The sequence below is a fragment of the Sebastes fasciatus genome, chromosome 15 (genome assembly GCF_043250625.1).
Source record: "Sebastes fasciatus isolate fSebFas1 chromosome 15, fSebFas1.pri, whole genome shotgun sequence".
NCBI lineage: Eukaryota > Metazoa > Chordata > Actinopteri > Perciformes > Sebastidae > Sebastes > Sebastes fasciatus.
This window is the reverse complement of record NC_133809.1, coordinates 27,957,362-28,202,919: the sequence shown is the minus strand read 5'-3', so window position 1 is coordinate 28,202,919 and position 245,558 is coordinate 27,957,362. Positions and strand designations below refer to the sequence as shown.

The window sequence follows — 245,558 nt, the reverse complement described above, 5'->3', positions numbered from 1 at the left end:
TAGTGTGGAATTGTGATGTAGCAGAAAGGAAGGAAGAAGAATGAGACGTGATAAACAGTCAGGTCTCGGTCCAGCTCCAGGGGGGTCCGGGGGCATCCTCCCCTCACAAGATGTTTTACGGCACCCATCAGCACTATTTTTCAAGCCGTTGATAATAGAACGCTAAAAATGTGAACATCATTTGGGAAAAACACGATAGTTGCCTAGTGTCTAATTGTTCTCCATCTGTCTTCATCATTCTGAAACCGGAACATAACTAATGTTGAGGATGACTCTTTTTCACTCCTGAAAAACACCTAAAAAGAGGCAAAACTTGTATTTTTAAGTTACATTATATACACTACATACTGTAGGTAGGGTAGGAATTTGGTTTTAACAGCATTACTAATCTTGAAACCTATTTTGTCATGTTTTTCTACTTGCCCAGTAATTTTGCTCCACTCATTTGTTGGTATTATCAGAGAGACTGACGGGAAATTACATAAAGTTGAAGCTATTTTAGAAACCTAAAAGGATTCAACCCCCCCGCCACCCCCCTTCGGTAGGTGTGATAAAGTCCTTTAACACAGAAGTATAAAATAAATTCATCTTAAGAGGCTACAACCACACTATTGGCTCTGTGAGACTGGATTGAAGGACGTTGGACGTTGCACACTGGGGGCGTTTTTTTGTGTGATTAATTCACACATCAATATATTTATTTTGAACTATTTATATCGTGAGTACTTTCACACAGAACGTGAACATTCTGGAAAGAGGTCGATTTTTCTGAGCAAATAAAAGCAATCAACTGATCACGTTGTGCGGAACGGACATATTCAATACAAACATTATTATACAACAACACGGACGCAAGAAGGCAAACTTTGTTATTCCTTTCAACCTTCAGCGCAGACCAGATTCACTCCTCCTGATCTTACCTCTCACAATAAAAGCCCTATATATATATTTATATATATACACTCACCGGCCACTTTATTAGGTACACCTTGCTAGTATCGGGTGGTCTTCTGCTGCTGTAGCCCATCTGCTTCAAGGTTGGACGTGTTGTGCGTTCAGAGATGGTATTCTGCATACCTTGGTTGTAACGAGTGGTTATTTGAGTTACTGTTGCCTTACTATCATCTCGAACCACTCTGCCCATTCTCCTCTGACCTCTGACATCAACAAAGCATTTTCGTCCACACAACTGCCGCTCACTGGATATTTTCTCTTTTTCGGACCATTCTCTGTAAACCCTAGAGATGGTTGTGTGTGAAAATCCCAGTAGATCAGCAGTTTTTGAAATACTCAGACCAGCCCGTCTGGCACCAACAACCATGCCACGTTCAAAGTCACTTAAATCCCCTTTCTTCCCCATTCTGATGCTCGGTTTGAACTTCAGCAAGTCGTCTTCACCACGTCTAGATGCCTAAATGCATTGAGTTACTGCCATGTGATTGGCTGATTAGCTATTTGTGTTAACAAGCAATTGAACAGGTGTGCTTAATAAAATGGCCGGTGAGTGTATATAACCTACAGAGAAAGCTATACAACAGTTTAGCTCAGACAGACGTCCAGACGCTGCTCTGGGTCAGGAGGATCCAGGTAGCTGGTCCTCTGCCTGCGTCAATCTATTCAAACCTTTTATTGAAAACGTTTTGCAAATATGCAAAGCTGCCAGTATGAATAGTTTTGATGCAAAATATTGACAGGCGAGTATTTCACATTTTGGTATTGTTTATTGGTCACGGCCCCGGTGTGTGTCTAGCTAACAGATAACAGTATGCTGACATGATCGCAATGACAACGTCAACATGCTATAATGTCTACCACACTCTACCTTTTAGATTAGCTGTGAGCTTGATTACAATATATTACGTTTTTTGGGGGAATTTGATCAAAAAGTACTGGACACATTTTGACCTGATGATGGCAGAGAGAGGAAAAGCCAAAGTTATTACAATTCTTCCTGAGGGAAACATTTTAATGTGAAGAAGGCAGAAATTATAATTACAGTTTTTATACTCCTAGAAGAAAGGTGTGTGTGTGTGTGTGTGTTTTGCACAAACTTCATGGCAGTCTACAGATCACACTGGCAGAGTTGAGATAATTGAGATATTTCAGTCTGAACCTGCCGATGTTGCCATCCCAAGATTTCCCCAAACTACTCTGTGTGATAAAGAAGCTCAGCGATTGGTCGAGGCAGCACGTGACATCAGATTGTCTCAACCTCCGGAGACTCTAAACATAGACAAGATGAAATAAATGCCTTTTAACTTGTCTCCTTTCATTTTTCAGACTCTGAATATCAGCCTCACACGCTATAATCCCTGCAGCAGCCAATCTCGCAGACTCACACTCACTACTCAGGCTGCTGATAATTTGCCTCTCTGTGCAGTTCATCCAGCCAAAGTGCATAATTGCAAAAATGTCCAAAAGGAGGAAAAGTATTTCTCAACCACAAGTTGGCTACATCCAAGCCAGTGTAATAGGTATTTTAACAGGACAGTGGCTGTTCTTATTTGCAATGCCCCGTCAGGTGAATTGAAATTAGTTTCAGTTTTGTTGGCGTATCCTCAACATGTCGGGGACACATTTTCTACAGCCATGCTGTGAATCTGTGAATGTGGGTTTGACCGGCGTTGCACAAGCTATACATGCACACCCAAAACACACACACTGTTGCTAATTTCTTCCACCTGTTCTGGTGATTAAATATACATTTTCACCATCATCAAAACACAACCTGCTTCCACTGATTCCCGGAGTGTTTTCTCAGCACGGTGTGTGTGTGTGTGTGTGTGTGTGTGTGTGTGTGTGTGTGTGTGTGTGTGTGTGTGTGTGTGTGTGTGTGTGTGTGTGTGTGTGTGTGTGTTAGCCACAGGAGGACCATCCATCTCTATCACACACAGCCGCCCAGGTCTGCCATGGCTAATAAGAGGTCTCTCTGTCCCTCTCCTCTTCCTCTCACAGAAAGAGTGAACTCTTTGACAACCTTTCTCTGTGGAAGTGGTCTGGAGGAGGATGAAAGGTCACACACTCGCATGTTAAAGTCAAAAGTATCTTCAGAAAATGTGTTAAGACAAACATTTTCTGCCAGTGAATCCCCGCTCTAGTGTGCCCAATAATGGGCAAGTCAAGTCAAACTTTATTTACAGTATATAGCACATTTTAAAAACAACCGCAGTTAACCAAGGAGCTGACACACAATGTGCACAGAATAGCAGTTAAAGAGTTGCAGAACAACAGAAGATAAACTTAATCAAACACCAGCGAGAAGAGGTGAGTCTCCATTCTGAGCCGTTTTAACCCCCTGTTAGTTTAGAAGCTCCACAAACTGCTGGCACAGCTAGCTATAGCGCCTGCCGGGGTCGCGACCTCTCCAGCCAAGCGGTCACTCTCACAGAGCGCTATGAGCTGGAGCTCTCTCAAGAGACCGGTCTGGAGACTAGGGTCTTTTTATTTCCTTGTTGACAGATAGTTTTGTTTAAATATCACAACACAAATGTCCATTATTAATAAACAGGAACCTGTGTTTATCTGCCTTTTTGGAGTTGAAAAGCTCCACAATCGCCCGTGGGCGTAGCTCGCTCGCCAGCCGGGCACTGATGCTCACAGACAGGCCACAGAGCAGCAGAGTGGCGAGGGAAAGAGCTGCCTCTGACGGGGCAGAGAGATACCTGCTGAGACAACATGACCCTTTTTAATATTACTCTAATATCTGCCGGGAAAAAATGTATGATTGATGCTGTGATTCCATATATTTTAGACACAAAAATATGTTTTTCCAGCCCGGTAGATTAATGTTCACAATAAATGTGGATTGATAGCAAACAGATGGAGATACAGTGTCTGCTTTGGGTAGAAAAACTACAAAGTCTCCATTTTGGTCATTAAATTTGTAAAAAAACAACTTTGAAGCAGTCTCGGTGAGTAAATCTGCGTGTTGGAGAAAGATCCCGGTGGCCTGCTCTGCAGCGTGGGCGACAGCGGAGTCATTGTACCTCTTTTCCACTGTGCTCCAGGTAAAAAATGAGGTGTCACAGTCGATTGGCCCACGCTGTTCACAACAGCGCACAGACCTCACTCGCCGCTGAGGTAAGTACAGGGTAAGTGTTTCCTTTCTGTCTCTTTCCCTCTGGCTTTTCTCCTTTTTTCTTCACCCGACACAACGTTCACTCACTTAGGCCTCTTGGTAATATGTTATTCGTTACACTGAAGTTGATATTTTCCTCTAATTAAAAATCCAATGTGCCCATCACTGTGGACCGCCCACGGCATGATAAATGTGATGCAGCTTGTTTGATATGAAGTTTGTCGTAGAATTAATCAATGAGACACTTGCTGTCAATCGGAGGAGGCTATCTGAATTGATTCCAAAGCCACATTTTAGTCCACTTATGTCCATCTATTTAAAAATCTAAAGCTTTCATCAATGTTTATTGATGTGTGCCATGCGAGCAGGTCTAATGGTGGCAGTGACTGTCCCTCCCTGTGTCTCTGTCTGTCTGTCACTCTGTCTGTCTGTCTTTCTGTCTGTCCAACACTTTGTTTTTTGGACTTGATTTTTCTTGAATCTTAATATTGTTGGTGACCTGCTGACCTCTTCAATTTTACACATTACAGTTAAGATAAATTAAAAATCACTGTATTTCAGTACATATTTGCATAAAATGTCATAGTGCCATTTACTTGAATAAGAAAATTTGCTTAAAGAATTGCAAATTTACACAATAACTACAAGTCACCATATCTGAAAATATCCTACGTCAAAATCATCTACACATTTGCATAAGAGCTGTCAACATATTTACAAAATAAGAAGACATACATTTGCTATCCTTTTAGCAAATATTGGCATAAGAAATCGTACTATTTGTCGCCCTGACGTCTGTGGACATGAAATCCAGATTGAGAGACTGGTGCTGACCCGTCTGGAGGACATCACAGGCCCCCCCTGCTGGAACCCCGGCAAAATGAGGCATCCTTGCCATGGAGCCGTCGTTTTAATATGATGTGTTGCACAGCTGCATCAGCTGTTCATGTTCTCTGTCAGATGAATATAACAGTGTTCATGACAATGTATATATTATTAGCCGACACTCTGCCATTGCAACTTCAAGTGTATAAGTTTTACTAATAACTGTACCTCCACTCATTAAATCCCTCTATTTCTTTATAGGTGTAGCCCCAGGGCAATTTGTTCTGCCCCTGAGTGCCATTGTGGCTGGTTTCCTGGTCTACTACCAGTTTCCTGGTGGTTCTGCTCAGAATAAATATGTTTTGGTTAATATTTACATGTTCAGTTCAATATACACATACAGTATGTTGTGTCACTTTAAATAGGTTGGTTGCAGTGTACTTGGTGAGCATGTGGTTTACTTTGAGTACAACCTACTTTGTTTAATTTTATTACATGTAATTGGTTGTTTATGTGTCATGTCACTTTACCTAGTTGTGATTGGCTGTGGGGCGGGACTAGCGAGGAGCGGGTGGTAGCGAGAGAAGTGAGGGAGCGGCGCAACAGAGGAGTTGGAGAGAAGTGGAACGAAAAGAGATGTAGTAATTAGAGATTTATGGTTTAAAGTGTGTTTGTAAGTTATAGTGCTGTAAAAACTAGAGCCTAGGACTGCAAGCCAGTGAAACGCCGAATGTATACGTTGCCAGTAGTTAAGTGGCTATCAACGCAGTAGCTGATATTGCGCCGTTAGCCTTTCCAGCTAACTAGCCAAGCTAACTACCGCTGAAGGACACTCTGGACTGCCCAGATAGCGCTCCAGGTGACCTGGATAAAAGCCTGGTAGCTCCTCTGGCAACGCGGGAGAAAGAAGGTTTCACCCATCGGACTGCCACGGTCAGCTATCAGCCTTTCTAGCTAACTAGCCTAGCTAGCTACCCAAAGGACATTGAGGACTGCCCAGATAGCGCTCCAGGTGACCTGGATAAAAGCCTTGGAGCTCCTCTGGCAACGCGGGAGAAAGAAGGTTTCACCCATCGGACTGCCACAGTCAGCTATCAGCCTTTCTAGCTTTTTCTACTACTCTTGGAGGTGCAACATTAGGACTCTGTGACACAAACTCTGCTACGCTACTCAGCTTTTATTTGGCTGTTAGAGCGAAACGGTCTCAACTGTTTTTGGCCACCACGTTCCCAAGCATCGACGAGGCCTGCAACGGGGTTGTTTTCATTAATGGTCCTTTTCTGTTTGCCGGCTTGTGTGTGTGAGAGTGTGTGTGGGCCCACCAGGTTATTTTTGGTGAAAGTAAAATAAATCATAAGAGTTCATTGTATATCCTTTGGTACTGTTTTATGTTATTTTGGGCTAGACCAAGTACATTAAAGGGTGACATATATGCTAGTGACCCCAGAAGGTTAAAGGAACATAGAAGATTGACTTGGGTTAATACTGACTTGTTTATCTCTGTGAAAGGTCAAAGTACTATTTTCTTGGTATACTATTATTGAGAGTATTGTGAACCTTTTTTATTTTACATATTTTTGATATCATTCCCTTTTAGTTAATAAATTGAGTAAATTGTTGGGGACATATTTGTTATGTGATTTTTATTAGGTATAAACATAACCACAGTGCAGTCACATATAAGAAATAGGGAGGAAATAATTATGGGTTATTAAAATAAAGCAACAACAGGAATAAGGGTTTAACTAAAGCCAACCTGGGAATTAAGTTTTATGAACACAGGGCGCTACCTTTATAAAAAGGTGCAGAAAGCGCTACAGAACCACAGTGGTTAACGTTACTGTATTGAGAGTGAGTACAATCACTCCCAGTTTCCCAGCTCCCACAGAGTGATTGCACTCCTCTACTGGAAGACTTGATAAGTTATAACACTAATAATGTTACCACCAGCAAAATACCTCTGCTGATCAAATCCATGCTCCACTTATAACTACAGTGGTTATGTCAAAGCGAGCGACTAATATGCCTATTTGGTACTTCTGATACATGTGTTTCACAGATGCTTCTGACCGCGATTAGCTGGTTCTTGGTTGGGTTTTTCTAGGGCGGTTTAGTGATTTGAAAATCTGAATCAGCAACGTAACCAGTAACAATTCTCTGTGGTACTACAAGGAAGGAACTACAGGAAGTAGTATACAGTTGAGTTGCATATTTTTAAAGTGCTTTGGGGGCCTTTTGTAAGTTATTTCGGGGTACAATGAGTTAGAATAGTAACTTGATTCAATATTTTTCATATCTAAACATCATAATAAATCTATAGCTGTTTGGGGCCCTTTTAGTCGGGGCCCCAGGCAGTTGCCTACCTTGCCTAACGGGTTAAGTCTGCCCCTGGTGTTTTTTCCCGTGAACCAGAGTGTATTTCACCAGTGTTTCTGACCGTGAGTAGCTGTGACTTGGGTGTTTTACACAATATGTCATGGCAGGTGTATTGCTCAGGACCCAAAGAAGTGTAGTGTTGAGTGTTCAGTGTTCAAGATGCAGCGTTGAGATCGATTTCGGGGTCACAAGCCGGAGGATCGAGGAGACGAGGAGACACAAAATCGAGAAATGGGAAAGGCCCAAAGACTCCCCAGGGACATAGGCAAAGATTCTGTTTGTGGACTCCAGTTCGGAGTTCATCACCATCATCCCAGAAGTCCTTCACTCCAGACTCACCCAGCTCACTGGGCCAGCCGCCACCTGTCAGTGGATCACAAACTTCCTGACAAACAGGAGACTTCAGGAGACTCCTTGATTGTCATCGGCCTTATCCGGGACGGTGATGAGTATGCATAACGACTTCAGAAGGAGCCCCCCAATACTGCCCCCATCAACCATCCATCCATCCATCTGCAACCGCTTATCCCGTTAGGGGTTGCGGGGGGGCTGGAGCCGATCCCAGCCGACATTGGGCGAAGGCAGGGTACACCCTGGACAGGTCGCCAGTCCATCACAGGGCCCCCATCAACCATACTGTAATATTACACTATACTGTGTGCTGTGGAAACCTTCAGGTTTCTGGCTCTTTCCGACGTCTCATCACCCCCGTCTCACCAAATGTATGAATGACACTGCAATTTTTAGGTTATTTAGAGTGCAATAACACCGCCGTTCTTGCTTTTGCTTCTTTCACTGCTTTATATTGGAGTCCATTAGAGGGCGGCGCCTGTGTGAGGTAGAACAAAGTTTCCACCCCGCTCATCAATAAAGTATTTCTGATTCTGATTCTGTAAGGCTCCATCATCAGACTCTGAGCTGTTGATCATCATACAGAGCAGACACAACGGACTGACTGAAATACACATGTGAAGACGCATTGTAGCCGGGCTCACAACACTTTGACCGTATGCTTTAATTCGGTACTGTGCATGATCGAGTGTTGTCACACATGCAACGCTAAATCATTATTTACTTTGTCACGGTGTGAATCTGCAGTGGGAGGCTGTCTGAACGCTGTGGAGAAAGGTTTGATATAATGCCATTAACCTGCTATGACCGAAGCATCATCCCCTTTTCACAGCTGGCTCATGATTTTGATCCATTTTAAAACCAAAAATCCTCTTTGGTTTGGAAAATGAGCGTTGAATCCATTTTGTATACAGTTCTTTGAAAGAAGTGATTTTACATCTAGGAGTTTCTTTTGATTTTCAACTAGATAACGAATAGCTATAGGAAGATGTCACAATGGTTTAGCTGAATTCCATAACTGAAGACGAAGCATTTATAAAAAGTCACAAACAAATTGTAATCTTCCTCTGAATGGGGTTAAGGCAGCAGCAGGTTAGGGTGTGGGGCCTCCCTCTGTGCCTCTTGACATATTGAGGCTATCCATAAAAGAAGAATTTGTTCTAGAGCTTCCAAAGAAAAGCAAGGGTGAATCATGGGGAAAAAATCCCATTATTTCTTGAAATGGCAGCCTTCAACAGAGAGTATGGAATCACAGAGGATGCAGAAGACACCACAGGCTGAGGTGTTGTCTATATGGATACTTTATCTGGGAGATTCTGAAGCATCGAAGCCTGAATGACTACACCTGTTTTCTTTTTTGGCTAAACAAATAAGATCTAATATAAGGGGAGTAACAAAATGAAACCACACATGATCATAGCCTAAGTATAACTGGATACTCCGGTGTGCTTAGTGGCTCTTAGATATGTGAACAGGTGTTTTTGGTCATGAACACTAACTAGCACATTAACAGTAACCTTGATCAATGCACATTGTGCCGGTTAAAAAAAAAATGTAAGGACATATTCTCTTCTAATTTCTGGTATCACATTGTCTTGTTTTTGGATATCAAGGCAAAAGTTGTAGAATCCACTATATACTGTAGAGGCTATCCACTACTATAACACACTATTCAATCATTTTTTTTGCCTTTTCCTGTTTGGTCCAGAACCTGTTGAAGAGTTCTTTGGATGTGCAAACCTCTCTCTTTTTCACTTGTCAAACATATCAAAACAACACTTACTTAATAGAATTACAGTCAATAGCGACTGGGCAACAAGTAAGGCTCTTCTTCTACACGCTTTATTCTTCTGTGACAGTGAGTCAAAGTGCCTCATCGCATTTCCTGTTAGCCATCACGTCTGTGGAGGGTGGTTGATCTAATTTCACAGCTGACACTTGGCAACCATACAGGCTCACGCTGTGGCAAAGAAAGTGTGTGTGTGCGTGTGTGTGTGTTCATATCCATGTCAGCTACTCAGTCTCAAGCTGCCAGTATGCTTCATCTGAAACTGCTTGGTGGATGGTCGAACAGATTCGGACCCTTCTAGTTTGGGCATTTGGAAGCTATAAACACGTTTGATTTCTGATGTGATAGGACAACAATGTGGTATAAAAGTGAATAATGCCAACCTCTGCTATGAAAAGAACTTCTTCAACCTTTCCTAGCTATTGATATGGTGATTTTGGTGATAGTTATTAATTTAATTATTAATCAGTGTTCAAAATTGATAGTTTAGTATACTTAATGAGACTTATTTTTATAAGACTATATTAATTGGCTGTCATTTTCTGTTTGGTTTAAAGATTGGTGTTCCGATGATGATTTAATATACATTATTCAATATAATTAATAATTATTTAGATCATTATTAATTACTTTTGATAGCCAATTTAATGTCTTTTGAGCTTATGTACCAACATATATTGGTGCCCTGTTATTGATATATATTTATAATTTATCAATGAATTAATTTTATTGATATTCATAATTAAATTTTCTAACTAGACTAGCTCCTATTTTAATTTAAATATAATTTATATTTATTTTAGACAGAGAAAGGTTAATAAACGTGTGGCAATATGTAAATAATAGTATTAATCCACAATTAAAACCCCTTACTATATTCATTCATGGAGCTCTCCAAGTCACTGCATGTTCTACAATACTGTGCGGCACACATTTCAAAATAAAAGCCTTGTGTTAACAAATGAAGGAATTCTTTCCACAGAAAAAACGCTTGAGGGCTTTTATTTAGAAATGAAAGCAGGAAGTGTTGATTTAAAAATAAGTCTTTACTTTTTTTCATCTCCGTAAATTTGTTTATAGATATAGACATCGAAACTGTAGTAATGTTGCTGATATGATGTCAATATACAGTCAATAGATCACCTTCACTGTCTGTTGCTGCTGTGAACCGCGGCTCGCGGTAAAAATAGGCGAGACCTCAAATCTCTGGAAGAGACGCAGCTGACGCACGTCTCACGCACGTCTCACGCACGTCTCACGCACATCTCACGCATGTCTCACGCGGTCAGTGTGGTTGCTCCAACCTGTTAAGACGGACGCCGAAATAAAAAACAACAGGTAACGCAGCCGCAACGTGCTCCTGACGTCTCCAGTGTGGATGAGGCTTTAGTATGGCCCCTCACCTGGGAGCAATTTGTCTCAGCAGACCCTACGAGGGGCTATTGCCAGCAACAGGCTCCCAGGGACACAGGGCCGCACAAACCCCTCCCCTCCACTCTGATAAGGTGTGATAAGATTCTCTGAGGGGTGTTTATTTACCATGGTAACTGATGTTTAGCCTATGTACTGTAGTAACCAAAGAATATCCCACTTGTACCGTCCTTGACTCAATCATCAGCTCACATTCTGTGCTTGATTGATGCTAATTATATCCAGATTGCCAATAGATCTCTGTGACGGAGAATGGTTGGTCAGAGATTTGTAACACGTCTGCTGTACTGCTTATTTCAACTCAGACCGACCGTGTGTCATGTATGAAGAAATGCTTGTTCTCTGCAGGGTTCGTTTTTTAACTTCAGTAAAGCTAATTTGCAAAAACTCAGAGCCTTTGTAAGTGTGTGTGTCCAGGGTGACACTGTTGGTATTGGATTTACTGGAGTGAATTAACATTGCTGCGTAATCACTCTGTATTATGGAGCAGCTCAATAACTTGACACTGCAGGTCATTGGCATGTAAAGCTGCTTCTGTCGATACGTGCTTCACCCAACCACACAGGCACAAAGTTGGTATCCGTTGCAACACACACACACACACACACACAAACACAAACACAAACACAAACACACACACACACACACACACACACAATACTTCCTGCAGGCAGGCATGACTTATAGACTCTGAAGTGGAGAAGATAACACAGTGATGTGATCAATAGCACTTTGGTGGCAACCACCGCCTTCCCCCTGTGCCCTTAGGATCTGTTCGATTGCAGTAAAAATCCTAATGGATCCACACAGTCCCTTCCTTTCTCTTTATTTCACCTTATTTTGCCTTATCTTTATTACCATCGCTCTCCCTCAGTGCTCCCCTCCCTGCTGTAAAATATCTGTCTCTCTCTAAGGGCAACTATTCTTTGCAAAGAAGATGTTTCCATCCACCAAAAAAGATCCACTCAGAGCTCTGTGTTTATGTAACGGCTCAGTTTGTGACTATAGATGCGTCAGCATGTACATGTGCAGCATGTGGCTAGATAATTGAAATGGGAGATGGTACTGGAAAGAGAGTGAGAGGGAGAAAAAGCTATGCGAAGACACTTTCACCGCAATAAATTGAATCAATTTTGGGCATTTAACGGAGTGAATCCTCTATCCTCCATCCATCCATTTTCACATTTCTTTTCATGATTTATGTAAAAGGCCGGTAAACAAATTGCACAGGCTGTCAGACTATCACAGGACTAAGATGAACACATTAACATTCTGTTTACTGTGTAGGAACTCTACTCTAAAGGTACGTGTTCAGAGGCTCCGTCCTTTCCACGCTTCCCATTCATTGTCTATGTAAGCAGCCGTGCAATGCATTCTGGTAGCGTGGCGGCGCGATTCGAGAAACGACGCCCGCTCCTTATTATATAGTTGAGAGCTAGTCTACTTTGTGTAAATCACGGGCGTCCGACGCGACTCGCCGCCTCTCGAAACTCCCGAGAATCTTTTAAAATAAACGTTGTCGATCCAAAATAAAGACAGATTCAGCAACTGCATGGATTATTTCTCGCCTCAAATGTTCTCAGAAACACATTTCGGTTAACTAGTTTCATGAAATAAGAGAAGAAAGTTTTCAAACGAGCCTCGATACTGTTTCCGGTTTGAAATCTGGGAGCAGCAACCCACGGAGGGAAAGCGTTCGTCCAATCAGGTGGGGACAGCCTTGTGTCTAGTGACAACCCACCAAGCGTCCAATGTTGGGAAGCGTTGCGTCCCCTCGCAATAAAAAACGCCCCTGTGGACATGTACCATAACTCTACTCTTAACGCTTCGGCTACATTGAAGACGAAACCGAATGTATATTTTTACTGGCTACATCTGCAGCGCACATACGCCATAGGGTTGTGTGAGTCATTGGTAAAGGAAAATACTTTTTTTTCCTATCACCTTGTCACCTTGGAGATAACGTTGGGTCAATAAGCTCGGATTGCTCATCTTTTCTTCTTTTTTTCATATACTTTACGTATCATTTAGCCTGCTTTTTCAATCTCTCTTGTCAGCTATTATCAAAGGATGTAGGTATAACAGGAAACAATAATTATTAATAGAAACTCTCAAAACCAAACTGTCATTCGAGGTGCTAAATGCGAGATTGGGAGCATTTCTATTGCCTGCGCGCGGCTCTCAAAATGGCGATGGCTGAGCCGAGGGCTGGCAGCAAACGGTGCTAACAGCTGACAGCGGTAGAGTTAATAGTGTTTACCTGGCGGGGGGAACTGGAGGGGTGGGTGCTACACTTCCGCGACGACGAAGTCGGTCAGGATTGCATTATTTGCTGCAGTTTGCGTTGGTTCGAGGGGCTCAAGTCACCAGAAATGCATGTAAGGATATATATATATATATTTTTTTATAATGCAGAACTAATAATTTATTGTAATGATAAATAATATCAACCTTATTGTCTTCTTATTGACAGAATAAGAAACCAGCAAGATAAGAAAATAGATTTGTAGTATTTTTATTTACTTACAATAACATTGGACGCTCTATGTCCACACTGAATCCGTTAAATATGCACTTTCTGTCACACCATGTAAACAATCAGCTGTGAGCTCCAGATCAGACTGGAGACAGAACCATTTAAAAGATGGATGACTTTTGCTATCTTCCTACGTTTGTACTTTTTAAACAGAAAGCATATGTTTTGTATTGTGATATTCACTGGAAATGACTTACATTATAGTCAACAGCAAGTAAGAAACGTTCAGGCGATCTCTCTCCAACCAGCTGCCTTCTCGTAAATAAGGAGGCAGGTGGCTGGAGGGAGATCCCTAAAGGGTTCTGTTGTGAAATGAGGAGGTATCATAGAGATAACTCCTCATTTCAACTTCACCAATCAGCCGCTCCTAGTCCATTGCGGCGCTTTCAATGTGAGCGAATAAATAGAAACAGGGCGTCTGACAAAAGTTCAGTGGGGCCAGACATTGCACATTGCACCTTAGTATACTTAAGTTGCCACATACTTATGTATACAGTATAAATATACAGTATAATTATAAAGTATATATATATATATATATGTATATGTATATATATATATATATATATATATATGTGTTTGCTTCCAACACAAAGTTCAAAGTTCAAAATGTTCACTTGCTGTCTGATATATCCCACCCACCCATATATATATATACAGCTCTGGAAAAATTAAGAGACCACTTCAAAATTATCAGTTTCTCTGGTTTTACTATTTATTGGTATGTGTTTGAGTAAAATGTCATTTTTTGTTTTATTCTATGAACTACTGACAACATTTCTCCCAAATTTCAAATACAAATCTTGTCATTTAGAGCATTTATTTGCAGAAAATGACAACTGGTCAAAATAACAAAAAAAGATGCAGTGTTTTCAGATCTCGAATAATGCAAAGAAAACAAGTTCATATTAATTTGTAAACAACACAATACTAATTTTTTAACTTAGGAAGAGTTCAGAAATTAATATTTGGTGGAATAACCTTGATTTACAATCACAGCTTTCATGCGTCTTGGCATGCTCTCCACCAGTCTTTCACATTGCTGTTGGGTGACTTTATGCCACTCCTGGCGCAAAAATTCAAGCAAAATTCGGCTTTGTTTGAGGGCTTGTGACCATCCATCTTCCTCTTGATCACATTCCAGAGGTTTTCAAAGGGGTTCAGGTCTGGAGATTGGGCTGGCCATGACAGGGTCCTGATCTGGGGGTCCTTCATCCACACCTTCCCTGACCTGGCTGTGTGGCATGGAGCATTGTCCTGCTGGAAAAAACACTCCTCAGAGTCGGGGAACATTGTCAGAGCACCAAAGAAGCAAAGAAGAGCCAGGCTGAGGTTTGCAAAAGACCATAAGGATTGGTCCATAGAGGACTGGAGTGAGGTCATCTTCTCTGATGAGTCCAATTTTCAGCTTTGCCCAACACCTGGTCGTCTAATGGTTTGACGGAGACCTGGAGAGGCCTACAAGCCTCAGTGTCTCACACCTACTGTGAAATTTGGTGGAGGATCGGTGATGATCTAGGGGTGCTTCAGCAAGGCTGGAATCGGGCAGATTTGTCTTTGTGAAGGACGCTTGAATCAAGCCAAAGTACAAAGTTGTCCTGGAAGAAAACTTGCTTCCTTCTGCTCTGACAATGTTCCCCAACTCTGAGGAGTGTTTTTTCCAGCAGGACAATGCTCCATGCCACACAGCCAGGTCAGTGAAGGTGTGGATGAAGGACCACCAGATCAGGACCCTGTCATGGCCAGCCCAATCTCCAGACCTGAATCCCATTGAAAACCTCTGGAATGTGATCAAGAGGAAGATGGATGGTCACAAGCCCTCAAACAAAGCCCAGCTGCTTGAATTTTTGCGCCAGGAGTGGCATAAAGTCACCCAACAGCAATGTGAAAGACTGGTGGAGAGTATGCCAAGACGCATGAAAGCTGTGATTTTAAATCAAGGTTATTCCACCAAATATTGATTTTAGAACTCTTCCTAAGTTAAAACATTAGTATTGTGTTGTTTAAAAATTAATATGAACTTGTTTTCTTTGCATTATTCGAGATCTGAAAACACTGCATCTTTTTTTGTTATTTTGACCAGTTGTCATTTTCTGCAAATAAATGCTCTAAATGACAAGATTTTTATTTGAAATTTGGGAGAAATGTTGTCAGTAGTTTATAGAATAAAACATTTTTTTTTATTTGACTCAAACACATACCAATAAATAGTAAAACCAGAGAAACTGATAACTTTGAAGTGGTCTCTTAATTTTTCCAGAGCTGTATATACATATGATGGTCTTGGTTCACTGTAGGCATTCATGTATTTTGCATGTTACAGTGAGGGTGTAATAATACAGCCTTATTTTCACACCTTTGCCATGCTCTTAAAACATAGTTTCTGGGTGACACACTGCCACGAGGTCACAGGAAGCATCACATTGAAAACCTGCTTCGCTTCAGCTTGACGGCTCTCTACAGGTGTTATGAAAGCTATAATGCTGTAGACCCAATAGATGCAATTGACTTTTGAGATGCATGTACTCTGAGGAGTGTGAGGATCATTGGTCTCTTTCCTTTGCAGTGACAGAATAAACAGTGTGTGTGTGTGTGGCAACCACTTAAACACTACCAAGGCTGAGATCCATTACAGGTGTTGAATACTAGGAATGTATGTAACATGTTCTGTGCAACACTTTGGATAGGAGGACCTATTGTTTAACATAGCCTACTGTTATTTTAGGGTGTGAAACTGCTGATTTTTCAACCTGAGATACTGCATAAAGTAAGTTCTCATCTTAGGAATTCAGGGAGAAAATATATAATAACTAATTCCCAGACTGGATTTTTAATATTACATGCACATGGTCAGTGATCGTTCACCCCGTGCTGTTATTTTTCTGCAAATGTTAAATTTGCAGAAAAACGACAACATCAGTCTTTTCAGTAAATGCCCCAAAACAGCATCTGTTTACATTCACTGCTGCTGCAGTAATTATGACTGGAGTCAATGAGGAACAAAGGAGGAAATAGAGTGACGTTATTATAGAGCCACAAAGGCGGATGGTGGCTATAGGTGGATGGGTCAACTGGTCATTCTTCATTTCCAATACACTGGTTTAGGATGCAGTGATCAAAAATGGGTCTAACATCTATCTTCTTGAGAACCAGGAAGTGCACGGAGTAAAACCATGGATGTATTAAAGGAAAGAGTAAAACCCTTTCTGTCTGTCATGAGCAGGGACGATCCGGATTACATTTCACTGGAATTGTACCTTAAATGATTACATGTGACAAATATGATTGATTGATTGATTTTTTATTTTTAAAAATCCAGTCAGCTGGGCTTGACATTCAGTTAACTCAATAATTGAGGGTACTCAATCTAATTTAATAAATTACTGAGATAAAAAAATATTTTACAAAGATAAAAATGAAAGTGAACCATTTAAGGCCACACCACAAAAAAAGCGGGACATCAGTTGAGTAGGCGGTCCTTCACGTGGCCCAGGACACATTTGCTTACACACTACTAACAGAATGTGGCCATATGTGGCCCAGACCACCTCTGAATGTGGTCTGAACTATTGGATCTCAATGTGTCTTGAGTGCGTTCACACCTGTACTTAGAGCTGTCCACTTTTGATTGGATCACTTGGGACGCATGTTAATACCAGGTCTGAACATGGCCAGAGACTGGTGCTATGTTGTCTGCGAAAATCCAAGTCCTCAAGCTGGGTGAACAAGGTCCACTGGATTCCTGTCCTTTGGTTTTCGGTTGTTCTCCTTATGATGCAGGCCAGGTCAACCAGGAGAATCAAAGGAGAGAGGCGATAACCTCGCCTTACTCCTGTTGTGAGGGCAAATGTGTCTGACAGCTTGCCCTTGCAGATGACATGGCCATTGAAATCTTGGTACATGTTCTTTATTAAATTTATGACTTTCGAGCCTGCGAGACCATAGTGACCTATAAGTGTCCGCAGTGTTTCCCTGACCAGGCTATCAAATATGGAGGACGGAAACTGCCATAAAGTCAAATAAATTACTTTATAAATATAAATATATGCAATTAAATGCAACAAAACTAATATTAAAAATAAATGTTAGCAGTAATGTGACATAAATTGATAATTCTGTTTTAATTTGCTTCTTTATTTATTTACCTTTGTATTAATTCCCCTGTTATTTACTTTCCTATTTCATTTTTTCCTTTTTATTTATTTATTTTTAGCAATTTTATACTGTATTTATTCACTTTTGCATTTACTTTTTATTTATTTTAAGTGTCTAAGTTATTTTTAAATGTATTTATTCAGTTTTAAATATATGTTATATATGCATATATGTTATATGTTAGTATGTTTATATTTCTGTATGTATGTATGTATGTATATATGTATGTATGTATGTATGTACAGTATGTATGTATGAATGTATTATTAGGGTTCAAACCCAGAAGGGATAGAACCCTATTGAGTTTGTGTGGGCTTGGTATTTTTATTTGGAAGCACTTGTACATCACCTCCAGTTATTGGGCCACGTTTCATGTTTCTAGCTCATTCCAGCTCACGGCGATTTATTGTCTGCCACAACTGCTCCAATTGCTGTGAGCTGGAATGAGCTAGAAACATGAAACTTGGCCCACTATGTGAAAATGATGGGCAAATGCTTCCCAAGAAATATGACTCCAATCGGCCACATGGTGGTGCTGTAATTAATGCCCCAAAAATGTGATTCTGGAAAGGCCACGCCCCTTATACAGTAAGTCTGATTGACTTAAAATTTAACACACACTCATCCAGCTCAATATGCTCTACAAAAAAGCCTCAAGAACCATTAAAGTCTGCCTGCCTAGATTTCCCACCATTTTTGGCATCTCGTACTAAACCATTTGTACCAAATTTTCTGGGGATCGTCACTGGACCAAGGTAATCAAAAGCTATCAAAAGCTTGCTTATATCTCATTGCATTTTGTGTTGACCGATGAACTTTAAAAGGGCATGGCTCAGCAAATCAATCAGGGGCCATTCTAGGATCAGACATTTATGGGTGCTCAGCCCCTAATGACAATGTAATATTTGTACACTAAAGATATGTATGGTATGTTTTTTTTCAACATTGGGGTGTTTACATATTAACCGGGGGGTCTGTTGGTTCTCCCCCTGGAAATTGAGACCATCAAACACTTAATTTCCTGCATTCTGGTGAATTTTTATGCACCAATTTCTACCTTTTCTGCATCAGGTTATGGTGGAAATGTCTTTATTTATGTAGAGGAAAACACAAAATTCAGCTCAGCAGTAGATGTCACATAGAAGTGGTTTACATCATCTGAAAGCTGGGAACCTGGAGATTAATTTGAGATGCAGCTTAGCACTGTGTATCAAGTTGTTCTGTTCAGAAATGTTCAGAAATAAACATTAATTAATTAATCAATACAATTAAATTGTGTTTAAGGCTTAGAACACTATGATAGTAGTATATGATGATCGTCCCCATGCTTTATTATGTCTCATAAGTTGTTGCAGCAAATTTGGGTTGATACCATTTGTACACAGATTTGGTGCTAAATATAACCATTTGTTACCACTCAAGAATTGATCAAAATGATCAATAATCCCTCCGTAATACCACAGTAAGACATCAAGACCTTGAGGAACACCATAGAAAAAGCCATGCTGTGATTTCGTTTTAAAGACTTTTGACATTTGGAGATTTTTGCAAGAACTGCATATTTCGGCGATTGCATGGCAAGCACTTCTGGTCTGGAAACTACTCAGAAACCCCCTTATTGTCAATCTACCTTGGAAAGCCATCAATCCTCTGAATGCCCTAGGTCTCTATTTTGTGGCTGTAAAGTTTCATGAGGCTGTGATTATCCTAGACATCAACACACGTCATTTTATACAGTGAGGTCAAGTTTCAAAAAATGGCCTCAATACAATGAAATGGCTACTATGGGGACTAACATCATCACAACAGAATTGGGCTCATTGAAAGTCTCAGCTTTACAGTGATACCGAATTTATGTAATTCCAAAACAGTTTAGGGACCCCAGTATGCAGAAATATTAATTTCATTCATATTTTTAGAATAGGACAAAATAACACATTTATACTACATGCAAATAACTGCCTGTTTTGGGGGGTTATCATAAAGTGTGCATGTCTGTAAAGGAGAGACTCGTGGGTACCCATAGAACTCATTTTCATTCACATATACTCTGACATATCTTGAGGTCAGAGGTCAAGGGATCCCTTTGAAAATAGCCATGCCAGTTTTCTCTCGCCAAAATTTAACTTAATTTTGGAGCATTATTTAACCTCCTTCCCGACAAGCTAGCAGGGTTGGTACCAGTGGATTCTTTAGGTTTTCTAGTCTCATATTTTCATGCCTCAGCCTCTTAAAGTCTGTTATGTCGGTCTGGATCACCGGCGATTCCGCGGGTCTCAGAGGGTTTGATCATTATTTTTTAGGGGTGCTGAGATGAAATTTAGGTGTGCTTGAGCACCCTTAAAAATTGTCTAAAATCGCCAGTGACATCAATGGACCAAACTCCACAAATCACGAAACTTGGAAACTGCAGGAAATGTCCACAAGAGCACCTGGAACACACCCTGAAAGTTTAATTCAACTCATCCATAAGGGGGTGCTACAAATGCAAAAAAAATGGGCGTGGCATAACACAGCCTATAAATCAGAAACTGTTTGTCCTGTCATTACAAAACTCACTGGATATGCTTTAATTTTGGCAATTAAGCTGTTGAACCCGAAATGGCTGCTTGAGGCAATATTTTTCCCCTCTATTTATTTCCCCAAACTTATTTATTCATGTATTATTTTCTTTATAGATTTCTTTGTTCAATTATTTCTGCATTTCTTCTTCATTATGCAAATGAGGAGGCTGTCCATCAAAGTGAGTCATGGGGTTTTGGTTTTGGCCTATTGGATGATCATCAACATCAGAGTGCATACACCAGGCTCACTGCAGAAATGCTAATCTCACATAGCCAGACCCATCTCCACACTTGGTTTTAGTGCTGTGTGCCAGTGCTGGAGACAGAAATGGCTACCTCATTGGTCAGAGGATTGCTAGAGAACTGAGGTGCTTAGGCATAGATATAGAAAAGTAGACACCGTGTGTGTGTTCAAGATCCTCTAGCAAACCAATATGATGTGTCTGCAGACAATTGTCCACAAGACTGACTGAAACTCGATTAATTCTGAACCGATTTTCATGAAATTTGGTTTGTTATAATTGTGAAAAATTGATACTGGTTACTTACTGGAATTAAATTCAGTTACCAAAACATTAACTTCTGAATAGCCACAACTTCCTCTGGGACATGCAGATCTATGAATAGGTAACATCAAGCATTAATCAGTTAGTCCAAGACAGGAAACTACTTTGACTCTTACCTGGTTGCTCTGGAGCCCAATTATTTCATGTTAACATATGACTGCAAATTGGTGTCAAACACTTGACTCACTGCATTGTATGTGGTATTGTATTATTATATTATAATATGTTATATTATAGCATTGTATTATATAACAGTGTATTATAGTATTGTATTGTATTGTATTGTATTGTATTGAATTGTATGTGTCTAAAGTGAATTAATTAAGATGAAAATGAAAATTGAGATTTACAATATTTGTGACATTGTTTGTGAGTCTGCAGAAGTGGATTTAACTTATCATGTGTGTCTCGGGGTGAACGGATGAACTGACTGGATGTTCTTCTCTTAACTGGTGTCTGATAAACAAAAATAGACTGGTTAATTTTATTAATGAACTGATTTAATTATAAATACAATAACAAGGAACCAGGTATCTTCATAACAATATAATAGTTATAAAAAACTAAATTTTTGGAAAAACTCACAAAAGCTGAAATTCTAAATAATTTACACTTGATTTTGCCTCGTCATGTTTTGGCCTAGAGCTGATTAGTTGATCCCATGGCACACTTTGAATGACAGCCACTCATTTGCATAATGAAGAACAAATGCTTAAAGAAATGTATAAAGTTTGAGGAAATAAATAGGGGGGAAAGATGCAAAGGGAAAATAATACAGAAATAATGGATGCAGAAATAAATACATACATTTAAAAACGAATAAATAATTGTAAAGATAAATTTAAAATAAATAAATGCAAAAATAAATACATTTAAAAAAAATAATGCAAACAAATAAAAGGAAAAATTTAATGGGAAAGTAAATAAACAGAGAAATTAAATAAAAAAGGTAAAAAAAAAAGCATTCCTCTTTTAGGAGTGGTGATCATGAAGGCCGTCTTCCGATTGGGGGGTGGGGTGAGGGGGGTCTGTACGCCTTTAAATGGCGCGTGTGCTGAGTAGAGGGCGGACCCGAGTGGCGCGCGTGTGCGCGTTTGTGTGCGTGCGTGCGTGCGTGCACCTCTCTTGCCTGCAGCCGCTGCAAGTCTCACCGAGCTAACAGCGGCTTTTGTGCGTATGATGCACCGTGGTGGACGCACCTGTGAGGAGCAGAAAACCAGCCCGGTATACAGCCAGCCCAGCCCGGTTACCGGTCACCGCCTGGTGCTCACCGCCGCTCCGCCGCTCTGCCGCTCCAGCAGCCGGAACACTGCTGCTTTGAACGGGATCCTGGATGTTTGTTCAAACTACGGCTCTGTGGAGTTTACCATCTGGATTTTATGACTTGGATACTGGTCGGTGATGTGTTGAACTAAGGTCAGTAGTAGCGTCGTCTGTTCACCCCCCAACCTGTTCATGTAACGCTCAGCATCATGTAGTGAAACAGTGAAACAGGAGCAGCTGCCAGAGGGATGGAGATGGAGTTTCCACTGCTGGCGCACACACACAGGTAGCGCGCAACTTGACCACTTTTTACACGACTTTTTCCAGTTTGTGCGCACCGGAGCGGTGAAACATGGAGAGACCTGGAGCAGGTGTGAGTCTCCTTGAAGAAACGTTTCAACGTTTGTGGGAATCAAAATGGGAATTTCTGCCATGTTGGCCTCTGAATTCCCCCGGTGGAGCAGAGAGGCACCGTGACAGGCGGGTGTAGAATTACGCGTCCTGAGGCCATGTTTACTATATCAATTTTATTTGTATTTTATTATTGGATCTTATTATAAATTCGACACCATGCGTCGTTTAAACCAGGCGTGTGTGTTTATGACATAGGACGGAGCATCCTTCATAATAAAAACAGACTAAAACGCACGACTTCCACACATTTCCTTCACCTTGTTTTTTCTAGGATGATGAATAATAAATATCACGGACGCCAGGTGTCCGGTGTCCACGCATTGTTCTCGTCTGCAGCTTCATGTTAAAATGTCAAACAAAATGACACAATGACACGCACATCCCCTCTCCGCCCAGCGCGCACTGCTAGAACGCGCTCTTTAAATATAGATGCATATTTGGATGTAATTGGAGCAGCAGACATGCAGTTTGATACATGACCTTCTTGTGTTAACGGAGATGGACAGACAGACAGACAGCACGCAGCAGCAGCAGCAGGCTGCACACTTCCTCGCCATGTCGACTAATAAGCATCACATTCCTCCATTATCCCCTCTTCTTCTTCCTCTCTTGAGGCTCCAGCTGCTGCTTTTGCGCACATTTACAACATGGAATCAAACGGATGTCACAATGTTTTTGCATATCTATGAAACTACAAGGTCTAAAAAATTGAACATGATCTCTAATTAAGATCCACTCGACATAAATTAAACCAATCCGTTAGTTAGATGTTTAAAAAGGTGACGTTAAAATGATTGTGTGGGAGAAAAACAAAAAACAAAATCTAATTTGAGTGAAATGATGATTGTGGATTGTTTCAGTTCCCTGGTGGATCAAATGGCGTCCGCAGGGAGGAACTGCTGGTTGTGGATCAGCTGCAATCTGCCGCACGTTGAAAGAGCCAGTCTGGGCCTGTTGGAGATCAGGCTCAAGTCCATTTACAGACAGGACCTGTCATTCAAATCTGCCTTTTTTTCGTTTGTCATTTACATCGCAATGAATGCGGGATGTCCCATAATATCCCCCATAATAAACAGAAGATGTGGCCATTTTCATTGCAGGAAAAAGATGAGGCCTTATGCAGTGCGCCATAGAAATCCCTCTCTAGCTGCCAGTGAATCAGCAGCCAGGTGTCCATGCAGGCCTCCGTCTGCTGCCTTTCTAACTAACGCCTTTTACTGGGATACCTGCACACACCAGTCTGAACAACAGCAGCACCAGTCTGAACAACAGCAGCTCCAGTCTGACCTGGTCCAGACTATAAAGTGGTGCCAATTCACCAAAAAAAAAAATTCTATATGTTTTAATTCATCGCAGTTAATAGGATTAGATGATTTCATGATCAGGCTTCTTCTTCTAAAACGTCTCTGTAATGGGCGTGACCCGCCCAGAGAATGCGTCTCTTCTCCTCTCAAAGGGCCTCAAACGGGCTTCATCATCATCATCTCCTGCTGCTAAACTGTCAACACAATCATTTCACACCGAACACACTTGTGTCATTTATGTTTAAATCATACGTTTGGAGAAAGAAAAATAATTTCTCCTTTTGGTACGATTAATGTTTATTTTTTTTACACTCCTTAAAAAAAAAATGCTGGATTGCTGAGATTTATAATATAATAATAATAATAGATGCAATATGATTGTAAATGTGTGATCACTACTGACAACTATTCAGCTATCAATATTCTATTTATAAGCAAAATTCTTCTACTGTAAATCTTCAGTGAGCGTAATAATGTCGCATGCATGGACGGTGCGTATTTTCTGCAACAAAAAAAAAAAAAATGAAACCGCCTCTGGATTTAATTTTCCTTCTCGTTTTCTCCCCCTCTGTCTGAGGCTGGGTGTTGGTGGTGTTGGTGGTGGTGTGTTCGGGTATAGGATGGAGGCTGTTTTGGGTAATTTGGCTGTCCTGCTTTTTTGTTCTGGTTGGCAGCCGATTAACTGCGCTGACAAATCAGGCGCAAAAAGCCAAGGGCTCTCAAGGTAACACTAATCCCTCTGGGCGGGGACAGACAAATATTACGCAGGCTTTTACACAATGCTCTTTTCTTTACTTTGCTCATTTTTCTGCGTTCAGAAGGTTTCTCGCCTGCCGACTATTTCGTTGTTTTTTTTTATAAAAAGGTGCAATAAAGTGTGACATAAATACTCCATATCGAAAATATCTGCTGTGCCATCTTTAAGGCCTGTAGACATCCTTTCAAATAAGCTGTCCAAATATACATGAAATAGAAATGGAAACGATTCTCCCTTTTTGTTGCAATTATTTCAGATTTATCCAGGCCTTAAAAACGCACAGGCATATACTATAATAATAATATATAATATATACCGTTTAATTTATGCTGATGGATCAATTAATGTGAAAAAGCAAGATGATTTAAATATTTAAAAAAACAAATCGGTCATAAAGAATAAAAAAAAAAAGTCGATCAGCCCGATGAGAGAGAGGGAGTGTGATGTTATATAAACTGCTGGTATTTGTGGGTGTGTTCGCTGTGTGTAGCGATGTGTGTGTAGCTGATGAAGAGGTGTGTGTCCATGCTTTGGTTTATTGGCTGGCATGCAGTAGATTTAGTGTGTCTGCAGTCATTATGTGTGCATGTGTCAGTGTGGCGTGTATCATTTAATGGTGTGTGTGTGTGTGTGTGATGTGTATTCTGGCGCTGGTAAGGTGGTGTGTGTATACGCAGACGTTTGTATGGTGCAGGCGCTGTGTGTGAGCGTGTGTGTGTGCAGCCGTTTGTGGGGTGCTCTCTAACTGGGTGATGTAATGCCGTGAAGGGTGCTGCAGCAGAACCACAGAGCCCAGAGAAGGCGTGTCTTGCCTGCAGAGTAGCTGGATAACAACACGGTGCCCATGCTGCACCCGAAACCAAACCACAAACACACACACACCCTCCATCCCTCCATCCCTCACATCCTCCCATCTAACCATTTTACATTTACCTGCCTTTTACTAGTCTCTTTTTTTATTTCTGTCTGTTTAAAACGAGACGTGGTGGTAAATACAAACTGATTTACCAATATTAATAATCATTCTGCAAAGGATAATTCCCCATATTAAGATTTTACATTACATTTTCATTTGAAAAATTGGTCTCTGCATTAGTGTCCTTTTGCTGATGAATGCCATCTCGTCTGTTAAAATCTAGTCAGGTGTTTTTGTCCGGATTAACCACATGGTTTTATAGAGTTCTTTTAGGGTATAGGCTGACATGATGGATGATATCAATTTGTACTGTCAGAGATTTCGCTTAAACATCGTGGTATTTAGCCCTTAAAATATCTGGGTTTCACGAGGGCCATCGTAGGCATTGTTGCAATGTTAGTCTGTTATTAATCCATAAAGTCTCATTAGCTTCTCCAGAGCCTTTTTCCTATGGAACAATATATTGATAAAGTGATAGAAAATTGACTCATGATTGAGAGCCCTATAGCTCCTCCTTTCAGACAGACAGACAGACAGACAGGAGCTTTAAGATGGTGGCTGAATGCTCTTCTGTACATGTAGAAAGGTTTGTGGCTGATTTGGACGTGCAACGTGACGAAGAGAGCAGAGGAAGAGCGGTGTGTCGGGTGTGTTTCGTACGATGCATGAGTGGGAGTAGATGAGGTGGAACATCACTCATCCATCCCTCTGCTGTCTCTCTCTCCTGCTCCTCCTCCTCCCCTTCCCACTGTCATGTTGCATATCGTGGTCAAATGTACCACTGCAGCAGCAGAAGACAGGCAAAAGAAAATGGCACCTCCTAAAAATCTATTGTGAGATGTCAACGGTGTACTGCGTTGGGTGTCTGTTTCGGAGGGCCTCACACTGAGCGATACGAGCAAATCGTGGGGGAAAAAAAAAAAAAATGTGCAGCCCGTCCTTTTGAGATATCATCTGCAAAGCTGTGGAGGACATTTTGTCACTGTGTGTCTGGACGGCGTTACTGCATGTGTGTGTTTTTGTGTGTGTGACGAGTGTGTGATCAGGGCACCTGCTGTAAAATTACTGGCAAGTGGCATCCATTTAAAGGCAATGGGCCTACCGGTGGGCTGCTTTTATTTGCATTTACACACACACACACACACGCACACGCACACACACACACACACACACACACACACACACACACACACACACACACACACACACGCTCTCCGTCCCAGTCCGTGTGCTTGTTAATAGGATCCAGAGTGCTGCTGCCTTTTGTCAGTGTGTGTATGTGGACTCGTCCCTGTGGGGTTTGTCAATGGAGCCTTTCACAGAGAACAATGATCCATGTCGTTTAGCCTTTTAACCCCTGACGCTCCCCGCACTGCAACAAAAGACACGCGCACACACACACACAGACACACACGAAAACACACATTGAGAATGATGCCAGAACTAGTCTGCGTTTGTAAACACGAGTGCAGTATTTATGTATTTATACTCTTAAGTGTGAATGCCGAGGACAAGAAGTGGTGTGTGTGCCAAGGCAGTGATTCATATCTGATTAGCGGACACATAATATTTAATGCTAGTACTGCAGACACACCAATAAGTAAAAAAAAAAAACTTTCCTTTGTAATTTGTGAAAAATATTATATTATATAATTATATGATTTTAGGAAGGACAGTCAGTTCAGATTTAATATAGCTGGGCTGTTATGAGTTTTTAAAGGCCAATGCTTATTTTTTTAATCTGGTATTTTGTGCTGATCGTTCAGCACTTCTGACTTTACAATTAAGCATAGTTGTAAGATGGAAAATATATTTAAAAAAAAAAGTCAAATAGAATATGAAGCTCTTTTGAATAATAACTAATTGAACTGTGTTGTATTTGCTGTTTACAAATATTTTCAGTGGTTGGCAGAATAAAAATGTTATGTTTGGAAATAAACACTAACCCTGATTTTAGATATTTTACAGATAAGGGGAATGTAAAGTGGTCATTATTGAATTAAGTGACACTAAATGAATAAAATATAAAAACACTAGGGCTGTTCTCGACCTGTGATTTTGTCGACTAATCAATTAGTTGATTTAATCAATTCTCCACAAAGAATCACACAAAAGCACCACTTTAAATCTGCTGTTACGAAAGATGTGCTCATAAATTTCAAATAAATAAATATTCATGAAAAAAGCAAAAAAAAAAAAAAATCTCTGAAGAAATCTTAGGCGACCAAGATGAAAACAACCGATTAGTCGACTAATCGAGTAAGAGGCGACAATGGGCCTCACGCAGGAAGACATATACCAACAAATTTCCTCTTATTTTTGTTCGTATCCACGATTTGTTCTTATTTTGTTAGTACTCATTGATTTCTGGGATTCACTAATCTTTTCTTATTTTTGTTCTTCTCTTTGGTAAGAGAACATTTGACGAGTGGTCGAGAGCACTCTTACCAAGATGAGAAAAAAACATCTAGTTTTCACCGTCCGCTAATTGTTTGTCCAACGCAAGGAAAATTAAGTTTTAAATTTGAGGAACATAAAAAAACACATGAATATTTTATAATATAATCAAATTTAGATTATTATATGTTTTAGAGTAATTATAATGATTAGATTATTAAATGCTAAATAAATACTATTGGTCCGTTGATCCCAATTCAGACTATGAAAACTCCTTGGATGATGTTACGTGGCTTACACACTGCTCTTTTATACTTCTTGATTTCCCTGTAACACCGTGGAAAATTCACATTTATTATATCATATTATCTTAAATCATAGTCGTCTACTTACAGCATTTTTTTCTCTATAATTCTTGGGCATGTTCCAGAGCATTTGCACACGGCAAAACACCTACCCTTAAAGTGTTTAGGTGGCGTTACCAATGCTAATACCGGCCCTTATATAGTGTTAAGGGGGTGTTACCTATGCTAATGCCTTCCCTTATATAGTGTTAAGCATAGGTGTCACCTATGCTAGTACCTTCCCTTACATAGTGTTTAGGGGCGTTACCTATGCCAACACCTGCCCTTCTACAGTATAGTATTTAGGGGCGTTACTTACGCTAATACCTGCTCTTATATAGTTTTTAGGGGGCGTCACCTATGCTAATACCTTACCTTAAATAGTGTCTAGGGGCCATTATCTACACTAATACATGCCCTTATACATTGTTTAGGGGCTATTATCTATGCTAATACCTGTCCTTATATAGTGTTTAGGGGGCGTTACCTATACTAACACCTGCCCTTATATAGCGTTTAGGGGGGTGTTACCATATGCTATTAATGAACATCAGTCACACACCTCCATTTTCTTACGGTTACGGTTGGTGCATCTGGAATTGACTTCTCTTATTTTTTTTTTCTTAATAGAAAATTAAGAGAAAATATTAGAGAGAATTAAGAGAATGTTGCTGCATGAGGCCCAATGAATCTAAAGACATGTTTGTTTTCCTTAGTGGTTGATGACTCCTTATGTCAGTGTTGCTAAGGAACTATCCGAAACATATTGCCATTTTTGATAATGCTTACAAAAAGAGTCTGTGAAATTTAAGTTTTAACAGGTGAATATTTAGGCCTGTTGCAATTATAACGTGATCGCCTGATTGTGATTATTTGAGCGGACAGTGATAATTTCGTACAATCGTTAGATTCCACAATCAAGGGAATTTAAAGCCAAAGTTAGAAATGTTGCAACAAATAGGAAGTGAATTAGGTGCATTTCCATCAGTTGGGTAAATAAATGTCTCCATGAGCACAAGCTTCCAATGTCAGGAAAAAATCGTGGGAAAAAGAAGCTTTGCTGTCTTGACCTTACCTCTATTGGGCAGGTTCTGTTCTTCTCTTCTCGTAACGTTACCACTTTGGATGACGTTTTCTGTGCTTGGTCCTGATTTGCAGAAGTCCGTTTTACACTGCTGGAATTACAGCTAATAGAACACGATAAGAAAATTGATTGGTATTTATCACAGATAATATTCAATCAATAAGATTAATTTTACTTTGATTTCCACATATTCTTCATTATGGGACAGAGTCGGACCTAAATGCAGGTCTTGAGTATAACATATACATCTGCTGCATCAAGTTTAAACTTTAAGAGCTGTAGAATGTGCAGTCGTCATGTTAGAAATAAGAGTGCATAATGAGCAGTAAAACAAATATATAAACTTCCGCCAGCATTCCCCTCTTGCCTTATTTGCAGCAACAGTATTACTTTTTGCTGTAATATTTATGCTGTAAGAGTGAGAGAGACAGAGGGGGACTTGAAACAACCCCTTTAACAGAGCCTGATGAAGACACCCTGGCTTAACAAAGACAGTTGACCAGGGCTTGAGGCTTCGTCGAGCCAGCTCAGGGGAGAAAGCCTGGCTTTATCCAACTTGGTCCGTGGTACAGCCCTCATATCATGACAGAGAGTTCCCATTGAGGGGTCTCTTGATTTCTAGCAGGGAGTCTCACCTATGGGTGCAGCAGTGCGTTTAACAGCTCTGGGAAAAGTGATGTCATTTACAGACCGTTCTTTGCTGCTTTTGGAATCGTAACAAACGGCTGATCTATCATGTAATATTCACTACATCATTATTTACTCGACAAACACATTTCCATCGCCTATTTGTGGGATAAACTCTATAATAATATTCTGAGAACAAACTCAGAATTTACGAGATTATAAAGTTGTAAATCTATGAGAAAAACACTCGGATGAAGAATTCAAAACCGTGGTAATGAAAAATAAATATTGTAGACTCTCCATCCATCCACAATGGCCCTAATACTTTGTAAAAACAGTAAAAAAAAAATTGTGTTTTTGTTGAATTTTATTATATCCAAGCAGCTTTTCTAATTAGCTATTTAAAATAAACGTATGTGCAGCAGAGCGAAAGGTTTATTTGCACAATCCAGTCTCCTGGGAAGGCGTATAAATAACAAGACATTTTATGACATTTTGCGTGTCGTTGGGACGCATTTTAACCTTTTCTCGGGTCATTTATCCGCCATGCAAGAAAACGACTGTAAAGTCTGCAGTTAGGTTCAGGCAACAAAACCACTTAGTTAGGTTTAGGTGACACATCATGGTTGGGCTTGAAATAAGTATGTAAACTAAAATACTAAAATACGTATGGAAACAATGCAACATTAGTTCGGAAAACATGCCAAAGATGTCACGAAAAAACTCGTCACAAACGTAACTAACGTAACTAACGTAACTAACGTAGCTAACATAGCTAACGAAACAAGGCTGCGGTCTCCAGGTTAATAGTGGCGTGTTTATTGGACCCGTCCACCTCGCCTCCCCCCCACCATAAGCAGTCTTTCTCACTTTTTATTCTACGTCACTAGCTCTGAGCGGAGCATATTCCTGCTGATGACATGACAAAAGCAAGAAAGGCATTCTTATTGCACACTAAATGCCTTGCGCATAATTGTGGCATTCATGCACCTTTTTTGTGCAAATGAGCTGATTTGCAGCAGGCTTATATTAGAGACAGGCCTGTATGTCTCATTCACTCTGTTCGATGAGTTTATTTAGCCATATTTTAGCATTAAGCTTACTTTTCTGATCTGCTCCCATTTGCCATATAACATTTTTGTTATTTCATTATGCTGTTAATTCAAGCTTGACACTTCCTGTATCTGTTTCAAATTAAAAGCCCTTTGGCATTTTGTTGGACAAAACGTCTTCATTTCCTAACAAGGCTTTTATTGTGAAACATTTGCAGGAACATGTTGTGGGAAAAATTCCCTGACTTGCACAGTTCTCATACGGTACCTCAGATGTAGCTGCGACCATCTTGTGGCATTTGTACGTTACTACAGAATACAGTTTGTCTGGAGCATTAACACACTCACACCCAGGGACTGAAATAGGACAATAACCCTTTAGAAGCATAATCCAGAACAATAAAGTGCTGAAAATAGCACGATTATATTGTTGAATTTATTAGATTAAAGTGAAATATTCATTATGCTTAGTTGGCTTGCACATTATATAGGCACCAGGGGCCAGATGTATGAATAATGTGTACACACAAAAACCATGCGTACGCCTTCTCCCACACATGAGCTGGTATTTCTAGAGGAAGAATGTGCACACCTCACGCAGACTTCAGAGCAGGTGTACACAGTTTACAACAGATAGCTGTGGCTAGTATGATGAGGAGGAGATTGAATGTGAGTTGAGAGATGTGTAACATTGTTTTTCGGTTGTTTGCTAATTTTACTGATTGTTGTTATTTTTGCAGTCTAAGTCAAAAGGCACATTTATAAACTTCTTATAAATGATTTATGAGTGATGAATTTCATCATTCTCTTTATGCACATTTCAGCGACATCTCACTGTTAATGATGGTTTAGTTTAGGAATGCACCGATACCAGTATCGGGTATCGGGTCCGATACTGTGCTCATGTACTCGTACTCGTACTCGTACTCGCAAAACGGCTCCGATACAATGGCACCGATACCACTTTACGGTGGTGCGCCCGACCCTGCTGGGCCGGGATCCCACCTCAGCCGGCGCGCACCGGCCCTCACTTTCATTGCGCCACGGAGTTTTGCTTGCACCCTCTGCTCTGACTCGCGCGTGCGTTAGACTCATTGGTCCATGTTTCAAGACGGGTTGGGTGGGTTGCCGACATCGCTTCATGCTATTGTTCATGCTAGTCAGCATTAATGTCATTACAGAGTACAAGCCAGCACTGTAAGCCTTTGAATCAGAATGGGATCTGATCACCAAGGAATGAGAAGGGTTGACTAAAAACCTCAGTAACGCCAATGTTCAAAGGTCCAATCCACAGGATGAAGAATAGGACCAATCCAGGCATGATTGGCTAAAGCTTTATCCATTGCTGATGTTTGTTTGCTCTCGCCTCGTGGTTGTTCAGCTCTCAAACGTATCTACATTTACAATGTTTTACTGCACTGTACTGTACACTGTGCAGTTGCATTCAATAGGAATAATATTTATTCTTGTCCATAAGGAAATCCACCGTATAGCTTGTGATTCAGAGAGAACTGACAATCTCTCTGACTGGACCGGCACATGAATGGAGCAAAAGTTCCATTACTGGGGAAATATCTCCATCCATGTCCGCCCTAACACTGTCATGGGAGGTTGTTCTATGCTGCTACTGCTACTACTAGGCCTACTACTACTACTACTACTACTACTACTACTACTAGTACTACTACTGTGCTATTCCCTGAAGAAATCTAATAAGTAAGGGATAATGTACAGCCGGTCATTGTTGTGAAAGAATCCCAGACAGGGCGATGCTGCAACACGACGCAAAGCAACACAACAATGACCCGCTAGCTGTACATTATCCCGCTTATTACACAGCTACTTACTGAAGAAATCAATATTTTGACACAAAAACGGTCCGCCAGAGTCCGACATCAGAGCGGCGCCCATAGCAACGGTCTGTTATACATAGCAACGGTCTGTTATAAAGAAATTACAGACCGCAGAACTCCGTGATTGACCAATCAGAATCGAGTATTCAATACAGCCGTGTAATAAAATTGAAAAGCACATTTACTTGGCATTGTTGGGGGTCCTTGATTTGCAATTAGAGCAGCCCAGATTATTATGGTATGGATTAAAATGTAGCAGATATGTCAGCTAACCATTCTGTGAACTCCAGCATACTATAACACAAGCTTTCAAGATTAATAATGCTGTTTACACCAAATTCCTGCCCTACCTACGTATGTAATGTAACTTAAAAATACAAGTTTTGCCTCTTTTTAGGTAACAGGAGTGAAAACGAGTCATCCTCAATATTAGCTGTTTCAGAATGATGAAGACAGATGGAGAATAATTAGATACTGAATGGGATGGAGGCTCTACAGGATGGTTTATTTCCTTGGCAACTATCATGTTTTCCCCAAATGATGTTCACATTTTTAGCGTTCTATTATCAACGGCTTGAAAAATAGTGCTGATGGCTGCCGCAAAAATCTCCAGAGGGGAGAATGCCCCCAGATCCCCCCCGGGGTTGGCCTGAGACCTGAATGTTTACTACGTCTTGCTCCACCTTTGATTGCTGCACTATAAAAAGTTCATGAGAGCATTGAGCATCATGAGGGTAGTTGGTGAATGCCAACACAATAATAATTACCTCCGCCACGGCCGAAGGGCCTGGGAAGGAGGTTATGTTTTCATCGACGTTGGTTTGTTTGTTGGTTTGTTGGTTTGTTTGTCCGTTAGCAGGATTACTCCCAAAGTCTGTGATGGATTTGAATTAAATTGTTTGGACGGGTGAGGTGTGGCCCAATAAACAATCCATTAGATTTTGGTGGCGATCCGGATCATGATCTGGATTCAGAAATATTTTTAAGTATTCCAATCAGCCTGTGTATTAAAACCACAGGTATAACACATGTGCAGTGTAGCTGATGACGCATTGATGAATCATGACCCCGCCTCTTTCCTTCAGAGAGAGAGACAGAGAGAGAGCGGTGGGGGACGACAACTATAGATTCGGCATTTTCTCACATTAAACTCTGTGAAATTACAGTTGAGTTCGACCAAAGCACACTTAGTGATTGTTGGAAAGAGTAACGACGACGGTTTAGGTGAGTTTTATTTTGTTTCTGTCCAGTTTTAATGAAGTGTTTTACGACGCTCCGCTACGTACAGCTGATCTCAACATAAACAAAAATACACGTGGATGATGACGCAAGCTGAACGGAGAGAGGGTAGTGGAGGTCTGCGCTCTCCGAGTGCCATTCTAGTTCTATGTTAGGTTTACACCACTAAAACACTGCCCTTATCAGTATTTTTATACACACAATAGGACTGTAATGTACAAGGGGTCACTCGTAGCGAGAGTTATCAACACAGAGATTAGTTTATTATTAGATTTTCTATTGCATCATCACCTGCTTGTGTTTCTCTGTTCCTCGTAGTATTTGACAGGATTCAGCAGAACGCCGTCTCTCCAGGCTGGTGATCAGATAAAGGCGGTCTGCCACTGCCATGAGAATAAGGAGGCTCATTTACCCAGCAGATGACCGATAGCAGCCATTGTGGAGGAGGGAAAAATGCCGCGATATCATAGGCACTTTTAATTAGGATTGGTGACTGCCAACAGGACAGTACATGTTAGCTATGCTGGCTACGCAAACTCTTCCTCTCTCAATATGTGTTATAAAAGACACACGTTGTCTTCATTACAACAAAATCCTTCATGTGATCGATGTTAATTGTACCATCCATCAGAGTGATCGCTACCTCTGAGGACATAGGGGTCATGTCTTTAATGTTAGGAGCCTGTGGGGAGTTTACGTTTGATATTGGTGGACATTTTGATTCTAGTTTGCTTTATGCTCTTCTTCTTCTTTTAGTCCAATAAATGGCTAAATAAAGGAATCATTATTTAGCCACCAATATTATTCTTGACAGAGTTGCTGTCCAGGAGAAAAAAAATGTTGGATTTTGAATTCAAGATTATCTGAAAAAGGCATTTTCTCCAATGTAAAAACATTTTGGAGGTGCATGGGTTTCAGAGGAAAGGGACATTCCTGTTGGGAAATAAAATGTACAGACTATTAAAACTGTCACAATGTGTTAATACAATGATGTAAAAATACTTCAATACAAGTAAAAGTCCCTCATTCAAAATGTTACCTAACCCTTTACCATTTTTAGATGGGTAGGGCTGGGGTACAGGGGGTCTTTAGGGGTAGATAAAAAGTCAACAGTAGATGTCACATGGAAGTGGTGTACATCATCTGAAAGCTGGGAACCTGAAGATTAATTTGAGATGCAGCACAGCACTGTGTGTCAAGTTCTTATAGTCGTAAATCAGAAATAAACATGAATGAACTAATTCATTAATTAAAATAAACTGAGATAGTGTTTAAGGGCTTAGGACATTATGATGGAAGTATATGATGGTCATCTCCATGCCCTATTATGTCTCATAAGTTGTTGCAGCAATCTTTGGGTTGATACCATTTTGTTACACAGATTTGGTGCTAAATTTAACCATTTTACCATTTTTATCATTCGAGAATTGATAAAAAAATTATCAATAATCCCTCCAAAATACCACATTAAGACACCAAGACCTTGAGGAACACCGTGGAAAAAAGCCATGCTGTGATTTGGTATCGAAAACTTTTGACATTTTGAGATTTCTGCAAGAATTGCATTTTTCGGTGATTGGATGGCGAGCTCTTCTGTTCTGGAAACTGCTCAGAAACCCCCTTATTGTCAATCTAGCTAGGAAAGCCATCCATCCTCTGAATGCTCTAGGTCTCTAGTTTGTGGCTGCAAAGTTTCATGAGGCTGTGATTGTCCTAGAGGTCACCACAGGTCATTTTATACAGTGAGGTCAAGTTTAAAATAAAATGGTCTGACTTCAGTCAAATGGCCGCTATGGGGACTAACATCATCACAATTTATGTAATTCCAGGACTGTTTAGGGACCCCAGTATGCAGAAATATTCAAATACATAATTTTAGAATATAGGAGACAATAACACATTTATACTGCATGCAAGAAACTGCATGTGATTATCATAAAGTGGGCGTGTCTGTAAAGGGGCATATCTTGAGATCAGAGGTCAACGGACCCCTTTGAAAATGATTTGGGGTCCCCAGGTAAACTCAGGCTTTAGACCTCCACTGTGCCTTATTTTGACTCTTTCTCCAGCTGAGAATGTTGGTATTATTGACAGTGGTAAAGAAGTATGAAACTATTAATGCCACACTTTAAATATACTTTGAATACATGACTTTAAATATACTTACTTGCATCTACTAACTACCATATACTCTATACCGCTAGGCGGTTTAGTTTATAATGTTGCAGCCTATTTTATCAGTTGATATTAGTGTATCTACAAGTTTAATCTGCAAATGTATATACAGTATGTACATATGGTAGTTTAAAGATGTAATGTTAACATTACATGGCATAGCCTTCTGATGTTTCTCTCAGGTCCACCTTCACCTCTGTAACTTTTTAGATTGCACACATGCATGTTGTCATGTGCTGCTATCATGGCATTTAGATGCAGCCCAGGATGTGTGTGGTAGTAATAGTAAAATCAGTGCTGATGGACCCATCATAACCCTCTGCCTCTCTTTTTTCTGACAGTGGTGGAGCTAAGCGAGGCCAGCGGATCCCTTGTCAACTCCATTTCCCAGCGGACAACATGAAGAAGGAAATTCCACTCGCCCTGATAGCCAGAGAAGTCCATTCCATCAGACCTTGCACCATGAGTCTTGATAGCATCTGTTCTGAAGTGTGAAAAAAACGGCATTAAAACATCACCACCTCCTCCTCCTCCTCCTCTCTCCCCGTCGGTCCTCTCTTTAACACCTGAGGAGGAAAACAACTATTCCTCCATACAAGCACTGCCTAGCAACTACTGGACAATTTACTGATGTAAATTACGCCGACCCTAAGACTGTTAACCACAACAACTGTTCTCCTGCTACTTCCCTTTTCCCTTTCAAAACCTATTTTTATAATAAATATTTATCAGAATATATCTCTGCACATATTGTGGATAAAACTGTGGAATCCCTGATATTCAGACTGACCATCCCTAAGAGTTCAAGACACCTTCTCGGATTAATACATTCTTTGCAGCTATGGGTGTTGTAAGTTTTTCTATCAGTCTGCAAGTGTTGCTCAGCACATGTCTGGGACTGGAATTTTTAGGCACACCCGGTCAGTGGGCACGCTACCTCCGCTGGGACGCCAGCACCCGCGGCGACCTCAGCTTCCAGTTCAAGACGGAGGCGGCGGAGGCGCTGCTGCTGTACTTTGACGATGGAGGCTACTGTGACTTTCTGCAGCTGTCGGTGGCGGAGGGCCGACTGCAGCTGGGTTTCAGCATCGACTGTGCCGAGACCACGGTCGTGTCGGACAGGCGGGTGGACGACGGCAGCTGGCACTTCGCCACTCTGAGCAGGTATAACCTGCGCACAGTGCTGGTGCTGGACGGCCAGGCCAAAGCGGACGAGGTGCGGCCTCAGCGTCTGTTCATGAAAATAGTTAGCGACCTGTTCCTGGGTGGAGTGCCTCAGGATATCCGCGACGGTGCGCTCACACTGCCTACGGTGCGAAACATGCAGCCCTTCAGGGGCACAATTACAGACCTCAAATACGGCAACTCCCAGCCCCTGTTCCTGGGGAGCCTTAAGGTGCCCCTGGAGTCGGAAGGGTGGTGCACGGCGAACCCGTGCGAGAACGGCGGCACGTGCTCGGTGGTGGACGGAGAGCCGGTCTGTGACTGCTCCAAAACCGAATACAAGGGCCGCTTCTGCAGCGAAGGTAACTACACTCACTCATTCACCCTGATACACTCGGCAGGACTCCAACTGTGAAACAGGCTCCTTCACTTCAACTTTGAATTTAGCTCATTTCTTTTTTTGCATTCTTGCCATTTTTTACATTTGTATTTATTGCAACTGAAGGCATTATGCCTAACAGCCGTTCCCAGGGGCTTGATTTGAGTCGCTGAACAAATTAGAGATGTGGCCGATTATTCAGAGGTCTGGAACCAAAGGCAGTCAGTGAGGAATTAAGTAATAAACTATCAAAGAGAAGACCTGGCTTCTTTCACATTTGGAGAGCTGCACCAGTCGTTGTTGTTTTCCCCTTTGTGCAGTGATCCAGCTGATTTCACCTGTCCACTGTGAATTCATTTGTCATGTTCACTTTACAGGAATGTAGACCAACATCATGACCTCAAAGGTTTCAGTGTTTTTTCACATAACTTGGCTTTTTTTTATCTCTAGTCTTAAGGATTTTTGCTGCTATTACACCGGTTATCATCATGGGCTCTGAGGGCTTGCTTGGCTCTCCCAATAATTACTATTATCCCTGTGTGTGTGTGCGCGCGCGTGTGTGTGTGTGTGTGTGTGTGTGTGTGTGTGTGACTGAGCTGTAAAATCAGAAAGCTAATCTAAGCGCGGTTATCCGGTGAGGCACAGGTTAATGGCGTCGGTCCTGCAGGCAGTGATAAGGACTGCCTATAGAGAGAATGGGGCCTCCTGAGCCCTCCTTTCTTCACCCAATCACAAGATGGCAGGTGTTTTATATCACATCCTTTTGTGCTGACAATTTTGCCAGAGCTGTGTGTTTCAGTCTGCTCCACAGCTGGCTGCACCAAGACCAAAATTGATTTCTATTAAAAGAAACCCCTTTACTCATTCCCCCCCATGTATTTCCTCCCCTGCAGGCCAAATACAATCACTTGCTTTATGTAGAAACTTGGATTTTCCTATGATTTGATAAATCCCGAGCACAAAACATTCGGTTATAATGCCCTGTATTGTGGTGGTAATTGGTGAACATGCAGTCAGCACAAGAAATGGATCCAGGAGGCACCTCTTCTGCTCTTTTTCTGCGCTCTGAAAAAAAAAAAAAACTCTTGTCATGTACTTAATTATTCAGGATCGATACACATTCTACCAGCAGCTATACACCATAATCACACTCCTTATGAGATCATCAATACCACTTAGATGAGAAAGTCCTTTTTTCTTTAACTAACCAACAGATCGGAGATACTTTGTTTCAATATATTTGTTTAGCTGTTTTTTTTCCCCCTCCATCTTTGACTTTCGAGCGCTCTTCTTCACCTCTCACAAATATGGAATTTACATCTCATTTGGGCTGACGCCAAATCCCCGGCACTCAGACAAAAGGCCGGGAATCTGCAATTTAAAGATTAGTTTTTTTTTATCTATCTCTGCCAGTGTTGGAAATAAAGGAAGGGGATGGAGTGCGTGTGTGTGTGTGTGTGTGTGTGTGTGTGTGTGTGTGTGCTTTGAGCGGCTTTGCTTTGGCTCAGCTGATTGACTGGGTGGTATTTAATAGACAAGGTGGGCTCTGAGGGTTGAAATGTGTTTGTGTCTTTCACTGCAGACACATGAGAACAGCAGGGAAGCCTTACTGGTGTGTAAAGTATTAAAGAAAATATAACAGCATCTCTACTCAGTCAAATATATGAGAGAGAGAGAGAGAGAGAGAGAGAGAGAGAGAGAGAGAGAGAGAGAGAGCTCTGTTGTTATTAAAGCAGCATTACATGATCTGGGATCATCCCATCCTCTCACATCCACCAATCAGCTGCTTTGATCCAGTCCAGTGTCTCAGCTGCTGAATAGTTTAGCATCTCTCTCATCACTGTTAATACTTAGTTCCCAGTCTTCAGACCCAGTATCTGACCTCTGTCTGAGTCTGTATTCCACTGAATGATGAGTCTGATTTTTCTTTTTACTTTTATTGTCCAACGTCACAAGTCTTATTTGTGTTAGTGTACGTTTCTTTGAGTCTTTCTATGTTTTTTGGTTCGACATCTCCGAGAACCAAAACAAGTGTTTGTTCTCCTGCTTAAAGCTGTATAGCGTGGGTAATGCATTTTTACAAACATTTTCTGTCTTATTAGCTGAAATTCTCATTTCATCCCGACAGCAATCAATAAATCATAAAAGATAAAAATCCGGCATCTGTGGCTGTCGCAGGACTGTAATAATCCCGTCCAATCGTTTCATTTCGGCCCGGAATGAATGTGCACGGTATATCTTGTTCCATAAGAAATGTAATCATGTAGTTTAACATAATGTAGGATAAACAAGAAGAGCTCTAAAAACCAGGATAGCAGAGCACAGGAGCTGCATCCGGATCCAGGATCGCCCAGTGGACTCTCTCAGATACATCGGCATCAAGCGCGATAGATCTCGATTTAAATACCCTCTTACTCCAAAGAGAAAGTTATTATAGTTTCCCTCTCCAGACTCTCACAGCTAGAGGTCAGAATAAAGAGGATGAGATCAAACATTTTCTCTAAAATATAAAATGATGCTTCTATCACGATGTTAAAGTCTTAAAGGAACTGTTTGTAACTTCTTACACGTATAAATCATTGCGGGTCGGTGGCCCATGTGCGCTCGCGTGTGGCTACGCTGTTCAGACAAGACTCCAACACAAACTACACGGAAGCACCAAAACCGCAAAGTTCTATCTAGTGAAGCCCGTCTTGAAAAACAGTGTTGGCCGCGGTCGGAGGACGCGGGGGAGACCGTAGCTTCTGTCTTTTCCATTTTCTGCTTCTACTCCACTACATTTTAGAGGCAAATATTGTACTTTTTACTCCACTACATTTATTGGACAGCTTCAGTTACTTTGCAGATTCAGATTGATAATATAAAATATAATCAACAAATACATTCTGAAGCAATATCATAGGTTAAGTCAGTCGTTCCCAACCTTTTTCTTAAGGGACCCCTATTTACCACGTATATACACTGATGACCCCTACCGACCCCGTACCCACATACAATTACAAAAAAGGAGAAAAAATAGCCTACTTCTTTTGAAATATCTTTATGTATATTGCATAATATCCATTGCATAAACTAAAAACAATAACAGCACTGAACAATTCATTGAATTTAAATAGTGAACTTATATACCTGCAGGAAGTTTGTTTAAAACTAGAAATTTGCATACAATTCTGAACAGATTATTTCCTGTGGATATTGCAGTGTATCAGACTTCCTTACAATTTTAGGAATTCTATGTCTGTATTATGATTTTCTTAAAATGTTACTATCATACATACCTTATATTAGTCCAAGCAGCCTGGTTGCTATGTCGCTATGGAGTTTGTGAGTGCTGACTAATCATTTCAATTGTTGGTGACGTATGTCCTCTGATGTTGATGACTTTGAGAGTTTGTGTAATTTGATCATCTTGGAACAGTTTAAAAACTCTCTGCCCAGTCGTGTTGCCACATACAGTATCTCACTGAGCGTAAGGTTACGACTGTCACTGAGGCTGCGGGTTGGGCGGGTAAAACCTTCTGCGCTGGCTGCAAGCGTTCCTAGTCCAGTAGATGTAGGACGGTGGCAAGGTGGGCATGTAGAATCTGGCGTGACTGGTGGCCCTGTTGAGTCCTATCGACCTTTCGTCTCAGAAGAGTTTGTAACACGGTAGTAGTGAGGAGCCTGTTCAGATTTTGAGAGATACGGGTGCTGACAGCTCCTATGTTGTGGAGTGAATTTTGCTGTTTTCTGAGGAGACTGATATTGAGGATAAAATTGTTAAGCAAGGAATGAGTGTTGAGGTTGTTACCTGTCCCGGTGCATACGATGAACCTAGATTGTGGCTTGGTGCAGGGCAAAGTGCCCTTTGGTGTGAGACTGGTCTTACCGGTGGACGGAATTGACGTCATTTTGGGCAACGACTTTGGGCCGGCGGTCGTGTTTGGGCAAATGCGTCACCGCCTCCGGTAATCACTCACTCTCCTTCAGTCTCAGAACAGCCGAATGAAGTGCTGTGTGCTTTCCTGAAATTTTCCCTGCGTGCACGATTACGTGGGCGATGAGTCAGGCTGAGTCAGGCTGAGTCAAAGGGGGTAGATGGAGGAGGTGGAGGCCACTCTGCCAGTTTTACCAATGTTGGCTTGTGTGGCTGCTGTCTTGGAGATGGGCGTGGCAGAGGGTCATCAGTGAAGTGGCAGTCATCTTCTTGGGAACCAGAATGTGCCATGTAGCGCCACTGCTGGTTTTCCCTGACACTTAATAAGCCTACACTGTAATATTACACTTGATAAAAATTCTGACTGCAAAATAAAATGCACTTTAACATGCTTAAGAAGACCAACATGGGTCTAAGGGAAATTTTGATCATAGGCTTACCAAAATGATGAATCATTCTCTGTGGAGCATTAATGTCCCGAGCAGAATATCAACAGCAAATAAATGATGTCATGAAAACATAGGCCTCTACAGTACCATGACGGTTCTATTTACAACCACTTTAGCACAGTGTTACATATGATTTTTTTATATGTCTATCATTTAGTTGAGTTTGATTATGGTGTTCTCAGTCATTCTTGGTATTCCAGCTATAGGTATAGCTACATATCCTCCCTCTCCCGACTCCCCCATCCTCTCACAGTTCTCTCCCCAAAACACACCACAAGCACATCCCACCACTCCAACCCCACAGCGCTGTGATGCGTGACTCAGTGAGGCATTGATGCAAAGGCACTCGTGACCCTTATAGGTTGATGGGCCGCCTTTTTCCCAACCTTGATTTACAGCCTCCATGTTGGGAACTGTTCCCAGTGTTGATTTATGTCTAGCTCTCCCTCTCTCTTTCTGTCTGCTTGGCTGCCTCCTGCGAGGCGGTGATAGGTGAGTGGAAGCAGGGAACTGAGGCAGCCCTGAGAGAATTTGGATTGCTGATTGTTAAGGGATAAATAACCTGCTTAATGAGGCTGGCTGAGGTCAATTGGTGGATTGTCTACTTTTTGAATACATCAGGGAGACAATATGTCCAGATGGCTCCTGAGATGCTGAGCATCAAATGTCTGACAAATAAAGGGGCTGTACCCGAATCAGATTTGGCTAGTAAATATGAAGATTTGACTGTTCATTACTTTTTTTCATATAGAAACATGATTTTGGCACGAGTTTCAGTGATGATTTTGACCATTAACCCTCTGGGATATAAGCCCTGTTTTTTTGCTATTTTTGGTATATTTTTGTAATAATTATTGTAGAATCTCAACACTGTAATGTACAATCATGACAAACACATCTTTTTATACGTCCGCGACAATGTAGTCGTGTCCGTCCTTCCGTCCTTCCGTCCGTTCGCGTGTCGCACTTTAGTTTCCGGAGCAGAACTCGGAAACTATTTAACTTAGGAACTTCAAATTTGGTATGATGGTTGACAGTGTGGTGTAGTTGTGCCTTTTGGGGATCAGAAGTTCAGGGTGCCCATTAGTTAATTAGTTAATGCCCATTAATTCCATTAGTTCCAAAAGGGCAAAACCTTTGGCCCTACTTTATTAGTGGTCAAGCAGTGAGCGGAGGTATGTGAGCCATGCTCACTTTTGCCTTGTTTTTCAGGACAAACTGGGCTATCAGATTATGTAAACTGCAGTGATGTCACATTAATGTAAAAATAATTGAAATTACCATAAAGACAAGAGAAAAAACAAAACGGAAATTGAATCTCATAGAAATGTATTCAAACTACACAGAGAACAATAAGGAACAAGGTTTTGGGCTTTTGAAAAATGTTCTCCCAAGTCCTGGGAATCCTGGGAAAAAAGAATCATTCTAACCGACAAACATTTTTTACGGAGAAGTCCTGGCGTTTTTCCATCCATTTATCTACAAAAAGATAGCTGTGCGATGCCTCAAAGTAGTTCCTGTCAGCAGTGAAGCAGAGGGCCACACCGCACTCCTTACACTTCCAGGGGTTAGTCTGATTGACCCGTTGCTCATCATCACTGTAAAACAAATCAAAATCATTAGAAATATTGAAGGTTTGAAATATCAGATCATGTTTATCAGACCATTAAGTGTTTTTGTGTTTCACATCTCACACAATATTACAGGGCATGTGAGATTGCTTGATAGCTACAGTGTTTGGAATGTCATCTGATAACTTGAATAAAATCATCAAACAAATGATGGAATTCTGTCCACAGAAAAAAACGCTCGAAGGCTTTTATTTTGAAATGAAAGAAGGAAGTGTTGATTTAAAAAGAAATCTTTACTTTTTTCATGTCTGTGATATATTCTACAGACACAGAGATTAAATTAGATTAATTGCTGATATGATGTCAATATACTGTCAAAAGATCATTTTCACTGTCTGTTGCTGTGAGCAGTGCGGTAAAAATAGCCGAGAGCTCGAATCTCTAGAAGAGAGCCGAGCCGCTCTGCTCACGCGGGCAGTGTGGCTGCTCTAACCTGTTAACACGGACGCCGAAATAAGAAAAATTACAGGTTCTGCAGCCGCTACGCGCTGCTGACGTTCCCTGTGTGGCCCGGGCATCATTCTTTGGAATGGAGCCAGTCCATAAACACAGATGGCTCTGAGAACAAGTCATCATCAGGCAAAACGCTGCATTGGCCAATCACATGAATTCTAGTGGTTGATTGCCACCGTGATGATTTTCCATAGTTGTAAAATCCTGTCTGTATTACAAACCGTTGTGCAGTGTTTTAGCATCTGTTAAGCCTTTTAAGAAAGTTTCTACTGGCAATGTTTCTGCCACTTTTTACAACTGAGCTGCATGAATGCATAAAATAGTCTACATTAATCAACAACTTACAAATAAACATGTGAAGAAACCTCCGTCTTATGCTGTTTGTGCTCCTCGAGTCGACCGTGGCTTCTGTGACTAAGTTCTCTTCAAATGATGAAGGACATGCAGAGTAGATTGAAATTCATACTTCCGAGGGACAATAATTCTACGTAACTTTATATCGCTTATTATGCAAACATAACTTTCAGATTGCATGTAAAACTACTCTATAACACTGGTAGTGTATGAATTTATACTCAATAACATATATGAGTTTATACTCAATAACATATACTTTTTTTAAGTCAGGTGATCTTTTGACTGTAAATTGACATCATACCAGCAACATTACTACAGTTTCGATGTCTGTATCTGTAGAATATGTGGCAGACATGAAAAAAGTAAAGATTTATTTTTAAATCAACACTTTCTGCTTGTGTTTCAAAATAAAAGCCCTCAAGTGTTTTTTTCTGTGGACAGAATTCCTTTATTTGTCAACACCAGGCTTTTATTCTGAAATATTTACAGGACAGTGTTGTAGGAAATGCAGTTACTTGTAGGGCTCCATGAATGAATATAGTACGGGGTTTTAATTGTGGATTATTGCTATTAGTTACAAATTACCACATGTTTCTTAACCTTTCTCTGTCTAAAATAAATATAAGTGACATTTATAATTAAATGAAAAATGGTCTATTATGACAGGCAAACTCTATGTAGAAAGAAAGGGCTGGCAGCAGCAGCAGAAATGCTGCCGGTTGTGGACACTACACGCGTGAGATATGCAGCAATTCAGTGAGGCAGCCGCTGACTTGCCCAGTCTGTCCCGACCGTGAGCGTTTACTGTTGCCGCAGATGGGCTTACATTGTAGCTATTGGCAAGCCCGGTGCATCTCATACTGGTGCTAAAGGGTGCCTTTTGCACACACGGCAACGGTCGTGACATTTGGCATTTGGCGCCCTGAGAACGAGAACGGGCTGGTTATTTTAACTTACGTGGGCTACATAAGAAGATGCCTCAACATAACGTTGAATTGTTTCCATGGTTGCGGCATGTAATTTGAACACATTCTGTGCCACCGCCACGTAATGTGAGAAGAGAGAGAAAGCTCTTTGAGGAGGTCAGGGCTTGGAACCAATGGTGTATCCTGCACACTGAACACAATTCTTTTTATTGACTGCTCAGCTGATCGGATGGGACAGTGACACATTCTCACTCCCAACAGCTTGGTCAGTGGCCCTACGCTTCAATCTATGACTCTGTGTTCACGAGAAGCGTACAGTTTCCGCTCGTTACATGCATACAGTGGCTTTTCAAAATTAACTTTAAACGCAGGTTTTCTTAGTTTTTAGCTTTACTTACGCAGCAAAACTACGTGGTTAGGTTTAGGCAACAAAAGTAAGAAAAGATCATGGTTTGGGTTAAAACAAGTACTTTCTAATTTTTGTCATTCAGAAGATAGAAATATTTCGATTGCTACATGTACATATAAACATTGTAGAATATGAATCTAAAATACATGAAACCAATCACTCACTTCTCCAACTGCAAGAGATGGACTGATAGAGGAAAACATATTGGTCTTTTTCCTTTAGCTCTGTTTCGTTTTCGCATCACCTCCGTCTGTCGCACAGAAACTAGATAACACAACCACTTTCAATCTGTGGTTCCCTCTCTAACAATCACCCAGCCGACGGTCTACCAGCTGCATGCCGTTGACACCCCAACATGAGCAGATGGCTTCAGCAGCCCTCCCTGGCTGTTTCTCCAGCCACCCGTATGGTCACATCAACGTGAAGCATGTGAGGAGATTATGGCCGTTACAGTATCGATGATGAAAACAGTAATGATCAAGCCCTCAGCGCAGCAATGACTCAATCCTTTATCCTGTGGGAATAGTGCGTGTGCGTACATACATACCTCCCATGCGCTGATTTACCTTCCGCGTTAATAATGTGCAGGAAACATCAGTTAAGCCAGCGCTGATGAAATAAAGCAGAATTTGAAATACCTCATTAATCACTGTGCTCTCCCACTTTTATCCAACACATGATGAATCATCCCTTTAAGTAATCCACTTTGAGCTCTAATCCCTTCGCTATCCTTGCGTCACCTTTGGGGTATTGAATTAAAACAGAGAGTCATACTCTTACCTAGATTATGTGTCCACTGTTGAATAAATAGGTTTTTCAAAGTGCCAGTGAGTCACTCCTAAGAATGGTGATCTGTTTGGACTTTATTTTTGGGGAGAATTTTTCTGAGGAGAGCTGGAGGATATAGATTTGTTACATTCGTAACAGAGAAAACGTATTTCAGAGCTCCCTGATACAGTCATTGTATTGAATTAAATGCTGGCTATAGCCTGCCACTGGGAGTTGGACCTACAGTATGAGTTTTTGACTGGTACTTTATTGAATATGTATATGTTTGCATACCTCCATCTCTCTCTCTCTGTACACACACACAAAGCCTGATGACAGAAACACAGGCACAATACAGGGGAGGTAAATTGTCAAAGGAAGTAGGTCAAGATAGAGAACAATATAATGCTAGAGCAGGATGGGAGGCGAGTGAATCCAGCTGATCATCAGGACAGAGAGGGACAGAGGGAGATTGAGCTCTGAATCATGGATTAGTCAGAAAGTCAAACTGGAGTGGGGGAGAGAACTGAAAGATTAATTTAACATTTTCCACTCCCCACTCTTTTTCATACTGTAGACCCATTTTTGTCTTTTTTTTAGGGGGGGTATAGGGGGTCTTTAGGGGGAGATAGCAGGTCAACAGTAGATGTCACGTAGAAGTGGTGTACATCATCTGAAAGCTGGGAACCTGAAGATTAATTTAAGATGCAGCTCAGCACTGTGTGTTTGTGAATTTTATCATTTTTTTTTACCACTGGAGAATTGATAAAAAATTATCAATAATCCCTCCAAATTACCACATTCAGACACCAAGACCTTGAGGAACACCATAGAAAAAGCCATGCTGTGATTTAGTTTCAAAAATTTTTGACATCTGGAGATTTCTGCAAGAATTGCATTTTTCGGTGATTGGATGGCGAGCACTTGTGTTGTGTAAACTGCTCAGAAACCCCCTTATTGTCCATCTAGCTAGGAAAGCCATCTGTCCTCTGAATGCTCTAGGTCTCTAGTTTATGGCTTTAAAGTTTCATGAAGCAGTGATTATCCTAGAGGTCACCACAGGTCATTTTATACAGTGAGGTCAAGTTTCAAAAAATGGTCTCACTACAATGAAATGGCTTCTATGGGGACTATATGTCCCCTTTTTAACAAAGTCTGAACCTCTGACAGTTCTTTGAAGTAGTAAGGCCAAAGTGCCCCCACAATGCAGAAATGTCCTCACTACGATTGTTTAAAACTGGTCCTCACAAAGATAGCAAGACAAGCCACACGTGTGTGTGTGTGTGTGTGTGTGTGTGTGTGTATGTAATCTCATCTCCCTCTGAGAGTGGGAAGAGTGTTCCTCTTCCGTTGCTATTTGAGCGTGTGAGTGTGTTTTATTCTATGGACATCTCAAATAAATCAACTGGTAAAGGACACAAAGGAATTGAGGCTTTAGTAAGATTATCCCTACATGTGTACACACACACACATACATATCCAGCCTTCCTCTCCCAGATGACCATTTGACCAGCTGAAACAAGTCCTCAGTTTCAACTGAATTAATATCTAATGCATATCTGATTGACTTCTGTCTGCTTGCATTCACATTATCACCCTAACATGCCCAATTAGTCCCCCGCTAAGAACACTCTTCACTGCATCTCAATTCAATTACCCTTTCCTTCATTTTCCAGCTACTTCATTTCTGCGAATAGCCTCAACTAAATAAGGCAGAAGAGCAGTGGTTGTGATGATGAACATTGTCTGCTTTTTGCTGCACTAAGTTGATGGAGCCTTTCGAGGGAAACTCACTGATCTGAGATAATGTTCTCATATTCCACTCTTGACAGCCAGAATTTGTCAGCAATATTCATGGTTCCTGGAAGATGAGTCAACTTTGACAATATTTTTTATAAAATAAAACCCCACAGGACAGATATGTTTATTATTTAATTACAGTTATTGTTTTTAAAAATTCTGTAATAACTGTAATTTGAAAATCTTCAGTATGGTGTTTAATCGAAACGCTTTGGACTGGAGCTTTAAATCTGTAGGTTTGTTCATCCAGTGCTTGGATTTGTCATAAAGCTCACAAGTCCCCTTAAAGGATGACCTTATTTGGGGTTTTGTGTTGCCTTTTTGCATGTCTATAACTTAGCAACAGCACCTGAGGATACTGATGAAATGAGTTGATGTGTCTGCACTGAAAGGTAACGGAAACACTGAAAGTCTGTGTCATCAGTGTGTTTATACGTGGAGGGAAGAGATGCCTCTTTTTCTTCATGCTGGATATTTCATCTAATGGGACTGAATGATGGTTCCAAAAGCAAATGTTGCTGCTTTAACACCTCATTGTTAAAACTTCTTCTGCATTGTAAATGACATACACATGGCTGTGCCCACTGCCAGCCCTCTGTATGGACTATGAAGTGTGTAATATTTTGCATGACAGTCAACATGCAAGTGATACGAGTGTTTTTCTAATGCTGGCTTTGTTTGCTTTTTTTCTCTGTCTCCTTGTATTCCAGAGGTCAACAACAATATGCCAGGTGAGTTTCAATGGAAAAAAATATTTGTATAGCTGCAGATTTCCTGCTTTATTCTCTGCTCACAATTGCAATAGTATGTTGCCATAACGTATCTTTGACACAAAAGTGAAGACAGATTTTTGCTCACTGTAATAGATTACTTAAATCACAGTTTGATTTCCAGACTGGGTAATGACATTAACCTGGAAAGAAGGACATGGATTTAAAATATGGCACCTATAAGTAAAGCAACTGTAAGTTATTTAAAACAACAGATTGTACTAGGAAGTATTTGCCATTGTCTTTACGCAATTTTACAAATTTCAAAAGAAATAGAATTCACCTGTTCACACTGGTTTCATTGGAAATCACTTAATGTGTGTCAAGCCCATTAGAGTTGATGCATGTTGAGTTGGCAGATAACTAGTCATCCAAATGTAGTCAACATTTTAAATGAATTTTCATAAAATTTGCTAAAGAAAATGCAAAGTAATGCACATTTCCATCTACTACTGTTATGAGAAGGTTCGCCCGCTTTGAATGATATCAGCTGTTAGTTGATTGGCTGTTATCAGCGGTTACAGATATATGGGTTAGAAGGGGCCTGCTACACCTACTAGTAGGTTCACCGATATGAATACAAGAAAACGATACCATCCTCTACTGGCCGTAGTAATTAGGAGCCAAGGAGGAAGTCAGGTGACCTAGTATAACAAGCGACAAAGCCCACCTAGGTGGCGGTCAGGGATGATGAGCGGGCCTTTTACCCGGCAGACCGCTATTCGTCTCCCGCGTGAAACCAAAAGTCAACGTTGATTTATCTGACCGTACTTTTGTCACGTAAATGATCTACTTATTTGAACCCAAATCACGATCTTTAGTGGTTTTGTTGCCTAAACCTGAATTTTTTTTGTTTGAATTCACAATTTGGCCCGGAGAACCACGGATAACGCCCATTCGATTGGCTGATAACATCCAAAATGGGTGGAATATCAGGAGTTGGTTCATGGAGATCAACAGAGCTTACAGTATTTTCCAGTCAGTGCCCTTTAAACCATTGTAAAAGCGGAGGGAAAGCTCCAGTCAAACCTCAAACAGTAGAAAACATGATGAAAATATGGCATTTCTGTTTGGTAGTATAGGAGGTGGTAGAGCTAAAAGAGAGAATAGTGGAGTGACATTCATCAGGTGGACAGAAACACCACTTCAAATGTTGCTGTGTAGCTGCTTGATGTGTAAATAAGCAAGTTCAATATATCAATTTAATAAGTTGTATGTAAATGTGTTCACAGCTTGTTTTTGCTGCCCCCAAGTGGCCAGAAAAATCAGTATTGCAGGTTTAAGTCCATTCAGCAGCTCAGTGAATGTGAGCTGAACTCTATACAGACTATCACTTCTGCTGCTAACATGCTGGTATTTCTCACGAAGAAAGCCACAGGAAGCTTTGTGTGACCTGTCGGTGTGTTGTTCTGATGGCATGCTTTCCCTCCTGGAAAACATGTATCATCACAATACCAAAGAGTATTGAAACTAAGTGTGGTCTTTTTCTCAAGTGTTCTCTGTCCTTCTTCCCCCTTCCCTCTCTCTTTTATCCTCTCAAGGCTTTGCACATATGATGGCAGAACAAGGTATGCCTCTCCTTCCCTCTTCTCTCTGTCGTGTCTTTTGCTTTGTGTGTGTTTTGTAGTGCGGTGCTGCATGTTTTGGTGTTGGTGTGGAATAAATGTGAAAGTGCATGGTTCTATATATACATTTTGATATACAGTGTGATTTTATTATTCTGCTGTACTGACCTACGAATCCAAAACGCACCACGCAATGGCGTGTGAAATGTGCAGTAATGACAAAATAGATCTAAAAGTAAGTCAAACTACAGTGGCCTCTAGCTAAAGCTAGCTAGTGAGGTGACTATGGCCAGCCTCTGCTGAAGCTACATTTACTCATTGTTTTCCAGAGCAGTTTTGTGTATTTGCACAGTATTCATTTTGATGAACTGACATCATGATAATTTATTTTAATTTAAAAAAAAAAAAAAGGGTAGTAACTAAATGCAGTTCATAAGAAGCATCTGCTTACAGTATTGTTAAAAGGAAACTAGCCTAGCTTTTCTTACTACCACAGTCCAGAAAGAAATAGTGTACTTCAAACACAAAAAAACATCAAAATTATCTTCTAAAATCAACACTGAGAATCAGAACCAGGTTTATTGCCAAGTAGATTTGTACACACAATGAATTTGCCTTGGTATCTTGGTGCATAATCATAAACATAGTAAGAGAAAACTAAATAAGAAACAAGTAAAAGTCAAGAATCATGAATAACATAGAAATGTACTATGAAAAATATGTTAAAATATGTGAAATAAATGTGTTTTAAAATGAAACAAGCTGTACAGTGTTAAAAACAGAGGATGGAATTTGCAAATATTCACAGTGTAAAGTATAGAGAATAGGTGATAATAATCCAAAAATGTGTTCAAATTCAAATTATCCACTATTTCACAAAAAGATCTAATATCACATAGAAGTCCAAAACCTGAAAATAGATTTGTGTATTAGTTTTTTTTTCTCACCCCTCCCATTAATCATCTACGACCCCTCAGATGTATCTGGTGACCCTTTAGGGGGAGCCTTGACCCCCAGGTTTGGAACCACTGGACTGAAATACTTAACTGTATATCTGTCACAGGGAATATTTTACTACAAAAAGCATACTATTACAATTAATACAATAAGTAAATGTTGATAATTTGTCAGTACTTTTACTTAAAGGGTAACTTTGGTATTGTTCAACCTGGACCCGATCTTCCCATGTTTTTGTGTCTAACGGACTAATGGGGACAATAATTTCTGAAACTGGTCCGGTATTGCGGACGGCAGCTGCTCACAGGCCTCAATGTAATCCTACTGGGGCAAGCTTGTACCGTCATCTACGTCCACTAACAGTGCTGCTTTTTGCCATTACAGGCTCTGATTGTATATTATATTATATATATTATCTGATTGGATGTATCGTTACATTGACGCTGCTCACTGCCCTCACAGCTCATTTAGTGGTTGCCGGTTACAAAGTTCTCCCTCAATACTGGACCAGCTTCAATTGAAGCTGCAAGCAGAGATGAACAAGCCCTCGCCCCTTGTGCGCGTCGGGGGTACTGGCGAGACGCTGGTTGACTGTGCATTCCCGTGACTGTCGGACACTACATGCACAAGTTAGATGTTATTTAGATGTCATTTTATTTAGCGTGGAGTGTGTGGCGCTGGAAATTCCGTTTTGCAAATTTTGTACCACTTCCTGTATCCACTATGTGGTGCTAGAGAACACATAATAATTATATGTCATGTTGGTGTATATCGTGTAGACCACATCATGTCAATTTCATGTAAATCGGATAAACGTTGTCACATAAGGTTGACTTCCTATTGTCAGTAGGTGGCGCTATGACTATAAGTCAATATGGGCCTGTAGATGTCTTCAGGCCTGGACTCTTATCCAGCTTGTGAAATTTGGGGCGGATTGGACAATGTAAAGTCCAGTTACAACAGATTCCCGTGTCATGGGGAAACATGTAAATTGCCCGCCTCACCACGGCAACGCCGTTTAACAAAAACACAAAAGCGTTGCAATTTACCATAATGAAGATGTTGAGGTTCTGCTGACCAAATTTGAGATCGATATGTTGAATCCTCTAGGAGGAGTTTCGAAAAGTTCCATACCTGTAAAGTGCCTAAAATGGCATATTGTCACATGACCTATGATGATCATTGTTCGAGGTATCGACTATTCCTTCTCAATTTAGTGTCACATTAGCCGGAGGGCTATACAAACCAAATTTGAAACAAATCCGATAAACCCTCTAGGAGCAGTTTGAAAAAGTTTGCATAAAATGCATGCAAAATGCTAAATATTTAAAATGGACGACTTCCAGTTCGGCGGAGCTAATGAAAGCCATAGTTAAATATGTCCGAACTGATGAGAGCAATGTGGGTACCACCTTTCATGAATACCGGAGCAACTATGTCCCAACTAAGGCCTTCCACGCATTAGGGAGCGCTATGGAGCCCGGTAAACACACATGAACCCAATCGCTGTATATTCTTGCAAAGGTATCAGGTTTTGATGGATGCACCAAGTTTCGTGAGTTTTCCAGTATACCAAGGGCGTCACAAACACGTTAAAAGGCTAAAAGTAAATAGGGGGCGCTATAGAGCCAATATGCTACGACCAAGCCCGATTGCAACGTCAAATCTGAACTGAATCTGAATCACATTTGAACATGGGTGCAAACTTTTTGTGCATCCTAAAGTCCTCAAACGTGGGTTTGTAAAATGAAAATGAACGCACGAAATCCAAGATGGCTGACTTCCTGTCTGGTAAAAAAAAATTGATATGTTCTTGAACATGAGAGCAATGATCCCAACAAATATCATGAACATTAAAGGAACTTTTTGCAACTCTGGCTCGCGTTTGGGGGGGCGTTATGGAGCCCGCGGGCCACGCCCGAGCCCAATCACTGCAGAACTTTGCAATTTTCTCCAGTTCTGAAACGCGTGCCAATTTTCGTGAGTTTTCGAGCATCCCCAAGCTCCTCAAAAAAGAGATTGCGCAGCAGAAAAATAATAATCTTTACAGAAACAATAGGTTCCTCGATCTTTCAGTGCCAGGGACCGTTGGGCCTCTTGCACTTTTGTGCTCGGGCCCCAGTAATTATTGTCCCCATCAGTCTGTTAGACACAAAGTCATGGAAACATAGGGTCCAGGTTGAAAAATACAGAAGTTACTCTATTTTAAATACAGGACTTTTACTTGTAATGGAGTATTTGTGGTGGATGGATTGGTCAACTAAACGTTAGTCTTTGACACAGGAGGTCGCTGTTTGTTTCCCATTTCCTACCGACATTCAATGTTGGTTTCTTTTAACCACGATCACGGCCATGCCCTAACTGCAACCAAAAGGTTATTATTGTAACCATGACGACAAAGGTCTCCTTACCTAAGTATACTAACCTAAGTATGTATTTCGAACCAAAACCACGATCTTTCCCTAACCCTAACCAAACCTTAAGCATAGCGTTTTAAGATCACAAAACAGATTTATTTTTGAAATATCATCCTGTCAACAGTAGCATCAGATCAGAAAACACTTTTATGTGCCATTCTGGACGGCATGGACCAATGACATATTTTGTCATTTAATTTGGAGGACTTCCTGTGGCGAAAAGAGCGACGTGTCAACAAAATAGCTACAAAACCATCACCACTGGCCTTTACATCTAAATACAGTTAATTCAATACAATAAATTTAGCTAATTTAAAAGGAGCTATTCACCATTTATATCTGGATTTCACTTGTTAATGAACCATTATAAATATGTCACACAGCAAAAGTAGCTAATTAATGTTATTTGCATGGATCCTTAGCAGTAAGGAGATCCTAATGCCTGATACGGTTGCATGTTTCAAGTGGTTTGTGATGTACAGTTGCTGTTGTACATCGATTTATCCTCATGACATGTATTCATACATACATTGATACGGTTGGTGTCTTACGTCTCCTCCTCTTCTTCCTCCCTGGCTGGGCTCTCTCGGCTGCGGATCCTCTGCTCTTGTCTTCGCCTCCTCCTCCTGCTCTTCTAGCTAAAAGCAAAGGTACAGCTTTTTCGAAATCTTTCCTTTTCCGCCTCTATGAAAAGCGACGCTTGCTCTGTGAGTGTTGCGTTTGAGAGAGCAGTGCAGTGTGATGTGTTTGACGCTCTTGATGTGTTTACTTGTCTGTGTTCAGTGTCTCCTCTGTAATGGTTTCTCACAGAGGGCGCTTGGATTAAGCGAGTAATTAAGCCAACCTTAATTGAAGGAGAAGGAAAAAAAAGAGTGCCGCTTTGTGTTTCCTGACTGTGCGTGTGTGTGTTTTGTAATTGGTCAGAACGCAGGGACGGCGTGAGACAGATTCATGAACAGTCAGTGTGGATCAGTTTTCACAGGAACAAGCCTGCATCCTCTTCCTCAGTAAACCGGGGTTTCTACTGACATCGTTTACATAAGCTGCGTTCAAGTGACAGCGTTTATAATTCATTCTTACTACTGGCGGATGGAAGCAGTGACAGGACAGGGTTTCTGTTTGGCAAAGGAACTGACAAGTATACGGTCTTAAACTCTGTAGTCCTTTAACTAAAGTGATTGTTGTGGTGTGAACAAACTTAGGTGCATTTAGTTTTGGTTCATTAATGCTGGTGAGAATGCTGGCAATCAAACCTGAAATGGATTTGAAGGTATAGCAGGGGTCAGCTGCTGTGACTTCAAAATAGTGAATAAATCTCACTTGCTGAACAGAAGTGTTAAAATAAAAATCGGATCTGACTCAACTTGAGTTGAATCTTGCAGGCGAAAACCTGAGAAGACTTCACTTAAAGGTCCCATATTGTAAAAAGTGAGATTTTCATGTCTTTTATATTATAAAACAGGTTTAAGTGCTATATAAATACTGTTAAACTATCAAATATATATAAATACAATATACAGAGAAATACACACAGACCGTATTCAGAAATTGTGCGTTTGAAACAAGCCGTTAGGATTTCTATCCATTTGTGATGTCACAAATATACAATTATATAGATCATTACACAGTTTTAAACATAAACATTCTAAATGTGTCCCAGTTTATTTCCTGTTGCAGAGTATGTGAATAGCATCAGCTGAGAGGAAGTAAACATGGACCCAAACTGTTGCCTAGCAACGCAATTCCGTTGAAATGCACTAAAACAGAGCGTTTCAGACAGAGGGCGAATACAGGTATATTCAGGCAGACAGTATGAGGGAAATACAGTTTTTTTTGAAGATTACAGTATATAAACATGTTCTAGTAGAAACACAAAATACAAGTATGAACCTGAAAATGAGCATAATATGGGACCTTTAAAAGACACAACCAGTTCAGCTGACTGTATAGTCAGGATAAAACATTATATTTGTGTAATATTCTACGTATTTATCAAAAACCTAATTTTAGATATATCGCAGGCTACATGTTGAAAATATTCCTTGACATAGTATTACTAGTAGTATTTTTAGTCAAAGAAATTACACATAATAACTGGTACCCTGTTTCGAATTTAAATTTGGAACAAATTTAGTTTGAACCATTCAATTACTTTCAGTGATGAAGTTTGTCTCCTCACAACAGCATACTGAGTTTGAACCTGAACATAGTATAATATAATAAATAAATTATAATATCAAATGAAATCTAAGGGATAACGTTCATTTGTTATTTTGTTTTTTTTGTGTTTGTTGTGTTTCTTTTTTAAGTCATTTTTAGATAGTTGGTATATATATTAGGTGTTATTTATAGGGCTGTCAAAGTGTTAAAGTGAAGATACTTGTATCATATGAAACTAGAAAAACCTAATGAATCCATTGGTGCCAACCATGTTATAGTAGCTTGTCCTGAAGGAGGTTAAATAAAGCTCCAAACTTACACTAAATCTTGGCGTGGAAAAACTGTCATGTCCATTTTCAAAGAGGTCCCTTGACCTCTGACCTCCAGATATGTGAATGTAAATGGGTTCTATGGGTACCCACGAGTCTCCCCTTTACAGACATGCCCACTTTATGATAATCACATGCAGTTTGGGGCAAGTCATAGTCAAGTCAGCACACTGACACGCTGACAGCTGTTGTTGCCTGTTGGGTTGCAGTTTGCCATATTATGATTTGAGCATTATTTTTTTATGCTAAATTCAGTACCTGTGAGGGTTTCTGGACAATATTTGTCATTGTTCTGTGTTAATTGATTTCCAATAATGAATATATACATACATTTGCATAAAGCAGCATATCTGTCCACTCCCATGTCAATAAGACAAATCTCCCTTTAAGGTACATTTTGAACAGATAACAAATGTGCGATTAATTTGCAATTAATCATGATTAACTATGAACAATCATGCGATTAATCGTGATTAATTATTTTTAATCGACTGACAGCCCCAGTTATTTATTGTTTAATGAATTATTGTACGTACAGTAAGAGAAGCCAGGGTGTAAATGTGGCGACAGGGAGTGAATGATTTGAAGTGAAGATATGGGTGGAGAGAAAGCTGCAGACATGCACATGAACAAACAGATCGAGGGTCAGTAGAACAGAACAGAAACAGACATAATAGATCTACTTGTGACACAAGCCATCTCTCATTCTATGTTCTTGTTATGTATTTGCAACAGTTCTGAAGACACAAGGATAAATGTGTTCTATTTTCAGCTCCGTCCTGTCAGTCATAGTACTGTAGCCACCACATGCCTGCACACATGCATTCCAGTGTGAAAAATAATGTGTGTATTTATTTTTTTTGGAACCAATCATATTGCAACTTGGGAAGAGAAGAGTTTCTCCTCTTTGTCCCTCCTCCCTAGTCCATCTTTCATCCCACCTTTGCTGTAGTGTGTATGGAGGTCTGCATTCGACTGTGCTACTGGCTGCAGAGTGCAAACACTCCTTATATGGGCATGCGTGCCACAGTGTTTTTCTGACCCTGCTGTACACACTCACACTTGACAGTCATGACTTCACAGCTATAAAAATGGAGTACAGTATGGCAATAATAGTAATAATAGCAGTACCACAGGCACTATAGACACATCATACAATCATATGACTGTAACACACACACTCACAGAGGCCTGTTTTTGAGTTAAACTCCTGCCTAAACATTACTTTACACTTTAACCTGTAGGACATCTTGACAAATATACTTTTATCTGTTTCTGCTTACCCCAATTCTTATCTTTACGACATTAGGGCCATTGTAGGTAAAATAAAAATAAATAGATAAAGATTACGGAGCCAGGGGAGCAGGGAATAAACAAGTAAAAAAAAACTCAGAATTTCCAAGATTAAAGTCGTAAATTTGCGAGACAAAAAAAACTCGTAAAAATAGTGGAGTGCAAAACTGTGGTAACGCCAGCCACCGTCTGAATTTCGTTGCTCCTAAAGTCGTGTTATTAGGGTAAGGACGGACTCTGAGCGAGGCGACACTGAAAGATACATACACACATTTTTCTTTCATGATCTTTCAGTGTTCTTTTATGAATATGAGTAAATACCAATATTGCAGAAGTTACATGAAAGTAGAGACAAACAACTTCTATTTTTGACCACACAAAGGTGTGTGTCTTTTATTTCAGCACAGCTAACAATAAAAACCAATGGATGGGTAGATGGGTGGATGGTTGGATGGATGTGTGGGTGGATGGATGGATGGATGGATGGATGGATGGATGGATGGATGGATGGATGGGTGGATGGATGGGTGGGTGGATGGGTGGGTGGATGGATTCATTGGTGGGTGGATTGATGGATGGATGGATTCATGGGTGGGTGGATCGATGGATGGATGGATGGATTCATGGGTGGGTGGATCGATGGATGGATGGATGGATTCATGGGTGGGTGGATGGATGGATGGATGGATTCATGGGTTTGTTGGATGGATGGATGGATAGGTGGGTGGGTGGATGGATGGGTGGATGGTTGGGTCGGTGGATGGATGGATGGATTCATGGGTGGGTGGATGGATGGATGGATGGATGATGGATCGGTGGGTGGATGGTTGGGTGGGTGGATGGATGGATGGATTCATGGGTGGGTGGATGGATGGATGGATGGATGATGGATCGGTGGGTGGATGGTTGGGTGGGTGGGTGGATGGATTCATGGGTGGGTGGATGGATGATGGATGGATGGATGTGTGTATGGGTGGATGGATGTGTGGATGGGTGAATGGATGTGTGGATGGATGGATGGAGAAAATTTACGACTTTAATTCTTTAAAAAAAAGACTAGAAGACTTTAAAAAAAAAATCAAAAATGTTGAGTTTTTTCTCAGAATATTACCCCCTCCCCCCGGCTCCCTAATTATTATTTTTTTTACCTACACTGGCCTTAATATCCTTCAGTGTATCTCTGCTCTTGCTGCAAAAAATAATATGAAAATACATACAGTAAAAATAATGTAATTAAGTACATTTACTCCAGTCCTGTTACTGTTTGAGGTACTTGTAATTTACTACATTTTTTTACATTTATAATTACAAGTTAATTTGCAAATCTAGATTTTACATAGAAATTATGTGATCAGTTTATAAAATAGGATACATAGTTATGGATTATATTATTTACATCACTGCCTTGCTCACCAGATCAGTCTGTGATGATGCACTTAGTGTGTGTAGACTCATGAACAGCGGTGCCATACTGTGGTTGATAAACACAAATTAAATCAGTATTTAAAAATGTGTAATTTAAAGGTCCTGGTAGGTTCCAGTGCAAAGTGTTCCAATACAGAAATATGTCAGTTGGTGTTTGCTTGTAACGGCTTCCCCCATTCACAGAACAGAGCTTGTGTAAGCTCCTGGAGATCCCTCTGCTCTTCCCACCTGTCTCTCCTCCTTATCCCTCAGTCAGATGGTAGACATTATTAGGCATCAGGCTCACTGTCGCCTCCTGTTAGGCACACAAGAGGCTCCATTCTGGCTCCATTTGCATGGTTGCTCGCTGGTGGCAGGGAGGCAGGAGAAGGCTCTTGATTATTTCATGTCTAGGACTGCTAGTCAGCCAGTAGGTACATTTGATCTTTAATTAAAACCATCTTGGTTTAGTTAGAAATCAGCAGTACTGCAATGATTTAAATATATATATGAACATACCACAAACATATTGAGACCTAAGGACCCTTTCTCAGCAAAGGAATACACAAATACATTCTCCATTCACATACATATATTGTCACTTTCACATATGTATATACTTGACACCAGTAGCGGCTGGTGACTCAACAGATTGGGGAGGACAGGAGGAAAACCAACCCACGGTGTCATGTCATCATATTAAGTTATTACACGTTATAATTTATTTCCTAATAAGCTGCTGTCTGATACTTTACTGCCAGTTCATCACGCACATACAGCGGTAGAGACTGAAGATGACATTTGGACATCATCATTGGACCAACCCGTTGTCAATCTTGTATTCCTCTGGTTGTTGATTGGTAACAAGCCGTGGGAGGATCAGAGCCGTAGAAAAAGACAGCTCTGGTTGCCAGGTCTGAAAAGTGCTGTCATCTCACTTTCCGCCATGCTGTGAGTAGCATTGGGTGCATATGAGCCTGTCCTCTGCCGCTCCAGGGATGAGGACAAGGATGTGACAGTTTTCAAAACCCAACCGGTTGAGACAGATGGCCGCCCACCAAGAGCCTGGTTCTGCCCGAGGTTTCTACCTGTTAAAGGGGAGTTTTCCCTTGCCACTGTCACATAACAATGCACGCTCATGGGGGATCTCTTGTTGGGTCTATATGCTCTATATGAAAAGCGTATCGAGTAACGTCTGTTATGATTTGACGCTATATAAAAATATATTGAATTGAATTTCAAGGGATGATACAATATTTCTTAATACCCCAGTGGCTTGTTGCAGTCAGTGTTGCCAGATCTCGTGAGAGAAACAAGCAACCAGGTCTATAGAAACAAGAACAAAAGCAGCAACTCTCCCCTCAAAAAAGCCCAAAACAAGTGACCTTACCTACCTACCTACCACAACACGAGAGAGAGAGGAGGCCACTTGATCACTGATATGTATACATTTATTTTGGATTGCATGCATTTCATGGCATTTTTGCATCCATTTTTAACTTGTAACTTTACATTTTTCTAGTCAGCTAAACTTAAGTATAACATAAGTTGAAATTTTTTTTCATTTTTGCAGTCAGCAGTGTGTGTCGGCTGCCTCGCTGAACCGCTGTGTGTCTCACGCGTTTGGTGTCCACACCGACAGCGTTTCTGCTGCATCTACTGCCAGCTCTTTCTTTCTACATAGAGTTAGCCTTTCATAATGGTCATTTAATTTAATTATAAATGTCATTTATATTTATTTTAGACAGAGAAAGGTTAAGACACGTGTGGTAATTTGTAAATAATAGTAATAATCCACAATTAAAACCCCGTACTATATTAATTCATGGAGCCCTGCAAGTCACCGCATGTTCTACAACACTGTCCTGCAAATATTTCAGAATAAAAGCCTCGTGTTAACAAATTAAGGAATTCTGTCCACAGAAAAAAAATGCTTGAGGGCTTTTATTTTAAAATGACAGCAGGAAGTGTTGATTTAGAAATAAATCTTTACTTTTTTTCATGTCTGTGACATATTCTACAGATACAGACATTGAAACTGTAGTAACGTTTCTGATATGATGTCAATATACAGTCAATAGATAATTTTCACTGTCTGTTGCTGTGAACCGCGCGGCACGCGGTAAAAATAGGCGAGACCTCCAATCTCTAGAAGAGACGCAGCCGAGCCGCGCGTCTCACGTGGACAGTGTGGCTGCTCTAACCTGTTAACATGGACGCCGAAATAAAAAACGACAGGTTCTGCAGCCGTCCCGTGCTGCTTTGACACCATGCACTCCTCAGTCTCTGCACTTGTCTCCCATCTGGTCACAGAAACAGGTCCCCAGTCTGGGAAAAGGGTCCACTTTAATACAAGCTTTGTACTCTCTGTCCCCACTAACTATCGTGTGTGGATACTGCTGTCTCGTGAGATTATCATGTGTACAGATAGTGTAGTTGTATTGTGTATGTATCCTTTATGGATGGATATCATATGTTTATAGGCGTTAGTGGATGTTTGCATGGATGAATCAATGTTCAGAGACACATGTGGATATATACTGTACGTGATTCACTGTACTCAGTATATATTATCAATATGCTATCTGAATATAGGCTGGATGTAGAAAACACCTTGTCATGTGTTTCAGACCAAAGCTGCTTTTGGCGAGCCGCTCACAGCCGAGCTGTTCGTGCAGTTCCATACTGTGCCGTGCCCCGTGCTGGCACAGATCATGTGCCAACAAACAGCAGTGGCAACGAAAACAACAGACCCAGACAAAACAGAGAGAGCACAGCACTGACAAACCACTCTCTCAATGTGTTCCCCATCTCCTTCCCTGTCTAGCTCTCCCCTTCCCTCTTTTTCTATTTTTTTGTTAGATACACAGTGATCATTTAACTGATAGTGCCTCTGAAGGCTCCAAGTTGTAATTAAAGGGGACATATCATGTTCATTTCCAGGTTCATACTTGTATTTTGGGTTTCTACTAGAACATGTTTACATGCTTTAATGTTCGGGTCACCTGAGGGAGACATACCGGTAAATAAACCACTTTACTTCACCTGAAGTTAGCTTCGTTTCGTTCACTCGCCTCCAGTTCCCTCTGTAGGCTATATACACTATAATCCATGTTGCCTATGCCTCTCAATCCAGGATCTCACCCAGAGTCTGCACATTTTTTCCTCCTTTTTTAGCTTTTATTGTCACAAATGTCATTGTCAAATGTCAAGACTGCAAGCTGTTGGTTGCCGTCAGTGTTTGTTATTGTACAGGAACACATGACAATTGGCGTTGTCGCAAGATTCGCGAGGTCCTTTACCACCAGAACTCCAGTGGTTACCGACAAGTGGTCCAGTGTGTTGTCTAGTGTGTTTACTCCGTTTTAAGGTTTATGCTCCTTCATGACTGTCAAAGACTACGAAATCTGTGGAAGTTAGTTTTTATAGCTTTCAGCTAGTCTTGAGGTTTGTTCAAGCTTTAGGTGGATGGACAGACATTGACATCTTTGGTCCTGCTGTTGGTAGTTGGGACAAAACATTTGACCCATTTTAAACAGCAGTGATTTAAGTTTCAGGCATCAAGTGCTAGCATGCACCTGCACCATCAGACACAGAACTGACACCATGAATCCTAATGTGACTGTATTGCCAATGGTTGCTAAGGCAGATGATTGAGGTTAAATATAATTATGTGTTTCTTTTGGAACAATAATTCTAACCACATGAAGCCAGCTGTGAATAATTAGAACATCAGTGTCTGGACCCTCTCTGGCTCTGTTCAGGCCTTGATGATAAAAATGGTTTTGAATTTTTTTTGTTCATCATTTAGAATCTAAATTTTCTCTCTGTTTCAATATCTTAAATGTTTATCAGACATCACCATGTGTGAAAAATCATCTACTTTATCTATTTCTCAAGGGCCAGTATAGAGGAACATTGGCAGTTGCAGAAGCAGTGTCTAGCTGAAGCTAATGTTCATAGTCTGATCATTGGGACGGTGTGTGTGAAGCTGTGTGTACAATGTGTGCATGATTGTGTGGAGGGAAGGATCAATGTTTCCTGGGGAGCGACGATGAACTCACTCACTGGGTAATGAATTGTGGCGACATTATGCAAGTAGTATGTTAATCAGCTAATCAGGTCTGATTGCACCACAGAGGTGAGTTCTCTGGATAACCTTGAGGAGACATTGATAATCAGGAGATGATGAGCCCTGGGAATACTCTGCTTCGAACCATCAACACTCTTCTCTCTCTCTCTCTCTGTCTCGATACGGACAGATGGTCTCTCTGGTCTGTAAATCACCCAAACTGAAACATGTCGTGTGTCACAGGAGGCAGGTGTACATGATATTAAAAGACACCACACATGATTTAAAAGGGGTTTTAGTTATATGGTGTTTGCCTCATTGGAGACGATGAAGTGTTTCGGATGTGGAGCAGAGGGTACACTTGATCCGCTCTTGCACTTGCTGCTGCTGCTGCTGCCGGCGGGGATCCATCTGCGGCTCCGGGTCCTCCGGTCCCGGAGACTCCGGTGTCCCCGTCGGCCCCGACTTCCTCGATCCGCAGGCTCCAGCGGTGAGGGGCAGGACAGCGATGTTCACGAACTAAGACAGTAAAATTAAACGTTTAAAAAAATGACCAAAGTAAACCAACTGAGTGTGAAAACACAGGAAGTGAAAACACTAAAATAGATGAAAGTATGAATGACAACCCATCAGTGTGTGATGAATTTATTAACAATGAAGATATGTCAGATGATGACATTTTTAAAAGTCTCTCAGAAAAGAAACAATTCTGATTCTGTGCAGAACAGTATAAAAACAACAAGAAAGACCAAGTATCAGCTGAGTCAGAGAGTGACTTCTCTCTGACTCAGGAGAACTCTCAGTCTCTCTACTCTCCTGCTGACATTCAAAACTTTCTAGAACGAACCAAAGGGGCCAGGCTGCCAGTAGTCAGAGATCACTTCTCAGATCTCAGATTATTTATTAGGTCAGCCAGGCCTCTGACCAGAAAGTCTGGGAGGTTTTGTGATGATGTGCTCACAGACCAAGAAATATACTGACTGTAAAAAAACCTGATAATGAGAGTGAAAGCACAAATCATCACTGATGAAGATGATTGTTAAAAACATCTTGTGCTTCTCTTTTTTACTGTTGTCTCTTTTTTAATCCATGTGTGATTTTAACATCAGCACTTTAAACCTGAAGGGAGCCAGGGCTGCTCTTTTAAGAGAGCTGCTCTTTTTAAACTAATGGAGCTGATGAAAGTAGACGTGATGTTTTTACAGGAAACCCACAGTACTGAAAACAATGAGAGTGACTGGAGGAGGGCTTTTAATGGGGAGCTCATTTTAAGCCACAAGTCCAGCTCTAGTGGAGGAGTGGGGACTTTATTTGCCAGAATTCTTTTCTACCTTTTTACCCTATGAAGTGGAAGAAATTATCCCAGGTGTTTTATTAAAAGTCAAAACTCATTATTAAAATGTAAAGTTTTTAAATGTCTATACGTGCCCACCAATGAATGGATAGGATGGCATTTTTAAACATTTTGTCTGATACTTTAGGAGCTTGTAGTAGTGATGATTTTATGTTTTTAGGGGGGGATTTTAACTGCAAGGAAAATCCAACCCTAGACAGGAATCATCCTGAGCCTCATCCCACAGAATCAGACAACTCACTGAGACACACGAGCTGTCTGATGTGTGGAGGGTTTTTAACAAAAATCACAGGCAGTACACCTGGAGCCACTCAAGAGGAAATGTTTTATCTCTGGCCAGACTGTACCGTTTTTATTGTTTTTGATAATTTTTTAAAAGACGTCACATTCAGCCTGTGGGTTTTTACTGATCACTGTCTCATCTCCTGCTCTGTTTTTATTACAAATGCACGCTTGAATAGCGCCTATTGACAAATTTAACATTGGCCTTTTAAATGACCAGGTTTTTAAAACTGCTCTCAAATTTTTTTGGTCGACCCACAGAGAGAGCAAACCTGCTTTTAGCTGTAATCAGCAGTGGTAGTATTTTGGCAGAGCACAAATTAAACAACTTTGCCAACACTCGCAATGTCACTAGAGACATAACCCGGTCTATGAAAGGTCTGGAGACTGAGGTAGTAGAACTACAGACTTTAGCAGAGTCTACAGGAGATCGAGGGCTTTTAGACTCGGCCATAGCCAACCTGGCAACCGGGCGTTACGGCACAGGGAGCTGTCTCTGCTTCCGAGACGTATTCTGACAATTCATCATGTCTTTTTAGGGCCAGATAACATTCTGATCTACTTTGGCTTTCAGTTTCTTCTTTCCAATGTTCTAAATAGTTTTCTTTACATTGTGTTATAATTTAGTTTTCCTCTTGTTGGTTGGTTGGTTGGTTGGAGAGCAGTGTTGTTGTGAGGCTGGTCACAGTGTGTCTGAGAGCGGCAGTTAGCCTCAGAGGGGACTCTGTTCTGGGCTCAGCTCTAGAAGAAGAAGAAGAAGAAGAATAAACCTTTATTTGTCATAGTACATACAGGTACATACATGAAATTTGACCTCTGCATTTAACCCATCCTAAGTATTCTAGGAGCAGTGGGCTGCGGGGAGCAACTTGGGGTTTAGTGTCTCGGTCAAGGACGCTTCGACATGCAGACTGTAGGATCCGGGGATCGAACCTCCAACCTTGTGGTTAAGGGACTGCATGTAACGATTCTGTTGGACGTTTGTCCCCAACAGGTTTAGCTATGATGACTGAGTGGACCCCATACTTCACTATACTGGCTGGATGACACTGACAAATATTTTAAGCCATGATTTCAATTGGTATTTGGAAATTCTCTTAATTGCATTTAGAACTGTTGGAGCTTTTTCTTTTAGTGCATCGACAGCCATGTTGAACCCTCCTGATGCTGTCATGGTTATACTAAGGCATGTGTAACTCATACTATGTTCAATAATATGGTTATTTATGGTAAACTTGTATTTGTTCTCCTGACATCTGGGGCGTTTTAGAAAAAACATGACCTTGGTTGTCTTCGTATTTTATTTCTGATAGTACTCTTCTACTATGTCCAGCTGTTGTTTTAGTCCTCGGAGTTTGATGAAAGTCAAGAGAGTCGGAGAGATCACCTGTCTTTTATATCCTGTATATGACACTACTGATGAGTTGGCTAATAGCAGGGGATAGCCTATTCCTTTGCCAGTGAACCCAGGGGAGCAGATGGAGACCGCAGGCACAGTGTCACTTTAATGTTCTATATCTAGTAAATTAATCTCATGCTCTCACTGGGAATCAACTGTGAACTTGGACTGCAGGTAACCCTTAACTGAGGCGTGGCGTATGTTGTCGTGATAATGAATGATTCAGGTAAGTTAAGTAGAGCAAGATGTTGGTATTCCATCAGTTTTAAGTAGTGGAGCAAGGAATCTCTCAGGAAATAGGAGAAGAAATAGAAAAAGAAGGATTTAGGAATATAATATTTTCCATTTATATATACATTTTGGAATGATCCAGTTCCCTTTCTAAGCAGGACCCTGAAACCATTATCTTTTTGTGAAATGTTAGGACCTAGATTCAGAGTGTATGTCTGTAAGATCTTCTACATGCTTCCTAAATCTTTAAAGCTACATTAATCATTATTTTTACATTATCAATGACTAAAAGGATCCAGTGAAAGGGACTAGCTGGTGAAGGAATTCAAACATCCAGCAGCTAAAGAGCCAGGCATTTTTCTCAGGCATTAGTGGAGACCAAACCAGAGCTAAAAAAAACAAAAAGAACTTTCATATGCACATTTTTTGCTCTGTCTGCTGGATGTGTAGATAATTGTTTGCTAACTGGCAAAGAAACAGGGGAAACACAGAGACTAAATACACCAGGAGAGCAAGGTGATTGATTGGACACAGGTGGAACAAATCAGGGCGGGGCAGACAAACACAAAAAGGCGGGAAAACAAACAAAGACAGGAAAGGAAGTAAAACTAGACATGACACGAGAAGTGAATGACTTTCAAAATAAAACAGGAAACAAACTATAACAAAAACCCAGGACCATGATAGGAAGTAAAACTTGACATGACACAACAGATGAATTTCAAAATAAAACAGGAAACACTAGAATGCAGACAATATAACAGAGAAACCAAATCCAAGAAAACCAAAACCACTATTGCAGAACTAATAATAGACTAAAAGGATGAGCACAAGATCTTAAAGGTCCCATATCGTGCTTTATTTTGTGTTTCTACTAGAACATGTTAACAGGCTGTAATGTTCAAAAAATAACTTTATTTTCCTCATTTTGACTGCCTCAATATACCTCTATTCACTCGCTGTTTGAAACGCTCCGTTTTAATGCATATCAACGGAATTGCTTTGCTAGGCAACAGCTTGGGTCCATGTTTACTTCCTGTCAGCTGATGCTGTGTACATACACTGCAACAGGAAATAAACTGGGACACATTTAGAATGTTTATGTTTAAAACCTTGCAATGATCTATATATTGTATATTTGTGACATCACAAATGAGCAGAAATCCTGACGGCTTGTTTCAAACGCACAATTTCTAAATACGGGCTGTGTGTATTTCTCTGTATATTGAGCGTTTTGATAGTTTAACAGTATTTATATATCACTTAAACCTGCTTTATAATATAAAAGATATGAAAATCTCACTTTTTACAATATGGTCCAATGTCCTCTGGCACAGTAACAGACCGTGACAAGGAGGTCTATTTTTATTCTTTTGAACACGATACCTCTGGAACACCTGGAGGGAGTTTCTCAAATTTGACATAAACGTCCACTTGGACTCAAAGACGAAATTATTAGATTTTGATGGTCAAAGTTCAAGGTCACTGTGACCTCACAACACATAACTCAATAATTCATATGCTAATTATGGCAATATCACACAAATGTCTAACAGGATAAAATTATGTGAAGTGATGACATTTTGGACAAACATGGATTTAAACTGACCCTTGACTTGTTAGCGGAGGCATGCAACCGTGAGGCGATAATTCTGGTTCTTTGGTCTGTGATGTCCTAACCTCAGTCTTCAGAAGCCAAAGTAGCACTTATTTGCAACAAAATGCAGCTGAAACCAGTCCGGCACTGCTGCATTGTCACACAGACCCATGCAATGAATTGTAACCCGTTCAGCTGAAGATGTCGACCCCAATAGTCCAGTTGCCCCGGAGCAAACACATTTCGGCTGCAGAACGCTCCCTAGACAGCGTTTCAGAGAGGAGTTTGTGGGGGTGGGGGAGCGAGAACATGCTTCAGGGGAAGAAAAACATGTCGTCGATCTGGGAAACGATTAAATCCAGATTCCTACCGACAACATTTCTCACCCACCCCCCACCCCCACCCCCCAGAGGGGGAATGACACGGGTAGCGGCACAGAAAGAAAGACGGTGGGAGCGAGAGCTGGAGAAGGAAAGAGAGATTATGAGCGAGAATGTGCTGGTTATCTTAATTAAATGGAAGTGCATTTTATCCTCCTCCTATTGATTTCTGCCAGGGGCAGTGTGTGTATTTCAAAGGGAAAGTCTGCTCTGTAATGCCGGTTTGGAGGCTGTGTTTTTTTACTCACGGCAGACGTGACTATTGCAGTCAACAAACAATTGAGATAGTCATTAAAAGGAAGAACAAAGCTGAGCTCTAAGAAACAATGCACAGCTGCCAGACTCAATTTGGCTCAATGCTGCAGGATCACATGTACAAATGCATGACATATGATATGCATGAAAGAGAAAGAGAGAGTAGCGCATATTTGCGAAAGGTGTTTGTTTACATGGATGCTTTTGTGACTGTGTGTGTGTGTCACCCATAAGCGTTGTATTTGCCGTTGCCGATACCATCATCCAGGCCGCACAGGTCAAAAAGCAATGCATTTTGATTTCCCTTCCCTCCCTTTCTGTCCACCCTCCATTCATTTCCATTTTGGGAAGTTAATGTTAACAGTTTTGTCGAGAGCACTATGCTCCAGGCAACACTGCTTATGTATAACTTTTGCAATTTAAGTGACCTGCTTTCTGTCAGGGACTTTTTCCCATTACTGGGAATGACATTTCATTTAGACTCCATCATCTCTCTCTCCTGCTCGTTCTCTATTCCCTTTCTCTCAACACCTCTCTTCCTTTATCCCTTCACCTCTCCCTCTATCTTTACATCCTATTAATTATGTTTTACACATGTTTTATTTTGCACCATGTTGCTCTCCATCTCACATGGTGACCGTTGACACTACACAGAGAGGTGTTTCTGTTATTCAGCCCACAGTTATTGATGTAAATGGGGGTGGACAGAATAATATGTATAACCTAAAACCCTTTGAACATCATAAACTTCATGAAGGTTTAGAGATGTGGAGATAAAGACACAATTGGACTGCTGCTACAATCAGAATCTGCAGCCTGATCTCATGGAAGGCATATAAATAGCACAACATTTTAAGGACATGCCACGTGTCATGGTAACACTTCTAGGGTTTCATTTCACGCCGCGGGGTTGAAACAGTCACGGTTATGATTAGGCAACAAAACCATTTAGTAAGGTTTAAGAAAAACATCATGGTTGGACTTACAATAAGTACGGAACCTAAGTAAAAAAGGGACATAAACAATGTATCAATAAGTACGGAAGAAACGTCACAAACATAACTTTGTAACGTAACGTAAATAACTGTCTTCCTCTCGTCCTGAAAGTCCTGTGTTTATTGGACCCGTCCACCTCCCCCCTCCCACCCACTGTAAGCAGTCACTAGCTCTGAGTGACGCATTTACATTGCAGTCAGTACAGACTACATGGCGTGAAACCATATGCCAAAAGAAAGACCTACAGTACGTTGTGATTGCACATAAAATGACTTGTCATGACTTGTCTCGCTGTGTCAATCATTTCATACCATTTGGTGAGAACGGGCTGGAATATCAGTGTAGACCCTTTTAATGCCGACATCATGATTACATCACAATGTTGCTAATACTTTAGCCTTCTGCTAACTGTAACTACAGCTGTGAGCCTTTGGCTGTGGGTAGCAGAAGCGTAACTATTAGCAACACTTTCTCTCCATCTCTGAAATGCTTCACCGATATTGTCAGACTCTCTTTTAGACTTTTTGGGTTGCTTTGCCGTGTAGGCAGCTGTTGCCGATGCTGGAATAGCGACTTTTTCTGCAGGATAGTTATAGACATCCAAATATTTATACATCCGCAGTTTCTCTTTACTATGCATGCTTGGTTTCTCTATCAGGTATGTAAATGTCTGGCCACTGAGTCAACCAAGGGGTCAGCCAATCTGGTCCCATTGGTTAATGTGAACTTTCTCAAGTAACACTCGCGATGCCTGAGAGTGAGTGACTGTACATATTCAGAGAAACTAGTATTTTCTTCAGCCATCGTTGAAAAAAACCAACTAGAATTACACTCGGAGAGCGCAGACCTCCTCCAAGGTGCCTGACTTTAAAAACAGATCACAGCTCACAGCTGGTGGTACCGTGAGGTGGTCGGCTTATTATTAACACGGTGTGTTTCCGTGTAACGTATCGGCGGATGCCTCTCTCGTTCAGCAGTCTTGATATGTCTGTATAACGTTACACTACGTTGTCTCTCATCCCGTCATCTACCGCTTTTTTCTTTCTCACCGCGGACGGCATGCAACTTCCGCACACACATCAACACACGTATCTCTCTGCTCTCAGAAGGAGGCGGGGTCACGCGTCATCAACGCGTCATCAGTTACACTGCACATGTGTTATACCCTGTGGTTTTAATGCTCAGGCTGATCAGAATCCTTAAAAATATTCCTGAAACCGGATCATGATCTGGATCGCCACCAAAATCTAATGGATTGTTCATTGTGCTACACCTCACCCCTCCAAAAAATGTCATTCAAATCCATGACAAACTTTTGGAGTAATCCTGCTAACAGACAAACAAACCAACCAACAAGCCAACAAAACTTGCTGGCCAGCGTTAGCTAATGTGGTCAAAGAATTATTTTACCTCCACTAACGCTCCGCCCACAAAAATACATCATCATGATTACTAAGAGAAAAGGGGGCTATATGGTGCAGAATACAGTGGCTTATGCAGACACAGTGTATTTGAGACAGTATATGTAGATACTATGCTACCCTCCATTTTTGGAAAACAAAGTGCTGGATGGATGGTACGAGTTGATGAGGTTTCTCTGCTTGCATTTCTTTCTTTTTTTTTACATCGTAATGCTACGATACACCATTTATTTCATTTGCCTCAAAACTCATAGTCCATCTTGGCCCATCTCACACAGTTCAATATGCAATGAACCCAAAAAGATTGCTGATATCACATAGTGTGTATGGCCTTTAACCATAACGTCAACCTGTAACCGCATCTATGGTAAATGGGCTGCATTTATATAGAGCTTTAAAATGTGCCTCTCATTCACACACACACAGGTGGCAGCAAGCTACCATGCAACTCTGTAGCATCGCCCAGAGGGGGAACCTCAAACTTAGTGTCACCAAAGATGGACAAAGCTTTCCTCTACCCAGTTGTACTGTAATGGTCGTCCAGTGACTTTTGTTGGCAGCCTACTATCTTTACTGCTGATGACGATCCTGGCCAGCTTGTTTTTTTTTTGTTAATGTCAAATGTCCAAACCAGACAGAGATATTAAAAACAAGAATACTCTCTATCAGGCTGACGTATACACTTTTTCTAAAACGTCAACACTGACCCCAAGCCCCTTCAATTTCCTCATTAAAAACAGTCTCTGACTGACGGATTTCAGAATCAACACTGTCCATGTGTGTTCCTAGATAAAACAGTTGACAATTTCCACAGATAGGTCACAAAGTGGGGGTGGGTCTACATGGTTTAACACTAAGACCGCCATATAGCCTAAGCCATTTAGCATTGTGGTTCCAAAATTTGAATTATTCCGTCATTGTGTATGATACGTTTCCCTCCTGCACTGACTACTCCTAAATACCTATTCTGCACATGCCTTTATTGTCATACTGATCAAATAACATTTATAAAACCAAATAGATGGAATTTTGGTGGGGGGTTTTTTTCATGCCAAAAGCCCCCTTTAGTCGGCAGCAGTATTTCCTATACAGCAGCCAAATTGATGCATTTGCATAATGGCCGTAAAAATCACATCGAGACAATGAATGGGACACAGAAACTAATTTGCATGCCAATATTCACTCACAGGCACTAATAATCATTTCTAATCACACTACACAAGGTATGTAGACCTTGTGTAGTGTGACCTGATAATATTCATCACATCATATGTGTAAATAATCAGAAATTAAAATAATCACACTTTTTGTCTAACTATAAAAGTTGTATCTGTGTGTGTGTGTGTGTGTGTGCGCACTATATCAATGTATACTTAGGGCTTTAGTTTGAAGCTTCATTCATAAAGATGACATTTGAATTATTATTATTAATAAGTTACAGAAACATTGCGCTCCGTCCTCTCCATTATTGTCTCAGTCTTCAGTCCAAATGTCAAAATGTATTGAAAAAAGAGAGATGTAACCATTTCAAAAATTCACAACATGTTTTTATTTAGCGAATACATTCTGTTCATATTTGTTGGTATTTAGCAATTCAAAAACAACATTTTGTTCCGGTACTTTTGCTTCACCAGACATTATTACTGCACCGGGTGGCAGCCTGAAAATATTGTTTTTTTTTGGCCAGCTGTTTGGCGGGGCTGAGCAAAGGGTCAGTTATCACTTTAGAAATTGGGAAATGGAAAGAAAAACTGGAGAAGCAGTGTTGAAGGTGACCTCTGATCTTTCCACATTATTGCTCGGCTAATTAAAACGTCGGTGCTATCAGATGGAGGGAGGCTAAGCGGATATACACACCTCGTCAGGCTGGCTGAACGTACGTAGGAGGTGAATGCCTATCACTGATTCATCTCGCACTTAGCCTACCTCCATCTCAGCATAATTCAACCTACTAAATATTCCCTTTATCCTTTAAGTTAAAGTCAAATTCCCTGAGAGAGAGATGAGTGGAAAACATTTGCGTTGTGTACTGTTATTGAAAATGAGATTGCTTTTTTGTGACATAACCTCAGGGCTGTGCACTGGGCCCACTAAGCTTTTTAACGTTTATAGGCTCAGAGAAGAGAAGTCCATTATGTCTGATGGAGAATGCTTATTACTACAGTGAGGGATTATTTTCTCAGAGGTCAGTGTAGAATCAGACTGTGATCAGTATCTCTGTGTCCTCTGTCTTGGAGGAAACTTCTCACACATTTTGTAATACTGTATAATACTGTACATTAATGAGAATTTCCTTCCCAGATGCACGACAGCATTAATCGTTTTTTTAAGACTCGAAACAACCTATGTTTGCTTTTTTCCGTTTGCATTTACAGCTAAGAGTAACTGCTGTCATCACTTAAGTACCAAAGGTGGAAGTAGCATGACAATACAATACAACTGTAAAACCTTTTACGGTGTTCTACACTGGTTCTTCAGCTGCTAAATGCTCCACTATGTTCACCAGCAAGTCACTAACTTTGTCTGTCTGCTGTTTGTTGCTGGGGTGCAGCTGCTTAGCAGGTAGTGTAAAGTGGGTTTATCAGAGCTTTTTTACTGAACTTCTAGAAACGATGAGATGATGAGAGCAGAGTTTGCTGGCTGTCAAAACCAAAACAATGAGCTGAAAAATGTTCTGTAGAGCCGAGTGGAACTGCACTGCAGAGTTACAAATGGCTCATCTAATGCCCTCATATTTCTTCGCCTCCATCATTGGCAGTATATTCTTTCCTAAGGGGCTGAGACGTCTGCACTCCTCCCAGTACAGTAACAACGCTGTTTTCCTGATAGAGGTGTGATGCTATATGTGAGCATGGACATGGCTTCAATATGAATGAGTCACATGGATGTGCAAAGTGCACTGTCTGTTTATCTGCAGTTAGATAATGTGTCGTTCATAGATTAAGTAAGGAATAATGTACAGTTAGCGGGTTCATTGTTGTGAAATAATCCCCGACAGGGCGATGCTGGGTGCAGCATCGGGGATTCTTTCACAACAATGAACCCGCTAGCTGTACATTATCTCGCTTATTACACGGCTACTTACTGAAGAAATCAATATTTTGACACAAAAAACGGTTCGCCAGAGTCCGACATCAGAGTTGCGCCCATAGCAACGGTCCGTTATACAGAAATAACAGACAGACAGGCTAATTATGACAATTTCACCCAAATGTCTGGGTGTAGTGATGCCCTTTTGGACAGGCATGGATGTAAACTGACACTTGACTGGTTGGCGGAGGCGTACAGCTATGAGGCGGTAATTGTAGTTTTGTTTTCATTTATTATTTTTTTGACAGACATGCGGTGTCAGCCGTCGTCATCACAGCACGACCCCACTTCATTGTCCTCACATTATTCTGTCCTCAGTGGGACCTCTGCGGACTATATCAGTGGCTTCATCTATAGTGTCAAGGCCCGCCGCCAGGGAGTGGTGGCAGCGGCCGACGCTGTGCAGACATTATCTGCATGTCATGATGCTGCGAGGCTGACTGGTGTGTGTGTGTGTCTGTGTATGTGTATTAGGAGGTCTGGGATTACTCATGGTGCCTGTCATTTATGTTGAGGTTGTGCTTCCATCGTCTTCCTGTATACACAGTTGGGAACAGAGTAGATGTGTGTGTGTTGTGGGAAAGGTTGGGTTGCTAAGGAGTCAGTGAACACATTGCAGTAACGCTGAACCTTAAATTCTGTATTATTTCTCTATAACCACAGAAAAACATACATATACACATGTATACAGTATATAGTAAACACTAAGATAAATATTTAAACCCAGGACATGTTTTTGCTGAGATTCTACGAATTGAAAATTATATATATATGTAATATTGTATATGTAATATATGTCTTTTGCAATAGTTGCAAAAGGTCCCATATTGTAAAGAGTCTTTTATATTATAAAGAAGGTTTAAGTGCTATATAAATACTGTTAAACTATCAAAACGCTCAATATACGGAGAAACACACACAGCCCGTATTCAGAAATTGTGCGTTTGAAACAAGCCGTTAGGATTTCTGTCCATTTGTGATGTCACAAATATACAATATTTAGACCATTACACGGTTTTAAACATAAACATTCTAAATGTGTCCCAGTTTATTTCCTGTTGCAGGGTATGTAAATAACATCAGCTGACAGGAAGTAAACATGGACCCAATCTGTTGCCTAGCAACGTAATTCCATTGCAATTCCGTTGAAATGCACTAAAACGGAGCGTTTCAGACAGAGGGTGAATACAGGCATATTCAGACAGACAGCATGTGGAAAATAAAGTTTTTTTTTAACATTACAACATTACAACATGTTCTAGTAGAAACGCAAAATACAAGTATGAACCTGAAAATGAGCACGATATGGGACCTTTAATCTCAGGGGTCAGTGGTGGTTCGTTCCCTGGTTTCTCTTGTCCACATCCAAGTGTCCTTGAGCAAGACCCTGCACCCCATATCCAGCTCCCCGCTGGACAGGCCAGAGCCATCGGTTTGAGTGTGTGCATGAATGGAAAGGTAGGGCAGTACATTTACAATTTACCTGCAGTAACTTTCCATACAAACATATGCACACAGGAGCACAGCTCATCTTCTCAAATGGTGCTTTGTTGGATTAATAGTGGAGGTTTACTGAGCATATACAGCTTCTGATGAACACCTCGCCTGAGTAAATTTGATCATTGATACGGTGCGTGTGCGTGTGTGCGTGTGTGTGTGTGTAGAGCAGATTACTGTGGTGGGCCCTGGCCCTATCTCTGTCGGCCAGTCGCTCTCTGTAACGCCACTCACATGACAACTCAGAGAGAGAGAGAGCTGTTATCTCTGCCCCTCCAGATCCAGCCCCCCCCTCACCCCTCCTGCCCCTACACATTATTTCCATCTCTCTGTCTCCCCACTTTTTTTTCACTTTCATCTTTATTGCAGGATTGCTTTACTATTAATCTGTAGGGCTCTGTGTTTTTAAAGATAATACCACTTTTTCCAGGCTCGTCTCTTTAAGCTATACATACTTTATTATGTAGATAGATACAGACAGATAGATAGATACAAATCACTTCATAGTTTTACATTATCAAGCTGTTGTCATAACTACAAGTCATCCAAATTTCCATTTTGTCATCTACAATTTGACTCCTTTTTCCAGTGTGCCTAGAAGCACAAGGCAAAGCCTTGTGCAAAGCACACTGGTCTATTATTCGACGCGTTTATTCCAGTGTGCCTAGAAGCACAAGGCAAAGCCTTGTGCAAAGCACACTGGTCTATTATTCGACGCGTTTATTTCTTCTTCTGACTTCTGCCTAAACTTTGCCGCGCTACTCCTCCGGCAGCGTTGCCAGCACAGGTACAAAAATTACATCAAAACGTGCGGAATGATCGGGAATCGTGTGCTATGACCTGACTAAGAGATTCGCACAGCGGTTTCCGAGAAAATCGCGCGAAAGCGCGATTTTTTTCTCCATTGGAATGCATTGAAAATCGATGTGACGAGTGCTCAAAATCACTCCTCTTTGGGGCCATACAGAGTCGCCATACTTTAACGTAGAAACGGGATTAAAAGTTTAAACGGGTCACGAGACTTGGGACTTTATTTGGCCAAATGGAAATTTTTTGATAGCTGGCACGGTTTTCACGAAATCGCAGTTTACGTTTTGTGAAATTTTCAGACCGTTTCAGATTTTATAATGGGTGTGTATTGCGTGGGTCGTTAAGGGCTAGAGTGTGTGATATCATCGCTAGAGTGCGGGAAAGCTTTGAAATCTTTTGAAAATTTTCCGAACAAATTGCTCTGTAGCCCACAACGTCCACTCCTCATACACAATTAATACATCAAAACGTAGGCATCTTTGTGCCGGTCGCAAACATGTAGCTATGGAATTAGTCGGACTTACACATTTGGCGACACATGCCTGAACGTGAGAGCAACTGCAGGCTTCGCACCCATAGGGCCCCATATTAAATTTCACAGAATTTTTTGGATCAGAGAAAAAAGTTAATACTTTTCGAAACTGCCGCCGAGGTCACATTTTTGAAACTACAGACCCAAATGTCGCACCATTTGTTCATCAGAGACTCCCAACTGGTGTCATGAACAATCTAAGCGATAGGAGTCACGGTTTCTGTCGTAGAAGCACTTTTATGACATGTACGTCTCTGGTTAACTCCTATTATAAACTGCCCCACTGCAGCAGTGGCCAATCACCACGGCAACTTCAGATTGCTGCTAGACAGCTGATTCACATTAGCCAATCAGAGCAGGCTGACTAACACTAACACACCCACACACACACACACGCACACTATTTACTGTATCACGCCATTTCAGTGAGCCAGCATGCTCTAAACCAGGCTTCAATGGATCAGGGCTATAATTAATATGATCAATTACACCTGTGATTAAAAGCCCCCAACTCTCATTGTATGATAACAGGAACTAGGTATTCACCTACTTTTCAAAATAAAGTCACTCAACTCTTACTGTTTGTTAACAGGAAACTAAACACTCCTCACAGCCCCCCAATCACCATGGCAACCACTGACAGACACGCACGCAGCGAATGGGCCTACAGTGATGACCTCACTATGGACCTCAGACAGTCTGAATGTGCCCCCCCCTCCACATTCACAACACCCCTAGCCCCCACCCATCCCCCCAGCACCAGGCACACTGGTCAAAATTTCTTGCGAAATTTTCTAGTTTTCTTTATTGTGTTAAATGAAAAAGGAAACCCCTTCAACACCACAACTGTCCTTTCGCCAAAATCTGTTAGCCGATCTCTGAGCTCTCTTTGTCCCTCCTGTTCACCTTGTCCTCCTGTCTGCTGCCCCTCCAGTCACAGAGGGAGCAAGGGACAGAGGGACAGACAGCAGAGGAGTCAAATGAAAGCATTGTTTCAAGGGGGGGGTGAAGGGAATAGTGGGCGACCGGGCATGTGTGCCGTTACACACCAATGACTCGCACTTCAATACCTCCCCCACCCTCAGCTGTTCAGTTCCCTTACACACACACACACACACACACACACACACACACACACACACACACACTGACTATAGTATGGGTATCACCTACACACTCACACATATAGTACAAGTGATACATATATGATAGAATGGTGTGAAATTTGATATCCAGAGCTTTAATATATTATCATCAACTATTGTCTATGTAAAGCTATTGAGGAGTAATGTCTACCTGAGCAGAGAATGAAGTCTCTCTCTGCGTGTGTGTGTTGGAATCAGAGCTTCTCTGTGCTTTTAGCGCATGTGATTGTTATAGCTGATAATGGCTGATAACGGCGCCGCCGTGGAAGCGTAGCACCCACCCTCCGGTTCCCCCACCCTGGTAAACACTTTTAGCTCCGTCAGCACTTTCGCCGTTTGCACAGTTTAGGGTTGTTAGCGGCGTTATCTGCAAGCTGCTGCTCGCCGTCGCCATGTTGAGGGCCGTTAAGAGGCAATAAAAATGCTCCCAATCCCAATATTTAGCACCTTCAACCTTTACCAACATCAAATTCTAACCAAACCAAATAGTTAAATTTGCCTCAAACATAATTTTAGATGAACTAAATTTAATTTCCTTATCAATAACTTTAATCAACACCTTGATCCAACCATATTTCAACGTATTTGGTGGAGAAAAGCTCTTACATATATTTTAGTGAAACAATCGAAAATCTGAAAAATTACCTTGTTTGGATCATTTTGTGTTTTGCTTACATTTTGTGGGACACTTTCCCAGTATGATGCAGCGCTGTGGAGCCCAGACAGGGCTGGAACTGGTGTGTTGTGGGGGGAGGGGCAGATTGAGAGGTGATTATTAGCGCTCCTCTGGGGCTTTTGTCTGGGCCCCATGAGAGAAAGAGGTTAACGCCACTTAGCCTCAGGAAGGCCCGCCACCGCCTATTGTGTGTGTGTGTGTGTGTGTGTGTGTTCATTTCACGGGTGTGTGTGTGAGTGATGGGCTTCCCTGCTGCGATCCAAAATCACTTATTATTTTCTTCAAACCATCGTACCCCCCCGCCCCCTGTCAGTTTCATGCTGACACAAAGGCTCACATGTGTGCGTCGATGAACAAGGTTGTAAAAAGGCAAACGTTTGCAGCGGACTGTAGTTGTGTTTGTGCTGAAGGTTCGTCGTCACCTTCTGCTTGTGTGTAATGCCTCGGTTCCACTGCATGGTTCGGCTCCACTCGACTCACTTTTCGTACCAGGTACATTTCTAGATTTCTTTTTCCAGAGTGGGATTCTTAGCTAATCGTCATAGTGACGCCACGTGAAACTGACGTGACATCATCTTCCAACACCGTCTCCTACAAAATGACATTCCCATACAACTAAACTGCATCCTCAATGACGTTCGAGGGAAACATATTTTCTCCCAGATTACAGTCGCAGTTTTAAATACCAGGTTAACTTTGTAAATTGAAACAAAACAAAAAACTCAAAAAACTACTTGGTTAGAGTTAGCAAAAAAACATCATGGTTTGGTTTAAAATGATTACGTTTGTTACGTTATTCAAGTTACGGAGGTAAATTATAACAAGTCAATATTGACTTTTAGTTTCACACGGGTGATGAACAGCGGTCTCCTGGGTGTTAAGTCCTGTGTTTGTTTGTTTGACCATCCACCACCCCGACCTCCTCCCTACACAGAGTTACAACATCATTCATAATTACAAACCTTTTTGTGATACGTCAAAATCAAACGTAATCCACGACAAAATACGATTACCTCAAAACGTAATGCACAATGCAGTTTTCTTGTATGGGGACAGAATTCACTTCAACGCAACACAGTTCTCGCTGAATCCTTTCATTGGTAACCAAACGGAGGAACATCTGCACTTTGTCAGTTGACCATGGTGTAGTTTCACAGGCTGCCATTTAAAAAAAAATTAATCTCAGTCCAGTGAATAAAATAATCGTGGGTGCCATTGACAGTAGCTTGGCTACTTAAAAATGGCGGGTTTGTCCATCTTCTAGTATCGGCTCAGCTTGCTTCGAAACCTCGACCAAGGTGGTACCAAAAAAAAGTAATAATGGAAAACCAAAAAAAACACCAACATAGAAACACACTTGATCCTTCCATCCAAGAGAAATCCCACGCTAACAGGGGGAGAACATGCAAACTCCACACAGAAGGAACCGTCTTGCAGTGAGGCGACAGACCTCACAAAGGGACAATCATAAAGAAAAAAATAATAATTGAAAATTAAAATGAATAAATGAGAAGTTAAAGAAGAAGAACAGATTGCTTTATTTGAAATCCTGCCACATTAATCAAGAACCACCAAAAAACCCAGACAGACAGACGGATCACACACACACACACACACACACACACACACACACACACTGACAGAGCCTGTTGCTGTTCAGAGGAGGCTGACAGGCGTCTCATCATCCTGACCTGAGTGTCTTCTCATTAGGCCACAGCGCGCATGCAGTATTAGCCCTGCCACATCTCATTGTTGGAGACGTACACTCCTGCTTGGAGATTGTGTGTGTGGAATCATTGCCCGCCACCTTACAACTGTCCTTCAGAAATGAGTTTAGTGTTGTGATTAATCTGGCCCTTCATGTCATCTGTCCTCCTCAAAACACAATTATGTCTTTGAGGTAAAGGACAAACCGTCCATCAGACGAGCCCGATAACAAATCTGAAATGAATGAATCATTGGGAGAGGAGCTGGAGGGATCATATACTGTACAGGGAGAGGCAGAGAGGAATGCGGCTAGAGAGAAAGAAACAAAGACTAAAAAGAGTGAAAGAAAACATAGACAGTGAAAGAAGGAAAAGGAGAATGAAAGAGAAAAAAACAACAATCTTGTGACACCTATTGTCAAAGTTTTAGAGGCTAAATAAAGAGAAAAGCAAAGGCAAACTCTAAAAATCCTAAAAATTATCTTCCTTTAAATTGAACATATCTTCAAACTTTTTTTGTAGTTCTAGATCTCAGCTATTAACAGATAGAAATGATGATGGTCAAAACTAGGAAAATAAGACCCGTGTTGTGATAAATGGGAATCATCCTTTAAATTATTTATCTGGTTATCAAGCAAACTGGTGGAATTAAATGGATTTCTTTTTTATTCACGACAACTTGTCAAACATCATGGTCCTCTGCCATCACATCCAGTCTTTATACATCACCTCTCCGCCTCATCTCTCAATCTCTCCATCACATTTCACTCTTCTCTCTTTTAAATACCCTAATTCCCTGCTCCTCCTCCTCCTCCTCTCCTCTCCTCCTCCTCTGTTCTCCTGTAACCATGGTGACCGTCAGCTGAGAAATGGCAACCGTGGCCCTTCATTATCAACATAGGCTCCAACAGCCCATATAATAGCCAATAAGGAGTGTGTGTGTGTGTGTGTGTGTGTGTGTGTGTGTGTGTGTGTGTGTGTGTGTGTTTGGGATGGGGATGGGGGGGTTTGGGGATGTGGCATTATGTTGGGCAGCAAATGAAAGCCCCCAGGGATGACGAAACCAACCTTGCTTTCATGCCTCAGAGAGTCATGGCAGTGTGTGTGTGTGTGTGTGTGTGTGTGTGTGTGTGTGTGTGTGTGTGTGTGTGTGCGAGTGGATGGGGTCATCCTTCGCTTCTGCATATGTGGGAAGATGTGCACATGTGAATGTACACACATGCCACATGCACTCACATCCTGTCTCTCACACACAGACACACACACATACACGCAAACACACTGCATGTGAGGAGGAACTGACTCCGGCTAAGGCCTATGTGGAGTTTTACACTCAATTCAATTGATTGAAGATCCAAAGATGTATTTGTCACATATGCACAGTACAGAATGCAGTGAAATGAGCAGTCATTGTCTCCACAGACTGTGCCAGTGTAATGAAATGGAGAAACAAATACACATTTTTACAGACATTTAAAAACAAATAGGAACATTTTAAAGAAATTGGGCAGAAAAAAAACCAAAGAAAAAAAGAGCAAAAGCAAATGTAGGAAGAAACAGAATGTAAGTCACTCACTGTTTCCCGCGGTGCTACAGTCCCTGAATATCCTAAAAATAACTCCAGGGTTTACTGCCGTCACTCCCGTTCTCCATTATGCAAATAATAGTACATCTGGGGGAAAAAATGACACAGCTCTCCGACAGTCTGAGTTGACCAAATCTGATTTTTTTACCATCTTTTTAATTTGCTAAAGTTCTCTTGAAAGTCCACTTTTATCTCAGGTCCCAGTCACACAGTCAGCCGTGGTACTGGATTATTCCAGCAGACTCCCAAGTCTTCATAGCTGGCTGCAGTCCAGCTGTACAACTCACAATGTGGGTTTTATTGACAATTTTAACCTGTTCTGGAATCGCCTCTGTCTTTTTATCATGGATGGCATCCACTCAGCACATTGTGCTGTCACATCCATGCAATAGAGCCCTTTTCTTCTATGGTTCCATCTCAATCCACTGACCTGGGTATTAGCTCCCCCTACTGGCCCTCTCTGTCCCCAACACCTCCACCAGTTCATCTCCTTATTATTAAGACTATTGGAACACACATAACGTACCACTAAACAGGTTATAAAAACAATCTTCTGTACATAAACTGTACCCCTCCAACAGCTCCAACTCATAGAAATGTCTCATCTGCGCCTGTCAGATGCCATCTTGATATTTTATGTGGCATTATTGCATGGAGCAGATTAATAATCAATCATTAATTAATATGAAAATATGTATGTATGTAATAACATATGTATGTATGAAGGAGAGAGATGACACTCAGCTTCAGCTATCATACACAATTTGTTTTAATATCAGAATGCAACCTTGTATTTAATTAAATGATTCAATTTAGGACGCCACACAATTTAGTAAAACAGTAAAAACTTCAAGATTTGATATTAATCTATTGAGTCTCTAATGTCAGGGATGCTATACGGGAGTTCTTGTGCATGGTGTACATTGATTTAAGTTTTATATACACACACAAACCAAATAATCAAGTTCTTTATAAAATAAAATGTGTATTTAACTAACTACATGACTAAACTACCAACAGAAAATATGTGAATAAATGATAAAACAAAAGGAAAAAAAGGAATAGAATGAATAAAGGATGAATGAAGGAACACGGTGAATACAACAATGAACATTTCTGGATGGAAATTAATCAAATGTAACCGGGTCAATTCAGTGACTGATATCTCTCTAGACGTTTAGGCCTATCAATTAAATTTAGTTTTAGGTATTGAATACACCGTTCAGCAGCTCACAGTTTGAGAAGCACCAGGGAAGATTGTGAAGCAGTTTCATATTCATTCTAAATTTAAGGGTAATCTAATTTAGGTCTCAAGCTTGTTGATGGATTTTCTTAATTATTCTTTTCATCTAATATCAACTATCAATTTGTTAAACTAACCTTATTTATTAATTGACTCTAAATGTATTTGAAGGGACTGTATGTAAGATTTTAAACGTAAATGTGTTTATTGCCAATGTGTGGACATGTTGTAACCTAACCTTAAAACAAGAGACCATCTGCGACTTTCTGGGTTTCTTTCCTCTATCAGCATGTGGACTGCTTTTAATTTGAAGAACGCAGGCTGTTTTTTTATGGGAAAATCCAACGGATGTGTCATCATTCTTCGCTACAGATCTAACTGTGCAACCATAGCTAACGTTCAGTTAGAAATGGAGTCCGCTAACGCCTACAAACGACCAACCCCCACCACAACTCAGACTCAAACTCAAACTCCACGGAAGCACAAAAAAAAAAAAGTTATATGTAGGTAAGCCTGTCTTGCAAAATAGGATGCAAAACAGTGCGTCGCTTCATTGTTTTGACCGATGCTCGCTCGCGCCTATGTAGTGCGAGCACAAGCCTGAGCGCGAGCAACAGGACGCTGACTGTCGTTGACTTAACGGCCACAGGTGTCACTGTTAACAAGCAATTTCTGATTATTACATAGAGCCCCTTTAATAGCCTAATCATCGAACTCTTTCACATCAGAGAAGATATTTATATCACAGTTTTCTGACGGGTAGATGGGAGGTTGTTCTGGTTAGTAGGAATGCTAACAGGTTCTGTCTGGACCTCGGCATTCAGGATCTGTTGGATCCCACGGGGCGAACTCGGCTTGAATCGTTTCTGTCCGTCTCCATCTTATCTCTCTGACATAGCTGGATGTTGTCAGCGGACACGTTCCCTTGGTGCGACTTGGCATGAATCGTTTTCCTCCATCTCCATCTCTCTCTCTCTCTCTCTCTCTGTGGTGCAGCAGTCACTGTGCCATTTCTTCAACCCCCCACTTTATTCCGTAGCTGCAGGGGTCACATGGCATCTTTGCCAGTTCAAAGTGTCTTTTCATTTGATGGTCTTTTCTTTAAAAAGTCTCTTTTTCTATAAAGTGGCTGGAACCAAGTGTTCAGTACATTGTGTGGATGTAGAAGAGCTGCAGCACACTTCAGGTCTCAGCAGCCTGACGGGTCATCAATCAGGGCAGAGAAGCAGAGCAGTGAGAGAGATGATCTGGCGTGCAGGATTCAGAGTTCTTGAGTCGTAGTTGGAGCAGGTTAGAACCCAGGTAGAAGAGGCTTCTTCAGGGTCTCTTTTCAGATTGGTTGTATGCCGGACTCATGGTACGTGTCCACAGGGGCATTTTTTATCGCAAGGGGACGCGCCGCTTCCCCGCATTGGACGCCTGGTGGGCTGTCACTAGAAACAAGGCACTCGGCTCCTGATTGGACGAACGCTTTCCCTCCGTGGGCTGCCGCTCCCAGCTTTCAAACTGGAAACAGTATGGAGGCTCATTTGGAAACTTTCTTCTCTTATTTCACAAAAATAGTTCACCGTAATGTATTTCTGAGAACATTTGAGGCGGGAAATAATCCACGCAGTTGCTGAATCTTATTTTGGATCGACAACGTTTATTTTAAAAGATTCTCGGGAGTTTCGAGAGGCGGCGAGTCGCGTCGGACGCCAGTGATTTGCATAAAGTAGCCTGGACCTCAACTTTATGCAAATGAGGAGCAGGCGTCATGACGCTCCATCTCTCAAATCACGCCGCCAAGCTACCAGAATGCATTGCACGGCTGCTTACATAGACAATGAATGGGGAGCGCGGAAAGGACGGAGGCTGTGGACACGTACCATCAGCCTGTTGCGGTTTCTTCTGGCATTGGGCCACGGTCCTCAGGACGAGCGAGCAACCCTCTTCCCTCCCCTTCTCTGGCCCGCGGGCCATCCGAGTTCATGTAAAGCAGAGCAGAAGACCGATTCTGTTGACTTTTCCTCGTTTCTTATCTCCTGAGGAAGGGGATTGATTATTTCATTTAAACTACCTTTACAGGATTGATACTAGTTAATTCACTTCACATAATTAATTCTTCCCTATTTGACATCTGGGCTCTCTATCCACTACAGAACGGTACCAAACACCTATGTAATATAAACAACTAAATAAAACCTGATCAATTAAATTAAAATGAATTAACCAATTACACAACACAGATCAAACTTGTTATCATGACATGACAAGGGAAATGTAGACAAAGTTGGTTATCATGAACTTAATCTATATGTTGTAACAGTAAAACGGAGTTAGTTTATGTGTGGTTCACAAACGACATTTAAAGGTGTAATACACTTTGAGTAGATTAAAAACATATTCAAAATATAAGATTAACTGAGGCATTAATGTGCACCAGAATTTCTGTTTAAGATCTCTGGGGACGTTAAGCATGCATATATCAAAATAATATGTAAAGGGACCAAGTGATTAATAATATAAAAGGAGAGGACTACATAAGGCCTTGCTCGGCAGCTTATGATTATTTATTTATTTATTTATTTATTAGCATGAGTATTTGCGTTGTCTAAACTGAAAATGACTGCAATAGATGGGTTGAACTGAACTAACTCCGTCCCAGATATTTGATTACTTACAGAGGAATACAGGAAGAAAGTAGAGGAGCTGGGCAGAATTGTGTCTCTGCAATCATGGGGGAGAAGGCCAACCTACAATTTTCAGTTTCTTTCTAGACATGTAAATGTCAAACAAACTTCCTGTGCTCAACATGCTCAGCATAACATATCAATTTGCATTAATCTATCTTCATATTGTTTCTCCAGTTCTGCTTGAGAGCTCCAAACTGTACAACAAAACTCCTGAGCTGAGCAACTCCTTCAAGCTATTGAAAGGAGTAACATTTTAGAAAAATTTCAATCAGGCTTTCGCCTAAAACACAGAACTGAAACTGCTCTGTTAAAGGGACTGTTTGTAACTTCTTACATGTATAAATCAATCCAGGTCGGTGTCCCATGCGCGCTCGCGTGTGGCTACGCTGTTCGGACTCAGACTCCAACACAAACTACACGGAAGCACCAAAACCGCAAAGTTGTATCTAGTGAAGCTCGTCTTGCAAAACAGTGTTGGCCGCGGTCGGAGGACGCGGGGGAGATCGTAGCGTTGGTCTCCAGGGCCGGAGTCTCTGCTATACTCTGCTCCTCTGCTCCTCTGCCTGCTTGCCTTCACTCACACACCGCGCTCGTTCTCGCTCTTTCGCTCCACTCTCACATGCATGCGCGCACACTACACACTGCAGGAGAGTTAGTTTAGCTCTGAGAATATCTAGTGAAGTGGACGTTTGTGCAGAAATAACTGCTGCAGCTCCTCAAGACCAACAGAGGTTTCCCGTGTCTTGTGGAGTGACGGGGCTCCGCAGAGATAAACGTTATCGTCTCCGACCAAAACTCCGGTGACTCCCCTGTTCCCTCCGACCGCGGTCGGGAAGCTGAGGCAGGAAAAGCCAACACTAGGATCAGCACTGATTCATGGATTCATGGTCAGCTAACATTACTGCCAAGCAGCTGAAATATAAAGTGATATTGTGGTTTTAGCTGACGTGTGTCGCCTCACTGTGTTGAGCGATGCTCGTTCATGTCTATGTAGAGCGAGCACAAGCGCAGGGATCTTGAGAGAATTACACATGCTTTTATTACCTCTCGGTTAGATAATAATGGAATTCTTTGTATGTGGGTGTAGAACAGTTGTCTCAGCTGCAGTTGGTACAAAAAGCAGCTGCTCGCCTTCCCACTGGAAAAAAGAAAATGTGATCACATATCACCAGTTCTGGCCTCCCTCCACTGGCTTCCTGTCCGTTTCCGGATTGATTTTAAGATTTAGTTGCTTGTTTTTAAGGTTTTAAATGGGCTGGCACCACCTTATCTAGCAGAACTCTTGCACCTTCATACTCCAGTTAGAGCACTGAGTTCGACCGATCAGATGCTCCTGCATGTCCTCAGAACTAGACTGAAAAACAAAGGCGACCGAGCCTTTGCGGTGGCCGCCCCTAATCTTTGGAACAGCCCATACCTTTTCATATAAAATAAATAATAATAAGTAAAACAGCTCACACCACAGAATCATTTAAGTCACTGCTGAAGACTCACATCTTCTCGCTGGCGTTTGATTAAGTTAATTTTCTGTTGTGCTGCAACTCATTTACTGCTATTATGTGCACATTATGCTTATTACTTTTACTCTGTTCTTATTGTTGCTTGCTTTGTATTCATTTTTATTGTCTACATGTTCAGCATTTTTGCTTTTTAAACATGCTGTGTGAATACAATTTGACTTGACTTGACTTGTAGGTATCTCAGGGAAATTGCCCTAGAGTGGTTTGTGTCATATTTGTCGAATAGACCTTTCTTGGTCTGCTTAGGTAACTACAGTATGTGTCCTCATCTGTTATATGGAGTGCCCCAGGAGTCAATCCCCGGGTTTATCTATTCTCCTTGTATATGCTTCCCTTGGGCCAGATAATCTGTATATCCTATCATTGTTATACGGATGACACTCAGCTATACGTTTCAGTAAAACCAGATGACTTTGGCAACCTAGACACACTCCGTAACTGTTTAGCTGCTATAAAGGACTGGATGTCACTCAACTTTCTTCAACTAAATTTTGACAAAACTGAGCTTCTCATCCCCGCGACCCTGAATAGGATAAGCGGTTACAGATAATGGATGGATGAGCTTCTCATTATTGGTCCTGAAAATACTACAAATGGCATTCTCCAGTGTATTGGCCCTCTTGTATGGAGACAGATCAGTCTCAATATTAACGAATGCACACAGAAGGATTCACAAATGTATTTTGTGATTTATATATAAATGACTCTCTCCACAAATATATTTTTCAATGCACACAAAAGTTAGTTATTGTTGTATATAAATGTAAAAATAAAATCACAAATTAAAAAAAAGGTTCACAAATATATTTCTGATGCACATACATATATTTCTTGTTTTAAATGGATGTAATGAAATTTCACAAATGTAGGTATTTAAAAGTATCTGTAGCCAGATGCCTCCCTCTTTTTCAGCCAATCACATGAGTGTGCCCCACGGGGGTATGCTTTACGTGAACATCTTAAAGGTCCCATATTATAAAAAAGTGAGATTTTTTTTATTATAAAGGAGGCTAAGGTCCTACATAAATACTGTGAAAGTATCGAAACACTCAATCCACAGGGAAATCCACACAGCCCGTATTCAGAAACTCTGCATTTGAAACAAGCTGTCAGGATTTCTGTCCATTCGTGATGTCACAAATATACAATATTTAGACCCTTGACACAATTTTAAACGTAAACATTCTAAATGTGTACCAGTTTATTCCTGGTTGCAGTGTATGTGAATGTTATCAGCTGACAGGAAGTAAACATGGACCCAAGCAACACAATTCTGTTGCAATTCCGTCAAAATGCGCTAAAAAGGAGCGTTTCAGACGGAGGGTAAATACAGGCTTATTCAGGCAGATAGTATGAGGAAAATAAAGTTTTTTTTTTTTTTAACATTACAGCATGTAAACATGTTCTAGTAGAAACACAAAATACAAGTATGAACCTGAAAATGAGCACGATATGGGACCTTTAATAGTTAATTGTAACATCAACTATGTAAGCCAAGGCATTGATTCCTCAAGACAATGTTAGCAAGCAGCAGGTTAGCTACTTGCCAACTTAACTTGGCTAATGTCAAATAGCAACACGTCTGGTGTCTTTACTTAATCACGGTGGATGAAACCTTCAATCCAATGGCTGTATCTCTTTATTATGATTATTTTGTGGATCTTTACAGACGTATTTGCCCACGTTTGATTGTTTCAATTCTTAGCTGGGTGCACAAGTCTAATGATTGGACCATTTTACCAAAGCTAGCTGTCCTCTATATACATCCATGTAGCTACATGACTATTTTCCGTGTTCACCCTGTGCATGATGTAAATCATATACTCTCATGGGGGCATGCTCATGTGATTGGATGGAAAGTAGGGAGACATCTGATTGGTTTAGATGTAATTCCCTGTCAGGGAAGTCTCAAAAACCCACACAAATAGCAGTGAAGTTCACACGACCAGCAGTTTGTAAATGCAGGTTCAACAGTTTGTATGTAAATGTAACAACATCCAAATGTGTTTTTGATGAAAATTGCAAATACTTTTAAATACATATATTTGTGGATTTCTATTAAATTTATTTAAAACACAGCAACTGTGGATTTTTTTTTTACATTTATATACAATGATAATTTTTGTGTGCATTGAACAATATTTTTGTGGAGAGAGTCATTTATATATAAATCACAAAATACATTTGTGAATCCTTCTGCGTACATTCATTCATTTTGAGACTGATCTGACTCCATACTCAGTATTTGATGCCCTGGAAATGAGAACAGGCTGGTTGTTCTGAGAGATGCTCGTCCCCGCCAAAATCCTCACTCCATAAATGGCCTGCACATTATTGTATGGATTAGTATGTTGTATTACAAATAAGTAGTCTGTACCTTCAATTTAACCTTCCTGTTGTGCACGGGTCAAATTTGACCCGTTTTCAAAATTCACTATATCATAAATATTTCTTTCTTCTCATTAACCCAAAATAACATGGATGGTTCCCTATTATGGTCTTTGCAAAAACAATTAATGACCACTACTTTCGTTGAATTATGGGTGTTTTATTCTAATTTATAGCATCTGTGGTCTTCCCGGGTCAATTTTGAGGACCACAGGTGTCATTATGTGCTGCCATTAAAAAAAAATGAAATGGTTTCAAAACAATATTCTAACGAAACTTTTACATATACCTGTCTGTGATAATCCATCAACATTAATTACCTTCGATAACTATAGTCAAAATAATTAATTTCTGCTTTTTTTAAATCAAAGATTAGGTAGAATTTCACCAGAATTAGGTTTATAAACCTTAAATTCCAAAAAAAGTGTAAAATGTATGGTAATGAGTTGGAATGAAGTTGGCCAAAAAGGTGTAACACAGAATTGGGTGATAATTTATATTAAATGCTTTATAAACAGTCAAACCGGATCGGGTCAATTTTGACCTGGAAAGACAAAAGTTGCATGGTCGACGGGAAGACAGGAGGGTTAATATTTATTGTGCACAATGCATGCCTAAAATATTACATGTGCTTATGATTTTAATGACGCTATTTCTCACTAACCTGACTAACTTCTGTTGGTTAATGTAGCAGGAAGCAGGGGTGTTTTTCAGGACACATTACGTATTTTGTCGATCTTCACATAGGCTTACATTCCAAATTATATTTGGATTTACACTCAAAACATTCCGAGCTTAAGCCCCTACAAAATGACTTGCTACGCCGATGGTAGAAAGTTAAGACAGTATAGTAGGAGAAATTTCCAGAGTTGCCCTGAATCAGTATCTACGTGTAATGACAGCCCATCAAGTCGTGTGCTGAAGGGTCCTACAGTAACTGTCACTCTATTCTATTGTACAGATCATTCCAGCAGAGTGTTAATCCATGCTGTTGGCCTTTGCTGGTCATTTTTTTTTAATACATTTCCCTGTGGGATTATCTCTATTGAATGAAATCATGGTGTTAGTATTGGTATTTTTGCTGAAGAGACCGTAGAGTAGGACAGGGTCCCTCTCAGAGAACCACACCAGTTTACACCGATATGTAACTAACTCAGTTTATCATCTTTCTCCATGTATGTGTGTGTGTGTGTGAAGAAGCCATTGCCTATACACAGCTCAGCCTCCATTGTCTTGGCGGCATCAAAATGGCAGCACCTCTTCCTTCCTTCTCTCAGTGGCTCCATCCCCCCCCACCCTCCCGCCGCTCTGTGTTTCAGCTCCACACACACCGCCGTTTGGTGCAGACATCTTAACGCATCATTGGTCAAGCCACCAAACAAATGGAAATCCGCCAGCACGCTGAAATTACTGATGGTTATCTTCCGTTCTCCCCCCCCCCCCACACCCCTCACTCCCCCCTCCACAGCCATTTTCACTGACTCTCTCCCTTCAGCCCCTTCCCTTGTGCTTCTGTCTACTTCAGCCGTCCTCCATCAGCCAGCCTTTGCTCAGATTACATTCTTCTCCGTGCAGAGGGGGCTGACCATTTACCCTTTTATTCTTCATTCCCTCTCTCCATTCATCTTCCATCCAGATGCTATTGATTCACAGCTATACTCACCATAGAGATGCACAGAGGATCACACTAAATCATATACAGTAACACATTGGGTGTAACCAGCCTGATTGGCTGAAATGTAAAACAATATGCATCAAGTTTTTCCACCAGCAGCCCCTAGATACTGCAATGCTCATTACAACCCACACAATGACTGGGAGACGATATAAACACCATTGTAATGATTTAGCTATTTTAAGAGCCTCATTAGTATTCAGTATTGGGGCTAAAATAAATAATGTTACATTTAAAATATAACGTTACGTTACATTTAAAATATTATAAAATTATTAGAATGAAAAGATTCATCCCCTCATGGGCGGATGTCTTGCACAGGGCACCAAAATGTCCAGAAATGGCCCTGTTTACATGGCTCATAAGTAAGTCCTAAAAACACCAACAATTACAAGCTAAGTAGAGTGATGTTATCATCAGGTTTTATCCTCTATTTTCAAATTTCACTTCATATTCTCAGAATACTGTTTTATATTTTGTGTGTGTGTGTGTGTGTGTGTGTATGTGTGTGTGTGAGAGCGGCTTCAGTTATCTTCTACATCTCCTGCTTCGTAGTGTCTTTTCTTTTTTGCCATCTGAGCACCAGAGGCCATCATGCAGCCGGTGTGAGATCGTAATGCACTCACTGGGGCGCGTAATAACTTATTTGGTGTGTGTTCACGCCTAGTGTGTGTGTGTGTGTGTGTGTGTGTGTGTGTGTGGTATTACAGAATGCTGGCTACATGACTGTATTGATCCACATCAACATCATCCGATGCAAAGCTGCTTTATGTGGCGTGTGTTGATGTTTGGAACTGGTCCAGCTCTGCTGTCTGGCTCCTTGTTTCTGCCTTTCCACCAAAAGGAAATTAAACAACAATCCTCAACACAAACTCTATTATATTCCTAGATATTATCAACACAATAATGTGTTTTTCTACTAAATGACATGACCACCTAGTGCTCCCTTGTATTATGGGTGCTATGTCTTGGTAAATGGATAGTTAATTAAAATGAGTTAATAGTTATTTTCCTGTTAACAAACAATTACATCATAATTAATAATGTTTAGTGATGCTATCATTTATATTATATCATTATGAAATAATTTCTAAATTCTATATATTGTGTCGTAGCTGATAAGAGATGATAACAAGTACATGCTGATTACATTAGTAAAGTATTTATTAACATGTATTTATTGTTGCACACATTATAACATTTGATATACCATATTAAGTATTTGTTAATGATTACCAAATGATGTGTAAACCTTTAAGAAATTGTTTTTAAAACATCTATAAACATTACATATAGATGGACCAGACACCAATTATTTAACATTAACAAAGTATTAACTATCTATCTAAATAATGTTTATAGACGCTTTACAAAGTATTTATCAACCGTTTACCAAGGTATTATAATCGTCAGTTGTAACTTTATGATAGCCATCCAAATAATGTTTAAATAGACGGTTTACAAATCAATTATTAACCATAAATTAAGTGTTCCAAATATCTGTTCCATCTATCTCCGTAATTTTTATAGATGTTTTACAAACAATGTCTTAAATGTTTACAAATCATTAACAAATACTTAAAGTATATAAAATGTTATAATATGTGCAACAATGAGTGGAGGTCATAGTTATGTACTTCATCATCACTGCTAATACTTAACAGATTTTTGTTTTTTTTGTGTCTTACCCCCTGCTGCCCTTCACCTTTGCTATCATCATGAACCTGGAAGTGAAAGGATGAGGGAATTAATGAAATACTGCTCGTGCCAGAAGATGAGAAAGGAGCTGGCAAATCCAAATTAGCTGGTTATGAAATTGTATTCTAGAGGACAGCTGCTTGGCATCGACTCTGCCAGCTTCTGTGGGTTTAGTGACCTGTAGCTCTGACAAAAAGGAATAATTTTCATCTGAGGGGAGAGACAGAGAATCAGCATCTTGTCATTTATGTTTTTTTCCTCTCTTGTCATTAGTTTATGATTGCACTACTTAACCTCTGTGTCTCTATAATACGCACAATTATTTAATGAATAAAAAACAATGTTCCGAGAACCACATCTTTGTTGGGACACATGCCACATGATCTTTGGAGTCCTTAAGGTGTGAAAATGCACCCTGACAAATCTGGAGAGCTTTTTTTTGGTCTCTTTCTTCTCCACCTCTTCCAGAGGTCAGCTCACCCCAGCCTGCTCTCAGCTGTAGCCTGCTCAGCAGCTATAGCCTACACAGAACTTTTCTGCCTTTTAAAGATTCCTGCTTAGCTCAGTACGCACTGCTAACCCAGATTTAACAAGTTTAGAATATCTTTCAAATAGGGATGTCACGGTACCAGAAATCTAGTAGTCGATACCAATACCAGTGAATTTACACAATTCTCGATACCAATTCGATACCACGGTTAAAAAATAAATAATAATAACAATAAATCCCATGTAATTCAACACACACTCCTTTATTAAAACATTTGAACATTACAAAAAACAGAGGCATGTAGCCTTTAAGTAATAAATAAAAAGAAACGTCTATTAACATTGCAAAACAGATCAGTGGCGTGTAGCCTTCAAGTATTTAAAACAAGCAATATTGTCTGGATGTCTGTCTTTGAGGTGCTTTGCTAAATTGGAAGTATTTCCTTCTTTGGAAAGAAAAGTACGACGGCACCGTTACTGCACCGCAGTCTGGTTTTTGCGAATCTATTATTACTCCTTGTAAATCCGCCTCGAACGTAAAGTACTTCCATACCCGCCTCTTGCTATTTGTTTTCTCAACGAGTTGAGGTGGAGGTAGCGCTGCAGCAGCTGCCATCTTTCACGTCTCATATTGTTGTTTTTTTCCGTGCTGTTACGGCATTCTTCTTCTTCCTTCATTTCACGGCAGATGAGAACACTTATAAGCGTATACTGCCCCCATTAGATCCATTAAATGGGAATATTAGTGGAATATGCAGCCTCATTTCTCATGTAAACAGTTTAATAGGAATATTGTTTTTTTTGGAAGAAGGGCAAAAACAGTAATATTTTGTACATGTGAACGTAGTCACTTATTGCGGACAGTGCACACATGGCCGCAGAGGAGATGGCCCAAGTATTGGTACAGACCATTAACTGCTATTTCATTTCCTGCTATGCCTTTGACAGGGCTTTCCGGTGATTTGGGAAAAAAAACAAAGCATGGATCACAACTGAAGCAGCAGAAATGGAGATATCCTGACTTTTAGGTCCTAATGAGTCAAGCTCCAAAAAACACCGGATACTGCAATCTCCTCCTAAATACTTTAACATTACTTATATGTGGAGCTGTAATCTACAAAGGGATGAAATAGGCAGCCATTTTGTGCCTTTCCAGAATGTCCACTTCCTATACTCTGGCTTTGCTCGAGCCCTCTTCTTTGATGGTGTGGGCGAACGGCTCCATTCGATACGCTGGTGTGCAGTTGAAGGCGTACATGCTGCATTACTTGTGTCTCACTCGCTTCTAATTTACAGTCCCCACTCTGAGAGAATCCAGCAATCACATTCATATTCAACACGGCCCACGATAATGCTCCCCTCACTCTGCTGCTCCCTCCAGCATGCTCACCACTGCTCTCTCTCTCAATCTCTTTATTAACAATATAGCCCAATTCCCTTCTGCAAACTAACCTGTTTTCCTCCGAGAGACAGAGAGAGACAGACATAGATGTTGGGGTTGTTCAGATATAGAAATAGAAATACGATCATTCCCTTGCTATCTCCCTATTGAATAAGGCCAACAGATGGCCCACCCAGGAGTTCCTAAAGGCTCTCACCTAAGCTTATGCCAGATCACCCCTCCATCATGTGTGTGCATCTTCATTTGTGTATTATCTATTTTATACGTTGTGTGCATCTTCTTGCTTTCTGGGAACATGGTGACATCACAACAACACAGTCTGACAGGTCAAGAAACACGAGTAGTCATAAAATCCCCAGGTTTGTCAATGAAGTTATTTGGAAGAGAAAAACAAAGGTGAACAGTAAAAAGATGACCCAAACAGTCTGTTGTAGACATCCATCGCAGTTAATGGTTAGTCTTTGACCTTGAATGGTTAACGTTAGGCATTGACCTCGAACGGTTAAAGTTAGGCATTGACCTCGAATGGTTAACGTTAGGCATTGACCTCGAATGGTTAACGTATGGCATTGACCTTGAATGGTTAATGTTATGCATTGACCTTGAATGGTTAACATTTAGGCATTGACCTCGAATGGTTAAGGTTAGGCATTGACCTCGAATGATAATCGTTAGGCATTGACCTCAAATGGTTAAGGTTAAGCATTGACCTTGAATGGTTAATGTTAGGCATTGACCTCGAATGGTTAATGTTAGGCATTGACCTTGAATTGTTAACGTTTGGCACTGACCTTGAATGGTTAACGTTTGGCACTGACCTTGAATGGTTAATGTTAGGATAAGTCAGGCAGTGAGTCTCGCTGTGAGCTGAGTTTTTGCAAATTTCGCAATTTGTGGGTTACCTTCTAAACCTGACCACAGACCCATTTCCTGCTTCAACATTGACCTACTGTACTCACCGTAGCTGTCCTAGCTGTATGTTCTCATGTTTGGCAAAACATATTTATACCCTTTGTCTAAGCTTTGTTGAATTCCCATTTATTAAAATAAAAACAACGTAATGATCACCCTACCCTGTCAGGATGCTGTGAAATGTATGATTGTGATATATGATATTGATGTTTGCTCAAATGGATGCTGTTTATGAGTTGAACCATGTTCTCCTTCAAATAAAATTATCATAATCAGCCACTGGAATAGAGCTGAACGTAGACACAAAATGGCCACTCCACACACTGATTTATCATAGTCAACGATGCAGAAATCTGCAAGAAAATCCACAACATCATAAATCATGATGTCACTCAGTTATGTATGAGCCAATGACTTATTTATTGCAGATTCATATTCACACTATGACCATTAACCTGGTGCCACTGAGGCCTGTCATAATATTAATGATTTATACAAAACAATCCATATTATTCCTTTGTCAGAGATTTTTTACTAATTTATCATACAACTCTAATATCTGAGGTGATGTAGATTTCTAAAGTGAGTATTTGAAATAGCACAAACACGCACAATCGGGAAATGTTGGCCAACTGTGAGGAAGTCTGCTGATAAAATGACAAAGAAAATGAGAAATGTTTGAGGAAAGATCAAATATACATTCCTTAAATTTTCACAGTCAAAATATTTAGCTGGATTACAGACACATTTTAAATATACCAGTGCACTGACAAAACACTGTATAAAGACCCTCTGGGAAAGTTCTTGAAACTGATTAACCAAACCAGAATATTTAAATAAAATAAGAATTGCAAAAGTTTAGAGCAAATGTCATAATTTATAGCAAATTCTGTTGAAACGTTGGAGACAAGGCACAAATGACATTCTTTGGCAGCTGGAACCAGGCGGCAACTTCCAGTTCTGAAAAGTGAAGCCAATTGCGAAGTGTCTTAAACTTGCATTCTTTCTACCAGCCAGCAGGGGGCGACTCCTCTAGTTGTATAAAAGTCTATGAGAAAATGAGCCTACTTCTCACTTGATTTATTAGCTCCGCCAAGGAGGTTATGTTTTCACCGGTGTTGGTTTGTTGGTTTGTTGGTTTGCTGGTTTGTTTGTTTGTTTGTCCGTTAGAAGGATTACTCCAAAAGTCCGTGATGGATTTGAATTAAAGTTTTTGAAGGGGTGGATAGTAGCACAATGAACAATCCCTTACATTTTGGTGGCGATCCGGATCATGATCCGGATTCAGGAATATTTTTAAGAATTCCGATCAGCCTGAGCATTGTAACCACAGGGTATAACACATGCGCAGTGTAGCTGATGACGCGTTGATGACACGTGACCACGCCTCCTTCCTTCTTCTTTGAGCAGAGAGATACGTGTGTGGCCGTCCACGGTGAGAAAGAACAAAGCGGTAGATGATGGGATGAGAGACAACGTAGTGTAACGTTATACAGACATCACAAGGCTGCTGAACGAGAGAGGCATCCGCCGATACGTTACACGGAAACACACCGTGTTAATAACAAGCCGAACACCTCACGGTACCGCCAGCTGTGAGCTGTGATCTGTTTTTAAAGGCACGCCTTGGCGGAGGTCTGCGCTCTCCGAGTGCAATTCTAGTTACCTTAGTAAACATTGTAAACATGAGTTTATGGTCTCAATTGCTAGTTTCAAGTCTTCTTCAATACAGCATGATGTTCATTTAGAAAATGATGGTCTCCTTTAGAGTCAAATAGACCATAAAGCAGGGGATGCTTTAGGGCGTGGCTACCTTGTTATTATCTTAGAACTTTAATCCTTGAATAAAGTGTGTTCTCAGTTCATGAAAGTAAATTGAACTTCTGGTTCCAAAAAAAAACAAAAAACAAGATGGTGATGACCAAATACCAAACTCGAGGCTTTAAAACCATAGTCCACAAACCAATGGGTGACGTCACAGTGACTACGTCCACTTCATACATACAGTTTATATGCCTGGAACATACAGCGTCTCCATACCTCTCAAATATAAGGGAGATTTACTGAGGTCATAACTTTTCCTGATGCCTCTTCTCCTTCTGACATTTTTATGGATGACCCCTTGCAGGACTTATCCAAGCTCATTCATCAAATGCAGGCCTCGAATGGAACCGCTTATGGATGCCATTAAAACCATTAGGGGCTGATAACAATCTCCTCACTTCAGTCATAAAGAAGTTCTATTCATTTTCAATTCATTACCATTCCATATTTCAGCAATCTCTCTAGGGGACTGTAATCTTGTGTTTCTGGATATCACCAATTCATCATATAAAAACAGAAGTATTATAGTCACATATAGTATGTTTGATACAGGTGTTGATAGAGCATAACAAAATAATTTGATTTGATTTTTTATTTCTGGTAAAATTCTGCCTTTCCTCAGCTTTTCTGTTGCTGTGTGTCCGTCCTCTGAAGCAGGGCAGTGTTCTTATTCCAGCCCTGGAGGTAATATTCCTCATGGATGAACTAGCGTGGTTCCTCTTGCACACAGATCATTTTCGTGTGTACTTGGAGAGAAAGGCAGGGATGCTCTCTATGTTGGAAACAAGCTGCAGTTTGACTTTGCAAGCCCAAAAGGCATTTACTTTGAGAGGAAAAAATGTATTTATTGTCCTGCAACTACAACATATATTATGTACGGAGATAGATTTGTCTCAATAGAAAATATAAAACTTATGTGCAAATGCACAAACAAACTCCGCAAACAGAAAAAAGATATATGTGAATATTATTAAATTAATTTTCAAATAAATGAAAAGCGTTTTGAATATCTTCCTAACATTTACAGCTTTCAAACAGGCATTTGTAAAATTCACTTGTATCATCAGCCATTTCTGGATAGCATGTGATCGCCTGGAGGCGTGGAGGAAGTGAAAACTATTATCAGAAGAGTAACTCTTGTGACTCTCACTCGCATTGGGCTCACTTCTATAGTCAATTAAAATAGTGGAAATAAACTATTCCCCAATTTTTCTGGGGACCCCCTGGAACTCCCTCAAGGATCACACTTTTTTATACATTTCTGCTCTAGTGTTAAGGGCACAAGTTGTGGGCAACTTTCAGGGGCCAATAGACGGTGGACTTGCACTGCTTCTTCAGTTGGCAGTTATCTAGCCATTGAGGCACACAGCCTTGTGTAGCAACTCATAACTGTGCATAACGTCATAAGTGAGCATAATGTAATAATTTAAATGTGTATTTCAGGCATCTAACTAAAACAAAACCCATTAAAAAAAACATTGACTTCTCAAATAAGGGCTAAATGGTAACTCATCTCTGAGTTTTAGGACTCATTCCTGTAGCACTCTATACCTCAGCTATAGGTGTGTGATGCAACTATGTCATGGCAGGTGTATTGCTCAGGACCCAAGGAAGCGCAGTGTCGAGTGTGAAGTTGTTTGTATGAGCGGTTCTGGAGAAAACTGCAAGCAACAACACCACAGGCCGACATTCAGCCTGTTTCAATGGGCACTGCACTAGTTACTTCAATTCCAACAGCCCAACAAACGGATATTAACAGACTACTTACTGAACCATCCAGAGGGCCAGACAACAGTTACCTATTGCTTACCCTGTGACCCAAGCACTCTGCATGTTACTCTGAGCGTTGAGATAACTTCTGTTGTGAGTTGACGCTATACAAAAATAAATTGATTTGATTTGATTTGATTTGATTTGAAGACTACTCATGGCGAGTACATGGTCTTTTATATAGCTACATCTGAACCTAAAAAAGGACAGCTAAGGCTGGCTAGAGTTAGGTCTGAAGTTCCATTTTGGTTTTCAGTTGACAAAATACCCAGATTCCCTAAACGCTAATGCTAACAAATCTCTATCTCTTTAGACAACATTTTGGTACCAATTTTAGCCAGCATAAACGTTCTCTCTTATGACAGTTTTTTCAAGCTCCCAGACAAAAGCTCCAGATCAGAGGCAAATCCGTGTTGGCTCGGCGCCATGTGTGGACACATTCCAAATATCTATCTTCCAAAAATCCAGCCTGTTCTCCTTCTCAGGGCGTACAATGGCGACACGGCCGTCACGGCCATCGGCGTGTGATACCGCCGCACAAGGCACCCTTTAGTGGCAGTATGAGATGCATTTGAGGCTTTCTGCAACTGCAATGTAAACCCATCCGCACAGTAAACGCACAGAGAAAGTGCGCCAGGAATGACTGTGGTGACGTAGTTCAAACAGCAAAGAACACACTAAGGGCGAGCGGGAGGGGAGGTGAATGGAGCCAATAAACACAAGGCTTTCATCCAGGAGGGAGAAAAAAGCATGTACACCCATCTTGCGTGTGTTTTCATGACAAAACGTAGTTTGGAGACCTCAATGACTTAAAGAGTCACGATTACAAGACAGGAAGTAGTTTTAACAATACAGTGATTTGACAACTTCTGAAAATGTGTAGTGTGAACATTCAACAAAGGTGATAAAATATCTAGATTGAATCTTTCGGTAAATCTAGTTACGTGCAAAAGCTAAACCTATATTAGTTTTGATTAGAGGTTTGAAAGGATTCCGATTTGATAAGTAAATTCAATTCTGGATTTGGATTCGCTCAAATGCCATCAAACCCCAATCTCCTCTAGCTAATCATTCTCCTTTCTGTACTGTGGGACCAACACTTAACTAACAACTTTAACCAACAACTTTCTGAATGGAATACAAACAGTATGATTCTGTAAATGTTGAATGATGTAAAGAGACGAACAGTTTCATCAGGAGTGGTTAAGGTCTGACTCTGTGCCCAGAGGCCCTGGGACTTTTTTGTTAAGACTCAAAACTATCTTGCATTATATCTTTTTAGTGGCCTGTATTCATTCTGTTTAGTCTAGAGGATTTTGGTTTCTAGGTTTTTAGGTTTTCTGTTATATTCCTTGTTTCATTTGTTTAGTGTTTCACTCGTTTTTTTCCCCCCTTGTGATAGTTTTTCTCCCAGTGTATTGTGTTTCTAGTTTATTTATTGGGACCTAACCTTGTGGATTGGCTTTTCTGTGAACTGCCTGCAAGACCAGCTGCATTTTTGTATTACCTGTTTTTTTTATTATTATTATTAAGTGCAAAGAGAGATAACAGGTGAGGCAAGACAAAAAAACAGACAGTACATTGGGTAACATGATGGTAACGGTAACAGCAAAGTAATAATCTGGGGTTGCTCCTTTGATTACTGGTGTGTGTGTGTGGGTGAGAAGATGTACGTCAGTTTGTTATGTGGTATCCACTGTGTGTGTGTGAGAGTGTGTGCGTGCAGGTGTGAATGTGTGTGTAGGTGTGAGTACAGAGGAGAAATTAGTGGTGGTAATGGGCCCAGAGAGAGAAAGAGAGAGAAAAAAATAATAATAAATGAATAAAGATAAAGTTGGGTGGGAGGGAGAGGGGGTATCAACTGAAATAACCCAGTACCAAGTAGTATTGAAAGTTCTCCAGGCAAATGATACCTGCAATCAATTATTTTTGTGCCAAGATCAAGAAAATAATTACTATTTGCCAGAGCATGTGAGCAAAATGGAGTGCGAGCGAGCGGGGAGTGTAAGGATTTTGGATGGAGAGCAGAGCGGATTCATTTTATTTTAAATTTTTTACCTCATAGCGGGCTCAGTTTTAAAGTTAGAAACCTAATGAATCCATCGGTACCAACCATGTCATAGTAGCTTTTAGAGAAGGAGGTTAAAGGGACTGCTTGTAAGAATCAGAAATTGGTTGTAACAGCGACACCTTTGGCCGCTAAGTCAACAAAAGTCAGTGTCCTGTTGCTCGCCCTCGCCCGTGTGCACGCGCTACCTGAATGTGAGCGAGCATCCGTCAAAACAGTGAGGCGACACAGCAGAGACTCCGGCCCTGGAGACCAAAGCTACGGTCACCCCCGCGTCCTCTGACCGCGGCCAACACTGTTTTGCAAGACGGGCTTCACTACATACAACTTTGAGGTTTTGGTGCTTCCGTGTAGTTTGTGTTGGAGTCTTGTCTGAACAGCGTAGCCACACGCGAGCGTGCATGGGACACCGACCCGGATTGATTTATACGTGTAAGAAGTTACAAACAGTCCCTTTAAATAACGCTCCAAACTTACACTAAATTCTGGTGAGGAAAAACTATCAAAAGCTGTCCTTCCCGCATTTGGTAGCTTCAACTGTGTTACTTTTAGTCTGGATTATGTGTTTAACTTCTTGGTCTGTGTCTAATATTTTAGTCTGCTCTTGGTTTGTGAAACATGCCGCTCTGCTCACAGTAAACTTGTTCATGTTTGTAATTGGTCACATGCTGCAAACCTAGCCCCTTTCATGTGAACGCGCTCATATCCAGCTAGAGATAGAGTTGATAACCAATGGCCGCTTAGCGTGATCGCGACTGTTAGGGTTAGTGAAGCCAGATAATGAGAAGATACCCTGGGTATGTTGAACAGCCAATGAAGACACAGCTTATTCACTAAGTGTATTTCCCAGTTTATAATGTATTAAAGAGCTGATTGGAGAAGGACTGGAAGAGTGCTTTGTTAAAATAAAAAAAAAAACATTCCTGGTAATTAATAATTGATCACTGTCCTATCATTGGAGGTGTTTTTGGAAGTGAGGCCAGCTGCAATGTCAGATTGTCATGGCGACAGTGAGATAAGATGTCAGGGTGTTGTTAGAAGGAATGTGGAAGCTCTCCCCCGGGGAGCTTTTCTGAGATACGTTACGCTTCTGATTGAAATCTAAAATTTCTATACTGCTGATTAACCAAGGGCAAACCAATTGGATTTAGATTTAGATCACCGCAGGACACTCGTCTGTCACTTTGACCCATCATGTCATGTCTATTTGCTCATTTGCAATGGGAGTAATAATAAAAAGGCAGGGCTGGTGAGAGCATGAGGTTGACTCTAAGTGAGATAATTATGAATTAATTTTCCTATTTTACTTTACAGAAGAACGCATTAAAGCATATCTTCTCCCTCATCACGTTAGACTGGTTTATGTTGTGTTGGATGATGAGTCTTCTCCCCCCCCAAGCTCTTTGTGTTGTGGGCGTGGGGCTTTGTTGCACTCATGCAGATCCTCTTGGTGTCTTGGTGGCTGATGGATTGTGTGCTCTGCTGTGGCTGAGCCCACAGTCTTAAACGACAGTGAGTTAATTGAAGATGATCTCACAGATAACGACTCCTGACTGGTCCATTTTTCTGCGTTATCCCTTTTTCCTCTCTTTCTTTCAGCACTTCCCCGTTCCTCTCCTGTATTTCTCTTTTATCAAGATCACAAATACAGTCAGTACACCCTATCCTGGCTTCCCTCTTCGCTTCTTCTCTCTGTCATCACGCAAGCATAACCGCTGTGTCACACGCTGGCTATTTGACAGGAAATGGCAAATTCACTGGCAAGATTAGGCCTTCTGATGTTGTTAGATGATAGCTATCTGCGAGCTCCCTTTTACTTTGTTTATTGCCTGCATTCCTCTCTGGACAGGGTGGCTCTGTTTATTTGTCAGAATTCTTATATTATATTACTTGATTCATGCTTATTTTTTATTCGATTAAATTGTATTTATAGCGCATAATCATAACAGAAGGCGGCACTTTTCAACATTTTCTCTCCATCTCTCTAATAGTTTAGCCTTCTGCATGAGTGCAGTTATGATGGTTAGCAGAAGGCTAAACTATTAGCACATTTTCTCTCCATCCCTCTAATAATCTTAAACTTAAACTTTATTAAATTTGTCACATACAAAGAGGTACATACATGAAATGTGACCTCTGCATTTAACCCATCTTAAGCATTTAGGAGCAGTGGGCTTCTGTTAAGAACCCGTGGAGCAACTTGGGGTTCAGTGTCTCATTCAACACTACGACCGCCAACCATGTGGTTAATGGACGACCACTCACTGAGCCCCGAAATAATAATTATAATAATAATAATAATAATAAAGAGTTTTTGTATGTTTTCAGGGTAATAACTATAATGGTCTTATTTAACCTCATGAACCTGTTGTTTTTTCTTTTAAAAGGGACATATCATACTTATTTCTTATCCTGTCTTTTTGAATAAGTCTGTATTCACTCTGTCTGAAACGCTCCGTTTTAGCGCCTGTCTCTTTAAGACCTCCTCCTGAAAAAGCCCAGTGTGCTCTGATTGGCTAGTGAGAAAAATATGGTGAACCTGTCCCAGTTTTCACCACAATTAAAATAATAATATTATACTTACACAGACGTTTATCATGTTCCCGTCATTAATTAATTTGTGCGCACGTGATAAGTATATAAGAGAGCCAGCACAGTCCACCTGTTCCCGTCAGTCTTTCACCCGGTGTCTCCATCCTGACCAAAATGTTGTCTGAGCTCCACAATTATAATTATAATAGCCTGAGACAAAACAAGTTGAAGAATAATGTACGTAGTCCCAGACAACAATACGTTTCCTCTGAGGGAAACTCTCTACGGGACTCCCAAACTGTCAGTGTGTCATGATGGGGATAGTCCTGTGATTAAAGGGGGTCATGATGTCACAGCCTCTAATGCACCCCCCTATAATAATACCTTCTTTCTGATCCCAGTCCGTGCTCAAATGCGGCACGGGTGCACCAAGTTAGCCATCCTAATGAAAACGCCTATGGTGCGGGCATATTAGTGTTCACACGTGAACGCGCACGTGCATGAACGTGCGGTACACTTAAGTGTCCCGGTCTGGGGGTTTGAAAATATGGTCACCCTATGTTATGGTGACAAAATACAGTATGAACTTTTATAAACATGTGAATTTGAGTTTACATGCAAGGCTGGGATATGCGATGGAGCTAGCTATGTGTATGCTAGTGATTAACATAAAAGATTGACAGGCTAATTGAAAGAGTAACAGCTGCTCTTCACTACTCTTCTCTCCATAGTCTGAAGAGTCGTGAGATGTTGGAGATGTTGGTTATATAGGAGGAGGCAGGGAAGGGAGGGGGTGTTGGTTGATGACCAAAGCTACCTCCACATATGTTGTCTACCTCCAGATCAGCTAATAGCAGAATTCAAATGCCGGATTTCAACCAGTAGAGAGGGCTGTCGTTATGCATATTTACAACACAATATGTGTAATAGAATTCTTTGCACTAAAGTGTCCAGATTTGGACCTGCATCATTAAGACTTACAGTTCATTGGTTTTCAGCTGAAAAAAGAATTTGCGCCTTGCGCCTTGACCAAAATAACTGAAGAAGAGCTCTGGTTCCTGCATGATAATGAGGAAAATATTCAAATCCAAAGTGCTATGTTTTTGTTGCTGTAGCCTACTGTTCATTGAATGTACATATTGTAGATGTCTTGGGCCTACTTTGAATATGCCATGCTGTCTGATGACTGAAATTATACTGTTCCCAACACCTTTCCTCTTTTTTTCTTCTCACCACAGCAAGGGAAGAGAACGTGGCCACTTTCCGTGGCTCAGAGTACTTCTGCTACGACCTCTCCCAGAACCCCATCCAGAGCAGCAGTGATGAAATCACGCTCTCCTTCAAGACGTGGCAGCGCAACGGCCTTATCCTCCACACCGGCAAGTCAGCCGACTACGTCAACCTGGCGCTGAAGGACGGCGCCGTCTCCCTCGTCATCAACCTGGGCTCCGGAGCCTTTGAGGCCATCGTGGAGCCGGTCAACGGGAAGTTCAACGACAACTCGTGGCATGATGTCAAAGTGACCCGTAACCTCCGGCAGGTAAGGTACAGGGATGGATGTGCTAAGCTTTCTTAAATCTTATCTTAATGAATGGTATTGATGATGTATAGCAGCTGAGTTGGTCAGTGGCACAAATCTGTGTGTCAAAGTTTGGGACTCCCTAAAAATTTGGTATTTCACGTCCTGCGTCACAGCGTTGTGTAACAGAGTGTTGTGCTCCCTAATGCACATTCTCATCCGCTTGCATTGGGTCGTCTCATCACTTTTTTGCTAAACTATAATCTAAAAAGTTGTTTATAAACCTAATCTTAGCTTTAACCCTTAGGATTAAACCTACAGGAGACCTCACGCCTAATTGTAACTTCAAACAGAGATGATTGTTTTAGGGAGTGCGGACACAGGGAGGTGATGACAGCGTGAGTATCACGAAAACCGCAACACAGGTGAGAAGGAAATCAACAAAACTATAACGTCAGGACTACATTTTTTACGCGCGACGGATTATCATCACAGTGGAGGATTTATAGGACATTCATCGACCACTACTACTCCCAACAGGACAACATGGACTCTAACCGCAGCAGCTCATTCACCAACCCCGCCTAAGGAAAGAAACAAGACTCACAGAGGGCTTATCAACAGAGATCATGGTTAGTCTTCTGTCCAGAATCGACAAAAAACTTAGTATTCTGGTTTCACTTCAAGAGGATATAAAAGAGCTCAAGTCAAGTCTGGAATTCACCCACAATCACATCATAAACAACACACTACAGTCATCTGTAAAAATATTAACCCATCAAATTGAAACCGTCACCAGAGAGAACGAAGTAATGAAAGAAACTATATTGGACCTGCAAACTCGAAGCATGTGTAACAACCTCATCTTCTTCGGCATTCCCCAAATTACAACCCCGAGACGAAGATGAAAGACTTCATGAAAACTCAACTTACACTCCCACCGAACGCAGCAAACAACGTAACCTTCCATCGAGTACACCGCATCGGCACACCGTCAACCGGAGGACCCAGACCAATCATCGCAAAGCTTGAACATTTTCAACAGAAAGAACTGATCAAAAGCACAGGGAAAGGAAAGGAAGGGAAACAGGGTCTAATTTCGGTCCGAACCACCAATTTCCGTGTGAAATAAATGAATGCCGCAAAGTACTGTTCCTGATCCTGTACCCGATCCTGAAGGACAGCAGGATAATCAACGAACGAGCGTACCTGGTGGTGGACAAACTTTACATTGATGGCCAAAAAAACAAAGTTAATTCCGTGGCTCTTTTATACATACCATATACATCATAATGATAAACATATCGCACCTGTAAACCTCTCATTGGCTCCACACATTTCTTTCTGATTTGTCCTTGTTTTGATTGATTCTTTTCCCTCTCATTTTCTCTACTCACTCAACGTCTTATTGGCTCATTGCAAACATACACACATTCGCGTACATGCACACGCTCAGACTGTCTATATTGTCAATTGTCAAGTATGCACACACACACACAGAGCTCAAACTCTTAAAGGGATAGTTTGGGTGTTTGAAGCAGGGTTGTATGGGGTACTTATCCATAGTAAGGGGAATTACTTACAGTAGATAAGAGGACGGTCCCCAGCTTGGATAAACAGACAGGGGTAACAGAGCAAAACAATACAGTGCTGTGGACAGGGGTGGCAGAAAAACGTATTTTAACACCTAAAAGAAAGGTTCACCTAAGAAAATCAATATAGTAACAAGGCAAAAGTGAGCATGGGTCAAAGATGGCCAAATGGCCAAAGATTTTGCCCTTTTGGAACTAATGGAATTAGTCTATTGAGCACAATCTCGGAGTTCTGCTCCGGAAACGAAATTGAAGTCGAAAAAAATTACAGTTTTTGGCCAAAATTTCAAATATTTTGGGCATCCTGGTCTTCTACCCCCAAAAGGCACAACTACAAGAAGTTCCTAAGTTAAATAGTTTCCAAGTTCTTCTCCGGAAACGAAAATCTGACACGCGAACGGACGAAAGGACTGACAGACGGAAGGACGGACATGCGGAGCGCCATATACCCCCGACTACGTTGTCGCGGGGGTATAATTAATAGTTTAAGTGTACGCTATATTTAGAATATTTTCAGCTCTTTATCTCGCCGTCAGACAGCCCTTTCCTTCTCCTTTCTGTCGGGGAACTGAACTGAAAGAGAAAATTATCTATATTCTCTCCGAAGCCAGCAGGCTCAGAAGACAAAAACAGTATAGATACGTTTCACTTTCAGTTCACCGTCCGAAATATAATTTAAATATAGCGCACACTTCAACAAATATAAATTTTTTTTTTAGGTGAGCCTTTCTTTTAGGTGGCTGAAATTCGTTATTTTGCCATCACTGTCCACAACACTGTATTGCTTTGCTTGGTCAGCTTTTGTTGGTACTCCTGTCTGTTTCTCGATGCTGGAGGCACGGCGACCATCATCTACTGTAAGTAATACAACTACTATGGATAAGTACCTCATATAACCCCACTTCAAAACACCCGGAAGGTTACTCCTTCAACGCAAAACCATTTGCGTCATGTGCAGCATAAAATCAGATTGCAGTCGCAATTATTTTTGAATGACTTCTTATTGTGCTAGATTTTTTTAAAGCCTGAAAACAGAGCCATGAGGAGGTGCAGAAGTCTAGTTTTCTCTCAGAACACTTGAATTACAATATGCTGAAAGGTTATTATGGAATTTTTGCCCAATGATGCCAAAAACATTCTGCCTACTGCAGGTTTAAGGAATGAAGTGAAACATTGTTTTACTGACATATGTACTAACTCCATCACATTTCATCATTTGGTTTTCATTTGATTTCCTGTATTAACAAACCCATTGTTCAATTGTTTAAATTTGTTTCTTACCCATCCCACTTTTCTGCAAAGCAAAGAGGCATTGGACTGGCAATGGCAAACACACTTCATTTTATGGTAGATATCATTGTTATTGTCATTTTTTGGTTTGCTGTGTACTTCTGCTTTACTTTTTTTGTCCTTCTATCATTCACCTGGTTCATCCACTCAAGTTGTTTTTCTGCTTTCCTTTTTCATTTCTTCCTCTTCTTTAGTCACACATAACTTTTGCTTCTCTATGGTTTTACTAAATTTGCTTCATTCCAGATTTTCCTGATTTTGGTGATGATATTATGGAAACTACCAGAAGCGCATTACAACCAAAAAAGAGAGAGACACAAAATCCACACTGGAACTCTGCACTATATGTGCTACATACACTCACTACACTATACAGTATCTGCATGGCCTGACATGGACGGAAGCCTACTCACACCAGACACTCATTTTCATTCACACTCCTGAACAGGTGGAAATTCAAGGCAACCCACATGGCAGTAGAACACTGGATAGCTACCAATTCAACTGGAAATACTTGGGCTTGAAATACTTTTTTCTGTGTACTTTCATTGCATGTAACTTTTAAAATGACCTGGACCTAAAACTTCTTTTACTGCACCATTTGGTATATTTGTCCTTCTTTCTCTTCACTATCGCCACAGCCCCAGCCGACTGCTGCGACACTGTACAGTAAAATAAATTCAAATTGTACATGGTCATAGTCCGGGTCATTTTGAAGATGATTCCATTGAAAATTTCAGTAAACTTCGGATGGAAAGCATTTACTAAGCAAAACCATTATTTTTTTTACTAAACCTAACAAAGTAATTGTGTTGCTTTCTTGTTTTGTTTTGGTGTAATGTACAACGTTAACCTCGTGTTTAAAACTGCGACCGTAATCCGGGAGAAAATACGTTTTGTGTCGTTTAGTTGTATTGGAACGTAATTTAGTAGGAGACAGGGTTGGCTACTCACTGTGTCACTGTGGCCATTCTGTGTGTCCTGCATGTTTGCATTCCATTTTGTGTGGTGTGACACTAACTCCTCCCTCCTCTCCGTTGGTTTGTCAGTGTTTTTTGTCTGCTCCTGCATGTTACTTCTATTATGTTAATTAGTTTAATTTCTCCCTCACATATTCAGACACAAAAGGAGATCAAATAAAAAACAGTAAACACCACATGGTTTGTGCATTATTAGTGCTACATGAAAATGCAAATAAATACCTGTTTGTCCATCCCGTTCTCATTCCCAGGGCGTCAAATACAGACGCTTTGTCTCGGCCGTCGGCATTTGATACCACACAAGGCACCCCTTTAGCGGTGGTATGCGGTGTCCATTATTTACAACGTAAAGCCATCTGTGGTAACAGTAAACGCTCAGAGAGTGGTGCTGTGGTGACGTAGTTTAAAGAGTGAAAGACACACCGGTGGAGGGAGGGGTCCAACAAACACAAGGCTTTCATCCAGGAGACCTCTCTTCATGTTCCGTGTGTTAAGTTTCACGTTACAATCAGCTGATTGGTCGTGTCCCACCTTCACAACGTCCAGTCACATTTTCACTGTACAAACGTAATGATTTGAAGTCCAACCATGTTGGAGTTTTTTTTTCGTAAACCTTACTATAGTGGTTTAGTTGCCTAAAACTAAGCAAGTGTTTTTGTTTAATTCACAACATTGAGCTGAAAAGGGACGGCGAGGGGTCCGACAAAGCGTCCGTATGTGACGTGTTAGGATGAGAAAGTGTTGTTTTGTCAGTGTCTGGAGCTAAATTCACCTAATTTACATCTTTGTTTTGACATTTTATTAACCCTATCAATAGTTTCAACTCCCACAAATAGCATCTACTAACTCAAAATAAAGAAAATGATGGGCTGTCAGATTTTCTTTATATCTGTCCAGTCTGATCGATAACACATCACCAGGTCTGAGATTAGACCTGAGTGAGTTCTGAAACACTAGGTCACCTTCTATCCTTATTATATTTCCACACTCACTGCTCATTCCTCACTGTCAGGTGACTATATCGGTGGATGGGATTCTGACCACCACTGGCTACACCCAGGAAGACTACACCATGTTGGGCTCTGATGACTTCTTCTACGTGGGTGGAAGCCCCAGCACCGCTGACCTGCCTGGATCTCCAGTCAGCAACAACTTCATGGGCTGTCTCAAGGAGGTAAAGTTCCCCATTATTAATTTACTGCTTGTTGGATTACTTCCTATACAGCTCATGTCTATTTGTCCATGCCATCTCTGAGAGAAAAAATAATATCTGTCTGTTTAGCTGCTAGATGTTCCACTAATTAGATCTCCCGTTTGGTACTGGGCAGGTCGTGTACAGTGGGTTTATCAGAGCTTGTTTGCTGCACTGTCTGAAAATGGGATCGATGATAGCAGTGGCATTCAATCATAAAATAAATCTACATGCAATAAAACCAAAGCAGCGAGCCTGATGTCCCAGAAATACATGAAATGGCCACAACCTGTTAACAGCGCATTACATGGTGGAGACTCTAGGAACCTCAAGTAACCCTGCATTCTGGGAGTGCAGTGCTCTAGTCGGGTAATAGGGTACTATGAGCTCTTTTTTGTAAGTTTTGGATAGCGGAACGCTACATTACCCATGTTCCTTTAGCCACTGTTAGGCAGAAGTGGAGCATTCGACTACTGTACTACCATTCCTCTTCATATTGCCGTAGCTATGACAAGAACATACTGAATGTGCTCCTTAAAAGACAAGTGGTCATCAATTAAGAATGCTAGATATTTAAAAGTAGATACCAACTCAATTTGTTGACCATTTCTCATTACAATGTTCTCCGATAGTGCTGATCTTGCTGTTTTTGAAGTGGTAAAGAACAGGTTGCAGATGACAAAGCTGCTTTTGTACCCTATCAAAAGCATGTTGTAGATATTCAAAGGCCTTAGCAGAAGTGGGTGCAGAACAGTAGATGACAGTGTCATCAGTGTAGAAATGAAAGGCTGAGTTTGGAATATTCTGTCCAAGGTTATTTATGTATATAGTAAATAATAACAAGCCCAGAACTGAACCTTGAGGGACCCCCTTTTTTACTTGCAATACCTCCGAGGCAGAACCGTCAATCTGTACTGCCTGGGTTCTGCCTGTGAGATAATTTGCAAACCACCCAACTGCTTGACACATTTTGATGTGAGACTTGGTTGGTATATTTCACACCAGTACCTTCAGCTTATTGTTCTGTCACTCGCAGTGTAAAATTTCAGAGTGAGTTATTGCCAGTTGTTCAAGGTGTTTGTATTATCCACTGTATAATCAAATGCAGTCGGAAATTCCCGACACTTGCCATGATATTTCACAACTGCTTAGCACTTCCATACCAAAAGACAACTGTCTTTTCAACTGTTATCAGCACTTACACATCCACACGTTCCACAGTTACATGTTAACCCATATTTCATTATTTCATCTCTTAGTCTTATAATTATGCTTCTTTTGCTGTCAGCTCAGACACTCAAGCTGACATACAGTGCTTACATTACTTATTTACTTTCAGTACTTACATCTTCTTGTATCACCATTAAAACTTCAAATGACACTTCAACTGTTTTCAGTGGTTCCCCTTCAACAGATGCGCTCAGCACCTTTACTTCAACTAACGTCAGTTGAACTGCTTTCATCACTTACACCTCAACTGACTCATCAGCTCTTTGCAGTGACATTTGACCTCTTGCACTGCTTCAGCTTCAAATGACACTTCTTGAAGTGCATCAATTGTTCAACTATTCCCATGCAACATTTCAAAAGCAAAGAGGAAACACAATGTACCCTTCACTGAGCCCCTCCCTAGAACGGCCACTGTCCAATCCCACGATAGCAACTAGCAACCAGGTGAAGGAGGCCTGTCAAGCTTTCAGCGGGGTGTATGGAACCTGCAAGTCCGAGTTTAGAGCAAAGTGTTTTATTTGATCACTTTTCCGAGGCCAAAAAACCTCACTCGCAGCTGAATCCATGTAATCAACTAAAACTCCTTTGTTTGCTCCAAGGTAAGATGCTAATAACGTTAGCTAGCTCAGCGTGTTCACAAACAAAGACGTTTGAATATTTGCGGAGGTCTGCGCTCTCCGAGTGCCATTCTATATCCTGTATATGTTTGTCCTTCACTTGAGTTGTCAAGACGCAGGGTGTCTGTCGCTTGCATTGGGAACGATGGGCTTCTCCCTCTTTTAATGGCCTCTTCATACACAATACTCTGCTGACAAATTATACTGTGAATATAGTTCTCAGATGCAGGTTGTAGTCCTTCCTGTCTACCTCTCTCTGATATTTTAAAATGATTATTCCAAAAATCTGTCATTATTTCCAATATGTCTCATTGATATCGTTGAAAACACCATATAACATGCCAGGTGCGGAAGCTTGACAGGCCTAGCAACAGTAACCAAGGGAGTTGAGGGGCCTCGCGAAGGGTCAATTCAACTTCAGAAATAAATTTCAATTCATAATATTTGATGTTATTCATGTATTAGACCCCCACAATACACAATAAACCCCAGATGAAATGTATTATATGCTCACATAGGACAGAGAGGGAACTGGGGACCTAAAGGCTCAGGAAGTATTCACAGTTACTGATGTCATCTCAGCACACACACATTATCAAAGTGACTTTTAAGGGAGCTCATTGGTTCTGAGTTGCTTTGTTTATACCAATTTTAGGGTGTATGAGTTAATGCACGTGCACACACACGCACACACAAATATATTGTTCCCTCAAGCTGGTGATGTCATATCTTTGCACTTGACTGGAGCCAGTTGCTGCAGCACGTGGCAGCAGGGACTTGGCTTTCTCTGTCACTGGTCGACGGTGACACACACACACACACACACACACACACACACACACACACACACACACACACCCACACACACAGAGAGAGAGAGAGAGTACACAGCATCGTATGGTCGGCAGGGAGAGAGAGGAAGTGGCGCAGTAGCCATTTAATTCCCCTCTGGCCTACTTCCTGCTCTGTGCCATGCTGGGCAGGTTAGCGATCCCCTGTACCACCCGCCACTCACACACATGTATGCACGCACATCCTTGTCTTTGTTGCATTGTAGGACCACCAAACCAGACCATCCATTTTGGGAACCACCCCTTCTGAAGGTTGTACAGTATCCTGTAGTGTACATTAACAGAGAAATCACTTCAAATTATCAATCAGACAAAGTAGAGTTCCCTAACCAGACTAGAACCAATCTCTCCTGGGGACTTGCCAGGTAATAACTTACATGTGGGGTCAATATCTACACACTGTCTGTTTTTTCTCTCTTCCTGGGTACCACTTAACACAAAGTCAGGTCAAACTTACTTTGTGGAACCACATAACACATGGTGGTGAAGGTGAATGCTGTGGAACCATGATGCAGCACGGTATTTACTAGCTGGAGCTTGGATGTCATGTTATGCAATTGTACAACACAGTCATTTTCAATTCCAGAGCACCAACTAAGGTTTAATGCATATTTAGTTTACTTGATTATTATATTATTAGTCTCTTAACCTGCTGTGACACCTACACTGATGTACCCTCTACGTTCACAACCCTCCCTTTAGTCAGAAAGTAGTTCCCTTTCTCTGGTCTGAGCTTGTTTTCGGTTATTGCGGCACAAATGTAGTGAATTTGCAGGGGTGCGTTATTATTTTTCATATAGAGGATACTCTATATTTTGAGGTCAAATTGTGTCAATAATTAAAATTCAATAGCCATCAAAGTCAACAATTGTCTTGTCTTTGTGACTTAAAGCAATACAATCTAGTTCAGAGCTCTCCTATCAATCGATGATAATGATTACAATTTGCTCTATGAAACCAGGTAGTAAGTGCACATAAGTATCCCCATTTAAGGTCAGAATTATGAGAGGACAAACGTCTCTATAAGTAACAACATTGGAATGATAATATGACCTTTATTTATATGGGTAGTGACATTAAACCTCTTCTATAAAAGTATCATGGATGAAAAAGTTTCAGGCCAAAATGCTTCAGATTATCTACATCTGCTGTAACGGTAGTGGCTTTTTTTATTTCCTCATTTTTTTATGAGAGACTTAGGTCATTGGATGAATTTCAAAGCTCAAAGCTTTTATTATTATTATTTTGTTTCTTATTTGTTCCAGTAAGGTACCAAAAAAGAACAACACTTGGTTGGACACAAAGGTTAATTAAAGCTGGACTCTAGGAAACCTATGTCAAATTCTCACTTGTTTTTTCCCGGCACTTTATAGACTAAAAAATTAAATCAGTGCAATAATTGACCGATTAATCAATAACAAAAATAATTGTTAGTTACAGCCCTTGTGCTCGCAAAATCCTAACTGCTCTAAACTTTTGATAACTCCCTCTATGGGTTGACAGAACTGCCACAATGACACAAAGTACCACAGTACTACCTGCAGCGTTTCTTTATCCTCCAAATACAAAATAAGAATAGAGATGAGATGAGAGAAATACAAGTAAAAAATTATAACATATCACAGAGAGAAAGAATTTGAGGAGATTGAATACAAAATTAGAAACTGCAATAACATAATGAGAAATTTTGAGATGAGTGCAACAAGGTTGAAATGTGTTAAGATGAGATGAGATTACATGAGAAATGACAGTCATAAAATGAATTTTGGTGAGATAATATTAGGCAAGAGGGGTAAGAGGAAGAGATGAGGTGACATAAAGTGAGGTTAGGTTAGATAAAGTTTCGGACGAAAGGAGATAAAGTGAAATAACATGGCAGTAGATGATGGGAGATAACAGATGGGGAAATGAGTTGTGATAATGTGAGATAACATACAATAAGAGAAAAGAGATGAGATAAAAAGAGATGAGCCGAGAGGTCAAAGTAGAAACAGTGAGGGAAGATTACCTAAAAAGAGATCAGATCAAATAAGAATAAAGGATAAAAGAGAAGATGAGATATGGTGAGAGAAGACAAAATAAGTAAAATTAAAATAAATGTTGGTCAGCAGTAACATCATTCTTCTGATGAGCTCTCACTAAACTAAACCTGTTTCCTCCAAGGCCAGTCACCTCCTCCAGATTCGTATGTTATCTCTTCCCCAGCGTCGATGTCCCTCAGAGCAAAGAGACAGAGGTGTGGTTTGCCCTCTGCTATGACCTTCTTCATCTTACAGTTTGGGTGCTTGTGGTCATCATCGACCAGCCTTCCTAGACTGTCATCTTCTTGAGCTGTATCAACACTCCAAAAAGATTTGAATAACTTAATAGGCTTCATAAACTAAATCCTTAGTTGAATTTTTTAACAATTTACCACCAGTCCCTAAAAAGAGAACTTCAGGTGAGATCATCTTATCAGACAATAAAGTATTTTCTATTCTTCGCCATTCCAGTTTTCAGAGTTGATGTGGTGCACCTGAATGCACCATCAGTCCCTGACGTGGCCACACTTTTTAACCGTCCAAAGCGATGTGTTGAGATCACGAGATGAGTGCAACCCGCGACTGATCGCAGCTCTCTGAAGTGTAGATGGCGTGACCGAAGTTCAGTACTGCGATGGAGAGTTTTCAGAGACACCAGAACGTCTTGTTATCTCTCTGTGAGGGATTCCGAGGGAGATCTGCATCCATTCCTCTCCTTCCTACATCCTGTCAGTCTGCCTATGACATCATCAGTCTGTCAGCAAATGGGAAAAGAAGTTGCCCTTTTAGATGCCTGATTAAAACCTGTATTCTACATTTTTAAATAGATTTTTAAATTCTTTGCTTTATTACTATTTACTTGACTCTCGTGCTCCTCCGTATTATTAGTCCTTGCAATATTAAAAGTAAACTTAAACTTTACTTGTAATAACATACTTTGTGTTCTGATTAACAGAAAAATAAATTGTAGACAAAATAACCCCGTAAAACTGGTATTGGTAAACTGGTAAAACTGCTTTTAGGACACGGCGAGTTCTCTCCATCATTACTGTTGTTGTTGAATTATTCCTCGTTCAGCTTGACCTGATGTCACATTTCATTTTCAGTTAATGAAATTGACTTTGCATGACTCCCTTCATGTGGTGCATTCAGTGCGTGCGAGGCAGACAGACAGCCGCGGTAGTAGAAAAAAAGTAGTAAAAAATCAATTTTTGGGAGTTGTGAATCAATTCAGAATCTTAGAAGATAAGAATTGCAATTCTTACATAAATCATTTTCCCCCACCCCTTAAAAGCTTCTGAAACCGACTGCCTTTCATTTTCCACAGAACAAAACAGTAGACACACCGGCACAGGCATTAATTTGGTCACAAACACACCGTCTGAAAGATTGTCATCATACCTTCTCCCTCCTAACCACAGGCCCACCCGCCCACACATCTGCAGCACCCACCAGCTCTCCCTCTGTCTGCTGTCCAGCACCCTCTCATCCTCCACTCCCCGCCATTAGGGCTAATTTGCCTGCTGCCAATGCTCTTGTCCTCGCCATGCACAGAGCGGCATTACGGATAAATGTTTTGTTACCATGGCACCAGGTACTGGTCGCCATGGGTAGCCCCTGTGGCTGGCTGGCCCATGATTATTATGCCTTTCATAAGCCAGCAATTACAGAGAAAGCCTACATCTCAAAACCTACAAAATACATAATGGCCTACAATAACACATAATTGCTGTAATTGTCATTGTCATTACACCTCCATCAACCTCTCATATGGAGCCTTCTGGCAGCGCCTGTATTACTGTAGCCAACAAAGAAACACAAAGGATGAGCAAAACAGCACTGACTGCTCATCTCAGGTTCCTGCAGTAGTAACAGTACACTGTTACTGTAATTACATATTTTTTATAGCATTTGTGCCACTCATTAGTATTAATCGGTTTGATTTCTCTTCTTCTGAATACAAAAAATAAATGTTTCCTTACTTCTTCTATACAGATACATACAGTACATCTACATAGAGATACATTACTCAACAGTATACGTAGTTATAAGCAGTTAAATCTAGCTTCATTTTGACCACATGCAACTGTTAAAAGCTGCATACACAGTCATGAATAAGTCAAAAGAATCCAGCAATATAATATATTATAACCAGTGGTGGAATGTAATGAAGTACATTCACTCAAGGATCACACAAAGGTTGCATGCCTGGGAGGAAGGGGAGTAGGCGGTGCCATTAGTGATGAGCACGGGCTCTTTGATTAAGCTGAGGGTGGACTTGGAGCCGATGAGGAGGAGCTGAGTTTTGTCACTGTCGAGTTTGAGCAAAATTTGTTGCATCCAGACTTTTGTTGCAGACAGGCAGGAGTCAATGTCGGAGAGGGGTGGTGTTTTTGGTGCTGAGGTATATCTGGGTGTCATCGGCATAGCAGTGGAAGTCCAGGTCGAAATGGTGGATAATCTGCCCGAGGGGGATGATGTAGATGATGAAGAGGAGTGGGCCGAGTAAGGAGCTTTGGGGAAGTCAAGTCAATTTTATTTGTATAGCCCAATATCACAAAACAAACCTTCACCAAAAAAAACTTTTAACAGGGAAAAATGGAAGAAACTTCAGGAACTGAGGAGAGATCCCTCTTCCAGGATGGACAGACGTGCATTACATGTTTTGTGTACAGAGTAACAACATAATGAAAATACTAGGGCTGTCAAAGTTAACGTGATGATAACAGGTTAACGCAAATTTGTGTTAACGTCACAAATTTCTTTAACACAACTTGCGATTTAGCCCGGTCGCTGATAAATATTTGGGAGGTTGTAGCGGCTCAGTTTGAAAGCTAGTGAAGATACTGTCATCTTATGAAACTAGAAAAACCTAATGAATCCATTGGTACCAACCATGTCATAGTAGCTTGTCGTGGAGGAGGTTGAGTAAGGGATAATGTACAGCGAAACGGTCATTGTTGTGAAAGAATCCCCGACAGGGCCATGCTGCGATCTTTCATCGCCCTGAAGGGGATTCTTTCACAACAATGACCCGCTAGCTGTACATTATCCCGCTTATTACACGGCTACTTACTGAAGAAATCAATATTTTGACACAAACACGGTCCTCCAGAGTCTGACATCAGAGCTGCACCCATAGCAATGGTCCTTTATACATAGCAACGGTCTGTTTTAAAGAAATTACCGACCTCAGAACGCTGTGATTGACCAATCAGAGTTGAGTATTCAACACAGCCTTGTAATAAATAACGCTATAAACTTATGCTAAATTTTGGCGAAGGAAAAACTGTCATGACCATTTTCAAAGGGGTCCCTTGACCTCTGACCTCCAGATATGTGAATGTAAATGGGTTCTATGGGTACCCACAAGTCTCCCTTTTACAGACATGCCCACTTTATGATAATCACATGCAGTTTGGGGCAAGTCATAGTCAAGTCAGCACACTGACAAACTGACAGCTGTTGTTGCCTGTTGGGCTGCAGTTTGCCATGTTATGATTTCAGCATATTTTTTTATGCTAAATGCAGTACCTGTGAGGGTTTCTGGACAATATCTGTCATTGTTTTGTGTTGTTAATTAATTAATTATCAATATTGATAAATATATACATTCGTCCACTCCCATGTTAAGGTACATTTTAAACAGATAAAAACATGTGTGATTAATTTGCAATTAATCACGATTGTGATTAATGTGATTAATCTCGACTAAATATTTTAATCGATTGACAGCCCTAGAAAATACAACGTAAACAATCCATATGACAAAACACCTTGTGTGACTGTGGATGTGACAAAGGTGTGGTTATGTAGGGAGATGGAAGTGTGATCTGTTGGCTGAGTGCAGTGCCTTTGATACCAAGGCCTTCAAGTCTGGTTGATGGTATCTAAGGCTGCACTCAGGTCAAGGAGGATGAGGATGTTAAAGGGGACCTATTATGCTTTTGTTCTTTTCCCCTTTCCTTTAGTGTGTTATATAGATTTTTGTGCATCTTAAAAGATCTGCAAAGTTACAAAGGCCAAAGGGAGTTCCTCTTCCCCACAGAAACACTAGTCCTGAACTGCCTGAAACGCCTCGCTTGAAGTCCCGCCTTTTCTTCTGTAACGTGGTGATGTCACCAAGTAACACATTTGCATAACGGCTAGTTTGGCACACCCTCAAACAAAGCTAGTTAGAGTAGAGCTGGAGAGTGGAGTCCAAAGAGTTTGGTTCGGTTGACCAATCACAAGCAGAGATGAGGAGGTCCCAGGTTTCTGTGCTGTGGACTGGAGGGGTTCAGATGGGTTATTGGAGTGGAGGTGGGATTTAGAGTTGTGTGGCAACGATGTGTTCCGGGTTTTTGAGAGGAAGGAAAGGTTGGAGATTGGCTGGTTGTTGTTCAGGCAGGATGGATCAAGATCAGGTTTTTTTGAGGATTGGGGGTGACAGCATCAGTTTTGAAGGTGGAGGGGACAATTCCATGGGACAGTGAGGAATGAAGAAGTTGGTGAAGGTGAGGACATAGGACAGGAAGGCGGGTCTTCAGCAGGGGAGTGGGGAAGCTGAGAGGGATGGAGAGGAGATGGGCAGCAGTAGGGACTGCTGGGTCTGCCACAGGAGACAGTGATTTATTAATAGTGGTGATTTTGTGTGCAAAGAATTTCAATAATGGAGTAAATGTGACGCGTTACTACAACCGCTGCTTATCAAGGCATCTGGCCTCCTCTTCCCTCACATATACTGTACATGTTTTGACAGCATGAGCAGCAGTCTAATTTGTTTATATTATATCGTGATGTATAACATGAGCAAATTACTCATTTTTTATTTGTACCACAGTAAAACAGTTTTTCATCAGTTCAATATAAAGTAATTGCTGAAACTCAAAATAAAGCACTGCTCCTGGTTATATATTTACTAAAATAAAGGTCCCCTCAGCACACCACTGCCACTGCCACACACACACACACACACACACACACACACACACACACACACGCACACACACACACACACACACACACACACACACACACCACTCACCACTCACTGACATGCCTTTATACCTCACCAGGTTAAGGCTTGTGTTTATCTACAAGTACCATCTGCCTCAGTCAGAGGAGCCTTTCACATATTTCACTACAGTGACTGGAGAGGATCCTAGCTCATATCGGGTTTTCTGCAAAGGAAATGATGCCACCCTGTGGGCAAAACCACACACTGCAAAAGCTCTGATCTTGCAAAAAACACTCCTTGGAGTGTCTCATGGCAAGACCACGTGACCCATAATACTACAACACAGGCGAAGGAAGGATTACACCAAAATGGATATACACTATTTTAGTTTAGTTTAGTTAGGCAATATTACCAGCTGTCAACTTTCTTTTATTCAAAATCTCTCGTATTACATGTGTGTAATATGTGTGTGTGTGTGTGTGTGTGTGTGTGTGTGTGTGTGTGTGTGTGTGTGTGTGTGTGTGAATGTGTTGCCAGAGTGAATGCAAAACCTCCAGTCTCACAAATCCAGTCTGTGCTGTTACTGACAGTCCATGCCGACAATCTGGTGGATTCCTCTCCGTGACCATGGCTGAGAGTCATTTCTGGATAGCCATACATGCAGCACACACGCACACGCACACGCACACACACTGTCAGTGGGTGGAGATTTATGGACAAGGCAGATATCTAGACATGACAAATGTTTGTGTCCCTCAGTGCCTACCCACACACACACACATACACACACACACACGCGTGCACACACATTGCGTTTTGCGAGTCACTGCAGATTTTTCTGTATTAAAGCAAGACCATGATCTGTCAAACTTCATGGCAAAGTTCTTTCCAGATTTAAAGATTTATAGAATAAAAATTAAAAACTCAAAATCCCATGTATGCCCCCCCCCCTATATATGACGTATAAACATTAGGAACATGAGAGCACATATATTAGGCAGCGCTGAGCTCATACATAAAACGGAGGTACAAGTGCAAAATAAGAGAAATTACTTAAATAAAATGACACCGTGGGCTGCTTTTCCTCCTGTCCTCCACCAATTTGTTGAGTCATCAGCCGCTACAGGGCCGCAGTCACTATGAGTAGATATTATATTGCAAGATTGGATATTTTGGCAGGAGAACAAAATGTAATTGACGTTGTTACTGAAATGTTCAGCACATTTGTGGCAACCTCCGGTTCTGAAAAGTGAAGCCAATGAGAAAATGAGCCTGTTTGTCACTTGATTCAGTAAACATTGTAAACATGAGTTTATGGTCTCAATCGCTAGTTTCAAGTCTTCTTCTTCAATACAGCATGATGTTCATTTAGTACATTATGGTCCCATTTAGAGTCAAATAAAGCAGGGAATGCTTTAGGGCGGGGCTACCTTGTGATTGACAGGTCGCTACCACGCCGTTGTCCGGTCTGGGAGTTGTCCGTGTTATCGTCTTTGAACTTTAACCCTTTCACAGTGTGTTTTCACTTCATCAAAGTTAATCAGAACCTTTTTGGTCGCCTGGAAAAGTCTTACTCAGCGTTCGGTTGTACTTAACTCCACCCTCTAGTGTCACTTCTGGTTGCAAAAAAAAAAAAGATGGCGACGACCAAAATGCAGAACTCGAGGCTACAAAATCGTAGTCCACAAACCAATGGGTGACGTACCGGTGACTACATCCACTTCTTATAGTTTTATAGAGATTTGCCAATTAACAACATTTCCTCAATATGTTACTAGAAAACATAATCCAGCTGGCATCATGTTTCCTTCCAAAGACATTTGCTGTTGCAAATTAGTTGTATGTAAACGTTATAACTAAATACTTGACATTATCTGTGTGGTTCAATAGCTGATTTTCAAAAATAATTATGGCTTTTGAGCCATGTAAACATTTTCACTTCCTCACAAGAAATATCAAAATACATTGAGTGGAAACACAAAGAATTATGCTGAGTATAGCCCCTCTGCTTAATAGGCTCAAAGAATACCAAGGTTCTTTTTTTTCTCCTTATGTCCGATGCTTTAGTATATTGTGTGGGGCGAATCTAAAAAAGGTAATTTCAAGCCTGAGTCATATTGTGTCACATTGCTCATTCTCACACACTGATAAGAGGGTGTGTGTGTGTGTGTGTGTGTGTGTGTGTGTGTGTGTGTGTGTGTGTGTGTGTGTGTAATGGTGTGTGTCGTGAGGCCTGGTTGAGGAGATAATGCAGTGATGGATTTCTATCATCTGGCCATTGTCAAACATTTTCAATCACTTTCTGTTGCTCTAGACATAACTCTAATACTTCTAGATATACAGTTTGTGTGTATGTATGTATACTGTGTGTGTGTGTGTGTGTGTGTGTGTGTGTGTGTGTGTGTATGTGGAGTGCGTGTCGGGTATCCCTCAGCCTGCTATCAGTCTCTGCAAAATGCTTCATTCTCATGTTAACCTGCAGCCTGCGTCTGCAGCGTGCTGATAAAGCTCCCGCTTGCATGTTGAGAGGCCCGTTTGCTATTATTGTTCAGAGGTGGCAGGGACCTGAAAGTGACTTGTCAATCTGTCAGCTACACCCGCCGTTCCCACCGCCACCTCGCTGCCATATAGCCCCCCCTTCTCCTTCTTCTTCTTCTTCTTCTTCTTCTTCTTCTTCACGTCTAAAGCCACATTTCATATGGTTAATGCTCTCTTTTATCAGCAAGCATTAACAGGGGCAAATGTGTACAGTAACCACATCAAATGCTTTTGTGTCCAGCATCTTCTCATGGTCATATCCCAGAAAAGGGACCATCCTGTTTTGGTAGCAATAGTACTACTACTACTACTACTACTACTACTACTACTTCTACTACTACTACTACTACTACTACTACTACTACAGTATGGCTGTAACTATACATTTGCTGTTACACTGTTACAGGAAGCTGCGATGCAGAACTATGGAGAAACGTTTTTTTTTATGACATATTCATGATTTTAATCTACATCCAGTCTAGTTTGTAGTGTTTGTAGTTGTCAGTTGTTTGTCTTTCAGAGTTGATTTGATGACAACACTGCTTTTCACTGTTTGGAGTTTAAAGTTCCCATATCGTGCTCATTTTCAGGTTCATACTTGTATTTTGTGTTTCTACTAGAACATGTTTACACGCTGTAATGTTCAAAAAACACTTTATTTTCCTCACACTGTCTGCCTGAATATACCTGTATTCGCCCTCTGTCTTAAACGCACCGTTTTAGTGCATTTCAATGGAATTGCAATGGAATTGCAATGGAATTGTGTTGCTAGGCAACAGCTTGGGTCCATGTTTACTTCCTGTCAGCTGATGTTATTTACACACACTGCAACAGGAAATAAACTGGGACACTTTTAGAATGTTTGTTTAAAACTGTGTAATGGTCTAAATATTGTATATTTGTGACATCACAAATTGCCGGTTTGTTTCAAACGCGCAATTTCTGAATTCGAGCTGTGTGTGTTTCTCCATATATTGAGCGATCTGATAATTTAACAGGATTTATATAACACTTAAAGCTGCTTTTTACAATATGGGACTTTAAATTCTTTTTTTAATTACTTTATTTTTATAGTTTTTTTTGTTGTTTTTGGAGAACTGAACAGACATATTACCAGGAGTGATAAAACACAGCTCATATGTTATCAGTAGTCAGCTTTGTGTTAAGGGTTAAGCTCTGTTTTAATTAATGCTTTCTAAAAAGGCTAATGTACTGGGGACCCCATTCAAAAGCACCTAATTGCAGCATATGCAGTTAAAAATGTTTGCCATGGTTAGGGGTGGGGTGGGGTGGGGAGGGAGGGGGGCACTCTGTCAGTCATTGTGAAGGAGACAGACACTGATGCAGCTATGGAGTCAGATCAGTCTCAGTTGTAATGAATGCACACAGAAGGATTCACAATTGTATTTAGTGATTTATATAGAAATGACCCTCTCCATAAAAAAAATTTTCACTGCACACAAAAATAGTTATCATTGTATATAAATGTAAACAAAATCCACATAAAAAAATGAAGGTTCACAAATATATTTCTGATGCACACACAACTATGTGTATTTTATGTGTAATTTATATATAAATCACAAAATACATTTGTGAATCTATCTGTATGCATTCATTAATACTGAGACTGATCTGACCCCTATGCAGCAGATACAGACTTACTCATGTGCTCGGGTTTATTTTTGTTTTACATAACTTGAAAATGAACTGTAACTTTCCTAAAATAGTAATAATCTGGAGAAAACAGTTTTTAACCACAGTGAAACTTGTTTTTTGAAAGGCTAAACAACGGAAAATATGGAATGAAACAGAATATTTCATAAAATAAAAACATGTAGTGAATTTTGGAAATAATTAGGATCTCTCTTTTTTCAATACATTTTGACTTTTGGATTGAGGACTGAGGGAATAACAGAGACGGACTGGAGCGTTGTGTCACTCGCTCTATGTGTGTTTGAGAGAGAGGAGGGAAGAGAAGGTGGAGGGTAGGTTAATGTTTCTGTAAGTTTAATAAGATAACTCGGTGCAGCACTACTTCGTCATATTTTGTTTTGATTCCAATCAGATGAGCATGTTGTCTTGTTCTTCTTCCGTTTGTTTTTGTTTTTGTCCCTGTCACAAATATCTGTCCCTTCTGTAACCCTACAGACTACCTGTCTGAATGAACACCTTTGCTACCGTGGATGTATAAAGAGCCGATTTGTTTACTGTTCCGCTGTGAAAAAGATTCCGACATCAAAACATTTTCCCCAGTCACGCACGCCCCATCTGTCATGCCTCGCCCCACAATTTGAGAACCACTGCTGTATTCCCAGGAAGAAAGAGAGGCATAAAAATAAAACACCAACAGGGCATCAAGTCAGGATCACCTCAAGTCCATATGAGTCTCAAGTCTAGTCCACACATACACAGATATTTTTGTAAAATACCATCCACACAAGTATGGTTTTAAAAAAATCTCCATCCAGACAAACAACAATCAACACAATTGAAACGCTGTCAAAGCCACTGGGCAGATTAGGACACACACACACATACACACACACACACACACACACACCGACGACGGGGTCTGTGTCATGGGAGCGTTGCATTGGATAGCAGTGACCTCTGTAACTGTACATTTATGTGTCAACATGTAAAACGTCCTGTTAGCGGGTTAAGTGGCCGACGTCCACTGTTCCATGGATGTATTTATGCCGCCGTTTCACGACATGTCGCCTCATTAGTGCCGCCTCACAAAGGAGATAACGGACACACTCTGATGGTACAAGCCAACACTGAAAACTGAGTTTCTGACAATCTTCACCCTTGCTTGAGATTTACAAAAGTTCTGTTTTCAGTGATCTAAAAACAGCGTTTGGGTGTGGACGAAAAGCCAAAACTAGCTACATTTACAAAAGACCCGTGTACGTGTGGAGAAGGCCTCAGACCATCTATCTAGTCCACAAAGGGTATTAAAATGACTATTGTCTTATGACATTCTCATTCCCAGGGCGTCAAATACCGCGGCTTTGTCACGGCCGTCAGTGTTCAATACCACTACACAAGGCACCCTTTCATGTCCCGTGTGTTAAGTTTCACTTTCACGTTACAATCGGCTGTTCGTGTCCCGTGTTCACAGCGTCCAGTTCAGTTTTAAGCCCTACCATTTTTTTCCCCTAAACCTAACTGTAGTGGTTATGTTGCCTAAAAGGGGCGTGACAAAGCGACATTATGTGAAGAGTTTGGATGAGAACATGTTATAACGTGTTGTAATAACAGTCAATGTGCAATACATTTAACAATGAGCACCATCTTTCCCCCCAACCTTAACCAAGAAGTCTCTGTTGCCTAAACCGTAACGTCACCAACGTCAACTGTCAAAACTGTTGTAGGAATCATTTATGATATATATAACAGTTTTGCAACACAGAGATATGGCAAAAACACTAACACACTTTACATATTGATAACTTGATACATAGCCTTCAGCTGAATTTGTGTTTTTTTTAAATCAATTTTGTGAAATAAATGAATTACATTACATTAAAATAATTAAAACAGAAATAATGTAGTCGGGCCACCTGAATACGTTGTGGAAGTGGGCAATATTTGATTCAAAGAAAAGATGTTTTCTTTATCTTTATAGTATAATAGAGATGAAACAGGCTCAGTGTTACCATACTGTTTTAACATCATAACTGTCAGCCATAGAGAGAGCAATGCAGATGTTAATATTAGCATTATTTATATGAAAATGTTACATTACTCTTACGTGTACTTTTACTATTACTACACTGGGGACAAGGGGACAAATTAAACCCCCTGGTCTATTTTATTTAGGTTTTTATTTTGGAAGAGGCTCAGGGTATTCATGTTCTGGCAGAACAAGAGAAGGGAACGGCTGCTTTTTGTTGAGAGGTGGTGGAATGAGACAGATGATGGAGGGAGCGAGAGGAGGACGGGTGGAACAAAAAGAGAAGGAAAAGCAACAAAGAAAGAGAAAAGAGGAAAAGACAATTTTTCCATCCAGTCCCTGAGCACCTTAAGGGATGAGTTGATTTACTGTCAAATCTGCTGGTGGATTATCGATAATCTCAGCCAGGCCCCTCAATCTAACCACTCAGCTATCGCTTCATTCTCAGGAAGAGAACCCTGGGCGAGGAGCGAGGAGCGAGGAGCAGAGACACATTAATATAAAAGAGAGTGAAACGGAGGAGAGGGTGTGTTTGCTTTGTGTACGTATGTGCCCCAAACATAGCCAGACAGAGGGTGTTTCTCTACCCAGAGAATTAGAGAAGAAAAAAAAAGCCCTTCAATTTTCCACTTGAGCAGATTTCAATTTACACACACATCCCCCTCCGTGACTCCATCCTCCTGTGTTATTGATAGCATTTAGGGCGGCTGTGATAAAAGATTGGCCACTTAGTGTTTTCATTCATTTGTTTTCCATCTTTGGCAGGACACTCGCTCGTACAGGACTGTCTGTTGTGGCGAGGCTTAAAGACTGTTATGTGTATCTGGCTATATGAATGCAGGACAGACACATCTGGGCTCTGTCTGTGGGGCTAATTCACTGAAGGAGAATGAAGATGGAGGCTGATACTGTGCACCAACATATTACTCCATTTATTTATTACATATTTAACAAAATGTTTTACTGGATAGAGCAGCAGGGCCATCACATGTTTGTACTATTCTCATATCGGGGTTTTATTTACATCAGAGAGAACCCTGCAGGTTTAGGTGAGAGACGGACCTTGTTTCACTAATCGCCCTGCTTTTTTAAGAATATAAAACAAGCATCTATTATATTTAGAAGCCTTCATGTTTTCATTTGCTGGTAATGCAAAGTCAACATTTATTCCATGTTTCCAGAATGGCTTAATAAACTTCCAGATTGGTGGAACGCCATATCCTTTCATCTCAATAGACAGGCTTGCAAATATATGTGAGTTTGAATCAAAATTGAAATCCACACATGTGCATTGCATTCATCTGGAAAACACTGATAACTTTCTTATTTATTTTGAGGTTTTACTTTGTTTGATGAGGAAATGGACAAAGCAGCTTGATGTATTAACCAATGCTAATCCTCACTTTACTGTAAAGTGTTACCAGTGGTGCTTGGTTAAGTGACAAGAGTAAACATATACTGTACATTATATACCACAATAGAAGAATAACTGTAACACTCTCCTTGCCCTACCACAGGTGGTGTACAAGAACAATGACATCCGTCTCGAGTTGTCCCGTCTGGCTCGCATTGTGGACCCTAAGATGAAAATCCAGGGTGAGGTGTCCTACAAGTGTGAGAATGTGGCCACTCTGGACCCCATTTCTTTCGAGACTCCCGAGGCCTACATCAGCCTCCCAAAGTGGAACACCAAGCGGATGGGATCCATATCTTTCGATTTCCGCACAACGGAGCCCAACGGCCTCATCCTCTTCACCCATGGCAAACCTCAGGAGCGCAAAGATGCCGCCCGCAGCCAGAAGAACACCAAGGTCAGTCTATAATCCCCAAGATCACTTGGTAGTTTCAACACTGAGGTCAAAGACAACCAGACTTTCTGTTTGGAAGGATTGATGAATCATCTTGGATGACTGTCAAAATGTCTTTAAGACAAATCCAATTGCATAGTAATTTATACTTATCCTATACCTGCATGACTGAGAACCTTCACAGGCATCACACAGCTTTAAAATTTGTTTAGAGTGGTTCCCATCAAAGTAAAGTATTCTATTACTCATGACCCCTCATCACAGGGGCGTATGTCAATGAGCTGCAAGCAGGTTAACCAGAATGATGTTCCCCTCTCAGATGGTTTCATTTGGATATCCTTTAGGCATGTACATATGTAAAAAATGTATCAGACGTTAAAAGAGAAGTGTGCCCTGTTGCACTTGTGACCACACCCTACAGTGATTTCACGGTGTAGGTCTACTGACACACTGAGGGCCAGATTCACAAAAGGATTGCATGACTTTGGCGGCCTCTTAACCTGTGCAATTAGACAAAAATAAACTATATAATTGTCAAAGCATCTGCCGAGGTGACAGGAAGTTGTTGTAACTTTGGCGTACATTAACCAATCTTCTCCAATTTTCTCATGCGTGATAAGAGTCTTGGCTAGAGGACAGCCATATGGAGTCACTATATTTTGGCATAGTACTCTTGGCAGGTTAACCAGATCCACCTCAAATTTGGTCAAGGTGGTGTTAAGAAGTTCCTGATGCCAGACCGCAGAGGTTTTGAGACTTTGTTGGACGCGCTTGCCGTGGCAACGCATCATTCACCATGAAACAGGAAGTTGTTATTGAAGGGCCAGAGATGCTTGCAAACAAACTAAACTTAGCACAAGTATTAAAAGTGCTAAAATATGTTATCTCATATGATTCTTGTGCTTCGGTGTGGCAAGGGGGCTCGAAAGCGGCCACTACAAAAATTCAAAGAAGCAGCCCTCTTGGTACATTTCACGTAGATATACGAAATTTGGTAGGCCCATGTATCACATATAGACTTAAAAAAAGTATCTTGGGGCCATGCTCTAAACCCAACAGGAAGTTGGCCATTTTTAATTGTTTGTGAATTCTTCATTGATTTTTGGACATTTCCAGGCTCTGTACTTTAACGAACTCCTCTTACAGATTTAACCCGATCAACTTCAGATTTGGTCAGTACAATCTAAAGATCTATGTGATGAAAAGTTATTCAAGTTTGAATTTTCACGAAACGGAGTTGCCGTGGCGTGGCGGAGAATTTACATGATAAACAACACACTGTTGTAACTTTACTGTACTTGTTCAAATCTGCCCCAAACTGGACCTACTTCATAGCTATCCAGACCTGAGGACATGTAAATGGCAATATTGACTCATAGTCATAGCGCCACCTACTGACAACAGGAAGTCAGCATTATGTGACAAAACATCATCCAATTTACATGAAATGTACAATGTGTGGTCTACACTTGATAGTGAGCAACATAATGCATGTTTAGCGTGTGTTCTCTAGCGCCGCATAGTGGACACAGGGAGTGATGAAAAATTCGCAGTCCGTCATAGATATATACACACATTTGCATAAAGCAGCATGTTTGTCCACTCCCATGTTGATAAGGGTATTAAATACTTGACAAATCTCCCTTTAAGGTACATTTTGAACAGATAAAAGATGTGCAATTAATTTGCTATTAACTATGGACAATCATGCGATTAATCACGATTAAATATTTGAATCGATTGACAGCCCTGGTTTAATTTTAGGTTTAGGCTTTGGCATTTACAATTGCTTCATGATTTATCTTTGCTTACATGTGTAACTTAACTATATGATGTATTTGTCTCATGTCCTGCCTTTTCTCAGGTCTGAGTTTGCATGCCACTTAACTGCAAATCAAATATTCACAGTCAAGAACCACATCTCGCATTCCTTTTTCTTTTTTTTTAAAAAAGGACTTTGAATGATTAGTAATCATCTGTTGATGTGTTCTTTTGACTTTGTCCAGGTGGATTTCTTTGCAGTAGAGCTGCTGGATGGCAGCCTATACCTTCTGTTGGACATGGGCTCAGGGACTATCAAGGTGAAGGCCACTGCGACAAAGGTCAATGATGGTGCCTGGTATCACGTGGACATCCAGAGAGACGGACGCTCAGGTCAGTTGTGTTGGTGAATCAGTGAGGTATACTAGATCTAATAGAATTTAAATTACCTATTTTTCCTATAAAACCCCCTATTTGAAATACATTATAAAAACACATATGTTTTAAAGTACTTCAGTACAAGAATTATCTTTACACAAAAAAGTCAACTAAAAGTTTTACTTGTAATTTACTATTCAGTACTTCCATAATTTTATGGAGAACTTTGATTCATGAAGTTGTTGTAGAAGATTTGTTGACTTTCCTTAAATAGCATTTACATTTACAAAAATTCTGCATGAATAATAGTTCATCACTTCCATTATTGTGTAAGATCTCTTCCTGACATCAGCATTCTACCTTGAATCACTGTTGGTATCGATACAGCCCTGCGCCTGATCTCTACTCCCTCCATCCCCACCACAGGGACCATCTCCGTGAACAGCAGAAGGACCCCGTTCACAGCCAGTGGTGAGAGCGAGATTCTGGACTTGGAGGGCGACATGTACTTGGGGGGTCTCCCCAATGACCGCACCAACCTCATCCTGCCCACCGAGCTCTGGACCGCCATGCTCAACTACGGCTACGTCGGCTGTATCCGTGACCTTTTCATTGACGGTCGAAGCAAAGACATCCGTCAGATTGCCGAGGCACAAAATGGTGCTGGCATCAAACCCTCGTGCAACAAGCAACCCGGCAAGCAGTGTGAGAGCTACCCGTGCAAGAACCGAGGAGTTTGCAAAGAAGGCTGGAATCGATTCATCTGTGACTGCACTGGCACTGGCTTCTGGTCACGCACCTGTGAGAGAGGTAAATGCTTTTTTTCTCCTTAAACCATACTGATACATACTGGAGCAGCAAGGGAGAAACAGTCATCCCAACAATAGTAAAGGAAGTCCTGATTGCAGGAGTTGTACAGACTGACTGTGGTAGTAGGAGACAGATACCAACTGTGTCCAATTTAAAGGAATACTTTACCCCCAAAAGGATCATTTGTATATCAATTACTCCCCCCCGTGTTACCTAGAATTCTTGAAGAAAACTTTGCTTTTCTCACATGCCTCCATGTTGAGTAAAGAATCCAAAAACTGAGAAAAGTCTTGATGAATTGAAGCATTAACAGTTTCACGCTTGCACAGGCGCACTTCTCATCCACACCAGTACTGTTAATGTTTGCGAGAAAAAACAAGTTTTCTTCAAGGATTCAAGGAAACACGGGGTAAGTAATTGATATACAAATGATCATTTTGGGGGTAAAGTATTCCTTTAAGGAATCACTTCCTTTGAAGGACACAGCTTATGCTGAACCTGTGCCTACACTCCAAAGCGAGAATTTTTTTTTCTTCGGGTGATCCATTTTCTAAGTCTGATCTACATTATTTTCTCTCCCGTGTTTATGACTTAAGAACGGGTGGAATTTTTGTTTTTGTTGCCAGGATAATCTTTCTAAGTTCCTTTTTTTTGGTCTGAAAAAATTAGGCTGATTTTATGAAGCTGCTTTTTTTTGCCTCTGTGTGAAAACAGGTGACAAAAAAAACATGTGTTGTGTTTGGAGTGTATGGAGAAATTAAATCTCACCTGGAAGAAAACCTGAATGCTTAGTCTAACTTAGAACATGGGGTAGTGGTGCACTCTGGTGGTTGAAGCAAGTATTACAACAACAAACACTTAAAAAAAATCAGCCTAAAAAAATTCTTTCACCTGTTTTACCAAAGACGCAAAGAAGAAAAAAGAACTTTAAAAAAATCAGCCTAAAAAAAAAAAAAATTCACCTGCTTTTACACAGAGGCAATTTAAAAAAAAAAAATGTCACATGTTTTCAGACAGGAACAAAAAGAAACCTTTATACATACTATACTTTCAGTATTTAGTATTTTCCTACCTGTTTCACAGAAAAAAAAAAGGAACTTAGAAAGATTATCCAGGCAAAAAACATATATATTTCACCTGTTCTTAGGTCATAAACACGGGAGAGAAAATAATATAGGTCAGACTTAGTTAAAATGAATCAGGGCTTCTGTACGGGACAGAGTGTGGCTGTTGTTTTATTTAAGTTTGAGTGGTTTGAGTCAAAAGGGATGGTAGATGCCAGTTCTTAACAGTATGGTATCTCAGTCTTAATCCTTATGTGTGCAAATTGTATGTCTGCAACAGCCTTCTTATTTTACATCAAGCACGAAATCAAGTTATTTGTCAAAAAATTGGCAAATAATGTGGATAATCAACATTGTCAGGACATGACTCAAATAAATATGAAATATCCTAAAAATGCCAAAAATTCAATGGAGAAGAGTGCGCCTCTATTTAACAACATTCAAAAATATTAGGGGAGGTTTTTATTATATCATTAATGCAAACTTAGCCAATCATATTTTCTATGTATTCTGTTGGCATGTTGCAGCCTCAGTAAAAAGTGGCCCTGTGTTGTGTGTCCCTTGGATGAGTTACATCTGCAGGTTTATGTCACCATCATCCTCCTCTTAGCTGTGTTTAAACAGACACTAGGTGGACAGATTGAGGTGGACACACATCACAGTGAGGTGGACATGTTTTGGCCTATCCTGAGGCTGTTTGACTGCAGTGAATGAAACACACAGAGGGAAATAAAAGGAGTTCCTGGTGAGGTCTGAGATCGGTCACAGAGACACACACAGCCTTCTCCACACATAACTTCAATATATGTTTTAACGTTGTTAGTTAGCTACAGCTAAGGTCTTTACGCCGATACGTAATGAGCCCAGAGTCATGACCAAACAGTGACAGACTGCAAATAAAATCCCCAAAAATATTTTTTTGAAGAAAGGGTTTTTCAAGGGTTCTTTGTAAGACTAAGGGATGCATTAAGAAGAAGAAACAGTTCTTCAAGGATGGTTGAGAGCATGGGTGTTAAAAGGGACCACAACCTAGCTGCACGCCTCCAAAAACTGTGATTGTGAACCGTGATTGTTGTGGCAGCTCTGGCTCTTTAAGGCCTTTCAGACAGAACACGACAACGGCAGCACTGCACTCTGAAACTCATCATTTCCAATGGCTTGCGTCACGCCACGACAGCGTTTTGCTGCTTTGAGCAAAGCATTGGGTGCATTGTGCTGCTGTAATTTGTGCTGAACCCAGCTACGAGCGCCAAAAAATAACATGGTTGGGCTGAAAATTACTACGTTTGTACAGTGAAAATGTGACTTGACGTTGTGAACACGGGACACGAATGATTGTAACGTGAAAGTGAAACATAACACGCAGGACATGAACAGCGGTCTCCTGGATGAAAGCCTTGTGTGTCGTGTGACCTCGGCAACTCAACTGGCATGAGTTCCAAAAGGTTGATATGGAGAGGGCACTTCATGCATATAGTGCATTATAGATATTAGGATTGTAGATCATGGATCGGGGAGACCGTGATCATTTTTGACATCACCCGATTTATTTGGAAAAGAACAGATCCCAGACCTGGTGATAAGGAGACAGTCCAGGCTCTCTTTACCCAGAAGCAGCTGTCTGCCAGAGCTCCATTGTGGTTTGCAGATAGTTTAATCAGAATCAGAAATATTTCATTAATCCCCGGGGGTTACAGTTGCTCTTACAGTATATAAACATAAGACATGTAAGAAAATAGAAATAAAGGAGTATGTAACATGTAAATGATGTACATAATGCTGCAATATAAACACAATATATGTAAAGAAATATACTAAAATTAAAAATAAGAAAATGAGAATATCAAAAATATGAAATTTTGAAAGCTTGAGGTCCTGCGTGCTAAAGTTGGAGAAACTGCTTTTGGTGTTTGTGCTGCAAAAACTTGGAACAGTTTACGAAACACAATCAAATGAAACACAATTGTTCCTCCAGGTGATTTTAAATCTGTGATTACAAACTACCAACTGTTTTTAACATTGTTCTATTGTCGTCTGGCTGATTGCTTCTTGTAATTCGTTAATTATGTTTTGTGTATATTTATTCTGTCTCATTATACTCTCGACATCATTGAAAATGAGGGCATGCCCTCAGTGATTCCTCGAGATTTAAATAAAGGTTGAATTAAATGAAATATGTGCAGCTATTTGCATTAACACGTGCAATATATAGCATATAACCACAGTGCAAATAAGTAAATACAAAATGCTGAGAAGTGGGATCTATTAAGTGCTAAATATACAGTAGATACCAGAATGGTTTAAATAAGAAATGAATAAGAATATTTCAGTATAAATGCAGTATTAATGACAGTGTTGCACAGTTGAATTATTGCACAAATTATTGTAAAGTTAAATCAGTAAAATAATAAAGTACTAAAGACTGATCAGAGTTCGAAACTAATTAACACGTCCCCTCGCCCCACAAAGTGCTCCGACTGCTTTTTAGCATATCAAATAACAGCTTTCTGATCATATCTATATCCGTTTTTTCTCTGTTCTCATCTAGTGGGACGCTGGCTGGTAATTTCCCCTGAATGTCATTTTTACTTTTGAACAGAAAAAGCTGTAGGTCATCAGTGGGTCAGTCTGATATGGGGGTGTACATTTCACCTTGAATAATTATTTTGCATGAGATATATTATTGAAATATTGCAATATAATTATCTGGAGGAAGTCAGGATTGCATAATATCTTTTTCATTGACACTATTATCTGGCTTTAGATATTTAGATGGATGTATGAACATTGCTCCTCTAGGCTCCATTTAGGTCATTTATTGAATACTGTAGCATGGAAATGAACATAATTATAACTTACTGCTATGATTGGACAGCAGCTGTGACACTTCAAAGTGTGGCCCAAAATCATCTGGGTGCTGTACTGTACTGTGTGTGTGTATGTGTGTGTGTGGGTGTGTGTGTGCGTGTGTGTGCATGCGTGCATGTATAGGGGGTAGAAAGGGACACAGAGGACACAACACACAAACCTGCATGTGTACATACGTCTTCTGTTCGCATCCTGTGACTGTACATAAACACGCACGTGCGTGAGCAAGAGTGACTCTTTTAAAGGTCTTATTCATAACATTTTCATGTAGACATTTTTTTAATAAAACATTTAAAGGGACTATTTATAAGAATCAGAAATTGCTTCTTAACAGCGACAGCTTTTCGCCGTTAAGTCAACGAAAGTCAGCGCCCTGTTGCTCACGCCCGTGCTTGTGCTCGCTCTACATAGACATGAACGAGCATCGCCAGGAACAGTGAGGCAACACACGTCAGCTAAAACCACAATATCACTCTATATTTCACCTGCTTGGCAGTAATGTTAGCTGACCAGACGAAGGTCTCTCCATGAATCAATGCAGATACTGTGTTTTCCTGTTTCAGCCTCCCGACCGCGGTCAGAAGGAACAGGGGAGACACCGGAGTATTGGTCGGAGATGATAGAAGATATCTGACATTTGGTTCTCACTACTAACAAGTCTTGTGAGCCAATAGTAAAACCACGTTGGTATCACGTGGTATCTCTGTGTCGTCAGTTAGTGTTGAAAAAAACGATAAATGGCTGAGATTGACAGGGAGTGCCAGGCAACGACTTGTTGTGAAGTGAACGCAGCGGAATGGCAGAGGGAGAATACGACATCTAGTGGCTGAATGTTATCAATGTTATCAATGGCACCTTTAACCCTCTGAGACACATGGGATCGCCAACGATCTGACTTATCGTCTTTTGGAGGCTGTAGTAGTCTAAGTTTTAGAGCTAGAGTGAAGACACTAGTATCATAAGAAACTAGAAAACTTAATAAATGTATTGGTCGGGAGGCTCAGTAACGCTCCAAAGCCACAGTCAATTTTGGTGAGGAAAGACTGTCATGTCCACTTTCAAAGGGGTCCCTTGACCTCTGACCTCCAGATATGTGAATGTAAATGGGTTCTATGGGTACCCACGAGTCTCCATCTTTACAGACATGCCCACTTTATGATAATCACATGCAGTTTGGGGCAAAAAACAGTGTTATGCATGCAGTACAAATGTGTTATTTTCTCCTATTCTAAGTGCATGTATGTGTGTGCGTGCCTGCCTTCGTGACATAGCAGCCATTAGATCTTGGCACCACTGCTGTTTACCCAGTGGATGCTCACTGTTCTGCCTGGTGTTACCAGGCATTTGTCTTTGGCTCTGACTTCAACCCATGCCTCCTGCTAGATAAAGTGCCACAGCGCTGAGTCATCACCGGTCCAGTAATGGAGTGAGGATATATTGTGGCTTATAGAAATATATCACACCTCTAACTCTTGGCATGAGCCTAGTCACCTGTTGGTCTAATTACCATAGATTTATAGAGGAGAGAAAGGTCGACGCATAAATAATGTAGACCAACCTTTGGCTCAGAGCTCCTAGTACTCTTATGAGGACTATCTGAATATGGTGGGCAGCAAACAATCATTTTGTTGTGGCATCAGTTCAGTTGATCTTGTCTTTATCTTGATTACGTAATGGCACTTTCAAGTGGACTAACTGCATCTATCAATAATCGATTAGGATTAATAATCATGTCCAGGAAACGTGCTTGTACCGCTGGTTTCTTCTCATTGCTTTGGTATAAGTGATGCTGTTATTTGCCTTGTCTCTGACAAGTTGTGGTGATGCGCTTTTAACATAAATTATTCTCATTTAAGATCACATGATCCAATCACCAAATGGTTCCAAAGAAGGGTTTTGTCAGTCTGGTTAAACAACACATTCTTACTCCCAACTTCTCAAATACTGATGCTTGGTCAGTTGCCCTCGCTTCAAATCAATATACGCTCGTTTCTTGCATAGTGTCCTTTCAGAATAAACAGATAAATAGCTGACCCAGCAGCAGTATTTGATGAATTGGGAATAAAGGCCAGCACAAACAAAGACCCGCCTCTAATGCTACAAACGGCTCACATGATAAATTCATCATGATGCATATTTCCACAGCAACATGTTCCATCAGAGCAACAACCCAGTGATGTCATACTCACCACACTGTTGATCAAAGTCTTAACAGAAATACTTCTCATTGACTAATTCACTTGTACTGCGCTACCTTTTTTTTTTTTTGTTGCCTTTACATTGCTGTCAGTAAAACTCCTAACCTTCAGCAAATGTTAACATAAGCCTGTCCTGTCAACTGTTGAACATCTGTTCATGTGAAACATCTATACAGGAAGTGTTGAGCTTCATTAACTGGTCAGAGATGGAGTATATCTTCATATCAAGGTCTTCTTCTCGCTGGTTTTAACGTGGCAAGGTCAGTCAGTTAAAAGTGTGTCAATCCTTTGGACACACTCTATTAAGACCGTCTCACATGCAGGTCATTACACACACACACACACACACACACACACACACACACACACACACACACACACACACACACACACAAGCAGTTCCATCCAAGAAATGTGACATGTCAGAGTTAATCTGACAGCCCAGCTCAGAGCCGTAATGACAATTTAAATTGTGTATATCACACCGTGCTGTAATCTGACACCTTGTCAATTAGACATCAGTCCCACGCGTCTCTGTGACCAATCACAGCCAGTTATTTATCATGTGCAGTTGAGCATGGACCCAGACACATACAGCATGTGAACACACAGCTGAGCAGAGAACACTGACTGGTGGATTATGTCACCTCATCATTAATGTGAAAGTTTTAAGGTGCATTAAGTCACATATGAGTGTGTGAGCTAAGTAAGAAGATCCTGTGCCACATCTTTCTTTCCAAATAGAACGAATACCTGCCTGTCTGGCTGCTGTTGATTCCAGCCTATGGACATCCTGTAAAATATTATAGAGTGATACTACAAATAACACAGGAAAGCAGTGTAAGTATTAACACTATATACAAACACACCACCTTAACCCTATAATATTCCTGTTGGATTATTATTGGAGAATTATAGGCCTACTACAGAAGATGCATAGCCCAAGTATTATAATATTATAACAATAAAACCACAGCTGATCAGGACACAAAAGAACATGCGTAAAGAAATAATGAAAATATAGGCGTTCATTTTTTTTCTATTTTTGTATAGGTACATTTAGAGAGATGCATAAACCAGAGTCAAATTCCTTGTATTTACTTTACAAATAAATCTGATTCTGATTAAGTTTCACTTTCACTTTACAGTCAGCTGTTCGTTGGTGTCCAGTATTCACAACGCCGAGTCACATTTGCACTGTAAAAACGTGGTAATTTGAATCCCAACCATGTTTGTTTTTTTCCGAAACCTAACAGTTTTTTTCTGCCTAAACCAAAGCACGTGTTTTTGTTTAATCACTGCGACCAGAAAGTGATACCGAGGGGTCGGACAAAGCGTCAGTATGCGACGAGTTGAGATGAGAACGTGTTGCTGTTTTCAACATGTTAGTCATCAACCACCAGCCCGACGATACACTGTTTTACCTGCTACTTCTCTTGATTCCGTCCATTATTCCTCCTTTTTGACTATCCTTCTTTAAGCTCTCCACACCTTTTTATCCTTCCTCTCATCCTGCTTCACTTCCTACAGCGGTTCCCAGCTGACGGATGGGCTGTGTCTCCACTCTGTGGGCACTTGGTAGAACTACACATTCCCAGTCATGTAGCAAAACTGATCAAAGGGCATTTAGAGGACACATAATGTCCCAGCGTATTATTGGGTTTATTCATCATCGTTCCTGTGATAGGACAAATAATCACCTCTGATTGAGTGTGAGTGCAGGGAAACAAACTCTAAATGAATTTAAGATGAAGTGGAACAGAGACTGGGCAGTAATAAAGAAATAATGAAAACTACCAACCTGTCCCCAGAATAAAACTTTGGCATTGTATGTTTCTGTAAACTACGGATACGCTGAATCTCTACGTTTCTGAACCAAAAATATGTTTCGTATCAACGTTTCTACATACGTGTATATCAATGCTACGGTTTTAAACACTTTTGTGTTTTTTGTCGTTTCAAAACTGCATTCTCAATTACATTTAAGTTTAGGCAACAAAGCTACTTGGTTAGGTTTAGTAAAAGATCATGGTTTGGGTTAAAATAAGTACCTTACTTTTGGTTTCACATGGGACATGAACACCAGATGAAAGTATTCACAAACAAATGTCAAGTTATAACTCTTCAAACACAATGCACAACTACATGCAGAGTGATTTTTAGCTGCAAATCTATTTTTGTATCTGTAAACCTGTATCTGTATCTGTGCCTCTAATTTCCAACTCATATATCATTTGTACATCAACTTAGCATCTTTTCAAAGGAAACATATTTATGAATTTCAACCTACTTGTGTGGATTCTTTTGAGCCTATTTACCATGCTGTTACGTGCAAATGCAGGGAGCATCGTAAAGAGAGTCGACAGATTTTTTATCTCCGTACCTTCACAATTCGATGGTTAATTGCTGCTCTGTTCAGACGAGAGGTCACCTGCACGGGCTCTATACCTGTGAACCCAGCGGCGCGGCCAGATTGCAGTCAAGTGCGCGGCGCAATGCCCAGTGCATTGGGAGTGTGCCAAACACACTTTTGGTCATTTCATGGCCGAGCTCCCTCGGCGCACCTGTGGCGCACTGGTGGGATGGCATTAATGCAATGCCAACAGCTGGTTGACAAACAAGCATTATCATGTTGTAGAATTACAAGAAGTTATTGTTGCTGTCACAACAAGTTACACATCATTTAGGCAATGATGTCTGGAGGGTTAGTAAGTAATTTAGGTAATGCTGATCAACCAGACTTACTCATCATAGACCAGGGTTACTGACTTGGCTTCTCATCTACAGTGTAAATGCTTTAAAATTGCGGCGGGTAATGTAACTCATAAAATAACTTCACCGATACCGAATCTCTCTCCAAACTAAACTGAAAAGTTGGCAGCCCTGTAAACTACTCTTTTTTGATAATGCACTTTTTTATCGTGAAGATGTTTTTTTATTTGCACTTTATTTATAATGAAAAGTCACTCAGAGCCATAACTTAGTGTGAACTGAGTGTGGAACCGTTGGACTAACGTTTACTTGGCGAAGGCTCCTTTTTCTTCTTCTGTTAAGTTTAATAGCTGTTGGCATCCATAAATGCTTTTGGCAAATGAATGTGAAGGTTTGTGAATGTTATTAAGCAATGCTACAAATCACAAAGATCTTGTAGTGATGTGCATGTCTGAAAGCCTGGGAGAGGCTGAGACGTCTAAAGCCCCACTAGTGCCCCCCCTAGAGGCTCGGATGTTGATTACAATTCATAATGCAAAGAAATGACAAAAAATATGCTGATGCACGAACACGTTCTCATCCCAACTCATCACATACTGGCGCTTTGTCAGACCCCTCGGCGTCACTTTTCGCGCACAGTAAACACGTGGTTAACGTTGTGAATTGAACAAAACCACTTAGTTAGGTTTAGGAAAAAACTACATGGTTGGGCTTAATACTACTATGTTATTACAGTGAAAAGGACGTTGTGAACACGGGACATGAACAGCTGATTGTAACAGAGGTCTCCTGGATGAAAGTCTTGTGTTGTTTGGACCCATCCACCCCCCTCCAACCGCCCTGTGTGTCTCTCTCACTCTTTAAACCACGTCACCACAGTCTGGTGCACTTTCTGGAGTGTTTACTGTTGCCATGGAAGGGTTTACATCGTAGTTCATGGAAAGCCCGGTGCGTGTCACACATGACGCTACCGAGGGGTTAGTGCTTTGGTATCACATGCCCGATTGGTAAGTTACACCCTGCGAATGAGAACCGGCTGACTGGTGTTACACAAAACAATCCCAAGTCAAGGTCCACTTTGCATACTTTCTAGAGCTTTCAACTGTATCACATGGTCTTCATCAATCGACAGAGTTGGTTCACTTGTCATGGAGATGAATTTGTTGACGTGCAAGTTGATGGAATGTAACTAAGTACATTTAGTCAAATACATACTTTACTTGAGTATTTCTATTTCATGCTACTTTTTACTCCACTACAGTTATTTGATCAATTTAATTACTAGTTAATTTACGGTTTCAGATTATTAATACAAAATACCATCGACAAAGGATGATGTGTTATTATAGATTAAACTACCCAGCAGTATATAAATGAGCTCCACATTTACCAGCTGTAATATTAAAGTGATGAACACAGTAATGCATCAATAATTACAATACAATTAATATATTATTCTGCACCATGAGTACTTTTGTTATTTTAAATGTATTTTAAGGTTAATACTTTTGTACTTTTACTTAAGTACAAATTGCAATAGAGTATTTCTACACTATGGTTCTTGTTCAACTTCTGCATGCAAGCTCAGTAGCTGCATGTTAGACACACAGAAAGTGTGTTCTTTGAGTGTGTGTGAGTCTCAGTGCTCACCACCATCAACATATCTACATGTCGCTGATAGCACTCTATTTCACACTGAGGGCAAAGCAGCAGCCAACCACAGCATGGTGTAACAGCCAATCTGTAGAACAGGGAAGTGTGCTGATGCTTTGCAGTCAGATGAGGACTCAGACTAAAAAGAGCCACGAGGGATTGTGGGATGCCTAATCCACAACTCCTGCAGCAGATAAATGAGGCATGCTGTACGACTTCATGTTTTAGCTGTTACTGGCTGTGGAAGCAGCCTTTCTGGAATAGTACCTCACTCTTTCTGCTACTGCTACCTCCACACTGTAGTGTTTGCTCGGATCAGGGGTCTGCAACCTGCGGCTCCGGAGCCACATGCGTCTCTTTAGCCCCTCTCCAGTGGCTCCCTGTGGATTTTTAAAAAAGATGAGTGGAAATGAATAACTGTTTTTTTGTTTACATTTTCATTTTTATTTATCATTGTTGTAGGTCTATTGTACGACGGAGTATTAGGGCCAAATTGAGGAAAAAAAGTTAATCTGAGATTTCGAGAATAAAGTCATAATATTATGAGAATAAAGTCATGAGTTCACGAGAAATTTTTTTTTTAATATCATTAGAATAAAGTCATAATATTATAAAGTAGTAATTTTACGTGTTATTTTATTTTTTCTTCGTAAAGTTATGAATTTATTCTCGTAATATTACAACTTTCTTTCTTGTAAAGTTATGACTTTATTCTCGTAATATTCAGACTTTTTTTCTCGTAATACTATGACTTTATTCTGGAAATCTCACATTTTTTTTCCCTCAATGTGACCCTAATACTCTGTAGTACATTTGCACTTGGGCCCTCACTGCATTAGACTTATATACTATATACTTAGACTATAAGCTGTGTTACCTTCATCACAATGCTCAAATGTTTTGCTGCTCCAGACAGATTTATTTATTTATTTTTTTGCCTAAAATGGCTCTTTTGATAGTAAAGGTTGCTGACCCCTGGCTTTGATCCTCCTAAGCATCCCTGCCTGCTCAGTTTTAAAACTAGAGTGAAGATACTGGTATCATATGAAACTAGAAAAACCTGAGGAATCCATTGGTACCAACCATGTCACAAGCTGCATCTCATTTCCCGATTTTGTGCCTCCTCGCCTCCTCGTCTCCTCGTTTCCAACCATGGTCTGGATCAACTGACCAACCATTAGCATGACTAATTGGTGATATTGGTTTGAAATACGGCTAACATCTCTCTATTCTCCTGGCTTTGTCACACAGAGGCTTCCATCCTCTCCTACGACGGCAGCATGTACATGAAGGTGGTGATGCCGACCATCATGCACACCGAAGCCGAGGACGTCTCCCTGCGTTTTCGCTGCCAGCGGGCCTACGGCATCCTCATGGCCACCACCTCCCGAGACTCAGCCGACACGCTCAGGCTGGAGTTGGACGGGAGTCGTGTCAAACTCACGGTCAACCTAGGTATCGTATGCCACCCCCAACCCCCCCACCCACCCACCCATCTGCCTCTACACCTCCACCTTCACCGTGAGACAGTTCACTGTCGAGCGGTGACCTCTCCTCTCCTGTCACTTCTGTCTTTTTGTGCAGTTTCTTTTTTTATTTCAGTTCCTCATCATATATGATCCCTTAAAGGTTTCTACCAGCTTTAGAACATAGATAAGAGAGTTATTATCTTTTTTGCATGGGTGTTAATGCGATTTGTGCACACAGATAACCATGGACTGCTTACTGAATACAACTCTTGACTGGAATACATCTTAGGCTACACATCATATCTGATTTTATTTCAATGGTAAACATGTTTGGCCCATCTTTGAAACAGACAAACCATAGTCATATCCATATTCTTGTTTACGGAACTTTTGAGACAGTCACAGCACAATAAGTAGAATATACATTACAATGTGGAGATACTGGGCTTTAAAGTCTGGTTAAAGTCTTTTTAAAGAACAAAGTGTGCTGAGACTTTCTAAGAGGTGACTTCCACCAAGTATGCCCACTGATCTCCAGTCATCATCCAACAGGACATTAGAAGGAACTTTTTCTTGTCTTCGTCACTATAACCTCATGTTTCTGTCTGACATCGAGTCATTTTTCTCTTTCACCTTCCTGTTCCTCCGGGTGGTTGTTTTCTTTGCTAATGATGGTGTCTTTTTTCTTGAAGTCTATATGCTTCTTCAGTGTTTTGTTTCTTTTATGTTTACCTGTCAACTTCATTTTCCATCATGCTTTGTCAAAAGATGGTATTCACCCCTTCAAAGGCCTTAAGCCTGCGGCCCGTCAGGCGAACAGCCCGAGAACAGAGCCCAGCAAAACCTACAGCTGGCTGCGACCCCAAATACTTCCTTAACACTTCCAATCATAATCTGTAAAGTATGAAAAAATGAGTCACACATCTCAATTTATATCTTACATATACAACTAGTAAGAAATCCTAAAATGTTAAGAGGTAATGGCAACATTAGCAGACGCTAGCTGGTTTGCCAAGCCCCATTTATAGAGAAGTCATTCACTGATTATATTATGTAAATCATACCCAAGATTTCAGTCAAAATGCTCATGTGCAGCTCAAATTGGTCAGACCTCATATGATATTTTAGCCGATGTGTGATTTGCTACAGAACGTTTGTAAAAGCGTAAATACAGTATATGTTTAAGATCTAACCTCTGATGTAGCTTTGAGACACATGTAGGCATATAGGCTAGTACTCCAGATGTGATGGTTGGGGTTCCTGTGCCTCTGCATGGTGCTGGTGCTGATTGGATCGTGGCTGTTTGCTCCCACTTTTCTGTTGCGGTTGACGACACATGAAACCACCAGCCACATGGTGACCAACCCTCACTGTTATTCTGGCCTCAGCGGGACTGTTCAGATATACTTCCATTGTCTATCACACCATTGTCTTACAAATTCAAACCTCTTTTTTTTTTGCTATTTTAATAGCAAATCAAATGAAATTTATTTCTTGACTTTTCAAAGATCAGTGGCTCTAAAACGGATGGCTGCTACCACCTTGTAGGTGCGGAGGCTTTGGAGCCAGATTCTTTGACCTTTTTCTAATCTGAATATTCAAACCTAAAGTGGAACAGTCAGTGTTGGGTTGGAAAATTCATGTAGCTGGTACTACAAGTGGCCATTTTACTGTAAATACTGTGCCTAAACAATTGATAAATTTGAACTCTGGTACTACGGGTAACAAAAGAGCACAAGCTCTAGAAAAGCAGCTTTTTACAACCAGTATGTGACAAATCCATGCATTATTTACTCTTAAATGATGTTTTTTTAGAAATCTTTAAAATATATAATTATTTTTATGATAATAAAGTTGTAAAATGAATACTAAATGAATATAAAATGGCTGCCTCTCTGCATGTGTACGTCCCCGGAAGGGTGGACTTTTTGTTTTTGGATGTCTGCAGCAGTAACCTTGAAGGATGCAATTTCATCTGTCATTTATTCTTCCCCATCTAGACTGTATCAGGATAAACTGTAACTCCAGTAAGTTAACACTCAAGTTTCATTTTGCTTTCTATGTTGATGGTATGCTGATATTGTTTTTATTTGTAAAAGGAAATGTGTGTGTTTTTTAAAAAATGTGAGTCCTGCACCGCCCTCCACTTTCTCTTTAGCCAATCATGTGGAGGATGAGTTTGCCTAGTTGGTTTTGACTACCCATAATTCAACAGGGACCAACAAAAATAGCCTCAGTCAAATGGAATGATTCGTTTGATAAACCTCTTTACTAAAAAAAATAAAAAAATAAAAAAATAAAAAGGCGTCTCAAGATAACTTCTGTTATGATTTGAAGCTATAAAAATATCTATATATATCTCTATTTTATCCTAATGGGTTTACTGTCCCATTCTCTAATTGCTACCAAAAATAAAAAAAAACATTTTCACACCATTTTGCCCCGTATACAGTAGTAAGGATGTACATACAGTATACTGTATATATTGTTATTTGTTAACTTTTTATTATAAATGATGACATTAAATGATTACAATGTTTGTGCAAACACAGCTTAGTTTAGGTTCATTATCCAACCTCGTAACACATCTCCCAGAAACTGTAGATGTAGATGTTCAACACAGGCCATATAACACCGACCCCATCTTTAATCCTGCAACCCCCTTTTGCTAACACTAACGTGTAACACAATTCCTTCCACCCGGTGATGTTAATTATAAAGAATGGACAAATGGTATGAGTAACAGGTAAAGTTCATTATAGCGCAGCAATACAAATTGGTGAGAAGTGCATGTAACAAGACTTGCTTCATGCTTCACAATCCACTTCAAGTAAAAGCCACATTCCATTAGACCAAAACATGTCCCACAATGCAAGTGCATTCAGGAGAACAAAAAGGCTACCTACAATATTAACATAGCTTAGGGAATGTAACGATCTTTTCTTAAAGCATACTGTACTGGAGTCCAGTCCACAGTCTGTGTGTATGGAATTAATGTAAAATGTTTGTTGTAACCTAAACCTTACCAACGTGGCTGAAACAAAACAGACGCAACAGCAGTACCCTGAAGGTAACGTCCATGTGTCACAACACAGACAAATGGCATAATGAGGACACGTTGTGAATGAAATTAAAGGAAAGGTCCACTTTTATTTTTATTTTTCTTATCAGAACCAAAATGATCCCATACAGAAATTAATAGTCTAGATAAAACAATCCTGTCTGGACAGTTGAATATGGCTTCTTAAGATATTAATATTAAATATTATGAGTATGGCTGAGCTGTCAATAACCAGATTTAAAACAGTAGCTAAAGGTTATTACTCCAAAAAAAAAATTGTATTGTTAGAGAGATTTGAAGTCCAATTATTATGTCAGGTTGCATTCTAAGTTTAGGAATGGTGATTCTCTTTACAACTACAAGTGTGTCTTCTGCCTTTACAACCTAAAGTTGTTATAGTGTCTCGGTTGGGTAGCGGTTATCAGGCTTTCACAAATAACTACAGGATTTATACTTTTGCTTTTACTTATAATGAGGCCATGGAGATCTTTCTCTTTACATCTGATATATATATATATATATATATATATATTATGGCATGCCGTTCAGAAAAATATTATATACTGTATATAATGTGAAATTTGAGAATATTGAATGAACCCTGAGAATAGAATTAGATTTAGTTCCTATTTGATCAATTTGTTGCTGCATTAAAAAGGATTACACTTGAATTGTAATTCCTGTTATTTTATTTTTTTTACCAAGTTGCTCGTGTAAGATTTATTATTTTAATAATACATAACAGTAAATTTACTGTATATCTATGTATGTATTTGTTACATTTTGTTTTAAATGGTAGGGAATTAATTAAGGAAGTTAAATCCACACACATAACATAATGACCCCAGTCACTTCCACACAGTGAGGCATAGAGCTTATTAATTAAACAACGGTATCGGATCGGTCCTCGGTATCGGCCGATACCCAAAGTCCAGGTATCTCTATCATGACTGAAAAAGTGTGATTGGTGCATCCCTAGACAGATACAGGGGATTAAACATCTGTTTTTGGTTTCCCTCATCCACAACCTTTTTGTAAAGTAGATGCTTCCAGGATGCATTGCACAGCTGCTTACATAGACAATGAATGAGAAGCGTGGAAAGGACGGAGCCTGTGGACACGTAGCCTCAAAACCCCGCTGTTTAGGAGGAGAGGGCCCCCAAACTTTGAATTAGCCTACGACTACACTCGCACACACAGAGGGATGATGAGAGGAAATGCCACAGAGGTGTGATCACCGTAATCTCTCGCTGCAGGTTGATCAACACAGAATCCCTGAGAGTCTTACTTCATTATATTCATTATATTCTGAACTGTCACCTGCCGCCTGAATTTAGTGTTCCTGTGTGTGTAACCTGCAAATAGACACATCTTACTATCTGAATAATGTGCCCTTTAAATAGCAGGAAAATACTGTGCCGTATTTTAGACCAGGTTTTTGTTGGTCAATGGTGCAATCGCTTTCTGCTGCCTCAAGATAACAATGCACCAACAAAGCGCCTGACCACACCTCATCTTAAGACCAAAATGCAAAGTACATTAGCTACTTACACAACGTGGGCGCTGGGCGTGAAAATGACAACCATGTCGGTCTGAAACTAGCAATGACATTGGCTCTGCGCTGTGCGCCACTTCGTGCCGGGCGTAAGATAGGGCCCATGTTAACATTAGGATTTCATATCATGAGCCCCAGATATTGCAGCATGAAGTCCTGTAAACTTGCGGATGACTGAAAGTCTTTGGTTGCTCCTTTTTTTGGATGTATAAAGAATGAAGTCACCAGAATCTATTATTAACGTGAAATTGGTTAACCGTAACGTTAACTTATATAACCGGTAACCAGTTTGTAACGTTACCAATTTGTCAACAAATTTAAAGTGAATCGCAACTTATCGTTAGCTGTTCAATTTACAATCGGCGAGTGAGTGTCTGAGAGTTGACTTATGTGTCTCCCTATGATGCTCTTAGGAAAGTTCCGCTGTGCTACATTAAACTGTCAAATTTTGAACACCAAAAATATTCGTGAGTAAGCTTAAAATACTCGGGGCTGAAGCCTGTATGATCGGCCCCTAACGACGCCACTAGTCAAACACCAAGATATAACCACATATTGACAGGTGATTGACTTCAAATCTGTCGACAGCTGTTGCATCTCATACCAACAGTCAATGTTGCTTTCTTTTGATTGTGTCTTAAACTTAAATAGTGTTTGTGCCTAAAACTCAACTAGACCTTTCCAGATGAGAAAACACTCATATGACTTTTGTTGTTGGTAATGGTCATTTGTAAAGGTTTTGAAGGCACTGACAAAACAGTGTCATCTCAGAGTGACAGGCAGGGAAGGAGTGAAAGGAAAAGATTTCTATGAGCCTACGATGAGTAAAAGCAAATTTGTCCTGCTGTAGTCGCCCTTTCTCTGTTTTCAAAGAGCCGTGACTCTGTTCTGCAGCACAGTGCTCAGGTGTGTTCTATGACAATTACAGGTGTCAAGTATTTTTCTATTTTTTTCTTTTTCTCTGTGTTATTCACTGACTAAACCAAACCCTTGTTTCCCAAAGGTATATAAGAAGTACCGTAGATTGAAAACTATATTTAAAGTCATTTTCAAGCTAAGCTAAGCTGCTTGTAGAATTCAGGCTGACAGGTGGGAAAACAAAGGTTTGGTTTTAGGCTCAGGATGTTTTTAACTTTGTGATTGACCATTGTTCTCAGGCAAGGGACCGGAGACCCTGTATGCCGGGCAAAAGCTCAATGATAATGAATGGCATACGGTGCGAGTGGTGCGTCGCGGCAAAACCTACAAGCTAACTGTTGACGATGATGTAGCAGAAGGTACTTAACCTGCATCAACTTGGTTCATGCTTGAAGAAATGTCATAAGCGTTGCCTTGTCAGTGGTAGCACACCACGCCGTGGTGTGTTGCCATAGAGACTGATAGAATCAGTATATGTAGCCTGTAGATATGTAACCTTTAGTGACAGTTTGCATCCATCTAATACTGTTGATGTAATTTTCTCCTTAAATCAGCCCTTTTGTGTTAGTGTCAGACAGTGTTCTCTTTTCTTTTCGTTTTTGTCTTTCTTTTCAACCCATCCCCTCCACCCTCCCCCGTCTTCAGGCCAAATGGTGGGCGACCACACCCGCCTGGAGTTTCACAACATAGAAACAGGCATCATGACAGAGCGTCGATTTGTTTCCAGCATCCCGTCCAGCTTCATTGGTCATCTGCAGAGCCTTAGGTATACTCAGAACACTTACTGTTTAAATGTGTATATATATATATCTTTAACATTTTACTAAGAATTGTTTTCATATAAGCAATGACAAGGTAATGAATCCACAGAGCGTTGTCACCCAAATTCTGTAGCTCTACATCATTATTTTTGGCTCTTTTAGGTAATTATTTTGGTTTTACAGCACATTTACTGTTTGATCCTGTCTCAGCTCTCTCCCCATGTAAAGAAGGCACATTTAGTGAGTAGCTGTTGAAGAACATTGGGCAACTAAAGAGCCGGATTTGTTTCTCAGGAGTTGGTGGAGACCAAACCAGAGTGTAAAGTTAATGTTAGACTTCACCATGTTCATCTAGTGGACATAAACAAAAGAGAAAATTGAAAGAGGAACACCACCTAAATGAAGAATTCCAATGTTATCTCCATGGCCTAGGGAAGTTCAATCAATTGTCTATGACGCAGCTCCATTCTTTTTACCCAATGACATCACACCTTTGAGTTTTAGCACTCTAGTTTTTGGATTTTGGAGAGAGTTGTTCCTGTTTACTAATGTTTTGGACTGTCCTAAACCATAGAAATAACAGGTATGAATTTAGATAAAATGGCCGTACCCATTTCCCGTTAATGCTGCTGTTGCTCTGTCAGTTGAATATGTAAATTCAGAACTATAACAATAACTAAGTACATTGACTATTTACTTGAAATATTAAAATGAGCCTTACACGCCATGACATATGATTCGTCAGGTAGTGTGCTTGCTAGCTTATTGTGGTGTTCTTCTCGACCGATATTTTCAGACTTTGAAGCATTAACCTTATTTTTAAGACAATCATTTCAAGTGCCTGTTCCTGTCCTTTCCCTCAGATTTAACGGCATGCTCTACATCGACCTGTGCAAGAACGGTGACATTGATTATTGCGAGCTCAATGCCCGCTTTGGGATTCGTTCTATAATCGCCGACCCTGTCACCTTCAAATCCAAGAGCAGCTATCTGAGCCTGGCCACTCTACAGGCCTACACATCCATGCACCTCTTCTTCCAGTTCAAGACCACCTCCCCGGACGGCTTCATCATCTTCAACTCTGGAGATGGCAATGATTTCATCGCTGTAGAACTGGTTAAAGGGTAAGTTTTATTTTGAACGGATGCTTTTGCACATTGAAATATTGGAGGTCTAGTAGCAGCACCGACTTAAAGTTGCTATAAAAAGATATTTTCATGATAACAATGTGTCAGATGGCAATGTGAAAGGATTATAAAAAGTATAATACCAAGCACTGTCTGTGCTACACTGTCATGAAAATAGATCCTCATAATCTAGGGAACATACTAAGTATGGGTTTTAGTACCTGTCATTAAAGCTGTGTTCAAAAATCAAAAGTGAGTGAGTTTTGATACATTTTTGGAATATTGTTGAATGGCAGAATGGCATTTCAGAGAATTCACCTACAAGACAAGACAAATTCATACAAATCTTTCAAAGACTGGAGTTGCACAAATAATCCTTTTGTCTGTCTTCATTTTTGATTTTCTGCAACGGAATTTACACCCGGATGTTACGTACAGTAACTCCCTTGCACAAGTATAAACTTTTAAAGTTTGCAATAGAATATTAAGAGAAATCTGTATTTGTAGCTTCATGCATTACTAGTATAATTACATGGTAAATGGACATTTATATAACGCCTTTTCTAGTGTTCCGACCAATTAAAGTGCTTTACACTACATGTCAGCATTCACCCATTCATTCATACACTGATGGCAGAGGCTGCCATGCAAGGTGCCAACTTTGCCCATTAGGATCTAATCTAAACACTCATTCACACACCGATGGCTCAGCATTCAGGAGCAGTTTGAAGTTTAAGTATCTTGCTCAATGACACTTCAAACATGTGACTGGAGGAGCCGGGGATCGAACCACCGACCTTCTGATTGATGGACGATCTGCTCTTCCTCTGAGTCACAATGACTTTATTTTATATATTTTATTCCATTATTTTTAAACAATACATCACAACATATTGGCATGCTTGTTTTATTTTTTGCCGTCCGTTTTCTTGTTTTTCTCGTGCCGTCCAGAAGGTGTCGTCCGTCTACCGTCTGCTGGGTTCCATGTGAATGCAGCATTAGTCATCAAAATTCACTCGCCTTTTGGCTCAGGGCTGCCAGTTTGTGCACATTTCAAAGAATAGCTTTGAAGGCAGAAAGATGAAGATTTCTTAAGTAATCTGTAACTCTCACTAACGTTCCTCTTGCAGATACATTCACTATGTTTTTGACCTTGGAAATGGGCCCAACCTCATCAAGGGCAAAAGTGACAGGGCACTGAATGACAACCAGTGGCACAACGTGGCCATCACCCGAGACAACAGCAACACCCACACGCTGAAAGTAGACGCCACGGCCACTAGTCAGAGTATCAATGGGGCCAAGAACCTGGACCTGAAAGGTATGCAAAGGACATGACTAACACCTTTAACATGTTTACTCTCCTTGTGTGTCCAGTATGTTGTTGAACTACTAAAAAATGTGTAATTGTGCATTAAAATGTGTGTATTTTACGGCATTCGTCATGCATTCTTTTTCTCTATGTCTTTTTACACTTTACCAAGGTAAAGGTCAGTCTCCCTACAGTATTATTTACCATGGGAACACATTTGTAGGGTGTAGTAAGTGGTATTGAGAGCTCATTCTATGCATTAGGTGGAGCGAGGTAACTAGCAGCAAATTGGGTCAATTAGTAGGAAGTCAATTAGGGAAGTGGGAACAAAAAGCACAAGTTCTGATGCTGCCTGTGTTGATTTCTAAAGTGAATAGCTGTGGACAGACTGCCAGCGTGCTTACTGTATGTGTTTTGGTTCTAATTAATCAGAACCAATTTTACACTGGTTTAGTGCTGTGTTGGACTGCCAAACTGCCGAGTGTTTAAAGGTCCCATATTGTGCTCATTTTCAGGTTCATACTTGTATTTTGTGTTTCTAATAGAACATGTTTACATGCTGTAATGTTAAAAAAAAACATTATTTTCCTTATACTGTCTGCTTGAATATACCTGTATTTACCCTCCGTCTGAAACGCTCCATTTTAGTGCCTTTGAATGGAATTGCAACGGAATTGCATTGCTAGGCAACAGCTTGGGTCCATGTTTACTTCCTGTCAGCTGATGTTATTCACATACACTGCAACAGGAAATAAACTGGGACACATTTGGAATGTTTACGTTTAAAACTGTGTAATGGTCTAAATATTGTATATTTGTGACATCACAAATGAACAGAAATCCTAACGGCTTGTTTCAAACCCACAATTGCTGAATACAGGCTGTGTGTATTTCTCTGTATATTGAGAGTTTTGATAATTTAACAGTATTTATATCGCACTTAAACCTGCTTTATAATGTAAAAGACCTGAAAATCTCACTTTTTACATTGGGACCTTTAAATCGTGCTGCATTGTACAGTATAACTTCCAACACCATGCTACGACAAAACATCTGTCTAGCGGGTATGCGTTGCGGTTAATATAGCTAAGTACATTTCCTATTTACTTGATAAAATACCGCAGAATTTACTTTACCCCGACAACAAATGAAGATGGCAAAGATCTGCAAGAAACTGATATATAAAGACAGAATTTATAATGTGGACATGTATAAGATAAGATCCTCCTACAGTGTTCTCTATGTTTTTCTACACCCCAGGTGATCTTTTCATCGCAGGACTGGGCCCAGGCATGTACGGCAGCCTGCCTAAACTGGTGGCTTCCAGAGAAGGCTACCAGGGTTGCCTGGCGTCGGTGGACCTCAACGGTCGCCTGCCAGATCTCCTTAGTGACGCCTTGTTTCGCAGCGGACAGATTGAGCGTGGATGTGAAGGTACACCGTCCCCCCGTGATTTAGACTACTACAACACAAACGTCAACTCCAACTCCAGCTCCAGCAGCCCGTTCTACCTGCTCAATGCAAACAGTAGCTCCATAGCCTTGTATCCATACGGAGGTCCCTCCGTTCTATTAACTCTACTCGTTGCCTCACTTACCCAGTGCTAGAGTCAGGCCCCATCACATGTTATCGGCCACATTGGTCGCCCACTGTCAGTGCCGTCGTGATCACCATCAGAGCAGTTTTTTGCCAGTGCAGTGACACAAAATACTGCCAGGTGCTCCATTTTTATCTCTCATACTTTTGTAAAGTTTCTTTTTTTTCTGAAGGTTGTGAATGTTTAGAGTCTTAAAGAATATTATCATATTAGAAGATACTACAGAGGTCCCTATGAGTGGCTGGTTCAGGTGTGTAGGTACAAAGACATGTATTCATTTGATTGTACAGAGATACAGTACATTCACATTCAGAGACATCATACAAAACATATCTAACTGACCCTTTACTAAGCCTCACCCCCCCTTAGTTATTGTTGCTATGCCTGTTAAGCTTTCCATTCTAGCACTGCACATGTGTATTTTACAATGGTAACGGTAATACTGATGTACCACTGGAAGTTTGTAGTAATTTTTCAAACAACGGATCCTTGACTTAAAACAAAAGTAGACAAAAGCAGTTAATCACTTTTAGTTGGCAACTGTTGAGTTTACTGAAATGTAAATTTGATTAGCTCCAGCTAGCGAAATAACATTAACTCTGTGAGTTGGTCTCAGATATATGCATTTGATGGCTACGCACATAATGTCATTTTTATGGAGGACGGATTTATAAAATGTGACTTAAATTGATATTTCAGTTTTAATTTTGCTTCTTCTATAAGAAACACAGCTCCTTGGTAACATAACACCATTCATGAACATGTGACAAATTTAATTTTCCGATGTTTACAGTAGAAAATTCATAATAAGCTACTTGTTGAGTATTTTCAGTCAATATGTTTCACCTTTACTTAATAAAAGGCTTTGAGGATGACAACTATCCTAAGAGTCTGTCTCAGGTAAACTTCCAGTGCATCATCATGATAAAGTTAATTACAGGACTCAAGGTGAGCTATAGCTTAGCCAGATGTTTTGGTTTGTGTGCTCCACTACACACAAACAGTTGGAAAACAGCATAGCCAAATATGGCCTTAGACTTCTATTTTAAAACCCCTATTTGACCAGTATGAAACAACCCGCTGGCTGTGACAGGTATTTGCGTGTCAACACGCCTTAAAGAGGACATGAAACGTGCATGTTTTTGCACTTGTAGTGGTCAAATATATTAGAAAAACCACGTTGCATGAAGTCAGATTTAAAAAAAGTTGTTGAAACCAAAGATGTGACAATTTTAGTTTCTTAATTTCTACCAAGCTATCTAGCTAGCAAGCCGCCATGTTGGTTTATGATGGCTATGATTTTCTTTTTAATTTGCCACCAGACATTTTGTGACGCCTTTTCGGCAGTTAGTGTTAAAGCCACTACAGAAATGGTGCTGAGGATATACGGCGGCCAGTCACCTTTGTTTTGGGGGACAAACAGAAAAGCGGAATGTGTGGTGGCAACATCGGTGTGCGACTACTGGGGCTCCCTCGCCCAAACCGCCCGGTGCTGCCGCTGACAGTGACAGCAGCCCACCGAGTCGGTGGTGTCCGTGTGCGTGTTGGCTTGGGAGTAACGTTGTAATCGAGGCTTCAAGAGAGGGAGAGACGGAGGAGAACACAGGTAACATTGGACCGATAATCTCTCAAGTGATTGTTTTGGTGACATAGATCACGTTTAGGAAAAAAAAGTTTTACTTTGTGACGGTAGTTTTGGTATGCTAATGTTGAGCCGGGTAGCTATAGCTAGCGGAAGCGGTCTGAATGAGACATCAGAAGAGGAGAGGCAGGTGATCAGAGAGGGGAGAGGACGGCAGATGGACAGACAGAGACAGGTGATCAGAGAGAGGAGGACGGGAGATGGAGACACAGAGACAGTCAGTCCACATTCTGTGGAGACAGTCAGCAGCAGCTGGACTCAGTGCCTGTTGGAGGACTCTTTCAGTGCCACTAGCCATAGTGGAGCGGCTAACATCCATTTTCCAGTCAAATCGTGCAAATAGTGATACAAGCACCAAATTTGGCATGATGATTCCCGAGGGGTCACTTAGCAAATATAAACGATCGGCCACTTGAAAATCCAAGACGGCGGCCATTTTTCAAGATGGCCGCCAAATTGACCTGCCGTTAATGGTTTCTCTCATAGAAATTCATCTACTTGGTCAATTTGAGTGATCTTGGTGTCAAATGATGTGTTTTCTAGCATGCTGGATCTTATTTTGATAGTTTTAATAATTTTGAACTGCAATTTGGCAGCCATTTTCAAGATGGCTGTCAAATTTACTCGCGGAGAATGTTTTTCTTAAAGAAATGCATGTACTTGGTCAACTTGAATGATTGTGATGTAGAATTATATGTTTTCTGGTATGCTATCTAATCTAATAAGTTTTACAGCTTTAACATCCTCCAATAAGTGTTTTTCTACTTTTTGGCTGTCCGGTGAGTCTTTGCTTTGTGGTGTTTGCATGGCTCAATTGGCTTGTAGGCCTACTGTTGTAGATATCAATAGCTGCTGTTGCCATAGGTGTAGGGGCTTAGTGGTAGAGGTAGCACCTTTGTTTCAGAAGTCAGCCACATTCTCCAGGATGGACTACTGGCACTGGTCCTCACTACTTGCCCAACTCTCACCTGTGGCTCCATGAAGTTGCTAGTGCACGGCAATGACCACACCCCGGGACACCATGTTGGCTCACGGGCTGAACTAGGTGAGGGTAGCACACAGAGAGTCTCTCTGTGATGGAGTATGTCTAGCTCCAAATGTCAAAGTGCATAGAGTCAACGAACCAGCCATCTTTATCCATAAGGTTCCAACCCAACTGCCAGAATTGTCACAACAGCAGAAAACTGTAAAGGAGTGATTGTTGGGCATTACCAGGGCACACTGGTGACAATCGCTGCTGTGTAACTCAGAATTGGGTTTAACATCAGCTAAGTAGGATTCAGCATTATACTTAGTGTCCCAAATGCTGCTTACTACCAACCCCTGATCAGTTTTAAGCAGCCACACCTGAATCGACAGGATGTGCAAGCCGGGGAGAGCCGAGCCAAGGATAATGGGGTTTCAGTTATCCAGATAGTGTACAGATTGCGTAAAATAATGCATGAGCCTAGCTGTATCCCATACAAGAAAGTGCCCGTGATACAGGGTGGTAAAAGGATAAACCTTCGACCCTAAACATTACAATGGCTTTAAACCAAAAATCAACTGAAAAATGTTGGCACACTGACTGGGCCAAGTGTTGCCTTTGTCAAATGGACAAGAATGAGGGCCTTACTTCTCCACATATAAATCCCAACAAAAGACTAGGTGATGGGTACAGCCTCTTGGCGAGGAAAATTCCCAGATTCCATGCAGTCAGTCAGCTACCAGTCAAGCGTGACCCAGCAAGACTAGACGACGGTAGTGGGATAGAGGAAACCTTGATGAAAAATAACACCAAGTTACAAAGAGCTGAAAAGAGATCAACTACTTCAACTGTTACAGATGAGAGCAGCTGTTACAAAATACCACGGAGGGTCAGAGATACTCTATCCCCCAAATGCTTTCTGTGCGAGGAAGAAGGGGGCAACTTAAGATAAGCAATGACCATGAAACTGAATGAAAGACCAAATGAATGTGCAAAATCCTTCAGTGATGGAAAGCTCCTTCCCAATCTGAGTGCTGGAGATGTCATCCTGCTTGCTTGGCTGCTCTGTACAAACGAGAACGAGCCTATCTGAATGCCCAACAGCTGCAGAAGAAAGAAGACCTGGCCCAGAAGAAGGAAGCAAATATGGAGAAGCAGTCCACCTGCATAAATCAGAATTCAACAGCACGTCTCATGATGGGTACCTTGAAGATACCGTCACACCATCCCTGCTTCAGTTTGTATGTATGATTGAAGATGGGGCTGATATCAAGTCACAACTGCAGAATGGCGCATCAAAATCTGACCTTGCAACTGTTACAGTAGAGCTGTTTTGCCAAATACAGGGAAGGATCGCAGGTCCACAGGCACTCCAAGGACAGGAAGACACCTTTTGCTATGTATGTTGGCCTGTCTGTGTTTGCCAAGACCAGAAAGAGGCAACTGATAGATATGTTGGTGTGGGAACCTCATGGATAAAGATGGCTGGTTCGTTGACTCTATGCACTTTGAAATTTGGAGCTAGACATACTCCATCACAGAGAGACTCTCTGTGTGCTACCCTCACCTAGTTCAGCCCGTGAGCCAACATGGTGTCCCGGGGTGTGGTCATTGCCGTGCACTAGCAACTTCATGGAGCCACAGGTGAGAGTTGGGCAAGTAGTGTGAACCAGTGCCAGTAGTCCATCCTGGAGAATGAGTCTGACTTCTGAAACAAAGGTGCTACCTCTACCACTAAGCCCCTACACCTATGGCAACAGCAGCTATTGATATCTACAACAGTAGGCCTACAAGCCAATTGAGCCATGCAAACACCACAAAGCAAAGACTCACCGGACAGCCAAAAAGTAGAAAAAAACGTATTGGAGGATGTTAAAGCTGTAAAACTTATTAGATTAGATAGCATACCAGAAAACATATAATTCTACATCACAATCATTCAAGTTGACCAAGTACATGCATTTCTTTAAGAAAAACATTCTCCGCGAGTAAATTTGACAGCCATCTTGAAAAATGGCCGCCATATTGAAGTTAAAAATTGTTAAAACTATCAAAATAAGATCCAGCATGCTAGAAAACACATCATTTGACACCAAGATCACTCAAATTGACCAAGTAGATGAATTTCTATGAGAGAAACCATTAACGGCAGGTCAATTTGGCGGCCATCTTGAAAAATGGCCGCCGTCTTGGATTTTCAAGTGGCCGATCGTTTATATTTGCTAAGTGACCCCTCGGGAATCATCATGCCAAATTTGGTGCTTGTATCACTATTTGCATGATTTTTCCACTATCCGCTCCACTACCAGCGCTGCAGTAACGTTACTGATCTCCGTTTCAGTGTCAGTTTATGAAATGGACTGTTTTGTCCTTGGTTTTAACATTGTAAAACTCATCTTTACATCCAGGAACAATACAATAGTGTCCCCTCTCTTGTTTCTTCTGTCCAGTGTCTCCTCAGTCTCCGTCTTTCACGGTCTCTACCGTTGTATCTGTGTAACTCAGCCGAGCCAACCAACCTGGTGATGTCACAGACTAGAGTACTGCGACATGGCGGCCAGAAAAGTTAAAAATGGAGATCTTTTTTTGAAATGCTGACATTTGTCATGTTTGTTACATATTTGTTGAGTAGAGTGGAAATCCATCTAGTAAACCAGATTAACTTGGTTGACTGCTTCATGTCCACTTTAAGGCTTAGAAAATCAATCTAATTATTTTTGTTTTAACGTGTAAAAAATATAGCGCGTCAACACAAACAAACTTTGTGTTAACACACATTTTTATGTCTTCTAAACACAAAATCTATAAGATGTTATTTGCTGAAATGGCCTTCCAAAAAAAGAAAATAGACGTAAAGAATGTTGCGTGTCCAAAGTGCACCAACTTCAACACTGCATATCGTTGGGTCCCCAGCAATACACCCGTGTGTGAAGTAGATCGGATGAATGGACAAACCCACAGACACACAGATTCCTTGCTTTACATTTAGATAGAAGCGTAACTTTGCTGTCAGACACATGTAAGATGGAAACGCCTGAACTTTTGGCCTTGGAAGTGACAATAGGTTACTACTACTCTAGATAGTAAGCGGTGCTTAGTTACGGTTGCTATAAGCTATGACTGGACAATCACTGTATGGGATGGGGTTTAGCAAACGGTCAATTACAGGGAGAACAAAGAAGAAAAAAACAATGTAAACACAAAAAAGAAAGTTATTGCCTCACAAAAAGTTGTACACTAGGCCATGACATCACAGCAGCATTGGAAATCTGTATCAGGCCATACCTGGATGCAGATAGTTCACAAAGCAAAACTTGCCTAATGGTTTAATTTTATTTGTGTTAATTTCCAATTGTTCATGCATATTAATGTAATTACATCAAAATGGGCTGTTGAAACATTTTTGCGCGACCGAGCAAATGTCACTGTGTACAAAATGTTTCCATCTTCCTGTGCAAGTCATGCATTCTTTTGTAGTTGTTTTTTGTCATCTTCTTAAGGTTCTGGCCTTCCACAACCTGTTGCATGGAAATCCTTTTATGTACAGCTGTTTTTTCTTATGCCTGCCATATCATTCAGTTGGACATTGGGTGTACTATATGTTGTTGTTTTTTTAACATTCATTTACAGAACCCCATGTTAGAGAAATAAATGTGTTAGTTTATGTTTCATTTTAAATCCAAACAGACAATAACGTCTTGTACTGTATGTCCTCCTCGCTGTGACAATCTGAATGGGGTTTGATAACAATGTTTTTCACTGGACTGTATGTACTGCAAGAAAGTAATGGTTGACCAATTTATTTTTCAAAATAAAATCTCATCAATCACAGTTCGTTGGTCTTGTCCATGGCATTCTGTCTCATTTGTATGTGTGCTTGTGTGATTTTTCCTTTTTTTGCTGATGTATCATGATCAGTTGATTAGTCATTTAAGCTCTATCGCCATGTACTGCCTGCTTTTCATTACAAGCTTTCATCACATATCAAAGCCCATTGGGGATTATGGAGTCGGCAATACACTGTACTGTCACTAGATGGTGATACCGCGCTGTGGCAAATATTTAACAGAGAAGGATCAGCAGACGTAACATGAATGAGCTTTCTGCTGGTGTCACATCATACATCAAATCCTGAACCAGATCAGTGGATCACTGTATGTTTCAAAATTCAATCCACTCCTCTGACTCATCATCGGTTCATTTGGTTCTGAACAGCTCCTTTAACGGAGCAGCTTGCATCAGTTTACCAGGTAAGTCTCCATTCAACACATTGACCTGACTTAGAGTTAGATGAGGTCATGCAGACTAACAATTGTGAAGATTTATGTGCATTAAAGCAGATATATTTAGAAATTTCACATAAGTACTGTTGTAAAAGCAGACTGAGTAGGGATTTCTGGCACAACTTCACCTACTTCCAAGGTGCATGGAGAAGGGAAAAGGTCCGAAGAGGTAAAACTACAGCAACACTTGTAGCATGCAGAACAACGTTATTGTTTTAAAGGTCCCATATTGTACTAATTTTCAGGTTCATACTTGTATTTTGTGTTTCTACTAGAACATGTTTACATGCTGTAATGTTCAAAAAAACCTTTGTTTTCCTCATACTGTCTGCCTGAATATACCTGTATTCACGCTCTGTCTGAAACGCTCCGTTTTAGTGCATTTCAACGGAATGCAACGCAATTGCATTGCTAGGCAACAGTTTGGGTCCATGTTTACTTCCTGTCAGATGATGTTATTTACATACACTACAACAGGAAATAAACTGGGACACATGTAGAATGTTTATGTTTAAAACCGTGTAATGGTCTCTATATAGTATATTTGTGACATCACAAATGGACAGAAATACTAACGCACAATTTCTGAATACGGGCTGTGTGTATTTCTCCATATATTGAGTGTTTTGATAGTCTAACAGTATTTGTATGGCACTTAATTCTGCTTTATAATATAAAAGACGTGAAAATCTCACTTTTTACAATATGGGACCTTCAACATGTTTCGGCTTGTATGGCCTTCATCAGGGGTCATCATTAAACACATCACAAATAGCATTTAAATAGGGTAGGTATGGAGCAGAAAACAATTTGAAACATATAAAAGACAACCAATCATATACATCCACCCACATAGTCAATGGGGCACACAGAGATGGGCTGTTGGATATATAGTCATGTGGCTTCAGGCCAAATCACATTCCTAAACTGGCAGAGATGTGAGGGGAGGGGCCAATAAAGGACATGGGTGACACCATATTTGGTCCATATACATAAGTCCATTTTTTTGGAATAAAGTGTTTTCAAAGTATACCACACCAAACAGCACATTTTGGGTTAAGACCTCCTATAAGTCTGAGTGCTACCCCTTATATTTGTATGGTATTACACCCAGTTGTGTGTGTGTGTGTGTGTGTGTGTGTGTGTGTGTGTGTGTGTGTGTGCGTGCGTGTGTGCGTGCGTGTGGGTGTGTGATTCTGGGAATGGCTGGATTTCCACAGGTCCCAGCACCACCTGTCAGGAGGACTCATGTGCCAACATGGGTATTTGTATCCAGCAATGGGAGAACTACACCTGTGACTGCTCCATGACGTCCTACACTGGCACTCAGTGCAATGACCGTGAGTACTGATCTCACTATTACTGATCTCACTATACATCTGCAGTGACCTGTGGATATTTACCCCCATCTACAGTATATAATCCACAAATTCCTACAATGACACAACATGCAAACAGATGCTTACAGTTCTGTGTGTGATTTGATTGTGCGTGTGATGTGAAAGGTAAGTGATGGCTGTCACACATGTCTGAGAGTTTCATCAGTGGTTACTGTGCTTGGAAGCACGTGTACCAGTGAGTACGCCTTTCACACTGAGTCACCACCTTTCTGTAGCAAAACTATTACAATGTGATAGAATGTCTGTCCAAGGATGGACTATTATAAACCTGATCACTGGCTGTTCACCAATTCTCAACGCCTTTGAACTTTTAAGGCAAATTGTGATTCATCGCATACAACAGCTGTTTCAACTATCAAAATCAATGGATTCAAAGAATGTCACATGATCCACATCACATGAAGGTTTCAGGGTCTTGAAGCTGTTCTGGTGGTAGGGGTAATGGCTCCTCTTTTGGAAATTGATCATACTAAGGGGCAGCGTACAGACGAATATAGAGATGTAGTATCTTCTTCCAACAACTCATTAGCTCAATATAGTCCATGTGCCAGTGGGCTGGTCATGCCACTTTGGAGGGACCATGTCCCATAGGGATTTTTTTGAAGGTCTATATCATTAGTGTTGGAAAATGCATGATAGCAATGCAGCAATGATAACTTTTCTATGTGCTATCATCCTTTTTTCATCCTTCCATCATCAAATTTGTCCATCTTTTTTCACCATTTTACACATAGATCCAGTATAAAAGAGGGTAACCAACACACAATATCATGAAGTCATATATCATTGTAAAGCTTAGACTATATTCTATCCAACGGTCACATTGTCATGACACTCAGGTCAAGAGAATTTGACCTTTGACCTCTAATGCTGCAATGGGGCAAATTCTGAATGCCACTGCAAATGCCCTTATAACTAGCTTGATACTGATTTGATGTGCCCATGGATAGCAGCATAAGATAAAGAGCACAAAAAGAGCTTTAAGATGATATTATATGAATGACAACAATAACAACATTTCTTATCAGAATAAACAAAACTTTGTGCAGTTTGTATCTGATAGAATGTTCAGAGCTTCGCATTGGATTCTGTTATTGGGGCAGTTTGTAAATGGCTTTCTAAGCAGCAGAAACACAAAATAATACAAAAATTCAAAAAACTGTACTAAGAAATTAATTCTCGGCCAGGTTTATCCATTATTTTATATTTTCCCACTCTTACCTCATTGTCAATATAAACATGTTGCAACTGATGAGGCCCCGATTCAGTAGCAATGGGTTATATTCCAGGTGAAATGTGCAAATGATGTTCACTTTTTCATAAAGGCATGAAACTTGGTACGCTTGCACAGTTTGGGGCCCTGAACATTTTCAGATATGGAGCCATCGCAAAAACGCCTCGGCCATTTTACTTTCCACCATAACCATATTATGTATTTCGCATCATATCTCCTGAACCAAACATGATGACACAGAAAAGGTGATGTCTACCCCTATGTTTTACAAGTGTTTGGATTGATTCAGAAAATGCAATTACGCCAAATTCACACCAGACAGTGGCAAAGTGCGAGCCCCCGCAGCTTTCCATTGATATTGCATGGCAACTCGCCACAGGCCCCACTTCGCCATTGCTCTGGTGCGAATTTGGCATTAGGAAAAGGTTCTAAGAAAGACAATTCCTTTGACTTCCTGTTTCCTTCTCACACCCGGGCCACACTGGATGCAACTGTTGTGTCTCTCACATGTGTGGTGACCACACCCACAGCGTTGATGCTACTCCGCTGCTGCTGTCAGCCCTTTCTTTCTATATAGAGTTTGCCTTTCGTAATGGCCATTTCATTTCATTTCATTATAATGATAATAAGAATGCACAATTAAAAGCCGGTACTCTATTAACTTATGGAGTCGTGCAAATCCCTGCATTTTCCTGCAAAGATTTCAGAATAAAAGCATTGTGTTAACAAATGAAGAAATTCTGTCCACATGAGAAAAAAAAATGCTGGATGGCTTTTAATTTGTAACGGAAACAGGAAATGAGCTGACTTCATAGGGTGGCTGGGCTCAGCCTTAGAGATAGGGTGAGGAGCTCAGACATCAGGAGGGAGCTCGAATTAGAGCCGCTGCTCCTTCGCGTCGAGAGGGACCAGCTGAGGTGGTTCGGGCATCTGATCAGGATGCCTCCTGGACGCCTCCCTTTGGAGGTTTTCTGGGCACGTCCAACTGGTAAGAGGCCCCGGGGTAGACCCAGAACCCACTGGAGGGATTATATATCTGGTCTGGTCTGGGAACGCCTCGGGGTCCCCCAGGGAGAGCTGGAAAACGTTGCTGAGGAGAGGGACGTCGGGAATTCCCTGCTTAGCTTGCTGCTTCCGCGACCCGGTCCCGAATAAGCGGAAGAAAATGGATGGATGATTGGAAGATATCAAACAAACCTTTGTATGAGGATACTTTGCTGCAGTAAACTACCTGTATCTTCCAGGGTTACTTGATTAACTATAGCAATAAATGTCTCATTAGCAGGCCCATTGCCTGGTCAATGATCCCACTTCAAATGAATGCAGGTTATTTAGAGAGGCTGGGGAAAATACCGCCTGTTCAACAGTCAGCTAAATAAAAAATAGCACCTTAAATTCACTTGATTTTTTTTTTGTATTATCATTAGTAGCCATAGTGGTTGTTGTTTAACTTCATGATTATTATTACTATTAAGTACGTTACTATTAATTTGAGCTTTTAGCCCGTTCAGGGCGGGTGGGAGGAGATGCTGGGTATGGTCAAACAAACACAGGACTTTCACGCAGATGACCGCTGTTCGGGTCCCGTGTGAAACCAAGTCAACTTTGACTTATTTTACCATTCTTTTGTTACGTAACTTACGTACTTAACGCCTAACCCAGCACTTTTGTTGCCTAAACCTAACCAAGTAATATTGTTGCATAAGTAAACCTAAAAACCAAAACCTACATTGGAAGTTTATTACCTCCGCCAAGGCCGAAGGCCTAGGAAGGAGGTTATGTTTTCACCGCCGTTGGTTTGTTGGTTTGTTGGTTTGTTGGTTTGTTGGTTTGTTGGTTTGTCCGTTTGGGTGATTACTTCAAAAGTCCGTGATAGATTTGAATGTAATTTTTTGGAGGGCTGGGGTGTGGCACAATAAACAATCCATACGATTTTGGTGGTGATCCGGATCATGATCTGGCTTCGGGATTTTTTTTAATAACTCAGCTCAGCCTGTGCTTTAACACCACAGGCTTTAAGACATGCGCAGTGTAACTGATGACGCGTTCATGACGCATCACCCTGCCTCTTTCCTTCTGCCTGCAGAGAGAGACAGAGAGAGAGTGGGGGGTGGATGGAGGCAGAGACAACTGTAGATTCTGCGTTTTTCGACAATAAACTCGGTGAAATTACAGTTGAGTTCGACCAAAGCACACTTGGTGATTGTTGGAAAGAGTAACGAAGATGGTTTAGGTGAGTTTTATTTTTTTTCAGTCCAGTTTGAATGAAGTGTTTTAAGATGCTCCGCTATGTACCCCTGATCTCAACATAAACAAAAATACACGTGGATGATGGCGCAAGCTGAACGGAGAGGGGCAATCATACTCGGGCAGCTTGGCGGAGGTCTGCGCTCTCCGAGTGCCATTCTAGTTTTGAAAAGGGACTGTATGCATGTAACGAGAGGAAACTTTACATTTCCTGTGAACATGGAAGTTTATTTTGAAAAGACACTACGCGTGTAACAAGGAGGAAACTGACACGCCAACCCTGACATGTCGAAAACTGACCCTAGAGGTGGTACCTAGAGCATCATAGTTTGAAGCATAGGGCCACTGACCAAGAGGCGGTATTTGAAGAGTTGGGAATGAGATATGACCTTCTACCAGCAACATTTGTCATTTTAACAGCCAAAACCAACAGTCAATGCCTGATAAAAAGGAGAGGCTACTACTTGAATGTTTACGCTGCTCTTTGCTAATAAGCGTTAATAAGTTAACAAATCAATGTATTTTGCCTATCCGGGTTTCATCATTTGAGCACCAAAATGTTAGATGCTAGAATTCAATACAGGGATGAACATTTGGAATAAACTGGTCAGTGTGGGGGTTTTACATGAGGTCTTACAGGTATTCACTGGGCATTGATGGGGGTGAGCCATCTGGTCACATGTGAGCAGGCTGGCAGGCAATCAGAGCAATCAGCGGGGTGACAGGAGTCAATTTTCCCCTTCACTGGTCTTTATATTTGCCCTGCTGCGTACTAGATCATTCCCATCGATCCCTCAACCTCCACTCCCCTACCCCGACCATCAGCACCAAGTGTATGCCGTGAAGCTTGTGTCTTTATGCACAGCAGCCCCAACTTTAGTCCTGGCCTAGCTCTCCAGCCACTCCTCTCTGGATGTCAAGAGTGTCAGGATAGTAGTAGTTAGAAAAAGTGCACAAGATAAAGCCCTTTTATTGCTCTCAGCTTTGTGTTCCTTCCCTGGGTAGTGCAGATAGGTGAGGTTGGAGAAGGAGAGGCTGATGTTTTTTTCTCTGTGTAATGCAGAAGGGGAATGAGCTGTGTTAATACACCGTTAGTTGATAAGTGGAGGATAATGTGTTTGTTGACCTTCACCTTGCCCTTCTGCGTTTTATGTAAGCTTTGCACCTCACTGTTCCGCCTTGCATAAATCGAGTTGTAAAAAAGCAAGACAACAAGAAATAAAGAGTGAGGGGCGGGGGAAATGGGTTCTGGTTCTTCCGTAGGTGGGAAAAACAGCCATGCATCACACTGGACAGGTCATTTGAACAGTGCAATGCTGCATCTGAGTGTTCCTGAGATTAGGGAGGGTAATAATTTCTGAGGACCATGCTTTATGTTAATGTGACAGGCCTCGCTGTATATTTCTGCTGAGGCACCGTCTTTGTGGTGCTTAATTTTCCATTAATGGAACTGTTGTGTTAGTATCAACAGCCACCTCAGAGATTTAGACCAGCCCTGAATGAACTCGTTTTTTTTTTTTTTTTATCACAGTCAACCTCTGATTATTTCTCATGTGTGTAGACATAACCAAGGACATTCCAGACAAAACAACGTTCTTCACCGAAAACAAATTCAAGTTGTGGAATGATTTTTGACAGTGAAAGTTAACTTTTATACGGCTTTTTCCTGGAAGGTTAAAGCCGAAGTAGGCAAGTTTTCAAGCAAATATGATTTAAAAAAGTTATTTTTATAAAACGGTCGCTATATCGTGACAATAGTACATGAAACAGGTAACCTGAAAAAAATCATGTGCCTCTGTGTCCTCCGGTGCTCCTAACGGAATCTGCAAGATTTCACAGACCGGAGGAAAACAAGCAGTAAGAGCTGATCTGAGGTCTGCTGTCCAGCTGCCGTCTATGAGAGCCGGCCGTCAATCACTGGACCAAACGGTCAAACTAGGCAGTGCTGATCAAATATGAATCAATATTCTGTTACGTTAATGCCTATTTCTCTCCTCAGATGTTTTCAGAATCATTTTGTAGTGCACGGTTTAGCTGTAAAATTAGAACGTTTTTGACGCCGCCGCCATTGTGAAATCTGGTGAAGGGACGCCAAATTCCGGTCACATGGTTTTTTAAAGCCTGAAAACAGAGCCATGAGGAGGAGCAGAAGTCTAGTTATCTCTCAGAACACTTGAATTACAATATGCTGAAAGGTTATTATGGAATCTTTGCCCAATGATGCCAAAAATATACTGCCTACTAAATCTGGTACAATACATCTGAGATTAACTTTTTTTTTTGTACATGGTCTCTTACAAATAAATTAAACTAACTGTAATTGGTTCATATTGGTTCTGTTCCAAGACAGCGGATCTAGGTACCTCTTTGCAGCTGAAAATTAAAAGAAAAGCTGCATTTTTTTGTACTAGATATTCTACCAATTACATTTGTCATATCACAGTGTGTGCACCTCTTTCACTGGCAGCCCCCACTTTCTCAAAAACCCAGATGTTCAGCTAACTACTTGAACTACTTAAACAATTTAAACCAGCTAAAGATTAGAATAATTAGACATTACACATTGTCCTCTAAGGCACAATGAAAATGTAATAGAAATCATAAATGACTGAAGTAACTCCCAGAGCGCATTGTGCCTCATTCACCGGGATCACAGCGAGGCAGAGCCAGGCCTCCATGGTTCAGTGGCCCAATCAATTTTTACAGCTCTTGTTTGGATAACCCCTGTGCTTCTGTTTGCCAGAGACACTGTGGTGATGAATCACAGAGGCCATGTGGGTAATATGAGAGCACCACGACCAGAAAGTTGCAACAGAGTTTCAGCAGCAGATAGGGTGATAGTAATGAGGTGGTTTCTCTTGTAATCTTTCAGTATGAGTGACAGGCAATTTCCTTTTATAAATCCCAAATCAACTTAGACATTTACGCACATGGATCAGCTTCATATACTCTACATGCCCACATTCAACCATAAATGGTCAATGCAAAGCACCTCATGAATGTTTCTGCATTACATTGAGCCTGTCGATCAATGGTTCCAGAGGAAGACCAAGAAAAGGAATTTTTCTGATACAGAAATTGACCGGACCGGAGCGTCCGCCAAATGAATAACTTGATTCAAGGCCGTGGGCCGTGTGATGTCTCCAGCCACGGTTGGGTCCCCTCGTGTATGGGTGGGACTCGCGGCTTTTGCGTGGAAGAATCGAGATGATCTCCTGGGAGCCCCCATCGCTGCAGAGGGACTCTTTGGGTCAATTTCATCTGTTTAAACACTTAAGAGGAGGAGAACTCGCAGCTCAGTCGTCTTTTGCCTCTCGCCCAGCCAGAAGTGAAACAACGTGACGACCGCTTCCACTTCACGAGATGTCCCGGCCCGAGACGCCCCGGCATCGTCCTCCCCGTGCGGATCCGGCTGAGCGGAGAGGCATTTGCGTCAACAAGTTCCTGCTTCGAGTAAAACAACAGTGCAGAAAATGACTAGGGAGGGTGTGTGAAAATATACCTCACCCGGTCAAGCGGTTCTGAATAATATTAAAGACAAGCTGTCTGAGGTGAAACATTCAAGGACCTCGGAGTCAGTTCAGTGTATTTCACTCGTTACTCCTCGTTTTTTTGCAGTGATTTCACAGATCGACATGCACAAATCATTCCAAGAATTGTCTGTGTGAGGTCTGAAAATATTACCTCGAGGAGAAACACTGTTCAGGTCAGCTTGACCCAGGGGGAAGAGAATACTGTCGTGTCTGTTTTCCCCTCATCTATCTCTTCACGGGTGAATGGAGGTACAGCACAATGCCGCTGGGTCTACGACTGCATGCACGGCCGAGCCAGATGAGTTCACGGACCTCATCCCGGGCTCGGTCATTTGGGTGTTGTTCCTGGCTGATCTCAACACGAGAGATGGGAGTAATGGATCACAGTGACGTGACATCAGGCCCCATTAGCGGCTCTGCCCTTTCCATGTCGGCCCCCAATGGGCCAGTCTTCAGTTTATGGAGGGCTTGGTGGTGGAAAGGGCCAAGATAAGATATCACAGCTGTGAGTGGATTGGATGGACAGGGAACTGAGACTGGGATATTCTCTCCTTTTGAAGCCTTTGGAGGTGGATTTATCTTCTCTGGAGTAGATACATTTCCTCTCAGCAGAGGTCCAGGCCTTATTAGAGAAACAGGCTGTGTCTGTCTGCACGACAGACAGAGGTTTTTTTTACTCTGCGTACTTCCTGGTTCCAAAGAAGATGGGAGACTTCAGAACCATTTTGGATCTTCACGGCCCGCAAGACCTTCCATATGCTGACCATCGGTGACAGTGTTGACTGTCATGCAGGTGCTAGGGTTCATGGCAGCTGCTCACCCAGTGGCTCCTGCAGAGGTGGTTTGCCAGCCTTTGCTTGGATGCCAAGAAGCACAAGCAACGTTTGGTTACCATTCCCCCCTCAGTAGAGGACGAACTACACTACTGGGTGTACCCACAACACCTGTTGAAGGGGACACCGCTGGGACGAGTGACCTCCTGCGTCACGGACACATCCCTGACGGGATGATGGAAAGATTGGAATTGCTCTACAAACTTTACATTAGAGAGAACAGGAGAGGAACCTCACTTACAGTCAACCGCCTCTTTATCACAGATGATTTCGAAGGCTGGTGTAGTAGATGTATGGAGGGTCAAACATCCCCAGGTTAGGCAGTACACATGGGGTAAGGTGTGGGACGGGAATGTGAGCGCAGCCAGGCTGGATAGGGTTTACATATCACACAGTGTGTTCCAATCCACGTACTTCCGGAAGTGCACTTCAATGTAGTGCACTGTGTGCACTCTGTTCTTACTTGAGTAGTGCGCAAATTTCAACGGGGTAGGGTCGTCTCAAATCGAATACTCTGCGGCGCGATTACCGGAAATGACGATCGCAACATTTCACCGCGGCTCGCTACCCACCAAAATATCTTCTTCTTCTTCTTCTGGGTTTTACGGCAGCTGGCATCCTTTGTGTTGCACTGCTGCCTCCTTCAGGTTTTACCCGTCCACTACCCGCCAAAATATCTGCCTGCTTTGTTGATCAAGAATACAGAGAAAATGAAAGCAAAATGGAACTAACGTTTCCAACGTCGTCGCCTACGCCTACAATGTGTCCTCCTGTTGGCTGAAATGCACCAGTATGTTTACGTACTGTATTGTTTTATTCTGTTATCTACGTGGCCTATAGACATCTGCAAGGCACGTTGTTCAGCATAGCAAAAGCTCCTGCATCATCTGCCGCCATTTTCACATGTTTGAATAGTGGTCATGGTCCCGTCCCTTCCGCTACGTAGCCAAGATGGCGACAATTGAGTGTGAAAAGTGTCCAGCGTTCCACACTCAACGATTTGACCGTTTTGAGTACAACATCCGGGTACTTCGAGTGCACTGCATTTTGCCATACTTCACAGTGTGAACGCACTTATGCACTCAAAATAGTAAGTGTAAGTACAGAAGTACGTGGATTGGAACACACTCACAGGGTTTTAGTAACAGGCTACTGAACAGTCACATTCACCCAGCAGGTTTCACTGACCATCACTTAGTCACTTTAGATTTTTATATCTCACCAACCACTAAAGGCAGCTCATACTGGCACCTTAATGTTAAGCTGCTTCAGGACAGCGATTTCTGTGAGATATTTGCGATGTTCTGGGGAATCTGGAGACAAAGGAAAAAAGAGTCCTTAAGTCAGTGGTGGGCACATATACAAGTGTTGTGAATTCTCTCATGCTGTCAAAATTGCAGCCACTGTTGGACAGGATAACCTAATCACAATCAATCCCCTGCCTGCTGGACAACTACAGTCAGGTGTGCCTCAAGCCACTGAAACCAATCATCCCCCTCCCCCTGATTGCCAATTGCAGTCAGGTGTGTTTCACAACTCTATATAAGGCCCTCAGCAGAACTGCAGATCTCTCTGCTGCTCCATCCAACCCGCATGCTATGCCACCCTGTGAATGTAAGCCTGTTATTTTCATTGATGTTAATTTGCATTCCCTTGTTTTCAAGCTGTTTATTCATTATAATTCAGAACAGCTCGTGATCGTTCATTTTATTACTTGGTATTTAATTTATATTACTAATTTGGTTTATGTACTTTTTGCGCTGCAGAAACCATGGTTTGGATGGAAATAAACCACTTAAACTGCTTTCATCATCAGATCTCTTTAATTTGAGAACCCTTAAGCGGTTGGCTCAGTTCCAGAACCCAAGAAAGTTTTAATAACGACTTTTCTGTCAACAGTATATACAAGTCATTCCGCAGTGAGAGTTAAAAGAATCATTCAGGATTTAGAAAAATAAATCAGGGATTTGGAAAACAGTCTATCCACTCACAACAGCACAGACAGTCACGAGTCAAAGGGTCTCTGGTCAGGTCACGATTCAACAGCGTGACCTGACACGAGACATGGATGCTCCCACCGCCTTCTTCTTTAACCTGGAGAACCCGTCTCTCAGACCAAACAGATGGTCTGTCTCCGTCTCCCTGATGGTACAATGACAACTGACCTGGCTGAGATGAGACAACGTGCCGAAGAGTTCTACAGCAGCCCTCTTCAGGATGGAGGACTGTAACAGAGAGTGTGTGGATGTGCTGCTGCAGGGGCTTCCTCAGCTGGGCACCGAGGACAGAGCTATCCTCGATTCCAACATCTCCCTGGAGGAGCCCACTGCTTCTGTGGGACAGATGGCTCCTGGTAGAGCTCCTGGACTGGACGGATTGCCTGTAGACTTTTATAAGCACTTCTGGAAGTTTTTGGGAGTTGACCTGTGGGAGGTGCTGCAGGTGTGCTCTCAGACACGCCTGTTATCTGCATTCTGTCGGCTTGCAGTTCTTTCACTTTTACCCAAAAAAGGAGATTTGGCTCTTCTTAAGAACTGGAGACCATTAGCTTTGTTATGCACAGACTACAAACTTATTTCAAAAGTACTCGCCAACAGGTCAAAAAACTTTCTGGAATTAATAATCCACAGAGACCAGTCATACTGTGTACCGGACAGATCCATCATGGATAATCTTTCTCTAATGACAGACTTGCATGATATTTGTAAATTGTACAATATTGATGTTGGAATCGTATCATTAGATCAGGATAAAGCATTTGACAGGGTTGACCATGGTTTTCTTTTTTCCACTTCAAGAGCTTTTGGTTTTGGAGAAGGTTTGGTGGTGTCTGCTTATGCTGATGATATTAATGTGCTTGTCAGAGACCAGAGGGATGTGGAGCTCCTGGGTAGTAGTTTGGACTTGTATGAAAGGGCGTCTTCAGCAAAGGTGAACTTGGAGAAAAGTGAAGCGTTGCGGGTTGGGCAGTGGGCAACAAGGAAACACCAAAGATAACAGGAAACCTCAGCTGGAGAAGGCAGAGCATGAAAATTCGGGGTGTTTTTTTTCTGTGAACAGAGGAATTTCAGAGGAAAAACTGGGGGTTGCTATGGAGAGAGTGCGTGCTAGACTGTCTAAATGGAAATGGCTGCTACCTCAGCTTTCCTATAGGGGGAGGGTCCTGATCGTCAATAACTTGGTTGCCTCGACCCTTTGGCACAGACTGATAGTTTTACCTCCACCACGGGGCCTGATTGAAGGAATTCAGAGAGCAGTTGTGGATTTCTTCTGGTCAAGACACCACTGGCTGAGATCAGCAATACTGTACCTGCCGGTACAGGAGGGAGGACAGGGCCTGGTAAACATCGTATCACGCATCACAGTTTTCAGGCTGCAGACAGGTCAGAGACTGCTTTACGTTTTGGCCTGCCATGGATTGACAATGCCTATGTGCTGCTGAGGAGGGCTGGACGCCTTGGGTATGACAAATACCTATTCCTGCTCAGCCCAAGTCCATCGATTTGACTGGTGTGACACCTTTTTACCAGTCTGTTTTAAAGGCGTGGCAGGTTTTAACGTTCCGTCGAAAAGCCGTGATGACACCAGGGATGTGGCTCTTTGAGGAGCCGCTGTTTGGAAACAGTTTCCGTCACCTCTCAGGTCCTGTCCTGTGTCAGCATGAGATCCATGTCTTTCCTTCCCTGGCTGTCTCTCCTGCTATGGGACAGTGGCAAGATGAGGAGGACATCCTGAGTTGGGAGTCTTTGAAACTCTGGGGGAAAAAAAGCAGCTTATCAGGTTATCCGCTCAGGTTGTTTGCGGTCCCTGTACAACCCCCCCGTTGACAAACGGACAGGCGTCCTCCAGTGGAAGATTGTACATGGGGCCATAGCTACAAACAGGTATCTGGTGCACATCAATCCTGGCACAAGGGACGGCTGTCCTTTCTGCTCGCAGACAGAAACCACACACCATCTGTTCATTCAGTGTTCCAGATTGGGTAGACTTTTCAGCCAACTGCAGTCGTCGTTTCAGGGCTTAGGAGAACACTTTTCTTCTTCTCTGTTTATCTATGGTCCACACTACTCTTCAAAGAAAAAAGTCTGTTCACACACTAATGAATTTCATTTCATGACTGGCCAAATTAGCCAGAAAGGTGTGAGAAGATGGATGTGGTTGTGATGCTCACTGGGCTGCCGTCAGCACAGCTCAGGGTGGAGTTTGCGTTTTACAGACTGACAAAAAAGACTGAAGCCTTTGTGAACATTTGGAGTGAGCAGGATGTGCTGTGTTCAGTCAGAGAGAACTCATTGGTTCTGAATATTCCAACTTTTATTCTTATTTTTAAATATTTTTTCTTTTTTCTGTTTTGGGTTTTTGCATGAAGTAGTTTTGTTGTAATTTTTGATAACAGCAAAACTTGTGTAATCGGAACTAAAAAAGAAATAAAGGTCTGGTTAAAATTCCATTATCTCCCTCTTTCTCCATCTCTCTCTCTCCTTCTCTCTCTGTCTCTCTATCCCTCTCTCCCCCTTCCTCTCTGTCTCCCTCTCTCTCTCTACCCCCCCTCCCACCTTCTCTCCCTCTCTCTGGGATCCAGATCATTGCTGCCGTCTTGTGTCGAAGTGCTTGTGGCATGACTGAGCGTACATCAGACGAGAGGTTATTTTGGAAAAGGGAGACCGGGAGCAAACCAAAGAAAAGGATTTTTCTTGTTGCTGACTGATTTTAATGGATACGTCTAAAATATTCAGGACGTGAAACAGAAAGAAAAACAAGGGGAGCATGCAGAAGTAGACAGAAAGCGGTCCGGTGGATATACAGTATTCTGTTTCGTGACTTCTCTGGTACCAAGTAACTTTGCAAGTTGCACAGGATCAGACAGTGTCCTTCTGTGTGGCTTTGAAATTTCTTCCTTTGCGAGATTGCCCGTAGACGTCCTTTTTTAAGAGAGACGGAGACGGAGCGATAGGCAGAGAGACGGAGGAGTGAGTAACACATGAGGAGCAGCTATAGTGAGCTGGCAAATAGCTCCTGTGCAGAGGAGGAGGCAGGAGGTGTCCTTCCATCCTGACTCTATGTAATACAATTACCTCTAGGCCATAGGACAAGTGTGTATGTTTCAGGATTTTTATATCATTTTTATCTGACAGTTTGCATTTTTCCTGTAGTTCACTAATCTCAACCTACCGTATCTCTTGAGCGGCAATGTGTGTGAGCTCTCTGGAGATATCGGGCTGACGGTCTTTGTTGTTATGAGGTTTTCTCAATCATGAGACTGTTGCCCTGCAGAACACTGCTTTGTGCTGGGTTTCCGTTTGAATCGATTCGCCTCCCATCATGTGCCCCATGGGTGCTTTACCTTTATGGGGTCTCATGAAAGGAGGCTCCTGCCAAGCCCCCGGTCTTATCGTCCTCTATCAGACCGCCTGGATGGGATGGCTGATTCTGGGTTGTATCGCTGCCTCTGCAAAGCAGAACTCTGCGAGTGCCACCCGAGCTCAGGTGGCATCAGTGTCATACGCTCATCCTGAGCAGCATCACCTGCATGTGGCATGGCAGCGCTCCTTTCCACCAATCTCCATATACAGTTCTTCAGCATCACTGAAGGGAGGTCATGGTGAGTGGCAAAACCTCCAGGTACTTCTTGGTTACCAATAACCCAAGTGTCTGTGTTCCAGTACTATCCATCTATTGTTTCCTATCAAATAAATAAAGAGAGAGAGGGAGAGAGAGAGATGTATGAGTTTGTTGGACAGTTGAAAAACAGAAAGAATTAATCGTACTCGAATTACTTTTTTCCTTATATTTTATTAGTGCGTCAGTCTTAACGATGTCTACCTGTGCCGAGTCTTCTTGAAAGCTTGCATGCCGTCGGCAGTAAAATAGCCGTATATCACCTGGGAGCCGGTGGGGTGTATGGATTTATTGAGAGGGAGCAGTGAGGTAGATGAAGTGTCAGACGGTCTCAGCAGGGGTTTAATATTTTTTTTATTGCAGCTCTAGATCTGCGTGTACACACAGAAAACAAAAGCTTACGTCGCACATATGCGGTACAGGCACATGTGTTCACGTGTACAGACAACCAGTTTGTGTGTTCACATGTTTTTTTAAACACAAAACAATTGGCGGAATGCCAAATGTTTTGATATTATTAGGATTTCCCATTTATTTATACTTGAGCTTTTTGCTCTACCTTTCATCATTCTTTTCCTATAAATAATAATGTTTGGGAAATTAAATGAAGGAGTTCAATACCAGCTTTTATGGAGTAGCAAATATATAAACTTTGCAAAGTAATACAACGGTGATCAAAATTGTATTATGATCATCTTGAAATAATATTATGAGGGGAAGCATGGAAAAGGATTGCTTTTTCAGACAACCGATCTGCCACCTGCTGTCAAAAGAATGCAACAACTGATCAATACCAAAATAAATGCATAATATCTTCCTCCTCATCGGCACAAAATCTACAGATATCATCCTCAGTTATTCTCCATAATTTAAGCATTTCTGTTGTCTGTAATATATTATATAAAATCTTTAGCTGGAAAGCCCATAAATAACAAGATGACAAATAAATGAACCTAAAATACTTTAATCAGGATGGTGAAGTGGTATGTGAAAATGATGTTGATGAGAGGTTATATTATCAGAGGACATAAAAAAATGATACATACAGCATGAGTTGATTTTACAATTCGCCAACCATTTATAATTTCGTATGCACAGGTGACAGTCACCTAAATTATCCTGACATTTTTTTTATCATAGTTCTCCACAATAAATATACTGCAGACAATAGCTGCATATAGTAATAATTCACATACATCCCCATATTTAGAAATGATACAGTCATATGTAAGATAATCTCCCTCGATATCCAATATCCTTCACAAAACAAATATGATTATCTTAAAGTAGAGGCCAGCGAAACGTGTTTGTTATCTATACAAATAGCAACTGTTGTCTGGCCTCTACTGAATTCTTTGGTGGACGAGACTGAAATTAAAACCGTAAAGACATTTAATTTATATTAAAAAAGAGGGGAGAGATTAGTAAAAAGGGTAAACTCATTTTATCATAGAAGGCTGGGAAAATTGGAAAAAAAAAAGCATAACGTTTACCCACAAATGAACCACTTATAGACAGAAATAGCTTGGGTAAAAAACAATTAGGGTTATTAAACAATTGTTGGCCACCAGTTTCACATGTATGATACAAACAACTGTGCTTAATTTTTTCAGGTTTATCATTCCAAATGAATCTAAAGATTATTGGAGCAGCCTGATAATAAGGAGTTGCAGTAATCTAGTCTAGAAGTAACTAATGCATGGAATAATTTGTCTGCATCGTTTTGAGACAGGATGTGCCGGATTTTTGCAATGTTACGTAGATGAAAGAGGGAAATCCTTGAGGTTTGTTTTATGTGGGAGTTAAACGACATATCCTGATCAAAGATAACTCCCAGATTTCTTACGGTGTTGCTGGAGGCCAGGGCAATGCCATCTAGTGTAACTATATCATTAGAAAATTTGTTTTGGAGGCTTTCGGGGCCAAGTACAATAAATTCAGTTTTGTCTTAGTTTAACATCAGGAAATTGCAGGTCATCCAGGTTTTTATGTCCTTAAGGCATGCTTGAAGTTTAGTTAACTGGTTGGTTTCGTCTGGCTTGATCGATAGATATAATTGGGTATCATCTGCATAACAATGAAAGCATATGGAGTGTTTTTTAATAACATTGCCTAAAGGAAGCATATATATATGTGTATATATATATATATACATATATATATAACTAAGTTGACTTGGTTGTGCTAGAGCAGCTTAAGTACACTACCAGTAACACAGAAACGCTGGCAACCGGAAATGAGACGATACGCTTACCGCAGTATGTCAGCAGATCCAAGCTGAGACGATTACAGAAAGAGAGGAAAGTTCATGACATTAGTTCAGAGTTGGGCTCATTGTTCATATATCCTCCTCCTGCTCTTTCCAGCTGGGACGACGTACATCTTTGGCAAAGGAGGAGGTCTCATCACATTCAAGTGGCCAGCCAACGAGAGACCGAGCACCAGGACAGACAAGCTGACCGTCGGCTTCAGCACCTCCCTGAAAGATGGCATCCTGGTCAGGATTGACAGTGCAACCGGTCTGGAGGACTATCTCATGCTGCACATAGTAAGTTCTCACACATACTCTGCTTGTCTCATTTAACTTTGGCAATGTCCAGTTGCAGTTTACATCCATGTCTGTCCAAAATGTCTTCACATTTTATCCTGTTAGACATTTGTGTGAACATGTCATAATTGGCAAATACATTTTTGAGTTATGGCCAAAAACATGTTTTGTGAGGTCACAGTGACCTTGACCTTTGACCACCAAATTCTAGGTGTTACTGAGATATCACGTTAATGAGAATGGTCCGGACGGATGTACAACCCAATAACACAAAGCTTCCCACCACGGCTGTCACTGGCAAGGAGACATAAGAATAAAAAATCTGAGCGTGTATGTTTTGCCCCTATTTTGTGCCCCATGATGTGTGTTCCGTATAGAAATGGTACATTCTCTAGAACAGTGTGGTGATAGATGAAAGTGTATTGATGAAAATGTATTTTCCTAAGAACATATTGGTCTATTTTTCACTGAACTGTATCAAACTTCCAGACATCATTCAACAGCTACTTACGTGGTACATATCATTACACATTATATCAAATATAAATAATAATAAAAAAAAAACATGAAAAGAAAGTTACAGTATTTACTACATAAAAACAAATAAAATCCTTCCTGCTTTTTGTTAATTTCATAGATTTTTTTGTGTTTGAATAATCAATATTTTTGCTAATAAACTTCATGAATACACCTTACAGTTACATTCCAGTCCAGCTCAACAGCAGAGCAGCCATCTCACAATCATCTTTTAATGCCTTTACTGGCGTCTAACATGATAATGCTCTGTGAAGGAAAACCTTCAGATTTCCACACAGTGATTGTAGTTCAGTCATGGAATCACAACAAACCACGGCTTCTTCAACGAGGGCAAGTGAATACAAAAAGCGACAGTGAGGTGTGTTTGGCTGACAGGATGAAATGTAAGTTTGAGTGATATAAACTAATCATTGTGTTTTTTCATTTCAGCAACAAGGCAAAATTGGAGTGACGTTCAACATTGGCATAGCAGATATCAGTGTGGAGGAGAGCAGTACCCCAGTGAATGATGGGAAGTACCATGTTGTTCGCTTCACCAGGAATGGTGGCAATGCTACACTGCAGGTGGATAACTGGTCGATCAATGAACACTTCCCAACAGGTACAACAATAATTAATCAATCCAATGTAAAACTCATCATCATCTTTATTTTACACCTTTACTATACAAACTTATTGGCAATCATAATTGTTAAGAGATCTGACAATGAAAACCTAAAAATATAACAAGGCGATGGGATCACGTCATTATGAAACAGTTGAGAAGGTCACTTGGCAGCATCTGATTCCAATGGAAGAGCAACATTATCAAATTCTCTGTACAACTCCTGCTTTTGTTCTCACCTTGTGTGTAATTAGTGTTTTTTAAGCTTTTAATCAGCGCTTTAAAAGAAGCACACGCATGCTTTGAGTTAGCACATGATGGAGTATATCTGTCAGTGCAGTAGTAGAGAGTAGTAAGATTGAGGGAGTAAAACAAAGTTTACAATATTATAACTCTAGTTCTATAAGCACAGGCGAAGCCCTCCAACTCTAATTCTATAAGCACAGGCGAAGCCCTCCAACTCTAATTCTATAAGCACAGGCGGAGCCCTCTATTGGACTGGATAATTCTCTCGTCCAATGATGAGGATGCATTCGCCCCACTGAAAATGTGCATAAGCATAGCCAGCCAATCAGGACAAGCCTACCCAAATACGTGCAGACACCAAAGTATATAAGGCAGCACACACAGCTGTCTGTCATCAAAAACAAAAAAAGCAAAAGCAAACAGCAAAAAAAATTAATAAATACTCAACTGGCCGGGCATGGGACATGCTGCCTCCCTACCGAGTGGGTTCTTCCTCCAACTCTTCTCTCCTCCCTCCATCAGTTATGGATAGAAAAGGGCAAACGCACTGGGCTATCAACCAACCTACTACTCTGTCATCCCACACCGTCTTCAGCGAGCGGCCCAGAAGCGACAGGGCCCCCTCTGTATGTGCTTATAGAACTAATATTACAATATTGTAGCCTTTGTTCTAACTCCCACAAGCTCCGCCCTCTATTGGACTCTCCGCCACATAACATCAACCCAACCACACTGATCCTGACCGGCTAAGGATTTGACACCACAGCCCACCTACTTCTTTATAACCTTGGACGCCACAGCGGAGAAGTAGGAGGCCCCAGCCAACCCAGGTAGTATGCAGCTGAACGGTGTAGAACCATGGCCAAACCCTGCATAGGTCAAAAAGACTAGAACCTAGACACCTTGCACACCACATTCCCTGGATCATAAAGGAACACCGGAACATGTAGGTATATCGTGCCCAAAGGGGGCCAGGTGAAACACAACTGACACACACACCCCACCCTTTTCACCAGTCCTGTGTTGTTCCAGCGAGCACAGACCCTGAAAAGGAGCCCGACAACGGACAGGGTGTCGACCATGGCACCGCTGTACATATGTCCTCGACACTCGCTGCATGTGTTGTGCACTCACAAAGACATCCCGCCAGAGCTTTACCGACCACACCATCCCCGAAGCACACAAATAGCTGTTCAGTGCACCTCTTCCAGCTAAACACGTGCCATAAACTTCACATTCGTTTCATGCAGATTTAACGAGACGTCATGGAACGCTAGGGAGGTGGAGAGGAGAGGGGAAATGTGCTCTTTGAGAAATGTAATTTGTTTTAATCAGAACATTCTGTACAGTTTCAACAACATTACCAGCATCTGCGTTATTAATAACAGCAACAGGAAGGAGGAAAAAAAAATTGCCATTCACCGCGCAACCTACATCGTCAGGGATGCTCTCCTATAGACCAGCATCTCTGCCCTGTCGTTCTGCAGGAGCCCTCTGTTGGAATGCCTTTTCCGAGGCAGCCTGGAAAGGGAGGCTGCAGGGGCCAGGCTCCATGTTGCCAAGGCTCCATCTCCCTCAACATCGCCTTGTACGCCTTGCCTCAGCTGTTTTCTGATGATGAGCAAGTGGCCGGTGGGGCTATAAGCAGTGATTTCTCCTTATCTCCTTACGTTAAAAGAGCTGACAGATGAAATAGAGAGTGACAGATAGAGGGAAAGAGTGACAGATGAAATAGATCCAAAAACCCTTTCGTGGCAATGGGGGTTCCCAGGAGATTTTATTGGTTTATTGAGTCCCAGCAATACATGGCGAGAGCCCACAGTAGCTAGAGACATCACACAGCACCGCGACTGCAGAATCAGATCATTCATTTGGCTGATGTTACGGTCCAGAATGTCTGAGATGTCTGAGATAGCAGTGCGGGGGCATTAGACTGGGAAGACGTCAGCGAGATGCCCAACACGCCCAAGTTGTTAGCAGCTGCAGCCAGCTGCGCTCCACTTAAAATATCTTGTCGAAATATTCCAGCATCTCCCTGTCACGCAGCAGTAGAGGCTTCCTGGTCTTTGACCAGCTGGCTGACTGTGGAGGCAGATGGGCCGTGAGGCCCTAGTCGCAGCAAAGCGTTGCAGCTAAGCAGCGGTAGCGAAGCTGCGTAGTGATGCATCACACCAAGAAGTTATCCCACCACTGCTGAAGCCAATCTTGGGCAGCGCTGTAAGGCTGGGTAACCTGGTGGCTGCTGAACACCGCTCTCTGCATGGTCTGCACCGAGGCACTCAAAGCAGGCGATGAGGCCGAGACATGACGAGGTTCTAGAGGCGTCCTTGGAGATGAGCAGTCGGTGGGCAAATTGCCGTTCGCTGAAGAGAACAGGATGACAAAGAACACTGTGTGTTGTCTTATATAATGTGGGGTCTGCACATTTTCGGGTCGGCACGTCCTGCAGGCTCATGATTGGAGGAGAGTATTACCCATAGAGTCCAGTAGAGGGCGTAGCCTGTGTGAGTTACAACATACAGCTACTGTTCCTTCTCCGGCCTTTACTTCTTTACTACTTTTTTTGTACTCTTCTTTTCTGAGCTATCCCACTCATATTTACAACTGTTTTAAGTGTTATTATTTAATCTGTGAACTCTGTGGACCTCTGTTGGTCTCCAATAGGAACGGCAAAGTTCGGTCTGTGGCACAGCTCTCCTTGAATTTGGTGGTCTGGCAACTGGCATGAACAAATAACGGAGACAGTGTGAGCAATGAAGGAGGCTGAGGTTCTAGCTTTGCCTTAGAGGCCTGGAGTTGAGAAGCAAAATATAATATAACTCTCAGTCAAAACCAATTGATAATTGGTAAATCAATTACTCACCCCATGTGACCTTGAATTCTTTAAGAAAACTTTGTTTGAATTTTCTCTATGATTTGGATTCTCCGTTCGTTGTGGAGGCATGAGAGAAAAACAAAGTTTTCTTCAAGAATTCAATGTAACGGGGTGAGTTATTGATGTATAAATGATCATTTTGTGGGTGAAGCATTTCTATAACTACTCTAGAGGACCCAACCTTCCTTGTCAGCTTGCGATGGGATTGATGAATAGCTCAATTCATGATAGTCCTATTTCAGTGAGGCCTTGTTAATGGAACATTAAGGCATTGTGGGACAGCAATTGGGAAGTGGTGTTAAAGTTAAAGAAGAAAATGGAGAGAAGAAATGGAAGAAAATGGATTTGAAATGGGTCTGCAGCTAATTTGTTTTTGCAGAGTGAAAGGGAGGAAGAAGGAATGGAAGAGAACATAGAATGAGGATGTGAATTTACAGTAGATAGTAAAAAAAAACTGTAGGGAAGAGTGTGAGCAGCATTCCACTTGGGCATATAGATCCAAGGAAGTGAGGGGGGTTTGACTGCAACACCTTAAATATACCCGAACAGGACAAACGCAATTACCACTATCGGATACAATCTTGAAGTCAAGACATTTTGTGGAGTTGCTGCTCAGTGCTGCGTGTGGATGTTTGGAGGTTGGAGGGAAACGGATAAGCTGCTCACTGAGACTTTGCTATCTAATCCTTTGTCAAAGGTTTAATAAAGTCTTATTTCCATCATACGGACATAGCAAGAATCCCTCCCAGTGTCAGTGGGAAAGACACAGCGGACATTTGCCTCAACAACATCGCCCCCACCTATCTCTCTGACCTCCTTCAGGAGAACACCCCTTCCTGTTCCCTGCGCTCATCCTCATCTGGTATTCTGACCACCCCCACCTCACGCCTCAGCACCACGGGTGCTCTGGAAGTCCCTCCCTCCACCCATCCGACAGTCTGACACTATTACAACATTCAAAACCCACCTTCAAACAGGCCTCATCAGTCCAGCATACGTGTCTGCCTAAATGTCTCGTTGTGTTTGCTCTGCTGGTGTCTTTGCTATGTCTGGCTGTTTTTTATCTGTTTGAGTATTATTTTATCATTGTAAGGTGTCCTTGAGTGTCTTGAAAGGCGCCACTAAATAAAATGTATTCTTATTCTTATTATTATTTGCCTGTCCGCGACAGAAACCCTCAAGTGGACCCCATGCTCATGCCCATCACAGCAGATCCTCTAATTTAAGCTTCAAATACATGAACATGAAGTGTCCTAGAGCTACAACAGTTTCATTTTATTGTAGTAGTTGTAGTTGTAACACCTTGGAATCTGAGCGATGGGAGAAGAGCAGTGTCCAACACACACACACACACACACACACACGCACACAGTTGCCAACAATACTATTTGCACCTGTGGCGGGATAGCCAATGTGACTATTTGCACCCGGATGTACAGTATATGACTCACACACATAGAACTTCTATACACATATTCAAATTAGAATAAAATGAAATAAATAAAACAAGATGTAATGTGCAAAACCAGCGTAACAGAAAGTTCCATATCATGTATTTATGGTGGAGTGTGGAGGATGAGGTGGTGTTGAGGAGGAAGGAAGCTGCTCTGTAGTCTGCTGGTACGGCAGTGGATACTCCTGCATCGCTGCCAGGCGGCAACAGGATAAACAGGCTGTTGCTGGGGTTGATATTGTCTTTTAATATCTTTTGGGCTGTGCGCAGGCACCTCACCTCACCTCACCGATACCGCTGATGCTCGGTAGATGACCGATGATGTTCTGAGCGGTTTTAATCACGCACCCCCAGGGGTGGATCCTGTTGCTGTGCCCATGAGAACCACAGCGGACAGTGGGTGTTGGCTAACAGATCCACCCCTGCTCCCCCGACCCGGGAATGTCGGATGTCCTCTGAGGTCCACAACAACAGCCTCTTTACCATCCTCAACAGGGCAGCGGACTGAACTCTGCCTCTCCTTTTGATGTAGGCCACCGTGTTGCGGTTGTTGGTCCTCACCATTACGTGCCTCCCCAGTATCTGGTGCCTGATGTGTTGGGGGACCAAGAACACTGCCTGTAGCTTGAAGAGGTTGATGTGTCGGTCCTGCATCTGGGCCACACACCACCTACCACTCTTCCCAGGCAGGTCCCTCCCCATCCCATCAGGGACGCAACCGTGAACACTGTGACGTTGGAGGTCACTCGTCCCAGTGGTGTTCTCTGCAACAGATGTTGTGTATCGCAGGTCGTCCTGTACTGATCGGAGAATGGTAACCAAGCCCCACTTGTGCTTCCTCGCATCTAATCAAAGGTTGGCAAACCCCCTTCAGTAGGCAACACGTGTAGGATCTCCAGCGATACCGCTGGAAGGGCAGCTGCCCTAAACCCCAGCACATTCATGACGGTCGACGGCGTCACCGTTACACCCCACCGCAGCTGCAAACTGCCTGCAGCAGGGCCGTTCATCTGTGGTCTGATGAGCACAACCCCCAGATACTCCATCTGTTAGTGTGACAGAGGCTGCTCCTCTTTCAATTGATAGTGAACCCCAACTTGGAAGATCAACTGGTCTTTGTGGAACATAGCTCATTCTCTGGACTAAAAGAAGACCCTCGTGCCACGGAACCGCCGCGTCGACACATCTGCTGAAGGTGCTATGGGCAATGGGCATAACCGAATAGCAGTTTGTTGAACTTGTAGGCTATCTCCTGGAAAGCGAAATGCAATAATTTCCTGTTTTTCGAAGCTACCTCGACCTGTAAACGTCATTGTAGATGGTGGCGAATCAATTGTTGGGCTGCATCTGTCACGGTAACCACTTGAGATCCAAAATGAGTCTGTAATCTCTCGTCTTCTTAAGAACCAGGAAGTATACAGACCAAAACCCTTTCTGTCTGTTATGAGTGCGGATGACTGGCACAGCCTGTTTCTGTAACATGTCCCGGATCTCTGAGAGGTAATCCATCTCCATCTCGGAGGATAGATTCACCTCCTTAATTGCGTCGCCACTCCTCATTTAAACTCTTGGAGGACGAGCGACCAGCTGCTGGGCGGCAGCTAACAGGCTGTGATACCCTGTCTCAGCCTTCACCGCCACCAGACCTTCCATAAACGGAAGGCTGGCCAATGGGAGACCGTTATGGAAAGGTCCGAGCCGGAGATGAGTTCCTTGAGTGCATCACCGTTTGGCTGGCTTGAAGCAGAAGCAGCAAACATCATGTCACAGAACTACAGTTACGACATCGTAACCCTCGTTCAATCTCCCCATCTCCCGTGTGGTGATCGATGAAGGAGAAATAGACAAGTGCGTTCTCCCCCCCACTGAGGTGTATTTTCCCTCCCGAGATAATACAGCCAGACATCCCAACTTTAACCCGGTGAACGATTGGTACATAGTAACAACGGCCAAAACAGGGAGTAGGAAGTGATGAAGAGCCAAGCATGGTGATGAGGTCTGTGAACGTACCACCGGCTCGCCAGTAAAGTAGCAGCTAACACTGTGTATATTATTTTCTGATGAAGAGGTAATACAGCCAGGCAACCCACTTAACCCGGGGAGCGATTTGTGTGCGCCGGTTTGTAGTACTGTAACTCAATAACGGCAGCCACAATTGGAACTACTGGAAAAAGCCTAACCAGTGGTGAGGTCCGTGAATGCACACCAACAACTCGCCCATCCGAAGCTCTCAGGAGACAGGTCCTTCCGCGGAAGAGTCGTGAGTCCTCGCAACACATGGCGAGAGCCCACAGTAGCTAGAGAAATCACACGAACCACGACTGCAGAATCAGATTACCAATTTGGCCAAAGCGATGGTCCAGAATGTCAGCCTGAGACAGCGGGACTGGGTGATGGGCTGGGAAGACGTCAGCGAAACACCTAACACCAGTTATTAGCAGCTGCCGCTGCGCTCAACACGGGCCGCCGTAGAGATATGAAGAGGTTCGAGAAGCCGCGACTCCGTTCGCTGTTCGCTGAAGGCGAAGGCACGTCCTGATTGGCCGGAGATGCTTGTGCAAATTTTCACTTGGGGGAATGCATGCTCGTGATTGAAGGAAAGTTTTACCCATAGAGTCCAGCAGAGGGCGGATCCTGTGTGTTAGTACAAGTTTATTCAAAATGTAATCTATCTAAAATCATTTAAACATATTGTAAATGTTTGCTCCCGGTGATATGATGCTGATGATCAATAAATGTCTTTATAAATGTCTTCTTAAACTTTTAAAGGGAACAGTGACATTGAACGCTATCAAATGGCCAATAAGAAAATTCCTTTCAAATACGCCAGACCAGTAGAAGAGTGGCTACAAGACAAAGGTAATTTCAAACAAACGTGTTTCTATGCATATGTATGTTCACTATGCTGATGTGATGTGAAAAAAACCTTATCTGCACTATAATGGAAGATTAAATGAATGCTCATTGACTCTATTTAAATTAAATGTGATTGAATCTCAAAATCAATGAAACATTAGATTTGAGATTATTCTGTGATGCTCACTTCAACCCTGAAGATGCCACATTAACGCAGGTCATAAGATACATTCATACAAACTTTCTTTTGAAGTTGTCAGACCCAAATTATGTTAATTATTATTCATTATTAATTATAACTATTAAACTTAATGTCACTAGCATGAACATAAATGTAAACCCATGCATGACACTTCAAATGGGCTAAAAAAATTATAAATACATACCTACCTAAGGAACTAAATAACTGTATATAAATGAACCAATAAATAGTAAAATAATTCAATATATAATAAAAATGAATGAGTTAAATCAATGAGTTGAGAAGAAAACTCAAAATGTTTTCATAAATATGCATGTAGCTGCTGGCATGGCTGTAGACTCTGAGGGTCCTATTTTAATTGTGCAAGTTCAACGACCAGCGGAAAACCGTGGGCATCTTAAAGCTTATACCTACTATTTTGGTACATGTATGTCCAGCGGCGCAAAGTGCAAACAGGCTGGGTGAGGTGATTAATTGAGTGGTGCAGGGATGACTTTTATTGTAGGCCAATCAGGAAATTAGCATAGCCATGGGTTCTCTCGACAAAAAGCCAATGGGACTGGCTTTCGTTTGTGTGTTTGCTCTTTGGCAAATGATACTAACACGTTTTGTTGAGCAAGATAATCTTCAAAAGTGACCACTACTTTTATCATTTTTGAAGAGTGAATGCAATCGCCAGAAGTAAAAAAGCTAGGGTTGGGTTATAAACAAACTACACCATGGTCGCATGAACGTGAGTATACACAACAAGGATGTAAAGGCGGCTAATTTCCACCAAAATACCAACAACTGTATGACTCATTTACATGAACCTCCCACCTGTGTGCGCCTCTTCTCCCAACTGTGCTCTGTGCGCTGGGCATCAAAATACCACAAAGAACAATTTCAAGGTCAGGAAAATACCAAACTGTTGAAGTACTGCTTGCGCTGGTCTTTCCACCGTCACATAAAATAAGGCCCCTTAGTCGTTTTGTAAATGAATATGCTGCTAAAATGTTTATTTAAAGGTGCTTTCTCTGTTGAAAATATCTTACATCTGGATGTCTCCTCTAGGACGGCAGCTAACAATTTTCAACACTCAAGCAACAGTCGCGATCGGTGGTAGTGATCACAACCGGCCCTTTCAGGGTCAACTGTCTGGCCTTTATTACAATGGCCTCAAAGTGTTGAACATGGCTGCCGAGGGCAACGCCAACGTCAAGATTAACGGAAGTGTGAGGTTGGTAGGTGATGTGCCCAGTGTGGCAGGCTCAGCCAGGACCACGGCCTCGTCTCCGGAGATGTCCACTACCTTCATTGAGACCACTACCATGATGTCCACCACTACCACGCGGAAACACAGATCCTCCTCAACTGTACAGGTATGGATAGACTTCTCTAATACCCATACAGATAGGGAACAGAGGACATACTCATAATATCCACTGAAGAAAAGGTTGCATCAATGATTAGTGCAACCCAAAAGGTTGATAAAGGTTGACACTACACGGTACATTAATGAAAGGTCTCCACATCTAACTTGATGCATTACATTGATGCAAATTTTAGGATTATTATTTTGTACATGTTCTTTATACTTTATACATTTCCACATTCCTTGGTCAATATTTTGCATATTCCATCTTCTACATTTTTAAGCACTGTACAGCTCTTAACTTTAAAACTGATATATTTCACATCTGTTTTATGTACTTTTCATATTTTTTATTTCAAATTTATATTTATGATTCCTGACATTTGCAATATTTTTGTTGTTAGTGGGGTTTTTTTTCTTGTTATGCATCCAAATACATAGGCAAATTCCTTGTAGTCAGGCAGCTTAGTACTTGATTTGAGATGGATGTGAATGTGATGGATGTTTTCCCCAAATGCTGCCCATAGACAGAGCTTTCCCTTTTTCATAGTAACCACTTCCTATAAAAAAACATTATATTGGATTTTCAAGTTGGCCGCAATGTAAAAACCTATATCTACCAATATCTCAGCTTCTAAGCCACTTAGGATCACAATCTAAACATACTGTATCTCTTCAGGGTCTAGGAATAGAACTATACTATTTAACAATGTATGACATGCCTATTATTAACAGAAATATTAAATTGTACACACAAATTAGAAAAAATAATAACAAAACGGAATACTGCACACTTCTCATAGTGACAAATGCAGAGTTCAGTTCCAAAATGCTTTTCTGCATGAATGAGCTCCTATGGTGCCACATCCACTTTGACTCTTGCAGCTACATTTGTCCAGTCCATTGCATACCTTGGAGGCCAAGGGTAACTTATGTTTTAATAGATTCATCTTATACATACAGGTACATACAGTACATGGAATTTGACCTCTGCATTTAACCCATCCTAAGTATTTAGGAGCAGTGGGTTGCTGGAGCCACTTTTCAGTGGAGGTTCAGTGGGTGCATCCCAAGTCTCTTAATTGCATCCACGTTTCCTTCACTTGTGTATTTCCTTACATCTTAGTCCCTCCACCGGGGATTTATGGATGGACACAAGGGAACCATGTGATGAGAGAGGAAATGAGGAAATATATTTTTAGAGACATAATAATAATAATAATAATATCTTGGATTTATATAGCGCCTTTCATGAAACCCAAGGACGCTTAACAAAGACATAAATAAATACAACAGACATGAGACGTCCTTTAACAGCTGTAGAGACATCTGATGTTTGTGTTTGTGTTTGCACTGATCTAATACTGATAAAGACACACTGTCCTCACTGGCAGAGCAGCAGTGTTTGCTCTCCCTGCCTTTATATTATTGATTAATTATTAGCATCTGTATTTATTAAAGTGGGGGTAGGCAGTATATTTTTGGCATCATTGGGCAAAAATTCCATAACAACCTTTCAGCATATTGTAATTCAAGTGTTCTGAGAGAAAACTAGACTTCTGCATCTCCTCATGGCTCTATTTACAGGCTTTAAAAAATCTAGCCCGTGACAGGAAACCTTGACCAATAACAGGTCATTTTAGAGAGAGAGCATTCCTATTGGCTGTGCTTTGGCCGGTGGGCGGTGCTTGGTATTTCCTCAACTGATCTCAACACGGCTGCGGGGTCACAAACTTTCTCATTTTACAGCTCAACCGTGCACTACAAGATGATTCTGAAAACATTTGAGGTGAGAAATTTGGCATTAACGTAACAGAATATTGATTCATATTTGATCAGCGCTGCCTAGTTTGACCGTTTGGTCGGAGTTCACGAGTGATTGACAGTCAGCTCTCAGAGACGGCAGCTGGATGGTAGACTCCAGATCAGCTGTGACTGGTTAGTCTGTCTCCATAGAAGTCAAATCAATCATCAAAACATTTCAGCCAGAGAATGGTCACAGAATTGAGGTTTTTGACCCGACTATAAGTTTTTTTTCACCTTGTGAGTCTATGTGTGAGTCATCATGGCAAAATGTGGTCCTGGAGACACCTACTGTAGCAGGAACTACCACAGAACAGGTTACTACTGTCTGTCTGTAGACAGAGTGTCACCACAATAGCGTTCCAACCATGGACTGTACATATAGAGATGGACGACGTGTCGCCACTTCCTCCCACTGAACAAACGTGAAGCCAAATTATCCTGGATACAGGAGCTGCAATCTTGAGATTTTTCATTTGGAGCCGGAGTCTGCGCAGTAGTGATCGAGGTGCAGGAGCCGCGATATCGAGGTCCCGCCCACACATCAGCCTGAGCCAATCACTAGTCGAGCATGGCTGCAGCTTGTTAGCGTGTGCTACCAAGCTGCTACAGATACAGCTACCTAAAATTTCCCCTCCCGGCCGGCTGCCAACCGGTTCCCAGCCAACTTCCAGCCGTTGGGAGTCTTCCCCCGTCCTCCTGTTTCCTGATCATGAGATGACACTTCTTTTACAAAAGTACATAAACCAACTGAAGAACAGAATTCCGGTCCACCTACTACTCACACCTCTCTCCTCTCTGCCCCCCTCCTCTCACATCCGCAACCTTGGAGTAATTATTGACAGCCACCTCTCCTTCGAACACCACGTCAACCACATCACCAGGACTGCCTTTTTTACCAACTCAAAAAAATAGCTCGTATCCGCCCATCGCTCTTTTCTCTGCTGCAGAAACTCTGATCCACGCATTCATCACATCCAGAATCGACTACTGCAACAGCGTTCTTTAGGGCTCGTCAACCAAAGTCCTCAATAAACTCCAGTACATCCAGAAACTCTGCTGCCCGTCTGCTCACCCATTCCCGGTCCCGTGATAACATCACCCCTGTCCTCCAGAACCTCCACTGGCTCCCTGTCCCACAATGCATCCAGTTCAAACTCCTTCTCCTCACTCACAGAGCCCTCCATAACCAAGCCCCGTCCTACCTCACCAACCTGCTCCACCATAGCCGCCCCCTCCCTCTGGAACTCACTCCCCAAACACATCAGAGACTGCACCAACCCGTCCACATCCAAATCACTAATCGAAACTCAACTTTTTAGAACTGCTTCTAAAGTATGATTAATGTTGTGTGCTATATATTTTATGATGTCCTTGTTTTATGATTATTTTATCTGTGTAAAGTGTCTCTGAGTTTCTTGAAAAGAATAAGATATAAGTATGTTCTGTGTGGGAAGCACACTTCCTCATACACATCAAATATGATAATATCAGAACAGCTGATCACAGGTAGGCTACGACCACTTCTGTTTTGATAATCACTGCTCCACATGGTGGATAGATTGCAACTGGTTTCCACATGACGCCATAGGGGAATTACGAGTTGGTCCCACGTTCGCCACGTCATCACAGTGGGATTTCCTTTCAGCCAAGGTCCCACCATTTCTTATCAAATATATGTTTTGGCTTCACTTTTGAGGAGCTGTCATGTCGTCCATCTTTCTATGGTCACAACCGTGTAATGTGCAGTCACAAAACTGCGTAGTAGTGTAGATCAAAATGAAGGCCAGGTTCAAAGATGGTAAATGGTAAATGAACTTGCATTTAACTCCTTTCTAGTCTTACGACCGCTCAAAGTGCTTTACACTACATATCAGCATTCACACACACACATTCATACACTGATGTCAGAGGCTGCCATGCAAGCTGCCAACCTGCCGATCAGGATCTAATCTAAATACTCATTCACACACAAATGGCTCAGCCATCAGGAGCAGTTTGGGGTTAAGTGTCTTGCTCAAGGACACTTCAACATGTGACCGGAGGAGCCGGGGGATCATTAGCCCTGAAAATGTATGTTTAGAAATCAAGATAATGATCGTAAGAGGTTTAGAAGCTGAGATATTGTAAGAAACGATGGTGATCTTGAAATTCCAAGACGGCCGCCATAACATACCTGGAGGAGGTGGTTCCTATCAAAACTAGAATGCTAAGGTAATCAGTCAGTGGAAAAAAAAGAAATGGTGCTTTTCTTCGGAGCGTCCACATTCATTTGCAAAGCTGTTTGACTGTTGTATGTGAAAGCCTATGTGGCAATAACCCTGCGTCTGATTCTGATTAATTTTTGTTTTGCTGAGTATGTTATTATGACCAGAAAAGTCTGGTTTCATTAAAGCCTCATTCATACAAATGTATCTGGTCTATTGTCAGCCAGACATTTCTGATTGATGGTGAAATTCAATTTAGATGCACACAGCAATGACCCAATTTATGTTGTGTTTGCATTTACATAGATTGTTTTTTGTAAAATCTAGATTAAAATCTAGATTGAAACATTAAAGGAACATTTTTTTCAAGTCTGTCAGGACTCCATATGTACATTTAAAACAGTTGTTGCTTGCTCTTGCTATAATCATTCCTCCTGTTCATACTGGCCGTTAAGAAATCCATTCCTAAAGTGGGTTCAGTGGAAGAGATGGGGATAAAAACCACAGTGCTTCTTCTGTGTAAAATACATTCCAAATTTTATATATATATTTTTTTCATTTTTGAGCAAACATAAGGCATCAGCAGTCAAGTTAATCAAATCATGTAAGTATCATCCAATGTTATGGTGTTAAATTCCCACTTTGAGTTACTATCCTTCTGAAGGAAAGAGGGAATTTGGGACTAACTGTGATGGTCACTTGCCACTCAGCAGGCTGGTTGGGTTAATTATCTCTGAGCAGAGGCAGCTGTGGAGCCTGATTGTCCCTGATGAGGATCAGGTGGTTGAAGCCTATATCTACCCCTTGGTTTCAGTGCTCAGATGCTGACTCGTTGTCTCTTTGTCAGAGGTAGTGAGAGTGCTGTCCTGTTTTTGCTCTATCTGTATAGGAGTATGTGAATCCACAGAAGTACCATGTGAACCTATCTCTGGGATTTGCTCACCATTTAGGTTCTTCTCAGAGCTGGAGTCTCTTAGAGTGGGTTAGGTCTGTGTGGCCTGCCTTCGCTTTTTCCTTTGTTTCCTTTATGTTCCAGTCAGCTGCTCTGCAGCGATGTTTTAGTTTTAGTCTTTTCAAGCTATATCGAGTCTAGGGAGCCTTCATTTTAGGCACGTTTTCATTTGTTGTTTCCCCTAACTTTTAGATTTCCCTGGTCCGCAATTGCGTCCTTCTTCGCGTTCCCCTGACAGAATGGGTCAGCCAACGACGGACACAGTGGACCGTGCGACAATTGACACCGCTGCCCTCAAGCTTGACACTTGACACAGCTAACGGCGCACAGGCAGGCTATCACTGCACAGGGAGCCCTGTTAGGCTCCCATGAGCAGATGCTACGTGCCATCGCTGAAGAACAGGCTGCCCATGATAATATGTTGCGAGAAATACTTACCCAGTTGCAGACTCCACCCGAAATCCAAGCACCAAATTCAGTAATCCACTTCCAGTTCCGCCCCACAGTTCCATAGCAGCCAATGAACCCAAGATGCCAACACCTGCCCGCTATGACGGGCATCCAGGGAAATGCAAAGGGTTTATAACCCAATGTAGCCTGGTGTTCGAGTTACAGCCCTCCATGCTTAACACAGAACGAGCCCAGGTGGCATACATTATATCCCTTCTCTCAGATAAAGCTCTTTCCTGGGCTACCGCACTGTGGGAAAAGCAGACCAGATTCCGCTGGTCCGCAATTGCGTCCCTCTCCCCGTGCCCCTGACACTAACAGACTATAACTTTGAAAGATTAACTCACACTAACACTGCTGAAGCCTCATATAGTATTAACTTCAGAAAAACTAAAATGTATGAATGGGATGGTGACTGTACATTTCCCTATCCCCCCACCCCCCATCTCTTCTGTTGGAAGCATGTTAAGAGGGGATCTTTTAATGGCAAGTGTGAACAGGAGGAAATATGACAGTAATCAAAACCTGTTTTTTCTTAAACAACTTGACTCCCTTCTAAATGTACCAAATTAAGTGAAAAACGAGATTTGGGCTGGGGCCCAGGACGTACAGTGGCATGGGAGTGTGTCCCCAAAATCTTCCAATTTATTCTATTATATGTTTGTTGATGTTATTTGGATTCTATAGTCTGCTGAGTGACAGCAGGATTGGTTTAGGAGTGACAGGGACAGGGCTCACATAGGGAACTTCCACATATTGGTCTAATTTATCTTACTGACTTCTCTCACAGCTGTACTGGAGTTGTTAATTGTTAATACAAACTGAATTTCTGCTGTTTCACATCATTAAAAGCTCTCATTGGAGGATTTAGAAAATGCATGCTTTGGTAGAGTTGCTATTGTTAAAGTTGTCATACATTACATTTAACTCATCAGGTTTGTTGACAAAAAAATCTTAACTACAATTCTACAATCCTACAATTTAATGTAGCAGACACTTTTGTACAAAGAGACGTACATCTGAGAATTTGTACAAAATTCATACAACACAAGCAAAGGTCCATATACTAGTTTTTTCTCTAGCTTTCAACTGCTGTCTTTCTCAGACACTTGTGGCTACAAGCAAAGAGCCTCAAAACACAATTTATGACCATGATTGGACACTGCTAAATTAGGGTGGAGCTCCCTTACTGGAGAGAACCTGTCAGAACATCGAGCCAGAGTCTTCCAGTCAAAGGACACTCTGTAACATACTAGGACTACCATTTGAATAAACTATAAGAAACATCCATCATTGGAAAATGTTAACTTATTTCTTCTCAAAACATTATCAGTTATATAATTAATGTAGAATAGAATAAAACCACTCACAGCATCCACTGGGAAGAGGTCAAAGGTCACGGACAGGAGTCAGTGGACGGCCAGAGAAAGATCGAGGACATTTCACATCAGACACCAGAGACCATTGACATGTAATTGATATTTAGGTCATATGACAACAACTGAGCCATCTCTATGACAACTGAGCAAACTCACATAACACGAGAGCGACTGTGAGATGCAGTTGAAAGCTCTGAAAAAAAGTGAACATTGAGTTAAGATCTTTTTGTCAAACCATTGTTTTCAAGGTCAAAAATGAACTTTGATGCTCACCTTCTAACTCTAACTCTATATTTCCCCTTGTCTTGTTGTGCCTTCTATGTTTTTTTGCTGGTGTCTCTTTGTGTTTTGGGGATCTTTGCTGTGGCTGTGACCTCTGATGACCTCAACATTCTGCCCACGAAGCACACAGATGAAATTGTGTCATCTGCAGAGTGTTCGAGTGATGACGAAGACCTGGAGGAGTGTGAAACTAGCCATGCAGGTGGGCTAGGTTAGTTTGCATTTGCTTGCTTTTATTGTGCTTCCAATCATCTGCACCCGAGGATCGAGGTATCCTCATAGCATCACAACCCCATGGTTAAACAAAGTGTAACTTCATAAAACAGTAATAGTAAGCATAGCTGCACTACACATTACCCGATACAAGGAAAGCTGGATTATTAAATGCAAAGTTCCAATTCAAATTGAAAATAGTCAAACTGGTGCATCAGTCATACAGAAAGTTAATTTAGCTTCATTGAGTAAAACAGAAAGCCATTGATATCATGAGCTACACTTGCACATGGGGTCTTCCAAAGTGGTTAACATGGTCACCAATATATATACAAATTCTGTCTGCTGAAAGGAATAATAAGGGTTAGTACATGTCATTGGAAATGTGCAAAATTTGTATGATGGTGAACCATGTTCTCTGCACTGATGCTGCAACATGTATCCCATTGTGTTTGAGTCCACTGCTCCTGCCATTCACCGCTCTACTGATCTTCATTCTGAAACAATCCATTTTCACAGTCTTTGTTTTCCCATTTGTTCTCAGCTAAAATGCAGAGTGTTGTCTAGACTATAGAGATGTTTTGTTTTCATTTGTGCTTTTTTCCATATTGGCTTACGTTGGTACATGTTATAGAGAACAGATATCATTGAATTTCTGTGTATGAGTTTTTCCTTTTTTTGGGTCATATTTGCTTTTAGGTGTACTTGATATTCTGTCTTTTTTGTATCTAAATACTAAAAAATTCTAAAATGTCTAAGCCTTGTGATCACTTAGCAAATCAGTTTTGAAAGAATTTGGGAATTTCCACATTTTAGCAACATTAGTTTTTGTAGGATACAGCAAACAGCCATGCTACGGTGCATGGCAGTTAGGTTCATTTTCTAAAGGTTTATTAGTTTGAACATGTTCATAACATGTTTTTGTTTACAGCTATAGCCAATTTAAAACAATACAGCATAACCTTTCAAATATAATGCTTATTTGAATGATCTCATAAGTCATTTTATTCAATATCCACCCAAACAGCAAACAGGGTGCCTTTAAAGGTCCCACATCGTGCTCATTTTCAGGTTCCTACTTGTATTTTGTGTTTCTACTAGAACATGTTTACATGCTGTAATGCTAAAAAAAAACAACTCTATTTTCCTCATATTGTCTGCCTGAATATACCTGTATTCACCCTTTGTCTGAAATGCTCCGTTTTAGCGCATTTCAATGGAATTGCAACGGAATTGCGTTGCCAGGCAACAGTTTGGGTCCATGTTTACTTCCTGTCAGCTGATGTTATTCACATACACTGCAACAGGAAACAAACTGGGACACCTTTTGAATGTTTATGTTTAAAACCGTGTAATGATCTATATATTGTATATTTGTGACATCACAAATGGACAGAAATACTAACGGCTTGTTTCAAACGCACAATTTCTGAATAGGGGCTGTGTGTATTTTCTCCGTATATTGAGCGTTTTGATAGTTTAACAGTATTTATATAGCACTTAAACCGGCTTTATAATATAAAAGACATGGAAATCGCACTTTTTACAATACGGGACCTTAAAAATGATGCTGTTGGGTGTAAATGGCATGTCGGCTTCACTATTTTGTTCATGTTGAGGATAAAGACAAGCTGTCCAATCCTGTACAAATCTTCCAGCTACAGTAAATCCACACACTCAAGTCCTATGTTGAAATTGTTTATGTCGAGCATAAACAGCAGATTGTGAAATATCTGTAGCCTAATGGATACATCCAGAAGCACGACTGGTGAGGATTTTAGTGCCGTTCTGCCGACCACCAGTTCTCCCTTTTTGAAGGTCATTCCCAAATTTTTTCAAAGACCATGTGAAAGGTTGTGGTGTAAATGGGTTTAAAGCTGTGCTGTGTAGCCTGAGATTCATGGGGATTTGTGAAGAAAGACAAAGACAGGGCCCCAGTCATCCAATCATGTGTTTACACAGAAATTCACACCATTCTAACATTAACATAATTTTGACGTTGACGGCATGCTTTTATTTTGAAATTTCTTTTCTTGTATTATTTTAAGAGTCAATGCTATTTCCTATTTTTTTTTTTTTTGGTCTTTTCAAAATTTTTGTTATTGAGACATCATTCTCGTCTATTCGCCAATCACCCAAAAACACGCTGTTGTATTTTGGCCTCATCATGTGTGGCATGACGTTTTGGTGGGTGATGATTTATTATTTACACATATATTCGGGGGAACCATGCGGCTTTATACCATGCGGCTTTCAATGAAAACATCCCTCTTTTGGTTTCAAAGCAAATAAAAAAGGCAAAAAAAATCTTTTCTTACCATCAGCTTTCTCGTCTTTAACAGGAAAAGTTATACATGTAACTGGCAGTTGTATTTGAAAACTGTTGTACACTCCTAAATTTTAAGTCTTCCAGTGCCAACTTCCTTCTAATGCCGGACTGCATTTGAACCTCTTTTAGTGTAGATGGTATAAAAAGATTTTTTTTGCACACAAAGTCTAGTTTTTTCCACTTTATTTTTTTCTCTTAAGCAATCATTGGTAGTTTAGCAAACTCTTCGAATCATTGTCTTCAGGATGACCATTGATCATTTCTTTGCATGCTTTTTGATTGATAGACTCCATGCCCCTGTATTTAGACTAACTTGGTTTGCTTTGTCTGCATTCATGTTTAAGTTGGAAGCCATTTTTGCGGTCGCAGCACCATTGAATGTTGTCTATCTTACCCCACACCGTCTTTATTTGGTCAGTGTGGCTGTCTGGTTTGTTTGGAGAAGTTATCAAGTGATTCTGTTCTCTGTTGTAAAACTGTCGTGTTCTCCTTCCCCGTCAATTAATTTCATAAGATGGCAATTAAGAAGGGTTCTTGAATAGCTAATAATACTATAAAACTGTTAGATATTTGATGACCAGGCAAACAGGTTATATAGTTTTTCTTGGAGACCATAGATATTCTGACTCATACAATATGGTATTGGTAAAAAAACACCTAATGACCAATGACCCATTAATGCCCAGGGTAATCTCTTAAAGCTGTAATTGTCACTCATAAATCTGACAACCATATCTAATAATACAAAGCTTTTCTAAAAGACAGTTTTGAAAGGTGGGATTATTGTCTCTGTTAGATCCACTTCACCAGTTTCTTGATCAAAATTTGCTCCTCACAAGTCAGAACTTTTAGCTGGTATAATATGTCCAAACTAAACCAGCTGATGCTGAAAAGCACAGCCACCATTCGTCAAGATCTCTGACCACACTGAAAAACCAAAAACAGTAGGAAAACTCCTCAAAGGCGTGCATTACAGACATCATCTGGTAAAGTGTGCAACACAGATCTTCTTTTTCAGCGCATTTAATAATGACAATAACACAATTTTACTCACATGTGGTGCCACAAAAAAGAACTCTAATGTCTTTTACAGACCAAACGCGTGTAATATGGGCTAATAAATCGAATTAATTAAAACAATTTTAACCCATTCATATTATGCACACAGAATCTAGAAGGTATACTATAAATTCTGACCATATAGGATAAGCGATAGCGTTACATAAATTAGGCGCCATTCATTGTATTACCAGCAGTGGAAGCATAAAGTATGAGCTCACTGTCTTTCCTTGAGAAGTCCACAGAGCCAAGGTATTTTAAGGTGACCATTATAAAATGACCATTAAGCTTTGTATTAAAGGCCATGTATTGCATATAATAAACACATACATATTATAGACTGTTCTCACTCCCAGCTCGTCAAATGCCGCCGCTTGGTCAGCGCCCCTCTGCATTGGAGACCAACGCACGGGGGTACCTCTCTTACGTTACTGTTGGACGTGTCATGGACGGCGTGTCAGTATACGCTCGTTACATGCATAGTGTCCTTTCAGAATATACATCCGTTTTCACAGGAAGTTAGGTTTCAGCAGCACAACCACTTTGTTATTTTTAGGAAATGGTCGTGGTTGAAGTTAACTTCACTGACTAACGAGTGATGTGACAAACGACTGACGATACTAACGAATCACATGGCTAACGATTGACGATACTATCGAGTCACATGACTAACGATTGATGATACTAACGAGTCACATGACTAACAATTGACGATACTATCGAGTCACATGACTAACGACAGATGATACTAACGAGTCACGTGACTAACAATTTACGATACTAACGGCTGACGATACTATCGAGTCACATGATTAACAATTGACGATACTAACGACTGACGATACTAACGAGTCACGCAACTAACGACTGACGATACTAAGGAGTCACGGGTCTAACAACTGACGATACTATCGAGTCACGGGACTAACAACTGACGATACTAACGAGTCACGCAACTAACGACTGACGATACTAACGAGTAACGTGACTGACGATACTATCGAGTCACATGACTAACAATTGACGATACTAACGACTGACGATACTAACGAGTCACACGACTGACGATACTAAGGAGTCACGTGACTAACGACTGACGATACTAACAAGTTACGTGACTAACGACTGGCGAATGTCCGTGCTGATTAATAATATAATAGAAATTATTACCAATGAATATTAAAATGATGAAGAAGGCACTACCGTATAAAATAAATAATAAGAGATGAAGGACTATGGTAAAAGTTAAAGTAAAAGGTGAAAGTTAAGAGATAAAATAAATCACATCAAAACCAGTGTGTAAAAAGTTCCTAAAAATGTAATTTAATCAAAAATATGGGTTTGTTTATCTTAAAAAAATATGGGACACTGTAAAGGAAGAACCAAAGGGTTATCATTGAAGCTGCTTTACACAAAGGTGTTTATACAGTACAACAGGTATGCTCACAATTGGTGAACAGACCCTTTTTAAGACCAAAGGATCTGCAATGAATCACAAAAAAAAAAAAAACTTTATGTGTTGACCATTTTCCAAATGACACGTTTGGTCTCCATTAATTTTCCCTTGATCATAGACTACTCAGAAATGTGCCATCTTATGGAATTCCTCTCCAGTTATATTTTTACTTACATCGAAAAACCATGTGTGTAGCATTAGGCAAAATATTGGATCATATGTCAAAAGACACTATGGGGTTAAAGCTGGTATCCATACTGTTTTTCAGTCAAATGTTTATACATCCTTCTGAGCGGTGGAGTTATCATAAAACATACAAACTCTGGCACTGTTTCCACACAAGGTTTTCTTGTTTGAGTCTGACTAACGATCCGTTCTAATGAAAGCGCCTGCTATCACACTGGCTAACTGTTGTTGATGGTACATTAGTGCAGATATTTGATACCATTGCTAGGAAACTATGTTGGTGCCTGTTTTTTCTGAGTGCACAACTTCCCCACCGTCCAAATACATGTAAATCGAGTACTCCTCTTTCACCATCTACCATAAACATATCCTGTAGTATCCAGTTGGGCTTGAGAGTTATTCTTAGCTCTTATGTCAATGAAGCATTTTAATTAATCTTCCTTGAGTGGGAACATGGATGGCGTCCAATACACAAAACATACCACAGTTTGAGCTAAACCGTCACAGACCCCATTTGTTCTCCTAAATTTGCTCCTGTTACATGTGTTTGCGAACCCCTTATAATTTGAAATTAAAGCTTGGGTAGATAACATTGGAGAAACCAGCAAGAGTACGCTAGATTTTAAAAATCATCCAACCTAAAAAAAAAACAGTCCACTGTTGTCAACTCTTTTCCAATGAAAGCAGCTAGCAGCACTAGCTCCAAAAGTCCCTAAATCTAGAGAGCAAGGTCCATGTGGGCAACATGGGGCACACTTTTTTTTTGTCGGAGCATCTGATTTATTGATTGCTGTCATGATTTAAAGATAATTTCAACAAATATAACAAAAAAATCTGAAATACATAACCCGCTTTCGCTTTAAATGCCAGTGTGCATCTTTCGGACCCACTATTAACTGCTATAGAGAAATATTGATTAGCTGGTCATATAGCTTGTTGGTTCACACCTGTCACGGTAGACAGTAACAACTGAGGTGTCAACATATTTATATTATCATGCATCAAATTCAACAGCTTTAAGTCCATCAGTATCTAATGTCTAATTAGTTGGAACAAGTTTCGTTTTGGTAGGTTCAGATAAACCGCAGCCTCCTCTTCCATCTTCCACCGCCGCACAACGTTATGGATATCAGCTTTAAGCTCGTCTTTTTGACTCTTTATCATACTTGAATCCTAATTAAATTGCATTACACATATCGTACATGACAAATATTTTAAATATATGTTTTGTGTTTTTTTTATTTTGTCCCCTCTTCCCCACTGTTATTAGTTCAATTTGAGCTGTGTCCCAATTGCATACTAAACACTAATAGCCCGCTTCTTCTTTTTTTTTGTATATTTTTTGGGGTGGGGGGGTGGTGTGTGTTCACACTGGAAAAGTGACAAAATGATGTATACTCAAACATGTCCGTTTGCATACAGAATTCACTTGATGTTTAAATGTGGTGATGCACGTTTGCAATGTACTGCACAACAGAAATAGAGGAGAATTGGCTGTAGCGTTAACAAAGTTGCAGTTTTGACTGATGTCTGTCTGCACACATGTTGTATCATGAGTATCACATGTTGTTTCTTGCCAGTACAAACTGCTACACTAACTTAATTCATTCATAGTAAGGGATTGGGACACAGTGTGCGTCTCCTATTTTTCTAACATTGGTCAGTCTTACCTGCTCCCAGTTTGCTGTGTTGTTTCTTTTCTACTTTCCCTAAATGCAACTTACTTTAAGCATGCATCAACATCCTGCAGTGCAACTAAAAACAAAACCAAAAATTAATAATAATAACAATAATAATAACCCATTCTCAGCCAGTACCGTCTCTCTCTGATGTACACCCAGACTGCACGGCCGGTTCATGTTTTAAGACTAACATTACAGATGAGAGAGGAGCCCGTCCTCCAGTCGAGTGCCTCTCTCAACAGTGTCTGTTTTATATTGTGTGCATCTGGTTGTAGTTGTGTGCAAAAATATTGGCTTTGTTCTTTCATCTTTAACATTTTTTCATTTGATAGTTTTAACTGGTCATATATTTTTTGTATTTCTCCAATTGATCACTGGCATTTTGGTTCTGATTATGGTTTTTGGCTTATTAAGTATGTTTGGTTTGTTTTTTTGTCAATCAGATAATATTTTAAATCGCAGTGTGAACTATTTTTTGATATAATTAGACTTTTTGGATTTGGAACTACTTCAGTGACTAACTTGTGTGTTTTATTTTCCTACAGTATGTTCAAAGTTTATAACACAAACAGTTGCACGGTCAACTTAACGTCAGGCATTTTTATAAATGTACGCAAAAGCCCACAAATTAGTGGGTGGAGCAGTTCCCAATCCACTTCTCACATATCTTCCATTTTTCAGATTATTATTTTTATTTTTTAAATCTATTTTTGACAAAACAAATTAATTCTTTGCTGAATAATATTTTGACTGTAAGACAAAAAACAAATGAATTGCATGGCTAAGAAGTTGCAGTTTAGGGTTTGTCAGACTTGTCAGTGTTAGAGTTCTTCTGTTCTTTTCTGTAGATGGGCATGTATATTGCTCATTGTTTGTATATCCCCATCCCTTCCTTACAGCCAAAAGCTCTAATGCCGCCCGACCGCTTCGTACTGCCTTTACATGGACATGGCAACTGACTTACACTGTCACCCTCATCACCCTCATTTCTTATGTAGTATGTTCATAGGTCCCACCCCTTCTTCACCTTCTCCCTTGTCTTTAGAGAATATTAAAGTATAAAGTCATCAGTCCATTCTACACTAAAGATCTAATTACAATTTAAGCAAAAACTGTTACATGAATAGATTTTAGATACTATTGAAGTCTATTGCAATGAAAAACATGTAGATACACATTCTTTTGTAAAAAAAAAAAGCAGAAAGAAATTATTTACCAGGAAAAAAACAAAACATAAAAAAACAGAATTATGGTGTTTATTTTTTATGTTATGTGTTGTGGATGTATGTGTTGTTGCCTCCCTGTACCGTCGTGTTTTAAGATAGAACACAATCTACAATGGATAAAAATGATCTTTTAACGGTACCAAGTGGCTATCCAACATTCTTACACAACTCTTCCTTTGTAAATTCTTTTCTTCATGCCTAAATCATGCGGGCAATTTGTCAATGTAAGTTCCCGATATACCGTATGTATGTGTTACACTCTCTTTGAATTGTTTCTTTAAAGATGCAGTTTGTAAAAAAAAAGTGGAGCGCCTCAAAATGTTTATTCTTGTGTATCTCGCACTAAAAGCAAAAAGTGACTAATGGATATGGTAGGTGCTACATGTAGCATTTTTAGCAATTTCACATCACTGAATTATTTTAAAGCATTTCTGTGCATTGCACTCATTTCTTTACTATTCAACCACATACAGTATACTCATAATGCTCATTCTACTAACTAGCTCTTCCAAATAAAAAACAACAAACGGCTCACAAATCACAAATCACAAATCTAGCCCCCCTAGACCCTTAGGAGAACATTTTTAGTAACTCGTTCCCTCGAGTTACTTTATAGAGCACTTCTTCCAGTCATTCCTGAAAGTCCATGCATTGCTGATGTACGGAGCCCCCCTAGATGATGTACTTCGGTAAAGTTGGAAAGATATTGACAGATTCAAACTTCTCATAATAACTCATAACCGAAACGTTGTTAAAACACAAACGACAGCTCTTTCTAACCGTAGTAAGGTAGACAACAAGTTACAACCTCATTTTAATCACAACGAGCCGTCCTCCGAGCTGACCACATTACATCAGTCTCTATGTGCCGCCGGCTGTGAGACGAGTGGTCAGGGACCGTCTACAAAGTGCAACGCCGAAAAGAGTTGCGACAAAAATATTCAATAACTTCAATATCATGCAGTGTAGTACCACCAAAATTACTTCACACATCAATGGTCTCTTCCTGATTATACTTATTAAACTAATTAAGACATTTTGGTGGCACTACACTACACTCCCATTAAAATTCACCAAAATTATGCAAAAGCATATTTTTCCAAACTAAGTGTTGTAGTACAACTATGCAGAGACCATATTGATGTGTGAAGTAATTTTGATGGTACTACACTGTATAATAGTGAAGTTATTGAATATTTTTATAGCATCTCTTTTTGGCGTTGCAATTTGTGGACGGTCCCTGACCACACGTCTCAGCCGGCTGCACATAGAGACCAATGTTATGTGTCCAGCTCGGTGGACGGCTCGTTTTGATTAAAATGAGCTTGTAGCTCGTTGTCTACCTTACTACGGCCAAAAGAGCCGTTGTTTGTGTTTTCACAATGTTTCGGTTTGAGTTATTGATCCAGGAAGTTAAGAAGTTAATAAAATGTTCTCCTAGGAGTCTAGGGGGGCTCCGTACAAATCCTACGTTATTATACGGTACACCATATGATTCAATAGGATCAATCCTATGGCACAGCCTGACTCACTATCACTGATTAATACTCAATATGAACACAAAATGCTTCATGTACTACCTACCAGCCACAACAGCAGTCTAAAAAACGTACAAACTGCATCTCTCTGATCGAGCTGTGGATAATTGACAACTGAATGAGTTTTTAATAGTGTTTCATTGTTTTGAATTATAGAATAAAATTGCTTTGATCTACAGAGTTGTGTGCTTGTGAATGTTATATGTTGGTGTTTGTGATAATCTGTGAGTTACATATGAGTTTGCTTTTAATTATATACAATGTGCATCAGTATGCACATGCTTGATGGATACTTTTCTTGTCAATGGCACACACACTGAATATTTACTCCAGAGATACCTGCTTGAGATCACATTTCCATGATAAAAAATAAATATTATTTGCACTTCTCTTTAAATATATGAATTGCCCTTGTCACCGGAATTTTTTTTTTGTTTTCTTAAATGTGCCGTTTAGCATTGAAGGTAATAATGTATCAAAAATGTATGGTAATATATTTTATAACTGAAGTTGTGGAAGAGTCTGCAAAGACTCCAGCAGAGAATATACAGCTTGTAAATGGGGAAAAAGACAGAGCAACATTTTAAGCCTTTTGTTATTAAATTGTAGTGTTGTGTAAGTTACTAAGCCAAGCTCTGTCAAAGAGCATTTCAAGTTTAAACAGGCCCACCTCTATGTCACAATCGGCCAATATACAGTTTACAGTCCACAGCAAGAAAAATGGAGCACTGCCAATCATTGGTAAACTATTCCAGAAATAACATATACATGTTACAGTAAATTGTGTAACACGTACGTGTTGAATGGTTTGCCAACTGTTGGTTGTTAGAAAGCAGTTTTACTCACTGTACCTTCAGTAATAACTCCTTTCACCAAGACTGTTCCAAAAAGTATAAAAACATGAGAGGTCTCTTGCTCTTGTTTATCAAGTCTGTCAAATGGAACAACATTTCATATGTTATGGTGCGGAAAAAAAAATCTCTAGTAAGGCTTATTATTAGCAAGCCTAACAGAAATTGTGACATATTCATCAGGTTTAGATTTCAGACCTTATTTGCAGTTGGAAGAAAGTTGGAATTATTTGATCATTTACAGTTACCAGTGTTTAAGAAGATTTAATTTGTTTTTATTGTAGTATAAAGTAAAGCATGTACGTATGTAGTTAAATAGATGTGTTAGGGGACCTGGTCTCCTGTTCTTCTGGTGGACAAGAGGCTAACTGCAAAATGAAACCGTTAAACACTCACTGGATGAAAGCACGTCATGACGTCTTTCACTCAAGCTGGTAATTCTTAAGGAGTGAGCATTCAGGTGACTTTGCTCTGCCATTGACATAGAATAAACTTAAAGCCGTTATAGTTTGACAGCTTTTTCTCGGTCACAGAGCTGCTCTTACGACAGAGTCGTTGTCACTTGTCGAATAAAAAAGTAAGTAAGCCATAAAGAACTCTTTTTTTAACCTCATCAAGAATCAGTAGCCCAGTGGAAAAGCAATAGAGGAAAAGGAGGTTCTTAATGCCATCAACATGTCCATGACAGTATACTGAAACTAACATGATCATGTTCCCTGATGTGTGGCAAAACCTCTCTGTGATCCAAGTCTAGTCTGTTAACCTTTCATGACATTTGCACCTGTTAACACTAGAAAGGTTTGTATGTACAAAACAAATGAATAAAAGTAACATGCACAAATTTCTTGGAAGTGAACTCCGGGGTATTGATATGCACATTTTCAGAAATATTTCACAAATTGTTTGCACATGGCAATAACGACTGTTGAAATTATATACAATTAATGTGTCATTTCTCATGACAAATTGCCTGGAATGTGCATCCAGATTAATATCAGTCCGGATGAACTGAAAGACTGTTTTCTGGCTACAATTTATACCCCAAACAAACTGGTTGTTTGTATTCTCTCACTGAAATTTAACTTAAAGATTAAGATCACTTTTACCTCCAGAACAGCTCTGTGTCTGAGAAATGTTTGTCGAACTATAACTACAATTTTCTGTATTACCGTAATAAAGCATCAGGTTTAAGATGACCGGAGAGCCATTGAGCAGTGACACTGTTTTCGGTCTGTCATTTCTACAGATGATGATGATAATGATCATGATCTAAATTAATGTAACTGCGTGTGCAGTGAAATTAAAGTTGTATTTTTTTAAATATAATAAGTTTTACTTCTTATTCAATAAGGGGGGGGTAAGAAGAAATACAATCTTTTGATTGTAACGACTCTGCTGAATACATTTTAATTAATTTTTTGTATTCAGCAGTTTAAGTTCATTAGTTTACAGTGAAGGTTGTACTTTGCCTTAAAGTTTCTTAAATGTTATTGAGAAAAAAAACCAAGTATACGAAGAATTTAAAGCGAAATTTGCTTGATTTTTCTGGCTCATCCTTGCACACCTCTTAAGCCTTTTGAAATATATACCAATTTGACTTTATTTTGTCTTGATTTAGTAGTCTTTAGTTTATTTTCGTAGATTTGGGTTTAGTTGTTGCCTGTTTTGTTGTTCTGTCCAGATGTATCTTATTTAGTATATTTCATAAACCCCCCCCATGCTGCCCTCTAACATGACTGCCTGTCTTTCTCCAAACCCCAGGAGCTGAGTTAGTCATCCCAGTACTTCAGGATCCATTAGCGCACCCCTCTGTAGCTCCTCGTGCACCCTTCATTCCCACTCCCTCAACCCACCACCCACTCCTCACCATTATTGAGACCACCAAAGAGTCCCTGTCCGAGGCCACTGAGGCGGGGGTACCTTGCTTGTCGGACCGAGGCAGCGATGATTGTGATGATGATGGCTTGGTGATATCGGGGTATGGCTCTGGGGAAGCGTTCAAGTCTAACCTGCCCCCTACTGATGATGAAGATTTTTACACGACCTTCTCCTTGGTAACAGATAAGACCTTATCCACGTCAGGCTTTGAAGGTGGCTACAAAGCTCATGCACCCAAGACTTTTAGACCTAACAAAACTTCAATCTCCAGACGCGGTAGGACTACCACTACCGCCGTACTACTAACCGCAGACCAGAGCCGCACCACCGCCACCTCTGCCTCCACCGCAACCCTCCACAATGCTCCGGCCAAAGAGCCGGCTGGCAAAATGAATAACCGCGAGCTAAAACCCCAGCCCGACCTAGTGTTGCTTCCATTGCCCACATCTTTTGAGGTAGACAGCACCAAACTGAGGGGCCCATTAATAACCTCCCCAATGTTCCGTAATATACCCACAGCACTCCCCACAGAGCCGGGCGTCAAGCGAGTTCCAGGGCCCTCGGAAGTGGTCCGTGAATCTAGCAGCACCACCGGGATGGTCATCGGAATAGTGGCGGCCGCCGCCCTGTGCATCCTCATCCTTCTGTATGCCATGTATAAGTACAGGAACAGGGATGAAGGCTCCTACCAGGTGGACGAGAGCAGGAACTACATAACCAACTCGGCTGTGCAGAGCAATGGCGCTGTCATGAAGGACAAACAGCAGAGCTTGAAAGGCAGCAACAAGAAACAGAAAAATAAGGATAAGGAGTATTATGTGTGACTGTGAGAGACTTTCGTGAAAATGAGAGAGTGAAGAAAGAAAGCACTAAGAGAACATTTACTTATCAGTTTCCTTGCGAGGAGCTATGACAAATGATGGTATAACATGGAACTTGAATAATCCTATACTGTGCTGAGTAGTTGAACTGATGATACGTACTGTAATATAAAGCACACTTACTATTGTAAGCATAACGACAAGGCTAAATAGCAACTTTAGAGACCTTACTCTTCTATCTGGTCAGAGACATTATCAGTATAGAAATATTTCACAGCTACATCATTCTCCTAAGTGACTTTTAGAGCTATGTGATCCTTGGCATTATACAAAAAACACTTTTTTTGTAAAATTGTTAATTACAAAAGGCTCGTAATCTTATACATTTTCAGCATGTAAGCAACATGTAGTGCTTAACAAGAGGGGGTCAGGCACAGCATCATTGTAAAAGTAAAAAAGGACTCTTGTTGTAACAGAGTATATGACACATTTTTATGGTTTATACATAATAACAAGTGTGGTGTCTAACTTATTTTTGCTTTAAGCAAAAGGAAAAAAAATGACAAAAAGAACAGCAAGAAAAGAAAATGTGTATAAAATGATTCCAAGTGAGCAAATTTGACACGGGCAGATCTCCTAAAAATCTGTTTGCTCTGACATCTGATTCACCTCAATTTTCTTCTCATTGTTTGACGGACGAAGGGACTTCGCTAAGAGAAGATTTACTTATCGGTTTCCTTTCGAGGAGCTATGACAGAGTGATGGTACAGCATGGGAAGAAGTGTCCGGGTTCTCAAGGTAAAAAGCAACTGATTGTAAAATGCATGCCATCCTAATTCAACAGTAAAGTCCAGTACAGTAAAAGTCCAGTATACAGTGTTCGACTCGGACCATGTTCTCTTAATTAATGCCAAACCTTAGCCCCTCTCAAAAATGTTAACCATTGAAGAAAAAAACAATCTCTTAAAAAAAGGTCTATTTATTGATGCACAGCCAGTGGTGGTTTTATCTTTTCGTAAAACTGTATGTTGGTTCATTGCTTGTCATTCTCATTTTCTATGGAGGCGTGAGGAGAACGACAAATGCAGTACTACGACACTGTTAACAAATGTGTATACAGAAATAAATCAAATGTTGAAAGTGTGAATTCTATCTGCTGTCACAGTCGACTGTGTCAAAAAACAAGAAATTTGTTTACATATTTTATTACATGCTAGCTGTTGTACTTTGTAGGTAGGAAATTGTACATATATACCATGACAGTTGTAATTTTTAGTACCTCTATTGTACAGACTGATCATATGGTTTATCAGCATATTTCATGACAGAATTTATTAACTGTTAATTTACATGGAGAAAAACTTTAATCAGAATGTGGAGAAATCATATTGATATTTCATAAAGAATAAAAATGTATTGTTAGCATAGAGATCTAACCAGAGATGTTTCTAAAGTTGCATGAATATTTAATTACTTGCAGTTGTCCAACAAATACAAGGTGCCCTTCCTTCTGTATCATGGCTTTCTTGTTCTGGGTTACACTAGTGATATATCATTTTTTTAAAGAAAATAAAGTCACAGTTATATGACAAATATTGAGAGACAAAGAGGCTATAATGGACGGGGGGTTCACAGTTCACGACAGCTAAAATGTTGGGGTTGGGGGTTGGGGGTTGGGGGTGGGGGGTTAAGTGGGACTGGTCATGTCAAATCATTGTCTTGTCACTTTTTTTACCATTAGTTAACAATATTTTACTGTCCATTTATGTTGCCATTATCTGCCATTGTCATTTAACGATGTGGAGGTACAGTCTTTTTCTTACCTGAAATTCACATTTTACACGTTATAATTGTTACTTTTCATAACCCTTTTTTTCATCAGTTTGATAACAAATAAAACATTCTTTTTTTCTCTGAAATTATACTGTAGTCCTTGGATAAATCCAATTATATGCACTTACTCATGGTAATACACTTTGGCCCCTCATTCTCACCGTAGAATAATTTAGACTCAACAGGAAAGAGAACACGAGGCAGCTGCAAAAGTCCCTGCAAACTTGGTTTCAAATCTTTTCTCTATAACATTTAATATTATGACTAAATAAGCAAAAAAATCAACGTTCAGCTATGCTTCATCGGGACCGTGTGGGTGCAGTTTGATCACATTTGATTGACAGTGGCCTCGCAGCATGAGCAAACAACCCCAACTGTCGTTAGATTTTCTTTATTTAAATGTTGCTTAATTCTGATTGATGCATGACAGTGTGTGACATGACCATTTTTTTCAAACAGAAACCACAGAAATGTTGTCTTCACGAAGGACCCCATCGCACATTGTGAGAAGCTGATTGATAAAAAGACTGAAAGATAAGGCGAGAAGCTCCACTGAGAATACCCTTCTTTAAGTCATGGGCGAATATAACGTACATTAGCCAATCACAACATAAAACTAAACCAAAGAACCAGCCATACATTTATTATCTGATACCTGATATCCAGATCCAGGTCACAGTAGCAACAGGGAAAACCCTCATGTCCACTGGAAGTCCCTGTGTAGCGTTCCGGCTCCAGCACGTCTGTTCTTCAGCAGTCAGGTTTCCAATATGGCTTCGAACCTAAGAAAGGAACTTTGATCACTTCAACAGGTGGTTGTATATATACTGGAAAAACAAAGTTCGGAAACTTGTGTTTGGTGGATCATTTCTCTGTTGTTACAATGCTAATTGGCATTGTATTTTACACGGTTGGAAAGCCTGTTTATTTACCATCGCAATGATGTCCAACTTGTAAGGATCATGCATTTGTGGGATGAGCAGCACAGCTGATTATGTGGGTAGCGCCCAAGAAAAATTTGCCAAAATGCTCTGCCAATGGTAAACAGTGTATTCTCATAAGGCTACCAGGAAGCCTGCAATGAATGCCCTTCACCGTCAGGCCCGTTTGCGCTGGTGTCAACAACACAGACAATGAAACCTGAACATGTGGGGGAATGTCATGTTCAGTGATGAGTCCAGGTTCTGTCTGCCAAAGATGGATGGCAAGGTCAAAGTATGGAGACGACGCGGAGAACGCTATGCTGATTGTTGCACCGATGGAGTAAGAGCTTTTGGTGGGGGCAGTGTCATGGTGTGGGGCGGCATCTCCCTCACTGGCAAAACAAGGCTTGTCATCATTGAAGGCCATCTCAATGCAGTGAAATATCGGGATGAGATTCTGCAGCCAGTGGCGATTCCATATCTCCACAATCTGGGACCTAACTCCATCCTCCAAGATGACAACGCTCGCCCCCACAGAGCCAGGGTTATCACAGACTACCTCCACAATGTGGGAGTAGAGAGAATGGAACGGCCTGCCAAGAGTCCAGACCACAACACAATTCAACACTTGTGGGATCAGCTTGGGCGTGCTGTACGTGTTAGAGTGACCAACACAACCACGCTGGCTGACCTGCAATGAATCCTGGTTGAGGAATGGAACGCCATCCCACAGTAACGTGTGACCAGGTTGGTGACCAGCATGAGGAGGAGGTGCCGGGCTGTTGTGGCTGCGTATGGATCTTCCACCGCTACTGAGGCTCCTGACATATTGTATTAAATGAATAAAGTGTAAAATTGCCAATATGTCTTGTTTGCTCCTTGTTACTGATAGAGAGTTCAATCATCCAATCCACCAAACAACTCAAAACAAGAGTCAATACCAACAAGAGAACACACTGTTTACCATTGACGGAGCATTTTGGCAAATTTTTCTTGGGCGCTACCCACATAATCAGCTGTGCTGCTCATCCCACAAATGCATGATCCTTACAAGTTGGACATCATTGCGAAGGTAAATAAACAGGCTTTCCAACGATGTAAAATACAATGACCATTAGCATTGTGACAACAGAGAAATAATCCACCAAACACAAGTTTCCGAACTTTGTTTTTCCAGTTTATTATATGAAGCTTAATGCGAAAGTTCAGACAGCAAGACCCTTAACACTCTCTCATTCACAACCTTTCTGTCTCTCTCTCTCTCTTTCACTGGCTCCTACTCTATCAACTGACTGTGTGGGTGGTTCACTCTTATATAACCAAACAGATTCTACCACGCTCTCCATGAGCCAGTCATATCGTTGCAATCAAATTTTAAAACTGTTCTCCTCTCTGCTGCTGTCAGTTTTCAATTCAGTGCAACTCGAGGCAACTCGCCTCTACCCCGTCAACTACAGGCTTCATCAGATTCTGTGCGGAGGCCTGCTCTACATTCCTTCATTGGATCTTCAGCTACTCCTTTCACCACCACCACCAATGTCTAGAATCCATCTTCACGGAATCACTACCCCCTTTTGATATACTACGTCACGATGGAGTCTAATCGCCAAAGACTTTGCACTATTCTGCATTATGTATCATGTAATAAATGTATTGTTCATTATATACGGGGTCTCTCCTGATTGAAATATATACACCGATCAGCCATAACATTAGGACAGCATGGGCAGCAAGGGGTCACCTGTACCTTGACAGATCAGTCAGGTACAGCAAGGTACAGCAAAGGCCGATATGAAGTGGAGTAACCATGGCTTAAAAGAAAACTGATGTGATGCTGTTCAAGAGATACAATGATGTGATGGAGGACTAGCTTCAAAAAGGAATATGTGAGGATATTCCAGAGACTACGGAACATACAGTATAAACTGAAAACAGTACTACCTGCCTCAACATGCTGTAATTAGGGAGGACAAAGCAAGTTAAGAGTCATCACACACACTGAGAATGACTCTTGTGGTGTTCAGAGTGTCATCAAGCCCGTTCTTGCTTGCAATTAATATACTTGGAGAAATACCAGATGAGTCATTCACAGACCGTTAACACTCTGAAAGACTCCGTGTGATGACTATTGCCAGCTCAGGGGAAGTTTAAGACACCTATGCACTAACCACAAGTGCAAGGGAGATCTTGTCCGCTGCAAGCATGAACCTCTCTGTAAGTGGATCACAATTTCCTGGTCCAAGTTCCAACAGTTTCCTCTGAAAGCCAAGTGGCTGGGGGAGGGTATTCTGACGTCACTGTGGAACCTGAAGCACATGGCTGTGTGTTTAAGGTGCTCGCTTTAGTGTGGAGGCCAGAGAATTTGTTTTCAAACTCAAACATCTAATGGACATTTTTAAGAGAAAGAAAGAACACAAAGAGGAGCAGCCTGTGATCATCAGATTAAATATTTGACCCCCTATGGGATTTCTGACGCCATTTAATAAGAGTGAAATATCTATGTGGCAAGGGGTCATCAGCTGGGCCAGGGAGCTGCCAAGAGACATCTCCCAAAATCAACTCCCCTCTCAGTGCGAAGTCTATATCATCAGCCCGGTCTCTCCAAATGGCGTATGAATGACACAACAATTTGTTGTCCAGCATTTTGTGTGCAATCACAACACCGTTGCTGCTTTCGGCGTGTCATTTCACACCATATAGTCTGTACTGACTGTAATGTAACCGCATCTGCATGAATATGCTACGCTCAGCCCTCGGCCACACTGGGAACGTCAGGAGCACGTGGCGGCTGTGGTACCTGTTGTTTTTTATTTCGGCGTCTTATGCTGGCTGTGTGGCTGCGTCTCTTCTAGAGAATAGAGGTCTCGCCTATTTTTGATGCGAGCCGTGCGCGGTTCACAGCAGCAACAGACATCGAAACTGTAGTAATGTTACTGTTACGATTTCAATATACTGTCAATAGATCACTTTCACTGTCTCTATCTGTAGAAAATGTTACAGAGATGAAAAAAAGTAAAGACTTGGTTTAAAATCAACACTTCCTGTTTTCATTTCAAAATAAAAGCCCTCAAGCATTTTTTTCTATGGACAGAATTCCTTCATTTGTTAACACAAGGCTTTTATTCTGAAATATGTGCAAACAGTTTGTAGAACATGCAGTGACTTGGAGAGCTCCCTGAATGAATAAAGTACGGGGTTTTAATTGTGGATTATTACTATTATTTACAAATTACCACACGTTTCTTAACCTTTTTCTGTCTAAAATAAATATAAATTACATTTATAATGAAATGAAATGGCCATTATGAAATGCAAACTCTATGTAGAAAGAAAGGGCTGGCAGCAGCAGCTGCTGCAGCTGGTCTGAACACCTGACGCGTGAATCACGCAGCCGCCACGCGACTCAGACGCCACGCGCTCCTAACGTTCCCAGTGTGGACGAAGCGTCAGAGCTAGTGACGTAGAATGATGAGTGATGCTCAGAGCGAGTGAGGAAGAGCTAGTGACTATTATAAAACGTGTGAGAGACGGCTTATGTTGGGTGGGAGGGGAGGGGAGGGGAGGTGGATGGATCCAACAAACACAGCTGGAACTTTTGTAGCTAATTAGCCTCTTCCTTTCCACCGACACATTCTGTTGCACTTTCCAGCATTACTGAAAGTCTGGCTGGACCCTGTGTGCTTTTCAAGTGTAACAGGACTTGTGAATACACAGGCTGAGGGTGATTGCCCAGAGTGTGCCACAAAAGCTTCTTTTTCACACCATTATCCAAGGTCTTACATGTGTCACCACAAATAACAAGAAATGGGTGAAGGTGAGAAGGTGTGGGTGTGGAAAGGGGGGTGGGGGGGGAATAAAGAGAAAGAGGTACAAATTGTATAGAGGATTTTTTGGTTACATGTGCTGACACTGGGAGAGAAGGGTTGGATGCATGTGGCATGTGTACTAAATGCACCCACCCCTCCCTCCCTTTCCTTAATGTATTCTTTACTACTCTCTGTCCTCCTTCAGCCATGCTCTTTCTCCTTGAATTAATCAGTAAATCTGAATGAACAAAAGTTCAGCTTGGATGAACAGAGGGTCAGCCAGAGCAGACTTTCACAAACATCTATGTCACATGAATCCCAAGGCCTGTCCTTACAAAACCTGAACTGTGACAGAGAATATTTTCTGAAGTTCCAGTCCATTTGCAGCCCATCCCAGGATGGTGTAACTTCTCCTTCCACCTTACTCTCCATTCCTCAACCCCTCAGAGGATTTTTTTTTCCTCATGAAGGTGGAAAGTTTATGACCGCCAGTCATATGATCGGATGTCTCTTTTGGCCACAATGAATGCTGGATGTCTGAAAATATCTGCAGAAGCATGCAAGTGCATTGCAAGAGAGGACATATGGTGTGATGGGGGTGAGAACTTGTGGCCAAATGCAGAATACGGGGTTGTATTTCTATACCTATAGCTATCCTAAACTTTAAGTGTGAATAGTGAATAAGTATAGTTTGGTATTGCATTACTGGAATTACTTTAGTTTAATTTTGTTCATTTGTAATTACTCTGTGCAAAAATGTCAAAAACAATAAAGTCTATTGAAGCATATTGCAGCATTTCTGATTCATTATTGTGACATACTGTATACGGTGAGGTAGCCATGCAATAAAGAAGTGCTGTTCTTGTTGTTGTAATGGAAGCTTGGTTTATGCTGAATAAATAAATAAATAATGATACATATTGTATCATTACAATTATTTATTGTTTTAGTATTTATTTAGTTTTAAAAACATGCAGAGGAGATAGGAGTATTTTTTAACTCTGAAAAACATCTGCGGGTCTTCCTACCAGGCTCCATGTTGCTCCAATACCTCCACCAATAATGTAGGGCAGCCTGTATGTAGCCTGAGATGCTAAACCCAGTAAGACTGCACCTCTCACTGCTGCTCATTAAGCTTACTGCTTCGAGCGCAGGCTAACGGCCTGTCCAGACCGCCCACGTGAGCAGCGCGTGGCGGCTGCCTCGCTGAACTGCTGCGTGTCCCTCGCGTGGGTTGTCCACACCGGTAGTGTCTCTGTTGCTCCTGCTGTCAGCCTTTGCTTTCTACATTAAGTTTGTCTTTCATAATGGCCATTTCATTTCATTATAAATGTCATTTATATTTATTTTAGACAGGAAAGGTTAAGAAGCGTGTGGTAATTTGTAAATAATATTAGTAATCCATAATTAAAACCCTGTACTTTATTCATTCATGGAGCTCTCCAAGTCACTGCATTGCCTACAACACTGTCCTGCAAATATTTCAGAATAAAAGCCTTGTGTTAACAAATGAAGGAATTCTGGCCACAGAAAAAAAAATGCTTGAGGGTTTTTATTTCGAAATGAAAGAAGGAACAGTTGATTTAAAAATAAATCTTTACTTTTTTTCATGTCTGTGACATATTCTACAGATACAGACATCGAAACTGTAGTAATGTTGCTGATATGATGTCAATATAGAGTCAATAAATCACTTTCCGCGTCTCGCAGTAAAAATAGGCGAGACTTCGAACCTTTACAAGAGATGCAGCTGACACGCAGCCGGGTCGGTGGGGACTCTAACCTGTTAACACGGACGCCGAAATAAAAAACAACAGGTTCCACAACCGCAATGCGCCCCTGACGTTCCCGGTGTGGACGTAAGAACTGAAGGAGATCAGGACAGTAACAGAACAGTGTTCAGAGACATTTTAGTCAGAATATCAACCTAATATATTAAAAGTATGGGGGACAAGAACAGGATTTTGAAAAGTGAGGGTTAACATGTCCTCACCAGTGGAAATTATGCTCTTGGCTGTACTTTGTTTATAATGATTTGTATATATAGGGGCTGAAAAGTTTCGTACTGGGAATTTGTCATGTTTTATTCTTTAAAAATATGTTTGGTAAGCCTGTCCCTTTTCTTTTCTTTACATCCAAGATTCCTTTGGGACATAAATACAACATGCAAAGCAAATTCAGTAGCAAACATTCTCCTTTATTTCTCTTCTTTGACATGTTAGAAAAATAAAACATTGCACAAAGCAGTGCTGAAACAGTGCAGTAGATGACATGGAAAAACAGAGTGGTCTATATCATTTATTGAGACATAAGTATTTTAAGAAGATTGACGATTAAAAACAGATGCAATGGTTCTGTGTAATATTGACCAGGTGCAGTTCACTATCCAACCAGAGACCGAGTCAGGGACTCTTTCGTCAAAGGTCTTCATTAGCACACCTTCGTCGCTGCGACCAGAACAAACCACCTGTGTGTCCTATGGAGCTTAAATGCATGCAAATCACTTCAGCATGATGATGAGGATGATGATGATACCCATCTCAACCACACAAACCTACGGACATTTTCTGGCATGTTGAGAAGATTTTAGTATTTGAGGATATTTATTGGTTTCATGTCATCAGAATCGTACGATTTGAACCTGAGCTGACGTCTACATTAAAATGTTTAGTTTTAAGGCATGAAACACATTTGAAAGTGAAAATCAAAATCTATTGAACCTTCTTTATAAAACATAGCAAGCAGCAGTCTTCACACGTCCATTCAGTTCCTTTAACCTCGTCAAAAATGATGTTCCCAGTACAGTTATTTTTATAAAACGGTCACTATATCCTGACAGTAGTGCAAGAGACAGGTAATCTGAAAGAAATCATGTTCCCCTGTGTCCTCCGGTGCTCCTAATGGCATCCGCAAGATTTTACAGACCAGAGAAAAACAACCAATCAGAGCCGAGCTGGAGTCTGCCGTCCAGCTGCAGTCTAATCACTCGCGAACTCCAATCAAACGGTCAAACTAGGCAGCGCTGATCAAATATAAATCAATATTCTGTTACTGTAATACCTATTTCTCTCCTCAAATGTTTTCAGAATCATCTTGTAGTGTACTGTTTAGCTGTAAAATGAGAAAGTTTGTGACCCCGCAGCCTTATTGAGATCAGTTGGGGAAATATCAAGCACCGCCCACCAGCCGGAGCACAGCCAATAGGAACGCTCTCTCTGAAATGATCTGTGATTGGCCAAAGTCTAAGAACACTTGAATTACAATATGCTGAAAGGTTATTATGGAATTTCTGCCCAATGATGCCAAAAACCTTCGGCCTACAGAATCTTTAACTTATTTTTTACATTAGTTTCCACAGCATAACTTTACATTGATTCTTAGCACATCTATTACTGCTCGTCAGTTGGTGAAGAACATGCTGGTGTTCTCTCTCTATTAAGGTCTGTCAACTCCCTTCTGGATCAGGTCAAATCATCCCCAAGTGAGTTTTGGACCATAGGTCTTTTTTTTTTGGAACATTTGTAAATGCCTCATTGCATGCCGCATGGAGAGGTAAAAGGACCTTTTTCAGCCCTGAGCAGTGTCTGCAGGTATAACTTTCAGGCTGTATACAGCCCAAAACAACAAATCAGGGCAAGACCCAGGGCAAAAAGTACAGCAAAGTGGCTTTAATGTGGCTTTTTGACACCGATTATTTTGTGTCAAAGTGAAAACAGATCTCTATAAAAGGATCTAAATTAATTAAAAATACAAAATACATTTTGTGCGAGCAACATTTTCACCCCTTTTAATAGAACAAACCTAAATCCTTGAGCTCACCTGTGCGAGTCAAGAGGTTTCAATTGATTGTAGGACCAACTTTTGGTGAGTCAGTATCGTGGCTACACCATGAGGACAGAGGATAGAAGAAGAATCCTACGTAGCATAGACTACATACAGACAACAACATATAGCTCATAGGCCTATAGCTGTGGTCAGGTGGTCAGAGCAGGTGGTGATACATCTGTCATTAAACAAACTGCCAGAACCATGGACAGCTTCAGGAGGGGAGAGAGAGAGGGGGGGGATTACAAGCTCACCGCCTCTAATACCAAATATGACAATGACTAATAACTCACCACTTCATGAGATAATTTGGGCCTGTTTCAACCTGTCATTGGGTGGAAATATCATTGTGGGAGGGAGATTGCTACATCCGTTCAATCTTGACTTACAAAGGAGAAAAGTGCGTCACAAAAGTGCGTCACAAAGGCGTGCCATTGGAAAGGGCAGTCTTCACTGCGTGCTGATGGAAAGAGGGGATACTTTAATTAGCAGAAATGATGAGAGAGAGGCTGCTGAACTGAATGTGTCAGGAGGTGAAGTCCAGTAGCCAACACTGCACTGGTTGTTGAGAATCACTGATCTGACACCAGAGCCACGCACAATGCTTGTGCATATATAGGCATTAAAAAAAGCAGCCCGTGAACCATGACACATAAAAAACACACTGCACATGTCCACATCGATCATGTTTCACACGCGTTATTGACAGAAGATAAAGTCAGCCACTGACCAGTACAGAGCCGCACCACATTTAAAATGACCAATGACGGAACATTAGATTTTATCTACTTTCTTTATATTATATTATATTATATTTATATTCATCGCAACATTAGAAATGCTGATTTTCAACACTCCACCAAAGTCAAAATGTTGTTTAGTATTTTGGGGGGGCTAAGCCCTCTCTGGCTCACTGGAAATGGAAAGAGTACGGCACAGCTGTGAATCTTCCTAAAGCAGGTCGCCTTGGAAGCGGTGGAAGCGTTCCAGAGGAATTGTGAGGGAGGTTAGGGCTGCCCCTATACTCACATGACATCTGGGCTGCCAGAAGGCACGTGGGAAACTCTGATCTCAGTTGGAAGAAGGTTCTATGGTCTGATGAAACCATAGACCATTAGACTAAACACCATGTCTGGTGTAAGCCAAACACTGCACATCATCATCATAAAAAATACTATTCCCACCGTGAAGCTTGGTGGTGGTAGCAGCGTCATGCTGTAGTGTTGGCTTCTTTTCAACAGGCTAGTAGTGAGGGTAGACGGTGAAATGAAGGCACCAAAAACACAGAGAATCCCGGAAGAAAAGCTGATGCTGTCTGCGAGAAACTGGCCACTTGGGAGAAGATTTTCTTTCCAGCAAGACACTGACTTGGAGGGGGTAAATACTTCCTACTTAGGACATTTCCGCAAGCCAGCATTTAGTTTGCTTCTATCAAACTCTGGTACGGTTTGTTTGGGCGGTTGTGAATCCAGTAATCGTACTCCGGTGCGGACCAAAACAACCGATCCGAGATCGCTTTTGAGAGGAGGTCTCGGATCGTTTCCAAGCGAACCAAAACGCAGGCTGCCTTGTGTGGGCATTTGCTGAGATGTACACAGGTAAAGGACAGGTTAGCACGGGCGAGAGAGGAACGACTGATGTGTGCTTGACATCTGGGCCGAAGAGAACAAACAGAATACGATAAATAAAGTCCACAAAAATAGTGACGTTTCTAAAGTCATTGGAGATAAACTGGAGGAGAAGGGATCCGTGCTCACAGTGTAGATCACAGTGGAAACACTTTGACAGCAATATATGAAGAGGTGGCAGTTTTCAAGATGAAAAAGGTAAATTCGCTCCTTCATACACATCAGCAATTAACTTTTTCATTTGGCCCGCTATAATTTGTGCACTGTGAAACCGAACCAGACTAAATAGAAAAAAAGAACCAATTTCACTCTGATTTGGACAAACGGACTATGGCTGCTGAAAGCACCTTTAGATTACACAGAAGGGTCTTTTTCTGTTGATCATTGTCGATAAACCACATTAAATCCACTTTGATTCAACAGTGTAAACACCAACACTTCCAAGGGGGTGAAGACATTTTAAGGAAAGGAAAAAAAATGTAGAGAGCTGTCAGATGGAGAACAATGGTCGATATGTGTACTGTACGAATGAGCATTCATCCAAAGAGAAAGGAGGGGAGATAAACATCGTGCGTATTCAAGTTGTTGACGCGGGCATAAAAACATATAGTGTTTATATATACTATGACCATAGTGAAAAAAATGAAATTATTAAAATCTCCACAAAATAATTAAAACCGTTTTACTTTATAAAACAGGGGTCTGCAACTTGCGGCTACGGAGCCACATGCGTCTCTTTAGCCCCTCTCCAGTGGCTCCCTGTGGATTTAAAAAGAAATTTGTGGAAATGAATAACTGTTTTTTTGTTTACATTTTCAATTCTATTTATCATTGTTGTAGGTCTATGGTACGACGGAACGACGGAGTATTAGGGCCACATTGAGTCGTAGTATTATGAGAATAAAGTCATGATAATATAAAGCAGTAATTTGACGTGTTATTTTCTTTTTTCCCGTAAAGTTATGACTTTATTCTCGTAATATTACGACTTTTTTCTTGTAAACTTCTGACTTTTTTCTCGTAATATTATGACTCCTTTTTCGTAAAGTTATGACTTTATTCTCGTAATATTACGACTTTTTTTCTCATAAACTTCTGACTTTATTCTCGTATTATTATGACTTTATTCTGAAAATCTCAGATTTTTTTCCCTCAATGTTACCCTAATACTCCGTAGTACATTTGCACTTTGGCCCTCACTGCATTAGACTTATATAGTCTATACTTAGACTATAAACTGTGTTACCTTCATCACAATGCTCAAATGTTTTGCGGCTCCAGACAGATTTTTTTTTTTTTTGCCTAAAAGGGCTCTTTTGATGGTAAAGGTTGCTGACCCCTGTTATAAAACATATACAAACTGGGAACTTTTGATTTTGACTTATAAAAAACATAGGACATGTCCTCCTCTGTACTCGTCTTTGATTACTCCTACCGTTTACCATAGCTCTGTTCCAGCCACTGCTGCACATCCTTCAGATTGTAAAAAAAAGGCCCCTTACCACCCAGATAGGCAATCTTTCTCTGTTGTACTATACACACCCGTTCATTGGACACACCGTAAGCTACATTGGCATTGTTGTCCATGCAGTCTGCCACCAGCTGGCACTGCGGTGGCAGGGAAAATTGCTCAATGAGTTTGCGTGCTGCTCCCAACCTCTCCTCCAGGCTCTGGTGTTTCCGCACGTCGAAAGAGCAAGAGCCCATAGGAGGGGCCACCCAGCCGTCGGACGGGTGAGCCTCGTCAATGTACACTAACAGGAAATCAGCTACGTCACTGAAGTCCTCCACCAACTGCCGGAAAGCTGGCAGGTGGCTGATGAAAGGGGGTCAGGTGGCTGAGCCAAAGTTGACCACCAGAGGGCGGTCTGATGACTCAAAATCCAGAAGGTGGCACTCATCTCCAGTTCCGATCAAGGCACCGGGTGTAGTCATGTTACTGAGACTGCTGCTCCTTCGAGGGCCATCAGGCACCTTCACCACTTTGGAGTTGGGTGCCTCGAAGCCAAGTTTAACCTGAGGAGATAAAAAATGGGGATACATGTTTACTCACACAGTGCACACATCCCAGAGCTCTGTTTCACAAAGCGGGAGGGGTGAACACTCAGAGTTAGTTAACGCTGAGATGAGGGAAACTTTTCAGTTCCAGAAAGAGAGCTAATTTAAACTCTGGGTCAGTTACCATGGTAACTGTCTCTGTGAACCTAACCTGCTCACTGGCAGGTTTTCCTTTTTACCAAACCCTGAGTTTCTCTCCGTCTCCTCCCTCTCGCAGAGCCAGACACGCTGCTTCATTTCCTCATTCATTCAGTCCATATCAAAGCATTAAGTGTTAAAGGTTTACTGTATGTCAGATATTAGGCAGGACTATCTTAATTTACTGCTTTTATACGCTGTCAGTCATTCAAAACAAGTGAACATTTCACATCAGTATAAAACCTCTACATAGTCTTTCATTTTTATAACGTTGTGACTGAGACAGCTGGCAGTTTGTTGTATGTGTAATCTCAGTTTAAATAGTAAAAATCGGTATGAACCTCAGACACGTAGGATCAATGAATAATTATCTGTCACTCATAATGTGATTTGCACAGATGGAACATGATAATATTGTAGATTATATGTTAATATTTCTGAGTGAGCAGGATCATGGTGCATCTACAGAATGGAGTTAGAATATTAACACTAACACAATAGATTCAGCTAATTCAAAACGTCATTGTTTGTATCTCACTTGGTAATGGACCGCTACAAATACACAGCACAACAAAATAAGAGAAGTTTATCTGCTGTGGATACGACACAGCAGTGGGGCTCACCACCTTGGAATGATGCCTGCAAACTCTAAAGTGGGAATAACGGGTTTTTTCTCTGTTTCTTCCTATTCTACTGACGTTGCCTGACTGACTGCAGCATTAAGGCACGGTCACACGTGCAAAATTAACATCCGTCTCCCGTTCACTCCCATTCTGTGCGAGCAAAGGTTGTGAAAAAACAAATTTGCATTCAGGTGGAGTTCAACTTTGGTGAACTTGAAGTTTGAAAATTGCCTCGTCACGTGCTCGCCTGCATTCGTGCACGTGTGAATGTGCCTTCTTTAGGCTGGGACTTAGACGAGGTCACCAAACTCCATGAACTAATTAGAATCATCAAGGTTTTTAAGTAGTTCTGCCCGAACAGGTGCAATCAAATGAGACAGATTCAGCACAGGCTCTGCATCAGACACAGCCCTAAATGGAGGTCTGATCAGGAACACCTGAATGGGTGTGTGTAGGGACTTTAACAGTTACTGAGAAATCAATAATCCCCACAGACTTGTCTGTAATTCTTGTTAAAAGTGAGTGCCAACTTTGATTAATCAAAGAAAGTTGCAAATTTGGGAAATGCCGACCTACTTCCACTGAGACTAATCAAACATTGATGACACTAAACCAGGGGTTTGCAACCTGCGGCTCTTTGGCCCCTCTCCAGTGGCTCCCTGTGGAGTTTTAAACAAGGAAATGAATAACTGTTTTTTGTTTACATTTTAATTTTTATTTATCATTGTTGTAGGTCTATGGTACGACGGTATGACAGAGAATTAAAAAAATCTGAGATTTCAAGAATAAAGTCAGAGGTTTACAAGAAAAAAGTCGTAACATTATGAAAATAAAGTCAAATGTTTACGAGAAAAAAAGTCGTAATATTACGCTAATAAAGTCAAAGGTTTACGAGAAAAAAGTCGTAATATTATGAAAATAAAGTCATAGGTTTACGAGAAAAAAGTTGTAATATTATGAGAATAAAGTCATAATATTATAAAGTAGTAATTTTACGTGTTATTTTCTTTTTTTCTCGTAAAGTTATGACTTTATTCTCGTAACATTACGACTTTTTTTCTCGTAAAGTTATGACTTTATTCTCGTTATATTACGACTTTTTCCTCGTTACGTTATGACTTTATTCTCGTTATATTATGACTTTTTTCTCGTAAAGTTGCGACTTTATTCTTGTTACATTACGACTTTTTTTCTCGTAAAGTTATGACTTTTTTCTCATAACATTACAACTTTTTCTCTTAATATTATGACTTTATTCTCGTTATATTATGACTTTTTTCTCGTAATATTATGACTTTATCCACGTAATATTAAGACTTCTTTTTTTGTAAAGTTATGACTTTATTCTCGTTATTTCACGACTTTTTTCACGTTAAGTTATGACTTTATTCTCGTAATATTGACTTTTTTTGTCGTTAAGTTATGACTTTATTCTCTTAATATTATTAATTTTTTCAACTTAAGTTATGACTTTATTCTCGTAACGGTACGACTTTTTTTCTCGTTAAGTTATGACTTTATTCTCGTAACATTACGACTTTTTTCTTGTAATATTATAACTTTATTCTCGTAACATTACGACTTTTTTTCTCGTAAAGCTAGGACTTTATTCTCGTAACATTACGACTTTTTTCTTGTAATATTATAACTTTATTCTCGTAACATTACGACTTTTTTTCTCGTAAAGCTAGGACTTTATTCTCGTAACATTACGACTTTTTTCTTGTAATATTATAACTTTATTCTCGTAACATTACGACTTTTTTTCTCGTAAAGCTATGACTTTATTCTCGTAACAGTACGACTTTTTTTCTCGTTAAGTTATGACTTTATTCTCGTAACATTACGACTTTTTTCTTGTAATATTATAACTTTATTCTCGTAACATTACGACTTTTTTTCTCGTAAAGCTAGGACTTTATTCTCGTACAGACAGATTTTTTTTTTTTTGCCTAAAATGTCTCTTTTGACAGTAGAGGTTGCTGACCCCTGCCATAGATGAACAAGACATAGGTTCTGTAGGCTACTTTACCCTAGAAGTCAGCACACTGAGAACACTGCATAACTATTCAATTCAATTTTTCTATGAGCCCTATTCATACTCGTTCAGTTGTCTGACAGCAGAGACAGAAAATTATGGAAATGAGAATAAAGTGGTGAATTCGGCTGCACTTAAACCAGACAAGACGTCATCCTACTGCTGAACATATACATGCACTAACTAATACTGCGTCGTGAACTAACAGGTGGGGACTGACATGTAAAGTTGAAACTTTGTGCAGTTGTTTAGAGTTCAGTGCATTGATGATGACAATGACATTAACATTGTTATCCCCCCCATTACCTGAACCCCCGGGTGCATATGTACCTGTTTGTATGCGTCCAGGAGGAAGCTGTTCCAGATGGAGCGCAGCCCGGCCGAGGTGAGCATGCGGGTCCACTGTCCGGACCCGGACCCGGAGGACCCGGAGCTGCTGAGCAGCGACACTACGCGCTTCACCAGCACCACAGAGTCGTACAGAGCCATGAACAGACAGTTGGAGAAGAAACCAGGTAGTATCTGGAGTGTCACGAGCAGATCCTCACTCGCCATTCCCATGTTTGTTCTTTCTGCAGTTTTTCTAAATGGAGCGCTCACAGGCTGTAGAACTATTCCAGACTGGCCGTCATTACGCGCAGCGCAGCGCTGTAGCGGAGCTCTCTGTCCTGTCTGCTCCTCTCATAGTGTCGGCTCTGCCCCTTGGACTGCTCCAGACTCGGTGCAGAGAATGAGGGAGGTGGACCAGATGGATCTGGCAGAGCGGTCTGGTGTGTTCAAGCGGAGTGCGCTCAACGCGAGGCGGCTGGAGCTCGAGCACTCTTCCTAAAAGCACCAACATTTTACTATGAGACAGATGAACTTCAAGCCTCACGGCTTATCTTTGTAGGAGGATTGTGACGTCATGATGTGGTGGATACCCTGTCGCCCTCTCTCTCTCCTCTCCTCCCTCAGGACTGTGCACAGTGTGGCTGAACGCAGCTGTAGGTCCGCCTTTTATTGTTCTTCTTCTTCTTTTGTGTGTGGCATTTGTAATTTTACTGACCCTGTCAAAAAAATCATACGAATACCTTTACCATGCTACTTTTTTTTTAATTCTTGTGGATTATGTTTTTGCCATCATAATAAGTATACGTTTTTTTAAAGGGAATAAAAAGAAATTGATATATAAATATATCATATCTTCATGCCTAAGAGGGACTGTTTGTAAGAATCAGAAATTGCTTGTTAACAGCGACACCTGTGGCCGTTAAGTCAACGAAAGTCAGAAGACGGGCTTCACTAGATATAACTTTGCGGTTTTGGTGCTTCCGTGTAGTTTGTGTTGGAGTCTGAGTCTGAACAGCGTAGCCACACGCGAGCGCGCATGGGACACCGACCCTCAATGATTTATATGTGTAAGAAGTTACAAACAGTCCCTTTAAATAACAAAATGTTACCTACACCTATCTGCAAAACATCAACAACATTTTTTGTCTTCTTAAAATACAAAACAAAAGAAATGTATAACGCAATGGGCACGTTTAAGAAACCTAAAGCTCTTGGTTACATGTAAGATTAGACAAAGATTGTGTTCATGGTTAAATATCGAAAAAGTCACAGAATGTGTTCACTTTTTTCAGTATTTAACAAAAGACCTTAAAGGGTAACTTTTGTAGACTACCTGGACCCGATCTTACCATGTTTTTGTGTCTTATGGGGACAATAATTTCTGAAACTAGTCCAGTATTGATGGGGAGTGCTGCAGACGGCAGCTGCTCACAGGCTCCAATGGAATCTAATTGGGGCAAGCTGGTACCGTCATCTACGTCCACCAACAGTGCTGCTTTTTGCCATGACAGGCTCTGATTGTTATTATAAGTGTCTGATATTATGGAAAGAGTATCGCTCAAGGAGAAGTGTCGTTATGAAATCTGACGAGGTGACGTGTTGCTGGAAGACAACGGTGGAAAAGTGGAACACATCCACGTTGGAAATGTGAGAGTTTATTGTGTTGGAGTACAGAAAGTGTAGCTTAACTAAAAGATTTTCAATATCATGGCTGAATATTTCGATGATTTCCACAATGTGGATGAGCTCTTTGAATTTGATGGCCGCCTGTATTTATTTGAGCCAGAGTATACAGACGTTCAGATTTCACAACGACACTTGGACACAATAACAAACAGAGCGGATCAAGCGGAAGGTAAAGAAGAGGTTTTATTTCTCAGTAGGGTCCTTTCCATAATGTTCTCAGACACTTCTAATAACAATCTGAGTCGGCGGCAACAACAAGAACTGTTAGTGGACGTATCGCTACATTGACGCTGCTCACTGCTTACAGCGCTCTCCCTCAATACTGGACCAATTTCAATCATTATTGTCCCCGTTAGTCACTAAGACACAAAAACATGGAAAAATGGGGTCCAGGTTGAAAAATTGAGAAGTTACCCTTTAACCACAGCCTTTTAGTAGATAGTTTGCCATCTGCCCTCATCATATACTCGCTGGTTTTCCCTGTTCCTCTGAAGGCTTTTTGAAAGAGGTTGCGACATGATCTTGAGCTATAGGGTATAACACATGCACAGTGTAAATGGTGCTGCAGTCGTGCGTTGCTATAGGCTCAATTTCAGCGATTGCAAACCAGATTTTACGCAGGACACCTCCTCTTTTCACCCTCCTTGGGTCCCCTGCCAGATTGTCTTTGTCCATCCCCGTGTGTACATCGGCTTCACGCCTTCCTAGTGTTAACTGTTTTGTATTTGGACCCTTTGCTTCATCTGCTGGCTTTAGGACCTCAGCTCACTCCTTGCCGGTATTATTTTGCTTTTTGGACTGATCACCTGTGAATAACATCCTCCTTCTGAGTGAAAGACATTTTTCTAACTTACCTGGTGTCCTGGTGGGTATGTATAAGAATATAGAATGAACATTTCTTCAGCATGTTGTGGGATTATCATTTCCCAGTTTTTGTCTCGAATGTTGCATCAGTATCTCCAAATAAAATCCAGTAATGTTACTCCTTTTCATGTTGTATAACAGTCTGCTTATTTAATATTTAAAACAAAAATATTTCACAGCAGACACCTGATTATTTATATCTCTTATCCTGGTTACTGACTGTAAAGGAGTGAAGATAAACTCCCTTTTGCTCTCCACCATTAGATACTTGTTTAATCCATTCCATTAGTTATTTTCCCCAAGCCGACTCAATTCCATAAAAATGCTCCCGAGGAGTATTTGACTACGTGTCGTGCTGGAAAGCAATGTTCGATGGGTGGGTCATTATGTTGTTTGCACAGTATGGCGTGCTCTATCATCATGTGCACAAGGATGCGTGCGTCAAGCGTGGGCGTGCTTTTATAAACATTAATGCTTATCAGCATCTGGAAGTGGTTATGTGCTGTGCTGAATGTATGTGCCGCTAATAGATGAAACTTGACTTGTTGACACGTTTGTTTTCTTCTATTAACTTTAATTATAGCGTTTTCTCAAAACAATAGTCTTTCTTTTTTTTCTGTATTACGTGTCGAGGTCTGTTTCTCATTAAAATACTGTTTACCGTATAGCGCTGCCCTTCGTGGTTTTGGGTTAGGGCTTAATTTAGGTGTGTCAGGGATCACAGAGAGGACTGGTTGAGGTTATAGAGCTAAGACTGAGTTCAGGTTAAGGTAAGGAGAAACAGACTTCAACACAACGCCAGAGCGAGAGAGAGAGTTCATTCTTCATGTCCATACTGGCCTTGAACTGAACCCTCCCTTGTGCAACTGCGCTGTAAGATTGTAGATAACTTATTCTGGAAGTTCTGGCACATTCTCATTCCCAGGGCGTCAAAATACCTTTAAAAAAGTGCAAACTGTATTAGCTTTGTCATGCAAGTGCAGGCGCATACATCAAATTTGACCTCTGCATTCAACCCATCCTTAGGAGCAGTGTGCTGCTGTGAAACACCCGGGGAGTAACTTGGGGTTCAGTGTCTTGCTCAAGGAAACTTTGACATGCAGAGAGTAGGAGCTGGGGATTGAACCGCTAACCTTGTGGTGAAAGGATGACCACTTTACCCACGGAGCTACAGCTGCCCCGCTTTGTGATAGAGACACACAAGGTACCCTTTAGTGAGACCAGGCTTTCAAGGAACTACAATGTAAACCCATCCGTGTCAATATTAAATGCTCAGAGAAAGTGGTTGGGAGTGTTGTGACATAGTTTAAAGAGCAAAAAAAAAATGGATGGGGTTATGGATGGATCCAACAAACACAGGGCTTTCATCCAGGAGACTGTGTGAACCAAACAACATGTTATTTAAAGTTTCACTTTCACTTTACAAACATTGTCATTTTAAGCCAAACCATGATGTTTTTTTTCCTAAACCTAACTAAGTGGTGTTGTTGCCTGAACCTAAGCAAGTGTTTTCGTTTGAATTCACAACGTTGAAGGTGCTAAATACAAGATTGAGAGCATTTCTATTGCCTCTGCACGGCTCTCAAGATGGCGATGGCTGAGCCGGCGGTTCGCAGCTAACGGTGCTAACACTGCTAACAGTGAAAACAAAGGCAACAGAGCTAACAGTGTTTATCTGAGTGGGGAACTGGAGGGTGGGTGCTACGGTTCCACAACGACATCAGCTGTAACCGTATGAGAGCACTGAAAGGCACGCGCGGCCGGCAAGGCTATGTCAACAAAGCACGGAGGAGCTCTGATTACAACAAACACAGAGGGAGAGAGACTTCATTCTCTGCTCAGGTTAACGTATTCTCATACAAAGGTTTGTATGATATCTTTCTAAAAAGTTAATCCTCCTTTTTCTTTAATTTTCCTACAATTTTCTTTGTCAAAATCTTGCAATCTAACTTGACCCTATCAGATGATTTGTTTTACACAACCATCCGAGAAGCCGTCTTTGGAAACTGCTTGGAAAAGGGCAGGCACTTTCAAAAAATACTTGGCAGGTGATTGGATGAACCATCCGTCAATCAAACTAACGATAAGAGAAATTAAAGCATTATCAATTTTATCAGCTAGTGAGCCTGTTTCAAATCCAAATACATATCATGTAAAATGGAGCCAGGAGGTTGACATATTTCTTATAATATTTGACCGGGATCGTCCAGACTTTTCCGTTTTCATGAACAGAATAGTAGTTCTAATCCCTTCTTCTTTTATAGGAGCATCCAGCTTTTGTTTTTGCTCGAACAAGGCGGACGCCTCCGACCTTGGGGTTGGAGCCATTTTTTCCCAGCGGGCTGCCGACGACCAGAAGCTGTCAAGGCGACTTTCCCAGGTGGAGAGGAACTACGACGTTGGGAACTGGGAACTGCTGGCTGTCAAGCTGCCGTTGGAGGAATGGTGTCACTGGCTCGATGGGACCAAGCTACTCTTCCTTGCCTGGACAGATCACAAAAACCTTGAGTCTATTCAGTCCACCAAATGACTAAACTCACGACAAACCAGGCGGTCATTATTCTTCACAAGGTTTAACTTTTCCCTCTCCTACCGGCCCAGTTCCTGCAACGTCAAACCTGATGCCCTGTCCAGTTTGTGGGAAGGGAGGACTCCGCACATGACCCTAACACCATCCTTCCTAATCCATATCTGGTAGCTTGGCTTACCTGGGGAAAGAGTTAAGGGCACCCTGGAGGATCAGCCCTGTTCTCCACTCCTCTTCCCGACTGCTCCTCACGGCTGCTTGTCGAACCTCCCTGGTCACGGCTGCTTGCTCATCTTTTCTTTTCCGGGCCAGCCGTGAGTAGTAGTCCCTCCCTTGGCTGCTGATTGGTCACCTGTTGCCCAGCGCTCCTGTCTAATTGGTTGACTGTATGTCTGTCAACCGAGCGCTACACAGGTGCAGGTGATCAGCTTCATCAAAACGATAGTCAAGCAGAAGTAAAAACATAAAAACTAAAAACTATGCAGAAAAAGAATATAAAATCATTCACCATAAAACAAAGCAAATATAAATATAGGAAAGTAAAATCAATACTTCTGCTGTGCGACACTATTATTACTGATATTTCTATATCACTCTATTATATCCACCGCTACTGATTGTTATTAGTCCTATTGTATTGCTACTTATAGCTGTTGTGTCTCTCTCAGGATGTTGTACGTACTATTCAAAGCACGAGGGCTGCACTTACTAGAGTATCCACACAGCCAAGTGGACAGAGTTTTAGTGTTGGTGTGTAGGAAAGTCCCTAGAGCCCACTGCGTGTCCTCTGCCTCACACTGTTTTCATTCCTTCAACCTCTGGTGGACAGGAATTTGGCTTTCAGCACTGTTAAATATGATGTTGCTGCTGTTTCATCCTGTCATTAGGGCTGCAGTGACAGGTCTGTTCAATCATCCTCTGATGAAACATTTTGTGAGAGGCAAACGGAGGCACAGACCGCTATCACAGGCTGTCACAGACCGCTGTCACAGACCGCTGTCACAGACCGTTGTCACGCTTCTTCAAACCTCTGGATCAGGTTCCACTCAAGTTGCTGTCAGTCAAAACGGTTTTGCTTTTGGCTCTGACATATATATATATAGATATATACAATCTATATACAGTATATATACATTATATATATCTCTCTCAGGTATCCATGGATCGAGGTTACACCTGGATCGGGGTTGCATCTGCCGCCGCGTCTGCTGCAAGCTTGACACCCACTGCTACCATCATTATTATCAGCCTTTTTATTATTATTAGTAGTAGTTATATTTCTATTATTATTATCACTCTTTTACATCCACTTTTTGTTATTAGTCCTATTTGTATTAGTTCTTACTGATGCTGTGCTATTAATGTGGTTGCTGTGCATCTCTCCCCCTCTCTCTCTACCTCTCTCTCTCTCCCACCCCTTCTCTCTCTCTCTCTCTCTCTCTCTCTCTCTCTCTCTCTCTCTCTCTCTCTCTCTCTCTCTCTCTCTCTCCCACCCCTTCCCTTTCTCTCTCTCTCTCTCTCTCTCTCTCTCTCAAAACCCAACCGGTCGCGGCAGATGGTCGCCCACCCAGAGCCCGGTTCTGCTCAAGGTTTCTACCCGCTAAACGGGGAGTTTTTCCTGGCTACAGCGCATAACAATGCAATGCTCTTGCGGGATCTCTTGGTCGGTCTCTAAGCTATAGAGTACGGTCTAGACCTGCTCTATATAAAAAGCTTCTCAAAATAACTTCTGTTATGATTTGACGCTATATAAAGAATAAATGGAATTGAATATATGAGTTATTGATCTATCTGCTCTTTCTGTGGCTCCCTCATGTCTCAGGATCCAAGGAGATGGCAGTTCGGCTATTTTGTGGCCTAACCCAGCACTTACGCCGATAACCATCACTAACTCCTTCAGATCGAGAGTGATAACTTTGGATGGGTTCTTTTCTCCTCCACACAGATCTGAGTAGGAAGCCACGTCTCATCTCCTCTGTCCTGTGGGGGCCCTGTCCTGCTATGTTATGCACATGGCTGCCATACATCGTTCCCAGCGCCTGTTTGTGCATTACAGGGAACAATCTCGGGGGCTTCCTCTGTCTGCACAGCACCTGTCACACTAGCAGGTGTATCTCTCCTCTGCCGTGGATCTCCTAGAGAGCATCAGAACACACTCCACCAGAGGGATTGCATCGGCTTTGCACAGAGGAATGACAGTGGAAGACATTTTCACTGCAGCATAATGATCTTCGTGCGTTTCTATCTGCGTGATGTCTCCCGTTTCTGCATGACTCACTCTGTACTGAATGTTTTGTCTCTTCCTCCTGCCTGCCACCGTGGCTCAGGTGATGCACCAGTACGCATGGCTGGTTTGGGACATTTATTATGCCTCTTGGAGTGGGTGTGTTTGTTTGGACTCAGTGAGGCATGGACTACAGGTAAATCCTGCTCCGCCCTTAACCCAATAGCGATAGCTTTAGAGGACAGAGCCTATATGAAATGGAACGTTAGTTACGTACTATAACGCAGATTCTATGAGTACATTCACAGCTCTCAAAAATCTGGGCCTCACTGGCTCCTTAAATAGCTGAAGAAATAGCTGTTGATTCTGGAAGCCAATTGTCCGGTCTCAACTCAATTTATACCTAAGGTGAGACCGAGGTGAGGCCCACGCACAGGTGGGCGTTGATTAAAGTTATTTCAATGCTGCACATGAGATAAACCCCAACAGCGATAGCCCTAGAGGGCCGCGCCTATACTCATAGAATCTGGAGTTACAGTACGTAACTAATGTCCTCTCATTCGATTCCACGTTTCTCCTTAGCCAACAATAGCACCTTCTCTCGAACCAATGAGGGTAGGAAGCGCATTATTATGGTCTTGGGTGGCTCATTTGGGTTAGGCATATAGGGGCGAGAGAATGATGGGCGCGTTTGATTTTAAATTTGTTGCCAGTAAGACCAAGTCCTGGAGAGAGAATCCTCTCCAAACACTGAATCACTTTGCCCTTTTGTCTCCTCGCCAACTTTCCGTCCTACCATTCTGACATTATTATTATTCCGACTTTGGTTTTTGAGGTCCTCCACATGTGCCCACAGTGTTTCCAATCTCTTGTCGCACTTCTCCATGCCTTTCTCCATCCGAGCATTGACGTCCTCCATGTCCGATATCTGTTGTTCTGTCTGTCCAAGCCTTACTCGTATGTTCTTGACCGAGTCTTTGAGCTCGTCTTCGTCGTCTTCTTAATTGAGACATCAGCCGCCGCCACCACCTGCAGAGTAGCACTCATTTGTTTTTATTTTCAAAGTGAACACAGAGTCGATTGTCAAGCGTGGACAACAAAGAATACACCTGCTGCGGAAGCTTAACTCCTTTAAAGTCTGTAACTCTATCTTAAGCATTTATCGAAAGTCTTTTAACGTTTTCCTTTATTTGCTGGTTTAATGGGTTGTCTGTGAAAGACAGAAACAGTCTCAATAGTATCGTTAAGATCTGCTCCAAGATAATCGGAGTCCAGCAGAGAGACTTGAGCTCCCCCTGGGAGAAACACCTCGCCAAGAAAGCAAAAGGAATTAATAGCCAATCTGATCACATCCTGTCCAGTTAATTTACTTTAATGCTCTCAGGCCGACGCTACAAAGCAGTAAGTAAATACAGACGTCTGGTTAAATATTACCGTACAAATATGTAAAGTAAGTTATCTGTCAGTATTTTCAACAGGATGGTTTGTTTTAGGCACTACTGGTTTTGATGTCATGGGATTTTGAGCGTCAGTCTTCGAGTACTGTGTTTCCATTTGCATGAGACTAACTTGAACTGTAAAAGCACATGCACAGTTAACTGAGAGAACTCATGTAGCTTCTGCACTCTATTGAAATTACTTAAAATTGTAGTCAACAATAGAACAACTAGAACCCTGAAGTAACTGTGTGGCATTAAATTCCACGGGCTACACTAAACCAACCCTTTAAAAGAAAATAAATATATAATAATATATATATTTTATAAATATAAAATAAATAATACAAATTATAATTGTGTACACGACAACCCATTTTGGTTTAAGATTAATTTTAGGCTTAATTGTTTGTGCCATTACCATGCCTGCACTGAGAACCTACTGACTGATACCTACATTGTACCATTTCTGATAATACAAATAGTACCATGTTCAAATATACCTATCATGGCATTTTAACCTTTACAAAGGAGGTTCAGATTCCACTCAACAATACACAACTTGTGTCTTTCCACATCAAACTGTAAAGTCATAGATTTCTGTCATGAAATCCTGGCTATAGCATGTTTTTTTTGTTGTTTTTTTAATTTACCCCATATCAAAGATGAAAATCATTTTACTCTGTGCCATCTTTTTCCTTTCCAGATATGGCTCAACTTCTTAGCATACCATATATTCTGTGAATGGATTAACTGTAATGTTCCACAGCACAAGCCTCCATACTAATGCCAGATGTGTACTCAGTAAACAGGCCGTATCAGTCTAAAAACAGACATTGGCACTGTGTGCCATCATCTTAACTAAATTTTACATTGGGCGCCGCAAGGTCGGATATTGTGAAAAAATGTCATGTTTTTTTTTTTTTTAAATATGGTCTTAATATTGAGAAACACAAACCCGATGCCACATGTGTGGAGCCTTAACTAAAAAAGATTTAATTCTGAGCTGTTATTCAGTAAAGTTTAATCAGCATTAATTAGCTAACTACAGCAGCAAACAGCTGGACATGCTTATCAGAGCAACTGGTTTTCTCCTGTCGGCCAGTAAGCAGCACCAAAACACCTCACGCAGAGGCAGTACTAATGTAATCTTGATTGTTATGTTCATTTCACTCCTCTCTAAATGTCAGTGATTACAGAGCGGTTTTCTCAGCGAGATCTAGGAAACAATATTTAAGTTTCTGCAATAAATAGCACTTCAATATTTTAATTTCATTATCATTCATTGATTCCTGCACATATCCAAGTGGGCTAAAAACTGACTGGTCTTCCTTCACAAGGGCCAGAGGCAACATGCAGGATTTGTTGACAGAGTGAGATTATGCAATGTTAGATGAGGTTATCCTTGAACACAGAAATGTGTTGGTTCAACTCTACTGCAATTGTTGAGGTTGTAAAAACATGTACCTATGAATTAGAATGCAGGTGCAGTGGTAAATCCAACCCAACAAGAAAAGTTGGAATACAATTTTAACAATACATATTAGCAATATATGCAATTTGAATGAATCAAATATGAATATTGCAGGGCCATTTTTTGAATAGCAAATCACTGTAGTATAATTGTGGTGTTTTGTCCATGGAGTGCCCGACAGGATCCACTGTGGAAAGACGGGAGTGTGTATATGGTAGATCGTGCTTGGGAGAGGAGGGATCAATAAATGTGACACAGTGTGCTGGACTCTATTACCAACCCTCGGCTGGGCAAATATGTAACAATGAGAAAGTCTGTGCAGTTGGCATAACCTTATGTAATGTTACGAAAGAGCTGGGTTGGATTGAAAGAGTTCATTCACGTAAGGTCAGCTGTTTGTCTGGCTGCATATCGACCTGTTGGTGGTTTGGCTGTCAGAGATTTTTCAGCATTGTTAAAATACAAAAATGGATAGGAGCTGTCACTTGCCTGGGATACCTCCAACATACCCAGATACGTTTATATTACATCAAAGTGAAACAATGTAACTTTGAAATGTACAAAAAAAAAAAAAAAAAAGTTTGATTTCCTTTGGACTTTACACCGATGCTAGTGAGCCACACATTATCAATGAATCAGTGAACTCTTGCTGTCTGGCTGCGTTTGGGTCCTCCTCCCTTTGTTGTCGGAAGTCACCGGATGCATGTGACAGACGTTGGGTGTCCTTTATTTAGCGGGGAAGATAGTAAGGTTGTGGAGGACGGGTTGTGGATGGACGTGTAGCATGTTTAACTTGCATCAGAAGGGGGAACATTATTGTGATTGGCCGCAGTGCAAAGTTTATTCTTGGGCCCTTACTCCCAAACACAAGCGCACACTTGACAATTGCTATGCCTCCATGGAGAGGCTCACCATGCAACTCCAACATCCTGCACACCAGCCTTAGATCAGCACCACGGACAGCAGCTGGAGCGCCAAATATATCAACGCTAATTTAACAGCCTGCCCTGGACTCAGCGGCCAAATGTTAGACACAGATACATGATACACAGATAGACTACAGCAGGTGCGCATTTCCCAACATATGTGCTATAGATTGAAATCCCTGATCCCACTCCATAATAACAAAGATAAACCAGTACTCGCCCATTAGAAATTCATCCAACAGGTCTTGTGCTCCACAAAGTCAAAAACAACACTTCTTAAGAACCATGTCCTTTTTCATTGGAATGTCTTGGCCGTGAGCGACGCAGCATGACATGGCACGTTGTTTTGAGCTAAACTTTTGTCAGACGCCCAGCTGTTTCTATTTATTATTCCTGTCGCTCACCTTGAAATCACCTCAATGGACCAGGAGCAGCTGATTGGTGAAGTTGAAATGAGGAGTTTTCTCCATACCTCCTCATTTCACTACAAACACCTAAACAAGGTGGCAGCTGGCTGGAGGGAGATCCCCAGAGAGCTGGACGTTTCCTACTGCTGTTGGCAATATTGTATGTCATTTCCAGTAAATATTACAATATTAAACGTGTGTTTTCTGTTTAATTAAAAAGATTCAGTGTGGACACGGTGTAGGACGGTGATTTTTGGGGACCCTGACAGCTTCTGGGCCCCGGTGCGCCGCACTGGTTGCAGCGTCGATATTTACGCTACTGACTTTCATGCAGGAGACCAGAGCTTGTGTCCTATCACAGATCTGCATTTTATCGACTGTTACTCCAATCTTTACCTAACCTTAACCATAATGTAGCTGCCGTGTGAAGATATTCTTGAAAGTGAGAGAAAAACCATAGTCATTCAACGTAATGCAGGGTTTTGCAGAATTGTCCAATATGAATGTTTTTGACAGGCGATAGGATAAGATACCCCGATTGCATATTTTTAAAATCAATATATTTATAGACTACTTTTATGCCCACAAAGAAAAACGAAATAAAGATAAAAATGATTCAGTAATTCTCCACCAAAATTGTGTTCAGAACAGAGTTGGTGAGTCTAATTAAAGGTTATCACTGCCTGTTTGCATATCCTCCATCTCATACTCATGTTATTGAACGTGACATTGATGTGGGAGAATCCCAGCCAGTCAGACAACAATTTTATCGTATGTCTCCAGACAAGCATTTAGAAGGAGAGGTCAGATATATGTTGGAAAATAACATTGCTGAACTGTGTGCATCTAATTGGTCTTCCCCATGCTTGCTTGTAAAGAAGCTGGATGATACATTTCGACCATGTACTGACCTCCGAAAAGTGAACCAACTTACAAAGCCTGACTCTTTTCGGCTCCCACGTATGGCGGAGTGTGGATCAGATCGGCTCTGTTAAGTTTGTCAGTAAGTTTGACTTGCTTAAAGGTTACTGGCAGGTTCCTTTAACACCTAGAGCTAGGGAGATTGCTGCCTTCATCATTGTATTCTTTTACCATTATGCCATTTGGGTTACATAATGCCCCAGCCACCTTCCAGCGCCTAATGAACAAGGTGGTGTTAGGTGGGTTGTGCTGTTTATTTGGATGATGTCGTAATATACAGTGACACTTGGGAGGAGCATCTTCAGAGCATTCAGAGCCTGTTTGACCGTCTGGCGTGGGGTCCAGTCACCTACCTGGGTAAAGTGGTTGGCCAAGGGCAGGTGTGCCTAGATAGGGCAAAGGTGTTGGAAGTTGACCAGTTTCCGTTCCGACTACCAAGAAAGAGCTCTCTCGTTTCTTGGGTATGGTGGGGTACTACCGTGGGTTTTGTAAAAATTTAGTAAGACCTTTAGTGGTGTACACAGACACTCACTCCAAAACCCAAATCAACGGCTGATGCACTGGTGTCTTTTCTTGCAGCCATTTCATTTAGACATACGTCATGTAAAGGGAGCTGATAGTACAGTGGCTGATGCCATGTCCCGAGCTACTACTGTTTAAGTTAACATGTGTTTCCTCCCTGCAGTTTCTCTATCTGTCCATTCTGGCTTTCTTCTCTCTTAAAATGCTTCCTAGGTACCAAGGTTGCTGAGGGGGTGACCTTGATGGTTAAGAAATGAGACAGGGTACTTGGTAGTTGTGACTGACTCTTAAGGGAGGGGGTGTGACGACCTCTCTCTCTCTTACTCTACTGACTGAGTGCTTTGCTGCAGCCTTTGCAGATCCAGGGAGTAGCTGGTTGGTGTAGCTGGGAAGGTCGTCTGTTGTACCTGCCAATCTGGGCTGGGCTGCCGAGAAGCCATAAAAGGACTGCTTCTGACAGTCTCACTCTCTCTCAGCTGGGCCTGCTGCATCTACCTCACCATTCTTTCTTTGTTTGGTTTGTCACACCATCCAACACACATTACACCATATTTTCACTCATGCACACACTACTAACATGACTGATCTCTCTCCTACTTACACATCCCACCAGTTAGTTGATATGTTTGTTAATTTGAGTTAAATAAATTACTTGATATTGATATATCTGTGTGGCCTCCCTTTTTGTTGCCAGCCTTGAGCCAGGTGGTAACACTGGTAGAGGGGAAGGGACTTTGAAATAGAATGTAGAAATAAAAACAAAATAATAATGACTAAAAATGAAAATGTTGAGTGATGAGTCCTCATTGAACAGATACCTATAAATGAAAATAAAAAACAAATCCCTGCTGAGTAACCGAGAAACCGTGAAGTGTAGAATGAATGTGACACTCTCCCCTTCAACAACTTTGTCAAGGTGCCCCTGACCTTGAGCAAGGTGTTGAATCCAAACTCCCAGCTGTTGAAGCTGCTCAGAGGCTGACAGCCTCCGCCAAGGTGCCCGAGTGCGATTGCCCCTCCACCCCCTCTCCATTCAGCTTGCGTCATCATCCACGTGTATTTGTGTTTATGTTGAGATCAGCTGTACATAGCGGAGCAGCGTAAACAACTTCATTGAAACTGGACAGAAACAAAATAAAACTCACCGAAACCATCGTCGTTACTCTTTCCAACAATCACCAAGTGTCTCTCTCTCTCTCTGAAGGAAAGAGGCGGGGTCATGCGTCACCAACTCGTCATCACTGCGCATGTGTTATACCCAGAGGTCTTAATGTTCTGGCTGATTTGAATCCTTAAAAAGATTCCTTAATCCTCATTATGATCCGGATCGCCACCAAAATCGAATGGATTGCTCACTCTGCCACACCCCACCCCTCCAAAATATTTCATTCAAATCCATCACGGATTTTTGGAGTAATCCTGCTAACGGACAAACCAACGCCAGTGAAAACATAACCTCCTTCCTATAGGCCTTTGGCCTTGGTGGAGGTAACAATAATATAAATCTCAGTCATATATCACTTAACACATAAACCATAATAAAATAGGTATTTACAGAGTAAGTTCTGCGTATTTGCAAATCGCCCTTTGTTTTTTGTGGATGTGACTACGCAACACAAATACATGTTTGTGGATAGTTAAATATTTGGAAATCATGGCTTCACATTTGTGGATTGTCTTCTGAGGATTACAACTAATAAAGTCCAATAAAAACTTCCATATAAATCCATATTGTTCAGCAACCAGCACCAGTGAGAGTAGCGTGTGTCAGAGCAGCCTGTAGCCCTGATATACTGCAGATGGACTAGAGAGCAGACTCAGCTCCTCGGCAGCAGCAGCACTCTGCCTCATCTTCCTCCTCCTCCTCCTCACACCATGGACGCATCTCTCACATCATCATCCTCCCGTCGCAACAATTAATGCTCATCGGCTGATTTAAAGACGCGAGCTGACGAGAGAAAACTCCGATTTCCTCTGGAGGATTTTAGTTGTTTTTTCATCTCCGTGGCCACCGTTGTGTCCAGCTGTGGAGGACAAGATGAGGCGGCTTTTTGTCAGAGCTGTGCAGCACGGAGCGATGAACCCCTGGCTGCTTCTGTCTCTCCTCGGAATCTGGTAAGTGATGTGAGCGGGGATCATGTTCTTCATCATGATGAAGAGAGGGAGGTTTATCAGGAGGGCACTGGTTGCAGATGTTGCAGATGTTGTCGCCTTTGCCCTCCACAGCTGCGTGTCCGGATGGTGTAGGTTATCCTACCTGTGTTCACAGTGGAGCTAGCTGCTCATTGTGTGGAGCTGATGGGGCCTTAGATGATGATTAAAATAAACCAACCTTGAGCCATAGCTATGTCTGCATTCTCCTCATCAGTGACATTTATAGATTGTATTTGGGTGGCTTTATTCCACCTCCATCTGAGGGTCTGTCATATAGAGCTGTAGGGTGTCATGTGGTCTATTGATGGACGGATGATGGATGAGTTTGTTCCTTAGTTGGAAGACATCACTTACATCAACCCCAGAGGACACCTCTGCCAGCTGCTTCACAGAGGTGTAACTTGTTTCCTGGTGAGGACAGGAAAAATGTGAAAATGTTATAGTAGAAGCTGCTGATCATAGCATATTCTCAGACACTCTTCTCTGAGGTAATGTAATCCACCCAACAAAGTAAGATTTGGAGGCTGAATGGAATGCTATAAACCTCAAATTAAAACAACAACAAATTAGATTGTTAATATTGCCTATTTCAAAATAGAATTGCAAAACAAGTTTTACATTTTTCTATTATTATTATTATTCCAATTACCATATGGGTTGACTTTTGTGTCTTTATTATGCAATCAAACTGAATAAGTTTTAGAAAAAAAATTCCACACTACATTAAAAAAATTGATTTGAGAGCAAGACTAACGACACTGCAATCAAAAAAGGTTTATTGCAAGTAGGGTTGTTAATAATTAACCGTTTAACCAACATTAAGCATTTTAACCAATTAAAGCTGCAGTAGGCAATATATTTTTGTCATCATTGGGCAAAAATTCCATAATAACCTTTCAGCATATTGTAATTCAAGTGTTCTGAGAGATAACTAGACTTCTGCACCTCCTCATGGCTCTGTTTTCAGCCTTTAGAAAATCTAGCCCGTGACGGGAGACTTTGTCCAATCACAGGTAATTTCATTGAGAGAGTGTTCCTATTGGCTGTGCTGCAGTCATGTGACCGGAACTTGGCGTTCCTTCACCAGATTTCACAATGGCGGTGGCGTCACAAACCTTCTCATTTTACAGCTAAACTGTGCACTACAAGATGATTCAGAAAACATTTGAGGCGAGAAATAGGCATTAACGTAACATAATATTGATTCATATTTGATCAGCGCTGCCTAGTTTGACCGTTTGGTCGGAGTTCACGAGTGATTGACAGCCGGCTCTCACAGACAGCAGATGGACAGCAGACTTCAGATCAGCTCTCACTGCTTGTTTTCCTCCGCACTGTGAAATCTTGCAGATGCCGTTAGGAGCACCGGCGGACACAGAGGAACTTGATTTTTTTCAGGTAACCTGTTTTAATGTACTACTGTCACGATATAGCGACCGTTTTATAAAAATAACTTTTTTTAATCATATTTGCTCCAATCTCACCTACTTCAGCTTTGAAAGGGTTAAAAGAAATGTTAATAACCAATTAAAAAGCTGAGAAAAACTTGTCACTTTGAGGGGAAAAGCTGGTCCATCTACAGAGAGTCGGAGCCGGAATTACAGATACAGGAAGTTGTAGCCTTGTAGCATTTATTCCCTGACAAATAAACTGTACACACACTGTCTGCTACAGCTACGTTCACAGCTATAACGCTCCCAGACGTTGAATTGAAGACAGTGAACGCAGCATACGCTCCCGTACGGGTGAACAGGGGACTCGGTTGTCTGTTGAGCTCCTACACTGCAGCTGGCGCACTGCTGCATGCGAGGCACAAATCTTGACGGTTAATGGTTAATAATCGGTCAACGAGGGCTGGTTATCGGTTAAGATTTTTTTAAAAATAGCATCCCGAGTTGCAAGTAAATAATACATTTATGATGAAAATGTATCAAAGTGAATCCAAAGTTTTTCCTGCTGTGGAGCTGAATCTCGTGGGCGGGACCTACGCTGAAAGATGTATCTCGATCATACTGATAGCTTGGCAACATCCACTGTTATAGAAATAAGAGAAGGAGTTTTGAAATCTGCATTGATTTTCACTGTTTGAGGTTTGATTGGTGCTAACTGACATTCTGACTGGAGAATTGGCGCCACCTACTGCTTATCTCGATGAACCAACTCCTAATAATCAGATCGCTGTAGTGGATGGAAACAAGCATATTGTTGGAAATAAAAGAAAAGAAATATAACTTGTTTTCCAGAATTGTTCTCCAGTAGGGGAGATCGGGGCACAACATAACACATTTAGGTCTTGGCTAAATAATAATAAAAAAAAAAATGGTTAGATTAAATAGATAGATAGATAGATAGATAGATAGATAGATAGATAGATAGATAGATAGATAGCTTTATTGATCCTGAGGGAAATTCAAGATTCCAGCATCACAGTTCCATAGTGCAAACATATTAGTAAAAAGGCACAAGTGAGTAGTACAAAGTACATATAAAAATCATATCAGATATAAAAAATGCCAGGAGATGAAGAAAACTGTTAAAAATGAATATAGTGCAGAATAAGAACCGAGATACGGGACTATTAAAAATATGATTATGGTGCAAAAAGTGATTTAGTGCTGGATAAGAAGATTTAAAGACCAGGGGATTAAGAAATGTCAAATATTGATTATAATGCAGGATAAGAACTGAGGTAGAGAGTTTAAAAAAAAAAATAGACTACTTTGCAGAATAAGCTGTACATTGTTTGAATACAGTAAAACAAGTCAATAAAGTTGCAGAGTAGAGCTGTTTGTGGTGTGCAGAATTAAAAAGTCTATGAAAGTGCACTGTGTGCATTAACCGTCCTGCCGACCGTCCTCCTTTGTCCCCCTCCTCCTCCCTAGAGAGGTGTTGTACAGTTTGATTGCTCGGGGGACAAAGGATTTCCACTTGGGGAGCAGCAGCCTGCCGCTGAACGAGCGCCTCTGTTTGGTGATGACGGCGTGCAGAGGATGGCTGGTGTTGTCCATTATGGCCAGCAGTCTGTTGAGTGGTCTTTCCTCTAACTTAATTAATTGATTAAAATAACATTGTAAAAGTGGTACAAGTTCTTAGAACATTATGATAGAAGTATATCATGGTCATCCCCATGCTCTATTATCTATTATGTCTCATAAATTGATGCAATTTTTGGGTTAATAACATTTGTTACACAGATTTGGTGCTAAATTGAACCATTTTTTACCACTCGAGAATTGATAAGTGATCAGTAGTCTAGAGGAACACCTTAGAAAAAGCCATGTTGGGATTTGGTATGAAAACTTTTGACATTTTTAAAATTGGATGGCAAGCACTTCTGCTTTGGAAACTGCTCAGAAACCCCCTTATTGTCAATATACATAAAGCCAAACACCCTCTGAATGCTCTAGGTCTCTAGTTTGTGGCTGTAATGTTTCATGAGGCTGTGATTGTCCTAGAGGTCACCACAGGTCATTTTATACAGTGAGGTCAAGTTTAAAAAAAAATGGTCTCAATACAATGAAATGGCTACTATGGGAACTAAGATCATCACACATGAATACAGTTGGGCTCATTGGATCCACACGAGTGTTAACTTTACAGTGATACTGGATTCATGCCAAGACTGTTTAGGGACCCCAGTATGCAGAAATATTCAAACAAACCATTTTTAGAATAGTTGGAAAAAACACATTTATTCGTTTTTTGCCCAAAACTGCATGTGATTATCATAAAGTGTGTGAGGGTCACTTGCCACTCAGCGGGCTGGTAGGGGTTAATTATCTCTGAGGAGAGGCAGCTGTGGAGCTTAATTGTCCCTGATGAGGATCAGGTGGTTGAAGCCTATATCTACACTTGGTTTCAGTGCTCAGGTGCTGACTCATTGTCTGTTTGTCAGAGGGTGCTGTCCTGTTTTTGCTGTTTCTGTGTAGGGGTGTGTGAATCCGCAGAAGTACCATGTGAACCTGTAGGATTCACTCATCATTTATGTTCTTCTCAGAGCTGGAGTCTCTTAGAGTGGGTTAGGTCTGTGTGGCCTGCCTTCGCTGGTTCCTTTGTTACCTCCGCCAAGCACGTAGGCCTAGGAAGGAGGTTATGTTTTCACCGACGTTGGTTTGTTTGTTTGTTTGTCTGTCTGTTAGCAGGATTACTCCAAAAGTCCGCCATATGGATTTGAATTTTAGAGGGGTGGGGGTGTGGCACAATGAACAATCCATTAGATTTTGGGGGCGATCCTGATCATGATCCGGATTCAGGAATATTTTTAAGAATTGCGATCAGCCTGAGCATTGAAACCACAGGGTATAACACATGCGCAGTGTAACTGATGACACTTTGATGACGCGTGACCCCGCCTCCTTCCTCCTTCTGAGTGCAGAGAGACATGTGTGTGGATGTGTGTGCGGGAGCTGTTGGCAGTCCACGGTGAGAAAGAACAAAGCGGTATATGACTGGATGAGTGACAACGTAGTGTAACGTTATACAGACATAACAAGGCTGCTG

General features: G+C 41.1%; 3 protein-coding genes and 1 long non-coding RNA gene across 14 annotated transcripts in view; 2 read left to right on the top strand and 2 right to left on the bottom strand.

The window, feature by feature from the left end:
• Nucleotides 1–21,752: 21,752 nt before the first annotated feature.
• On the top strand, nucleotides 21,753–210,637 carry nrxn3a (neurexin 3a). Of its 11 annotated transcripts, none has more exons than XR_012597206.1 (25): nucleotides 21,753–22,087; nucleotides 36,438–37,622; nucleotides 49,059–49,079; nucleotides 50,660–50,686; nucleotides 54,696–54,764; nucleotides 105,706–106,007; nucleotides 110,861–111,022; nucleotides 128,436–128,729; nucleotides 130,733–130,880; nucleotides 131,253–131,675; nucleotides 143,422–143,625; nucleotides 145,640–145,666; nucleotides 149,413–149,532; nucleotides 149,819–149,939; nucleotides 150,798–151,058; nucleotides 152,192–152,382; nucleotides 153,634–153,807; nucleotides 162,083–162,202; nucleotides 178,095–178,276; nucleotides 179,243–179,414; nucleotides 186,761–186,850; nucleotides 188,103–188,410; nucleotides 195,600–195,678; nucleotides 203,301–203,851; nucleotides 207,778–210,637. XR_012597206.1 is itself a non-coding variant. In XM_074659992.1 (24 exons), exons 2-24 carry the CDS (start codon nucleotides 36,938–36,940, stop codon nucleotides 208,716–208,718), a joined length of 4,437 nt encoding a protein of 1,478 aa, XP_074516093.1. In that variant the 5' UTR covers nucleotides 21,753–22,087; nucleotides 36,438–36,937; the 3' UTR covers nucleotides 208,719–210,637. The 11 variants fall into 11 exon arrangements, 9 of the variants coding, with proteins under 9 accessions (XP_074516093.1, XP_074516090.1, XP_074516089.1 ...); XR_012597205.1 differs by having other exon boundaries at nucleotides 195,600–195,687; XM_074659992.1 differs by lacking the exon at nucleotides 203,301–203,851 and having other exon boundaries at nucleotides 54,696–54,707; nucleotides 195,600–195,687; nucleotides 208,414–210,637.
• On the bottom strand, nucleotides 43,280–54,720 carry LOC141783063 (uncharacterized). Its single transcript, XR_012597207.1, has 3 exons — nucleotides 54,587–54,720; nucleotides 46,328–46,389; nucleotides 43,280–43,602 (listed from the first exon to the last, which is right to left on the bottom strand). It is a non-coding gene; the product is annotated as an uncharacterized LOC141783063 (long non-coding RNA).
• Nucleotides 210,638–217,453: 6,816 nt separating the features above from the next.
• dio2 (iodothyronine deiodinase 2) lies at nucleotides 217,454–226,538 on the bottom strand. Its single transcript, XM_074660990.1, has 2 exons — nucleotides 225,918–226,538; nucleotides 217,454–222,746 (listed from the first exon to the last, which is right to left on the bottom strand). The coding sequence occupies exons 1-2, from the start codon at nucleotides 226,146–226,148 to the stop codon at nucleotides 222,162–222,164; spliced, it is 816 nt and encodes a 271-aa protein (XP_074517091.1). The 5' UTR covers nucleotides 226,149–226,538; the 3' UTR covers nucleotides 217,454–222,161.
• Nucleotides 226,539–240,728: 14,190 nt separating this feature from the next.
• gabrg1 (gamma-aminobutyric acid type A receptor subunit gamma1) overlaps nucleotides 240,729–245,558 on the top strand; it is a 19,162-nt gene continuing 14,332 nt past the window's right edge. The window contains exon 1 of the mRNA XM_074661062.1: nucleotides 240,729–241,019. Within this exon, the coding sequence (XP_074517163.1) occupies nucleotides 240,943–241,019 (77 nt within the window). The 5' untranslated portion in view covers nucleotides 240,729–240,942. The remainder of the gene's footprint in view (nucleotides 241,020–245,558) is intronic.

What these genes read in the sequence shown, in the direction of transcription:
- nrxn3a (XM_074659995.1), top strand. Translation starts at nt 36,938, where the DNA reads ATGGGTGTTGTAAGTTTTTCTATCAGTCTGCAAGTGTTGCTCAGCACA. An exon ending in CAAACTCACGGTCAACCTAG is followed by an intron (nt 143,626 to 145,639) that starts GTATCGTATGCC and finishes TTCCCCATCTAG; the next exon opens with ACTGTATCAGGATAAACTGT. An exon ending in CAATGAACACTTCCCAACAG is followed by an intron (nt 179,415 to 186,760) that starts GTACAACAATAA and finishes AAACTTTTAAAG; the next exon opens with GGAACAGTGACATTGAACGC.